The 203464-nt window shown below is 41.6% G+C and overlaps 1 protein-coding gene across 6 annotated transcripts; it reads left to right on the top strand.

Moving 5' to 3' along the window:
• The first annotated feature begins 74973 nt into the window (after positions 1–74973).
• NFATC2 (nuclear factor of activated T cells 2) lies at positions 74974–186859 on the top strand. Of its 6 annotated transcripts, XM_075276842.1 has the most exons (11): positions 90843–91267; positions 106642–107626; positions 114307–114475; positions 137293–137495; positions 139381–139553; positions 144063–144203; positions 153725–153780; positions 155870–155996; positions 156260–156904; positions 177450–177536; positions 182808–186859. In XM_075276842.1, the coding sequence occupies exons 1-10, from the start codon at positions 91144–91146 to the stop codon at positions 177491–177493; spliced, it is 2667 nt and encodes an 888-aa protein (XP_075132943.1). In that variant the 5' UTR covers positions 90843–91143; the 3' UTR covers positions 177494–177536; positions 182808–186859. The 6 variants fall into 6 exon arrangements, with proteins under 6 accessions (XP_075132946.1, XP_075132945.1, XP_075132944.1 ...); XM_075276845.1 differs by lacking the exons at positions 90843–91267; positions 177450–177536 and adding an exon at positions 74974–75253 and having other exon boundaries at positions 107123–107626; XM_075276844.1 differs by lacking the exons at positions 90843–91267; positions 177450–177536 and adding an exon at positions 74974–75253 and having other exon boundaries at positions 107094–107626.
• The last annotated feature ends 16605 nt before the right edge of the window (positions 186860–203464 follow it).

The raw sequence follows: 203464 nt of genomic DNA, 5'->3' as shown, positions 1-203464 counted from the left end.
CGAGTAGTATTCGATCGAATATCATTGGATCCTCCAAGTTCCGGAAGTAGCAGGACGAGGAGCACAAGGAGGTTTTTGCATTGAATTCAATGGAATTTTCCCGCGTGGTATTCGACCGATACGAGTATTCGATCGAATACTACTCGCTCATCTCTAATAATGAAACATTCCCTGACTATTGTGATCGTGCACATGATGTAAAGAACTGTCAAGGGACTCTTATTAATCTGCAAGATAAAATCCAATCCAGTGCAACAATCCATTGATTGTATGGTTAAATGATGATGTCCTAGCATGTGACATTCTCCTGTGTTGTTGGACTATTTAATAGTATTTTAAAATTGGTAGATATAGTCCCTTGAAAGGTGTAGGTGTGATGTTCCTTCGTTATTTTTAACCAGAATGAATAAATGTTTTCACAGTCATTTATCCTTGTGCTGGATTGGATTTTTCATTGGAATATTTATACCCTGTTGTCCTAGAAGTAGTCTCAGAGCACGGAACGATAAAACTTGCTTTGCAGATGCCTACAAACCAACATTTTTATGCGGTGACCTGTGCTCATTACAGTTTATGGTGTTAATATGCATTTGTTTGATAAACTCTAGATACAAATCCAACTGTAAAAACTTCATGGCTGCTCTATGTCCAGTGTACTGTAAGGGGGAGTTCACACTACCGTTGCCTGCATGCACATTATCTTCCGTTATAAAAGTAAACAAACATGATGGAAGCCAACTTCCACCATGTTGTTTACATTAATGTCAATAGGAATGGACACAGAATCAGTCTGTGTCCATTGTGGGGAATCGCTCAGGTAGATGCTTGTAGCAGTGCAAGAAGCAGGGACACAGACACTGGATTGCACACAGGTTCAGGCTTTATTCACATGTAACGCATACACTGCTTTTGCAAAGCCACAGGATAAACAAAACAAAATCCTTCTCGGCTGAGAAAACTAACTTAAACGTAAGGAAACTTTTCCCTGACTATACAGGAGACTGGCTACCAGTCTCCCACCTTGGCAACAACAACGGGTGGCACAGTACCTGCTTTGGAGGTCCGGTCTGGACAGTTCATCTCTGTCAGTGTGGTGGCACACTGCTAGTCTTCACACTCAGACTGTTATTAGGGCCTGATTAGTCAGCTGACCTCCCTGGTGTGAGTCTTTACCAAACACCCTTTAGCTGCTTGGCTGGGACATACAAGTCTTCCCAGACCACACCCTTCACTCTCTCACACTGTTCTCTGTGACAGCTGTCACGGAAGACAACAATGGACTTCAGTAACGGTAGTGTGAATTCCTCCTCATTTAATATAAGGATACTTGAGCAGAGAATAGACAAGTACATACACAATGCTATAGGGCATGTATGGTGGAACATGGTAGCTTCCTGGATCTAGCTTTACTCTGCTGATTGCATGCATTGTTACTGGGAACACCAAAATGTATTTTAGGGCTCGTTCACATCTGTGCCAGGGACTCTGTTCTTCAGGTTTCCGTTTCCTGCACAAAACTGGGCAGGAGATGGAAACCTGCCAGCATCCTTCAAAACCATTCCTTTCAATCGGTTTGAAAAGTGTCCGGCTGTGAGCGCCAGGGAGCGTTTTATACTCTCCGGTTTAAAAAAAAACAGTTTTGCCGCGGAGACCATAAAACACTCACCGGCGCTCACGGCTGGACTCTGCATGACAGGTTTCCATCTTCTGCATGCAGAAGACAGAAACCTGATAACAGAGTCCAGACACTGGTGTGAACCCAGAGTTACTGGAATTACCATAAGAGTACCTTCACATATGTACATATTTCTTCTAAAATCACAGATGAAAAGGTCCTTCCATTATTATTATTATTGTTTGTTTTTATATCTCTATTAATTCCATGATGTTGTACGTTTGAGGGTTACATACAGTACACAACTGGCACAGTGGGATTGAGGGCCCTGCCATAACACTTGAACACACTGGGTTAATAGTACCAAGAATTTATGAGTTAACCTTTTCGCTGCCAAGGGTCTCTGGAAATTTTGCACCTCCAGTAGCCAGAGCAATTTTCACAGTTTTGAGATGGACAAATCAAACCTAAATTGCAACATTAAAAAAGCATCCAACCCCCCCATACCTATATATTTTCTTAAAGTAGACACCTGCAGCATTGTCAGAATGCCACTTGGTACTTTATAAGAACAGGCACCTTCATGCAATTTTGATTTAAAGTGAATGTTTTATGAAAAAATGCAAATAAATGTATATTAGTTGTTAAAAGCGGAAACCAAACAAAAAATTAAATGCACCAAACCTCCTAAAAATAAGAGTTCAACATGTGTAGAGTTCATACATATCGCTATGGCCTGAACCCGCATGCACATGTCTTCAGAAAATCGCTAGAACTGGAAGGAACAAAATTCTGCTTTGAAGCTGGAAATGTTAAAGTATCATCCTATAAAATGTAGGGATTACACACCATGAAAAGTAAGTGAACCCCTAAACCCTATATATTTTTTGAAAGTAGACAACCTGAAGATTACAAATGTCTTAATGGGTCATCGATAGCCACATTCACCTGCAACTTTGCGACCAACACAAATAATTTTTGGAAAAAATACGCTAAAACACATATTTGCACCTAAAACTCATGTTCAATCTCAGATTCATATACAAAATACTTTTAAAATAATAGCTTATGGTGTATACAATGTGTAAATATACTATATGTATGGCAAACATCAACTACAACAAGAGCTCAGACTCCCAAAAACACGAATACAGAAGACAAGCAGGATTTTGCTGTTGTTCACTAATATGTTAAAAAGCTATACTGCACCTACCAAACTGTGACTGTGATACCAAAATCTAACTTTTTTCAGAGTACACAGCATACCGTATATAAAAACACAATTTAATAGTTTATATATACAAGCACCTTAATTCAACTTTGCGGCAAACAGAGATTGCTAGCAAAAATTGCGCAAAAATTCAAATTTGCCACTAAAGTGCGGCTCAAGAAATCCCTTTCTGCAAACATAATGTACTGTCCAGAAAACTGCAATATGTGAGGAGTTCATAAATACTACAGATAAATATATTTACAGGGGCAATGTACTGTCCAGAAAACTGCAATATGTGAGGAGTTCATAAATACTACAGATGAATATATTTACAGGGGCGGGTGTTAAAGAATCGCCAAAATCGCAGAAATGCGCCATCCCATTTTGTGCATGCAAATTAAATAGGACTTTACATGAAAATGTTATTTTCCATCCCCCTATAAAAATTTTAGCAACCTATCCGTTCTCTCTAGTGATAATCGTTATTACTATTATTTTAGTGTGTAACGGACATCACTAGAGACGTATTTTACTGTAGAAAGCTCAGGTATAGACAGGACAGGGATTGGGTGAAATGTAAACTTTATTTGCGACTTTATGTATATGTTGTGTAAGTGTTTGGTGCGACTTTTTTTTTTTGGCGCTGCGACCTGGACAATGGTAAATGTCTGGGTCACAGCGCCAATAAACTTCCTGGTTATGTTCAAGGGGTATAACATAAGAATGCCCCACTAGTAAAGCTCAGGTGGGAATTACATTATAACTGTATGTAACAATCAGAGACACATGTATAGAATACTCTCTGATTGGCAGGAGAAGGGTTAATAGGGACAATAGAGTCCCTGCCACCACCCTCCTGCTGTCACATACAAGTTATGCAGAGAGTCAGATTGTTTCTCTGTCTCTCTCTCTCTGCTGACCTGCTCGTGTCCCTCTTCCTTTCTTGTTAAAGATCACAAATTGCTTGCTTAGACAGGAGGGGGGGGGGACACTTTGGAGCTCTATATCTTTGGACTGCATCAAGATATCTTGATGCTTTCAATTGCATTTTAAAGAGGAGAATCTCATCTTTAAAATGATATCAAGAACTCGCTGATTGGATGTACAGTTTTGGAGCGATTCACTGTTGAAACGCTGTCAGGAATTGAGATCTGCAGTTGGATCTCAATGCCAAATAGTGTTTTCAACAGTGAATCACTCCAAAACTGTAAGTAAAATCATCAAGTTCCTGGTATCATTTTAAAGATGAGAGTCTCTTCTTTAAAATGCATTTTAAAGCATCAAGATATGTTGATGCAGTCCAGAGATATCGGCATTAGTAGGGAGGACGTAGTAACTACGTCCTCGGCTACTGAAGTGTCACCTTGGGAGCAGTTATAGCTACGTGCCTGGCAGTGAAAGGGTTAAACACAAAGGGGGTACCTCTATTCATTTTGATACAGCTAAAACATAACTTTTATTTGATAATAAATAAAATTACGCGTTTCGTTGCATACTCGTCAGGAGAGTGATATATGCAATAATGATGATCTAAATAATAAAGCCTGCAGTAAAAACCACAATTCCTGCGGCCCAGATGGTGGGTCGCAGTACTGAAGTGAGTCCGACCACTTCTGTCTTCTGCTTGCAGAAGACGAAAACCTGTCATGCCGAGTTCGACCGTGAGTGCCGGTGAGCGTTTTAAGCTCTTCGTGGCAAAACCGTTTTCTTTAAACCGGACACAGAGTACTGCATGTCCAACTCTGTATCCGGTTTAAAAAAACAGGTTTCGCTGCAGAGAGCATAAAACGCTCACCAGCGCTCACGGCCGGACACTTTTCAAACCCATTCAAATGAATGGGTTTGAAAAATGCTGGCAGGTTTCCGTCTCCTGCCCAGTTTTGTTTAGGAAACGGAAATCTGCAGAACGGACTCCCAGGCACAGATGTGAACGAGCCCACGGATATTCAGGCTCTAGAAGGTAATCCTCCACTAATATTCCTCTCATGCCACTCCTAGCCAAGGATGTTGGGGCTACTAGTAGAACAGGGAGCTCTGACAGGGATCTGGGTACCTGGATAATAGGCCTGAATAGGTTCCTCCTGTCAGAGTCCTCTGTAGTTCCTCCTGGCACAGCAGACTTTTGTCTAGGCAAATGTTCCCCTTGTTGCAGGGCTGTCACTGGATGAGCCTATATATTGTTTGAATACTATCCTAACTTACCTGTGAATTACTAAGTCGACCCTGTGTCGCCCATCGGGTATATGCTGCCATCCATACTCAGCTACCCAGAGGCACATATTGTGCATATGTATTGAGTACCTGTGGTGAACACATACTTGTATCTACATCCTGGAGAAGCACGGTCACCCTTGAACTCATTTATTTTTCTGTAACATGCAGTTTTGCAGCAGTTTTTACTGTGGTCAAAGCCAGGAGTGGATCCAAATGGAAGAAGGGGACAGATAAAGGGAGGACACCGGGGCTAGCACGGTAGCTTAGTGGTTAGTACTGCAGCCTTATAACACTGGAGTCCTGGGTTTGAATCTTGCCAAGGACAACATCTGTAAGGAGTTTGTATGTTCTCCTCGTGTATGCATGGATTTCCTCCCACACTCCAAAGACATACTGATAGGGGAAAATGTACATTGTGAGCTCTATGTGGGGCTCACAATCTACATAAAAAAAAAAGAAAAAAGAAAGAAGGACATGTCTATTTCTATCTGTTCTATACCGGTTTTGGCTCAAAAAGTTGCACCAAAAACAGTGTGTGTGATTTCATCCATAGTTAAGCATTACTATTATAATAAATAAGAGCCACAGGCGCTCAGGCTATGTGCACATACAAAAGGGGAGCACTAAGGGAGCGCTGTGTTTTTTGAGGAAGGCTAGATCTAACTATGGTGAATCCAAAATTCTCCCCAGCATGGACACCCCGATAGTACTGGGCTCAATCTTCCATACTGTACAAACCTGTGTGGTAGTCCTCTCCTCAGCATGGACATCTTCATCTGTCACCATCCTGTCATCATGTTCTAGTGATGTCATAATGGTCTTGGAATTCCAATGCAAAAGGTCAACCTCATTTGCATATGTCACTGTACAAACCTGTGTGCTAGTCCTCTCCTCAGCATGGACATCTTCATCTGTCACCATCCTCTGAGCAGCTCCTGTAGTGTCAAGTCTATTTATACCCTTGTCATTATTGTGATGTCATCGTGTTCTAGTGATGTCATAATGGTCTTGGAATTCCAATGCAAAAGGCCAACCTCATTTGCATATGTCACTGACAAGAATATGTGGTTTAAACCCTGAAAACCTGTTTAGTAATACTTGGACGCGGTCTTGTGTATCTTTATCTTATTACATATGTCTTGTATATAGTAAGTATTGTGCAAGTAGCAAAAATACACGAAACGGGAAGATTTAATCAGAACAGATGAAAATTGTGTATTAAACTATAGATAAGCGTATATATAAACACTCACAGATGCATGCACATACAAAGACTCATATGAATATACTGTATACATATATAACCATCCATAAAGGCACGTATACATATTGTATGTGTGATCTGGCTACAATGTTAACTGAGACTGCCGGGTGATTTATTTACACACCTCCATAAATAGTGTAGGTAGATATACAGGAAATGGCCAAATACTTACCTCCCAACTTTCCACAATAAACTTGACTCCCCCTATACAGTCATGGCCAAAAGTTTTGAGAATGACACAAATCTTCTATTTTCTCATGATCTGCTGCCCTCTGGATTTTATGTGTGTTTGTCAGATGTTTTTATCACATACAGAAATATAATTGCAATCATATTATGAGTAACAAAAGCTTATATTGACAGTTAGAATGAGTTAATGCAGCAAGGCAATATTTGCAGTGTTGACCCTTCTTCTTCAGGACCTCTGCAATTCTCCCTGGCATGCTCTCAATCAACTTCTGGACCAAATCCTGACTGATAGCAGTCCATTCTTGCACAATCAATGTTTGCATTTTGTCAGAATTTGTAGATTTTTGTTTGTCCACCCGTCTCTTGATGATTGACCACAAGTTCTCAATGGGATTAAGATCTGGGGAGTTTCCAGGCAATGGACCCAAAATCTCTATATTTTGTTCCCTGAGCCATTTAGTTATCACCTTTGCTTTATGGCAAGGTGCTCCATCATGCTGGAAAAGGCATTGTTGATCGCCAAACTGCTCTTGGACGGTTGGGAGAAGTTGATCTTGGAGGACATTATGGTACCATTCTTTATTCATGGCTGTGTTTTTAGGCAAGACTGTGAGAGAACCAATTCCCTTGGCTGAGAAGCAACCCCACACATGAATGGTTTCAGGATGCTTTACAGTTGGCATGAGACAAGACTGGTGGTAGCGCTCACCTCGTCTTCTCCGAATAAGCTGTTTTCCAGATGTCCCAAACAATCGAAAAGGGGATTCATCAGAGAAAATGACTTTACCCCAGTCCTCAGCAGTCCACTCCCTGTACCTTTTGCAGAATATCAGTCTGTCTCTGATGTTTTTTCTAGAGAGAAGTGGCTTCTTTGCTGCCCGCCTCGAGACCAGGCCTTGCTCCAAGAGTCTCCGCCTCACAGTGCGTGCAGATGCACTCACACCTGCCTGCTGCCATTCCTGAGCAAGCTCTGCACTGCTGGTAGCCCGATCCCGCAGCTGAAACACTTTTAAGAGACGGTCCTGGCGCTTGCTGGTCTTTCTTGGGCGCCCTGGAGCCTTTTTGCCAACAATGGAACCTCTCTCCTTCAAGTTCTTGATGATGCGATAGATTGTTGACTGAGATGCAATCTTTCTAGCTGCGATACTCTTCCCTGTTAGGCCATTTTTGTGCAGTGCAATGATGACTGCACGTGTTTCTTTAGAGACAGCCATGGTTAACAGAAGAGAGATAATGATGCCAAGCACCAGCCTCCTTTTAAAGTGTCCAGTGGTGTCATTCTTACTTAATCATGACAGATTGATCTCCAACCCTGTCCTCATCAACACCCACACCTGTGTTAATGGAGCAATCACTGAAACGATGTTAGCTGGTCCTTTTAAGGCAGGGCTGCAATGATGTTGAAATGTGTTTTGGGGGATAAAGCTCATTTTCTAGGCAAATATTGACTTTGCAAGTAATTGCTGTTAAGCTGATCACTCTTTATAACATTCTGGAGTATATGCAAATTGCCATTAGAAAAACTGAATCAGAAGACTTTGTAAAAATTAATATTTATATCATTCTCAAAACTTTTGGCCATGACTGTACAATAGACGTATACAATACAATAACCCTAATATTATTTGCCCCACTTTATAAACTTCTCCTCAGATTGACCCCACAGTATGAAGGCTCTCTCCAGCTGCTCCTAGTTTAATGTCCTCCTCCAGTTGTCCCCAATTTAATGCCCCCTCCATCTGTCTCATCACTGACCTGACTAAAATGGAGCTGCTGCAGATAGGTTCATAGTCTCGGTACTTTCTGTGAAAGTCAGCATAAGGCCTATGTCTAACAATAAGCCCCGCACAGCACATAGGTAGCAGCCCACCAAGGACCAGATAACAACAGCATACAGGTGGCAGCCCCCATGGACTGGTCTTCCTCCAGCATACAAGCGGCAGTTCCCCAGGGACTGGAGGCCCCCTCCCACCCCCAAAGCACACTGGAGGCAGCCCCTTCCTCCCAACATATAGGTGACAAGACCCTATGGGCCAGACCCCTCCAATACACTGGCAGCACCCCAGGGACTACCACCAACAACTTTCCCCCAACACACACACAGGCAGCACTGCAGAAACCCCCCACTTACATGAAAGTAGTACCCCATGCCCCCATATTTAGATGCCAATGGCACCCCAGGGACCCGTGTCTCCACACCCTTTACAGTAGTTGCCATATGCACTTCCAGGGACCCCTGCCCCCTATCCATTCCAGCAACATCCACCTTATATGCCAACAGCACCCAGAAGACCCATGCCCTTCTTAAAATGCCAGAAGCACCTCTCCCTACCTAATACCAGCAGCATTGCGCAAGGACCCCTTTAGATACCAGAAGCACCCTGAAGTCGCAGGCCCCCATATTAAGATACCAATGGCACCCCTGACCCCCTTAGATGCTAGCAGCACAACAAAGACCCCTGTCCCACCCTTAGATGCCAGCGGTGTCACAAGGGCCCCTGCCTCCACCCATACCCTTTAGATGCCAGCAGCACCTCAAAGATCCCTGCCCCTATCCATGCCAGCAGTAACCCCCATAAATGCCAACAGCAACCCAAGGACCCCTACCTACTTTTACATGCCAGAACCATCCCAAAAACCCCTGCCCTACTTTAGAGATCAGCAGCACTCCAAAGACCCCTGCCCCCTTTAGATATCAGCAGCACCACAAGGATGCTTTCCTTCCTGTACATGCCACCAGTACCCAAAGGACCCTGTATCCTTCGATGCCATCAACACCCCAAGGACTCCTATCCCACCATAAGCATCAATCCAATCACCTAGACCCTCCAGGAGTCAGTCTTAGAGCCGCCACCTCCTCTGCACCCCCCCCCCCCCTTCCCTGGTTAGTTACTCCTTTGTGACTAGTCATTTGTCACCAGCTGACACCTAGAGATTACTTACCGTAGGGGATATTTTTGAATTACTATAGTTACCATCTGACCAGGAAAAATTAAAGGAGCTTCCATATTTACTTGGATATTTATTGTGTACTACTTAATAGAGATGAGCGAACAGTGAAATATTAGATATTCGTTATTCGAACCCCATTATAGTCTATGGGAGAAAATGCTTTGTTTCAGGGGAACCCACAATTCAACTCAGGAGGGTCACCAAGTCCACTATGACACCTCAACAAATGATGACAACACCTCTGGAATGCAACTGGGACAGCAGGGGAACCATGTCTGGGGGCATCTAAAAAGCTCAAGTCACAGTTTTACCCCACCATCATAACCTATCAACTACACACTTTCCACACTCAAAAAAAACCTCTATCAAAGTGAGAAAATACCTGGAAACCTTCTTTCCTGCCCAATTGGATGGACAGAAACCAAAATTTTACTCTAATGAAACCTTAATAAGCACTCTTTTAAAGAGGACCTTTCATCAGATCGGGCACATGCAGTTTTATATACTGCTGGAAAGCTGACAGTGCGCTGAATTCAGTGCACTGTCGGCTTTCCCGATTTGTGCCCGGTGTAAAGCGCTATCGGTCCCGGTACTGTAGCGCTGCTGATTTTGCTTGACACATGCTGGTGCAAGGCGGGGACGGCACAACAGAAGTAGTGATGGCTAGGGACGGCATAGCCATCAGGTCACGGAAGGCCTGACTTTCCACAAGCCGGAACGGCAACATCTCCTGGGCCAGGAGTTTGGAGATGTGTGCGTTTAAGGTTTGTGCATGGGGGTGGGTAGCGCTGTATTTTTGCCTGCGCTCAAACGTCTGGGAGATGTTGGGTTGCTGGGAAGAGGCGCATGATGGTGCAGGAGAAGGAGCTGAGGCAGGAAAAGGGGAGGATGAGGGAGAACTCTCCAAAGTGGCGGAGGCAGATGTGGATGGGTCTTGGCTGCTGGTTTGGACTGCAGCGCCAGCACTGGCAACAGTGGGAGAGTCAGTGGTGGCAACACCGGACGACGATTTTCCTGCATTTGCTCTCTCCCACTGAGCCCAGTGCTTGCTTTCCAAATCACGGCGCATGGCAGTGGTCATAAGGTTGCTCTTTTCAGAGCCCCTACTCAGTTTTGAGTTGCAGAGTGTGCAAACTGCACTCTGTTCGCCGCACATACATTAAAAAATTTCCACCACCGAAGACCGTGGCCTCGATCTGGGAGTTTTTCTAGGCTGGCTAGAATAGGGAACATTTTGGGCCCTGCTGGCTGTGGCCTGGCTTCGGTGAAGCAGCTGTCCTCTGCCTCTACACATGCCTCTGCCTCTAGACACCCTCTTTGGTGCTGCACTTCCCTCCACATCTACACTGCTTTCCCCACTTGACATCCCCCTGTCCAGGTCGGGTCAGTGTCCTCGTCGTCCACCAACTCCTCTTCCAATTCCTCTCTCTGCTGCTCCTCCTCCCGCACACCGACCATGGCAACAGGCTGCCCTGATGGCAACCGTATCTCGTCATCATCGTCATTGAGGGACGATTGCTGGTCAACAACAACAACAGAAGATGGTGGATGCTTCAACGTTTGGGCATCAGGACACAGAAACTCATCTGGTACCTCTTTTTATTCGGGACGTGGTGGGAAAGAGAGGGACAGTGAATGGACTCAAAAACAGCTCCTTGGGAGGTGGGAAAGGTGGGATTACTTTGCTGGGAAGATTGGGCATGTTGTCAGGAAGGAGTACCAGACTGTTGGGTCGGAGGAGTTGAGGTAGAGGCTTACTAGCTGCTGGATGACTGACTGACTGGCTGGTTGTACCCTGCACCCTATTTAATGTGGCCATCAAGCCGGGGACTGAGGGGAAGCGCAATGCTTGCTGCCACAGAGCAGTAGGCACAGTAGACGCTGTTGGTTGACCACAACCTTGCTTCCCAGCTACATTTCCACGCCCCTGTCCTCGTCCCTTTGCGCTAGCCTTGCGCATTTTCAGATGTATAGTAATGCCCTTTTTATGGTCTATACACCGAGGAAAGCTGGTTTGAGCATATATAGCTGGACTGAATTGCTCTGTATCCCTGTTAGATGTTTGTGGAGACACTGCCTGGAAAGCTGGGTTGAGCGTATATATCTGGACTGAATTGCTCTGTATCCCTGTTAGATGTTTGTGGAGACACTGCCTGGAAAGCTGGGTTGAGCTTATATATCTGGACTGAATTGCTCTGTATCCCTGTTCTGGGGGGACACCGCCTGCAAAGCTGGGTTGAGCTTATATATCTGGACTGAATTGCTCTGTATCCCTGTTATGGGGGGACACTGCCTGCAAAGCTGGGTTGAGCTTATATATCTGGACTGAATTGCTCTGTATCCCTGTTCTGGGGGGACACCGCCTGCAAAGCTGGGTTGAGCTTATATATCTGGACTGAATTGCTCTGTATCCCTGTTATGGGGGGACACTGCCTGCAAAGCTTGGTTGAGCTTATATATCTGGACTGAATTGCTCTGTATCCCTGTTATGGGGGGACACCGCCTGCAAAGCTGGGTTGAGCTTATTTATCTGGACTGAATTGCTCTGTATCCCTGTTTTGGGGGGACACCCCATGGAAAGCTCGACTCTTCTCCCTGCAGTATATAGCTCTGAAAAGATCTGTTGTTTTTCTTCCATTTTTCCCTGCCTACTAGAAGCTAATACCTATCTAGCCCTCAGCAGATCTCTTTCTCTCCCTATCTTTCACTGCAAATGTCACGAAGATGGCGGCCGATGCTCTTATAAATCAGAGGTCACATGTTTTCGGCAGCCAATGGGTTTTTTCAATGCCTCCATTATCATAGTTCCTGTCCCACCTCCCCTGCACAGTTATTGGTGCAAAAAACAGGGAAGGTGGGAGGGGATACAAATTTTTAGTGCGTTTGCCGAGTGGTATTCGATTGGAAACGAATACCTCGAACGGCGTGATATTCGATCGAATACCTATTCGATCGAACGGCGTTCGCTCATCTCTACTACTTAAGTGTTGTGCTTGGACCTATAGTTCCTGTGTCATACTAGAAATCCCACATTGTGACTCTAGGCGTCTCATATCTGGGACTTATCAGTTTAAGTAGCGGACGCTTACACCAATTGTGGATGTTCTATATTTTTTCATTACTGACCATTCACTTCTGTGGTGTCCTACTATTTGCCTTAAATGGTAACACAGCCTCTGTGATTGTATTCCAATGCGTAAGAAGAGACATTATTATTGTGGTCAACAGGTGGCATCATCATACAATTTCGACAGCAGTGACATGCAGTCAAAAGCTGGCCACTGATGGATGGAAAGAGAGAAGGGGCAGTCTCTGGATCCTTCCATGCCTCCTTGCTGTCAGAAAACTTGAGACTGCTGTGCCAAACAACTCCTCCTTGGTATTCTGGCTGCTGCTGCTACAACTGAACACATGCTATCTATATAAAAATCTTCAGGAGGCTTCAGCAAAAACGTTGACCTCTTTGCATCCTAGAACAGTCAGAAAATCTTGTGGGCCTGTAGGAATGCTTCAGCATCTGCCTTGGTCCCAGACATGTTATACATGGCATGCAGTTGTGAACATAGCCTCTCTGCTGCCTGAGGCGGACGATCAAAAGATGGCCCCCCTGATATTGAGTCTGGAGTGGGGGGAGTTCATGTTTTGATTGTCCACCTCAGACAACGGGGGGAGTTCGGGGTGCTAGCGGTAACATTACAATAAATACAATGCAGTAATATTTTGTGCAGTAATACTCACAGGAGACGTCTTCCCATATTTTCCGCCTCTTCCCTTTGGACCGCCATGACCACTTCTTCCAGCTGTGACTTGACTCTGTAAAGTTTACTACACAGACATCTTTGACTCCTCACTTCTCCACACATCCAACCCTTATATATATCCCACAGCGGCCCCTGCAGCCTATATTATGCCCCACAGTGGCACAATAGACTGTGGGGAATAATAGAGGCTTTATTATTCAAGCTCTATTATGCCCCACAGTTGCCCACCCAACTATTATGCCCCACAGTTGCACACCCATGAACTATTATTATACTCAGGGGTCTTTTCAGACCTTGGAGTATAATAATCGGAGCCCCAGGGGAGGTGAGGGAACATAATAAACACTGTTACTCACCTCTGGGAGATCCGATGTTAATCCTGGCAGGCTTTGAGCCTGTATGAAATTATCCCAGATATCACGTGGTCTGGGATATTACCATATAGACCCAAAACCTGTGCTAGCAGTATCATATAGGCCCAAAGCCTAATATGGTAATATCCCAGACCACTATTATAAAACAAACATAGCATACTTCCCAACCATCCTGGATTCTGCAGGACAGTCCTGGATAGTGGGTTCTATCCCACGGTCCAGGTCTGCGGCAAGTATGTCCCAGATTCAACTCATCTGTGTCTGGAGAGGACATGCCATGCCTCACCACTGTATCCCTGCATGCTCCTGGAGTAGCAGGTGTGATGTGATGACGTTACTCACATCGCGCCTGCAGCTCTCAAGACAAGAGACTGCAGACTGCGCAGAAGGGGAGTGAGGAGAGATGAGTATCAGTGTTTTTTATGTTAAACTTGGAAGATGAAGAGGGACGTTAAACTGGGGGCAAATGGAGGCGGGACAAACTGGGATGCATTTGAGGGGGACATTAAACGGGGGGGGGCATAGGAAAAGGGACAATAAACTGGGGGCATATGAGGGGGACATTAAACTTTGGAGGCAGATATAGGAGGACATTAAACTGGGGGCAGATATAGGGGGACATTAAACTGAGGGCAGATGAAGGGGGGCATTAAACCGGAGGGTAGCTGGAGAAGAGCATTAAAATGGGGGCAACTGGAGGAGGACATTAAACTGGGGGCATCTGGAGGGTTGACATTAAACTGTGGATGAACAAGGAGAGAGACTTTATACTGTGGGGTCAATTTGAGGAGAACATTATAATGTGGGGGCAAATAATATTAGAGTTATTGTGTGGGGAGCAACAAATGGAAATGGATCAGAATGGGCGGGGTCAATTTAGAAGTGGGAGGAGCTAAATTTGCAGTGGCGCCGCGCTATGCGCGCTGCATATTTTGTCCCTCTTTCTGTCCTTTGAAAGTTGGGAGGTAAGTATTTGGCCATTTCCTGTATATATCTACCTACACTATTTATGGAGGTGTGTAAATAAATCGCCCAGCAGTCTCAGTTAACATTGTAGCCAGATCACATATACAATATGTATACGTGCCTTTATGGATGGTTATATATGTATACAGTATATTCGTATGAGTCTTTGTACGTGCATGCATCTGTGAGTGTTTATGTATGCGCTTATCTATAGTTTAATACACAATTTCCGTCTGTTCTGATTAAATCTTCCCCTGTTTCGTGTATTTTTGCTACTTGCACAAAACTTACTATATACAAGACATATGTAATAAGATAAAGATACACAAGACCGCGTCCAAGTATTATTAAACAGGTTTTCAGGGTTTAAAACACATATTCTTGTCAGTGACATATGCAAATGAGGTTGGCCTTTTGCATTGGAATTCCAAGACCATTATGACATCACAAGAACGCGATGACATCACAATAATGACAAGGGTATAAATAGACTTGACACTACAAGAGCTGCTCAGAGGATGGTGACAGATGAAGATGTCCATGCTGAGGAGAGGACTACCACACAGGTTTGTACAGTGACATATAAGATAATCCTTTAATAGTCCCACAATGGGGAAATTTCAGTGATACAGTTTCATAGATGGTACAGTAGTATATGCAAATGAGGTTGACCTTTTGCATTGGAATTCCAAGACCATTATGACATCACTAGAACATAATGACAGGATGGTGACAGATGAAGATGTCCATGCTGAGGAGAGGACTAGCACACAGGTTTGTACAGTATGGATGATTGAGCCCAGTACGATCGTCCAAGTCCATGCTGGGGAGAATTTTGGATTCACCATAGTTAGATCTAGCCTTCCTCTATTATCAAAAAACACAGCGCTCCACCAGTGTTAAACTTTAATCATTACTATCATTATCTGTTTTAGAATGCAAAAATTGTACATTTTGAAAATGTAAAATGTTTACTAACTTTTCCTTTTTTTCTGTAAACTTTGAATATTTTAATGACACAAAAATAGTAGTATGATAGTGTGTAGTTAAAGTGAGGTTGTGGATAAAAAATGTTTCTGTCAAGCCCAGTTCACATCTGCGTTCGGGGAGTCCGCTTGGGAACCCCCGAACGGAAGCCTATACACATAGAAAAGCAATTACCTGGGAAAATACATGGACCCCATAGACTATAATGGGGTCCGTGTGGTTTCCACCTGAAAAGGGTGAAAAATGCAGAGACAAAAGCTGCTTGCAGCACTTTTTTCTCCTAATTTTTTTTTAACGGTTTCGGGGATGAAATCCTCGAACGGAGTGCAAGCACTTGTATGAACCTAACCTTAGATGGGTTATCCATAACCAGCCCCATAGTTATTATTCATACTGATGACCTATCCAGTTTATGAGTATATGAACTGCCCAACATCTGCACCCCACACACATCAGTTAATATGGCCACCTCTGTGGCCTGCTAGTTACGCTCCTATTCATGTATTAGGAGCAGCACAGCAACCCCGTCCACTGGTGTAGCTTCCAGGGCTTGGAGGCTTCCAGAATGACCAATGTGTTGCGGGGTCTGGGTGGGAGACCACCACATATTGTATACTGGTGACCTATGCTGTGGATAGGTCTGTATGAAAAATCATTATGGGTCTGAACAACCCCTTTTAAAGGTGGGTTCACATTACTGTTATTTGATGTCTATTGTTGTTTAGGATGAGAGCAACGGACATTGACAACTGAAGCATGCGGAACCCCTCCATATAGTGTCTAGTGTCGTCTACATTCACCCTCTTATATAAAAAAAAAAAAAAAAAAAAAAAAAAAAGCTTTCTTCTGTCACGAGTTTTACTTTTCTGATGGATGAATGTAGGGCTTTTTTGTCTGTTACAAAAGTAAAGAAACACGACAGAAGAAAGGAGAGAAGAATGCTTCAGAATTCAAGCAGAATGCCGCTGCCACTATGTGAGCAATGCACCCTTAGGGTATGTTCACACTGAGTTTTTTGCAGATGGATTTTTAGACAAAATCTGACTCAAAACCCTCCTCAAAAATGCCTCACAACTTTTTCATTAATTTCACTGATGGTCAGTAGCAGATTTTTTCCTCTGATTTTTCAGCTTCAGGATAAATGAAGCATCACGATCTTCCATCAGGCGGATTTTGCCTGTCAAATCCCATTGAAATGAATGGGAGGCAGAAAACATCCTAGCATTCTTTTGGAGCGTTTTTTTTCTACCTCCCATTCATTTTAAAGGGCTTTTAAAGGCAAAATCTATCTGAAAATAGATCATAATAAATTTTTCCATCAGGCTGAAAATAATTGGAGGAACAAATCTGCTACTGACTGAGTTGTGAGGAGTTTTTTGAGGCAAATTCCACCTCAAAAATCTGCCTGTAAAAAAACTGTGAACAAATCCTAATACCTACAGAGTACAACAGACAAGCAGCAGCCCCTGTACTGTATACACAGCAATCACAAGTATGCCGCTTCATTACGTCACAGGTCAATAGAGACAGCTAATAAAGGACCCAGAGTATAATAATAGCACCAGCTCTAGGGGAGGGGGTCTTGGGACCATATAATAATGTGTGTGTGGTACTGTGGATCATATAATACTGTGTGGGGGCCACTGCGGAGCACATAATGCTGTGTGGGGGCGACTGTGGAGCACATAATGCTGTGTGAGGCTCACTGTGGGCATATAATGCTGTGTGGGGGCCACTGTGGAGCATATAATACTTTGTGGGGGCCACTGTGGAGTGGCACTATTAACAGTATCAGGCCCTATTCACACAATGGAATCCGGCACTGATTTTGAAAAGGATTTTGCCCCAAAATCAGCAAGGAACACAAAATTGAAAAAGGTCCTGCTGAATCTTGCTGCAGATTCTGAGGCAGATTCGGAAGCTGCGGCTTAAGAATCCTCACTAGTTAGACTCATTAATTTGGGCCTAATCTGCTGTGGAAAACCGCAATAGAATGCTGATGTTCTGCACTGTGAGCCGGTGCAGAAAATAAAGAAGAATCCAAGACAGACATCTGCCTCAAATTACTCTTTACTTTCCAATGTCCGAGCAAGTTGTATCCATTTCTATTGGAGTGGACTGTATTATGGTCCATTCCATACGTCTCCCTCAGCAAAAAAACGCCCAATTTTGATTGTTTTTTGCAGTGTGCATGAATTAATCCAAGAGGGGCCCACTGGGGTTCTGTCACCCAAGGGCGCACATAAACCTGGAGCCTTCTGGAGAGCATATTATTTTGTGTGGGGCCACTGTGGAGAATTATACTAGGGGGCCCTCTCGGGAGCATATTATACTAAGCAGGGCTACTGTGAGGAGCATTTTACACTGAGAGGGCCTTTGGGAAACATATTATATTGTGTGGAGCATTATACTGGGGAGAATATTATATTGTGTGGGGCCACTGTGGAGCATTATACTATGTGGAGCCCTGTGGAGCTTTATATTTGGGGGAGTATTATTAGGGTGAATTATTATTTATAAGGTGGGCTATTATTTGTAAGGGAAAACAATTTATAGGAGGCCTATAAAAAGGAGGTGACTATTATATATATATATGACATCTGTTATAAGGTGGGCGCCATTATTTATAAGAAGGCAACTATTTATAAGGGGATATAATTGTTAGGTGGGCTTATTTATAAGAGGGCTAATATTGATAATGTGGACTATTATTTATAAGGGTAACTATTATTTATGAGAGGGCTATTATTAATAAGGGGGAACTATTTATAAGGGAGGTGTATTATTTTTAAGGGGTGACTTACTGATAAGTGAAAGCTATTACAGATAAAGGGTACTATTACTGATTTTGGGCACAATTTATACACAGTAACTATCATTTAAAATAGCGCTTTTACTGATAAGGCTGTCATGTTAGGGCTAGTTCACACGTGAGTATAAGGGGAGGTTTTTGACAGCGGATTTCGCGTCCAAAACCTCCCCTTATAATGGTGGTCTATGGAGACCGCCGGGCTTCTTTTCTCCGCTAGCAGCGGGCTGCTGCTAGCGGAGAAAAGAGGCGACATGCTCTTTCTTCAGGCGGAAGCCGCGGACTGATGCACATACTGATTGTATACTGACACCTTTTTATGCTGATAGCAAACATTCTCAGTCCCCTAGAGGAAAGATAAGGGGATTAAAAGTAGCGATTGTAAACAGAGTAGAGATAAGTAGATATAATAAATGTCCCTGTGTCCTCCTTATCTCTACTCTGTTTACAATTACTACTTTTAATCCCCTTATCTGTCCTCTAGGGGACGGAGAACGTTTGCTATCAGCATAAAAAGGTGTCAGTATACAATCAGTATGTGCATCAGTCCGTTTTGAAGTGTCAAACTGAATTCAAACGGACAGATGGCAAACTGATGTGTGAACATACCCTTAGACTGTTCAGAGTCTGCCTGCTAAAACCACGTGCAATCAGGAGAATAGGGACCTTTTAGTATGTCAGAATTTGAACCTGTGTCCTGGTGTTCTCCTTTCTGAATCGTTCCAGCTGGTATCTACGATCCACTTCCGGAATTTCATGGTATACTCCGCAACAGAAAGTCTGCCTTGCCGTAATATTAATATTGTGGTTTCAGCTGTAACCATTCGGTTGGGACCATCAAACATTCTTTTCATAGCTTCCATAAAGTCTTTATAATTGTTTAAGCATGTATCTTCAGTCTCCATTAATGGATTCGCCCAAGCAATAGCTTTGTTTGTTAAAGAGGACCTTTCATCAGATCGGGCACATGCAGTTTTATATACTGCTGGAAAGCTGACAGTGCACTGAATTCAGCGCACTATCGGCTTTCCTGATCTGTGCCCGGTGTAAAGCGCTATCAGTCCTGGTACCGTAGGGCTTTACAGTCAGAAGGGCGTTTCTGACACTTAGCCAGGGATGCCCTTCTGCCTAGCAGCGCCTACCGCGCTGTACTGTGGAGTGGGGAGGAACTCGCTCCTGATAATACTCGTCTAAGGACGAGCTGTGTGAGCAGAGAGAGGGGGCGTTCCTCCCCGCTCACACTGTGCAGCGCGGTAGGCGCTGCTGGGCAGAAGGGCGTCCCTGGCTAACTGTCAGAAACTCCCTTCTGACACTAAAGCGCTACGGTCCCGGGACCGATAACGCTTTACACCCGGCACAGATCGGGAAGCATGCATCTTCAGTCTCCATTAATGGATTCGCCCAAGCAATAGCTTTGTTTGTTAATAACATAATGACCCACAGCACCCTTAATCTTTCAGTTGGATACTGGTTTGAATACGCATCAAAGTACAGATTGCATTGGTTTAGGAATCCTCTAAATTGCATCTGAATAGCGGTAATTTCGGCGACAGAGCAGAAGCGGGAATCAGGCCTTGTGCATCCAGTTGTGCAATACGTGCTGTGACCATATTTATGGATTCCTGCAATTCCTGCAGAGCTTGGTCTTGTATAGCAATTTTACCAGTGATCAGTTGGTCAAATGATTCCCATTGGCATTTCATATCTTGAGTCTCCGCATACATCATCCCTTCTACCTTCTTGAAGTGGACCTCCCAAGTTTCTTTACCAACGGACTCCATTCTTTGGTGTTAATATCCTGTCACATTACTAGTGGTCCGGGAGCAGACACGTAAAGACTAGGTAGAAGTCCAATGTATCTCAGGAGCTACATTAAAGCTACAGTGAGCTTGCAGCCAGCAAAGGGAAGTTCCAAAGAGGATCACCAGCAAGGAGATCTCCTGGATGTACAGCTTGTGTTCAGAAGCCTAAACACAATACTAACACAAGCAGGAAGTGTCAGGGTCACGTATATATAGGTAGTCCAATTAGGGTCAATTCAGGGCGGTTTCTAATCAGTAGAAACAGATGATGAGCCTCACGAGTAGGTTCAACACAGTGGTCCAACAGACAACTATTCAACAACCTGAATAGCTCAGCAAGCAAAGAGTCACAGAGCAAGACACCAGGATACAGGTTCAAATCCTGACATAGTGTCACATGTTAGTGGAGGCATGGTGTGCATTCATGGCCACTACTCCATTCACTGAGACTGACAGAGGTTGCTGTCCTGGAAGTTCCATTATAGATGTAACTAGAGCAATGTTCACATTAGAACTTAGGGATACTGTTCTCTTTTGCTGAGGATTTCCATGACCAGAACCCCAGTGATTAGACACTATTTCCCAATTAGGGGGAAAATATCTATGTGTGAGGAATGTGTGCGTATTTATGTATGTGTGTATATATAAATTGCTGAGGATGCTGTGGGGGGGCGGCAGCCGCGGCAATTTTTTTTTCCTAAACTAGTGCAGAAGAGGGCCGCTCTGAAAACAAACCAAGTATCCCCAGCAGGTATCGACCTATTTACCTATCTCCCCAGGCTTTCTCATGGCCGCCCCCTGCTTCCCCTTCTGCTATAGGACGCAGGGGACGGCTGTGAGCAGACCCAGGCCGCGAACCCGCTACCAGTATTATAATTCTCGGGGTTCTTTTCAGACCTTCGAGTATAATAATCGGAGCCCCAGGGGAGGTGAGGGAACATAATAAACAGTGTTACTCATCTCTCCGTGATGTGATGTTAACCTTACCAGGTTTCAGGCCTGTATGGTAATGTCCGAGACGTCACATGGTCTGGGACATTACCATACAGGCCCGAAGTCTGTGGCCTGTGCTAGCAGTAGAAGTATATATATAGTAGAAGTTCATGTTTCATTTCATTGTATTGTTATGAAATACATTTAATCTCTAAAATAAAACGCTGCAGATGGATGTGCACCTATTTTATTTTCTCTTCATGTCCATTGATTCCAGATGTCTTTTGGATAAAAAAAAAAAAACACAAATATGTAACTCTATAGCTAAGTGGTTGCTATGAGTGACAAGAAATGAGATTTTACCATTGTTGGGGCTTTCCTGGGAGCAGACTGTGGCAGTGTCAGCAGACACATTAGTCATCATAAAATAGTCATGAGTAATAGAGGTTTCTTATAAATGTTTATTCACAGTTTCCCTTGCTTGACTGTGATCCTACTTCACCTTTACTTCATTTGTTGGGTTTGTGATGGAATAAAGCTCTCTGTTTCTAGCCCCTGCAGTTTTCAGGGGAGACGTCTGTTATATAACCTGGTATGTGCCCAGGTGATTCAGTGGATGGAAGGGTCACATCATAATACCCATAAGACAAACAGTTATGGAGCAGTCAGAAGAGCTGAGGCTGTTGAAATCTTTATCCATCAATTCTACCCTTCTACAGCAACAAGCAGAGAAGTCAGCATATACTGAGGCTATTTGTGCTGCATAGTCCTTATGGCAGTAAATATGTACCCTCGTTAGAATCTGCTATATATATATATATATATATATATATATATATATATATATATATATATATATAGTGACAAGTGACAAGTAAATATAAACTAGATACTACACAATGGGGGCCCTTTCTTGCCTGTTGTATGATGTTTGAAATGCCAGGCTTAATAAATATGCCTCATTATCTTTTGTCTAATCTGTTTTTATTTTCTGATTGTAGACTATTTTAACCTAATTCTTCTACATGAGTCTCAAGACTCACCATTTTGTCTTAGCTTCTGCTCTACTCTCCTTACAGTAGTTCAGCGTGTATGTAATATGAAATATGTAATATCTCTGTTTAAATGCAGCATCCTCAAGAATGCTGTTGCTTTAAGTGTTTGTCTATTATGCGTCTGGGTTATGTTGGTATGTCCTGTCCTTTATGTTCTATGTTACATGTTATTGTTTTGCAGCTTTTCCCTTTTATTGCCCACTCACTGTTCAAACCCTTACCATGGTTCAGCCCTAGCCAATCAATGCTGGCAAGGTTGTAGGGTACCAGTCTCCATAGTGACCCTTGGTCCCCAGTTCAGTTAGTTCCAGTTTAGACTTTGTGCAGTACACAGTGCAGAGTATTCCTGCACCCCAGCTACTGGACCGTGGGCCAACGGCCAGCATTGCAACCTCCAGGAGGACCACCTTCTGCTCCAGGTTCATCCAAAGATAGCCCTGAGACAGAGGAACACTTTGTCTGGACATTTGCAAGCCATGCCAGGAGGAGCAGAGGAGGACCCTGACAGGGGGAATTCACTCGGGCTTAACCACAAGGCAACCAGATCCCTGTCAGGTCTCCCTGCTCCCTACTATCCCCAGCATCCTAGGTTGGGAGTGGCACAAGAGGAGTAGTGGTGGACTATATCACAGAGCCTGTAACATTCCCAATCTCCTATAACCAAGGATGGGGAATTGCACCCTATACAAGCTGCTGTGTTGTTTGCTCCAGTTGTGTTAAATAAACTGTTACCTAGTTCACTGCATCTCTGGTGTCATGAGTCATGCCAGAATTACCATTAAGGCCCTTCTGACTAACACCACACCAGCTCAGAGAAAAGAGGTCCCTTCTCCAACTGCAAGCTCCCGGGGAAAACTACTACTACCACCACCATCTGGTAGAGCTGCAAGACCCCCCTTGACTGTGTGCGACCCTGGAGTGGGATTGGAGTGATAGTTGGAGTGTGCTCAGCCTAGCAGGTGGCACAGTATCCGTCAATACAACTCCCATCCTCTGGCCTCCTCCGTCTGGGTTGCGGCACTTCATTTTTGGGGTAGTTTGCAGGATCAGACTCCAGTGTCCTTCAATATCACAGACTACGGTGGAGAAGATCCTAGAGACATCACAGCTACAACTGGTGAGCAGAAACCTCTATTGGCTGCTAAGAGACTTTCCCTGTGGATTTATACTGTTATATGTGCTTGGACTACCTGTCTCTAGCCTGTCTGGATTAAGTGCAAAGACTTCAGACTTTTGCACTGTTTGCCAAGTTTGTGCCAGTAACCTTTTGTAAGGTCCAGTGTGGTTATGTACCTGGCATTACCCAACTTCGCAATCAGCTCATCAACCCTGGGCATGGGATAAGCGTCAAACTCTGAAATCTCATCTAATTTTCTAAAGTCATTGCAGAACCTCCAAGTACCATTGGGCTTTGGTACCAATAAAATTGGGTTAGACCACTCACTTTTGGATTCCTCAATCACTCCCAACTCAAGCATGTGTTTAACCTCAGCTGACACCACCTCCCAACGTGCCTCTGGTATTCTGTAGGGTTTGAGGTTTACTTTCCTCCCAGGTTTCCGTCTCTTCATGGTGTTCTATCAGGTGTGTACGCCCTGGTAAGCCAGAGAACTTGCGTCTATTTTTCTACAGGACTCTTTTGCGTCCTGTTGCTGGGGCACTGAGAGGGTCTCATTCACACGGACTGGAGGGATTGGTGACAACAAATCACCCACCTCTGTATTTGAGGCCACCAAGGATTCCCTCTGGTTCCAGGGCTTAATCAAATTCACATGGTAGATTTGAAAAGGCTTCCTTTTCCCTGGTTGGTGAACCTTATAGTTGACTAGCCCTACTTTTTCCACAATTTCATATGGGCCTTGCCATTTCGCTAAGAACTTGTTCTCCACAGTAGGCACCAAAATAAGGACTCTGTCCCCTGGGTTAAACTCTCGTACTCTGGCAGAACGATTGTAAATTCTGCTTTGGGCAGATGTTCTTTTACAATTGGCATGACTGTTGAAATGCGGTCCTGCATTTGAGCTACATGCTCTATGACACTACGGTATGGAGAAGCCTCAGTTTCCCAGGTTCTTTGGCTATATCTAGTAAGCCCCTGGGGTGTCTACCATAGACTAATTTAAAAGGGGAAAAAAACTTGTAGACGCTTGTGGAACCTCTCTAATCGAGAACATCAGGTATGGCAACAGGCAATCCCAGTCACAACCATCTTTTTCTACCACTTTTTTAAGCATATGCTTGAGAGTCTTATTAAAGCACTCCACTAACCCATCTGGGGATGATACACAGAGGTCCGTATGTGGGTAATTTTAAACAGCTTGCATAGCTCTTTCATCAACTTTGACATAAACAGTGTGCCTTGGTCAGTCAGTATCTCTTTAGGTATGCCTGTCCTTGAAAACATATAGAATAACTCACGGGCAATACTCTTTGATGTCGTATTACGCAAGGGAACCACCTCAGGATAGCGAGTAGCGTAATCTAAGACAACCAGAATATATTGGTGACCTCTAGCTGACTTGACTATTGGACCGACCAAGTCCATACCAATCCTTTCAAAAGGCACTTCAATGATGGGCACGGGAACCAAGGGACTACGGAAATGTGGGGCTGGGGCATGTAGGACAGGACGCACAGTAGTCCTTCACTTCCCTGTACACACCTGCCCAATAAAATCTTTGGAGAATCCTCTCCTGTGTTTTCTCCCCCCCTAGGTGTCCCCCAAGCACATGATTATGGGCCATATCAAGTACCATACGGCGGTATGGCTTTGGTACGAGAAGCTGCTCCACAATTTCCCCATTACTTTTTGCAACCCGATACAACAGGTCATTATTCATATCAAAATGTGGGAATTGGTGGTCAGCATCAGGTTCCTGAGGCACATTGTTAATAACTGTCACATTATCACGAGCATTAGCAAGAGTGGGATCTCTCAATTGTGCAGTACCAAAATTTTCCCCTGACATCTCTAATTCAGGTATATTAGGCTCAGGGGATGGGGAAGAGGATTCATCTTCCTCTCCAGCTAGGACCTGTAATGGAAAGGGGTCACTCTCCTCATGCACTTTGGGTGTAGGCAGGGTTTCCAGATTAGATTTTGTGGTTTTACCTTTTCCCCACAAATCCCAGAACAACGTGAAGTCATGTCCCAAAATCACATGCATAAGGAAGAGGAAGACTGTACCCTATACAGTACAGTACAATACAGTCTTCCTCGGTCCCGAGCCGCTGTACATTAAATCACGTACTGTACAGGGAGAGCTGGCAGCTTACGTTTATGCGGGAGCTGACTTTTTCTCATAGGAATGCATTGGCCAGTGTTGATTGGCCAGTGTACAGCATTCAGCCAATCAACGCTGGTTCTGCCCAAGGCTCGTCTGTGAGGAGGCGGAGTCTAATATCAGACCACAATGGAGACTGCTGTGGTCTGATCTTAGACTGCTGTGGTCCGAACCAGCGTTGATTTGCCGCAGGCTCGTCCTTGCTAGTCGGGAGTGCTGGCAGCTTGCTGTTACGGTACTTTTTCCCATAGGAATGAATTGACCAGTGTTGATTGGCCAGTGTACAGCATTCGGCCAATCAACGCTAGTTCTGCCGGAGGCTCGTCTGTGAAGAGGCGGAGTCTAAGATCGGACCACAGCAGTCTCCATTGTGGTCCGATATTAGACTCCTCCTCCTGGCCAGCGTATGCTGTACACTGGCCAATCAACGCTGGCCAATGCATTCCTATGAGAAAAAGTCAGCTCCCACATAAATGCAAGCTGCCAGCACTCCCGACTAGCAAGGACCTACTCGCTCATCTCTAGTCATAACCACGAAACGTTGTAACCCAAGACCATCGTAACCTGAGGACTACCTGTACACTCATACGTTTCTTTGGAATAAAGTCCCCAGCTATCAAGCTAGCATGCACCAGAGTCACCAGGATACCAGAATCCAGCAACCATCCAGGACAACCATTCACCACAATGTTACAGACCTGCAGCTCAGTCTCTAGTCCCTGTGCCGCAGCACAGGCAGGAACTGCAAATAATGATTGACGCTTACTAGCGTTACAGTCCATTGGCTCAGAGGTGAATGGTCACTGGGCAGCAATATGTCCCCGCTCATGGCATCTCCAACACTGTACCAGCCCTGCTTTCTCCAGTAGAGAGTCCCTTCTTGGGCTGGTAGACTGCCTAGAAAACACATCTCAAGCTCTTTTCCCTCCATTCTCAAATAACGGAACAGTCTTACCGGGAGGTGCCCTCTCCCGGGTGTTCCAGGTGAATCAGGTCATACATCTGGGATCTGGCAGGCTTGTCCATCTGGAAGCTCCAGGTATGTACCCGCAGGGCATGGACAGCAGTGGTTACCCCCAGCCGAGCAAGAATTTCTGCCTTTAGTTTATCATAGTCCTGGACATCTTGCTGGCAGAGGTCATAATAGACCTTCTGGAGTTCACCGGTCAAATAGCAGCTGGCAGTTTCTCCCGTTCGGCCACTCTCTCAAACACAGTCAGGAAAGCCTCGACGTCATCATCTGGGGTAATCTTTTGCAAAGCTCTTTGCACAGCTCGCTTTTCATCTCTCTGCTCCACAGATCTTTGCGGGCTGGTGACAACAGTCTCTTTAAGGAGCGCAATTTGCTCCATCAGCAAATGATTCGTTTATTTGTTGCTGCACGTTGGACCGTACAAGATGCTTCAGAATCTCCTCCATAGTCTGGGTCTGTGTAGCGGCAGCAGCCTTCACCCAGGACATTAAAAAAAATCCTCTATAGCAAGGAGTGGACATGTCACTGCCCCTAGCATCCGCTGTATGCCCGCATCCTCCACCAATTGTCAGGGTCTGAGGTTGCCAGGTGGGGTGGCATAGACACACAAGTCCAGTTTCTATAGTCCAAAACGAAGGTAGAGTTTTATTTTCACTCAAAAAGTAGTGAAGCAACAAAAGGAAACAATACAAAAATAAATACCTGCCCGGCTAGGCTCTAACTAAACATAAGAATAGATTACCTCACCTAGGATAACAGGAATAAAAAGCCAGTAGAATCATTCAGGACACAGCTCCAAAAATATGACCTCTCTGTTTGGCACTCCAGCCAAGCCCTGTCAAAGTCTGCTGATGGAGCTGGCTTCTTAAACCTCCTTGACAAGGAGACTCTTAACAGCTGAGTCGCTGGCTGAACATCCCCAAAGTGTGGACTGGAGGGGGGTGGAATGACAGGTCCCACTACCAACCTACCTGCCATTCCTAAAAATCCAGCACAGTAATCGGAACTTTGAAATAACGCTCAGCAGACAAAATTATCTGCTGAGAAACATTCTTTCTGGAGTTTTTTCATCTCGGCTTAAACATGTTTAATTTGTTATGCCCTTGTTTGTCTTGTCTTGTCCGCTGTAGTGCCTTCCCTAGCCTGGGCTAAGATTCACTGAAGGCAGCTCAGGTTAAAATAGGGGGGTATTGCAGCATTCAAGAGTGCTACTGATTTAAGTGTTTGTCTGTTGTGCCTCTGGGTTATGTTGGTAAGTCCTGTCATTTATGTTCTATGTTCCATGTCATTGTTTTGCAATTTTTCCCTTGTTATTTCTCACTAACTGTTCAAGCCCTTGCCTTGGTTCAACCATGGCCAATCACAGGCCACTGGGCGAGGTTGTAGGATACCAGTTTCCCTGGTGAGCATTGGTCCCCAGTTCAGTTAGTTCCAGTTTAGACTTTGTGCAGTGCACAGTGCAGAGTCTTCCTGCACCCCAGTTCTGGACTGTGGGACAGTCAGCATTGTAGCTTCAAGGAGGACCACCTTCTGCCCCAGGCTTAACGAGAGTCAGCTCTGAGATAGAGGAACACTTTGGACATTTGCAAGCCATGCCAGGAGGAGCAGCAGAGGACCATGACAGAAGGAATTCACTCGGGCCTAACCACAAGGTAACCAGGTCCCTGTCAGATCTCCCTTTCATTATTATCCCCAGCATCCTAAGTTGGGAGTGGCACGAGAGGAGGAATAGTGGTGGACTATATCACAGAGTCTGTAACATCTCTGGGAAACCTCCTATAACCAACGATGGGGGATTGGACAGTGTACTACTACCCCCATCTATAGGCTGCTGTGTTGTTTGCTCCAGTTGTGTTAAATAAACTGCTACCTGGTTCACTGCACCTCTGGACTCCTGAGTTGTACCTACTTCACCATCAGGACCCTTCTGAATAACATCACACCAGCTCAAAGAGGAGAGATCCCCTCTCCAACTGGAAGCACCCCAGGGAAAACTACTACCACCACGATCCAGGTAGTGCTGCAGGACTCCCCTTGACGGTGACCGGCCCCGGAGTGGGATTGGAGTGATAGTTGGAGTGTACTCAGCCTAGCAGTTGCTGCATAAATAGATTTTTTTTAATCTTGTTCTTATCCTCCTGAGTTGTCGCCTGTATTATAATGCAAACCTGCACTATTTTGCAGGCTTTATAGAGGTTATCCAGCCATTGGATAGGAAATATTTTTTTTTTGATTGGCAGGAATTGACAGCTCGGACCACTGTAGATCAGCTATTTCCCCAGGCAGTGTAAACTGAAGTCAAGTACTCACTTACTGTACTTTTAATAATACTGCAGTAATTCAAATCTATGGGACAACTAATGTAGTACAACTACCATTAAAAGTAGGGAAAATCAAGTGATCTGTGTAGGTTCTGGCATACCTTACTGATCTAAAATTCATCTATACTTTAAAAGGCTGGATAACTCCTTAAAGTGGTTGTCCCGTTATGGACACTATCTATAGCACAAGGGATAAGTGTCCAATCGCCGGGTTCCCCCAGTGAATGTCCCCCTTAGGCCTCTTTGTGAATGCAGAATCATTGCACATGCCTGATCGGCGCTCCATTCATATCTATGGGGCTGTGGGTGCATTACAGACCCTGCAACCCCATATAGATGAATGGCTCCATTCCCAAGGAAGCTTTAGGGCAGGGGTCGGGAAACTTTTTGGCTGAAAGAGCCATGAATGCCACATATCTTAAAATTCTGTGAGGACCGTAATATCAACACCCTTCCCTCCCCCCCCCCCGCACGCGCATTCCTGCATGCACTATTATGCCCCATAGTGGCCCCTGCACACAGTATTATGCTCCATTGTGGACACCCATGAACAATTATTATACTTTTGGGGTCTTTTCAGACCCCAGAGTATAATAATTAAGGACCCAGAGGGGATAAAAACATAAAAAACCACTGATACGTACCTCTCCCTCCGCTGCACTCTCTGTCGCTGTCGGCCCTTCTTCAATGACGTCTGGGACGTCATGTGACCGGGGGGCTTGCGTCATGATGCATATGGACGCAGGCCCCGGTCATGAGACATCTGGGACGTCACACAAGTAGGCTTGAGAGGTAAGTAATATTGTTTTTTATGTTCCTTTGCTTCTCCTGAGCACCCAATCATTATACTCGGAGGTCCAAAAAGACCCCCTGAGTATAGTAGTGCTTGTGGGGCCAAATGCAGCCATCAAAAGAGCCACATCTGACTCGCGAGCCATAGGTTCCCCACCCCTGCCTTAGGGGAACTTTAGCGATCAGACACTAATTCCCTGACCTGTGAATAAGGGCCGTGTCCATAATGGGACAAACCCTTAAAGACCCTGTTTATTCAGTATTTGCACAAAGGTTATGCAAATTCAGTACAGGATGAGTAATGTGATGTATGTATATAGTGACTTCACCAGTAGTATAGCAAGTGCAGCTCTTGAATTCTCAGGCTTTACTTCCAGAAAGAGCCCTTTCAGGTTTTTATAGCACATACGTTTTCGTTTTCATGTATATCAGTTAAAGTATTATCTTGAGCGGAATATAAACAAGGATGAAGATCAGCATCACTCGGAGGAAGACGTAGAAAAATTCTTTATTCCATTTCCAGCGTAAAAAACATATAACAATGAAGAAAAAGTGATGACAAAAAACACATTAAAAAACGCCGACGCGTTTCGGAACACACAGTTCCTTAGTCATGGCTTTTTTAAAACTGAGCACAACCATGCTAGTATATATATGCTAGAGACTAACAGCAAGATTCATTTCACATCGGTTAGCAATAAAGACAAATTAAGTACAAGTGTGTGTTGGTCTGATATTTATGCACCACCCACTATGCAAATCTCACATAATTATTTTTACAAAAAATACACGTACAATCATCCTATATCCATCTTATTCGTGTTGTATTCTTCCTCTTTTATGCACTTTTCCTTTTGAATCATCCTACATGTTCACAGACTCTAAAGTATAGGACATTGCTTCTTCGGACATTTCCCGGTCACGTGTTGTAAACGGACCAATTAGATCACAATTGTGAATCCATTCATAAAAAGAAAGGAGTAAGACAGAGAGGAACTGAATCACGTGATGTAAACGAGCCAGTCAGCATTATATCTACAACACAAAGAAGAGGGTCACCATATATTACTACAAACATATTGGATAAAGAATAACACAAGTTTATTATCATGAACAAACTCCGATCACGTGTCACAAAAGGACCAATCAAACCCCTCTGTGTATAGGGAACTACTGCAATGTCTGGCTGCCTCCAAGGACGTGAATCCATCCAGACTATTGATATACCCATAAAAGACGATGGCCACAGGTAAGTGTAACTCTCAGATGGTAAATATCTACATTAATATATAAATGTTAAGTCAGATTTCCATATTCATACCTTGGGGGGCCCTGGAATTAAACTGTAAAATCCAAAACGCCTCCCTTAAAAGTAAATTTTTTCTCCAGTCACCACCCCTACGAGGTTTCTTGACCATTTCCACACCACAAAATTTCATAGAGTCTAAGACTCCTCCATGTGCCGTGGAAAAATGTTTCGAAGCCCCCGATGAGTTTTCTAGGCACTTATTACTGTCGGAAATGTGTTCTGAAATCCGTGTTTTGACTGATCTGATAGTGCAACCAATGTAATCCACCTGGCACATGGTACATTTTATACAATAGACTAAATGATGCGTATCGCAATTCATATGATTATTGATGTTAACTATGCAGTCTGATGCATAGCTTTTTATCTGTTTGGTTTTATAAACATATTTACACACCATGCAACGTTTCTTTCCACACATAAAAAAACCCTTTTGATCTAACCAATTATTTTTATCGCAAGTTGGATTAGATTGAAAAAAACTAGGGGACAACAAATCATTAAGAGATCTTCCTTTTTTGGCTACAAAGGAAACACCTTTTTCTAAGATCTTATCAGTAATGTCATCAGTGCATAATATAGGCATGTTTTTTTGAATGATTGTAACAATATCTTTATATTGGGTACTATAAGGTGTAGAAAAGACCACATCAGGAGTAACTTTTTGTTCACATCTAGATACCGCATTCAAAAGTGAACAACGATCTCTATCTGCCACTAAATTTTCCGCTCTATCTAACATCCATTGAGGATAATTTCTAGTTTTTAGTCTTTGGAAAATCTCATTTTTAGTGACCTCATAATCTTCTGGATGAGAGCAAGATCTTTTAGCTCTTACAAGTTCACCAATAGGGATAGCCCTAGCTGTATGTGGGGGATGGCAACTATCTTTTCTCAAAATAGTATTACCTGCAGTTTTTTTACGAAATAATTTGGTCACAACCTTACCTGTATGAACATCCCCCCGCAAAGTAATATCTAAAAAATCAACAGAAACAAAATCAAAGGCGTGTGTGAACTTTAAATTAAACAAATTATCATTCAAATAAACCAAAAATTCTGGTATGGGCGCTACATCTCCATACCAAACGATTAGTATATCATCGATGTAGCGCCCATACCAGAAAAGGGAGGAATGAAAGGGGTTGGTAACTGAAAAAATAAACTGCTCCTCCCAAAATGCCATGTACAGGCACGCTAAAGAGGGGGAGAAAGGGGCACCCATAGGTGCCCCACAAATTTGTACAAAAAACTGGTTGTCAAACATAAAAAAATTATGTTCCAAAAGGTATTTTGTGACAGCAAGTATATATTCACAAACAGGTTCTGTAAAGTTACCGTATTTATATAGGTGGTATGCCAAGGCTTCTATCGCCTGATTGTGAGGAATACTGGGATATAACGCGACAACGTCGCATGTGATCCAAGACAAATTACTATTCCATGTAAAGTTATCAAAACATCTCACCACCTCCCTACTGTCCTTAATAAAACCAGGCAATCTAGAAACGAAGGGTTGGAGTATACTGTCAAGCCATATGGCCAATTTCTCGTTCATAGAATTATTGCCTGAAATTATAGGACGCAGGGGAGGTGGAACGATGCCTTTGTGTAGCTTAGGCAAGCCATATATAATGGGTATGTTAGGATTTTGATTCATTAAATGTCTAGATTCATGCTCAGTAAAAATTCCTAAGGCTACTCCTTCAGTTATTAAATTTTCTAACAATGGATAATAAGTAAGAGATGGATCACCAGGTAAACATTTGTAAGTTTTAGAGTCATTTAGTATATCAAGAATACTTCTCTTATAATCCTCCTTGTTTATTTATTTTTAGGGAGGCGTTTTGGATTTTACAGTTTAATTCCAGGGCCCCCCAAGGTATGAATATGAAATCTGACTTAACATTTATATATTAATGTAGATATTTACCATCTGAGAGTTACACTTACCTGTGGCCATCGTCTTTTATGGGTATATCAATAGTCTGGATGGATTCACGTCCTTGGAGGCAGCCAGACATTGCAGTAGTTCCCTATACACAGAGGGGTTTGATTGGTCCTTTTGTGACACGTGATCGGAGTTTGTTCATGATAATAAACTTGTGTTATTCTTTATCCAATATGTTTGTAGTAATATATGGTGACTCTCTTCTTTGTGTTGTAGATATAATGCTGACTGGCTCGTTTACATCACGTGATTCAGTTCCTCTCTGTCTTACTCCTTTCTTTTTATGAATGGATTCACAATTGTGATCTAATTGGTCCGTTTACAACACGTGACCGGGAAATGTCCGAAGAAGCAATGTCCTATACTTTAGAGTCTGTGAACATGTAGGATGATTCAAAAGGAAAAGTGCATAAAAGAGGAAGAATACAACACGAATAAGATGGATATAGGATGATTGTACGTGTATTTTTTGTAAAAATAATTATGTGAGATTTGCATAGTGGGTGGTGCATAAATATCAGACCAACACACACTTGTACTTAATTTGTCTTTATTGCTAACCGATGTGAAATGAATCTTGCTGTTAGTCTCTAGCATATATATACTAGCATGGTTGTGCTCAGTTTTAAAAAAGCCATGACTAAGGAACTGTGTGTTCCGAAACGCGTCGGCGTTTTTTAATGTGTTTTTTGTCATCACTTTTTCTTCATTGTTATATGTTTTTTACGCTGGAAATGGAATAAAGAATTTTTCTACGTCTTCCTCCGAGTGATGCTGATCTTCATCCTTGTTTATATTCCATTCAATTTGCCTTTTTGCCCGGAAGGCTGATCGTGCACCCCGGTTGGAATATTAGAACACACACGGTGAGCTCCAAACTTTTTTTCTCTCTTGGACTTTATGTTTATCGGGCTTTTTTGTGTAGCTCACGTGTATCTAATCATTTTTTGAATCAATATAACTTTAACTCTTTATTGAGTATAGATTATATTCTGTTTCTTAAATCTAATAATTGTGACATAAGAGCCGAGATCATGCAGTATGACAGTAGATCTAGCAAGATTGCATCGGTTTTTGGTAGTGACAACACTAACAAAGAGGAATATATTTCTGTCAAGGATCTTTTACAGCAAAAAGAGAGACTTTTAATCAATGAATTAAAATTATTTTGGGATCAAACTACACTTCAACAATATATTCATAAACAGATGATCCCGAGAGGCTTACGCCTGAGAAAGTTTCCCACTTTTATCTATAATGATGAATTTATGAATGCTTGGCAGAAAATATTGTCGGATTGCTCCTTTAGACTAATGGAGTTGATAGTACAACAGGAACAAGCTAAGTTGATAAAAATACAAGAAGAAACCGCAGAGATACAAACTAAATTGGATGCCTTGAAAATACCTGATTCATTAATAGAGTGGGACAACAAAATCAAAAACAAAATTGAGAATACGGAGCGAAAAATTATGGATTACAAGAGGAAGAAATTTAACAGAGATACTGAGGATTATGCTTCTGGATCGGTTTATAGAAAACCTCATGAAATGTCTCCTAAACGCCCAAGATCTATCTTAAAAAACCAACATAATAGGGGTGCACGATATAATGTCCCTAGGAAAGTGTCTTTTTCCTCAGGAGAATTGGAATCCACTTTTTCTACTAATAGATCTGACACCTCATGTGAGTTTTTTGATATTTCTTTGAACTCGGACATAGGAGCACCGAATAATAAGAAAAAGTTTCCATCCTCAAAAAACGGGGTAGAAGAGCCGGTAGACGGCATGGAAAGAAGATCCAAGAGATTGGTGAAATCGCAATACATGACAAGGAGAAAACAATAGGAACCATAGAACATAATTCCAGTGTTGTGAATTTATCTTCTGTAACTTTGAATGAATATCAAATTAGTCTTCTTGAAAAGGGAATGAATTTTGTGCCTACTTCACAATTCAACTTGTTTCAGACGTTACTTGATGTAAACAGATTTATGCGTGCTGTCACGGTAAAAAAACATTTTTATAAGGAGGATTTTGGGGATTTTTGTAAAACAGCTAGTAATAGTTCTATATTTCTTGATGATGGTGGGTCATCTTTAGACCTTAAATTTAGTGAACATGTAGCACTGAATACGTTGAAAGAACTTGAATATCAACAAATTGTGCCAGAGAGATCTATAGAAACAATTAATGTCTCCACTTCCAATCCTTCCTTTTACCCTATTAGTTCTAGAGGTAACAATTTTTCAGCGTTCCAACACAAGGTGGAATTGGAATTGGCACAATTGGATAGTAGAACTAGAGAATCAAAGAGAAACAAAGACAATTTGTCCCGTAAAGAAAGGGCAGCATTGAATGAATTAAAAAGAAATAAAAATATTGTGATAAAAAAAGCAGACAAGGGGGGGAAGGTTGTGGTACTAAACAAGGAGGATTATAAGAGAAGTATTCTTGATATACTAAATGACTCTAAAACTTACAAATGTTTACCTGGTGATCCATCTCTTACTTATTATCCATTGTTAGAAAATTTAATAACTGAAGGAGTAGCCTTAGGAATTTTTACTGAGCATGAATCTAGACATTTAATGAATCAAAATCCTAACATACCCATTATATATGGCTTGCCTAAGCTACACAAAGGCATCGTTCCACCTCCCCTGCGTCCTATAATTTCAGGCAATAATTCTATGAACGAGAAATTGGCCATATGGCTTGACAGTATACTCCAACCCTTCGTTTCTAGATTGCCTGGTTTTATTAAGGACAGTAGGGAGGTGGTGAGATGTTTTGATAACTTTACATGGAATAGTAATTTGTCTTGGATCACATGTGACGTTGTCGCGTTATATCCCAGTATTCCTCACAATCAGGCGATAGAAGCCTTGGCATACCACCTATATAAATACGGTAACTTTACAGAACCTGTTTGTGAATATATACTTGCTGTCACAAAATACCTTTTGGAACATAATTTTTTTATGTTTGACAACCAGTTTTTTGTACAAATTTGTGGGGCACCTATGGGTGCCCCTTTCTCCCCCTCTTTAGCGTGCCTGTACATGGCATTTTGGGAGGAGCAGTTTATTTTTTCAGTTACCAACCCCTTTCATTCCTCCCTTTTCTGGTATGGGCGCTACATCGATGATATACTAATCGTTTGGTATGGAGATGTAGCGCCCATACCAGAATTTTTGGTTTATTTGAATGATAATTTGTTTAATTTAAAGTTCACACACGCCTTTGATTTTGTTTCTGTTGATTTTTTAGATATTACTTTGCGGGGGGATGTTCATACAGGTAAGGTTGTGACCAAATTATTTCGTAAAAAAACTGCAGGTAATACTATTTTGAGAAAAGATAGTTGCCATCCCCCACATACAGCTAGGGCTATCCCTATTGGTGAACTTGTAAGAGCTAAAAGATCTTGCTCTCATCCAGAAGATTATGAGGTCACTAAAAATGAGATTTTCCAAAGACTAAAAACTAGAAATTATCCTCAATGGATGTTAGATAGAGCGGAAAATTTAGTGGCAGATAGAGATCGTTGTTCACTTTTGAATGCGGTATCTAGATGTGAACAAAAAGTTACTCCTGATGTGGTCTTTTCTACACCTTATAGTACCCAATATAAAGATATTGTTACAATCATTCAAAAAAACATGCCTATATTATGCACTGATGACATTACTGATAAGATCTTAGAAAAAGGTGTTTCCTTTGTAGCCAAAAAAGGAAGATCTCTTAATGATTTGTTGTCCCCTAGTTTTTTTCAATCTAATCCAACTTGCGATAAAAATAATTGGTTAGATCAAAAGGGTTTTTTTATGTGTGGAAAGAAACGTTGCATGGTGTGTAAATATGTTTATAAAACCAAACAGATAAAAAGCTATGCATCAGACTGCATAGTTAACATCAATAATCATATGAATTGCGATACGCATCATTTAGTCTATTGTATAAAATGTACCATGTGCCAGGTGGATTACATTGGTTGCACTATCAGATCAGTCAAAACACGGATTTCAGAACACATTTCCGACAGTAATAAGTGCCTAGAAAACTCATCGGGGGCTTCGAAACATTTTTCCACGGCACATGGAGGAGTCTTAGACTCTATGAAATTTTGTGGTGTGGAAATGGTCAAGAAACCTCGTAGGGGTGGTGACTGGAGAAAAAATTTATTTTTAGGGAGGCGTTTTGGATTTTACAGTTTAATTCCAGAGCCCCCCAAGGTATGAATATGAAATCTAACTTAACATTTATATATTAATGTAGATATTTACCATCTGAGAGTTACACTTACCTGTGGCCATCGTCTTTTATGGGTATATCAATAGTCTGGATGGATTCACGTCCTTGGAGGCAGCCAGACATTGCAGTAGTTCCCTATACACAGAGGGGTTTGATTGGTCCTTTTGTGACACGTGATCGGAGTTTGTTCATGATAATAAACTTGTGTTATTCTTTATCCAATATGTTTGTAGTAATATATGGTGACTCTCTTCTTTGTGTTGTAGATATAATGCTGACTGGCTCGTTTACATCACGTGATTCAGTTCCTCTCTGTCTTACTCCTTTCTTTTTATGAATGGATTCACAATTGTGATCTAATTGGTCCGTTTACAACACGTGACCGGGAAATGTCCGAAGAAGCAATGTCCTATACTTTAGAGTCTGTGAACATGTAGGATGATTCAAAAGGAAAAGTGCATAAAAGAGGAAGAATACAACACGAATAAGATGGATATAGGATGATTGTACGTGTATTTTTTGTAAAAATAATTATGTGAGATTTGCATAGTGGGTGGTGCATAAATATCAGACCAACACACACTTGTACTTAATTTGTCTTTATTGCTAACCGATGTGAAATGAATCTTGCTGTTAGTCTCTAGCATATATATACTAGCATGGTTGTGCTCAGTTTTAAAAAAGCCATGACTAAGGAACTGTGTGTTCCGAAACGCGTCGGCGTTTTTTAATGTGTTTTTTGTCATCACTTTTTCTTCATTGTTATATGTTTTTTACGCTGGAAATGGAATAAAGAATTTTTCTACGTCTTCCTCCGAGTGATGCTGATCTTCATCCTTGTTTATATTCCATTCAATTTGCCTTTTTGCCCGGAAGGCTGATCGTGCACCCCGGTTGGAATATTAGAACACACACGGTGAGCTCCAAACTTTTTTTCTCTCTTGGACTTTATTATCTTGAGCACCATTTAAATGACATATCATGAGGTTTAGTGGTGAAAACTGGGTACCTTGCTGACCTAGTGTAAATGCAGCAACCCAGTGGAGGAGACCGGAGGATGGGAGATGTAGTGTTGTGTGATGATAATCAGATGCAAAAAAAAAACATTTCGTGATTCACAACCTATATCTGATAAGGCAGGATGTAGCAATGAGTCATTGCTCTCTGGGGAAGGGGGCTAAGTCTATCAGTTTGCTCATAAAGGCTCAGACAGTGCCTATAATCTCCCTAGGTAAACAAAAAGATAGCATTGAGTCTGTTTTCTATTCTGCAGAACATACGGTTGTTTTTGCCTCCAACCCTACATAATGTAATAAACGTTTATTCTGCATATTGTTTGATTTGAATTTAGATTAGATTTATAGTAATAATAATAAATAATCTCTCATGGTAAAGGCAAAGTTTATATCTATTGTGATATTCATAGTGTCCTGTTCATCAAATGGTCAAAGCCCTCCCACCAGCTTGCTGAAGATAACAGGAAGTGAGAAGAAAAGACAGCAGACAAATCTGTTGAGACAAGTAGCTGGGAAAACCCCTTTAAGCCCTTCCTAACTTCCTTCCATTTTTCAATTTTCATTATTGACTCCCTTCCTTCCAATAGCCATAACTTTTTTAATTTTCTGTTTACAGAGCCACAAGAATGCTTAATTTTTGAAGGACAAATTGTTATTTGTATTGGTACCATTTAATACTCCTTATGCTATACTGGGAAACTGTAAAACAAAAAAAAAAAAAATGGGATGAAATTGGTGAAAAACTTGTGCAACTTTGATACGAGCTTCATTTTTAAGGCATTCACTGTGCAGCTAAAATGAAATGCTTATCTGTATACTACGTGTTACTATGACTCCACAGATACCAAATTTATATAGTTTTTGAAACATTTTAACCCATTAACTCCTTCCCACTTTGAGCAGTACTATTACGTTGCGCCGAGCTTGTAGTTAATGCTCAGCGGCTTAATGGTACTGTGCTGTAATGCCCTGAGCACAGGAGCATTACTTTGGCACTTAGCTGTAAAAAAAACCAAGCAAAATGTTATAGGCATCATCATTTTTCAAAAAGTGACATTTTATTTGTATAAGTGGCAAAACATAATAAAACCAATATAAATATGGTATTGCAGCAATTGTAATGACCCATCAAAGTTGCAATGTTATTTTTGACGCAGAGTGCACCCTGTAAAAACAAAATGCAAAAAATTATGGTAGAATAGTTAGTTTTTTTAACATGGACCCCCCCAAAAAAAACTTAATAAAAGCTAATCAAAATATTAAAATGGTGCTAAATAAAAATACAACTTTCACGCAAAGAATAAGCTCTCACATGTCGAAAGAAAAATATGAAGAAAGTTTCTGAGCATTAAAGGAGTTGTCCCATCACAAGGATCCTATCTATACTGCTTGTTAATGTGGATGTAAGACTTTTCCTAAATACATTGCTTCAGCAAAACTGCTTTGTTTGTCCACTATCTTACTTTATTCAATTCTTTGTGGCCACAGCCCTGACTTAGCTGCTCATGAGTCAAGTGATGTATCTGCTGCTCTCAGGGGGGAGGGAGGAGGGGCTAAGTGCACGGGAGCGAGCCTGTGTATCTAGCTATTCCTGTGTCTACACCACGTGACCTAGCTCCCTGCTGTCAGATATGGGAGAGGAGCTGCTTTCATTTCTTCTGTTCTCCCAGTTATCAGGCTAGCTAATTCAATTGTGTTCATTATGGCAGAGACAGGCAGTGTCTGTATGTAACACAGAATGGAGTTGCTGCTGCCTGTACTTCATAGTCCAATATGGGTGGGCGGGGTTACACATGAATTTCGTGGGTGGAGCTAAACGGCAGGTTGCGTGTAAAACCCCGCCCACCAAATGATGCAAGAAACCAGGAAGAAAGGAGATTTTACAGCAGTAAAGACTGATGAGTATGTGAGGTGGGAATACCCCTTTAACATGCAAACTACTTTGTGTCCTTAAAGGGTTTAAAAAAATCCCAAACTTTGCAAAAAAAAATTCTTGGAGTCACCATTCTAATTTTTTATATTTTCTTGTTTGGGTCTGCATAAAGCACCTTTTTGTGGGGAAATATGTACTTTTTATTTATACCATTTTGGAGAAAGTCTGATATTTTGAAAACTTTTTATTCCAATTTTTATGGGAGCTGAAACGTTGCCTCTTTTGGGTTTTTTCTCTCTACTGAGTTCACTGTATAGGAAACAAATTTGTATATGTTTGTAGAGCGGTTATATATAACTTGTTTATGTTTGTTTATTTTCATTTCAAATCAAGGAAAGGGGGTAGGTATTGAGGCTGGTTATAGACAGAGTGAACTCTGATCACGGGCATTAGTTCCTGGGCTCTGCTGTGTAATAGAGTGGACACCTTGTTGTTTTCTATAGAAAATGGGCATCGGCTGTACTATTACAGTGGATGTTGGGAAATGGTCAACGGGTTATTCTCATCTTAAGAAGTTATTTACTATCTATAGGATAGAGGATAACTTGCAGATAAGTGGGGTTCCCCACTGATCATGAGTACAGGGAAATTTTTCATCCGTTTTGAAAGGTGCGTTGGTCAGGAGGAACACCATATCTGTAACTTATCGCCTACTCTATGGGTAGGGGGTAACTTTTTAATATTAGAATTCTCCTTTAGGCTACAAAGTTGCATTTTAACAAACCTCCAGACTTGTGGAATAATGTCCTTTGGACAAATGAGACCTAAGTGAAAATGTTTGGCAGTAATGCACAGCGCCACTTTTGGCTATAAACAAACACAACATATAAGCACAAACATCTCGTTTTTCCATTTTAGCTTCATTTTTGTGAAAGTGTATCTTCACTGATAAACAACTTTTCATAAATGAATAGTACAGGTTAAAATAAGAAAGTTGTAATATATCTTATTAAAGAAATATGTAGTCCTTCACTTTTTAGGCAGTTACTTTCTCCATATTAGTCTATGAAAAGAGGAGGGAGATAAAAAAAAAAAGACACTCAAATAATTGCTGCTGTTTCACTCTGCTAGCTCTTCTTGCTTTTTTAGCACTAAGTTTAGATATCAGGTTATAAGAAAATAAAATGAGGCAATAAATCAATTAACCAGAAGTCAGAAGAATCTCACTCCACCTTCTCCCTTCATAGAGTCTTTGTGGATATGGAGACAGATATATATTGTAAAGAAAGCAGTCAGATTGAAGAACAGGAGAACAGCTTAATAAATGAAGAAGGAAATCGATTTCCTTAATAAGATATATTGCAAAGTTTCTTATTTTCACCTGTACAATTCATTTATGAAAAGTTGCTTATAACTGGAGGTATGCTTTAAAAAAAATAATGACTTGGTGGTCGCTGGTTGAGCGAGCTTGTAAGTACCTAATTTTAAGGGCTTCTAAGGGCCAAGCTTAAATACATAAAACCACAAAAGACAAATACATAGAGGGTGTACTTTATCTCACGAACCTTTAAGTATAAATTGGTAGGCATATCCTTGAAGATTTGATTCAGTTCTTCAGACTTTCCAGCTGACAAATAGCTTAAACATATTTCAGGTATGAGGTCTCTACTTGACCAGTATTAAATATAGATAAGACGATAGGCCAGTTGGGTATTAAGTGCATCTATTTTGCAGAAATTTCCAAGAATTTTGCTATGAAAATGTTCACCTCATTTTTCCACATAAACATAGTTTGAATCTGTCTTTTCCAGTGAAACTGTTTCGTATTGAGCAAAAGGAGAAGGGCTGGAACTACTCTCTAAAGTCATAAACTTATAATCCATCCTATGACAAAACAGGGAATTTTCCAAGGCACTCTGCTTATAGATTTTGTGCTTTGGAACTTTCAGGTTGCGCAAAATGTTCCCAACACCAGAGTCTCTATACAATGCACTGTTTTTCCATGATAAAAATGGAAAATGTAATCAGGTCACTATGCAGCAGCTCAATATATTATAAAATATGTAGCTATTTAATATTGGGACATAAAAGAAATAACTTCATTCCAGTTTGATGAATAGTGGAACATATACAATGGCCACTGCAAGTGTATGTACAGAAAACAAGACTCAACAGCATTGTATAAAGTAGGAGAACATGTAGTAATACCATCTAATATAGTGCAGGAAACGCAACTGCATCTAACATGAGGATGCAGTAAATGTAATACTTTTATTAAACTACATACCACCAACACAAACTCGAAACTACAAAGTATTGCACAGAAAGATGATAAAGTGAGGGGCAACATGGTGGCTCAATGGTTAGCACTGCAGCCCGTAGCACTGGAGTCCTGGATTCAAATCCCCCCAGGAACATCATCTCCAAGGAGTTTGTATGTTCTCCCCGTGTTTGCGTGGATTTCCTCCCATTCTACAAAGACATACTGATAGGAAAAAAGGAAAAAAAAAGTACATTGTGATCTCCATATGGGGCTCACAATCTACATTAAAAAAAAAGAAAGGTGATAAAGCACTTTTTTTTTTCCAGGCATTATTAGAGTTCCTGCTTAATATTGGAGGGGTCTGCCAACAATCTAATATGGGGCCTTCTGATATGCCTGCTCCATTGTCCCTACAGAAGATAAGCAAGTTCCAGAGTGCTCCGGACATATCGGAGGATATACTCTAAGCAGAAGCATTCATAATGTAATTTTACAATCATAGATGAAGAACTGTACACATATAAATCACTTTTTTTTTCTTCTGGCATGGCTCAATTGTCAAGTGACTTGTATAGAAAAAAGGTATAAATCATATTTGACTGTATGAGTGATAGATATTTGTGATATCAGCTACAAGTTGTTAAAATGTAAAAACTATAGTGTGACATAAAATAAACTAGACCATTTCATAACACTACAAACACTATAGGGAGAATCTATTATCCTATTTCCTTGGGTATTCTGGCTTAGATAAATGATAATATGGTGCACAGTCTGACAGGGGAAGGTTAGTGTGCCAATCAATGATAGTCATTAGAGATCAGCGAGTAGTATTCCATCAAATACCTTTCCGCCATAGGAATGCGTGTAAGCAGGCCGAAGACCAAGGGGTTAAGTGCATTGAATATTCGATGCGCTCAACCCCTTGGTGTTTGGCCACTTACACGCATTCCTATGGCGGCGAAGTATTCGGTCGAATACTACTTGCTCATCACTAATAGTCATCAGAGTACTGAAAAGCAATCCAGATGCTCCAACTGCAGGTATTATAGTCCTGAAGTTCTGGTGTGTGCACGATAAAGTCCTCTAGAGAGGGGCAACTTCAGTGAACTACTCTTCCATAGTAGGTACCGACTGGCTTTTCACATTCCTGGTTTGTACCCTTCAGGAGAAACAGATAGGAATCATGAACAGAAGCAGGGCCTCCAAAGTGTGGGGAAGAATGGCGCCTGTTATAGAAGAAATGACCTGGGACCAGATGGTCTGGAGGGATGAACATCCCCACCAAATATGAAACATTGCTCCCTACTCCCAAGCGGAAAATGTGACTGTGTCTTCACAGATTAGGGAACCATAGATCAAGGAAATGGCATGGAGGGTAGGAGAGGACGCCAGGTGAAGCTGCTAAAATTCAGTGGAGCTCCTATGAATATGGAAGGAACCAGAGACTGATAGAAATAAGGCAACTTTACATAATCATAAGGGGTCCAGTGATATGCCCAGTTAGGGGGGGAATCATACATTTATTTTAACAGCCAACTGAGTACAAGGATCAGACAGGTTTTATGACAATGAAGTCCGGTTACCACTTATGATGTCAAGTTTACATTGATCTGTTCTCTTGTCCAGCAGCTGAAATCAGACTCCCAGGTTGCAGCTTCATTTCAAACCATTTCTATCTTGATGGTGTTTTCAGGGAGAGTTGGCGGGCGCTCTGACCAAATAGCTGTATAAATATTTATGTTCGCTGAATTCTGCTTATGTTAGAAAATCTAATGCTTGACAGATTTTGTGGATGGGGCAGAAGAGTGTGAGCGCATTTAAAAGAAGCGCCAATTTATAATGTTTTATTTGCAGCTTTGCCCTCTGCTTGCTGTAAGTAAAGTCTCTGGCTAAAGGTTAATCTTCCATAGCTTCTTGCAAGGTGGAACAGCCAGTGGGTGGCAATGGAAATTAAAACACATTTCAGACTCTTAAGCTATGACCCTGCTCTGATCAATTATTCATTGGACGCCAACATGGTCAGCAGCGCTGTATATCTGGGAAGTCATTACAGACTCTACCACTGGAGAATAATTCTCAGAGACGCTCTTTATTAGTGGAAAATAATATCTAAATATAAAGTTCTCAGCAAAGAAAATTCACTTCTATCTTATCACTTTAAACAGCAAATGGTGTCAGAAGAAGCAAAGACATCAAAGAGCTCACAGGGACGCAGCACCTTTTAAACAATGACTAAGTTCAACACTTTCCTCCAATCCTATTTATGGGGGTCAGAAGCACAGTATGGCGTATAAGTGAATATATGAACTGAGAGTAGATTGGGGTATGTATTGTGTATTGGATAATTTAGTATACAGAACATTGGAGACAGAATAAGAGTATGTTTCTCAGTTCTGTGCATTGTCAGAAACACCTTTACTGTTAGTCACCCATAAATGTATATATTATATATTCCTCATTACTAGTGGCAAAGCTGGAGCGCGCTCAAAGCAAAGTGTGTCTATATATGTTACTGCGCGTCTATTTGCTTATATTCTAAATATCTTTAATAGACCTTGTAACACCCATTAAATACATGGAATTGTGTATGGGTATAGAGCCAACTTAAAGCGATGTACATCCTGTTTTACTAAAATAAAACTAACTTCTTTACACCTGAAATACGGTAATAAATCCATACAGAATCCACAGATAAATGTATTGCTGTTTTATGTGTGAATTGTTGGTCTGTCAGTCATGAACTGTTGCTGAAAGGCTTCAGATGGAGCTAAGGCTGGGTTCACACCAGTGTTGGCTCTCCGTACAGGGATTCCGTTCCTCTCTCCACTTGCAAAATGTGGGAGAAAAGCCCTGCAGCTTTTTTTTTCTTTCTGCATTTTTTGCCCTTTTTGTGCAGAAACCGGGTGGAAATAGCCTATGGGGTCCACAGGTTTCCGCGAGTAACCACTTTTTTAAGTGGATTAGGTTTACGTTCAGAGGTTCCCCAAGTCGACCCACCTTCTCCCTGAACGGAAACCCAAACGCAGATGTGAGCCTAGCGTAAATAGATTGAAATTGATGGCAGCAACACATCTGAGACCATGTCTACCAAGTCAGGAGACCAATTGCTAGACTTTTGGAATAGGAATGTTGTCCCATTCTTGGATGATGTAGAATTCTAGCTGCTAAACAGTCCTGCATCGTCTCTGCTGGATTTTTTTGCTTCATAATGTATCAAATATTTTCTATAGGTGAAAGTTCTGGACTGCAGGCAGGTCAGTTCAGAACTTGGATTCTTCTTCTGCAAAGCCATGCTGTTATGATGGATGCAGTATGTGGTTTAGTATTGTCTTACTTAAATATATGCAAGGTCTTCCCTGAAAGAGATATTATCTGGATGGGAGTTTCGTCATTCCAGGTGTTACATGAGGCTGAGTGTGTGTCAATTGAATGTTGTGGGTTTGGTTGACGCTCCAAGGTGAAACATTTCTGGTTCATCATGTTTCATATACTGTACTGGCTGCTGCTTTTACTCCTGCTCCTTGTAACTGAGCTGTGGCACTGGCTGAGTGAGGTGGGCTGGGAGTGGGCAGAAGCCAACTAGTCACACATGCGACTGACTCTTGCAATGGTCTCCCTAAAAGTGCAGCAAGTTGGATATACAACCTATCCTGATAATAGTCTCATTTTTCTTTACTTTGGGAAGCAAGGCAGAATTCCCCAATTCCCCCAAGGATCTAAGAGCACTGCCATCCAGTACTCATCTTTCTGTTTGATGCTAATAATACACTTGTCATTGAGTAAACAACAGAACATATAGCATGCCATACTTTCAGGTGTGTACATGGTCCACAGTTATTGTCATCATCATTGTCTTGAAAGAAAAAATGATCAGCCTTCCCTGGCTGTGCCTATGACATGAAAGGCCCCTTCTGCATCCAAAGGAGAGTCTTTTTCCTCCTCCTCTTCCAGTCTAGGAGTTCAAGTTCCTCCACCATAATGACTCTTACCCAATTCTTCAGTTCCCTTTGCATCAACCCAGGACCATGACATTGACCAACAGGTTGAACTGGAAGCTGTTCTTCCTCTTCCATCCCTTTTTACCTCAGGGTAAATGTTTCCTGTAAGATATATAATAAAGCAATGACATCAGTGAGGCTGCAGTTGTCTCTGACAAATTTCCTAGCCATTTCATTGGTTCTTAAGAAAACCAACACACTTCCCTCATGAGCCTCCAATGGTGAATCTCGAAATAGCACATTGGTCTGCATGTAATAATTGTTCACTGCCTTCTGCTGCTCACAGAGGTGTTCCAGGATAAGGGTGTGAATGCACCCTAAGATAGAGCTCCACCATGTTGGAATATTGCAAATAAGTTGGTGCAAAGGCAGAACATTTTGTTGCTGCAGATCCAGCAGGGTGTTCTTGATATTCGATCCAACTGCAGGCTAGCAACAATACTGGTGCCATTGTCACTGCCAGGTTGTAATTGGTGAGGAACTATCCTGCAGGATACAGAGGATCAGCTCTTCCACTGTGTGGCTCATCTGATCCAGATTCATTAGCAATCAAACTGCTTGGCTACATTTTACACCCATAAAACGAGGGAGGTTGAGTGGAAGCAACACGTTGCCCTGGTGAAGATTGGGCGGTAAATGGTCCAGAGAGGAAGATTCACATGAATGGGAAACACTATTCTTATGATTGCTGGAGGTCCCATTGATCAGACCTTCAGAGATCATACCTACCTACCAACCAATTATCACCTATATAAAGGACAGGTGATATTCCTGTACTTTGTATAGGTGATAGATGCTTTTTGTATAGGATAACCCCTATTATTGCTGATAAAGTGTTCAATATCCAAAAAGTATATAAAGGTAACATGCATGTTGATGACTTTACAATGTGATTGCATTGCCATGAAGAAGTAGAAGTAGCTCTCCCACATTGCCTGTGACAGCAGACCCAACACATCGGGCATAGATCAGACTCAGACACTTTGCACATTTGCTGCATGAAGAGTGGACCAGTAAAACCTGATTTATACAGTTAAGAAAACTGTTACTATTTCACAAAAACCTTTACCGTGTGTGTTTGTGCACAGGGCTTTTTATTGAGTCATTAAATTACTTTAAGCATATAAATGTTCCCTGAAGCATTATATCAAATGCTGTATATCTTTCAACACCTTGGATTCAAGTTGCACAGTCCGGAGGCCTCTTTGCATCTGGATACACTGTAACCCTCTGATATAATGCTGCATTATTCTGGAAAGATGCAGAGTTAATGTGACTAAGTAAATCTGGCTTGCGTGCACCTCCTATAAAATCTTTTTTGTGTTGGAGAGTCTCGGTATGTAATGCTCAGACAGCGCAAATTCAATATCCTAACATTTGAGCTTTTCTACATTTTGTTAGCTAAGCAAAAGTAAATGAGCAGTCTGCTTACTGCCTGCAATATATAGAACCTACATTATTATTATTATTATTATTATTATTATTATTATTACAATTAATCTGCAAGATACAGAACTTAGATTATTATTATTATTGTTATTATTATTATTATTATTATTATTATTATTATTATTATTAGAGCATTCCATAGTTCTGTACAAAATGACTAAAATACTAACTGTGACCAACTGGAATAGTGTGATAGAGGTCCCTGTCTGCAAGGGCTTACAATGATGTATCTAAACATATTTTGCAGCTGTATAAAAAAAACTGTTTTTTTTTAATAGACTGCAAGCAGTGATCTTCAAAATCGTATTTCAGAAAGTTGCATAATACAGTTACTTTGCCCAGGGCCGCAGCTGCAATCAGGCGACCTGAGGCAATAGCCTCAGCCTGCACCTCCTGAAATAACCAAAGGGGCGGCATTTTTTAAGTGTAATCAGTTTTTATTAAGTTTTTCATAAGAAAACAGAGCAAACGTACAGTACAAAATACAATCAATGGTGCGGACATCATAACAATGTGTGTGCTGGTGGACTTACAGCAGGCAAGAGAGGAGAAGAACAGGGGTAAGGGAAAGAGAGAGGGGGGAGATGAAAAGACACCGGTGACACACAGACAGGGGCAGAATTTTTTAATTGGCTGATACCTATTGGTTTGTTCCAGTGGTTATTGGCTGATATTTTACATACCGATCCCTGCTCCAGTCTAGTCCAGCCTCCACTTCTTCCTCCAGAGACCATTGCAGCGTTTTTCAGTATCCACCCTTGAAGAAGAAGTGAAAGCGGGACACAACAGGAGCGAGTAACTGCTAACTATTGGAATTATCAAATAGGTTGCGGACGAACTCATGCAGCATCAGGGAAGAGGATTAAAAACAACAGTTATACTCACATCTCCTGGATATCCAGTGGTCCTCCAGCATCCTCTTCCAGCCTGTGTATGGTTGTCACCCACCCTGGGGTCTAAAAAGGGGCAAATATTGTGTGTGGGCCAAAAAGAAGAGGGCAGTACATAGTATGTGTGCTAAAACGGAACCATATACTGTGTGGGGCCCAGTAATGGGGAAATATACTGTGTGGGGACCAGTAAAAGAGGCAACTTACTATGGGGGCACAATGCCGTGTCAAATCAGTAAAGGGTGTGTTATACTGTGTGGGGACCAATAAAGAGGGTAATACACTATGGGGGCCAGTAAAATTATACTATAGGTTCTATAGGTTGCCTCAGGCAACAGAGAGGCTAGGTAACCCCCTTGTGCTACGTTCAGACTTAGTGCTGTCTAACTGTTGTTCTGGTCTGTCAGAGCAAAAAAGCAGTTATACAAAGAGTGTCTTTTTTTGTTTTTTGTGGATAGGGTCTAAGGTAGTAGTTTAGTAATAATAAGGCTAATTGCTCATTGGGGGAGATTCATCCAGACCATCAGTTTCCACACCAGACTTCATAATCTCTAATCTTGGGGAGGATTTGTCTGCACCCATACTCATATGTATGTCAGCTCCTTGGTGTAAATGATAATAAATCTGATGGGCCAATGGCACTGCCATGTCCCCCGTCACACTCCAATGGCAAGAATGGCGTAAAAATGCCACGTGACAAATATTGTGTCAAGCAGCATTTATAAAATCCCAAAACTGTAGTTTTCTAATTTTTCACACCAGAAAAGTGGAATAGGCCCATAATAAATGTGCTCTGCTGACTCAATGTACAGGTTTATTGTATAATTGTCAGGTAGAAGTGCTTGGACTTCTGTCTATATTTGCCCTCATTATACATTAAATAAGAAGCTGTGGTCCGGTCCCCTAGATTCATGAGCCACGCTGAATGGTGAAAGTGAAGAATCCCAGTAAATATATGGCCTAGTAATAAGGCCTTTATCCCAGTGGTAACTGCCCAGGATTGCTTTTGATCTTAAAACCAAGTCCTAGTAATGCCTGGTGCCACTAGGGCACGTACGATTTTAGAATATCTAACAGCTCGGTTCATGCCAGGGGCCCAGGAGTCACATGTGGTTTCTAATGCACTGGATCGGGAACATCGACACATAGTAACAGACATGAGGACTTTAGCTAGCCAGGCATGCTGGATTCTACTGATCAGCAGAATTTACAAAGCATTTACATTATGAAGTCATTATGAAGAACTAAAGACTACTGTTAAGTACCTAAATATGTGGAATGGCAAGAAGACGTATACTAGATGGGATTGTTACTGTTATACTTCCAGAAAGCCACAGCAAATCCCTCCCTTTTCAGAGACATGTTCTGAACTCTTTAATGGATCCTTGGTGACTGTCTGAACTGCCCTACTGTAATGTTCCCATACCCATGCTGTGGTCGTCTAGGGACAGGTACGTTTTATTTATGTGATGCACCACTGCCTTATTGTTGCTGCTCTTCCTCCATACAGGAGGAGATATATAAGGACCAGGAGGAAGGACCACACTTCACCAGATAGCAAGAAAACCAATTTATTAAAGTGCTGAACTTTAATAAATTGGTTTTCTTGCTATCTGGTGAAGCGCGGTCCTTCCTCCTGGTCCTTATATATATCCTCCACACCATTGGTGAACAGGACCCAGCCGCTCAATCACATATAGGGAGGAACCCCCTAGAATTGGTTTCCAGGCACTTACGGTAGTTGTGAATTTCTCACAACTTCATCAGGTGAGAGTACAATAAACCTTGTTACTACATCCTCAACTTAACAATACTTCACCATATACAGCTCGGTGCTGTTTTGTTTTTTATTTTTTCCATACAGGAGCAGGCGAGGCTGATCATATAAACAATGCTGGTAGGGGTGGAGTGATGTGTATGATTTAGAGATTGGTGGGTCTAAGGGAAGAGTCAGTTGTAGTGCAGCAAGCATCCCCAGCAAGCATCTACTTGCTGGGGATGCAAAAAATGATTAAGACCCATCAAACCATAAGGCCCAAGAGCAGCAGGGCAAAAGAAACCCTGACTTAGGTGATAGAGAAGGCGGGCTTGAGTTCAGTTGTGATCCAGTTTTGGCTCTTTCCAGTCTGCTGGATCATTTATATGTCTTAGGGAGCTTTCACACGGAATAACGCCGGGCTCAAGGTGTGCTTATTTTTACTGGCGTAGAAACGCAAAGGTAGCGTTTACGTCGTGTTTACGTCGTGTTTACACGGCGTTTTTTACTATGAGCGTATATGCGGCGTTTACACTACCCTCGCATTTCTACGCCAGTAAAAATAAGCACACATTGAGCCCGGCATTACTCCGTGTGAAGGCTCCCTTAAAACAGTCTTCTGTGCTCTTCAGACAGTAACAGTATGGTTAAAGCAGGCGGACTAACAGTTTAGGGGCAGGATTAGCTGTCTACAGAGCAAGAAAAGCAACAAAAATACTCAGCTCTCGGCTCTTAGCCAAGATCCGATTCCGGTTATTTACAAGAGTCGGCTCGGCTTGGTCACATACAACACATGTCTACTGTGTAAAGCCTGTGGGAGGTCATAGTGCAATAGCTGTGTAGCAAAAAAAAGGGCCCAATGGAAAACTGCATGGCAGAGATCTAGCATGAGACGCAGGCCCAAGTGTGATGCCAGGTGGGGGATCTAACCATAAGATTGTCCACTACATGCTATAGGTCAGAGTTGATCCAAATTTGCAGAAGAGGAACTGAGTATCTGTGTGAAGGCAGCTGCAAGGTCAAGGTGGAAAGGAGGCTATCAATGTCCTGCGCAGTGAGTGGTGTGAGGAAGGTAGCTCAGTAGAAGCAGTGGTGCTGACCCAACCAGTCAGAGACAGGGACACAAATCTTGCAGCAAAGTGGTTTATTTAAGAAAAGCATCAAAATAAATAAACCTTTACGTCAGGCACAAAAATGACCAAATTAAAATACTGCCTTAAAGGGTCTCTATCACTAGGAAAAGTCATTTTTAACTAATCACACCTTTGCATAGCCCTTAGAAAGTCTATTTCACACCTACCTTTTGTATGTAGATTGCCTCAGTGGTTTCTGAATAAGTCCGTTTTTATTCATATGCTAATTAGACTAGTGCACGATAGATGGTGCACACCTCTCTGCTGTTTTCTATGGGAGGCTGCTCCTGCTGCTGCTGATGACTCGCTTCCTGTTTGCTTCACACACATAGAAGATAATGGGAGAGAGGAGGCTGCTGGGAACTTCCTGAGCTGGCTGGAGGCTCATTAGCATATGAATAAAAACGGACTTATTCAGACACCACTGAAGCAATCTACATACTAAAGGTAAGTGTGGAATAGACTTTCTAAAGCCTATGCAAGCATGTGTTTAGATAAAAATGACTTTTCCCAGTGATAGAGCCCCTTTAACTTCAGGCAATATAATGTCAAACAAAATCCTGCTTGTTTGAGCGCTAACTAAAAAGAAAATACTAACTGTATATGTGGCTTTGTACCAGCCACACGAATCAACCAAAAAACACTGTACCGTAACACAATGCTCTGTGTCAGGACAGACCCAGGAACTTCCTCTCCTCCCAGGATTTACCCTGAAGTGCAGGCTCTGCAGCCTTTTACGGCCTAGTGATGAGCCTCAGGACCCACATCTGGGCTGCAGCTTATTCAAGATCTTTTGTAGCCACTCTTAAGGTTTGGCTCAAAAAAGCGCAGCAAAACCTGCTACAAAAGAATCTCTGTTTGCCTTTGGCTGAGCCCCATGTTGCGAAAACGCAGATTCTTTTGTTGCAGATTTTGTTGTTGTTTTTGAGCCAAAACCAAGAATGGCTACAAAAGGAATATGAAATACATAGGAAGGTCTTATACTTCTACCATCTGCTCATTCCACTCCTGGCTTTGACTCAAAAACCATAACAAAATCTGCAACAAAAAAACTTCACTTCTGCAATGTGGGGCCTCAGCCTTACACTGGACTTTTCATTCCATCTGTAGCTGAATGTGAACTTGTACTGAATTTGCTTCACCACCACACCAAACTTATCTGCATTTCCAACCCCATGCTACGATTGCTCTATATATACTATATTGAGAAAAGTCTTAGGACACATCTATTCAGCATCATAGCATAAAAACATTTGTGAAAAAAGGGCTCAGAAAGAGTTCACTAAATACCAGCATGGTATTGTAATAGGATTACACCATTGCAACAAGTCACTTTGTGTAAATTTCTTCCCTTCTAGATATATGTGTTATACCTTGGCATATTTGATGTCACTGTGCTGTCACTACTTCTGTTCCATATTCCTGATGAGACTATAATATCCCTACTATAGTTCATTATACCTGATGTGGCTGGCACTAATAAATTCCCATCTAACTAGATAAACCAGATTTGTCTGACAGGAGCCCTGCTACTACTATGCAGAAAATTTCCAAGGACTGAAAATACAAAAGCAACAAAAGCAAAGGGGGTAGTTGTCAACTGAGTGTATACCTACCAGTGCTATGTCTATCAGAACTCCTGTCCTAGCAGACCTCTCTTTGGTCAGGTCTAGTGAATGTTTTTTTCCACGTTCCAGACACAATCCTGGGCAGAATCCCTGAAAAAAACCAAGGGAAATGGACAGACTTACCTCACTGTAAGCCATCCCTGTGGTAGAATAAAAACTGGCGGAAACATAACGGGTAATGGCAAAAAGTTGCCAAAAACCCTATTTTTACATGCAGAATGATTCTGAAAGAATGTCTGAGTTTTCATAGTTTCCCTGTGTAATTTTGCTCAGGTTTGGCCAGCAGAGGGATTAGACACAGCCGGCCTGAAGTGCACAGTCATAAATAACAGTACATGCTGCTTAACATAATGGTTTGTAAGGCTTTAAAATAAATACATGTATCCATGCACCTGGGAACACTTGAATGGAGGGTCTTTGGGGGCATATAAAGAGCAGGTTGTGTGACTCCACTTTCGATCTATTACATTATTTAAAAGGCAGCAGTGCTGTATAGGAGACGCATTTTGAGGGACTGGATAAAGGAGTGCGGCTGCTGATGCTGGACAGGGACACTCACTATGCAGGTATTTCACATATATCATTAGACCAGTCAGTAGTATATACTGGAGTCTCACACTTTGTAGGCTGATCCAAGTATGAGCCTGTGGACTGAGACATGATGTGTCTGTGTAACATTTGTAATTCATTCTCAATCATTGTTCCATGTGAAAGGACATGAGACCAGGCGACTGACTGCATCTTTTATTAGGCAGTATATAGCATCACTTGTCGGCAGCACATATTCCCTTGTAGGTAGGGGATGTGTTACAAACAATAAGTTGCCAACTGAATTATAACGTCGGTCAACACTTTTTCCTGGCAGAAAACATTCATAAATTGTGTCTCATGTCTCGTCAATGTCCATTAGGCTGCCATGAATGCTATTCAGTCTGCATAATATAGTTGCTTCTGTCTGTGCTGGTGAAGGAGCAGGTTAAATGTTTTTCATTGTAATCTTGTGTTGAGGAAAACCAATGATCTCAGCGTTTTGCATGTTAAACCAAAGTTCTAAGTATTAATAGTATAAATAGTGAAACTCCTTACTTGCCTATGGATATACTGTTGTGTAAGGTCAAGTTCATGCAACATTTGCATAACTAGAGCTGCACTGTAGCCCTAGGGTTGAACAAAAAGTATTACAGTGCTCCTTTAAGTTAGGATGGCCTCAGGTTAAAGTATTTTCAACATACAATAGGCCATTATAACTCAAACATGTTCAATACACAATGCCACAGAGGGCCAGTTTTAAACAAAATGGAGCCCCAGGGAAAATTAAAAGTGGGGACTTAAATGCTGAAACATGGTGCCTACAACATCGTCACATTCTGTTAATTCCATGTGCTGCAGTGGTGATCACCAGTACTTACGGGGGTGCTCCTATGGTTATATATATATATATATATATATATATATATATATATATATATATATATATATATACACACAGTATATATATATATATATATATATATATATATATATAAAATATATATATCCTACTAATATTGTAAACGTGAAAGTTTGGATGTTTGTTCCTCGATCACGCAAAAATGGATTTGGTTGAAATTTGGCACATAGATAGTTTGTAACCTCGATTAACACATTAACACATAACATATACTTTTTATCCCAGTAAATGACATGACTTCACGACTGTTATGAATTTATGCTCATATACTATATTACGCTGCTCTTGCAGCAGCTTATCTCACTAATTGCACTTTGCTGATAACAGACCTTACTTTATCTCTCTGTGTAAACACACAGCTAAATTTGCCAATTTTAGACATGGGGGGTGAAAGAAAATCTAATTTGTCGCAAAATTCTAAAACAATAAGAGCTATGAAGGTAGCCAGAAGTCACAGAGTTCTCCTCAAGTGGGGCTCAGGGGGATCATCGATGCCAACAACACACTCATATGGTGTCTCAGCGAGCTGCTGAGATGCCAAAACAATCACAGGTATAGTGCGAGAAGCAAGTTCATCGGCAGGTCAGCTTGAGAACTGCCGAAACGCCAGAGCAGGCAGATAATCAACGCCAACAACAAACTCATTATATGGCATCTCATATGATGATGCTGGAACAATCACGGGCGCGAGGAACGAGTTCAGCGGCAGGCCAGCTTTACAGTTGCCGAAATGCCGGAGCAGGCGGATCATAAACGGCCGCAATTTACTGAATATAGGCGGATCATCAATGCAAAGAACACGCTAATATATATATATATATATATATATATATATATATACAGCGCTGGAAAAAAATTAAGAGACCACTGCAAAATTTTCAGTTTCTCTGATTTTTCTCTTCATTGGTATATTTTTGAGTAAAACGTACATTGTTCTTTTAATATATAAACTACTGACAACATGTCTCCGAAATTCAAAGCAAAAAATTTTGTATTTAATTGCAATCATCAAAGTAATAAAAAAAAGAAGCAGCGCTGTCAGACCTCAAATAATGCAAAGAAAACAAGTTCATATTCATTTAGAAACAACAATACTAATGTTTTAACTCAGGAAGAGTTCAGATATCAATATTTGGTGGAATAACCATGATTTTTAATCCCAGCTTTCATGAATATTGGCATGCTTTCCACCAGTCTTTCACACTGCTTTTGGGTGACCTTATGCTACTCCTGGCACAAAAATTTACTGAGTTCTTTGTTTGATGGTTTGAGACTATCCATCTTCCCTTTGATTACATTCCAGAGGTTTTATGTGCCTCATTAATAGCAATTAACCCCATCATGTCCCTCACATTAACCCTGTGCGCTTCACATAAGGGTTACTAATATATGCTTAATTATTACCTCCATGTCTCACATATCAGTAACACTTATTGTAAAGCACAGAGGTTAATGAGAGGGATATGAGGGGGTTAACTGCTATTAATATGAAGCACATAGAATTTGCTAAACTGTAATGCACATAACCATACTTTTTATCTGCAATTGAGGATAAAATTATGGACTATTATATTTCAACGGGCCCATATACATAGACATTGTTTTTGCTGCTGTGTATCCGGGCTAAATCGAAGTGCTGCAAATTATGGAGCAGGTCCTATATCCATACCTCATAACCGTCCCGGATTCCGGGTCCTGTCCCACAGTCCCGGTTGGATGGAGGTACCTCCCAGATTCAACTCATCTGTGTCCAGAGAGGATGTAGATGAGTTGAATACAGCTGAATCATTGTTTTTTATGTTAAACTTTTGCAGCTCAAGACTGACATTAAACTATAGGAGAAGATGGAGGGGAAGGGGGACAATATACTGGGGGGGAATTTGAGGGGGACATTAAACTGGGGGTCATATGAAGATGGACATTAAACTGGGTGGGGCATATGAGGGAGCATTAAGCTTTTGGACAGATGGAGGGGGCATTGAACTGAGGGCAGATGAGGGGCCATTAAACTAGGGCAACTGGAGGGAGACACTAAACCTGGGGGTAGCTGGAGGAAGACATTAAACTGGGGGAAACTAGCGGGGCTCATTAAACTAGGAACAACTGGATGAGGACAGTAAACTGAGAGCAACTGGAGGAGGAAATTAATGTCCCCTTCTGGTTGCCCCCACGGTTTAATGTCCCCCACTAGTTGCCCTAGTTTAATGTCTCCCTCCAGCTGCCCCAGATTAATGTTTCCCTCCAGCTGCCCCAATTTAAAGTGCCCCTCTAGTTGCCCCCCGTTAATGTCACAATCTAGTTGCCCCCAGTTTAAACCGGGGCAGCTGGAGGGGGAAATTAAACTGGGACATCTGGAGGGTGACATTAAACTGTGGGTGCACCAGGACAGAGACTTTATACTGTGGGGTCAATTTGAGAAGATTATAATGTAGGGGCATTTAATATTAGGATGACTAGATGAGCATTATACTGTGTGGGGAGCACAAAAGAGAAATAAATGGGAATGGGCGGAGTCAATTTAGAAGTGGGTGGGGCCAAATTTGCTACAGAGCTACGTGCGCCGCACATTTTGTCCCTCTTTCTGTCCTTTAAAAGTTGGGAAGTATGTATATCTGTCTGAATTTTTGGCCCTGTCAATTCATTTTAAATGTATAGGTCATTTGTGTGCAGGAGACCTAAGGCTAAGGGCCCACATTGCGGAAATGCAGTGTTTCTTTAGCCAAAGCCAAAAACAGCTACAAAGAGTGGGAAATTTTATAGGAAGCTTCTTATATTTCTCCCTTCTGCTTAATCCACTCCTGTCTTTGGCTCAGAAAAAAGCAACAAAATCTGCAGCAAAAAAAGCCGCATTTCCGCAATATGGGGCCTCAAACATAGGTTGTTTCTTTTTGGGTTGTGACACACTGTGTACCTAGATACCAAATCTGACAAATGTAGTTCCCAGGCACCAGTGTTAAAGTGTTAAACACTTTAAAGTGTTAAAGTGGCTGAAATGAATCAGCGTTTCACTTACAAAATGATGTCCGAGAGATGCAGGATCCATGTACATAGTCACCATCCTACAGGTATTACCTCACTCGGATCCCAGTTGCATACATTTACCACCAATTGCCAGTGAGACATGTACTTACATTGCTTCTGATCAGTGGCGTAACTACCGCCATAGCAGCAGAGGCAGCTGCCACAGGGCCCGGGACATTAGGGGCCCAGTGACAGCCGCTACCGCTGCTATCATTATACTCGGGGGTCTTTTCAGACCCCCCGAGTATAATGATTGGTGGACCGGGAGAGGTAAGAAACATAAAAAACACTGTTACTTACCTCTCCACGTGCAGACTTCGGCCTAGTCGTCTGACGTCTCATGACCCCGGCCTGTGTCCTGGGTTATGTGACGTCTGACGTCACTGAAGATCGACTACTTTGGAGGCTGACAGCGTAGGAGACGGGAGATAGGTGAGTAACAGTTTTTTTAAAAATGTTTTTCTACCCCTGGGTCTCCGATTATTATACTCTGGGGTCTGAAAAGACCCCAGAGTATAATAATTGTTTAAGGGTGTCCACAGTGGGACATAATACTGTGTGCAGGAGCCACTATGGGGGATAATACTGTGTGCAGGGGCCACTATGGAGATAATACTGTGTGCAGGGGCCACTATGGGGGATAATACTGTGTGCAGGGGCCACTATGGGGGATAATACTATGTGCAGGGGCCACTATGGGGGATAATACTGTGTGCAGGGGCCACTATGGGGGATAATACTGTGTGCAGAGGCCACTATGGGGGATAATACTGTGTGCAGGGGCCACTATGGGGGATAATACTGTGGATAATACTGTGTGCAGGGGCCACTATGGGGGATAATACTGTGTGCAGGGGCCACTATGGGGGATAATACTGTGCAGGGGCCTCTATAGGGGATAATACTGTGTGCAGGGGCCACTATGGGGGATAATACTGTGTGGAGTGGCCACTATGGGGGATGATACTGTGTGCAGGGGCCACTATGGGGGATAATAGAGCGCGCAGGAATGCGTAGGAGGGGGTCAGTCGAGGTCTTCGGTGTTGGATGGGGGGGGGCCATATCAAAAGTTTGCCATGGGGCCCCGCCATTCCTAGTTATGCTACTGCTTCTGATGGAAAAGTACAGGTGTATCAAGGCAAACAGCGGTAAACGCATGTGGCTGGGAGAACAGTATGACAGCACCCCTGTGTTATGGTTTGTGCTATATGACTATTGTGTCATTACACAATATTACACAGCACTCTGAGGACCTCATCTGTCATTTTTTAATTTAAATTGGCACGCCGAACACAAAAGGTTGCCTACTCCTGGTATAGTGTATTCATTATAGATCAATTACCAGAAGTGTCCAGTCAGTTAATGTACAATAACATCTAATTCACTGGCATAAGAAAATAAATAGTGTAAAAGAGACTATGAGCATCTGGATGATTCAAGATCATGGCTGGAGATATTCAGTTCCCATAAGAGAAGTTACATAAAATCACAAAGGAAATCGTCAAGATAGTAGAATCAAGCATGTATGCACGAAACAAGTACCCCAAACGTAAACCCCTCTGTAATCGGCAGGTCTTCACAAAACATTTTAGTAGCACATACTCCCCTCCCTCCCTCAGAGGTATTTTGTGCTACACAGTTCTTCCATTTTTTACTGATCTCTCATTCCACTTGATCGAGACAACTCTCCTACTAGTTTTGAGAGACTATGCCTCTTCAGAGTGGTAGACAAGGGTTCTCTCTCATTTATATATGGTTTGCGGCATGCCCCTCTGCCTGATATTAAGCCGGACTTTATGACGGCCTGAGAATGAAACCTTAATTTAACGTTATCTCCAAGCCCAGTGACATGACTGCTGCACATCCATCAAGAAGGATGGAATCCTCTCTGAGGCTAAGGCCCCAAAAAAAGCTGTGGGAAAAACCATGGCGGCAGCGCATCGTGGTTCTTCCCGCTGCACTTTAGACAGAAAGTTTGCAGAGGTTTCCTTTGCGGACTTTTTGTTTCAATTATACCTATGGGGAAACTGCTGGCATTTCCGTAGGGATAATTGACCTGCTGCCATTTCCAAAACCACACCAGTTTTGGAAATCGCAATGTGTCTGCACTGCGTTTTTTCCCGCAAAGTGGACATGGGTTTCCCTAGAATCCCATGCACTTTGCCCATACTGTAAAATGCCACGATTTTTCCCACCGCGTTTCCGCCCCGTCGGGCCCTGGCCTGAAGGTTCTTCATAGGACCTATTTGGTACCTCATAGACTACATAACATTTCTCCTACAGTCTAACCTCTTTGTTTTAGAAGTTTTAATGCCTTAGGTACTATTCTGGTGGTTCCTGCATGCCTGTCATTTCTGGTCGGCTGTACACAGATTCGTATAAAGGGTCTTAGGCCAAGCAATTCCATTTTCTCCCCCAATCTTTCTTTTAAGCCTTAAACCAGCCAGTTTTAAATATGCCCAACAAAAGCTGCTTCAGTACATTCTGATGTCGTGTTCGTATTGCCTATAATTGGGGGAAAAAATTCCTCTCCTTGACTGATGTGATACGGTGTGTTGATTTTATTATGCTTCATGAAAAATTAATTCCATCATTTTGGATACCGACACACTCTTTGATAAAATTTGGGTTCCTTTGGTCAATTGGTCCAATATCCTAGACCTGCCAGATTACCTCCAACTTTAGCCTTTGCCATCGATCAGGTGGGATGTTTCCTTTTTCTATACCACTGGAGAGCTGATGGCGCAGTGTTAGCATTGACGGGACTCACCTGCGGGCTGGAGATATTGGTAGGGTAGTTCAGCTGCATATAGGGCTTACGTGTGCTACTTTGCTTCATCTTAAAGGGTCGGCAAATATGCATCCAAAGCCTTCCCCAGCCAATCCCTGCCTGCCATTGGGGATATTAAGTACCTTCACGGGTTCAAGTGAGCTTGAGTAATAAGGTGCTAGAGTTGTACAAAGACATTTATATTTCCTGTCTGTCTTAATGTATATTGATCTCAGGCTGTTAACTTCCCACACCTAGCCTATTGTCCTCTACATTGCTATATACCAGGTACTGGCTTTAGCTATCTTCCTGTCTATTTTCCTGACTCCTGACATGACGCATAAGTTGCAGCTATAGTCTGCCTAACCCTTTGGTGCCCAGTACCAGTGACGCTGGGTTCAGACTAGCATTCGACAGTCCATTCTCAGGTCCGTTCTCTGTCATGCTGAGTCCGGCCGAGAGTGCCGGTGAGCGTTTTATGCCCTCCGCGTCAAAACCGTTTTTTTTAAACCGGACACAGAGTACTGCATGTCCGACTCTGTGTCCATTTAAAAAGAAACTGTTTTGTCGCGGAGAGCATAAAACGATCACTGGTGCTCACGACCGGACACCTTTCAAACCCATTCAAATGAATGGGTATGAAAGAGTCCTGCAGGTTTCCGTCTCCTGCTCTGTTTTGTGCAGGAAATGGAAACCTGCAAAACGGACTCCCGGGCACAGATGTGAAAGAGCCCTGTCTCTGACCTGCCAGAAGAGCTGTCACTAACACTGGAAGAACTTCAAGAGTTAGGAACCTGGTGGCTCCACTGAAGTGAGGTCCAGATCTTCCTACAGGAGTTAATGAGCGAATACCAGGGAGTTCATTTAAACAACACTCTAAGTAGCCCAAAGCCATAGCAGTTTGGCGACACAACCACTCCACAACCACTGGTTGTTACAATATAATCACTTGAAAGCATTTCCTGTACTTTTCTTCAAATAGTGCGCACCTAGTATCAGAGCAGATTGGGGCCTAATCATGGTCACATGACCTGTATGAAAACATATTTTTGTTAAATGTTTAGTAGCATCTGTACCATTTTAGTTGATTTCTACCTCAAAAACTTGCCTACCCTTGCATTAGACCTCTATGTATTGCTATAATGTTCATGTCCTCTGTACATAATGAGAAAAGCAGAGAATGTAAATATAATTCAGCAACAGCTGAATAAAATAACATTTTTTGCAACCTGACAAAAAAGTACAATTGAAGAATGCATTGTCACAGGTGATTTTTGTATTTGGGAGGCGCTTGGTAAACATGTTCTATAATGACCATGAAATAAGTAATTATATAATCTGCCTAGGAAGATGAGGCCCAAGTTGCCGCAGGACAAGATTTACATAATACATAAACCCATCCAACGTGGAGCAGGAGTTGTTAACATAACAGTCCAAACAGAACAGAGATAAAAGGGGACTCCTCTGCATTCTGAGCAGCCTCTCTCCACAAGGGATTTTACTGCTATTTTCCACAAGAAATGATCTTGGCTGGAAGTGTGGAAGACTTGGCAGAGATATGTCGTCGAGTTGCTTATTTAAGTAGGAAAACCCTTTCTGATTTTTTTTCTTGCTTTACGAATCAATCTTAACACACATGGCGTTTCAGAACATTTAAATATTTTCTTCTACTTGTAAAAAACCCCCAGATAATTTGACATTTTTACAGTACTGATTTCTTAGGCTGGGTGTCCATGCTAAGAAAATAGTCTCTTTCAGACATACAAATTTGAGGTTTAATAAATGTCCTATTTTATGTAAGACCCCTGGGTCCAAAGCAAAGAAACATACAAACATCCGTCAAACATCAGTCAAATATCCGTCTTGTATAAATAATAAATGTATCATTGTCTTTGGCCTTTAAAATCTTAAAGGATTTGCCTAACTTATGAAGTCTATTTTCAAATATCAAAAATTCTATGCAAGTCATTTGCTATTTATTTTCTCACATTTTGCTCCTTGACTGCTTTTTGGTTTAGCTGCATAATTGCAGAGCTGTGATCTTTGAGTACAGGTAGTCTGAGACACAAACCCAATGCCATCAAACGTCTGGGCTTGTATGCCTGGAAGACAACTATTATTAGCATGAGTAAACTCAGCGCTTCCAAGCTGAACAGGGCAACTTTATATAAACTGTTGTTACTCCGTGCTGCTCTTCACTTCCCATATTCTCCTCTCCGTTGCATCACATTACTATGACAGATAGCGTAGTCAAACCAGCATTTCGCAGATAGCCTGTCTGAACATCATCATTGCTCGTGGTATCAGTAGTTCATATTACTGTTATTACTGTTACTTGTTGTAGTAATAACTGTTACTGCATGCCCGACATTATGTTCGTGAAACAAAAAAGCGATTTCACGGTGGAGAGGCTGCATACGGACATCGTCAGTTTGCCTTAAAAACCCATTGAAATGAATGGGTTTCACCAGCTGTACTAAACCTTTTTTCACAAAACAACCCTTCCCTCCACCTTGCCCATGTATTAACTTAACATAATTAGGAACAGACCAATTTATGAATAAGTGGAGTTTATATGTATAAAACATATGCAGAAATTTCTTACCCCTTCAGTGACTGATGTAGTGTGTGTCCCCTGAGTGCCAGGCATCTCATCCAGGTGGGCACGCGTTGGATGTTCCTCCGGGTGACACATCGGTTATCCTCTTCATCGCTGAAAAGGGACAAGGTCCTGCCATATGCAGCTGTGACACCTGATACAAGAATAACAATAAGTACATTATGTTACATTATAGCAGAACACAAGAAAAAAACATAATCTTTACAGCAGTAAAACGAGGGGTGGGCGGAAGGGATGCTTGCTGCCTCAGCGCTTGTGGGGATCCAACCAGGTAACTATTCTGGTTTGGGTTTAATTATGCCTCTTTGTTTCAGGAAAACCAGACATTGATCTATAGAACCCTACCTTTCAAAATGTGGCACTAGAGAAAGACTGCACTCCTCAAGGTGGTCTAAAAAGGCAGTCTCCTTAAGTTTACATAGTATCCCTTCTAATCCTGATCAGAAAGCCTAAAGAAGACACTTGACAAGACTCCGTAAAACACACAGAACAAAATGGCATTTGGATGTATGTTCATAGAGCTGACCAACAACTGTCAAGGGTTTTTTCTAGTTGGTGTGTACCTAAAAAAAAATACAAGGTTCAATAACTTTTTGTACCTATTTATAAGAACAAAACTTTACAATATTTGACATCATTATCTGGTAGAGAATCGTGTTTAGTAAACACCATTGTCCCAAGTAGGGGACCCCACCACTACTACTACATCATTGTCCCAAGTAGGGGACCCCACTACTATTATTTCGCCACTGTCCCAAGTAGGGGACCCCACCACTATTACTACACTACTGTCCCAAGTAGGGGACCCCACCACTATTACTACACTACTCTCCCAAGTAAGGGACCCCACCACTATTACTACACCACTGTCCCAAATAGGTGACCCCACCATTATTACTACACCACTGTCCCAAGTAGGGAACCCCACCACTATTACTACACCATTCTCCCAAGTTGGGGACCCCACCACTATTACTACACCATTGTCCCAAGTAGGGGACTCCACCACTATTACTACTGACACCACTAATGGTTTGTACATTTCCTCACATATCAGATTGTCAGTACACAACTTCTAATAGACCATAAATCATTATGTAACAAGGGAATAAGGCTCTTTTTATGGGTGGGGTGCAGTTGCTATCCTTCTTGACAACAAACCAGCAGCAGAGAGTCTGATAGTGACAGCTCTGAAGTTCTATTGTAGGATTAAGTGTATAAAATGGAAATGTGTGTCTGGTGCCAGCCAGTACTCAATGTGGCTTAAGTTGAAACCCATCTGCAAGAAAGTGGAAGATGAGTCACATTCTGTTCTTGCCTAGAATTCAATTTGACCTCTGCTGATAATAAGCATTTAAACGGCGATGTAAAAACCCTCTTGGATTAGGCTTAAACGCTGTCTCGTTTTCTATTAGCTCCCGTCCATGTTTAACCCTTGCCTTGTAACACACAGAACACCTTACTGGCAGGATGTTAAAGATGTTAAAGTGTCTGGTACAAAAAAAAAAAAAATCTATTCTACAAGTCGGTATTTATTTTTTAAATACTCTCTCCATTCTAAACAGATTTCTATTACATGTTAACTTTCTACTGACTTGTGGATAACACTTACTGCCATCCTCTGGCTAAGTAAAGATGCTGCCACTATCCAGCCAGTGAAATAAAGGCCATTCAAGTGAATGGGAGCCGAGCTTCAGTAACCTGGTTTAGCCACTACACATGTGTATATTAAGCTATACATCTGTATACTGTGTTTTTGCCAGCACTTTAGCAGCTAATATCAGCTGAGTAGTGGGAGTGTTTGACACTGAACTCCCATTGATCTGATATTAACCCCTTCCCGACATGCGCCGTAATAGTACGGCGCATGTCGGGTCTGTAACTATGGCGACCGCCCGGGAGCCGGGCGGCCGCCATAGCCGCCGGGTGTCTACTGTTTTAAGCAGTAGACAACCGGCTCTAATGCCTCCGATCGGCATTAACCCCTCCGGCGCCGTGGTCAAAGGCGCCGGAGGCGCCATTTTCCCGGCGGCGCATGGGCGCCGCCATTTTGGCCAGGATCGCCGGCTCCTGGAGCATGCTCCAGGGCTGACGTCCCGTTGCCATGACAGCCGGGAGCCTTGTACAGGCTCCCAGGCTTGTCTGCAAATCCTTTCTTTTGCAGGCTGGTCTATGCAGCCTGCAAAAGAAAGGATGCTTTTTTGCAATGCATTGCAATGCATTAGCATTGTAATGCATTGCATTAGTGATCAGACCCCCTGGGGTTCAACACCCCTAGGGGGTCTAATAAATGCAAAAAAAAAAAAAAAAAAAGTTAAAATATATAAAGAATTAAAAGTTCAAATCACCCCCCTTTCCCTAGAACACATATAAAAGTAGTTAAAAACTGTGAAACATATACATGTTAGGTATCCCCGCGTCCGAAATCGCCCGCTCTACAAATCTATAAAAATATTTTTCCTGTTCGGTAAACACCGTAGCGGGAAAAATAGTCGAAAGTGCCAAACTGCCGTTTTTTCACTGTTTTGATTCTGATAAAAATTTGAATAAAAAGTGATCAAAGCAATAACATTTCCCGAAAATGGTAGAACTAAAAAGTACACCTGGCCCCGCAAAAAAAGACGCCCTATGCATCCCCGTACACTTACGTATAAAAAAGTTATGGCCGTCGGAATATGGCGACTTTTAGAAAAAAATTTTTTTAACACAGTTTTGGAATTTTTTTTTAGGGGTCAAAATGTAAATAAAACCATATAAATTTGGTATCCCTGGAACCGTACCGAAACACAGAATATAGTGGACATGTCATTTTGGCTGCACAGTGAACGCCGTAAAACCAAAGCCCGTAAGAAAGTCGCAGAAATGCATTTTTTCTTCAAATCCACCCCATTCTGAATTTTTTTTCCTGCTTCCCAGTACATTATATAGAATAATTAATGGTAGCATCATGAAGAAAAATTTGTCCCGCAAAAATTAAGACCTCATGGCTCTGGGAGCGGAGAAATAAAAAAGTTATGGGGTTTAGAAGGAGGGGAGTCAAAAACGAAAAACAAAAAATGCCATCGGCGGGAAGGGGTTAAAGGGGCTCTATCACTAGGAAAAGTCATTTTTAACTAATCACACCTTTGCATAGCCTTTAGAAAGTCTATTCCACACCTACCTTTAGTATGTAGATTGCCTCAGTGGTTTCTGAATAAGTCAGTTTTTATTCATATGCTAATTAGACTGTTGCATGATACATCGTGCACACCTCTCCTGTTGTTTCCTATGGGAGGCTGCTGCTGCTGCTGCTGATGATGACTCAGCTTCCTGTTTGCCTCACACACATAGGAGATAATAGGAGAGATGAGGCTGCTGGGAACTTCCTGAGCTGGCTGAAAGCTCATTAGCATATGAATAAAAACGGACTTATTAAGAAACCACTGAGGCAAGCTACATACTAAAGGTAGGTGTGGAATAGCATTTCTAAAGGCTATGCAAGCATGTGTTTAGTTAAAAATGACTTTTCCCAGTGATAGAGCCCCTTTAAGGACCTATCCTAAGGTCAATATAAAAATGCAGACCAACCCCTTTATTATCAAGGTATTGTAACAGACATTTCATTCCATAAGTATTTTTTTTTTTACATATAAAATTGTTCTGCACTATTGAATGTCTATCTCCAGTTCTTCATAGCCAAGTTGTTGCCACAAAATTTTATTTCGAGATCACATTGTTATCTAACATGATTCCATGTGATACTGCAGATTACATAACTTGCTTTGTCTGTAGACATCTTTTCTCGAACTACTGGCTCCAAATATTGGCAGAGCTGACGTTATACTAAGGTTGGAGTTAAATAAAATGTGACATACTATAACACTAATATGCTAATACAGTACATAATAAAAGAAACTTTGATCTACTGCAACACCCTTCTCCATGGACTCCCAGCAAACACCCTCGCCCCCCTCCAGTCCACCTTAAACTGTGCTGCTCGCTTAATCCACCTCTTCCCCCAATCTTCATTGGCTGCTCCCCTCTTTCAGTCCCTCCACTGGCTACCTATAGCCCAGCGAATTGAGTTCAAGCTATTAATGTTAACATTCAAAGCGATCCACAACCTGTCCCCTCCATATATCTCTGACCTAATCTCCCGCTACCTGCCCACACGTAACCTCAGATCCTCCAACGACCTCCTACTCCGCTCTGCTCTCATCCGCTCCTCACACAACCGCCTCCAAGATTTCTCCTGTGCATTCCCCATACTCTGGAACTCCTTACCAAGACACATAAGACTGATCCCCACAATCACAGGATTCAAGAAGGCCCTGAAGACTCACCTATTCAGGAAGGCCTACAACCTCCAATATCACTATTACCGCACCACCATCTGTACAGTCTCCCCCTCTCCTGTCTTTACCCCCTTCCCTCACAGATTGTAAGCCCTCGCGGGCACGGCCCTCTACCCCACTGTGCCAGTCAGTCATTGTTAGTATTATATCTATCTGTATATTTTGTGTACTGTAAGTGAACTGTAAAGCGCCATGGAATTAATGGTGCTATATAAATAAACAATAATAATAATAATCTCTGTACATATATAAAGTTCTGTACATATGCATTTATCTACATCTTCAACCACAGGCACAGCTGATATTATACTAAAGATGTAATAAAAAATGTGATATGCTAAAATACTAGTATGTTAATTCACTTTTAGGCTAAGGCTCCACATTGCAGAAACGCAGCTTTTTTTGTTGTAGATTTTGTTGTGTTTTTTTTGAGCCAAAGTCAGGAGTGGATTGAGTAGAAGATAGAAGTATCAGACTTTCCTATATATTGCTCATTCCTGTTGAATCCATTCTTGGCTTTGGCTCAAAAAACTGAAACATAATCTGCAACAAAAAAAGCTGCATTTCCGCAATGTGGGGCCTTAGCCTAAAAGCAACATCTATCTGTATACACATATACATTCATTCATACTCAATGGACAATTATGTTTATATAGGAAAAGATATCAGGCATATTATTACCTGTGTGATATTGTATTTACTCTAAGGGCTCGTTCACACGGAGTAAACGTGGCGTGCAATGCGCCGCGTGTATGGGACATTTGCGCCGCGATTTTGACGGTGCATATTTGCGGTCGCGTTAGCGCCGCGTTAACGCGCGTTTACGCGGCCCTAACGCGACCGCAAACATGCACCGTCAAAATCGCGGCGCAAACGTCCTGTACACGCGGCGCATTGCGCGCCACGTTTACTCCGTGTGAACAAGCCCTTACAGCAATTGTGTAGGTAAAACATATCACCCATGTATTAAGAACACAGGAAAATAACTCAATTTAGTAAAGTCATAGTTATAAAAAACTAGTGTTTAATAATCTACATTAAATAAAATATCCATGTACTTCTCCCACTCTAGGAATATTATAAGCACTGCCATTATACTTCTCAGTAATGTGGAATATCTTTGTGTCTTTATTCCTCACCCCATCCTTGCCGATTTAGTCACCCCATGACCTTTCTGTATTGTTATATAAGGTGATGTCACAGGCCCTGGAGCCAACAGGCAGAGACTCTTGATGTCACCAAGGGTAAGCTCACTGGGGTGATGTCACCATTCAGGCAGTTTAGAAGGGGATCCAGTGTGTACAGTTGTCATTGGGAAGAGAGAACAATCAGATGGCTGTTATAACAATATGTATCAGCAAAGTGCATGCTATGAATGTCTTCATGTTCATATAAAACATAGACGTAATGTAAAACTAAAAGCATGTATATCTGCATTATGTGAGATCATAATCTCATAATCTCTCATTATTTTAATGATCTTAACAGAATATATAAGGTGAAACAAAAAGAGATGTTTAAGAGTTAATACAAAGACACCACACACTCCATTGTAATTCAATTTCTATTTTGTGGACTCTACAGGTAAAATCCCAAGGAAATCTTCAAGCTTTTGGGATTTGTATAATTTTAGAGCTTTTATGAAAAAAATAATTGAGGACTCTGCAATGTCACTTCTTTCACTTTTGAAAGCTGTTAGCTTTCATAAAAACAAGGGGAGGGATGTTTAGCGATGGAGGGGTGGGATTAAGCCTCAGTTTATTCTCCGTCTGAATGCCACGGAGGTAAACACACTTGTTTGGAGTAGCTTGTTTGCCCTTATACTATAGTCCCCAAAACCTGGGTACTGCCCTTGTTACAGTGTTAATTATTTAGGGTGCAGGGTGAGGATTCTAGTGTCCAATGGGGTCATTTGGTAGGATCTCTTTGGTTTGGTGAATCTCATAGATGCGGTGGAGTAGCGACCACCGTTTAGGGCTTGAAGACTCAATCTTTCGTCGGGTAGGATTCATCCTATATTTATTTATGTCTGAGAGAATCCCATGTCGGGATACTACTGGTGGGGGTCTCTTGATATAATTGGGTGATCTCAAACCTTTCTCTTTCTGTATTAAAATGGGGATACATGTTTTATTCCATTTAATTCTATTTTATATCTACATGCTGTGACCCCCCTCCTCGTGTGTTCTTTCTTGCAATATACTACTGTACTATCCATGCTGCTGTAACACACTGAATTTCCCCATGGTGGGACTATTAAAGGATTATCTTATTTTAATAATAATACTAATATATTTAACCCCTTAGCGGATTACACATTCACCAATTGATGGCATGCATTCAGCTTTGATGGAAAATACCTAACTACCTAACTGTCATCATCATTCCTTTGGGAAAGGTGCCACTGCTTTATATCTCCTTGTGTTGGAGAATGTGAGCCTCCCCTTGGATACATTAATTTGGGAATAGGTGCATGCCATTATCGACATGTGGAGCAACAATTATGGACATTTCAGCAGTTATTTGTTTATATTGTTACATTTTACTGGTTGACTCTGCTGCGTCAGAGTATTTACAACCATATTAGTGCACCATTCTGCTCCCATAAAGGGATAATTTTTAGCACCTTTATTTTGGAAAGTCACTACTTCATAACTTTTCAACAAGGCACACTGCCAAAAACTTTTTTTTTTTAAATTATAACAAGATTATTGGACTTACAACGGACCAATTCTTGTATAAGGTTATTGCTTTTTCCAAAATAACCACTTAGTGTTTATGTAAAAAAATATGGGTAAGTATTTTCCCCAAATTGGCAAATTTTTGGAGCATTTTAACTACTGAAAAGTATTTTTAAAAGTGGCAGCACAGTATATGGTAAAACTAGCAATTTGTGTGCACTGCTTACCATCTCTTTACTCCTAGGCATACATGTCACTGTCACCTTGACATTACTTCGGCTGCATTTCCCTTAGAGATCTAAAAATGGGCTAGATTTACTCCTAGGAGCCCTGGCAGTGTGATGCAATGTATCGTAAGCCAAGTTAAACTCAGATTCATGACGAACTTATTCAGCTCAAAACAATTTTTTAGACAGAACCACCCAAACCCGCTACAAAACAAATCTTTAGAGATTCCCCCATATCTAGTAGTGGATGAACTTGCTCACTAGAATGTAATGTCAGATTGGATTATAAATTGTCATATTGGCTGAATAGTTTAAGAACAGAGATAAGCAATTAGATTTGTCAAAAATTTGTTCTGAATTTCCCAAAATTTGTGTATTTTGTATGGCCAAATGTCAAATCAAATCATTGAAATTAGAACTTTTTTGGACACCTGTATAATACCATGTGTCCAAAAAGTCCTATAGTTACACTCCGTCGCTTACCTACATATAGCAACAGAGAGTAAACCAGCTAAAGCAGTCAATGAGAACTATAATCAGGAAACAGTTGTCAATGGTTGGTTTAGATCATGTGGTTTAGATAGTTACTTTTAAGTCACTTAAACTAGGTAACTGAATTAGTGTCAGTGCCTTAGAGCAACCTCGAGACCACATGATCAAAATTAACCAATGATATAATCACTTAAAACTGTTTAGATTATGTGGATCGAAAGGTTACTCTTTCTAGTGATTGAAAAGAAGTAAATCTGACTTTCTTGAGATTCATATCTATTCAAGAACACACTCTTTCTCTCTCTCTCTCCTTCTGCTCACGCTTTCTCTATTCTTCTATTCTTTTCGCTCTCCTTCTCACTCGTTCTCTCTTTTTTCTCTCTCTCTCTCTTTCTCCTTCTCACTCACTCTCACTCCACAGTATGGGTTCGGGGGATATTGTCACTCCTTAGGGAGAGACCACCATATAGGTGTGTGGAGACTTGTTAAGCCTTTAGCACTCCACTTTGCAAGGAACTATGGGAAGAATATGCAAATCCGCCTTCCATGATGTAATTAGGAAGACAGTTGCTGCCTCATTGTTGCAAACCAATAGAGGGCGCTCACTGGAATGTGCAAGCCTGTCTTAAGACAGGATTCCAGTGAAATAACCCAATAATGGCTGCTCCCTTTAGCCTCATGCCCGACCTTCCAAGAGGCCTTTGTTTAGCAATGAGGCAGCAACTGTCTTCCTAATTACATCATGGAAGGCGGATTTGCATATTCTTCCCATAGTTCCTTGCAAAGTGGAGTGCTAAAGGCTTAACAAGTCTCCACACACCTATATGGTGGTCTCTCCCTAAGGAGTGACAATATCCCCCGAACCCTGTCTAAGCCTCTCACCTCTACCAGGTTATAGTCCTCTCTACATCGGGCTGATGAGATCCAACCAGATCGAAACAGCTGTCCTCGATTGAGAGACTATAACCTGGTAATAATCCCAGCGTCATTGCTAAACAAAGGCCTCTTGGAAGGTCGGGCATGAGGCTAAAGGGAGCAGCCATTATTGGGTTATTTCACTGGAATCCTGTCTTAAGACAGGCTTGCACATTCCAGTGAGCGCCCTCTATTGGTTTGCAACAATGAGGCAGCAACTGTCTTCCTAATTACATCATGGAAGGCGGATTTGCATATTCTTCCCATAGTTCCACAGTATGGAGCACATCTTCTCTTCTGATTCTCTTCCTTTCCGCTCTCCATAGACTTTTATGCACAACTATAGTCTTATCCTTCAGTGAAGCCTAAAAAGTATTTTTTCTCTCAAGATAAATTTTACCAGTAAATTCATAGTGACTGATCACTGCAGGAGGGCGCGGGAAGGAGAAGTGGAGAAAGGCATAAACTGTCAGCAGTAAATCTAGACTAATCACTTATGGAGGATTGCTCTTCCAGCAATAGTCACTTTCTTTTTGCTACACTTTCTCCTGGATGTAAAAGTGCCATAGATTTGCCTAGAAAAGAGGGGCTTCTGACTGTGTGAATCATCAAATGACCTGACAGGGGTCCAGTTCAGCAATAGTGTAAGAACACAATGGCATCAGGTGTGTAAACTCAACCTTGTTTAAAATAGCGAAAAACAGTACCTGTGATTTTTCACTTACCACATATTAATGGAGGATAAACGGGGTGCGGAACCAAATCTTGGGACTTTACAAAGCATGCAGACATGTAGTAAATAGAAGAAGTTCGCATCTCACCAGATCCTCTCAATACATTCCTTTATTGTATCTTCATTAAAATAGTAGTTGACAAACACATGGCGAAAAATCAGAAAAACATACAAAAAAGTGCTAATAAAACAAGTCGCTGACGCGTTTCGGGCCATAGTACCCCTTAATCATAGCTGGCAAGTTGTTTAGAAATGGTTTTGTAACCCTTGCCAGATTGATGGACAGCAGCAATTTTTCCTTTAAAATCTTTTCTAATGTCATTCCTCATTGGCATTGAGTTAAAACATGCCTGAATGCTCCAAACCAGCAAACTGCCAAAACTACTTCCTTTATAGAAGTGGTCACACTCAGGGGTGTAACTACCGCAGAGGCAGCAGCCACAGGGCCCGGGACATTAGGGGCCCGGTAACAGCTGCTACTGCTGCGTTTTTTTTTAATAGGCCGCTAAAAGCTGAAGTTACTACAGCCGGTAACGGGCCCTATTTACTTGCCAATCCTGGCAGGGCCGGGATCAGTAAGTGACACTGCGGGCCCCACAAAGACTATCATTATACTCAGGGGTCTTTTCAGACCCCCGAGTATAATGATCAGAGGCCTTTTCAGACCCCCGAGTATAATGATCAGAGGCCGGAGAGAGGTAAGGGAACGTAACAAACAGTGTTACTTACCTCTCCACAATCCCAGCAGGCCTCAGGCCTACGGTAGTTGTCTGACGTCACATGATCCCGGCCTGCGTCCCGGGTCATGTGACGTCCGACGTAATTAAAGAAGGACGAGAGCGGCGGTCGTCAGCATAGGAGCCGGGGGACAGGTAAGCAACAGTGGAGTTTTTTATGTTTTTGTTCCCCCCCCCCCCCGGGTCTCCGATTATTATACTGTGGGGTCTGTAAAGACCCCACAGTATAATAATTGTTTATGGGTGTCCACAGTGGGACATAATACTGTGTGCAGGGGCCACTATGAGACATAATACTGTGTGCAGGGGCCACTAAGGGACATAATACTGTGTGCAGGGGCCACTAAGGGACATAATACTGTGTTCAGGGGCCACTAAGGGACATAATACTGTGTGCAGGGGCCACTAAGGGACATAGTAGAGCGCGCAGGAATGCGGAGGAGGGGTCGGTCGAGGTCTTCGGCGTCGGTCGGGGGGGGGGGGCATGTCAAAAGTTCGCCACGGGGCCCTGCCATTCCTAGTTACGCCACTGGTCACACTTGCTAATGATCAATTAGTCAAGGGCATTTGAGTAGCAGCACCTGGAGCTACTTACCCTCTTAATTCTTATAGATGCAGTAAGAGTGTATGTAATTATTCACATGCTTTTATGGACAATAATGGGACTGATTTAGACTAAAAGGATCCTTTTTTAAATAGTGTTAATTTCAACCCTATAAGAAATGACAGTTGACTTTTTACCTTGTTACTGAGATTTTTGACAACAAGATTGTGTGACTGTTTTAATATGCGGCACTTTGATTTTGCAGTATTTTTCCTGACATCAAGATTGCTGCATATCACAAATATGCCCTATTTAGAAAGCAGAGAGAATGGGTATTATGGTATATAAGGCTAGGTTCACATTTGCGTTTTGGTTTCCATTTGGGGGGTCCACGGGGGGAAACCCCAAACGGAAACCTAATCCGCTTAAAATAGCAGTTACCTGCCGCTATAATGGGGTACCCACTTAAAAAAGAGATTACCCGCTATAATGGGGTCTGTGTGGTTTTTTCTCGGTTTTAGCCTGAAAAGAGCAAAAAATGTGGAGAGAAAAGCGCTGCCTGCATATTTCATGCGGTGAGCAAAACGGAATCCCTGAACTTAGTACAAGTGCTGGTGTGAACTCAACCTAACAAAGCTTTGTGTTCTCTTTAGAGGTCTTCTGAGTACAGGATTATGTGTCTGGTGTTCAATTGACTGTAAGTTTATAGGTATTGGAAGTCAGAGAGAAAACATAGACTCTCATCTAGGCAAAAAGGATTTGTCTACTATTGCTAACAGTTGGGGCTGTATATTCGTTCACATCAACTATAGACAATATATATATTCCACATATTAAGCCTATAGTACTTATAGTCCTGCTCTTTGTAAGTGTGAGATCCACTTATAATGTCTCAGTATTTGTATCCTCAGGGGAAAAAGTGAACAGTAAGAGATGACAGCCCAGTGATTGTTAGTTAACCCCTTTTACAGCAAGATTACAGGTGATGTAATGGCACTGCACAGCCTACCAACACTAATGGACTTAAACAGAAGCTGTGCTGTGCAGGCAGTTTTTATTAGCATGAGTACACACAACATTTTTCTCTCCCTCTCTTTTTTCACAAATATATTACTGGGTAGTTTTCCTCCTCTCTCCCTCATAGCTCAGCTCTCAACAATTAAGTACTTGTACTGCTATACTGAGAGAGCCTCAGAGAGCTGGCTTGGCCCAGGGCTGGGAGACGTCATGGATTCCTCAGTGTGAAGTTTGCAGGAAAGCCCTCAGTTTAGAAGATGGAGCACATCCAAACGTTCCCATAGCAATGGGATAAACAGGAGGAAACAGTGAGGGAATCCCTTTATTCAAACACTATAAACACTCAGAGTGGGGAAGGAAGTAGCCTTTCCCTCTCTAGTAACCTAGATCATAGACAACTGCTCTCACTTTATGTCAAGCTCTCATCCTTGTTGGTTCCTCTCCTCCGGGTTCCTAAACTGAAGAGGTTCTCTTTCTCCCTTCCCATTTTTTTTCCTCTCTTTTGACAAGCAGCATTGGTTTAATATGAACCACAGAAGATATTTTTTTCTTTAAATTTATATTTTTTTTTACATTTTTCATTTTTTTTTTTTATAAAGTATTTTTCTGTATCCAAATGCAGAGAGAAGCAGCCTGCAGATTGACACAGTATCATCACCACATAATGCGGTCTATGGATCCAGGTATGTCAGTATCTACGAAGGGGGTGGGGGATGAGGGGGTGACGTGGTGACACTGTACACAGATCTCTCCTTACAGATGTGTAGTAAGGGTAGCTTTCAGCTATTTTATTGTTTTGAATATATAGCAATGTTGGCAAGGATCATCATAACTAATGCATGTCCAGTAGTAGTACTCACATAAAACGTATAGTATTCTTAAAGGGGAAAAGTATCTTTATAAATGTCATTTATTTTTTTATATGTTATATTATTTATTTATATGTGTATATGTAAACACATACACACGTACACACTAGTTATGTATAGAAATGCACATGTATTTCTAACCCATATGATATATACAATATTAGTATGTGTGATACCTATGAATATTCTACAGCACGCTGACTATAACTACAGTTTAAAGACATAGACACCTATAAATTAGAGTGACAGTGATTTTAAGAGAACTTGGATATGTGTACTACTTAGTAATAGGTAGACAGACACAGTCTGTATGCTATACAGATCCTGATTCATGGCAGACTGTAGTGCATACACCAATTGTAGCACCTAAATCGACAAGCTATCGGTATCCACTGTCTCTAGGAAATTCACAGACACACAACTAGTGAGAAACTATTATGAACAGCATAAACATGAGCACAGTTCTTAAATGATAATATATAATACTGGCATGTCTGCTTCCTATGCAATGTCGGGGTGTTACATAACATATTGACCCTGTAATATCTGCATTTGGATTAAACACATGCTGTGCATTTACAGTTCAGGGCCTCAGCTGGTTCTGACTTACAAAATATTTTTACAATTGAATATTGACTTTTAATTCCATATAAAATATCACTATTAGGGGCTGATATAGATTAGATAGATATTTGCGACACAACTTCATCAAAAGAAAACAGTCTGTACGTAAATGCAGGCGCTCCGGTGATGTGTACCCTTTGGGGGGGGGGGGGTACAGTAAACTGACTTGTTTAAGTTCCTGTGGCCCTGGTCAGAAGTTAGCGGATAATTAGAAGAGATTTCGTGTGCACAGCAACCAGTCTTGGTTTCTAGTGTAAACGTACATCACATTGGTAGCTGGAAAGAATGTCTTTCTACCATAATTAGGTCACCATCAGGCAGATGCGAGAGGGAATTCCGTTTGGGGAAAAAAACACCTATTATTAATAGTTTAGGGCTTTGGCTATTGGGGCCAGTATGGCTGCCAGGATTCTCCCACTCGCTTTCTGAAGGAGGTCCAACGTTATCTGGAAGATATGACTACAAGCCTAGGAGTTACCCTGCCGAGGAGATCCTCTGCACCTCGCAGACCAATTTCTATGAGCTGATCCCTGTGGACCAAACAGAGTGACTCATTTTCCTGTCTCAATACACAGAGGACACTGTGCATCTTATTTTATAGTCATTTTTGAATTAGATCATAAATTTCACAGGAAAATTTTAAAGAGACACTACTAAGTATTTTCTAGTAGCTGAAATATCTCAAGAACTAAAGAACTTTTTACAAATTAGGAAGAAAAACTTTTTTTTTTACAAGTTAGGAAGAAACAAAAGTTAGTTAGTGACGACCAACTTTGTTATAAAATTCAAAATTTTATAACTAACAATTTCTATGTAGTTACAATCCTGTAAGACATTTAATGTTACAAACCGCAACAGACAAACATGCCAGATGTGTGATATCATAGACACGATGCCTAGTAGTTTACACTAACCTATAAATACTAGAAATAAGTGATAAATGATAGATCACTGACGGTCTGACCACTAGGATTGATTATCAGAAATGGGGCCCTAAGTCCTTTAGTGCTTTATACTTAAAATGGAGGAGCAGAGTGCATGCCCAACTACGCCTCCATTCTAACTCTTCCTAGCCATTGTCTTGTAGTGGAACAGGTGACTGACGTCTACCATTCTAGTGATTGGTGGGAAGGTCCAGTGGATAGGTTGGAATCCCTCTTAAATACTTCATTTATTTTGCACCAATAAACTGACTATAAACAAAGTATCCACACTGTGGGACAACATTTCCTAACCAGGATTCCCAGGAACCCTGGGGTTTCTTGAGCTATGATTAGGGTTCCTCCTAAAACAGGAACAAGATCAGATCAGGTACAGATTGTTTTTGCGTCCCTACACAAAGATTCTTTAAGGCAGCAATGGTACTAGAGGTTGGTGGAGGTTGGGATCACTCCTTTGGGGCCTTAGAGGTTATTCACACAACTGAGTTTTTGATCTCTGAAAAATAGAACTTGCTTTACTTTTTCATGAATTGGCCATCAACTGATGTAACACCGTGTGTATTGCACATAGCAACTGAAATACTCCTTTAAGGTTTTATTATTACTTTCAGACACTGATTGTAGGAGGACACATTAATATGCCATTACCTTTCATATTCCCCGACTAGAGAACACATTAAAGGAGTATGTCTTAATTTACAAAGAGCAAAAGAAAAGAAAATCCAAAATGTACTTAAGAAATACCCTAAACTATAGTCTACTATTCCAAAAGTCCAACTATATTGGCTGTAACCGTTCATTCATATGGGTTTAATATCTGTTGAAGTAATGAACTACATTTATCTAAATACACAGCACTAAAAATCTGTTCCGTATGTAAAATATAAAGTATTATTATTAGTTGTATGATGTTATAATGGCAGATCACTTGGTAAAGAAGCCAATAAAACCTGAATATTGGAACCTGAACTATTACTTGTAGATTCTGCCCTTTCATTCCAGCTAATAAAAAGAATGATATAACTAAGGTCACATCAGGTCATATTCTACACATAGTAGGCACATGCCAGTCCACAAACTACAAGCTGCTCAGACTTGGCACTGGTGATGTAATGTGACCAGGGCAGTATGCATGGCCCCTCACCAGTTCTCTTGTTATTGTCACTATTCTTGCACTGCTGTTAATGAATTAAATTAATTAATTATGTCCATGTCTATACTGCCGTCTTTTATACGCTAGTGGTTGATATGTAAATGAGTAAGATTTCAACCAGCGTGCTTGGGCACAAGGCTATTAGTCAACCATTTTTATGAGGAGGTATCAGTAACAGTGGTCTGATCTCCAGAACTGGTAATAAAATAAGATCTTTCCCGATGACTGATCAATATCGATAGGAGAGCCATCAGCCCAGTCTGCAAAGTCACTGTGGCATGCTGTTCTGTATGGCAATGCCGCCCCTTCATTCTAGCCAATGATAAAAATGAAATAGCTTTCCAGGATTCTCACTACGAAATGCTAAATGCCATACATAATTTCATTGTCCTTGTTCTCATGATTTTTTTTTTTTTTTAAATTCGTCCTTCAAAAGATGGCCCCTCGTATGTTGTACGTAAATTACCTCCTGGTCTCCAAAAGGTTGCTACTAGTGATGAGCGAGTAGTATTCGACTGAATACCTTGCCAGCATAGGAATGCGTGTAATCGGCCGAACACCAAGGGGTTAAATGCTTCGAATATTCAATACGTTCAACCCCTTGGTGTTCAGCCGATTACACACATTGCTATGCCGGTCAGGTATTCGATCGAATACTACTCACTCATCACTAGTTGCTACCCATTGTTTGGACACAACTGCTAGCAAATAATATATGTCATTTAGCAATTCTCGGTGACAGGTCCTTTTAACCTTAAGGGTCCATTCACATGGAGTAACGCGAGGCGTTTTTTTGTGCTTATTTTTACGGCCATAAAAAGACGTTTCCATTGAGTTCTATAGTAAAATACGCCTGTATTTTTACTTCCGTAATTTTACGTCCGTAAAATAACGGACATAAAATTACGGACGTTTTGTATCTGAAAAATCTAAATTTTTTAATGAAAAGTTTTTGTAGTCAAATATAGCACAAAATGTGCAAAATATGAGCCATAGGCACATTGTACAGGTACCTGTAATCTTGCAAGCATATCACCAAATGCGACTAACAAATGGTGTTCTGTTGCATTATAAATATGGCACTTTTCCTTTTGTACCTCCTCTACCCGTCAAAAAAAAAAAAAAAAAAAAAAGGTTTGGCTTATAAAGTTGAGATAACTCCTGCTTGTTTATACCATGTATACACAGGGCTGGAAGGCACAAAATGAAGCCTCAAATGAAAAGCTGAAAATTGTTGTATTATATTAAGTTGTACATTAAAAAAACCACAAGGGGGAAACCATACATTGAGATTTACTGTATTCTCAGGTGCTACTAACCACAGCAGATACAGTTAAGTAAGCGCTATATACAGTGATACAAAAGATAATGCATCAGTTATACATGGAGACTCTTAAAGACTCTTAAGGAGTTAGCTACTCTACAACATTTCAGACAGTTTGTGTGGCGATTTGCCTAAGTAAGTGAAACCGTCCAATCTGAGGGCCTTGTTTCATAGAGTAGATCAATATCCAGTTTTGTGGGAAAACATTCGTAAACGTATTCATGCTGACTTCTTCTTATTCTGGGTTTAGTAGTCCAGTGGGCGGTCCTACTCACTGATTGACAACCTGTCTTGTATCAGCGTGCATACAAAGCTGGCTGTTGATCACATGGGTTAATTTCCTGGAAGCTTTGCTCCCCCTAGTGGCCTGTAAAAGAGATAAGGATAGAGTAGGGGCTACCAAGAGTATAGCGGTGAGTACCTCCTATTACCTGCCTCTTGCCCTGTTCCTATAATGTCAGGCCACATCCCCTAATGGCAATGTTCCTGATACTCTCTGGTTAGTCTCTCCAACAGTAGGTTGTGTCCCTTCATAGGCATCTCAGGGGTGTGGTTTGTGGAAAAGGCAACCCATGTGATCAGCAGACAGGGCGTCATGCCATTTTCATGAAGCTTTGCCTTCTTCTTGCCATATAACTAGGGAACAAAACATATGATAGAGATAAATATGAAATATATTCCTATCGCAAGGATACACATAAGAACTTTTGTAATCGAGCAACCCCTTTAAGTGAATGAATTATAAGATATACTGGATCTTTTATCACAAATTTGTTTATCAAGCATCTCAGCTTCACCTTCTCTATAAGATTGGACTCCATTTTCAAATTGATAGGTTCCCTTTAAACAGACAGCAACCATACATAAGAGAAACCAATATAGAGGGTGTACAGGGCTTGCACCTTCTCCTTGGTCTGAAGCTGCTTTCTTAGATGGAAATAAGCAATAATGTTGCCTGGTTTGCAGGAGAGAAATCCATGTATGTTCACTAGGAGAGAGTGCAATCTGTACATTCCTCATCCTGTATGCCCCTTCACGTGTTTGTATATCTTGTGATGGTTCCCTTGCACACATCCACCAGCAAGTTACAAAGTTATTTTTCAACAATAGTATTTTATAACACTGTGTATAGTAATTTATGCAAACCTCTCCTTTAATGGAGAACTATTTTAAGATAAGGACTATGTGGTAATGTTTACAATGGTAAACCTAGTCACATCAGTACGGCACAGTGCAGCAGGATAAAGATACATCCTTTAAGTCACTGCATCGAGATTATGTCACATGACCTCATAAATGATGTTTATCGATCTACAATACTTACTAATTATATCCCAGATGAGCGTATACACCAGTAGTTTTGTATACTGCTTACACTGGATATATAATGGGAAACACGAGGTTAAGTTAGTTGTAGGTCAGTCATACACTTGTTTGATGGCCTTCCATGTGACTAATGAGAGAAGCAGGAAGAAGATGGGAGTACAACCTGTCACTGGTGAAAAATCACTACTGCTCGCACTACTTTCAAGTACATTATTTTTCACCTCCCTTAGTCCTATGAATCCTAAGATAAACCTCCTGGCAATCACAAACGGTTTTTATCAAGGTGACCTTCTCTCATCCTCATCCTCTGTAGTTTGGTACTTTGGTCCATACAAAAGTTACTGAAAGAACTTAAAACAGCTGTAAAAATAAAACATAGCAATTTATAAGAATGATATGAAATCATGATACAGTGAAGCTGATATGTCACTGTCTATGGGGGCACCAAGACAGGAAAAATAGACAACAATGACATTTTCTACTATTCAAAACTGAAATATGAATTTTATATCATTTAGATACTAGTGGACTCTAGAAAGCAGCTGATACTTATTAGCATGTAGATGAAGGGCCTAATTCACACAGACTCACTGGCGGTCAGTTGACATGACTAGAGACGCATTCACTTGATATTAGAAAGTCAATAAACAATTCTATAGTCTCATCAGAAATATTCACAATTGATAAAACCAATCATATGTCGATGGAGCATCCAATAGAATTTGACAAAATTCTGAAGATGTGAATTTTAGATTGTTTAAAATTGTTTAGGAAAGTCTCAGAATGGAGTAAAAAATTTTTTTTAGATTTTTTACACCATTTTCCTAAATAATTTGTTATCAGCTGGACAGCACTTTTAATAGCTGCAAAAATTGGCAAAATAGAATGAGACAGCTCTGGCATAATAGGATGTATGAATGTTTGCACCAACCCGTTCATGGTTTGAAATAAATATCTATAGATTTTCCCTGTTCCTTGCCAGAAATAAGTAAAAATAAGTAAAAATTTAAACAAATTTTAATTGTTGTGGCAAAGCATATGGAACACAAATGGAACCATGTCATAAGTTCATAATACATTAGGTTTTTATTGCCCAAGTTATAAACCTTCTCTGCTATGTACTTTACTATTTTTGGTGTATGACTGCAATTTTAGACTTCAAAGTTATGTGGTCATAGATTGTGCCACCTTCCTGCTTGCCACTTTGTAGAGGACCCCTCACCATCTATGCCAGCTCCCTTCCTTTGCATCACTTATTGGGTGCCACTACACTGATTATGGTGGAATTGTAATTTTATTATTATTATTATTATTTATTTATATGGCACCATTAATTCCATGGTGTTTTACATTTGGGGGTTTACATACAATACACAAAATATACAGGTAGATATAATACTCAATGACCGACTAGCACAGTGGGGTAGAGGGCCCTGCCCGTGATGGCTTACAATCTATGAGGGAAGGGGGGTAGAGACAGAAGGAGAGGGGGAGACAGTTCAGATGGTGGTGTGGTGATAGTGTTATTGGAGGTTGTAGGCCTTCCTGAATAGGTGAGTCTTCAGGGCCTTCTTGAATCCTGAGATTATGGGGATCAATCTTATGTGTCTTGGTAAGAAGTTGCAGAGTATGGGAGATGCACGGGAGAAATCTTGGAGGCAGTTGTGTGAGGAGCGGATGAGAGAAGAGTGGAGTAGGAGGTCATTGGAGGACCTGAGGTTACGTGTGGGCAGGTAGTGGAAGATTAGGTCAGAGATATATGAAGGGGACAGGTTGTGGATCGCTTTGAATGTTAACATTAATAGCTTGAACTCAATTCGCTGAGCTATAGGTAGCCAGTGGAGGGACTGGCAGAGGGGAGCAGCTGATGAAGAATGGGGGGTGAGGTGAATTAAGCGGGCAGCACAGTTTAAGGTGGACTGGAGGGGCGAGGGTGTTTGCTGGGTAATTTTTCCTGTAGCACCTAATGTAATTTTAATTTTAGTGCTTGAAATGCTAGCTAAGATCTCTACCATCTCATGAATGTTCTCCGGCAGGAGCAGACAAGCAGACATCTTATTTCCTTTCACTTGAATGACTCCGTGATACCAAACCATTGCTTTGTCAGTAGTGGTGGCAAGTGGCCACCAAAACCAAAGTACCAAAACCCTTTCATTCTTGGCATCAGTGAAGGCATCAGAGGTCCAGCCCTTGTCTACTGGTCAACAGGAATGTAGCTAAATACTTCACCTGGTGTACCCCTTATCTGGCACACAGTATGGTCACTTCTCTCAGCTATTTAGATGTCATGTTCACTTACTGCTCTACTCTACAATTCGGTCTGCAGAACTGAAAGTACTTAAGTAAAGAAGAGTTGAAATATTTATTAGGAAGCCATGTGCCATTTCACCTCTTCTAACCACAAAACATACATTAGACACTTTGCAGACCTCTTCTAAAAGCATTTCTCCAATAACCTTGATTTTGGTTCTTGGATATTCATGTTTTAATAAGAATATCTGTCAGACTACACAGCAGAAAACGACTGTCCATTGAGAAAAGGGGCTAGGAGACCTAATGGACCATCATGCATTTACTGAGTGATTTTAGGTTTAGGATTAGGTATTTCAATGGATGAGTCCATCTATTATATATTACAATTCACTATTTACAGTCATTTAGAGTAATCTGCCTAGAATCTGGCTCTTCATGTTTCTTGTAATCAAAATGCCTTTTTTTTATCCTTATTGAGTGTAGACAATGTCCAACATAGTAAGTCATAAGAAGAAGAAGAAGTCATGTATAAGTAATCCACTAACCTTTTCTGAATGCCAGGATACGTTTCTATGTCCTCTCAGTACTCAAGAGGCTTGTATTTAAACTTCCTATATGGCTGCTGTGTTGTCAACTACTTAGCCCTGAGAATGATCCATTACCGGAGTCCTTGAATAGACATAAATATAGGATGTTTAATATTCACAATCAGGCTACATGCAAACGACAGTATGCTTGTTTAGGTCAATACAGTTGGCACACAGATGCTATCCATCTGTGCTTTCCATGTACGCATACATTTCAATCTGCCCTGATTTTGGCATCCGGGCTTATGGCCTCCACCATGGATCCATAAAAAGCACAAATGGGGCCATTAAAAAGAATGGGTCAGTGTATTATCCATTAAAAAACAAAATATACAAACTGACCAAAAACACATTTGTGCATGCAGCCTTACGCCTCACGTAGACAGAATTTGTGTACACATCTTGTATGATGGTATGGTCCATATTGGTCCATTGCATTCCTTGCGTCATTGTGAGATAACATCTCTATACTCTGTATGAGAAAATCACCTGCACATCCTTGTTTACTGGCTCGCTGCTGAGCTATCATTTATTCCATAGCTAATCTGAAAAAGTTGGGCTACCATGTAAGGTATCAGAGAAGAACAGAGCAGCAGACTAACCCTTTTATGTGACATGAAGAGGATTTAAGACTTCCTTAGACTCCAATAACTAATGCAGCTAAGCTGGAGCCTCTAGTAACACATAGCTGTGCTCCAAAAGAAGATGTCCATATTAATTTTTCCTTTAGTTAAAAAAAATTGTTATCATATCCCACAAAAGAGCTACTTGTATATATTTGTACTTTTGGGAGAGGAACGTGGACATAAAATATAAGTGCATCACTTTAGACGTAAATGTACAAAATGTTAAAAAAAAACTTAATTTCTACACATATTAGAACACAATTATATCATGAATTATTTTAACTGCTCATTACGAGCAAATATTTACTGAGCCGGGTGGGTTACGTCAATGCTTTATGTGTTACTGTGGTCATCTAGTGGGGAACTCTGCTGAGGTCACTTTCAGAAGGGCATACTTAGCACATTCTGTAACGCCTCCCCCTTACATAATTATACAATGCACAATTCAGCATATTTAGCAGATATGTGATGTATACGCGATGAGCCATTTGGTAGTTATCAGCAGATTAGGCAACTTCTATGGAATCCTCTGTCTATTGCCAAGAACCTATGAGTGAGTCATTTCATTCTCAAGATTTCATTTTCCTTTACGTCCAGTGAAATGAATTATTGTGCCCAGTTAAAAAAGAGCCTGCGTTTTTCACTGACTGCTACACTACTTTTCCAGCCCATGTTGTGGGTTTTGAGTGAAACACTGTGCTTATTCAATGCTTAACCAAACAAGGGAGATGAAAGAAGCTTTTTAAATATCAGGCTGGTGCTGTTTTTGGAGGGGTTTAAAACCCTCATAGAAACCATTACCACAGTCATCTTTGCAGCAGTCACCAAGAGAGCCATTTTGCGTTATTTTGAATAATGAGGTAGGTATAAATATTACGGGTGAATTCATTAGCCATCTGTGCTACAATTCAGATCTATGTTTGAAATATATTTTATTTTTGTAGGTTTTTGGAAATACAGAATTATGCATAAAGGATTCTAGCCTTCCATATATACGTGTAGGTCACAAACCGGGTAGAATAGGAAAAGCTTATTAAATATATGGCCTAAACAAATAGGGTTTTATAGTATGGCCTATCGGTAAGATGGGCCATTGACGTTTAAGTGGTGGAAGTATAATCCTGAGTTCACACAGAGTTTTTTGGGCCGGATTTTGATGTGGAATCCACCTCAGAATCCAGCTCCAAAAACGTCTCTTATTGACTTCAATGGGAGCTGTTTACGTCTTTTTTCAGCTAGCGTTTTTTTCCGGCTCGCAGAAAAAAGAAGTGAGCTGCCCTATCTTGCCACGGATACCGCTGCTGAATCAGCTGTGGCATCTGCGGCATGAGACTCCCTTCCGACGAGGCCCATTCATTTGGACTGCACCAGCATCCAGTTGTGGCTAGACTCAGGAGGCGTCTTATGGAGGTGGATTCGGAGGTGGCTTCTGCTTCAAAATTCGGTTCAAAAAACTGTGTAAACTCAGGATAAATGAGCTGCAGTACCAGGCACAGGCACATGTGAGTATAGTGTTGTGCCACCATTCCAGCAGTTGTGGCAAATCTTTTCATTTCATTTTCTTTTATGAGACAATTCCCAATCTTACAAGAGTTCTGCACAGACATATGTAGTGCATATATTGCCATTTTAGAAAAGTCTGCTGCTGGAAATTGAGTACAGTTATCAAAGATTTTTTAATTACTTTTTTTTTTTCTGGAGCATAGAAAAGCTTTATAGTGTTTATCTGCAATAATGTGTGTCTGCCTTTACTTAGTGTGTGTAATAATTTAGGCCGAAGCTTAAACTATTTCCATACTGCATATTAAATAAATGTAAAATATAGAAGGTTAATTAGGAACAGGAACGTTTATTCATAACGTACTTACTATTCTGGTGCCAGTATTCTACAGCACTGCAAAGCGACTTTCATGAGTGGCGCACCCCCCGACTTTCATCACCACCCACTATTATATCCATCGGAAACCGGCCAAAAACTGGGATTTTATATGGTCACATTCAATGGGTTACAAAGTGTTATCTGACTGATGGAACTTTTCCGCCTGTCAGAATTGTTTTATACGTTCATCTCTAGTAATAATCATTATTGCTATTATTTTAGCATGTAATGGATATCGCTAGAGAGGCAGACGGCATATTTTACTTTATAAGGATCAGGTATGTACAGGACAGGGACAGTGAAAAAATGTAAACTTTATTGATGACTTTGTGTATGTGTTGTGTGTTGTATGTTTGGTGTGACTCTCTTTGCACTTCAACCTCAACGATGGTAAACATCTGGGTCACAGTGCCAAAAAACTTCTTGGTTATGTTCAGAGGGGTATTACATAAGAATATCCCTGTGATTAGGCTCAGAGGTGTATTACATTATCTAATATATAAAACAATTAGAGAACAAAAGTTTAACATGTTCTCTGTTTGATAGCAATGGGGGTAACATGGACAGAAGTCCCTGACACTCCCCCAGGAGTCACATACAGGTTATGTACAGATGACGATAATGCTTTATCATCTGTGTGCAGTCTGCAGCTCCACTACTCCTCCCTCCATTCTCCTACTGTTCTAAGATGCTACCAGAGGCAGGAGGGGGGAGGAAACTTTTGAGCCCCATATCTCAGGATCCATTAGGGCTATGAAGATGATATTGGATTCATTTTAAAGATGAGAATCGCATCATCTTTAAAATGATACCAAGATCATCATGGTAGTCCTTACAGACTCTGAATGATCTGCATTGGGATTTCAATGCCATACTTTATATTCATCGGCAAATCACTCCGAATCTGTAAGGACTATCATGATGATCATTCATCATTTCATGATATCATTTTAAAGATGAGATTATCATCTGTAAAATGAATCCAAGATAATCTTCATAGGCCTAACCAATCCTGAGAAATTGGCATTAGAAGGACATATTACATATGTCCTCTGCAACTAAAGTGCCATTAAGGAAAGGTCTCCCTGAAGTGTATCCACAGTTTAATGTCCCCCTCCTACCACACAAATATAATAATAAAAAAAAAACACTGATACTCACCGCTCCTTGATCCCCTGCTGTCTCGTCCTGAGTCTTCAGGGAGCTTTAAGGTGCTATGTAAGTGACATCATTACATCATGCCTACAGCTCCAGGAGAGGATAAGACGAATGGTGAAGCAGTGAGCGCACGGCTCCATGCTTCATCATTCTATGCAACTGGGGCAGCCTGGCAGGACAGCATATGCAGGCTATCCCAATGGGCCCCTGCTAACATAGGGCCCAGTGAAAGTGCACCGTTGGCCCTATGTTTAAAGTGGCCCTGAATTGATCACATTATCCAGTAGTTGCTGAAATCTGTCACAATACTTAAGCCATCACAGAATATGTTATCTGGCACAGTACCATTATGGATGTCACTTTGTGCATATGGCACATTCACAGTGTCACCTTACCATGTCACTAAATTCTTGTAGGCCTCATTCAGAAGGTATCGGTTTTATGGCAGCAATACCTGTACCTGCTGTATGTCACCGAAAAAAAGCACAAAGAACATTAAAGGGCTTGACCAGTTTCATATCAATAATGATAGATAAATGTTATTTGTTTAATTAAAAAGTTCCTACAATTTTCCAATATACTCTCTATGTCCATTCCTCATGGTTTTCTAGATTGCTTGTCATTCATTCTGCTTACTTTCAGAGGATAGACATCAAGCTATGGTCATGTGATATCCAGTCCATGGTCATGTGATGTACACATGTGCACAACTTGTTATCAGGCAGATGTCTGATTACTTTGCAGTGATTATAACGAGCTGTGTACCTGTGTGTCCATCACATAACCATGGATTTTCTATCACATGACCGTGCACTTTCTATCACATGACCATAGACTTTCTATCACATGACCATGGACTGTTTATCTACTTTGAGTATGCATAATGAATGACAGCAATCAAGAAAATCGTGAGGAATTGATACAGAAAGTATATTGAAAAAATTGCACAACTTTTTATTATACAAATAATAACATTTATCTCTCAATATTGGTCTGAAACTGAACCAACTGTTTAATTTGACCATGGGAGCCCATGGGTCCGGGATGTACAGTACACTGCAGACACGGTGGAAAGACCCTAAAGTATTGGTTCATATATAGATAAAATGCTACATAAGTAGCACACCAGACACATTGTCTCATTACTCAGTAAAATGAATTATTTCAGTGAAACCTGAGCCAGATTTTGTCTTGTCCCGCTATCATCCAATATGTATTAAGGAAGATAACAGAACTTTGTTCAGTTGTCCTTCATGATGGATACTTCCAGATTGTTTGTCTATGGTCCATTAAGATAGATTATTCTTATTAATCTTAATTTTCAATTGTAAGGTCATAGTTATTTTAGAGGTGAATTACTACATAACATAACATCACTTTATATTCCTGTGGCCTGTGGATGACCCGAACAGGTTTTTTTTTTTTTTTTTTGTTACATTATATACAATATCTAGGAGTGTAATTATACGAGTAAAGGTATCAATCTTTGCTGGGTCCTGGAGTCAGAGGGGCCCCAAAGGCCTCTTGATAATATAAGAAGTTACTAGTATTATGTATAGCAAATGGTAACTGGGGGCCCTTTCCTGAGCTTCAGGTTATTCCATGTTATAGAGTATCTACTCTATCTATCTATCTATCTATCTATCTATCTATCTATCATCTATCTATCTATCTATCTATCTATCTATCTCCTATCTACCCTGTTTCCCCGAAAATAAGACACCCCCCCCTCCTTCACCTTCTGGATCACATACAACCGGCAGTCGTGCCGGCACTCCGCTAATTGTTCCCTGCTTTGTTTGCTGATTGTTCCCCGCTCCAGCCGCTGCATAAAACATCCCTCGAAAATAAGAAAGGTCATATATTTCGTTAGCTAATTAATTATGAGAACATGTCTTATTTTCAGGGAAACAGGGTATCTATCTATCTATCTATCTATCTATCTATCTATCTATCTATCTATCTCTCTCTCTCTCTCTATCTAGAGACATGAGGAGAAAGGACTCTACTTGTACTCACAACCACAATATCCAGAATTTCTAATGTTTTTGCATATTCATCAACATGGCATGCTGTGAGTGACAGAAACTTGTGAGGACTGACCATGACTAAGGAAATATAAAGTAGTTGTCCTAGAACTCTATAAAATGCTGGTTTAAGAATTGATACTGTCAACTCTATTTTTCTCTCATTCCTTACCAATATGATATCTTTAAAAGATTTTCTTTTTGTCCTTGCATGGAAAATCCAGAGGAAAGGCCATGTTCAGGAGTTTGTATGGTGATACAGTTCTGTTGTAAGTTATGTCTTATAAGTGAATGGAGTGGCTGTCCTGTGTGTGTACCTCCATTATCACAAGGGGACTCAGGGACCCCTATTCTTATTATTACTGGGGCAGTGGTGTAACTAAAGTCTTGTGGGCCCCAGTGTAATCTTTTGTCTGGGGCCCCCTGCCTCATCCATACAGAAAATTCTTGATAGTGATGGTTACGGGTGCTAGGGAATTTAATCATTCTTCGTTTGGTTAGGGTAATCTGTGGGTCTCTGTGGCTTATGGGGCAGATGTAAGCTGCAATCTCAATACTGAGGCCAGTGCTTATGGGCCCCCTAAGGCCCATAAGCACTGGCATCCTCTGCACAAGGGGACATAAGGGCGACTGCATCCTCTGCACCCCCTCAACTTACGCTGCTGCACTGGGGTCTCCAGCAAGGTGACATATACGTTTTGGGGGATAACCTCTTTAAGGCTAATGCCCCACGTTTTGGAAACACAGCTTTTTTGTTGCAGATTTTGTTGCGGTTATTTGAGCCAAAGCCAAGCATGTTTACAAAATGAATGGGAAATATATAGGAAGTTCTTATACTTCTAACTTCTGCTCAATCCACTCCTGGCTTTAACTCAAAAAAACGCAACAAAATCTGCAACAAATAAAGCTGCGTTTCCGCAACGTGGGGCTTCAGCCTAAGGGTTGTTTTACACTCCCCCAATGCAATGCAGGTTTCATATTACAGGCAGAACACCTAGACGCTCCACAGTTGTGCTGAACTTACATCACTCCAAGGAAACAGTGATCTAAGTTTGGGTCCTGCACTTGACATATGGATATAATAAGATATAATGTGGATGTATTACTGTGTTTGAAATTGGCCTAAATAATTGACTTATGACAGACTTGTCACTGTCAGATCGCTGCAGAATTTCATTGAGCTGTTCTGTTCCTTAATCTATAACAACTACAGTATGTCAGGTTGTGAGGCCGGATAGTTCCAATGACCTTCCCCATAGTTTCTGGTAGATCTGTGCGTGAATGCTTTGCAGCAGGCGCTGCTGTCCATGACAGTTTGCTGTGTGTATTGTGCAGGGGTTAGCAGATTACAAGTGTTGTTCCTGTTCTGTGCGGAGGGGCAGTGTCACAGTGACAATGGCTGCTGACACACTCGCTTCCCCAGTTGTGGCTGCTGTACACGCCTCCTCCATAGCAGGTGTCTGTATTGAGCAGGAAGTTCAGCACTCGCTATTTCTGTACTTCTGCCAATTTCACACACTTGTGATCTTTTGTCACCGAGCCGACCTGAACCGTGCCTGTCTTCCAGCCAGCCATCACTTTCGACATCTTATTGGGACCTTTCCTATCCTACTCCACTGCCTATACAAGTGTCACATTTTTTAGAGTCCACCCAATGAGCACCAGGAACATTAAGGCTTTGTTTTACCAAGGATTAAAACTTTTCTAGTGAATGTCACAGTGAATATTGGTTTTAGGCAAGAGAATTCTGGGACCCTGGTTTTTTTGACCTGAAGATTTGCGCTGGACAGCAAATATATTGCAGAGATGAGCTACACTGATCGAGCTCCAGATCCTGACCTATTGGGCAGTTGTGACCCTAAAGACAGCCTTGAAGATGAATTAGATTTCAACATCCTGTTTGACTATGAGTGCCACAATTCTTTGGAAGGTTTGTAAATATTCAGGATAGATGAAGGGACAGATATGTTGAGTTTATTTGACCCAATATAGATCTTTTCTTTTTTAAATTGGACTAAAATTGCTTAAAGAGGCCTTACCATTGTAAAGAGTTACAGTACATGACATATTTACTCTCGTTTTCAAGCTGTTTGCAGTCAGCGCACTATTATGTACATTCACTAATCTGTAGTCCTATTCTTCTGTTGTTGGCAGGTTTACATCAGGTCTCAAATTTGTGCGAAAATGGCAAGACATATTTTCTAGCAAGAATATTTTTGTCCAGTTACCTAGTGTGCATATTTACTGTGTCTATTTATTTTTTAATGTAGATTGTGAGCCCCATATAGGGATCACAATTTACATTTTTTTTTCCTATTACTATGTCATTGTAGAATAGGAGGAAATCCACGCAAACACGGGGAGAACATACAAACTCCTTGCAGATGTTGTTCCTGGTGGGATTCGAACCCAGGACTGCAGTGCTAGCCACTGAGCCACGGTGTTGCCCCTTGTTTACCCTGTCTATGTGATTGTGTGTTTCTTGCGAATTGGTGTGTCAGAGATCTGTACTTTAGGAAAATTATTAGTGAAAGTTCTTGTGGCATACATTAATACATCCTGTAAAGGTGACGGAGTGCTGTAGTGCATAAAGCAGAGTACATTGGGATGTTTTCTAAGTAACTTGGTTATGTAGGGGTTAAGGCAGAGGAGTCACCAAAGTTACAATTTGCATGGTACTCACAGCATATGTGTTTACATTTCTAATTTTGCATGCATCTAGTTTGTATGCCGAACAAATATTTACATGCTTCTACAAGATAATACATTGATTTATTTAGGGAGGACAAACCACTATGCAGGAGGACAGCAGCTGGCTGCCTGCTTTAACCCTTTGGATACTAGTTATACCACCTGGAGTTTAATTTAGCAAAACTATTTTGGTAACATATGAGTAAGAAAAGAATATAAACGAATATGATCTATCTATGAGCTATTTAGGTACTAAGGCCACAACAACCACCATTTTAGTTGCTCATTAACAGTGTGTCCACATGGGACTAAGACATTGCAATTGCAGTATATGTGCTAGAAGTTCACAGAAAAAAAACCCACACCAAATTTTGGGATTTTCGTTGTAGATTTTCCACCTTGCTACATATGCTGTGTGGATTTCTCTACAGCACGTGGGTTTCTGTACAGCGTGTAGATGACACTTCTAATGATGGGGTCATACATGGCATACAGAGGGTATCGAACAGTACCAACATAGTGGAGGAGATTTGACTAAATTCTGTGGATTTTTGGCACAGAAATCGTGCACGGAAATTCTGCAGCATTTTCGTTCTAATTGTATTTCTATTCTATATTGATTACATAACATTATGATAGTTGGGGGAGATCTCTCTGATCTCTGTAGATCTTACAAGGATGGATGTCCCTTTGACTTTCTCCCTGTATAGCGGTGTCTTAGTTCATTCACTATACAGGGGACTTCAACGCTGCTCCATTCAAGTATAGTAAAAACTGTGATCATAGCACTAGAAGGAGGCAATGATGGCAGTTTTCTAGGAGATGACACAAATGTCCATTTCCTTGTTCAAACAACACGCTCAAAACGCTCAAACCTAGAAAAAGCTGTGCAAAGAACTCCTGATATCTTTGCTTGGCTTTTTTGAGGTTGAAGCATGCTCATTCATTGAGTGAAGTCAACAGGAAAAAAGGCACAATGGGAAAAATTTATCAAGATCAGAGTTTTATATGCCAGTCATGATAATCCCATTGTGTCTGGATAATTTGCCTGATTTATGAGGAGCCACATGCCTTCTCATGAATGGTAGGCTCTGCGTTTACGCTAAAATGTTCACCAACTTGGATATGGCATAGATTTTACCAATCATTTACACCAGAAAACTGGCTTGAAAGTTGATAAATATGGTGGCGCTACAGCCCCACCCACAGGACTCCCTTGTCACACCGCCTTCTAGGAAAATGCTAAGGACGATATACAGATTGTGATCATTTATGTTGCAAGTGGTGTTTAAAAAGTTGCAAACCCAAGGTTTGGAACCTATTTTTCATGCCACACAAGTTGTATGGGGGCTCTGGTGGGTTGACCTGTTTTGAGATGCACATGACTTGGCAAAGTGACCTCTCTTGACTTTCAGTGGTTTATATAGTATTACTGTAAACCAGAGATCATCCAATGGTCATACATTGGAAAACGGTTTATGGCAAAATGGTCTGTCAGGAAAGCATGTTACAAATGTTGGACAAATATTTTTCAAATTTCTCCAACTTCTATATAACAATACTGTGAAGTAATGTCATCATTTTCACAAAGGAAACTTGTTCACTGTATTGTGTCAGGCTTCTGTCCGCCACCAGGCATGTACTCTGCAGATAAAGGTTGTGGTTACACTCTGCAGGTGGTATGGTTTTATACTAGATGTAGACATTTATTCTAATTGTGGTGACACTTTTGTGGTCAGTCTTCACAATAATGAAGATGGGTCTACCAAACATGAGGATAATATTGGGTCACATAAATATATGTGTTTGATTACACTTATGCCATCATTTTACTTATTGACATGACTTGGCTGAAACAGCTGCTTTCTTGTATGCACACCCTTGTGGTTTCAGGTTTTTGGAGGTAAAATGCATCTTGTGAAGCTGTAGTCACTGTAGAGAGAAACTTTAGGACTGAGGCCCCACGTTGCGGAAATGCATTTTTTTTTTGTTGCAGATTTTTCTGTGTTTTTCTGAGCCAAAGCCAGGAGCGGTTTGAGCAGAAGGTATTTCATATATACTTCCCATTCCTTTTATAGAAAAATCTGCAACAAAAAGCTGCATATCTGCCACATGATATTTAGGTTTACCAATATCTCCTGCATATTCTGTAAAAATTAAATCCATGTGTATTTTCAGGAATGCTACAGAGTTTCTTTAACATGTTCTATCTGTTGCAGATTGTTTCAGAATTTGATAAAGATCTCACCCCATTCCAGATTTTATCACAAATTTTAGGATTTAGGAAATAGTAAATTAGGCTAAGGCCTCACATAGCGAAACACAGCTAAAAAAACTATTTTTTTTATTTTTTTTTTTTGTGAGCCTATAGTGTATACATCCATTAGCACACTGTATGCATTGTGCTGTAGATCAGGGAAGTACACCATTAGGCTGGGGCCCCATGTGGCGTTTTACATTACCTACAAAGTTGATGGGATTCTGGCTAATCCAATCCACACATTGCAGAAAAACATCTGTAGTGGAAATGCTGGGATTTCAAAAATACTTGCTTTTTTGCAAATCGCATCTGTGAAAAAAACAGCTATTTTCTCCGCAGCATTTTTTTCAGCGATTCGCTGCATGAAGACTTAGCCTTGTAGTATAACCCAGGACTTAATTCTTGCACGTGGATAGGGCTTTCAAACTTCATTCACATGTGGCAGAAAAAAAAAATTAGTGTGGAATTCAGAGCATGCAGCATGTCAAACTTTCAGGGATTTGTATAGGGTGAAATCTGTGTCAAAGTTTGCATATCACATACCTACATCTGCGCCGGAGGATCTGCTGCAGAAACCACTGCAGAAACCAGAGGAATCTGCTGCAGAGGACTTTTCTCTACCTCGGTTTCAGTATAAAAATGGTGGACACCCAACAGATACGCAGCAGTCCCCATTATAGTCTATGAGCCCAGTACCTATTTTAGCGGTCAGACTCACAAAAAAAAAAGTTCAGCAATGTTTGACTTTTTGCGATTAAATGTTCCACTCACAGATCCCTCAGGCTCACTATCCAACTCCATCCACTATCGTTTACATGAACATTTGCACTTACAATAACTTTTTAACGTTATTAAGTTACATTTATGTTATTCAATTAATGTTTAAGTTAATGTTTGTGATTAAATGTTCCACGCACAGATCTTTCAGGGTCACAATCCAACTCTATTCGTTAACATTAGCAAAAGAGTCTTAGGATGACTTGGCAATCTTTAGTCACATGATAGGAGTCCCAGTCAAAATCTGTGAGTATCCCCAAGCTTGGATCACTGCTACGTAACTATGCATGTACCATCCTAACAGATGAAGCATGTGCAGTGTAGTAATAATTTACATAAAGAGGAATAGCCGGCATGGTAGTTAGAAACCACACAGAGAAAGGTCCACCATGCAAATGTAGTTTTCACAAGTAAGCAGTCACATGCTCCATAGTAAGAGCCACCGACTGTGACCATTCATGGGTGAAAATGTGATGGAGCTTGAGGGAAGCAGATCTTGGAAGACAAGGCACATAGGAAGTGGCTGGTCACCGTTACTGCAAACAGCTTAACTGCATGGTTGCTAGTTTGTATCTTTGCTAATTTAAAAAAGTTGTGTGTTGGTAAAAGCACTTTTAGGCTAAGGCCCTGTGTAGCGGGCCGTAGCCAAAGAGTGGTGAAAAAAAAAACCGCAGCAGAAACTCATTGCATTTTTTCATGCGGTGCTTTTCATGAACAGTACGCAGCATTTTCCTCTGCTGACTTTATGCTGCAATATATATGCTACACCTATAGAGAAAAAGCCAGTATTTCTGTAAGGACAATTGACATGCTGTAATGGTTTTTGAGATGTGTGGATGGGATTAGACAGAATCCCATCCACTTTGTAGTTACTGTAACTGCTCTTTTTTTTGGTTGCAGGTCTTGCTGTGGTTTTTTGAGTCAAAGTCAAGAGTGGCTTGAAAATGAATTGGAAATATAAAGAAAGCTCTAATAATTTTCCCCTCTGTTAAATCCATTCCTGGCTTTGGCTGAAAAACTGCAGCAAAATCATCAAAAAAGCAACTTTTTCACATGTGCATGTCCCAACTGTCCTGGATTCAGCAGAACAGTTCTGGATTCCAGGTCCTGTCCCGCTGTCGGCAGTTTCAACTCATCTGCGTCCTCCCAGTGTAAGCCCATTTGCCCCTTCCTTACTCCTTACTGTAGGTGTAGGACCACATGGGTATGCAACCTGGAGCTGAAGGGACCTGGCAGAAGAGCGATCTCAGGCTGTTTCTCTTGCAGACATTGTGCTGTGGTCTTCTTTCACTGCAATCTGTAATCCAAAACTCAGGTTTGATGGCTTCTTTATTTATCTAAATAATGTATTACAATTTAGAGGGAAAAGAGGAGAATGAGGCTGTGTCAGAGGCTTAAAGGGGCTCTATCAGCAAAATTATGCTGTATGAGCCCCACATATGCGTTAATAGCCTTTAAAAAGGCTATTCAGGCACCACTAATGTTATTTTGAAATAAAACCATAAAAACATATATGTAAATTATACTTATTGTGCATGGTGGGCAGTGATGCGTGATCCAACGTCATTTTCTGGCATGCCTTCCTCTTCTTTCTTCTTCTTTCGGTGACGCCCTCCGGTCTTGTATCTACCCTGGCTTCATTGTCATCTTCTTCCAGCAGTTCAAATCTGATTGGTTCAAACCTGGCGCCTGCGCAGTAGCGCTCCCCCCGATGGCAGTGCGCACGGACTGGATTTGAACCAATCGGATTTGAACCGCCAGAAGAAGATGACGATGAAGCCGGTGAACATATATGTTTTTGGGGTTTTATTTTAAAACGGGGGGGGGGTTAAAATAAGCGGTGCCTGAATAGCCTTAAAAAGGCTTTAAAGGTAGTTCACGCATATGTGGGGTTCATACAGCATAATTTTGCTAATAGAGCCCCTTTAATGAGGAGCTTATGTTGCAAATTTCATGCCACAATACCTTATATGGAACTAAGAGGAAATAGGATAAGAGCAATGGACTTTAACACCAATAGAGTGATGGACAAAGACAGAGCTCCCTCTGTCCATGCCCATTCCCATGGATTCTGGACGGATGTGGTGTTAACTTTTCTGAAGGAAGAACAAGTTCTGCCAATGCACTCTCATAGTCTAAAACCTGCTTCAGTGCCCCTAAGTGACCCCACACAGTGTAATGCACTCTTATTACCCCAGAATGTATAATGCCCCAGGCAGTATAATGCCCCCCCCCACTCTTTATGCTCCTGCATAGTACTGTGTAATGCACTAATACACATCTCGTCTCATTCGATTAGAGTCCACTCTGGTTTCTTCTCTCAGCAGCAAGTTCCATGTAATGACGTCACTACATTACATTACTACTACGCCGCCTGTCTGCATTCTAGACACTGACAACGTGGGGGGGGGGGTGTGAATGCTAGAGCAGAGAGCAAAAAGAATCTAGGGAGTGGTGCACTCTCTACTACATGGACTGGTATTCATAGAATCTATGTACTTCTCTATCCTTCTGAATTCATACAGAGGTTGCCATAAGTGTACTTGGCCATGTGGTATTCTGTGTACTTGGCCTGAGGCCCATTATCATTTATGTCCACATATATGTGGATTGGCTATATCTGCTGGCAATTTGTTGCAGATATTTTCGGGATTTCACTTGTTTAAGGTAAATGGGAAAATCCTTCTCAACAATGAATAAATGGATACAGATTAATGGAATGGATGTCTGGCCCAATATCAGCATGGTCTTATGTGAGTCTATAGGTTGCTATTAGGGTTGAGAGATCGGGATCAGAAAAGATCGGATTCCAGTCTTCGATCAAGTAAATTTCACGATCGCGATCGGAATTCCAATCCGGATCTTTTTAGGCGAAATCGAGGTCGGAGGTTAATTCCCACAATGCTTTGCTACTGGCTAAGCATTGTGGGAAAAGCTAATTTAGCTTGAGCGAGTACTATTCGAAACTGCCGTTTCTAATAACACGCTCCCATAGGAATGAATGGATGCAGCTGGCACACAGCCAGTGCCTCTTAACCCCCTGCACATCGGTTGCGTTCATTCATTCTAATGGGAGCGTGCTATTCGAAATGGCAGCTTCGAATAGTACTCGCTCATCTCTAGACTAGCTAACATCTCTAGTAGCTAACACTTACCTGCAGAGATCCGCTGCCGCTCCCCATTCTGCTCAGTCCGGTTCTCTCTCATACAGACCTAGTAAGAAGGCGGGGCTTGTGGCGTAGGAGAGTGTGGGCGGGTACAGCACGGCGCCCTGAAGGCCTGTAAATGAGAGAGAAGAGGAGCGAAAACAACGGGCAGCGGTTCTGTGCAGGGACACCAGGGGGGACTAAGTAGCCAGAGGATTTTTTTTAATCACTACATAGCGTGGAGTGTAAAAATTAAAGCGTGCAATTTTTGGATTCCATGCTGTGTAGTGAATAGGATCGTTTTTAAAATCCGATCTTCGATTATTAAAAATATCCCACTGACTTGCATTAGAATCGGAATTGGAATTGTGATCGGGTTCGAATGGAAAATGATCGGAAATCGGATTTTAAAAACTATCCTGAAATCTCAAGATTGGCTCAACCCTAGTTGCTATCTGTGTCAAAGCAAAATCATGTTTAGGAGCAAAAAGCACAGTAGATTGATATAGATAATTTTCATTAGACAAGTGTATGGGAGGAAGTTCACAGAGGAAGTGGTTGAGGGTTTTTTTTTTCCTGAATTATCACTGCACTCAATAGAGAAAAGCTAACGTTTCTTAGTGCAGTCTATAGCTGAATACATGTAAAATGATTTATTCTGTGCCTGTAGCTTCTTTGTGTAATCTCTGACACCAGACTATGTTTGCCTGTAATCCTATCACTGAGCCTGCACAACTATTTCCATGCTGTTGGTGTAGGTTGGTCCAGGTTAAGAAAATGGTTTTGTTGCAAGGAAATGATGTCAATATTTTATCAATAGCCATGCAAAAGGGTTTATGAACTATATCATCATCTATTGTAATTCACTGCAGAGTTTGCAGGACTGTACATGGCTAGTGCTAGGTAAAGAAGTCTGGAAGTACTGGCAGTATAAACCCAGGACTAGTATATAGGTACGGTCTGTCACTGATACCCCAATTCAATTTTTAATTCATCCACAAAGTCATATATATATATATATATATATATATATATATATATATACACACACACATAGTAGGGATCCAGCTCATATGGTGGGGTACGGCAATGACACAGTCACAGGCCGTAGCTTTCAACTCCAAGGGTACTTTTATTTAGTCGCTTCATCATAAAAACACTGTGTAAATAACAGAAAAACCTAAGGGCTAGTTCACACAGGGCAAGAGGGGCGGATTTTGGCATGGAATCCTCCTCAAAATCCACCACCTCACAATAGAGGTCTATTTAGACCACTAGCGTTCTTTTTTCCACTAGAGGTTTGTTCCCACTAGTGGAAAAAAGAAGCGAGCTGCCCTTTCTTCAGGCGGATTCCGCGGCTGATTCAGCCGTGCATCCGTCTCACGACAGCACCCTCCAGACTAGGCCCATTCACTTGGGTCTAATCCCGAACGGGAAGCCGCAACAGGATGCCGTGCACTGAATGTGCACACGCGGAATCCCCATGAGAACTAGCCCTAAGCCTGTCCAGTTCTAACTATAAATCAGCATGCTTTACTAACCTAGAGCAAGCCAAAAACATGTCACCAAACATAGAAGCAAAATGTCCCAGGGTTGCTTTCTCTCAGGCTGCAAACCTGCAAAGCTTTAGCAATCCTCACCTGTGAATACCCGGCAGTGCCGCACCTCCCATGAGGCGACCTGAAGCGAGCGCTTCAGGCGGCGCTATGCCAGGGCCTCAGGGAGGGCGGCATTTTTGCTAACCTAAGCCAGTCCAGGACAAGCTGTCCTGGACTGGCTTAGCACGGAGCAGTGGTTTGGGGAGGCCACTGGAGCAGCGCTGCTCCAGCAGCCTCCCCTCACGCTCAGGCAGAGCGCAGGCAGTCTCCGGGCCTGCTCTCTGCCGGCGAACGGCGCTAAGCCCCCCCTGCTAAGCCACGCCCCCTCCGCTAAGCCATGCCCCCACTCCACCCCCTACCCGGGGGGGGGGGAGGGGCGGCTTTCTGTACTTCGCCTCGGGCGGCGAAAGGGGCAGGTTCACCCCTGATACCCGGGATTAGGGAAAACCCCATAGTGGACTAGAACACTACAACTACCAACCTGTCCTCCAGTCCAGGAAATCCAGCCCATGTAACTTACATAAAGAGCACTAAAAGACTAAAGCTAAAGCAACATGGATCCTTCTGGAATTCCACTATCCTGCCTGGCTAAGGAAACCAGGTGAGATATACACTCCATCCACAATTTTACCATATACTTTACCACAATACATATCATTTTTGTAATGTTTTCTGAACGTGTCTCTGTCATGTGCTTTGACAGTTTACTTTAGCTTTCCTGCTTCTATTTTAAACTGATGTAAAACATGTGGTCACTGACATATGCTGCGTAATATATACGTAAGCCTGGACTTATTAGGGGAAGTACAGAAGTTGTTTTTCTTCTAAGACTTTTTTGGTAACCTCAGTTCTAACGTTACTTATTCTTACAATGATTTAATTGCCTCAAAATGAAAGGTCTCGCACCTATTGCAGAGCCATGTGCACGCGGCCCATCCAAAGCACTTAGAATTTGTGCACCACACGTTTGCTACCATTCTTTGGAGATTCAGTTCACTGACCTAACTCAGTATCTAAATATATAGAAGTGGCTTGTTGCCCCCCTCCCACGACAACCAGCACAGAGGGCACATGCTATGGTTACTCCTCCCCAGCTAGACCTCAGAAGAAGCATGTCATTGTTTATTTCTATCCGTATTAAAGCTGCATATAACAAGTTGTAATGTATCCTATTCATTGACATCCATGTGCCACCTGTACATTGGCTGTGCCGTTCAATCAAGTCTGCCTAAGGGTGCATTCACACTACTGATACGCTGACTGATTCTGATCGTTAAAACACGTTCAGAATCAGCGCGTATAAAGCAGATCCCATTCATTTCGATGGGAGCCGGCATACGAGCGCTCCCCATTGAAATAAATGGGCTGCTTTTTTCTCTACGAGTGCTCCCATTGAAATGAATGGAAAGCGCTCGCGTGTACATCATGTTCACACGATGTAAAGTGGAGCGTGATCTGGCACGTCTATGCATGTCAGCAGTTTGCGCGCTCAAAAAGATCCCATTGATTTCAATGGGAGTTCCGAGCGTATACGCCACGTTATTTTGTGCCTGTAATTTTGCAGCCGTGTGAACGCACCCTTATATCTTAGGCCGGAAAAGAATGCAGTATTTTATAGTCACTGCATCCCATCCACACATAGTGAATCCCATCCACACTTTGCTGGAAAATATGCGCAACGCACACGTAGCGCGTGTAAGCTGGCACCCATTGAAGTCAATGGGATCTGTTTTGAAGCGCCTCGCTCTGACACGTGTTTACGTGACTAAATGAGCCGCGTGCTACTCCATGGGAACGGAGCCTTAAGCTGCACCAGATTTTCCACAGTGTCTGTTGCTGATAGAAAATCTGAGGTACTTTTAGACCGGGTTCAGACAGGGTATTTTGGACCGGAATTTGACGCAGAGGCCGTCTCAGGTTCCGGTTCAAAATACGGCTCCAAAATAAAGTATGGAGATGGCACTTCTAAAGGGGAGTAGGGCACAGTGACTGATTTCATGAGAGACCTCATCATTAGGGGCTGTTCACATCATGTTTTGCCCACATGTTTAATGAAGCCATTTTATGAATTCAAAAACAGATGCTATAAATAGATGAACATGGATTCAAACAGATGGCCTTCTGCTTAAATGGGAACAAGTTTAACAATGTTAAATAAAAATGGTTCCATTTATGTCCTTTTTTTTGTGGGGCACTAAAGTGTAGTACATACCACATTTCTGTCCTACCAAAAAAATGGACAGAAACTGATTTATTTTTATAAACTTAAGTAAACAGATGGCCCAATCTGCATCCATTTAATACAGCTTCTTTTTTAAAATTTTGTAGAACTGACCTGTTATGGTGCATTTACATCAAGTTTTTACATAATTTTAGCAGATCTATTTAAAGAGGACCTTTCATGTCCTCAGACACATGCGGTTTTATATACCGCTAGAAATCTGACCGTGCGCACTGACGGCTTTCCTGTTATGTGCCCTGGGGCTGGAGATATCTGTGCTGTTATAATGGCAAGGATCTCTGCCCACTGTCAGAAAGGCATTTCTGACAGTCTAGCTGGGCTGTGAGGAACGCCCCTCATGACAGTACTCGTAAATAGCCCTGTACTGTCACAGGGGGCGTTCCTTACAGCCCAGCCATGATGCTAAACTGTGAGGAACACCCCCCATGACTGTACTCCTCCATAGATGAGTACTGAGAGGGGGGTATTCTTCACAGCTTAGCATCATTGGCAGTAAGGAACGCCCCCTGTGACAGTACAAGGCTATGGACGAGTACTGTCGGAGGGGGGGGGGTTGTCCTCACAGGCCAGTTAGACTGTCAGGAATGCCCTTCTGACAGTGGGCAGAGATCAGTAACAACACCAATATCTCTTGTCCCAGGGCACATAACAGGAAAGCCAACAGTGCGCTGAACTCCTGGTGTATGTGAGTCATCAGTTGGGTGCGGTTTCTCTGGCCAGCACTCATCGGTCTCTATCTCCCAGTTTCGGTGGTCTGCCAACTCGGTGCACATTCTGACAATCACCGTTCACCTTCCACTTCGTAATCCCATAGGCCACTGTTGGGTAATTCAGTTCACTTACTACCTGTATGTCCCTTAAGGATCGACCATTTTTGTGGTACCCAACAATTACCCCTTTCTCGAAATCGAAAAACTTGGCACTTCGTGGCATGCACTGTCCATGCCAATACTGTTTCCTACACGACATTTAACGGTGGAAGGTGTGGCACCGCAGAGATCTTCATTTGCATGGCTGTCCAAATACTTATTGGTAGACAGTGTACCAATCTTTAATTCTGGCTGAACTGATTACACAAGATCCTGAAGATCATATATGCAGACAAGCACCTACTGTATTGCAAACCCTTTTTTCCAGGGCCCCAACTAATCTTTTCTCCTGCTGTTTTGGTGTCTGCCTTATGCTAGGTTTACACTATCGTTCAGGAATTCCATCCCTCATTTTGCTTAAAATCCAAGTGGCCCCAAATAACGGAAAGAAGAACCTAGCATTAGGCTGATGTCGTCTTTATTTTTTAAAAACTACTTAGCAATATATCTGTAAAAGATCGGATAGCACACTACTGTTGGTATGCTGTCCATTTTTTTTCCTTTTTCACTGACTTTTCTTTTTCACTAGCAAAGAAAGGCCCCATAGCAGACTTTTGGGGGGGGCCAAAGTGGCCTCCACACTGTATAATATTCCATTGTGTCCCCTCAACGCAGTATAATGTAACATAGCAGCATCTTCACATAGTATAATGTCCCATAGTAGCCCCTGTGCGCAGTATAATTTTCCATAGTAGCCCCCACACAATATAATGTCCCTTAGTGGCCCCTCCACATAGTATTATGTCCTATCATGGCCCCAACAGAATTTGTTGCAAAAAATCCAGGTTACACCATCCACAAACTCTGGTCTTTTCAGACCTCTACTGTATAATGATTGCAGGCCTAGGGGAGATGACATACATGAAAACCAGTGTTACGCACCACCATTTTTTCTTAAGATGGCGTTCAGTACCTTGTACTTTTAGTAATAATTATGCATCAAGTTTCTCTATTGTGCAGTTATAACTTTTATTCTTATTGTATGGCACATAGCGAACCAGCATTTTGATGACCAATGAGCTTTAACATCTATACAGTCTAGTATTGTTATGGCAGTCTAATGAACCTGCCTTATTTAGAATTTAGTGTTTTTAAACTTTTTAATGCTTACATTTTTTGTTACAGCCCTTCTCATCTTCAAAGTTCTGAAAACCATAATTGAAATGATTTGTTCTTGTTAACAGCATGGAATTCATTAGGACAAAAGGCTGTAACATACCAAGGCCTCATAATAGACTATGTAACATGGCTTTGTAGTGCCTGAATGTAACCACTGCAGCATCTGTAGTCTCTAATGAAGCATGATTAAAGACAAGGGCTTCTTTTAACAATCACCAAAGACATACAAGGATAAGCTGCTGGCGTTGTTCACTTGGCATATTTCTATGCACAATAGATGGAAATGCTGCCAGCTGTCACTGCTGGGTCACTTTTCATTTTACTGGGCAAAAAATATATTTTTGTGTGTAATTTTTATTTTTATTTTTTTGCAAGGTGTCAGACCTTTAGTTAGTGTCATAGACTGTCAGATCAGCTGACGGGGAAAAAATCCTGAAAATCTTTCACATGTAATCTGGATAATGGGGTGGTACTTTGGAGAGATTGCATTTTGTATGCACCTTTTTATATAAAAAATGTTACTTTTCATTTCTAATGCCATTTAAGTGATCATTTCAGGTGAATTATTTTACAGTATATAGAATTACTTTACAGCATATCATGCACTTTGCTTTCTAGTGATTGATTTGGAGCCGTCCAATCAATATTTCCTTGGAAGTGTATTGGAAATAACTGTGACTTCCTGATAAAATAAGGCTGACTCAACACAATTGATGCTTCTATGTCAGACATTAACATATTTCAGTGTGTTGTATACTGTGGTGCTTAGACAGTAGAGCTGGAAGTTACATTTCTCATCAGAAATATACACACAAATCTAAAGGGATTTAATGGGACAATGATTTTGATGACCTCTCCCTACAATGAGTCATCAACATTAGATTAGTGAGGACCTGACACCACCCTCAATAATATGCTTAGGCCGGGGCTCCACGGGTTGTAAACGCAGCAAATTTGCCCACGACAGAAACGCTGCGGGAAAAATCGCAGTGTTTTACAGTAACTGCAAAGTGGATGGAATTCTGGCGAATCCTATGCCCACTTTGCAGGAAAAACCGTGGCACAAACACGCCACAATTACCCAAACTGGCACGGTTTTGGAAATCACAGCATGTCAATTGTATCTACGAAAACGCCAGCAGCTTCCCCATAGATATAATTGTAACAGAAAGTCCATGGAGGAAAACTCTGCAAACTTTCTGTTTAAAGTGGTGCCCCTCCCATTCACTTGTATTGATTTCCTTAGGTGGAATCCACCTCAACAAAGGCAACTTGCTTCTTTTTTCCACTAGTGGGAACAAACCGCTAGCAGAAAAAAGACTGCTAGTGGTCTACATAGACCTCTATTGTGAGGGGGCGGATTTTGAGGAGGATTCTGTGCTAAAATCAGCCCCCTCTTGCCCCGTGTCAATGGGGCCTTAGGTGAAATGCAGGCATAGTTTTCCTTTGTTTATATTCTGTTCCTGCTCTGATTACACAAGGATGAAAGTGTCTTTGCAAACTCGCAGATTCTGTGTAGATGTACCACTAAGTCTACATTCACACGACCAAAGTGCAAAACGCTGTGAAAAATGAAAATTTTTCAAGGCCATCCATCAACGGAGGAAAATGGCACGTTATTTGGCGCTGAATTTTCAGCACTGAAAAAAAGCCTCCTATTGATTTCAATGGCTAACGCACATATGCCGGCACCCATTGAAGTCAATGGGATCTGTTTTTTACGCCGCTCACTCTGAACGAGTTTACATCCAGAATGAGCGGAGAGTAAACTCCGTGTGAAGGCTCCCTTAGGATCGTGAATCTGTGGAACAGCCTACCCCTGGAGCTGGTCACAGTTTCAAAATAGGATTAGATGCCTTTTTAAAGAAAAATGGCAGTGATGGTTATGGAAATATTTAGACTGTTGTTTCCTATCCCCTGCTTGAACTTGATGCACATATGGTTTTTTTTTTTTTCAAGCATACTAACTGTGTAACTATATTTCATGGTAAACCTTTTTCTTTTTCTAGAATTATTATTATTATTATTTAATTTAAGGTACTCTGTATGTCTTTGTAAGATGTGTAGATTTGTTTTCTCTAGCTAATATGGTATAGGATTTTACTATCTACACATAATAGTTTTTTTTTTTTTGTTTTTTTTTGCCAGATCTGACTTATACGAATATTCTATGTGGAAATTGCCACATATTACTAGCAAGACATAACACTATACGTTTTAGGAATCGAAAAATATTTTCATTTTTTAGTCAATTAAAGGGGCTGCATCACATTTAATATCTGACTTACTTTACAACAAAATAGTCATTTACCTCCTCAGATCTCTACGGGTTAATGTGACTGAAAGCCAAATATCTCCACAATTCTGTATTCAACTTAGAGAAAGACTGTTCTTGACAGACGTTTTGTTATTGTTTGTAGCAAAATCTCCAGACCTAACACACTTTGTATGGAGAACAGAGCCCTATAAAATCAAATATTTTAGTTTAAGTTTGATTATTATCCTTAATTTATGATATTTTCTAATCAACATATTCAATTGTCCATGATTGTTAACATAAGTTATATAATATTTAGTTTTAAAAAGACCCTTCTTTTTCCAGAAGAATCGACTCCTTCACATAATATCATCAGCCCATCTTCTTCTGGAGTTGCGTACTCTCATGGCGATGTCTCCGATTATGGGTCCAAACATATGAACAGCACATATGGCACATATGAACAGCACAATAGTGTAGGGTCCAGGTACCACTTAGACCCTAAAAATGCTACTGGGGCTCCAGCTCTGAGTCCAAGGATTGAGATCACTCCATCTCATGAACTGTTTCATGCAGGTTCATATCGCAGCAGAGATTCAGATACTTTGGTAGAACATCAGCCAAACTTGGCTGCTACCTTGCAAGTCTATGCTTATGATGGCTACAGAGAACCACTTTGCTTGAGCCCTGCTAGTAGTGGGTCATCAACAAGTTATATTTCAGAGACTAATTTCTCTCCTTACACCTCACCTTGCGTTTCACCAAATAATGGTCCTAATGATGACCTGTGTCCACAGATACAAAACTTCCCTCGTTATTCTCCTAGAGCTTCTCCAATAATGTCTCCACGGGCAAGCATCACAGAGGACACCTGCCTGGGACCACGTTCTCCATCTCCTCGACCCAACTCACGGTCGTCATCCCCAGGTTTCAAACGAAGGTACCCTTGTGCTGAGCTCTACAATAGCCATCAAACCAACGTTTCTCCACGACAGTCAAGAACTCCCTCTCCCCAGGCATCACCTCGTGTTCATCTGAGGGACGATAACTCTTCCCTGAATTACAATAATCCTTCAGCATCTGCACACCTTATGGAAGACCTGAGCCTATCTACCGATCCTTCATGTGGTATACCAACAAAAATGTGGAAAAACAGCCCAGATCGTTCCCCAGTGGCTCCTTCTAAGAGCATGTCGTGTCAGGTTTATCAGCCTCCAGAATATCTTGGGCCTTACGAGCATGACGAGAGGAAGAATTCTGATCCTGGGTCAATCTTACTTGTGCCACCCACCTGGCCAAAGCAAATTTTGCCTGCAATGCCCTACTACAGGTATAGTTTTTCTTCATTGGAGTAATATTTTTTTCATATTTCAAAGTTGATAAGTGTTTGAAAATAGAATAATAGTTTACTCTTTACACTTGCTTAGATATTACAAAATGACGTAGCAAATACTGATCCTGCACTCTTGGGACTTGCTTTTATCCAAAGATAAAAAAAATAAAAATAAAAAAACATAAAGCCATTGCTATACTGTTCAGAGTGTGCAAGAATCTTCCACTACCACAACACTTGAAATCTAGGGTAGTTAAAAAAATATGAGAAGGAGCTCTTTAATTTAGCATATCTTTACTGGAACTGTGTATGCTAGGACAGTAGGGATGTCCAAATGTGTTCACTAACAGATATTCATGTGTGTTAGTGCTTAGGTTATCTGTCATTTATTTATTTTTTTCAGCTTAAGGCCCACGTTTATTTTGTTGCAGCTTTTGCTGTGTATTTTTGAGCCAAAGCAAGGAGTGGATTGAGCAGAAGGTAGAAGCATAATATTATATATATATATATATATATATATATATATATATATAATCTTTCTTCCATTCTCTTTGTAGCCAATCTTGGCTCTGGCTCCAAAAAACACAACAAAATCTGCAGCAAAAGAGCTGCGTTTCTGCAATGTGGGACCTTAGCCTAAAGTGGTTTTTGGGCCAGACACGTCACTATTCCCTGTCCACTTGCCTCTATTAAATTAATTGTTTTATTTTACCAAAAGAATGAAACATGTTTCCTATTCCTTCTATCAAGGCAGTGTATCTCCTTAAAGCATGAAGTGAAGGGGTTCTTGTAGCAACAAAGTTGTCATTATAAGCGCATATATCTCACACTTTATCCAGAGCTCCAGGCTGCAATCTTAACTTCTATTGTATTGTATCTGCTGAGACATGGCAGTGAAACCCAGACAAAACAAAAATTCTTGGACTTCATAATAAAACATATAGCTTGTTATCTAATATCTTTCATTAATGTCCCCTTCCATATATATTCAGTGTCAGCTTTAAGGTCTTGCCCAGACTCAGTACATATAAACTATATAATGTTTACAATAAGAACATAATATGTTTGCGCTTTACTAGTATGTCTAAAAAATGACAATGGAGTGCGTATACTCCCATGTACAGTATTTTTTTTCTTTAAATTTGGAACTGGACAGTTTTTAGCCTTGGGGTTTTCTGCTAGATTATTTGCATCCATTGCAGAAATGCTGCGGTTCTGGACACTCTGGAAATGCAGCAGAAAAAAACTCTGCATATTACAGTCCTAGCAAAGTGAATGAGATTTTATTTCATCTCATTCCAACATATTCCAACACCGTGTGCCGGTCAGCCCATCTGATATAGCAGAGCCGAGTGTGCACACTCGGCTCTGCTACATCTGATGTAGCAGAGCCGAGTGTGCACACTCGGCTCTGCTACATCTGATGTGCTGGTCAGCCCATCTGATATAGCAGAGCCGAGTGTGCACACTCGGCTCTGCTACATCAGATGTAGCAGAGCCAAGTGTGCACACTCGGCTCTGTTACATCTGATGTAGCAGAGCCGAGTGTGCACACTCGGCTCTGATATATCAGATGGGCTGATCGGCATCTGATGTAGCAGAGTCAAGTGTGGATATAGGAATCCATAGGAATGCATTGGCCAGCGCTGATTGGCCAGAGTACGGAATTCGGCCAATCAGCGCTGGCTCTGCCGGAGGAGGTGGAGTCTAAGGTCGGACCTGAATGGAGACTGGTGTGGAGCGATCTTAGACTCCGCCTCCTCCAGCAGAGCCAGCGCTGATTGGTCGAATTCCGTACTCTGGCCAATCAGCGCTGGCCAATGCATTCCTATGGATTCCTATATCCAAACTCGGCTCTGCTACATCAGATGGGCTGACCGGCACATCAGATGTAGCAGAGCCGAGTGTGCACACTCGGCTCGGCTCTGCTACATCTGATGTAGCAGAGCCGAGTGTGGATATAGGAATCCATAGGAATGCATTGCCCAGCGCTGATTGGCCAGAGTACGGAATTCGACCATGCTTCCCCTGCTGTCCCAGTGTCATTCCAGGGTGTTGGTATCATTTCCTGGGGTGTCATAGTGGACTTGGTGACCCTCCAGACACGGATTTGGGTTTCCCCCTTAACGAGTATATGTTCCCCATAGACTATAATGGGGTTCGAAACCCGTTCGAACACACGAACAGTGAGCGGCTGTTCAAATCGAATTTCGAACCTCGAACATTTTAGTGTTCGCTCATCTCTATTAATAAATTATTATTATTATTTTCTTGATCTCTCTGTTCCATATAATTTTATGCACATCACTATTAACCTATCAGAGCAGATAAACTTATAGGCATGATGCTTGTGTGTTCGCAATCAATAATGTCACCCAACAGTGCTGTACACTCATTAAATTTGGCAATAGGACGGCATATGGGTGAAATACTGTATATACAAATATGTTTCTTTTCCCTGGGAGGCTTTATTATAAAATATCTTTTAGTACCAGACTCTACAATAACCCCTTACTAGTCTTAAATGTGCACAATACTTTTATTCCCATTGCTTTCTCTCTCACTGCCCTTTAGTTTAGAGGCTTGGCTTTCTTTAGATTGTTTTGTAATGTAATTGAGAGTAAATATATACATGTTAAAGCAGATAAATCTGTGGAGTTTTATAGGAAACTTATTATTACTGGTTGTTTACACTCTACTGAGTGCAATAGCTAATACATTGTTTGTTGGTTTTTATCAATGTTAATGGAACATTTTAAACAGGTTTAGATTTTTGATACTGATCCTCATAGGTCACCCATATCAGAGAGGTGAAAGTAGTGGGAGACACTCGGCACCCCTTCCAATCAGCAATTCACTGCAGCTGCCGACACCAGAACTACACAGTGAACAAGGCAGACAGATCTTTCTGTTGTGTAGTGGCTATGCCAAGTTACTTCTTCTCTGCCTCCATTGACGTGAATTCAAGTGAACAGGAGCTGAGCTGAAGTAGCTTGGCCAAATAATGGATGGAACTGTGACGTCTGGCTCCATGCAGTGTATATTTCCTGTGCTACTGACTGTTGTTTAAAGATGAATGGTGGGATTGCTGGTGATCAGACCCATTTAGCCAGTTGTTGGCCACCTATTGACTGTATACATCAGAGCAAGCTGCAATTAATCATACAGATCAAGATTATATAGCTGCTTACAGGTACCCAGAGAGAAGACAGAGACAGTAATAAACCTCAATAAGTACTCCATGTACTGCTTAGTGAGCCATTATGACACAGCTTCCCTCCTGCCCATGTGATCCACCAGATGTCAGGAATTGTAAGAGCTGCTGGATCCTAGAGAGCCAAGATTAGCCCTGCAGTTCATGTTAAGAGATTGTATTCTTCTTGTAACTGGGACTAATGATTCAGCCCCAGTCACAGGGGGAACCATGAGTATAAAAATGGAAAGTTAAAAGGCCCCCCGAAGATCTGTTATGACCTTAAGTCTAAAAAATAAATAAATAACTACCTCCCTTAAAATATCCCAAGATCTTCCTCTCTTCGTTAGTCCCGACCCATTCCGTCTCGTTCATCTACGGCTATCAGATGTCACTACTGATCAATTGCAGGTATACAGGGTGAGGTTTGGGAGCTGAAAATGGGGTCTCGTTTCTTCCAGACGTGTGATCCTTGGCCTTTCAGGCGTGCCACAAATACTCTATATGCTGTAAGGGACAAGAAAATTACAAAATCCTCTCTCGATGGTACGGAGTCCCCTCGGTCCTTAATGAGATCTATCCTTCAACCTCGAATTCATGCTGGAGATGCAACATACACCGGTGTCACACGTCTGGTGACGTTGTACTGGAGGATTATCCTGCCCCGCTACTCCTCTCTATTTTCCCTCATAAATTCCAAAAACCTATATGTAAACTAATTGGTTTCCTACTAGTCGCAGCTAGATCTTTTATAGTTGTGAAAACCTTTGTCTCCTCCCTCCCTGATGTCCTGCCTGCAGGAGATCCTTCACATATGTAGCATGGAGAACCTTGCAGAGCTGAGCCAGGGCTCACTAAGAGACATGACTTCTAAAGAATACCTTTTATTATTCTACCAATTTTCAGTCTGCCTTTCCTACCCCTCCTTCCTAATTGTGATAATCTCTTTTAATTTCTTCATGTCCCATATCTTCTTCTACTCTATGTTCTGCCTTCCTTCCTACCCCCACATTTCAGAGCTCTATATTTGCCAATAGTAGGTGGGTATAAATACACAAAAAGACAAAGAATAAAAAAAAAAAAAAAAAAAAAAAAATGTTACTATCAATCAGACTATCCATGTTCTATTCCCGGCCCCAGCATCACAAAAGTCTGTTACTCCTACACAAAAATTACCATAATGAATAGGGATTTTATTTTATTTTTTAAAATAGCACTTAGTTTTTTTTAAGATAAGATAAGATATTCCTTTAATAGTCCCACAATGGGGAAATTTCAGTGATACAGTTTCATAGATGGTACAGTAGTATATAACAAGAGAGAAAACACATAGAAGCTCATGGCAGATAGAGAAATCCTAGGAATCATAGCAACTAAAAAAGAAAGAAACACAGACACACTGCAGGATCATTTAGTGCAGATTGATGTTAATAATAATTATAATAATAATAATAATAATAATAATAATAATAATAATACAGCCGACTTGGTTGTAGGACACGAGGAGGGGGGTCACAGCATGTGGATATAACAAGCAGAAATTTTGCAGAGGTGGGGGACATATCATGATAACATGTGGTAGTTCCTTTGGTAGGTGGTGAGATCTCCTGCTCACAGCTGATAGTTCGGTATCTTGCATCAGCACTATTGTCCTTTTAACCACAAAAAATGCCCCAAATGTCCTTCATCACAAGCCGTCCTCCTCCTCCTTACCACAGTGTTTACTGCCCCAAGGAAGTCAGAGACCATCCAGGTATACATGGTGCTGCTCTCTTGCCAAGCTTCCATAACTCCTGGGGTAGGTGGGTGATGGTTCCCAGGCTGTAGCAGAGTCCCACGTGTCCACAGTAATAGAAAGAAATACCAGTCCGCTGTAGCATCTTCACACATCAGCAATTGACGCCAGAAATCATCTCCTTGAACGAAGAAGTCCACACTTCCATGTAGGTTTCTCTTCCATGCTGCATGTTGAGCCATGCTGTCCTAGCTGGGGGGATGGTAACAGGCACATGTGGAAACCAGCTGAACCAGGTCTTGAGTCCATGCTTTACAATGGAAACAAAAGGAACAAAAAAAAAACTCCACAGTGTCTTCCATTCGGTTTATAGTTGCTAAATTCATAGTGCTAGATTGCTTGGTTACCGGATTCTTGAAGATACAGAGAAAAAGAGTGAAAAAGGAAAGAAAAGTTTGCTCCCAGCTTGGAGCACTGCATCAAGGCAGCCAGCCTCTCAGGGGGCGGCGCCTAAATAAAAAATGTCAAAAATAAACACTACATTTTCCTTGGTATTAAAAGAAAAAAGACATAAAAGTAAACCTTCTAAGGGAGGGTTCACCCAGTGTAACGTGCCGCGTGATGTGGCACATCTACGCTGTGGGAGCCGCAAAATCACGGCCGCAAAATAGCGCGGCGCATACGATCCCCGCTCCTGTTGAAATCAATGGGAGCGTGTATGGCCCGCAAAAACTCCCGCGGCATAGACGTGCCACATCACACGACACGTTACACCATGTGAACCCTCCCTAAGGGTGCATTCACACTACGGATATGGTGACTGATTCTGAACGTTAAAACACGTTCAGAATCAGCGCGTATAAAGCACATCCCATTCATTTCAATGGGAGCCGGCATACGAGCGCTCCCCATTGAAATGAATGGGCTGCTTTTTACTCTGCGAGTGCTCCCATTGAAGTGAATGGGAAGCGCTCGCGTGTACAGCACGCTGTGTGAAGGGGCCCGGCACTCGGCTCAGTCCGAGCCGTACACGCAAGCGCTTCCCATTCACTTCAATGGGAACGCTCGTAGAGTAAAAAGCAGCCCATTAATTTCAATGGGGAACACTCGTATGCTGGCTCCCATTGAAATGAATGGGATGTGCTTTATACGCGCTGATTCTGAACGTGTTTTAACGTTCAGAATCAGTCACCGTATCCGTAGTGTGAATGCATTACCAAAAATACGCAAAAATTAGAATGACATCAACTAAAAAAAACATTATAGCCCTTAAAACCACATGTACCACAAAACCTAAAAATGTCTTTGTGTTTGCAGGAATGCCAATACAGTTTTTGATATGCACTCTAAACACAGAAGACATAACAATGTGCTTAAAAAAAAAAAGTAGACAACGTAGTCCATAAGATTTGGTAAATAATGGTATCCGTCACAGTCCTCCATCCAGATGTATACGTCCTGGCTGGTGTATACATTAAATGGTGGCCACAAACTTGAAGTGAATTGAACCTGTCTAGCAAGTGTTTCACTGTTCTTCATTATCTGTATGCTAATTCTGAATAATATTACATGAAAGTCATATTTAATACAATTACTTGAATCAAATCTGAGAAGACAATTGTAAAATTGAGATGAATGATCTTATATTACTGGTTCTGTAATAATATGGAAGTAATGCAGAATTCCTAAAGAAATTCTGGGAATATTAGTTTCATCATCCATCTTGATCCTTTCTTTTTTCCCATACAGCATCCCTGTTGCTTCACTTCCTCCCCTTGAGTGGCCCCTGACAAGTCAGGCCGGTTCTTATGAACTCCAAATAGAAGTGCAGCCTAAACCACACCATCGTGCCCATTATGAAACCGAGGGCAGCCGAGGAGCAGTTAAAGCTGCCACTGGAGGACACCCTGTTGTCCAGGTAAGGTTGGTCGACTTAGTGCTAATATATGACATGAAAATTGTTCCGACTGTCTGTTGTTTAACAGCCAGATCTGAGTGCTGAGGAACCCTTCATGTATAACTTAAAATGGACCAGGAAACGAACAGTTAGAGTATGTTCACATGGCAGAGTTTGGTGCTGATTTTGAGACAGATTTCACCTCAAAATCCATGCCAAATTCCACTTAGATTTTAGCTTCCATTGTTCTTAATGGGAAGCAGAGATCGGCGCAGGACACATCATGTTCCTCAACTGGCAAGCTGAAGTTGAACTACACAGGCTGTGATCCTAGTCAGCGTTACGAAACCTTGCTTTTAGGTCAGAAAGTGGTGAGAGAAGAAAACTATTGGAAATACCTACTGCATACTGAGGAGTTTCCATTTTTTGCCCCCATAGTGGAATGTAGGGAAAGCAGAAATGCATCTTTCCACACAGTACTTTTCACAGAACGTCCACAGATTTTTGATATAACAATTGACATGCTGCGATTTCTAAAAAACGCCATGGCATTTTTCTGCTATGTGTGTATGGGATTTGCAGAAATGCTGTGATCTCCAAAACCAATACTTTTATGGAAATTGCAGCATGTCAATTAAACCTATGGAACACCGGTGGTTTCCCTACAGGTATTATTGAAGTAGAAAGTTGGACTTTCTGTGAAAAGCGCTGGGGAAAAGAATGCAATGCTACATGGGCACAAGTTTTGCTTAAAGGTTGACTTTCATGGAAGATCCATATCAAATTGCTGAAGGTCTGACTGGCAGATGTTCCAACAATAGGGAGAATGGGAGACCAATAACCCCCTTAATGCCATCTTATGAATGGAGCGCCGGCATGCTTGTGTAACTGACACTACATTCACTGCTATAGGACTGCTGCCTCTTCTTGATATTGCAGTCACAGCAACCCTACAATAGAGAATGGAGTAGTGGCCACGCAGGCGCACTGGCGCTCCATTTACAAGGAGACATGGGAACTTTCAGACTCCCATTCTCTTGATCCTCTACAATCAGGTGGCCAAATCCCCTGTAGTCTGACACTTATCCCCTATCCTGTGGATAAGGGATAAATGTCATTAACAGTACTATTCCTTTAAATTGGCTATTGTCATTATATAACTGTTAGCTAATAGAGGGGTGACGGTCCACCTCTCTAGTTACAAACCTTAGGTTAGTGAATTTTGATGGTCATATACTATGTGTCCACCCAAGACAGATTAGCCGCCTGTTTAGTGAGATATATTCAATGTTAAGCTCAGATTACTAAATGATGTATGACCGTTGTATTGATGTCCTGTATTATTGGTTTATACTGTATTGTACTCTCTTATTTTGCAAGAAGTAGTGTAGAGGCAGAACTGTGGTTGCGCCAGGTCTTGCACCATGGGGTGAATTTGTTTGGCGCGTTCAGTGGCATGACCTTGCGTTTGCTGTGCTGTAATGGTCGGGTTAAGCTAGTATGATGACCGTTTTAGAAAGGGAAGTTCTTGCTCATTTTTGGAAGTTTGGCTATGTGTTGTTTCTGTCTATTACTCATGGAAGCAGCCTGCTTCATCGGAATACATGGTGAGTGTGAGTATTGTCTTGAAGTGCTGTGATGTTTTGTATGCCAAACTTCTTTTTTTTTTTTTTTTTTTTTTTTTAAATGTAGATTGTGAGCTCCACATAGAGCTGACAATGTACATTTTCCCTATCAGTATGTCTTTGGAATATGGGATGGAAATCCATGCAAACAAGGGGAGAACATACAAACTCCTTGCAGATGGTTTTTTGCCCTTGGCAGGATTTGAACACCAGGACTCCAGCGCTGCAAGGCTGCAGTGCTAACCACTGAGCCACCGTTTGGCCCCTTACTTGTATGCCAAACTTTGTCCTTTACTCTACGTTATAGTTCAGTATTGTTAGGTTCTAGTAATTCATTTGTTAGGTAGTTCTTTCTGACATGACTACACTGTACAACTAGCCTACACAACATCACAAGCAGATCAACCCAGTGGTGGTCTTAAGATTTAATGGTTGTGCCATAATTGATTTTATTTTGTATTTATAGGACACTAGACTTGATGGGATCAGCTAGGACTTGGTTTACACTAGAGTCGGGCGAACCTCAAAATATTTCTCTTGCAGTGTGCTACACACTCTCGGGACCCTCTTCTGACCTCCTATGTGATGTGCCCAGGGACCAGTGAGGCCTGTGATTGGGACTCAGCGGTTATGTGGGGCACACTGTCCTCATGGTGCTTCAATGCAGATATCATTATGTCTGTGCACCCCAGGGGACCGTTGAGGTCTATGATTGGGTGTGTGACATTCCCCAGAAGGCTAGAAGAGGACCCTGAGGGAGGCCAGGAGAGGAGGCCCTGAAGAGACCTCAGAGTAGAACACTGGTTAGGGGTGGCCAACCCCAAAAGTTGAATGTATAAATCCAACCACACAGATATCTGCACCTTAAAAAAAAAACAAAAAAAAAAACAAAACTCCAAACTGCTGAGTTTCTGCAATGTGTGGCCTAAATAAATTCATTGCATGGTCATTTGATGTGTGACACAAATACTAAAGCCAAGCGTACTAATGTAAGTTCTTATCTATAAAAAGGATCAGGACCAAAGTGCTTTAATGGCAATGATATATAATTACTAGAGATGAGCGAACAGTGTTCTATCGAACTCATGTTCGATCGGATATTAGGCTGTTCGGCATGTTCGAATCGAATCGAACACCGCGTGGTAAAGTGCGCCATTACTCGATTCCCCTCCCACCTTCCCTGGCGCCTTTTTTGCTCCAATAACAGCGCTGGGTAGGTGGGACAGGAACTACGACACCGGTGACGTTGAAAAAAGTAGGCAAAACCCATTGGCTGCCGAAAACATGTGACCTCTAATTTAAAAGAACAGCGACGCCCAGCTTCGCGTCATTCTGAGCTTGCAATTCACCGAGGACGGAGGTTTCCGTCCAGCTAGCTAGGGCTTAGATTCTGGGTAGGCAGGGACAGGCTAGGATAGGAAGGAGAAGACAACCAACAGCTCTTGTAAGAGCTAAATTCCAGGGAGAAGCTTGTCAGTGTAACGTGGCACTGACGGGCTCAATCGCCGCAACCCAGCTTTCCCAGGATCCTGAATGGAATACACTGTCAGTGTATTCCCGTATACCCGATATATACCCCGATACCCGTTCCAACGGTGTGCCCCCCCACCTTCACCCCAGAAATACCCTGCAAGTCCCCTAGCAATAGAATTGGGGCTATATACACCCACAATTTTTACTACTGGTATACAGTGCCATTGTCTGACTGGGAATTCAAAGAATATATTGGGAATACAAATACCCTCATTTCTTGCTACTGCCATATAGTGCCAGTTTCTGACTGGTAATTCAAAGAATATATTGGGGTTACGTGCACCCACAATTTTTACTACTGGTATACAGTGCCATTGTCTGACTGGGAATTCAAAGAATATATTGGGAATACAAATACCCTCATTTCTTGCTACTGCCATATAGTGCCAGTGTCTGACTGGGAATTCAAAGAATATATTGGGGTTACGTGCACCCACAATTTTTACTACTGGTATACAGTGCCATTGTCTGACTGGGAATTCAAAGAGTATATTGGGAATACAAATACCCTCATTTCTTGCTACTGCCATATAGTGCCAGTTTCTGACTGGGAATTCAAAGAATATATTGGGGTTACGTGCACCCACAATTTTTACTACTGGTATACAGTGCCATTGTCTGACTGGGAATTCAAAGAATATATTGGGGTTATAAATACCCTCATTTCTTGCTACTGCCATATAGTGCCAGTTTCTGACTGGTAATTCAAAGAATATATTGGGGTTACGTGCACCCACAATTTTTACTACTGGTATACAGTGCCATTGTCTGACTGGGAATTCAAAGAGTATATTGGGAATACAAATACCCTCATTTCTTGCTACTGCCATATAGTGCCAGTGTCTGACTGGGAATTCAAAGAATATATTGGGGTTACGTGCACCCACAATTTTTACTACTGGTATACAGTGCCATTGTCTGACTGGGAATTCAAAGAGTATATTGGGAATACAAATACCCTCATTTCTTGCTACTGCCATATAGTGCCAGTTTCTGACTGGGAATTCAAAGAATATATTGGGGTTACGTGCACCCACAATTTTTACTACTGGTATACAGTGCCATTGTCTGACTGGGAATTCAAAGAGTATATTGGGAATACAAATACCCTCATTTCTTGCTACTGCCATATAGTGCCAGTTTCTGACTGGGAATTCAAAGAATATATTGGGGTTACGTGCACCCACAATTTTTACTACTGGTATACAGTGCCATTGTCTGACTGGGAATTCAAAGAATATATTGGGGTTATAAATACCCTCATTTCTTGCTACTGCCATATAGTGCCAGTTTCTGACTGGTAATTCAAAGAATATATTGGGGTTACGTGCACCCACAATTTTTACTACTGGTATACAGTGCCATTGTCTGACTGGGAATTCAAAGAGTATATTGGGAATACAAATACCCTCATTTCTTGCTACTGCCATATAGTGCCAGTTTCTGACTGGGAATTCAAAGAATATATTGGGGTTACGTGCACCCACAATTTTTACTACTGGTATACAGTGCCATTGTCTGACTGGGAATTCAAAGAGTATATTGGGAATACAAATACCCTCATTTCTTGCTACTGCCATATAGTGCCAGTTTCTGACTGGGAATTCAAAGAATATATTGGGGTTACGTGCACCCACAATTTTTACTACTGGTATACAGTGCCATTGTCTGACTGGGAATTCAAAGAATATATTGGGGTTATAAATACCCTCATTTCTTGCTACTGCCATATAGTGCCAGTTTCTGACTGGTAATTCAAAGAATATATTGGGGTTACGTGCACCCACAATTTTTACTACTGGTATACAGTGCCATTGTCTGACTGGGAATTCAAAGAGTATATTGGGAATACAAATACCCTCATTTCTTGCTACTGCCATATAGTGCCAGTGTCTGACTGGGAATTCAAAGAATATATTGGGGTTACGTGCACCCACAATTTTTACTACTGGTATACAGTGCCATTGTCTGACTGGGAATTCAAAGAGTATATTGGGAATACAAATACCCTCATTTCTTGCTACTGCCATATAGTGCCAGTTTCTGACTGGGAATTCAAAGAATATATTGGGGTTACGTGCACCCACAATTTTTACTACTGGTATACAGTGCCATTGTCTGACTGGGAATTCAAAGAGTATATTGGGAATACAAATACCCTCATTTCTTGCTACTGCCATATAGTGCCAGTTTCTGACTGGGAATTCAAAGAATATATTGGGGTTACGTGCACCCACAATTTTTACTACTGGTATACAGTGCCATTGTCTGACTGGGAATTCAAAGAATATATTGGGGTTATAAATACCCTCATTTCTTGCTACTGCCATATAGTGCCAGTTTCTGACTGGGAATTCAAAGAATATATTGGGGTTACGTGCACCCACAATTTTTACTACTGGTATACAGTGCCATTGTCTGACTGGGAATTCAAAGAGTATATTGGGAATACAAATACCCTCATTTCTTGCTACTGCCATATAGTGCCAGTGTCTGACTGGGAATTCAAAGAATATATTGGGGTTACGTGCACCCACAATTTTTACTACTGGTATACAGTGCCATTGTCTGACTGGGAATTCAAAGAGTATATTGGGAATACAAATACCCTCATTTCTTGCTACTGCCATATAGTGCCAGTTTCTGACTGGGAATTCAAAGAATATATTGGGGTTACGTGCACCCACAATTTTTACTACTGGTATACAGTGCCATTGTCTGACTGGGAATTCAAAGAGTATATTGGGAATACAAATACCCTCATTTCTTGCTACTGCCATATAGTGCCAGTTTCTGACTGGGAATTCAAAGAATATATTGGGGTTACGTGCACCCACAATTTTTACTACTGGTATACAGTGCCATTGTCTGACTGGGAATTCAAAGAATATATTGGGGTTATAAATACCCTCATTTCTTGCTACTGCCATATAGTGCCAGTTTCTGACTGGGAATTCAAAGAATATATTGGGGTTACGTGCACCCACAATTTTTACTACTGGTATACAGTGCCATTGTCTGACTGGGAATTCAAAGAATATATTGGGGTTATAAATACCCTCATTTCTTGCTACTGCCATATAGTGCCAGTTTCTGACTGGTAATTCAAAGAATATATTGGGGTTACGTGCACCCACAATTTTTACTACTGGTATACAGTGCCATTGTCTGACTGGGAATTCAAAGAATATATTGGGAATACAAATACCCTCATTTCTTGCTACTGCCATATAGTGCCAGTGTCTGACTGGGAATTCAAAGAATATATTGGGGTTACGTGCACCCACAATTTTTACTACTGGTATACAGTGCCATTGTCTGACTGGGAATTCAAAGAGTATATTGGGAATACAAATACCCTCATTTCTTGCTACTGCCATATAGTGCCAGTTTCTGACTGGGAATTCAAAGAATATATTGGGGTTACGTGCACCCACAATTTTTACTACTGGTATACAGTGCCATTGTCTGACTGGGAATTCAAAGAATATATTGGGGTTATAAATACCCTCATTTCTTGCTACTGCCATATAGTGCCAGTTTCTGACTGGTAATTCAAAGAATATATTGGGGTTACGTGCACCCACAATTTTTACTACTGGTATACAGTGCCATTGTCTGACTGGGAATTCAAAGAGTATATTGGGAATACAAATACCCTCATTTCTTGCTACTGCCATATAGTGCCAGTTTCTGACTGGGAATTCAAAGAATATATTGGGGTTACGTGCACCCACAATTTTTACTACTGGTATACAGTGCCAATTTCTAACTAGGAATTCAAAATGCGCAAGGCTCCCGGAAAGGGACGTGGACGAGGCCGTGGGCGAGGTCGGGGGAATGGTTCTGGGGAGCAAGGTAGCAGTGAAGCCACAGGGCGTCCCGTGCCTACTCCTGTGGGGCAGCAAGCATTGCGCCACTCCACAGTGCCAGGGTTGCTTGCCACATTAACTAAACTGCAGGGTACAAACCTTAGTAGGCCCGAGAACCAGGAACAGGTCTTGCAATGGCTGTCAGAGAACGCTTACAGCACATTGTCCAGCAGCCAGTCAGACTCTGCCTCCTCTCCTCCTATTACCCAACAGTCTTGTCTTCCTTCCTCCCAAAATTCCGAAGCTTTACAGAACAATAACCCAAACTGTCCCTGCTCCCCAGAGCTGTTCTCCGCTCCTTTCATTGTCCCTCAACCTGCCTCTCCACGTCACGATTCCACGAACCTAACAGAGGAGCATCTGTATCCAGATGCTCAAACACTAGAGTCTCCTCCATCTCCGTTCGATTTGGTGGTGGATGACCAGCAACCCACCCTCATCGACGATGATGTGACGCAGTTGCCGTCAGGGCATCCAGTTGACCGGCGCATTGTGCGGGAGGAGGAGATGAGACAGGAGTTGGAAGAGGAAGTGGTGGATGATGAGGACACTGACCTGACCTGGACAGGGGGGATGTCAAGCGGGGAAAGTAGTGTGGATGTTGAGGCAGGTGCAGCACCAAAAAGGGTAGCTAGAGGCAGAGGCAGAGGTCAGCAGCTTAGGCGAAGCCAGGCCACACCCGGAATCTCCCAAGATGTTCCAGTTCGTACCCAGCCCCGAAAAACTCCCACCTCGAGGGCACGTTTCTCGAAGGTGTGGAGTTTTTTCAAGGAATGCGCCGAGGACAGATATAGTGTTGTCTGCACAATTTGCCTCTCGAAATTGATTAGGGGCTCTGAGAAGAGCAACCTGTCCACCACTTCAATGCGCCGTCATTTGGAATCCAAGCACTGGAATCAGTGGCAGGCAGCAACGGCAGGACAAAGGCCGACTGCCGTTCACGCCACTGCCACTGCCTCTGCCTCTGCCTCTGCCACTGCCACTGCTGACTGTGCTGGCGATGCACTCCAGAGGACGAGCCAGGACACCACTTCATCTGCCTCCGCCACTTTGTTGACTTCTACCTCATCCTCCCCTGGTCCTGTCTTATCTCCTTCTCCTGCACCATCAAAGGCACCATCAGGCGTTTCTTTACAACAACCCACCATCTCTCAGACATTGGAGCGGCGGCAGAAATACACTGCTAACCACCCACACGCGCAAGCCTTGAACGCCAACATCGCTAAACTGCTGGCCCAGGAGATGTTGGCGTTCCGGCTTGTTGAAACTCCCGCCTTCCTGGACCTGATGGCAACTGCGGCACCTCGCTATGCCGTCCCTAGCCGTCACTACTTCTCCCGGTGTGCCGTCCCCGCCTTGCACCAGCACGTGTCACTCAACATCAGGCGGGCCCTTAGTTCCGCGCTTTGCACAAAGGTCCACTTGACCACCGACGCGTGGACAAGTGCATGCGGACAGGGACGCTACATTTCACTGACGGCACACTGGGTGAATGTAGTTGAGGCTGGGACTGCTTCCCAAACTGGCCCGGTGTACCTCGTCTCCCCGCCTAACATTCCTGGCAGGGACACGAGAAGAACACCCCCCTCCTCCTCCTCCTCTACCGCCTCCTCCTCCGCCACCGCCTCCTCCTCCGCCACCGCCTCCTCCTCCGCTGTTAGATTGACCCCAGCTACGAGTTGGAAACGTTGCAGCACTGGCGTTGGTAGACGTCAGCAGGCTGTGCTGAAGCTGATCAGCTTGGGGGACAGACAGCACACTGCCTCCGAGGTGAGGGATGCCCTCCTCGATGAGACGGCAATATGGTTTGAGCCGCTGCACCTGGGCCCAGGCATGGTCGTTTGTGATAACGGCCGGAACCTGGTAGCAGCTCTGGAGCTTGCCGGACTCCAACATGTTCCATGCCTGGCCCACGTCTTCAACCTAGTGGTGCAACGTTTCCTAAAGAGCTACCCCAATGTTCCAGAGCTACTGGTGAAAGTGCGGCGCATGTGCGCCCACTTTCGCAAGTCGACAGTAGCCGCTGCTAGCTTAAAATCTCTCCAGCAACGCCTGCATGTGCCACAACACCGGCTTTTGTGCGACGTCCCCACACGCTGGAACTCAACGTTTCAGATGTTGAATAGAGTGGTTGAGCAGCAGAGACCTTTGATGGAATACCAGCTACAAAACCCTAGGGTGCCACAAAGTCAGCTGCCTCAGTTTCACATCCATGAGTGGCCATGGATGAGAGACCTTTGTGACATCCTACGGGTCTTTGAGGAGTCCACAAGGAGGGTGAGCTCTGAGGATGCGATGGTGAGCCTTACAATCCCGCTCTTGTGTGTTCTGAGAGAATCCCTGATTGACATCAGGGATAACTCAGATCACACAGAGGAGTTAGGGATAGCATCCGATCCGTCACAGCTGGAGAGTAGGTCCACACATCTGTCCGCTTCACTGCGTTTAATGGAGGAGGAGGAGGAGGAGGAGGAGGAAGAAGAGTTGTCCGATGATGTGATGGTGATACAGGAGGCTTCCGGGCAACTTCGAATCGTCCCATTGTTGCAGCGCGGATGGGTAGACATGGAGGATGAGGAGGAAATGGAGATTGAACTTTCCGGTGGGGCCAGAGGAGTCATGCCAACTAACACTGTGGCAGACATGGCTGAGTTCATGTTGGGGTGCTTTACAACCGACAAGCGTATTGTCAAAATCATGGAGGACAACCAGTACTGGATCTTTGCTATCCTTGACCCCCGGTATAAAAACAACATCTCGTCTTTTATTCCGGTAGAGGGGAGGGCCAATCGCATCAATGCTTGCCACAGGCAATTGGTGCAGAATATGATGGAGATGTTTCCAGCATGTGACGTTGGCGGCAGGGAGGGCAGTTCCTCCAGTAGGCAACCAAGTTCTCACCGGTCCACACAAACGAGGGGCACACTGTCTAAGGTCTGGGACACCTTGATGGCACCCCCTCGCCAAAGTGCCGCCACGGAGGGTCCTAGTGTCACCAGGCGTGAGAAGTATAGGCGCATGTTGCGGGAATACCTTTCCGACCACAGCCCTGTCCTCTCCGACCCCTCTGCGCCCTACACGTATTGGGTGTCGAAGTTGGACCTGTGGCTTGAACTTGCCCTATATGCCTTGGAGGTGCTGTCCTGTCCTGCCGCCAGCGTCCTATCTGAGAGGGTGTTCAGTGCAGCCGGTGGCATCATCACTGACAAGCGCACCCGTCTGTCAGCTGAGAGTGCCGACCGGCTCACTTTGATAAAAATGAACCACCACTGGGTAGAGCCGTCATTTTTGTGCCCACCTGTGTAAAGCACCCCAACATGAAACTCCATGTCTGTACTCAACCTCTCCAATTCCTCCGCATCCTCATACTCATCCACCATAAGCGTTGCACAATTCTGCTAATACTAGGCTCCCTCCACCCTGATTTCCCCCAACTCTGCTGGTTAGAGGCTCCCTCCACCATGAATTTGCCCAAACTGGGCTGTTTAGAGGCTCCCTCCACCATGAATTGGTCCAAACTGGGGTGGTTAGAGGCTCCCTCCACCATGAATTGGTCCAAACTGGGGTGGTTAGAGGCTCCCTCCACCATTAATTGGTCCAAACTGGGCTGGTTAGAGGCTCCCTCCACAATTAATTGGTCCAAACTGGGCTAATTAGAGGCTCCCTCCACCATGAATTGGTCCAAACTGGGTTTTTTAGAGGCTCCCTCCACCATTAATTGGTCCAAACTGGGCTGGTTAGAGGCTCCCTCCACAATTAATTGGTCCAAACTGGGCTAATTAGAGGCTCCCTCCACCATGAATTGGTCCAAACTGGGTTTTTTAGAGGCTCCCTCCACCATGAATTTGCCCAAACTGGGCTGTTTAGAGGCTCCCTCCACCATGAATTGGTCCAAACTGGGCTGGTTAGAGGCTCCCTCCACCATGAATTTCCCAAAACTTGGCTGTTTAGAGGCTCCCTCCACCATGAATTTGCCCAAACTGGGCTGTTTAGAGGCTCCCTCCACCATTAATTGGTCCAAACTGGGCTGGTTAGAGGCTCCCTCCACCATGAATTTGCCCAAACTGGGGTGGTTAGAGGCTCCCTCCACCATTAATTGGTCCAAACTGGGCTGGTTAGAGGCTCCCTCCACCATGAATTTCCCAAAACTTGGCTGTTTAGAGGCTCCCTCCACCATTAATTGGTCCAAACTGGGCTGGTTAGAGGCTCCCTCCACAATTAATTGGTCCAAACTGGGCTAATTAGAGGCTCCCTCCACCATGAATTGGTCCAAACTGGGTTTTTTAGAGGCTCCCTCCACCATGAATTTGCCCAAACTGGGCTGTTTAGAGGCTCCCTCCACCATGAATTGGTCCAAACTGGGCTGGTTAGAGGCTCCCTCCACCATGAATTTCCCAAAACTTGGCTGTTTAGAGGCTCCCTCCACCATTAATTGGTCCAAACTGGGCTGGTTAGAGGCTCCCTCCACCATTAATTGGTCCAAACTGGGCTGGTTAGAGGCTCCCTCCACCATTAATTGGTCCAAACTGGGCTGGTTAGAGGCTCCCTCCACCATTAATTGGTCCAAACTGGGCTGTTTAGAGGCTCCCTCCACCATTAATTGGTCCAAACTGGGCTGGTTAGAGGCTCCCTCCACCATGAATTTGCCCAAACTGGGCTGTTTAGAGGCTCCCTCCACCATGAATTGGTCCAAACTGGGCTGGTTAGAGGCTCCCTCCACCATGAATTTCCCAAAACTTGGCTGTTTAGAGGCTCCCTCCACCATTAATTGGTCCAAACTGGGCTGGTTAGAGGCTCCCTCCACCATGAATTGGTCCAAACTGGGGTTTTTAGAGGCTCCCTCCACCATGAATTGGTCCAAACTGGGGTTTTTAGAGTCTCCCTCCACCATGAATTGGTCCAAACTGGGGTTTTTAGAGTCTCCCTCCACCATGAATTGGTCCAAACTGGGGTTTTTAGAGGCTCCCTCCACCATGAATTTGCCCAAACTCTGCTGGTTAGAGGCTCAATCCACCCTGATTTTCAAAACAAATGTTGGTGCCAACCTCAACTTACTACAAGGGCCAAATTCACTGCTGGTGACAAGCTCTCCTCACTGCAAGTGCCAAATACACATGTTTCAAGGTGTTTTCCTACTGTCAGAGAGGTGGTATTGAGTGTGTAAAGTGTGTAGTTGTTAGGCTGTGATGTTGGGGTAATAGAGGGTCTTTGGTGTGTTAGATGCCCCCAGACATGCTTCCCCTGCTGTCCCAGTGTCATTCCAGAGGTGTTGGCATCATTTCCTGGGGTGTCATAGTGGACTTGGTGACCCTCCAGACACGGATTTGGGTTTCCCCCTTAACGAGTATCTGTTCCCCATAGACTATAATGGGGTTCGAAACCCGTTCGAACACACGAACATTGAGCGGCTGTTCGAATCGAATTTCGAACCTCGAACATTTTAGTGTTCGCTCATCTCTAATAATTACTTTATCTTCTCTCAGACCCAAGCAGTCCAGAGTACAGACTGCAGCAGGAGAGTTTTCTGTCTTCTTTTATGGCCGCTGCTGCTATAACTTTCCCAGCCTACCTGGCCTTTTCTTGCTTATTACGTCTTTGAGAGTAAACATGTATTTGAATGCCTGGATGAACAAGCATATTATTGTCATTTGGAGAGAGTTGTCCCATAGTCACTGCAGCAGGTGTGAGCTGGATCCAGGGTGATGATAGGTCACTATTTGCACAAAGCGTAGAGCAGACTTTCAGCTCACATCATACGACAGGACAGCTATATATCTTTGTTTAGTCAGAAAAGCTGCTGACTCCCTCCAGGCTTCATCTAAAAATATCCAGAGCAGCCTATTTATTCTCAGTCAAGTAGCTGCGAAGTGGTGTTTTCATCTCTCCAGACTCAGAAGCTCCCCTTCCTGTGACTTTAACCACCACTGACACAGTCTGTCCGTCTACTCTATGGCCTGACAAATAAATGCTAGACGGACACCAATGACACAGCCTGCCGACGCTCTTATGCAACTTCTTTTACGTCACTATTGGTCTTAACCTCTTCAGTAACAAGTAGGATTAAGCTATAATAGTTACTGTGGAGAAGTCCGATATATTATTCTGCTCTAGTATCCAAATCTTACATAGATTTGTATTGGATTTCATTTTTTATGACAATGTTATGAATCTATTCTTGTCTTACTACTAAAGCCCTTTCAGACTTCTGGTAATCTTTCAGACATTATTTTAAATCCCAGCAAGACTTATCCATGATGTACTTTTATATGCTATTTTTATACCGGCAGTCCATTATATATATATATATTTTACACAATATTTTTTTCATTGAGTGACATATAACAAGCAAGGCCAAGCTGTGTGTATGTGTTTATTTAAAGCCACTTCGATGTCTGTACCAGTACAAAGTTCCGGAAGGTTCACTAATTTCCTCTTTCTTTGGTGAGAACTTACAAAGAGCCGTCTCCTAAATGTTTCCGTAAAATAGAGTAAGGAAGTGACCTTAGCAGCAAAAGGGCAGAGCAAAGAATTTGGGAAGGGCAACTAGAGGCTGCTGGAGCTTATATTGGTCATATATATTTTCTGCAGCCATTTTTATTGTCTTTCATATTACCCCCTGGGTCATGTTTGCTTAGCAGATCCTCTGTCATGCATCACTGCTTATGACTTTGTAGTCTCAAACAGGATTAGGTTCATTTTGGTTATCATTGAAGAGAGCCTGTCTGCAGGTGATTTCTACAGTTTCCAAATTTCCAATGAGGGAAGAAGTGCCTTGCCTGGGAATCTAGAACCAAGACCAAAGTCTAGACAAATAGCAGATTCCCTAAAGCATAAAGCAGGGGTATACATGAAAATTGGGTCTTCAAAGCTGAATAACAATATTTGGAAACTGTAGAATCTCTTCTACAAGGTGCTGTGATTAGGTTTATTATCAATTTACTGCTGAAAGACTCCCTTTGAAGGGATCCTATCATTCAATCACAATTTTTTCTCATTAACACATCAGAATAGCCTTAAGAAAGGCTATTCTTCTCCTACCTTTCGTTGTCTTCTCTGCGCCACTGTTCTCTTGGAATCCGGTTTCTGTCGGTATGTAAATGAGTTCTCTTGCAGCACTGGGGGCGTCCCCAATGCTGCGAGAGAACTCGGGCCTAGGGCAAAGCCAACTGTGCATGCCTGTGGCCACAGTATTGTAAGCGGCCATTTTCTCGTGGCCGGCTGGCATGTGCAGTCGGCGTGCCCTAGGCCTGAGGCCTAGAAGTTACAAGCCACCGCTGGAAGAAGACACGGTGAAGACCTTGTTCCAGAAGAAGATGGAAGCAGCGCTAGAGAGTTCTCTAGCAGCAGTGCTGTAAGAGAACTCATTTACATATCGACAGAAAACGGATTTTCAAGCGAACGGAGGTGCGGAGAAGACAACGAAAGGTAGGAGAAGAATAGCCTTGTTAAGGCTAATCTGACGTGTTAATGAGAAAAAATTATGATTGAATGATAGGATCCCTTTAAACATTGCCTTTTATTTGTATCTATCATTCTGTTTTGTTAAAGAATATCACCCCCACAGGAAGCAGAAATTTGGCAAGAATATATGAAGTTAAAGATGACCAATGCTGGATACTTAAATATAATCCTTTCTCAATCCTTCATCAAGGGCTGAAATCGCTGAGCAGTTTTTGTAAGGTACCAGGCAAGAAAGACCCCCTTGTTGTTGGGGGTGTTGAGTGTTCAGCTGCCAGTGCACCTCTTGTTCCCTCTAGTCACAGAGTGGGTCCCGTCTGTTCAGGGTTATAATATCTGGCAAATTATGCAAGAAGACTAAGAAAGCATTTCAACAGAAAAATAGAATCTTTAAATCCTAAAATAGGAGATGGAAAGGCAGACATTACGTCTGGCTTTTCTTTGCTTGTGTGGCAAATGTGACTCAGGGTTCTTGGTTCCTGTCCAGCCAGCCCTGTGTACTCTTTATAGATGTTTTATTGTGAACAGCACACCTTTTTAATGCAAATAATTTCCTTCCCAGGTGTTGGCTGTATTATTAAATGTGTATTTTTTTTTTCTCTTGATTCTGAAATGTGCTCATGTTAACGTACATTTCAGTTTGGGAAAAATGTCTCTTTTTTACAAATTAGAATGTGACTTTGGAGAATTGCCCTTGTTCTTTGAGTTACCGTCCTATCATTCTCTTATAATCTTGATTGATTGTCTATTGTTCTATCTGCTACGTATTATTTTACATGGAGAGATGTATTGTGACCCAGGCAGGTGGTGTAAGAAGGAGGTGTTGAGAAATGGAAGGGTGTTCATGTTCAATGTGTTCACTGCCGCTTAGGTGCAATGCTGCAGGAGGTTTGTATTGCTAGCATGTCACTTTTTAACCTGGAAATCTAATGCGGCAGTATCCAACATATAAAAACATGTAATGGTATCTCAATGTATTTTATATATACCGTAAAAGGTTACTTTGTTTGAGCAGAATGTCTGAAGGCTAGACAGATTTACATTTTTAACCCAATTACTTAGGTCATAAGACCTACCTTTGGTACAAATGCAAATCCCCCTTCTTGGGCCATACAGCTGACTTCTCAATCATCACTTTCCATTGCTCTCATGCTTTTCTATCAAACTTTGCTATTAAAGTATCCAACTATCCAGCCAAAAACAGGTCTTGGAGCCCTTTGGCATTGGTCAAGATCCAACTTCTGGGATCAATTTTATGATCTAATTGACAGGCCATAAAAGTGAAATATGTACAGCCCTTGGACAAAACTTTTAAAGCAAATGCCCAGTACTGAGTAATTTATCACCTATTGGTAATGTCCTGCTGTTTGTTTTGTATAATGTCAGCCACTTGGCTGCTGTTATCTATGCTGTATTCACACAAAGCTACCATCAATGACTAGCAATTGCGAAAGACACATTACTTTATCATTTATTGAGAAGTCTCAAGCTTACCAGCTGTATCAATGAAGTGTTTTTGTTGTCCAAGTGAGCAATCCCTTTGAGAAGACTAGATTAGAGATGTTTCTCTGCTATTCTCCAGCTTTATATATTTTTTTAAATGTAATGTATAGATTCTTAGGACAGAGATGTACAAAATATTGTCAATAGCTACAGCATTTGTTGACTTTTTTATTGGGGGGAAGGACAACAATTAAAATAAAAAGCCACACTATATTCACATTTTAATTCTCTTGCCATCCCATCTTGGCGACAATTATAAGAAGTAAAGTAGTGTTACGGACCATCAAATTATAGACCATGTACTATTTTTGGCCATTTTCAGGGGCCACTCCATACACTGAAATGTATGAAGAATCTGTGAAAACAGATCAAACAAAAACATGCAAGTTTTGCACCTTGGTCAGATGTGACTTTAGCCTTCAGAAGAAAATTTTGACTTTAAGGGTAAGTTCAGATCGGGTTTTTTGGTCCGGATTTTGACGCAAATTCCGCATCAAAATCCGGCTCAAAAAACTGCCTCTCATTCACTTCAATAGGAGTTGGTCATTTCCTTTTTCCGCAAGCATTTTTTTCCTGCTCGCGGTAAAAAGAAGCGACATGCCCTTTTTCCAGGTGGATTCCGGAGCGGAATGCCGCAACTGGATCTCGGTGCACTCTATGCACTGCACCGGCATCCAGTCATGGCTAGCCGTTTTTTGGACCGGATGTTGAGGCAACCTCTGCCTCAACATCCGGTCCAAAAAAACCCGTCTGAACCCAGCCTAATGGCTCTGTAGAACAGCAATGGCGGCGGTGGAGAGCAATCAATGAATTTTAGGTTAAGGTGCATTGACTTGTGATATTTGCGCTGTTCTATCGTTTGATATGTATATTATCTTCTATATTTTCCTTTAGTATGTTATAGGTCCAGTCTGCTCTGTCCTAAACAATCAATTTCTACTTTATTCTGTCATTGTGATCCCACTATAAACTGACAAACTCTGGTCATAAATCTAACCTTTGATCAGTAAATGGTTTTTAAAGTACATGCTTGGAGTTTTGCTCATGAGACCCTTTTGAGAAGGACATAAAACATATTCTTTGCTATGACTGTCAGACTTTCACGCTAAAAATATCTAGCTAAATGGTGAGTAAACTTTTACGTTTATGATTCACAATATGTTCTGACTGGTGGGATGCCAGGATGTTCTGGTCTTCTGTCTGCCCAGATGTGCTACAGGCCAATTTTGGTGTAAAGCAGACAGCAAACATCTCTAGAAGAATTTATTTTTTGCAGCCACTAGAAAGGTACTCTAGTCCTGTTCCTATGTTCCAGTTTAACACATTGAGGGAAATGGTAAAAGTCATGATTAGAGATGAGCGAGTAGTGAAATATTCGATATTCATTTTGAGTAGCCCCTCAATATTTGACTACCGAATATCGAATCCCATTATAGTCTATGGGGAAAAAATGCTCGTTTCAGGGGAAACCACAATTTGACTAAGGAGAGTCACCAAGTCTACAATAACACCCCAGGAAATGATGCCAACACCTCTGGAATGCAACTGGGACAGCAGGGGAAGCATGTCTGGGGGCATCTAACACGCCCAAGTCACAGTATTGCCCCACTATCACAGCCTATCAACTAGACACTTTCCAAACTCAATAGAACCTCTTTGAAAGTTGAAAAATACTTGGAAACCTTCTTTCCTCCACAATAGTATGGACAGAAACACAAATTTAAAGCTAAAGAAACATTAGCCTGCTGAGTTGAACCTTTAACCAGCAGATATTTCGTTTTTGGCCCTAGAGGTGAGTTGAGCCTTTAAACAGAAGAGTTTTTGACCCTTTGGGTGAGTTGAGCCTTGTACCAGCAGAGTTTTTGGCCCTTTGGGTGAGTTGAGCCTTTAAACAGCAGTGCTTTGGGCCCTTTGGATGAACTGAGCCTTTAACCAGCAGAGATTAAGTTTTTGGCCCTTGAGGTGAGTTGAGCCTTGCACCAGCAGAGTTTTTGGGCCTTTGGGTGAGTTAAGCCTTGCACCAGCAGAGTTTTTGGGCCTTTGGGTGAGTTAAGCCTTGCACCAGCAGAGTTTTAGTTTTTGGCCCTTTGGGTGAATTGAAGATTGCAGGAGCCTAATATTATGCTCTATGGATGAATAGAGCCTTATCGGATCATAATATTAGGCCCTTGAGGTAAGCCTTAATGAGCTGATTTAGGGGGTTTTCCCCACCCCTAAAGTGAACCGCGATGCGTTTTCATTTTTTTTTCAAAAAAACGTGACGCGTTTTTCGCCTCCCATTCACTTCTATTGCTTTCCTCAGGCGGAATCCGCAGCAAAAAACTGCTAGCAGAAAAACGAAAGCTACCGGTCTCCACAGGCCATCATTGTATGGAGGCAGATTTTGAGGCGAAATCCGTTGTCATAATCTGCCTCATTGCCCCCATGTGAACTAGCCCTATTACTGCCCTGACAAAAACTGAAATGTGAAATTTTTTTCCAAATAAGGACAATTTAATAAGTGTTTATTGAATGCAAATGACACAGATTAAACAACTACTATGTACTTTCCATGGGTTGTCTTCTTGTTTGAAGATTCAAATCTTGCAAAAGAAACTTAACATACTGAAATTTCAGTGTAACTTCCACTAAGATCCTCAATGGCCTTTGGGTTAAGGCTGGTCTTATACAACCGTAATGTAAGTCCACAAATGGTCCGCAATTGAGGGTTTTCAATTACGGACCATTTGCGGACACATTATTTTCGATGCGGCCTCTTACACCACCGGATATTTTATCCATGGTGTGGCCGGGCCGCAACCGTGGTCCGCAATTTATAGGACATGTCCGTAATGGCCGTGAATTGCGGCACTGCACGGACTCGCCCATAGAACTCTATGGGCGAGTGCGGCAGGACACGGACATCTGCGGAGCCTATGTTGCCGATCAGCAACTAGTGTTGCTGATCAGCAACTTGTGGACCATACATTCAATACGGTCCTGTAAGACCAGCCTAATATTTACTGCTAAGGCTATGAGGGGCTACTGTTTGTTCTCTGACAGAACGCAGTGGTGTTGAGTGTCACTGACAGGGCCTCCCACATGGCTGTATCTTCTGTGGTAGTATGATGAAACCACAGTGCTCAACTCAGCAATTTATGTCTCAACTGTGTAATGCTGTAGGATCTCTCTGTGGGAGTCCAGGTCTCCCTATTACAGTGTGGGCGGAAGCTGGAATACCCATAGGAAACCCATGAGAACATGGGGATAACATCCCAACTTCCTATGTATCTAGTGTTGATTAGATGTAAACCAGTGAGCTTAAAGCTGTAAGATGTCAGAGTATATAATAAGTAATTACACACAATACATATATATCATAACTAAGAGTTTTTTTTTCTACTTTTTTAAGCATTCCCCATCAGCCTTCTTCTATGTTATTTCAGATTTGTCTCCTGTAAAATGCCATGGCCATGAGCAGCACCTCCTTGAAGCCACTATATATAAGGTGGCGCATGTGCTAAACTAGGCAAATCGCTAATTAGGGACAGAGTTCCATGTTACCCAACTGCAGTGCAACAATATTGATGCCATTATCGCTGGTATTTCCTAGTGGTAGTTGGTGAGCAGTCATTCATTGGGATATTTGCTGAAAATATTGAACTAGTCGAATATGAAAGCCATGTATTGTCCACCTCGATAATAGCTTCTGCATGTGTCAATGGTGATGTGCACCTCTTTCCACCCTGACTTATCTGAGGAAAGGTCCACATGCCCCAGCACATGGCAATATAACGCAGGAACAGCTTTCCTAAAGAAATAGGTATCCTCTATTGAGATTGTATGCTTGCCATTAGACATGAGCGAACAGCGTTCAATCGAGTACATGTTCGATCGGATATCCGGCTGTTCGAGATGTTCGATTTGAGTCGAACACCAGGTGGCAAACTCGCTAAAAATTCGATCCCCCTCCTACCTTCCCTGGCGCTTTTTTTTTTCACCAATAACTGCGCAGGGGAGGTGAGACAGGAACTACGACAACGTAGGCATTGAAAAAAAATCAGAAAAAGTAATTGGCTGGCTAAATCAGGTGACCTCCAATTTATACGAACAGTGGATTTAATATCCGGTTCATATGAGACTGTGAACTATGTGACTGTGAGACAGGGATAGATGTACAGGCAGGGTTAGCTAGGGATTACCTTTATTTACGTGGGAATGTCACTCACCCAGCTCTTTGGGGCTTTATCTGGTCGGGATCCCTGTCAGCTTGCGATATGCACGAGCTGACTTTTTCCCATAGGAATGCATTGACCAGCGTTGATTGGCCGAATGCCATACAGAGTACAGCATTCAGCCAATCAACTGGTTCTGCCGAAGGCTCGTCTGTGAGGAGGCGGAGTCTAAGATCGGACCAGAATGGAGACTGCTGTGGACCGATCTTACTCTCCTCCGGCAGAACCAGCGTTGATTGGTCGAATGCTGTACTCTGTATGGCATTCGGCCAATCAACGCTGGTCACTGCATTCCTATGCCGAGATGTAGCATGCGATCGACCCATATGTCCTTTGCGATCAACCGGTAGATCGTGATCGATTGTATTGGGCACCACTGCTATACAGTGTATAGCATTCAGCAAATCAACGCCGGTTCTGTAGCAGGCTCGTCCTTGCTAGTCAGGAGAGCTGGCAGCTTACTGTTACGAGGGAGCTGACTTTTTCTCATAGAAATGAATTGACCAGCGTTGATTGGCCAGTGTACAGCATTCGGCCAATCAACGCTGGTTCTGCCAGGGCCTCGTCTGTGAGGAGGCGGAGTCTAAGATCAGACCACAGCAGTCTCCATTGTGGTCCGATTTTAGACTCCACCTCCTCACAGACGAGCCTCTGGCAGGACCAGCGTTGATTGGCCGAATGCTGTACACTGGCCAATCAACGCTGGTCAATTCATTCCTATGAGAAGAAGTAAGCTCCCTCTTAACAGCAAGCTGCCAGCTCTCCTGACTAGCAAGGACAAGCCTGCGGCAAATCAACGCTGGTTCTGCAGCAGGCTCGTCTTTGCTAGTCAGGAGAGCTGGCAGCTTGCTGTTATGAGGGAGCTTACTTTTTTATCAGCGCAACTGCAAGCGCTGTGTAGTTAAAGTGCACAGACCCCATAGACTATAATGGGATTCAATATTCGATCGAGTAGTCGAATATTGAGGCTCTACTTGAAACGAATATCGAATCTCGAATATTTCACTGTTCGTTCATCTCTAGATACAACCCTTTAATCATGTGCATATTAGTCTATGTAAAAATGGTGTCCCTGTGATTTTTGGAAAGGATAATTTTAGTTTATACTAAATAGAGATGGAAATGTAGTATTGCATTGCCAATATGTAGAAAAAAAATTAAAACGGACGTGTCTTAGTGTGAAGCTGGCAAAAGTGCAGTGCTCCCCTTTTATATGTGTGAAATAAGGGGTCACTGTTCAGTTATATAACTTCACAAATTAGATAATCCTACATTTGCCTATAGTTCCTTTTTGACATGTAGTGAAGATCATCAAGAGAGAGAACTGTGCAGTCTATTTGTTTAGTCCAGATGACTATCACAAGACATTTACATGATTTTTGGAATGGTTTTTACAATTGAAGAATAGTCTGTTTAGCAGATGCCTCTCTGCATTATTTCATTATCCGCGTGTGTACATTTCTGCAAATGTAAATAAAAGGACATCTGTCACTGAAAGAAAAGCATAATGTATCTAACGCATCTGCTGAAATTATTATCACACCGGCTGGCCCAGTATTCTAATGCACCAGCACACTTTATTGATATCTTCAACGGGATATGTGAACATTGTCTGCAATGTGATCTTTACTTACTCCTATGCAACTATGACTGTGAAAAGCACAGCTAGAAGTAACTCCTGAAATAAGCTCCGCTACCTGGGTTTTAAATCTTAAAGAGGACCTTTCACCACCTGCACCAACTCCAGTTTGGCATCTCTTAATAAGCCCTGCTCCACTGATTCCAGCATAGTTGAAATGTTTTCTCTAGCCCCCACCATTCCCTAGCAATAAGCGCAGCTATTTTCAGTGTCTGATGTGCTGTTTAAACTCTGCATTGTCAGAAGGGCAGTGTAAAATGATGGGGAGGGGGATTCGGTGCTCCAATCAGAGGCAGCCAGTGTCAGAGCTCAGAATCACACCCCTTGCCTGCTCCTGTCTGACCCCTCCCTACTGACAGTACATAGTCTAAGTAGCATATCAGACACCAAAGATAACAGCATTGAATGGGATCTGTGGGGGCTAGAGAAGAAATTGCCACTGTGCCAAAATCAGTTAAATCCAGACACATTAGGGCCATATGCAGATGCCCTAAAGAAGCAGCAAGCGGAGAATGGGTACCAAGTCCATCGCTGTACAAGACTTGTGCAGGACTTTTTCTTGTGAGTAAAGGGCTTCACAAGGAGATTCCACATCGGACGCTGCCTGACCTAAGCCTGCCCTGACTATACTTTTAACTAACCTTGAGGATCTGCCTGTGTGTCATTTAAATGTTTATTTCCCTTGTCTTATAAAGCATCCAATAGTTTTTTTTTAGTAGTTGTTAATAGTTGTTTTTTTTTCTGACACTGAAAGAAGAAAATGTGTATTCTCACATTTTATAATATTTTTCATCTGTACAAACCTACCAGACAGAACAGTGGTAAACTGATGCATTTTTAAGCCATGTAGTAATTGAATAATTCTGTAAAGCATTAGGAAAATGTGCTATAAATGGCACTTATGAATAAAACCTTAAAGTTATTTATATATAATATAATTTTTTTAAATTAACTTTTTTTTTTAACCATATTTTATTTGCTACTATTTCTACAGCTTCATGGCTACATGGAAAATAAGCCTCTAGGACTTCAGACATTCATTGGAACAGCAGATGAACGGATCCTCAAGCCACATGCTTTCTACCAGGTCCACCGTATTACAGGAAAAACTGTTACTACCACAAGTTATGAAAAAATCCTTGGTAATACCAAAGTCCTAGAGATTCCGCTAGAGCCAAAGAACAATATGAGAGCAACGTAAGCATAATTATATAGTTTAAGATATTATCTCATTTTGCAAATAAATGTATGATTACTTTATATGTACTAGCTTCCACGATTGCGGCAATTTTCCAAATTCACTACACTTGCTGGTGAGATATCTTGTCATATGACATACATTGTGACTGTCTAGATCAATGAGCGTCTGCTGTGTGGACCAGAAGTCAACCTCTTTGTACAAATCTATGAGAGCCTCAATGTGGGTCTCGTAGACTTTCATAGAGAAAGTGATTTCTGGACACTGTATGATTTAGAAAGGCATTAAGGCCAGACACAAGTGGTAGTAATAATAGAGAAATATAGCGATCAGAATTACTGACACACCTATGAGTATTGGATGTACAGCATACACATTACACTCCTGTGAGTGTTGCTGTAACTCTCTAGGATTGTAAATAAGGTGATTCTAGGCAGGAGGTAATCTTAAAGTTTACAGAGGCGATCTTAACAGAGTGCTGCAATTATTAATAATTATAATAATAGTTATAATCTACTCACAAGATAGGTGATAAATGTCTAATCACAGGTGGGGGTTTCACTGCTAGAACACCCACAACTGTCAGAACTGAGGTCTGAAGTCCTCACGGCATGACCACAGTGAGGAGGAATTTCTATAGTAACGCATGGCAGTGCTGCTTCATTCAAAGTCTGTGGGGTTGAGTAGAGGGCTTAGCACCATAGAGATGCGGGAAGGCGCATTATTACATTAATCATTGCTCTATAAGGAACTAAGATAATTAGGGGCTTATAACCCCCATTCTAGTGACTTTTGAAGTCCTCAACAATCATATATTTATTATATGCCTTGTGGATAGGTGAAATTGTCCATTGTGGGAAAAAATCCCTTTAAATTGTATCACTGAATATTATCCACAGTACACTCATCTTGCCTTATGGTGACTGCCAAGGCGTGGGTGTATTTTCCCACAGAATCAAGAGCTGTCCATAAAATCATGGTTAAAAACAGCATGAACAGGCAGCCTTCCAGTCATCTCCGCCAATAACAATTGAGGTGTAGCTTAACTCTTTCTAGAAAGATAAATCATTTCATAGTGGTACTGGGGGAAAAAACAAGCACATAGATAGATGTAAAGAATATATAGAGAAGTGTTATTAAATGACAGATGGTAGTTTTGTTCTGTGCCAAATGATTTTCATTATTTCAAAGTCAGAATCTAAAAAAAAGGAAAAAAAGGATTTCAAAGGAAATGGCTCAAAATATTGCAAAATCTTGTCAGAATAAAGAATTTTCCTTGATAGACCCAGTATGCAGGAAAGTCTCATGTATACAGTGAAAGTTTAAGTACTATAAAATGGGGAATAGTTTAACCTGGTGTGCAATAAATGGTGTAGCAGGAGAGACAATACTAAAGTAACAACTTCCTCCTGATGGAGGAGAAATACATTAGTGGACCTTGTGTATATTAATCCCTTGATGAAACTTTTTAAAAATCTTTTGTTTTTCTTCTTGAAATGTAATCCCCACAGACACTTGCTACGATAAAAAAGCATTTTTTTTTTACCCCAGGAAATCACACAAAGTATGTGGAATCATTGTCGATTTGTTACCACGTGGTAGTTATTTGTATTCTGTACTTAGTAGTGTGTGTGTGTGTGTGTATATGTGTGTATGTATGTATATATATATATATATATATATATATATATATATCTCCTACAAATTGTACAGCTCTGCGGAATATGTTGGCGCTGTATAAATAAAATGTAATATATATATATATATATATATATATATATATATATATATATATATATATATATATATATATATATATATATAACAAGCTCAGGCTTTATTTATTTGTATTTATATATGTGATCTTGTCATCCCGGTTTATAGAATTGATTGCGCTGGGATACTGAAGCTAAAAAATGCTGACATTGAGCTAAGGAAAGGGGAGACTGACATTGGTAGGAAGAACACTCGAGTGCGACTTGTCTTCCGAGTACACATTCCTGAAGCCAGTGGGAGGATTGTCTCTCTGCAGGTAGCATCCAACCCTATAGAATGCTGTAAGTACTGTTCACATTGCTCGATTTCTTTGCCATAATATTACAAATACCAGAGGGTCTCTTTTTATAGTTATGGCAGGTCCATCCTGTGACTCGATGGTTACTCCTTTACCTTCCTTTTCAATGTATATTTTGTTGCAACTGGCAGCATTATTGTGTTTGACATAAAGACCTGAAGAATGAGTTGGCAGCCTACTAGTTATAGCCTGTAAAAGGTACTGTATGCCAAGCAGACATTGTAACTAATCATAGACTAAGGTGCCATTCATCTATAGGAATCCAATAGCCCTTAAAGTGATCAAATATTTTATGCAATGAAACAAAAGGTTCATTTTTATTTCCATGTATAAAGTTTATTTGAATCATTCAGCTTTCCTCTGTGCAGCTTGTGACTGAGTAATGACCAGCTTTATTGAGCCGATCTGTCTGAATGCCAGAGCAGCCTTCTGTGGTTGGTCGCTTGCCATCGAATCATGCATACACTCCTACAACTTATCCTTGGTCTTATTACCCACAAGCGACTTCCTGAGAAGGCCTTCTTGTTTGTGAGACGACTGAGATAAGCATCAGTGGTGTAGAAGAAGATTCACAGAAGCTCTGACTGCTAGAAAAGTAGAGATATGATCTGTTTATGCCTAAATGCTATAACTTGGCAGTTACTGATATTATATTATTGATTATGTGCACTTACTACCATTACTTCTCCAGTATTTGTTCAGTTTTTGACATGTCTGCCTACTGGAGAATTAATGCAAACCAGTCTGCTTAGAGTTTTTACATTCAGGCACAATTACAGCCTGTTCTCTATATTATACAATAGAAGTCATATTTATTGCTTACGGTAGAGAGTGTTCAGAATAGGCCAAGGTAAAACATCTTATAGCGCAGGCCTCTGTTTCTTTAACGTATTCTTTAACACTTGAATTCCTAAGAGTGGATAAACCACTTCTAAAACTGAAGACTTATTCTTAAAGCGGACTTATCACTAGAAAGACAATGCTAATAAATTCTAATTATACATAATTTTTATTCTCACTGTTTTCTGATATTTTTCTTTTTTAAAAAAGGTCCACCCATTCAAAAGACATGGCTCCTGGAAGATTATATGTCAACTAGCTCTGATTTTCCAAGTAGTGGGAACCTTTAATTTTCTCAGAGAAAAACAAGGTTACTTACCACTTAGAGAATCGGAGCTATAACCTTCCAGGGCCATATCTTTTGAATGGGTGGATGGATTTTTAAAAGAAAAATACCCAATTTTTGAGGGTATTGTAGCCCACCACTTGTAGATTGGGATTCTTCTCATGTGACCCCCACACATTAGCTGCTTTTATGTGACCATGGTGTTCTCAGTATCATTTACATGCCAACTGCCATAGTGATGGTTCTGAGTAACTGCAGCAGTGAGACTCTTGAGTAGAACATTGCTGCAGTAACTCAGAGCTGCTGCTATAAAACAATGCTGGGACACGATCACGTAAAAATAGCTGATCTGTTTTTAGACAGACTATCAATTTTATGAAACTGAATAAACCATTAAAATTTGGTAAGGAAAATGTGTAATCTTACACATTGGACCAACCAATATCACAAACCTATTGAAGCTACCTTGCTTCATGTTCTGAGGTTCATGGGTATAACTACTCACCACTTTACTGTGACCCCATAGCCTATTTGAATGTTTCGACAGATGCCCCACTACCCATTAAAACTGGTCATGGCACCCCAGCAAGGCTGTTCTTTATCTCCAGTCTCCTAAACTGCCATTGCCATAGAACCCCTAGCAGTTGCTATTCGTCCCCATCCTGACATAACAGGCATTTGGATTTGAAGTCGCCAATATAAAACTAACCTGTTAGTGGATGATATTTGGCTTACAATTCCGAAACCCTTGATATCACAATACCCTTACACACGCCTTTTGGGCCTCAAACGTACAATACGCACAATACCCTTATACACGCCTTTTGGGCCTCAAACGTAACACCTCCAAATCAGAAATTTTGCACTGTAATGTCCCCCAGGCCACCACAAAATTGATAGTTTTAAACTTTGGCTTTCAGATGTAGGACAAGTACCTGGGCATAAATCAATGCAGTTCTTTAGATACCCATTTTAAGTGAAACTACACTACATTAATCTCGAAACTATTGAAGGATCTTGTTGACTGGCATTGCCTCACCCTTTTCCTGGGTTAAAATGATCACTGTACCCCGCATCCTCTATTATTTCTGTCCCCTCCCAACACCAGCCACCTCCTCCTCATACCTGAAGCTTTACAACTTTATTTTGGCATATAAATGGCCTAGAATTCATACAAATTTCACAAATTTGTGCTATATATATATATATATATATATATATATATATATTGTCCATAATGGGTAATCCTGGAATCATCCTTGGTCGCTCCCGCTTACCTACAAGCTATCCTATGGACCCCACAGTCGTCTTCTCACCCGATACCAGCAACTGCTATGATAACCAACTATATGTTGCAACTATGGCAGATGGTCAGTTTTATTTTTAAGCTACAGAGCGTGATCCATCCCTTACTCCTCCTGCTTAATAATCTTCTCTTTCCTCCAGGTATTTACTTGGTGGAGGCACGCTATGTTCAGGCCTCTTAACGACCTCCTCAATGACTGGTGGGTCTTCACCAAAGAATACTTTATTCATACTCATACCCCCCTCAGAGGCCTTTAGGGTCCACTTTTTATGTTCACTCATTTCAAATAACCATTTGATCACTCACACTAGTTTTGAAAGAATGTATATAAGGTGATTAATATGTTTCCTTTCTTTCATGAACGACAGGGGTTCCCATTCTTGCATATACGGTTTGTTGAATGCCCCACCCTCTAAGCTCAAGCTTCACTTTATGACGGCCTGGGAACAGGACTTGGAGACTATCCTAACCCTAGCTCGAAGGACCGAGTGCTGCACATTCATTAGCAAAGGCAACTGGCAAGTCACCCTTATGGAGCCTTTCCTAGGAATTCTTTGCGGGACCTATTTTGTGCCCTCTAGACTATCAGTATGTCTTTTTGTAGAGGGGGAGGAAATCCACACATACACAGGGAGAACATACAAACTCCTTGCAGATGTTGTTCCTGGTTGGATTTGAACCCAGGACTGCAGTGCTGCAAGGCTGCAGTGCTAACCACTGAGCCACCGTGTTGCCCCCTAGACTACATAGCTTTGACCTGCTCACCCCTTTGTTTTCGGGGATGTGCCACATCAGGCCATACTCTTCATATCTGGTGGACTTGCCCTCTAGCCTGTTGCTTCTGGACATCCATTCATAGGATAGTGTAGTGACTTTTGGAACAGTCTATTACTTTAACTGCTCTGTTTTTTTTTTCTACTTGGATTGAAACCGTCATCCCTACGTACAATACACAATATAGTTTAATGGCCAGTGTGAATCCTTTCAACTGGAAAAAAACTGGTCTTTCACTATCTAGGGTTATTGGATGTGTTGATGCATGTTGCTGTATGAAAAGAGTAACACCATTATTCAGATACTTGTCACATTTTGATAGGATGTAGTCTCCCTAGGTTTATAGGGCCAATATCCCAGGCCTGTCATACTGTCTCCAGATTTAACTTTTTGATGTGATTGAATGTGCTGTTTTTCCACCCTAGCAGGGACCATTTCTCCTTCCCTACTTCAATCCATGCTATATAGCGCTGTTCGTGACTTTCCTTTCTCCTTTTCCCCTTCATGTTTTGTTATTGGTTACTTACCTTTTTACTCATATTTTCTTTTTGATTTTCTTCTTCTGCCTGAATGTCATGTTCGTGTGATGGTCTGATCTCCCTACGGCCTTACTACTGTATTGCACTACTGTATTATTATTATTGTTATTCAATACATACCTTCAAAACTAACATTTGTTTTCCTTCCAGTGTTGTGAACAGTAAAACTCCCAGTTTGTTACTGTAGTATTCTACTGTAGTGTTCTACTGTAGTGAGTGTCAGAGGCCACTACGTGTAAAAGGTTTTGCGAATTGGAGGCGTCTACTAAGATCATTCCTCAGGAAAACCTTGGATGGAATGGTGGATTTTTTTTCCCTTGCCTGAGAAGTGGTTATGTATTGGCAAGTGACTGACTTAGAGGGCTGTTGTATTTTTTTTTTTTGCAGCATCAGCCCACAAAGTGTCTTTTTAATGAAACACAGACACAAACTTTTGGGGTCTACTTAAATATTTGAACATTTGATGTTTTCCTCCTGTGTGTGGTTTTTGGTCAGATACTCCAAATAAGCCATTGGTTGTCACAAAAGGAAAGAAAAAGACAAATAACTTTGGTCTGTACATTCTGCAAACATTGCAGCTTTGTGCAGCTATTGAAGAGTAGAAGTGCACAACAAATATTTCATATTACATGTGTTATATTACCAGAGCTTTAAGAGTGGCTGCTACAATTATTTATGCAAGGTGTTTATATATAGAATGGGACAATAATCATACAATATTTAAAAACAATTTATTTTTTTCTTCAGCTCAACGATCAGCTCATGAACTCCCTCTAGTGGAGAGGCAGAATATTGACAGTTGTCTTGTATATGGAGGGCAGCAGATGATTCTGAATGGACAGAATTTTACAGCTGAATCCAAAGTTGTATTTACAGAGAAGATGCCTGGTAAGGAATGAATTGTTTGTTTTATTCTGAATTATTTATACAGCATCAATATGTTGTACAATGACATGGATATAGTTCCATCAGTCCCTTTCCCTGCCAGGGATCCCAAATAAATTGTCCAGTCAGATGCGCAGATTTACTAGAACCAATTTCTGTGTGAAAAATGCATACTTTGCAGATGTTGCCCTAAAAGTATTCAAGTCCAGTTCCTCTACTAATATTCAAGTCCAGTTCTAGTTCCTCTATATCTGTGTTGCGAAATGTTACGCTGATGCAGTTTTCTATCTCTACATACTGCTTAAATTATTGCTAAAGGGGTTTGTCTAACCTTGGGAAGCAGAAGTACAGGAATACAGAAATTGTGTTCATTTATTTTACCTCATTGCAAGCTTTATATGAAAAAAATATTTATTTTTTTTTGAAAAATGCAGCATGTCAATTTTACTTGCAGAAACCCATGTGTTTTCTCTATAGACTTAATAGGGAAGAAAATGCTGTGGAAAAAAACAGTGTTTCCTCCTTGTTTGTTTTTTCAACTGCATTCCACAACGAGGGACCTTAACCTAAAAGGGGTTCCCACACGGGGTCGGACTGGCCCACCTGGGAGCCGGGGAATCCCCTGGTGGGCCCCGAGCCTTGACTGTCAGTCCTCATTTCCCCAATGCAGAAGCATTGGTCAGGGGCCCGATCGGGATGTCAGGGGCTGATTTGGGCCCCTCTCCAGTGCATTTGCATTGACAAACTGAGCACTGCTAGTAGCAGGGGCTGGATTGGTAAACTTGATGACTAAAGATGCCCGGCTGCCGGAAGTTTCCCAGGGCCCCGACACTTACACAGGGGCCTCCTGCCAGTGGGATACTTTCCCTATCAATATAGGGAAAGTATACATCGGGAGCACACCAGGGGCAGCAGCTATCCCTGCCATCTTATGAAGAGCTCTATCTGAAGCCCGGACTTCCCCCTCCCCCTCCTCCTTGGAGTGAGTCATCGCTTACATCGGACCGTGTGGGGACAGAGGAGTCTGCTGCTGCGATAATCCACTTGCTGCTTCACAAATGTGAGTGTATTTTTTTCTTTTTTTGGTAAAATGTAATATTTAATATGTATATGTGTACATTTGTTTAACCCTTAAGTCCTATCATGGTGTCTAACATACACCACTACCATACACATATCATTATGATAGACACCATGACAGTACTTAAGGGTTAAAGTATGTGTTTTGTATACTGTGAGTACTGTATGTTTGTATACAGGTATGTGTGAGTATATACAGTATGCTATAATAATGTTTGAGTGTATGTATATATGTGAGTGTGTATATATATAGTATTCATACATTCATGTATATATTTGACTTATATATGGTATATAAATGTGTATATGCTCTATCTATCTATCTATCTATCTATCTATCTATCTATCTATCTATATGTGTATGTGTTTGTGTGTGTGTGAGTATATATGAATGTATATGTATGAGTGTGTAGGTAACTGTTGCAGTTTTTGGAAATCGCAGCACTTATACCTACGGATATACCTACAGTGTCCCTATAGGTATAATGGAAGCAGAAAGTCCTCAGAGGAAACCTCTGTGGAGTTTCTGTAAAAAGCGTTGCAGGAAAAAATCTGATGTGTTGGCGCCGGGGGTTTTCCCACAGCACTTTTTTTTGCTGCAGGATGCTGTGTTAGGCCTTATCCTTATAGTGTGATGTACAGTATATTGAGATGTTAACGAGGACCTTTCACCTCCTGGGGCACATGCGGTTTTATATACCGCTAGAAAGCCGACAGTGTGCTGAATTCAGCGCATTATTGGCTTTCCCGTTCTGTGCCCCCGGTGAAGAGCTATCGGTGCCGGTACCGTAGCTCTTCACTGTCAGAAGGGTGTTTCTGACAGTCTGTCAGGAACGTCCTTCTTCCCAGCAGCGCCTATTGCGCTGTACTGTGAGATCGGGAAGGAACGCTCCCTCCCCCCTGATAATGCTCGTCCATAGACGAGTACTGGGGGGAGGTAGTGTTCCTCACCGCGCAGCGTCATCACTAAGCAGTAAGCAACGCCCCTCACACAGTACAGCGCAATAGACGCTACTGTGAGGAAGGGCGTTACTGACTGACTGTCAGAAACGGCCTTCTGACAGTGAAGAGCTACGGTATCGGCACCGATAGCTCTTCACCCGGGGCACAGAATGTGAAAGCTGCACTGAATTCAACACGCTGTCGGCTTTCTAGCGGTGTATTAAACCGCAGGTGCCCCAAATGGTGCAACAGCGAGACACAGTGTTTTTCATTGAGCTTTTGTCCCCAGCACCCCGTTATCCTCCTGCCTGTGTCTGTTCAGTCTCATGTCCTCATTTCTGGAAATTTTGTACCTAAATAGTCTCAGCTATCACATGAGGTGCAGGACTCCCAGCAAGAAGGTGCCAGCATGAGACTAAATGAATACTGGCGGTGGACAATGGAGCAATGGGGACAGGTGAACACTTTTTAATTATTTATTTTTTGTTACACCTCCTGCCAGGCACATGGGTTGCTCCAATTCCTGGACAAATCTTTAAAGGATTTATCCATCTTTGTGATATTGATGGTCTGTCCTTAGGATAGGCCATCAATATTACATCTGTGATGATACGACAGCCAGGACCTCTACAGATCAGCTCTTCCAGGACAGTGTGGCTACAGGTAATGGTAACATTTCTAGGAGCTGCGCTGTTCACTTTCCATACAGAGTGTAGCAGTAGGTTTAGGTAGTATGTTGTTGCACATTGTATGGCGGGTGAGCAGCATGGCTCCCGAGATGGTATTACCTTTAGCTGCCCTGTCTCAGTATCGCTGGTCTGCAGGGTCCTGGTGGTGGGCCCCTAGAAACAATCCCACTGGTGGGCCCTAGACACCCCAGTCTGACCCTGTTCCCATATTTTATTGGGATGGCATATTGCTAGATTATTCCTTCACTTTATGAATAGTGGATATCTGTCTGACCTTTAGAATCCCCACTGATCTTAAATGAAGAAACTACACCATTAATCCCAGTAATATGCCACACATCATGAACTGCGGCAGTCTAACCTCTGAGGAGATTTATTATCGCTGTATGCAAATTTTGTGGCAAAGGTTGCTCCTGATTTAGGAGCGGGTATGCAAATTCCTCCACCAGCATCATAGATCTTACCCCTCCCCCCACTGATTCCATGGGAGAGTGCTCTAGGAATGCTGTAAACCCCTGGTACCATAAGAAGGCAAGAAATGTGAGACATGCCATAATTGCAAAGTTAGAACATGGTAGCTAAACACACTAAAGTAGGCATTTATTTTTCAAAAAGGCTAAACAGATTTGTATAGCTGTATTGAACAAAAAGACTGGGTTGTGTGAGGGGCATCTTCTACCCTTCCCAACCCCCTTCTTCGACTGTGAGTCCTGTGTATCAGCCAAAAGTCATATCCACCATGGAAGGATCATAATCCCCCCTTCCCATACACATATACACACACACACACAAAAAAGGTAACATTAATATTGGTAACATTGATCTGCTTGTCATACAAATGATATAACTACTAAAACATGATCTCTTCAGAACAGGAAGTGTCAGTCTTTTATAAGGTTCTGTGGACAGAGGGAGACATTTGGCATTTCAGGATCTTTTAAAAGCTAGATGGTGACATTGGACAATTAAAAACTGCATAATTAAAAAAATTTGAAACCTAAAAACTTGCTATGAATCATAGGACACTTTCCTTTACAGGCATAGTCTCTGAGGCCTATGATTTGCAATATCTGGCACTCTGTTCCACTCATTGTATAAATCTCCACTATACAGAAAGCTGTTTTCACTCTGATGTCATTGGGATATCCCAAAGAAACATTGCAAAACAGGAAAAATATAAGAGTACTGATTGTGAAACAGAGTTGCTGCAAGCCAGTTACCATGGTTAAAAGAAACGCAGGGAGACGGGTGGGAAACTTTGGAAGGTTCCTTTGTGACACAGTCCTCTGGAATCTTACAGATGGTAAATCCTCATTAACACAGGAATCCACCATTCACTCCAGCCCTCCTGGCACTGTCCTCTGTACGGGGGCGCACATGGAAGCTAGCCTATGCTTGATTGTTCTGCTCTGAAAACTAATGGCTTTTTTTTAACGCTTTGGAAAAAATAATTTTAGAAAGAAAACTCCATCACCTGTTAAAGGCCTCTGATTTTATAAGAATCTGGCAGGGCTAGAGAAATTCCCTATTTTTCTGAGTCAGAACCTCCATGTGACTCATTTTACTGCGTGTTGGGTCCCAAGTATTCTAGAGTAAAATATGAATCTGTGCTTTCATATTTTGTGTGTGGATTGATGTGATGATGGGTGTTCCAGCTGCTTGAAGATCTCTTATAATACTGAATCTATGATGTGTGAGTCTATGTAGAAGTCATTATACTTGCGCAAGGAGACAGACTTGTGGAGTTCTCGATTCACCATGCCATTTGTCTCTAGATGGACAGATGTCAACTTAATGGTTGGTTAGAAACTTCCTCCATCTCTTGGGACACCTTGAATTATGTTATTTTCCATTTATAAAGCATTGCAGTGCTTCTTATCATCTTCCATGTTTATTGGAAGAACCTAATATCTCTGGCCAAACATGTGTAATGGCAGCTTTGTTGCCATTTCAAAAATCATGTCTCACAAAAATAAGACCTCTTTTTAACACGTGTGTCTCCTGTGAAAATGGAAGTCATTTCTCCAGCTTGAATTGTCTCAAAGGGATGGTGCATGATTCCTTTGTTTGACCTTTTTGGATGCTACTATTAGGAGTTGCATGATGGGTCTGCTTTAATATGGCAAAATATGGAAAAAATTGTTCTGGCAGGCAGTCCCTTTTATATAATCTTAAATATGGACCTATTAAATATATCTTCTTTCAATTCTATGAATAGGTCCTATTGTGAAAAAACCCTGCCATATCTTACTCTATAGTTGCTTGCCATCTACTCTGCAGTCTTAATTGCTATTATTGTGTGATGGGCATTTCCATCAATGCAGTCCATAAACATTCAATACAGGCTAATATCTCTGTGTTATTACCTTAGGGGGGCGTTCACACTACCGTTGGTGTCCGTTATGAAGGTGTCCGTTTAAAAGAAGAAAAAAAACGGATACCTATCATAACGGACATTAACTGACACTAACTGATGTAACTGATGTTAATGTGTCCGGTTTTTTTTAACTGATCCATTAAATGGATCAGTTAAAAAAACGGACATATTAGTATCAGTTACGCTAGGTTCACACCTGCGTTCAGCACTCCTTTCTGTGCTTTCCGTCTTCTACATGCAAGAAGACGGAAAGCACAGACCGGGTCCGGCCGTGAGAGGCGGTGAGCGTTTTATGCTCTCCGCCGCGAAACCGTTTTTTTTTTTAAATCCGGACACAGACTACTGCATGTCCGACTTTGTGTCCGGATTAAAAAATCCGGTTTCACGGCGGAGAGCATAAAACGCTCACCTCCGCTCATGGCCGGACAGCTTTCTCACCCATTCAAATGAATGGGCGAGAGATTCCTGCAGGTTTCCATACCCTGCTCTGTTTTATGCAGGAAATGGAAACCTGCATAACGGAGTGCCGGGCGCAGATGTGAACGAGCCCTTAGCATAAGTCAGTTTTTATACTGTCCGTTTTTTCTTTTTTTTTTTTTCTGTTTATGCTTTCTGAGCATGTGCAGAAAATAAACGGACAGAAAATAACGGACTGTAACTGATGGCCATCAGTTACTGTCCGTTGTAAGTCCGTTGCCCATAGACCTCAATGTTAAAAAAACGGACACTTTCTGTCCGTTTTTTCAAACGGACAAAAAAAATCCTGCATGTGTGATTTCTCTGTTCGCTTGAAAAAATGGACATGGTTATTAACGGACCCTTAAGGACACAAACGGACACAAACTGACAACAGATGAAATCCCATTGAAATGAATGGAAATTGTAACGGACACAGCTAGTGTCCATTGCTAAAATCTTGAACGGACAGTAGCAACGGACACTGCAATCGGACACCAACAGTAGAGTGAACACCCCCTTAGAGGGCGTTCACACTACCGTCGGTGTCCGACAGGTAGTGTCCGCTCCTAGTGTCCGCTCAAAATCTGGCACAGACATTAGGAGCGGACACTAGCTGTGTCTGTGACACCTGTCAGTTATTTAAATGGGCATCGGGTGCGTTCTTTTGCACTCTGTGCCCTTCCTTCCCTGTCCGCATGTAAAGATGTCTGACTTCTCAAGCGGACAGAAGAACCCTACATTTCGGACATCTTCACTTGCAGACAGTGAAGGACAGGCACGGAGTGCAAAAGAACGCACCCGATGCCCATTTAAATAAATGACAGGTGTCACGGACACGGCTAGTGTCCGCTCCTAATGTCCGTGCCAGATTTTGAGCGGACACTAGGAGCGGACACTACCTGTCGGACAGCGACGGTAGTGTGAACGCCTCCTTACTTGTGCTGTCATTGGTTACAGTGGGTGGTCAAAGATTGGGCTGCATGTTGCATGTCTTTCAATATCGGCAAGTTGTCATAGTAAGTCCAGGACCCCATATAGCGTAAACGCCATCTGCATGATGTTCAATTTACTATGCAAATCTGTCTCCCAAGACAAGACTATGGCTGTATAAGTCTCCACACACCTAATAGGTGGTCTCTCCTTAAGGAGTGACATTATCCCTATAATCTGTTCAACTTACTAATTACTAACCTCAGTGTCTGTAGAAAAAAAATTTCTGGCATTCTGTCATTTTCTTGAATTATGAATTTCACCTTTGTCTTATTTAGCAGTATCAGTGGACTGATATAATCTATGTCACGCACCAATTCGAATACCATGACATACAGTAAAAGCTCTAAGTAACTGCTGTTATAGAGGCATGTGGTTTGGCAAGCAGGCTTTTTTTTTTTTTAAAAAAAAAAAACTTAAACCTTTAAAAAATTTGCTTGATAATCAAATATTTTTGCACCTGTAAAATGCCTTGTGGTTCTTCTGAACTCAGGATTGTCGCTAGACCGCATTATCTTTCTATATGATTAATCATATGACAGCAACGGAGATATAGGGATCAGATAACAGGTTATTGAGAAAACAGGAAATGGGAAAATGCAGGAAATTCATCTAGTTAAGAGTAGACTTTTACAGAAACTCTTTCTGAGAATCTAGCTACCTTCACGTGTATTTAGATACCATTCTCTGACACTTGCCACTTGTTTCCAGCCAATTGTAGTTATAATGAAATTGATGTTAAATGGATACTTATGAGCAATACATGGCTATTATAATTTCACAGACTTCAGGTAAAATGCTTTCTATTGGGGTGCACTTGTACCATTACTTAGAGAATTTCTTAAAGAAAACTCCCATAGAGTTCTTTATTCTCTGACCTGTTAGAAAGACACTTGATGTTTAGTGAAGATAATCTTTTTACTGGTGACTGTATTTGTGAGTTATCCTCTCCCTTTAAGTCCTCAGCTATGTCACATGACCAGCAATAAGATTCTTCAGTTGAGAGTGGCTTATGTAGAATGAAAATCAGTTTCTCTGCTCCTTCCTTTGAGCTGTCAGGGATGAACAGAGAAGCTGACTACCAGAGGCGTAACTACTGTGGTAGCAGCAGTAGCAGCTGCCACAGGGCCCGGGCCATTAGGGGGCCCGGTGACAGCCGCTACCGCTTCGTTTTTTTTTTAAATAGGCTGTTACGGGCCCTATTCACTTGCCGATCCTGGCTGGGCCGGGATCGGCAAGTAACACCGCGGGCCCCACAGGGGCTATCCTTATACTCGGGGGTCTTTGCAGACCCCCGAGTATAATGACCGGCGGATCGGGAGAGGTAATAAACATAAAAAACTGTTACTTACCTCTCCGCGATCCTGCCAGGCCTCCGTCCTACTGTTGTCTGACGTCTCTGATGTCACATGAACCCGGCATGCTTCCCGGGTCATGTGACGTCCAACGTCATTAAAGAAGGACGCGAGCGGTAGTCAGCACAGGAGGACAGCACAGCACAGGAGCCGGGGAACAGGTAAGAAGCAACAGTTGTTTTTTTTTTAAATGTTTTTATTCCCCGGGTCTCCGATTATTATACTCTGGGGTCTGAAAAGACCCCAGAGTATAATAATTGTTTATGGGTGTCCACAGAGGGACACTATTGGGGTTAATACTGTGTGAAGGGGCCACTATTGGGGTTAATACTGTGTGCAGGGGACACTATTGGGGTTAATACTGTGTGCAGGGGCCACTATTGGGGTTAATACTGTGTGCAGGGGCCACTATTGGGGTTAATACTGTGTGCAGGGGCCACTATTGGGGTTAATACTGTGTGCAGGGGCCAGTAAGGGACATAATAGAGTGCGGAGGAGGGGGTCGGTCGAGGTCTTTGGCGTCAGTGGGGATGGGGGGGGGGGGCCATGTCAAAAGTTCGCCACGGGGCCCCGCCATTCCTAGTTACACCACTGCTGACTACCTTTCTACATATGAACTACTATGTCAGTGTCAGGGCATTGGTACATGACACAGCTGAGGACCAGAAGGGAGTGGCTATAACACATAAATACACACACTGGTGAGACTATATTTACTTCAACTGACAATATGTGCCTCTCTAACTTCAAATTCATTTTTTGTGGGAGTGCTACTTTTAACACACCATAACTCCCCTGGTATCTGTTCAATACGTAGCCTATAGCAGCTTTCCAAGACTGGATATTGAGAGGTGATCAATACCAGATTGGTACACCCAGCAATCGGCTGTTCTCGGGATAGTGTACATAGGAGACGGCTCCATACACTGTGTAGTGGCTATACCATGCTATTGCAGCTCGACTCAGATTCAAGTAGATAGCAGCTGAGCTGCAATAGGGTAGTATGTAAGTCGAACAGGTAATGTGCAGTAAAATTTAGTAAAATCGTATTATTACTCATAAACTGAGTTTTGCGAGAAGTTAATTTGCTTTAATTATTTACGATGGGGATGCCCCTTTAATAATTTCCCCTGTTGTGTACTTTATCTGTGTGACATTGTGTTCATACCATGTAATAGTCAGATCTGGGCCCAAGAATCCAGAAAGTGTCTTTGTTTTTCTTTATCCCAGTTTTTCACACGTCTTACTCATATTAAATGTATGACGCATTTTGTAGCTCTGATCTGCAGAATGTATTAATACTGTTGTTTAACGTTTCACAGCCCTATTTTTTGCCGCCAACCCTAATATTTTGCCTTTAGAAAATTTGAGTCTTCAACACCCCCATCAGACATAATTGATCTTTCAGTGAAAACACACTTTACCAGAACAGTTTGTGTGCTCCAACAGATGATATATTTTCCAGGGCTCAGCCCATATTCAGGAATATTTTAGAAGAATCCATTGTCACCATAATGCTACACAGCCACATACAAGGGAATAACTTCATTTTTCCCACTATATCATGATTAATTTAATGTTTACTGTAACAAGTAAGTTATTATTATTATTATTATTTTTTTACATTTTCAGATGGCCAGCAAATTTGGGAGACAGAAGCCACAGTTGATAAAGACAAAAGTCAACCTGTAAGTAGGATATATAAGCCATAGGTGCTTGGGTGTTTGGGTATATTCATTAGCAGTAGTTGGCTATTGGTGCTATTGAGAAGCTAATGCAAGTATATAGAACAATGTTCTTACAAAGTCTTGTACTATAAAAAAAAAGGGTGGCAGAGGTAGCAAAGTAACACATTACTGCAAGATCAGATTCCTTTGTAGCAACAAATGGGTCTGCCTAGGAACTGTATACACAAAGTGGTTAGACTTTCTATATTTTTCGTTCAAGCCTATCATAGAGAATTGCTTGGGTTTACCTCCCATAGAAGGCTCCAATTTATGCCACTCTTTAGGCATAGAGTGACATACTGTGTGTTGCCAATTAACTCAACTTGTATAAAAATGCATACTGCAAGGTATACTTTTCTTTATGATGGCCCACTGACATGTATACAGTCTCCAATGTGTGAAAGTAGCTCTCTAGGTGGATATACAGCACTAGTCAAAAGCTTGGACATGTCTTTTCCATCCCCCATTTTTTATTGTTTTGTTTAAGGGGGGGTTTGTGTGTGTTTTTGTTCTTCTACGTTCTAGATTCATATTGAGGACCTAAAAACTATGAAAAGACACAGATTTAATAATAGTAATAGTAATTTTGAAGTAAACAGTTAGCTTCATAATTCCATATATATAAACAAACCAGAATGTTTTATATTTTAGCCCCTTTTACTTTGATAACAGCTTTGCACACTCTTACTATTCTCTCAGTTAATTAGGTAATCACCTTAATTAGTATTCAGTTACCAGATATGCCTTGTCAAGCATTCATTTCTTTCTCGCATTTGAGACCTTTGCTTGTGTTCTGCACAGGTTGCATTGGTACACAGTTCAATACAGTAGTTAGTTCTATTCAGTTAGTGTTCTACTCCATGTTATGGCAAGAACTTCTCAAATAAGTAGAGAGAAAACCTCAATCTGTCATTACTTTAACACTTAAGTACTATCATGGCGTCTATCATAATGATATGTGTATGATAGACACCATGATATTACTTAAGAGCTAAGACACAAAGGTCAGTGTAGCTGGGAAGTTTGAAGGTTTCTTTAAAGTATAGTTAAGTCAACCATCAAATTCTATGATGGCTTTCATGAGGACGCTCCAGGAAAGGAAGACCATGGGTTGCCCATGCTGCAGAGGAGATGGTTGTTAGAATTATGAGCATTAGAAACCACATACTAACATCACATTAAATTACAGTCCACATAAATGGACCATAAAGATCAAGTACCAGACACACCTCAATATCAAATGTTCAGACTGCGAGAATCTGGGCAAATTGTTGCAAGGAGCCACTACTGAGGAAAACAAGAAGACTGGAAATGCTTGTAATGGACAAAAGCACCAAACATTAGACAGAGGAGGTCTGTACTTTGGTCTGATGCATCAGAATTTGAGATTCAGTGAGACACACTGTTGAAGCATGGAGGAAGCTTTAACCAGCATGGCTTCCAGAGTATGTTACAGGAACATGTTGTCCCATCTGGTTAGCACTTAAGCTAGGTTTAGACGGAGTTTTTTGGACTGGATTTTGAGGCGAAGGCCGCCTCAGAATCCGGTCCAAAAAATGGCTACTCATGACTGGATGCCGGAGCGGTGCATACAGTGCATCGGCATCCAGTCGTGGCATTCCACTCCGAATTACGAACAAATGAATGGGCCTAGTCGGGAGGGAGTCTCACGAGGCGGACATCTGTGGAATCCGCCTAAAGAAAGGGCATGTCGCTTCTTTTTCATGCGATCAGGAACAAACCGATAGCAGAAAAAGAAACACAATGAATTCAATGAGAGGCGGTTTTCTGAGCCAGATTTTGACTTGGATTCTGAGTCAAAATCCGGACCAATTTACAGCTCACAAGTTGCACAAAGAGAATAAGACTTTTTTAATGAAAGCTATTTGCAACGTCTTTTATTCAATCTAGATTCATTGGAACCATAAAAATATAATTTGGAAAAAGTCTAAAATTATTTGAAGATTCTTATTTTCTACTTATTGTCTACTCAATTTCATTATCATGGACCTGACAATTTTGTTTATTTTGCTTTCCTTTCCTGTTTTAGAGCATGCTGTTTGTGGAGGTGCCAGAATATCGCAATAGGCACATCAGTTCTGCAGTGAAAGTGAATTTCTATGTTATAAATGGGAAAAGAAAAAGAAGTCAGGCACAGCACTTCACCTACCTGCCAGGTACGTACATGACCGTTCACTATAAATACAATTTTCTGAACCCTATTGTTTTTAATAGAAATTCGCAATGTAGTTCGTATGGTGAGAAAAAAATTGTCCAACCCTATTGTCCAAACAAAAGGGTTACAATTTGTTCCTTGTTAGGAAATGTCGCTGGTTAATACTAATGTAGTGACTTCTTGCGCATAATAGTAATTTTTATATCATATTTTAGATTTTTGTTTGTCACTAATATGAGCATTACTTTATTTTTGTCTTTGCAGTTCCATCTATTAAAACAGAACCTCTGGATGAGTATCCTTCCATAGTTGGGAGCAGTGCACATACTGGGCTAGGAACTGCACCACAATCCTTCTACTCTCAGCATCCACTGAGCAGTGATTCACCTTCATGTTTAGTGGCCAACATGGTCTCCTGTCAACGATCTGGCCTTCCATCACCAGATTCTCGATATCCACAGCAGAGCCCAACAACTGCTGTGTATCATAGAAGCAAAAGTCTTAGTCCCAGTCAGCTAAGTTATCACCAGCCCTCTATGGTGGCTTCTCAGATCACAATTCCAGATCCTCATAGATCAGTCCTTGTCCACACTAGCTCTCCAGTTCAGTCTTCAGCCAACCCTCATCCATCTCCAGTTATTCATTATTCTCCCACCAACCACCAAATGAGATGTGGAAGCCATCAAGAGTTTCAGCACATCATGTGCTCTGACTTCACCTCCAGTCTTCCACGAGCAACCCAAGCACAAAGGTTAAGTCCCACCAACTATCCCACTGTTATCCAGCAGCAGCCCAATAACCAGCGATCTCCTAAGAATGGTTCTCCAGCCACAGAACCGAAGGAAATCTTACCTTCAGGAGTCACTGTTAAGCAAGAGCAGAACCTGGACCAGGCCTATCTGGATGATGGTAAGGACCATGACTTTTGTCATTCTGCTAGGATGTTCTCAATCTGCAAATTTCCAAGCTGTTATATTAATAGTGTATTATACTCTCTTTCCCATATTGGCATGCCGGGAAGTATAACATTTGCTTTCATGTTGCGTATATTCAGTGTAAAAGTTGCACGTTTCAAAATGACTGTAAAACTCGTGGGAGGCTACGTGCAAAAATACTAAAGCCAAATAGGAAATCAAGATTGTTTTATTTGCGGTAGGAAAGTGAAAACCTACTATACGTGTGGTAATGAATAAAAGAGTAATATTTCCATCTAAACGTAGTCGATAAGGTGTCAAGTTAACAGCAACTTGTGCAACATTAAAATACAACAAATAGACAGTATGTAGGTAATGTATATACTTGGCGATATAGAATTTAGTCATCTCTAATAACATTAGTGTATTTTGCAAGCAGATCTGCTAACATATCTCATTTGAGCTCTTGATCAGTGTGAAAGTCTGCCTATAAATATCTTCATACTTCACAATGCTTGACATGATGCTAAGGATTTGAAGACAGGTTGACCTTCCCTCTTGGTTTTCCATTTATGGTAGCTCTAGGGTTCGGGGGATATTGTCACTCCTTAGGGAGAGACCACCATATAGGTGTGTGGAGACTTGTTAAGCCTTTAGCACTCCACTTTGCAAGGAACTATGGGAAGAATATGCAAATCCGCCTTCCATGATGTAATTAGGAAGACAGTTGCTGCCTCATTGTTGCAAACCAATAGAGGGCGCTCACTGGAATGTGCAAGCCTGTCTTAAGACAGGATTCCAGTGAAATAACCCAATAATGGCTGCTCCCTTTAGCCTCATGCCCGACCTTCCAAGAGGCCTTTGTTTAGCAATGACGCTGGGATTATTACCAGGTTATAGTCTCTCAATCGAGGACAGCTGTTTCAATCTGGTTGGCTCTCATCAGCCCGATGTAGAGAGGACTATAACCTGGTAGAGGTGAGAGGCTTAGACAGGGTTCGGGGGATATTGTCACTCCTTAGGGAGAGACCACCATATAGGTGTGTGGAGACTTGTTAAGCCTTTAGCACTCCACTTTGCAAGGAACTATGGGAAGAATATGCAAATCCGCCTTCCATGATGTAATTAGGAAGACAGTTGCTGCCTCATTGTTGCAAACCAATAGAGGGCGCTCACTGGAATGTGCAATATCCCCCGAACACTGTCTAAGCCTCTCACCTCTACCAGGTTATAGTCCTCTCTACATCGGGCTGATGAGATCCAACCAGATCGAAACAGCTGTCCTCGATTGAGAGACTATAACCTGGTAATAATCCCAGCGTCATTGCTAAACAAAGGCCTCTTGGAAGGTCGGGCATGAGGCTAAAGGGAGCAGCCATTATTGGGTTATTTCACTGGAATCCTGTCTTAAGACAGGCTTGCACATTCCAGTGAGCGCCCTCTATTGGTTTGCAACAATGAAGCAGCAACTGTCTTCCTAATTACATCATGGAAGGCGGATTTGCATATTCTTCCCATGGTAGCTCTATACAGATTGTGTAATGGTCACCAATAGCACACTGGGTAACCTATACTAGATGGCTACTAGAGCCAGTTATACATGGAACTATTTGTCTTTGATATTTTTTTTTGTATTCCATTCTGTTCATTAAGCATATACTACTGTATATACTGTATGACATCAGCAAAAAACAGACAGTTCTCTATAGTGTTTTTATGCTGCACAATAGATAAATATTTTTGTAACCAATGGGACAAATTTCCCTCCATTAAAATCAATTGAGTAACATTCACACAATTGATAAGGCTACTTGCATAGCGCTGCTGTTTTTCTGTTTCGGTATATGATAGTTCCAGACATCAAAAGCACCCAATGAACGCTACTGCCCCTTCAGACGGAGGATACGCTGTCTGATATTGAACGTGTAGACGTTCCGAATAAGCAGCGTTTAAAGTAGGTCCCATTGATTTCTATGGGAGCCGGTATATGCGCGCTCCCCATAGAAATGAATGGGAAAAAGCAGCCCATTGATTTCTATGGGGAGCGCACATATGCCGGCTCCCATACAAAGCAATGGGACCTGCTTTAAACGTTGCTGATTCGGAACGTCTACACGTTCAAAATCAGACAGCGTATCCTCCATGTGAAGGGGCGTAAGGCTGCTTTATTTTCTGGGGCGTGGAGATGTGGATTGTAACCTAAGCATTACAAGCAACATTGCTGTTACTTGTCACATTTCTATTACTGATGTAAATAATTCTTGCACTGGATGTAAGAATACAGAAGTCAGATGGGCCCAGTATTATCAGGGTTACACCTATATTATGCAGTAATGCAAGGATTGACCATTGTGTCTTCTATGCAAAACCCTCCTGGTCATATTGTGAACTTCAGTTACAGACATCACTCTGTCCATGTGTATATAATCCCAGCATCAGCAGCCCAGTCCTGCCAGGACCTGAATTTCCTTATGCTAATTAAGTATATAAGGTTGTAACAGCACAGACATGTCATATTGGAAAAAAGGTAAATCTCTCTCCTTGGGAGGTAGGAAAAAGATGAGGACATTTGTCTGCAGTCAATCTGTGAATGATCTTCGTGTACCTGTATAATGCCACTGTCTGCCCTGACATCATCTTTCTCTATGCTGCTTTTATTGTACACTCATAACATTTTAAATACCGTAGGTCTGTTAAAATTCTGTAAAAATCTAGATAAGTATTTTCCATTGCTTTAGAGTTCAGTCTTCTAGTTCCTTTGATGTTAGCCAAATTTTGGGCTGCCTGTTACCCGTATTAAAAATAAAGTATGTGATCGCTGCAGAGATAGATGATGGCCCCAAGTTCCGTCTGTAACTTTTCACATGAGTAGAAAGCTTCTTTTCTTCTTAAACATAACAGAGCGGTGTGTTGTATAATGACTGGATTTGTGTTCTGTGGCCCACAGTCATTTGGCTGCGCAGCAGCTTACTTTTCTGGAACAGTGACTGTTCACTCTCAGTTTTGTACCAGGTCAGGACTGTGGGGTCGCTGCACTAATGTACTGGGATAGGTTTTTAGTTTGAAGTCCTTATTGGGATTTGGTGACCTGTGAGAACATGGGAAGGTGACTGTGGCTCCAGCCTTTGTGCTGCCACATAATGTTCTTCTCTCACTTTTTCAATGCTCAGATTGTTTATAAGGGATGTCTGGTCCTCTAGATGTCTGGTCCTACTAGATGTCTAGCTTTTTAAAGAGTGTCTGGTATTGGGTTGCTAAATCTGACTACTACACCACTTTTTTGCACCGTTTTTATAGTTTTCTCCCCTTGTGTTGTCATTCTAAAAATCTGTCTATTTTACTCTACTATTTCCAAGTTACTATGCATCTTGAAGGAGGATATCTACCCTTAGAAGTAGGTTTTATTTTCTTTATTATGTTTGCTAACCTGCCATCTTTAGTGTCCCTGTTACATCATTGCATGTATACGTTATACTATGCTGTCAGTCTTTCTTTACCATTTAAATATCACTGCTTGCTGTGTGTAAATAATAACAATAATCTTCAGGTTGATGGCTCTTAAAAACTTTGTCCAGCAAAAAATAAATCTTGGGGGATGGGTAAAAACGAAGCATTGTTTATTTCACTGATCACCCCACTATTAACACTGATTCCTACAAGATTCGTGCTGATCTCTAAATTCTGATCCTGTCTGGACACATCAATGACCGCTTAGCCAGTTATGGTGGCCAGTGATTGGCTGGCTGGTGATTTCCTGGTATATCCTGTCAATCGAGTCAGAACCGGAAAAGGAGACCAGAAGTAACTTGTCAAATACCGGAATAGAAGCAGCGGGTGACAGCTGATGTGAACACTGGGTCTTCCCCTTGGTTTAACCCATTCTAATCATATTTTAAAATGGTTTTCCTCACTCAACCCCTTTAACAATAACAAAACTCTGTAGAAAACTCTTTGTACTGCTGTATATAGTTTACTGAGGATTCCTAGACTGGATACAGTTGTTGCAAATGTTTAATATATGGACTGTATTGTCTTCATTCCATGTATTTAAGCAGTACATCTTCCTAATTGCTGACAGCAAACACAGATCTTTCAAGGGATTCTATCATAAGAATCCCTATTTTCAGGCCAACCACATCGGAATAGCCTTAAGAAAGGCTATTCTTCCCCTACCTTTAGAAGTCTTCTCTATCACCGCCTTTCTGGTGATATTCCCGGTTTTCACCGTATGAAAATGAGTCTCCAGACAGCACTGGGGGCGTTCCACCTGTGCTCAAACAGCACTGGGGGCGTCCCCTGTGCTGCCTGCAGAGCCATTAGAAACACCCTCCATCTTCTTCTTGAGATCACCACTTCTCCACATCTTCAACCAAAAGCACCAACTGCGCATGTGTGACGTCCATTTTCCTCTTACGCGATAACCATTCGGCCACAGGAAAATGCGCAGTCGGCACTTTTGGTTGCAGTCGCAGAAAAGAGGCGGTCTGAAGAAGAAAATGGAGGGCGTCGCTGGAGAGTCTGAAGGCAGCACAAGGGACGCCCCCAGTGCTGTTTGAGCTGCTCTCTGGAGACTCATTTGCATACGGTGAAAATCAAGAATAACACTGGCATGGAGCGGACTTCTAAAGGTAGGGGAAGAATAGCTTTTCTTAAGGCTATTCCAATGTGGTAGGCCTGAAAAAAAGGGGTTCTAATGATAGAGTAGGGGGAGAGTATCATACAAAGTATATTTATCAAGCTGCAGAATATTTATCATATGATGATAGCATCTTTTATATACAAAAAAACCTGAAAATTCATTTGATTTCTTCTCCGATTGCTTGATGAGTGACCCAGTTATTAATTTAAGAAGGTTATAAGGTGACTGCGGGTCTCTTGACCTTTTCAGACAAACAGTGGGAAACATCAGTGTTACTTACCAGACAGGGCTGCAGGGTCAGCTTAAATCTATAAGTAAGTATGCAAGACCTTGGGAGCCTTTTAAGTTATTTATTAAAAAAAAAATGCCACATAAGTCGGATCTAATCCACCACAGTCTTGCAAGTGTTTTAAAAATAAACATATTCAAGCATAAATCAAAAACACTGCTATGCTGGCATAGATGGGAAGCTTCGTTCCAGTATCTTTAGCTGGTTTTGGTTTAAGTAGAGTGCCTAAGGGTTGGCTTCAAATTCGGCATTTCCTGTGTAGACAATCCACCAAAGCTGAATTGTGTAATGGTCTTGTGCTACCAAAGCATCTTTAACCATTTCACAATTGTTGCTGTTGTCCTGAGTCATTCCGTACTGGTATGTAGTACATACTGTACTGGTTTCTCTCTACTGACATTGGCAGCCCATACTATTAGAACCAGACACTAAGAAGATCTGTTCTATTATACATTGCAATTATCTGTTGTACCTTGTTAGTGAAGCTATGAATTTGATGTAGGAACATCTTACTGACCCACAGCTTTATGGGAACATCAGATAACCAGTAGAACTAAGAGTTGTAATGAGTGCAACATGTAAATGTATAGTGTCTTGTCAATCATCTTAAAGGCATCATCGATCTGCACTCATGGGCAGGTTATCTCCCACAGTAGACTGTTTACATATGCATTGTGGTTTTGTGAAATTGCTGATCTATGGGCAGGCAGTTTACAATGGATTCCAGCTGTATTGATATCACTCTTGTCATTCCTTTGTGGTGTTTGTACTACATTATTGCAATTGCTTTGGTAGGAAGAAAGACTGAGTAGTCCAACAACATAGGTAAATGTTCCCGTTCATTGATATTAAAGCTTAAATACCAAGCTATTTCTACTGTAATAAATGGGTTGTGTTAGCAATTTGAGATTCCTGCCACGTGGTCACATCTGTCTTCTAGTATTTAATGAGGTGAGGAATGGTATTAAACTTTTTTTCTTTTGAGAAGCAGAATTATTTGCAGAAAATACAACAATTAACACCATCTTTTCCTTTCCGTCTTTTTTATATGAGCTCAGTAACAATGTAGCAGTCTGGCAGGTTAACGCCCTTAACTTTTTTCACACTTCTGACATGTTTTAATACCCTTAGAGGTTGTGGTTCACATGAGACTGTGTTGTACAGACAAATAACAGTTTGCCAAGTCACAGTTACCCAGATCTACATACAGAATGTATATCTGAGTGTGAAGAATATCACTGAGTATTAAAAGCTAGTTAACTCCTTCCATAGTAACATGGCCTGCTATGTTTTGCTTGGCTTATTGTGAATTTCCTCTGGCATCAAAAGTGTTAAGCTAAGTAAGGTTAAGGAAAAATGTCTACTATGAAATTCTCAATTTAGCGGTTACTGGGTGCAATTCAAACATGGGAATAGACTTGTGCCACCCCTGGAAAGTGTGCTACGCCATTTATCAGCCTAGTTAATGTTTCCTGGCATTTTACAAATCTTAAAGTGCCCTACACAGGTGCATGTACTCTATGCTTGGGTATATGTGTAAAGTCATTCTATTGCCATCATAAAAATATGCAATATAAACAGTACAGTTTTTCTAGAGTTGTGTGCTATTGAGGGAAATGCCTGTCTGTGCTTGTAACCCCACAGTTCACCACCCACATAGAGCTGTTTAGCATTATAAAAGCTGGGGACAGTACTGAGTGATTATACATATGTGAATCATGTTGTGGAACAGCGTTTTTTTAACTAACATAGTATCAGATTTATGAAAAAGCTGGAGCCTTACACCCATCACAGCCTTGTATGCTAGTCTTAATAAATCTGTGAGGGTGTTGTATGCCAGTCTTAATATATCTGTCCCTATTTTTCCGGTCCAGCAGGGAAAAACAATGGAGCAGATTTATTAAGACTTGTGTATAGTATGTCAGTATTAATGCAGGTCCTGACAGCTGAATTATGAAAAGGCTCTGGACACTCTAAGCCAGTTAGGAACTGCGGTAGATTTCCATTATAACTCATGCCGGAGTAAATTATAATGAATATGTGGGTCCAAAGTGTCCCGGCCCCACTCTACTCTCATTTGCAGATTGTCATGAGTGCAGAATGGCGGTTGTAGAACACGTTTGGTGTCATGGTATGCCATGTGCCAAATGTGTGCCACAATATCATCCCTCTATGCAGAAAACTGGCATAGAGGGATTGATAAATTCTCTCCATAAACTGTATAATGGAAACACCTGTATTGCAGTTTCATACATTTGATAAATAATTAGAAATGGGAGTCTGATGTGCAATAAAGAGGTTGTCACAAGGAAAAGATAAGAACAGCATAAAATATCTGTAGTCTACAGATGCTACAGATTGGTGAACATCTGTCTCGGCTACATAGTTTATTGGATATGCTGAAAAGTTATCAATTGGTGTTCATGATCAGTGCCGTTGTAATGCTGCATTCACTAAGGTCTTGAAGCTGACATATATTTGGTACTGCCTTGTAGGATTTGGACTTTGGAGAACTAGAGGTGGTCAGTATTTTATTCCCCAAATAAAAAATGTCTCTGCATAGCAGTGGCATAAAATAAAAAAAAATATTTATTGACCCTAAGGAGCACTATACTGGAGACTACAGTATAGTATCTATGAGGACTTCATCAGGCACCCTACGTTTCTATTCCATTATACCCCCCCCCCCCTTTCTTTCCCAACTACAATTCAGGTCAGTCAATGTTTAGATTTTTATTAAGTATCCCAAATGCTTAAAACAGAAAAAAGCCGCCTTCTTGTTCTAATATATGTGGCACAGCATTGCTTGTTTGGCTGTTGTGTGCTGGTTCAGACATTGAAGTGTAATATTACTTGGATACTTTTAGATAGCAACATGGCTTGTATTTATTTACTGAGGAAACCCTATACAATAGAGACCATTTGAAGATTCCAGCACTAAGATCTTGTTACATCAAGTGAACGACTGGAAAAAAAAAAAAAACAGCTCAGAAAACTGAGACGTAGGGTTATCCAATATTTCATGTCATGCTATAAATTTTCACTATGTATTAGGGATGTCTAGGACTGACTGGAAATGGCTTTCTCCAGATGCATTGCACGATAATCAATGTGTCCTGCTTTGTTAGCACATTTTAGTAGATTTCAGAGATCACCTTAAGTCCCACCTCTGGCACTGGCACTGGCACCTGGCACCCACAACTATCCCCAGAACTGGGCCCTGTTTGCAGCCACGAGTGAATCAGAGAATGCAGTTGCCCACTTTGCTATTTTTGAAAGCCCTGGCCACGAACGGAGCTTATTGTCAAGATTCTTGTGGGTCCCCAGGTCTCAGGTATTTATGGCATTTGCTATGTTTATAGCCATAACTGCCAAGATGGGAATAAACCTTTAAATATGAACTGAAATATCCCATTGTCCTGAAGTTATACTGAAATTATTTATATTTGACTACTTTCAGGCTTTAACTGCTCACAGATTCACATGCTGCTAACAAAGGTGTTAGCCAAAGAAAATGTAAATAGCTCCAACTGGTCCATGTATGCGGTCATATTTAGTCAGTTAGTTGAGTTCAGCTTTTTAGCACTTTTCTTTGGCTTAGAACTTCTCTCCTCCCACCAAGATGCCCTTATTGTACCCTAATAAATAATAAGCCCTGAAAAATAACCTTTTTCATATAATAATGCCAATAACAACTCTATATTTACTGAGAATCTAGGACCTGCTGCTTGTTTAGTAGTTTCTCCCCTTCATACATTATGGTGGTATCTCTTTGATCTGTCTGCATGTATGTTCTCCTATTACTTTACTGCAGGATAGTGTAGGGATAAATCCCATTCACCTCACCCATGGAGTGACTCTTCCTGGCGATGAAATGTAACAGTGAGCATTTGCTATGGCAGATGCAACTGTATCCAGGGAGTCCCCCGTCTGTGGCACCTACACAAAAATGCTCTGGCACCCTGACAAACCAGGAAATGGATTGTCTTGACAAAACTGTGCTCTGCAGTGCCTGGATATACTGATTTTGTTATGATGGCAAAACAAGTTCTATGGAAACCATTGTAAAAGTGTGAGACGGGCTTCTCTGGAGGGTTGGGGAAAGCCGCTTTTTGTTTGTTGTACTTGGCTTCTGTGATCTCTGGAAGGCTGAGCTTTCATTTCAGGGGGAGGGTGGAAGAAGGGGTCTCAGGAGAACCTCCTTATTTTCCACACCAGAGGGAATGCCAACCTGGCATAAGTACGTCGTCTTTCCATCATCTCCCTTCCAAACATGTTAGGTCTCCTAAAGATAGTCCTGTCAGTGGCTGTGAAAGGTGGAAAAAATGAAGCAAGAATGGATTAGAGACTGAGTAACTGGGTTTCCCTCTGTAAACAGCTGCTAACAAACTTGCAGAGTATGCTGGAGTTCATCTGCTCAGTAGCGCCTGGAACTCGACTCCCACCAGCGGCATTAACTCTTACAGCCACTTATTGACTGCACAAATCCCCTGCACATTGGTGCTTTCTATGAGCATCATTCACATTATTTTCTCTGTAAATATTTTACCTAATTTTATTTTTACTGTGGGCTGATATACGTGATATAAATGTGTGATAAGCTTGCAGGGACTGTGTATGTGCAAATTGTCACGACCGTGCCATGCACTCACCTGTGAGAAGGGTTTTGGTTTTTTTTCACAAGCACGTGTACACCTAAGGATAACCCGTTTTCCCACATCCCTCATAGATTTAAGTCTATTGATGCATCAGTGAAAACAGCAAAAATATATAACCAGTTCTTTTACTTCATGCATTGGTCACACAGACCCTTAAAACAACTGTCGTGCGAATAGATCCTATATTCACAATGGACTGGCAGTTAAAAAGAAAAAAAAAACAAAAACAGACATCAGTGAAACACTGTCATGTGAATAAACTCTAAGGTGTAGGAAGAGGAATTACTGCTCAGATTACTGGTCGTTATGTAATGTTTTATGAGTAATTCATATAATTCTTTTATCTGTAATGTTTGATACAAATATGTTTTATTTTATGAGGAAGTTTTCCAAGCACTGAAGTTAGTGCCGATATGGGATAAGGCTCATCAGCATGGGGATCCATTGAGTGCAAGGCACTACAAGACCAAACTTGCCAGGGTTTAGTATAGGATGTTAAAGGGCTTATTCACCTATTTAAAATTTATGGCCTATCCTGCATACTTTTAGTAGCAAGTTAATTGTATTGCAGCATTGTCCCATAGACTTGAATGGGATACCACTGCAGTACCCTTAACTGACACCATTAAAAGTATGGCAAGTAAGTAGTGCAGTGTCTGACATGCATACAATTCCGGGAGCTGCTCACTTTGGGCAGCAGCTGATCTGCGGAGGTCCTGACATATAAAATTGATGGCCTATATTAAAGGAACATATCCATATTTACATTTATGGACAATTAAAAATTAAACATTTTAGCAAATTTTATTAATTTAATAAAACAGTCTTTTGGATAGGTTGCCAATAGATACGACTATGAAATCAGGCAGGGACATTACATGTACAAGAAAATAAATCGGCTACAACAAGGAAATCATGGCTGGGTTTCTGACACGTTTCAGACCATAAAACATTCCTGCATTCATGGTCGTATCCATTGTCAACCGATTAAGACAACAGGTTGTCACCATTAAGATGGTTAGAGAAAATCTTTAAAATGCTTAAAATTATTGTTTGCAAAAATGTTAAATGTTTCACTTTTGTTGTCTACAGATATAAATATGGTAACGTTCATGGGAAAAACCCCTTAATCATAGACCATTAGATTTCAAACGGTTGATCACCCTTACAGTGTTTGTTACAGTGTTTGTCCACTTTCAGACAAATGTTGAGAGAAAAGTTCTTATTTACATAATGAAAAGTTGTACAATTTTCCAATATACTTTCTGTAGCAATTCCTCAGTCTAAATCTCTGATTGCTGTCATTCCTTTAGCTTACTTCAAGTGAATAAAAATCAGTCCATGGGATATATATAGTCCATGGTCATGTGAACACACAGATTTACAGCTTGCTACCAGACTGGTGTCTCATTAGTGTGCTGTGACTGTAATAAGCTGTTCACCTGTGTGTTCATCACGTGACCATGGACTGCTCATCTTCATGTACGGGAAGAAAGCAGAATGAATGGCAACATGAAAATATCTAGAAAACCATGAAGAATTGATACAGAAAGTATATTGGAAAACTGCTTAACTTGTTATAAGAAAAACAATAACCTTTAAAGAGGACCTTTCACCATTTTGCCCACAGGCAGTTCTATATACTACCGGAAAGCTGACAGTGTGCTGAGTTCAGCGCACTGTCGGCTTTCCTGATGTGGGTCCAGTGTGGGTCTTCTATGGTCAGAAGGGCGTTTCTGACACTCAGTCAGAGGCGTCCTTCTTCACAGCACAGCCAATCGCGCAGTGCTGTGAGAGCCGGGAGGAACGCCCCCTCCCTCCCCGATAATGCTCGTCTATGGACGAGTACTGCAAGCAGATGGAGGGGGCGTTCCTCCCGGCTCTCACAGCACAGCGCGATTGGCTGTGCTGTGAAGAAGGACGTCTCTGACTGACTGTCAGAAACGCCCTTCTGACCATAGAAGAGCTACGGTACCGGACCGTAAGCTCTTCACACTGGGCCCAGATCGGGAAAGCCGACAGTGTGCTGAATTCAGCGCACTGTCAGCTTTCCGGCAGTATATAGAACTGCCTGTGGGCAAAATGGTGAAAAGTCCTCTTTAAGCAACACTATTGGCTTTGTCTTGGAAGGACCTGAGATACATTAAAAAGAGAGAGCACCCACACAGTAACTACTACAGCTGAGACTGTATCACAAAGATTGTAACTATAGAGGCTGTCACCCCTTTATGTTAGTGCATTGTTCAGACTGTGCCCCTCAATGTGTAAGAAAATTCTCATGATACTGCCTATTCTGTGACTTTTTATCATTGTACGGTAATGCGCCATGCACACATCTAAGTGTGCTGTCTGATGTGGGGACCAGTTTTCAGCGGAATGCACTCAGATTACTCTCGGAGTGTCATCAAAGTGCGTTCTGTGATGTACTTGCCTATATGGAGGGCTTCTGATGACAAAGAGCAGGATATATTACCTGCTATATTCATCATATAGAACCATCAGATGACCCCTCTGAGCAGCATCGACGTGCACACTCAATCTTGTACATTAGACCTAACAGCTGAATTGTAGCTGCCAGGCCACTCAGCTTCGTCATTTTACAGGACCACAGGACTCCCTGCACAACTGGCCAATCTGCTCTTAAGGGCAGACAACATACAGTGTCCTTGACTGATTTATTAATTCCATGTCGCTTTCAATCTGGAGGACATATTACATTGATTTCCTATTGAAGAATTGCAAATTGTTCTGGTACTATCAGGCTTGGTTCACACATCAGTATGCCATCCGTCCGTTTGAATTCTGTTTGAGACTAATAACGGACTGATGCACATACTGATTGTATACTGACACCTTTTTATGCTGATAGCAAATGCTGTCCGTCCCCTAGAGGACAGATAAGGGGATTAAAAGTAGAAATTGTAAACAGAGTAGAGATAGGCATATTTATTATATGAATCTGTTTACAATTTTCTACTTTTAGGGCCCCTTCACACGGCGCGTTTACTCCGTGTGAAGGGGCCCTTAATCCCCTTATCTGTCCTCTAGGGGATGGACAGCGTTTGCTATCAGCATAAAAAGGTGTCAGTATACAATCAGTATGTGCATCAGTCCGTTTTTTAGTCTGAAACCGGATGGCATACTGATGTGTGAACCAAGCATTACTGGGAATGTCAGGCCTAAACCTACCTATTACTGCTTATTCGAGGCCATATTATGTAACCACTTTAGTAAATTTGGACCAAACTAAACCATTTCCCTGTCTTCCATTCTAGTAGTAAACACCATTCTCTCCATAGAGAACTACATTGGATAGAAAGAATATTTACTGATGAGATGTGACTAGTCTTCTGTCAATGTGTTGGTATAGATCTGTCTAAACCTGCACATAGATCCTGGCCAGGTTTTATTTAGGAGTGTCGACTTTTATCATGTTTTGCCTGAGGGTTTTAGTTCAATCACCGATATATAAATAGGTACGTAGACAGGAGGCCAGGAATAACTTCATAGCGGAACATGTTATGTACCTGCTAAGTGTAGTCTGTGCGTGCTGACATACATTTCTGATGGTGCTTACAGTGACCTGCAGTTTCTCAAGTTTTTCTACCTACTTTTACTTAATATACTATATCCGTGTCATGTGAATGCGGGCCAAGTGAGATGTAAGAAATAAACCTGCATTCAAAACATAGTAAATCACAAAAAAAGCAAGAGAACCTTTGTGACTATAAAGCTGTGGCCCCACCTTGCAGAAACACAGCTTTTTTTGTTGCAGATTTTTCTGTGTTTTTTTGAGCCAGAACGGCTGTTAGGCTGGGTTCAGACTGGGTTTTTTGGACCAGATTTTGAGGCAGAGGTTGCCTCAGAATCCGGTCCAAAAGAAGGCTAGCCGCGACTGGATGCCGGTGCAGTGCATACAGTGCATCGGCATCCGGTCGCGGCTTTCCACTCCAGATTAGGCCCAAATGAATGGGCCTAGTCCGGAGGGAGTGACGCGAGAATCCACCTGAAGAAAGGGCATGTCGCTTCTTTTGTCCGCAAGTGGTTTGTTGTGAATGGGAGACGATTTTTGGAGTCTGATTCCTCGTCAAAATTTGGTCCAAAAAACCCCATCTGAAACCGGTCTTATGCTTCTACCTTCAGCTTCATCCACTCCTGGCTTTGGCTCAAAAAAACGCAGCAAAATCTGCAACAAAAACAACTGTATTTCTGCACCATGTTGGCCTCAGTCTGAGCTTTTATCAGCTCTTCTATATATCAATACTGTAGAGATTTAGTAAATTTGTAAAGGATTACTGTTTGTACAAGTACATAGAAACCATCAGGTCCACCAAGTAGGTTGCTTCTCAAAGGTTGGGGGTCACTGGGGAATTGTAGAGGAGTGATTTTTCCTGCTTTTTGCACCACTCTGGCGCTGACCTAAAACAGGAAGGAATTAAAAACAAGATTAGTGGTAGCCAGTTCACCTTTTCTCAGCCCTTCCCACCTTCATGTGTGTTTAGGTGTGTCCTTTGCCCTGGCTGTTTGTCTATCAGTGATGGGTGGACAGCTTGACCAAGGGAATCTTACATGGGCTGATAACACAGCATCAGCTACCTGTTTTGGCCACGATTACTTGAAAACAGGATACGCAGATTGAGGGAAGCCAAGCACATAGGATAGGATTCCCCACTCCGCACAGTTGAGCCCCTCTGCAGCTGTTACAGCTCTTTTTACCATGAGAAACAAATAATTACAGTAAATGACTCAAAGCATTGCAGAATGGAACAGACTTGTTTCCCAGGCATGGACGTCCAGCTTTAACCTAGGAACAGAGTTCCAATTGTACAACAAAACTGTTGTTTTCTACTTGACAAATATGCACAACTTCTGCTATAAAATAAAAATCACACAGCCAGCAGCCCAGATTTACTATTACAGACACTAGTATAAACATGGTGCATCTAGTTTCGGCTCAAATTTTCCAACCTGCTAAAAATGCGAGTGTGGATTCTCAGAAACCAAGTGCAGCTTAAATATGTGATACACAAAAGGAGTGTAGAAAAACTCTGGCTCAAGGTAAGCCAACTAAAAGGTGGTGTAAATATAGACTAGACAGTCGAAAGATACGCCAAATTCATCACAATAAATCTGGTGCATTTTCAGGCTGCCTTTTCAGGGGAAGGGGGGTAATTAACACAAAGACTAGGACCAGTTCTGGAGTTTCACAGCTTTAGGTGGAGCTACATAAGTTATATGTTGGTAGTTAGATGTATTTATCAGACTCTCTTATATGCTGCTGTATTGATGTTCTTAATGCCTCTGGGATTATCATCTCCAATGGTGAACTGACATTCTACGAAACTGTAGTATTTTTGCTGTGATTTTTTTTAAATTGAATTATAGAATTCAGTGCTTTAACCAGGTATATCTACCTACCCACTAGTCAGAAAAACTGCAGCAAAGCTCCAGTTAATGGACCATAGCTCACCACAAAGTCTGGTGACTGCAATGCTGGAGTGCAAGTAAAAATGGTGAACATCTGGACCAGCACTACTGTGCCTTTTTTCTCAGGATCAGTGGTGGTCCTAAGGTTTGCACTACCATTGAGTATAAGTAATAACATGAGTACTGTATCCTTGTAGTATGCAATCACTCAGCCCATTGGCTGGAAATTGACTTGGCCATGTGAATATAGCATAAGGCAGTCAGTTGAAGAATGGAGTCCACACATTATGGAAAAGCTGTGTTTCATTGCAAGTTTTGCTGTGTTTTGTGCTCTTGCACTTCTTCCTTTTGCTAAATCCAGCTTTTGCTGAAGAAAAACATCAAAAACTGCAACAAAAACACAGCTTATCAGCAACAATTGACCGCAGTTACGCCATTCTTGTTGCCCAGAGCATTAAATCTATTTCGCAAGTTTAAAAATAAATTAAATGAGCCAAATTAAGGACTGGTGTATTGTACGCCAGTCTTAATAAACTGCCCCACTGTTTCAGGGTACCACAGATTTATGAAGTGGCTGCGGCTCCTTCTTAAATCTGTTGGCCGTCCTAGTGCCAGAATGGAAATCTTTGCCAGGGAGGAGCTGAGATAGATTTACATTCTAACTCCTGCCAGAAAACTGCTATGACTTATAATAAATCAGTCGTCTTGGCCAGTTTTGCCCACATTTGCACAATGTGGTGTCTGAGGTGCAGATCAGGGCTTGTGGTTCATGTTTGGCGCAGGAAAGGGCCTTGCCTCAATATCATCCCTCTATGCCATTTTGACTGACCGTAGGCAATAGCGCCGGGTCTCTGTTGTATAATACAGCAGACATCTGGCGGCTATAGCAACCACTCAGCTCCACCATATTTATATAATGGTATAGTGAATGTCGGGAAGGGGTTAAAGTTGCAAAAACCCTCCAAAAAAAAAATAATATATATATATATATATATATATATATATATATATATATATATATATATTTGTCAAAAGATCATAAAAACTGATTACAACAAGTCCAAGTTTAATAAACACATTGATTTCAATGGCTTTTTAAAACTATCTGTAGGTGCACGTTTGGAGCTCTTTTGGATGGAGACAAAAAAGGTGACATCTGTGTTCAGGTTTCCATTTGGGGAGTCTGCTTGGGGAGCCCTCGAATGGAAACCTAAACAAATTAAAAAGCGGTTACCTGGGAAACCCATGGACTCCATAGAATATAATGGGGTCCTTGTGGTTTCCACTCTATTTCCATACGAAACATGTGGAGAGAAAAGTCCTGCAAGCGAATAGAATATGCATCCTGTAGTATTCATGATGGTTGAAAAACAGCATTTTATTAATTGATCTTATTATATGCTATAGAGTTTACAAATTGGAGTCAGAATTTGTTCCTTTGTATCAGCCCTATTTGTCTCATACTATTTGCTTTTGATCATGAAAATCGAGCGACATTTGCTAACTGCCTTTTGGGCATCTGTCAGCTAGGGAATAAATGTCTGACTCAACGTAGAGCTTGTAAATTCCAGGCTTTAGAAGATACATGATGAGGTTTGTTGTGTAATTTTCATGATAAAAAAACCCCCACTGATCACCAAACCACTAAGCTTTTGAAGCCCTTCATCTTTGTTTTGGGGCTATAAGTTTGATGGCACACTCTTAAAACACTTTCAGTGCAGCAGAAATGTCCTGAATGTACCAGGGAAAGCCCAACGTTCTTACAGTAAGCCTCCCTTTCCTATTACATTAGCGTGGGTTGACATTCTGCTAATTACATCTCTTGATAGGAAATGCAGGGCAGGAAATGACATGTGCAGTTATCATGCAGTGCACCTTACTGTCTTATACGGTGGCAATAGCATCACCTGGCTCCTTCAGATCTCTGAAGAATCCACCCTATTACTCAGCAGTAGTCTTCCTATGCCTACATAGAACCTTGTGAAGGAGATAGATCAAGGCTTGTCCACCATTCTATACACTATATGGAATCTAATCTGTCACCTAGTCTTCATATAATGCTATTTTATTTGATATTTATGAAAAAAAATATGAGCTGTAGTAGATTTATGTATTTTGGTTAGATTGATTCATGCAGACTTGTGGGGTTTTTTGATGAAATGGCCACAAAAACTCCATATGTGATACTAGCCTATAGCCCCTTTCATGCAAGCCTATTTTTTCAGTAGTATGTCCTGTAAAGTGAGTCTGTCTGCTTCAAAAAGCCGTCCAAACTGATAATTGTACCACAAACCGACATAGCAACGCAGAGATAACCGTCTCTTTATGGATATGCATATCCTTTGAGGGCTGGGCTAGATTTGCGGGTCAGACCATTAAAAATGCTCCAGCTCTCCCCTTGAATCTGTGCTCAGTGTCTCCTCTTTTGCCGTAGTTGACATTTTGAGGCTCTACATTATGGTTGTCTTTCATCAAATCTGGTAAATTGGGTTCCATCCACAGAGCAGTTTCAGGCTGGGCTGCATATCCATAAAATATGATTATTTCTACGATGCTTTATCAATTTGAGGCCAGAAAGAGATGTATCTGCTCTTTGTTAAAGTTCTCTATGTGGTACTATTATTGGTTTAGGAGACATTTTGGACCTCACAGATTCTCTTTACCCACGAGGATGTTCAAAAGGTAATTTAAAATGTGCATTTAGAAACTTTCATTTGTTTCAGAATATGATAGCATCCATAGGTGATTGATATTGCAGTAGTATATTACCAGAATGGAGTCTGTTTTTCAAAGGGGCTGTCTTATGTCATTCCTACAATGTATTAGTCCAGAATCCAGGCTGTTGAGTAGGGCAAGATGTGAAGGTTTAACTGCTTCTGCAGATTCTGCTTCTGACATCAAAAATACCTTAAAAATGATGAAAATCCAAAACAAAGTTTGTTATAATTCTTGCATAAATTATACAATTTTTATTTGTCCACTGTGTAGGCGATAACTGATAAATGGAATAAGAACTAATTACTGGAAAGCCCACCAATTGCTAGATTGAAGTTGCACATGTGTACACAGGGGTGTAACTTGAGAAGGTGCGGTCGCACCGAGACCCAGGAGCCTTAAGGGGCCCATAAGCACTGCCATCAGTAAAGAGATTTAAGCTTCCATATGGCTCATAAGACAAGGAGATCCACAGATTACCCTTACCCTTAAACTCCTTAGCATCCATAACCATCACTATCAAAAATTTGCTGTAAAGATGAGGTAGGGACAACCAGGGCCCACAAGACTTTAGTTACACCACTCTATGTCAGCATGAGGTAGGGGGACCGGACAAAAAATTGCATGAGGGAGGGCCCATTGTGTGTACTGTCTCCTCATTCACATTTGTGGCGCTGCACATGGCTTTTCACCACCAGTCTCACAATGATGAATAGAGCTCCATTCAAGTGTGGATATTCAGGACATTAATTCTCTTGATTATTGGGGGTTCCAATAGTCAGATGACCACTGATTTAGAAGTTGTTCTTCATCTAGTGGATAGTGGGATATCTTATTACCAGAAAATGAGTGTAAGTCTAAAAAATAACTGGCGCCTTTTGTTGCTTGCCAGGAAGTTTGAATGCAATGCATCTGAGCTAGTGTTATTTCCACCAATGTTGTAGACCATGATGTTTAGCCGTCTGCCAGGAGATCCCCTGTACAATAAGCGGTTGTCACTTTCATCCTTTTCTCCCTCAACTCTTTGGATTTTCCCATCCAGCTCCTTTTTAAGGTAATTTGTCACTGCAATTCTGCATTAGTCTTAAATAGGTCACAGTATTTACAGTAAACCTCAATGTTTAGTGGTTTCATATGCTTCCCCTTGATGATTTCTGTAGAGATAAATAATGTGATTACAAGTAGAGAGGTGTCAAAATCTTCTGCACATAACATCGCTGAGTTACCAGGGGTGTAACTTGAGAGAGTGCAATTGCATCGGGGCCCAGGAGCCTTAGGGGGCCCACAGGCACTGGCATCAGTATTGAGATTGCAGCTTCCATCTGGCCCATAAACCACAGAGACCAAGATTACCCTAACCACACTAAGGCTGATTAAACTCCTTAGCACTTGTAACCATCACTATCAAGAATTTTCTGTAGGATGAAGTAGGGGACTCTGGACAAAAGATTGCATCAGGGGCCACAAGACTTTACTGTAGTTACGCCACTGAGTGTTACCATTTTGTCAGGATGAAGCCCTCATCATCTGGCATTGCTGGTGCATAGTCCATGCAGAAACCTACTGCCTAGTCTAGCATTTTATACACTGTATTTAGCTGTATTGGTCTTGTACAATACTTTAATCACCTAATCTGGTATGTGCCATACAGTGGGGTAGAGCTGTTAATGGTGATATGAACAAAGCCAAGGGATACTGTCCCTTTCTTGTACAGTATAGTAGGAACCTAGGTAGGTTTTAAAACAGTGTAAACCATCCATCGTTGGAGCCATGTTCGCTTTTCCATATAGGAGGAGTAAAGCTCACTGTTGGAGAAGGATCTGGTTGTACTTTTAGATCATAGAGTAAATAAAAGCATGCAAACAAGGCTTCTTCACTGTAGGGACTGTGAATCTGTAGAATAACCTACCACAAGAGCTGGGCACAGCTGACTGCTTCAAAAAAAAAAGGATCATGGTTATGGAAATGTATAAAAACATGACGTTTTCCATCCCCTGGTTGAACTTGACGGCCATATGTCTTTTTTTCAACCTTACTAACTATGTAACTTTATGAGTACAAGTCTGAGAACAAATAATTCATTGCTCAGAGAGGCAAGTGCTGTGCTATACTGACTGAGATCTGAATACTGACCAAGCATCTGAGCAGGCTGTTATCAGAATGCAATCCCTACTTTAAATATAACTGTTCCTCGACTGTATGTTAGCAGCATATTATATATGGAGGCTGAGAACCTGTCTTTATAGACAACAATGCTATCATTCACTGACAGAAAGCACAAAATATATCAGAAAATTACAGAAGAAAACATTGAGCCACAAAGTCTGGCCACTAAGCTGCCCATTTTTCAGTGAACCTACAACTTTTTGTATACACTGTCTACATGGTTCTGCCATAAACTGTGATGATGATGATTTTGACTGACATGAAATTTATTGCACAACTAACGTGTTCAGAATTGTTACACAATATGCAGTTTATGTTGGATTTCGTGATATTTTACATGCTGTCTGGGGCCCATGCAGAGTCCAAAAAATCCAAGCCACAAGCCTTGCAAAATGACAGGTGCTGGTTGGTTGCCATTGGACACAGCACTGTTGCTGTTACATCTTCATTCATAGCTCTTCCCCAGTGTGTGGCATACAGGGACTTCTGTGATTCTTTGGACTCTTATGGACTGCTCCAGATACTGTGGAAAAGCTCTATCTGGTCCTTAGAAACCAAAAACTTGCAGTTATAGCATTTTTTTCCCTTTTTTCCTTTCTTTGTACCTACTCAAAACTCAAAATTGGTTTTTGCAAATCTTTTTCAGAACTGATAGATACAAACCTTAGCTGGATACAAAACATTATATGAGGCCGGGGTCAGTGGTCTCTGAGGCAAGAATTGAAAGTAAAAGGTAACTCCTCATTTTACTCCCTTCTCTTGGCAGTTTCTCACATTTCTGATCCTTTCACATAGTCAGATCTCTTTCTCTGTTTCACTGTGAATTTCTCTGAGAGATTGCTCAGAAGTTTCGGCTAAGGTGTCTGTATTTCTGCATGGGCTATGAGACACCTTCATACTGTGGGAGGCATATGGCCAGATGAAGTATTGGGGAAACAATTGATAGATCCAAAGAGATATGGTCTTGGATGTGTTGTCATTGTTCAGAAATGTCCCCATTTGAGAAGCCTGCAGTACCCATGTGTATAATTGTTTCTTTTCTAGATCTTTTCATTGTGTGATTTTAGGGATTTTAGGGTCTTTATCTTTTATCCCTTTCCTGTTGACCATGTAAGAAACTATGGGTGTATCACTGAGACACTACAAGACTGCTTGTTCTGTAACTAGATCCTACTGAATTGATAGCCACTTTGTGGGTTGACTTCTGTCAGCAGTGGTGTAACTTGAAGGTGTGCAGAGGGTGCAGCTGCATCGGGGCCAGGATCCTTAGGGGGCCCATAAGCACTGGCATCAGTATTGAGATTGCAGCCTCCATCTGGCCCATAAGCCACAGAGACCCACAGATTCCCCTAACCACACTAAGGATGATTAAACTCCTTAGCACCCATAACAATCACTATCAAGAATTTTCTATAAAGATGAGGTAGAGGGCCCCGGACAACCAGGGCCCACAAGACTTTAGTTACACCACTGTATGTCAGCATACAGCAGTTTGCTGATGTCAGAACATCTAGTGTTATAAGCAGAGCTATCCAACGTAGAGACATCACATAGATCTCTTCCGTTATATTCATCACACTTGATGGTCTAAATATCAGAGTCTTATATGAAAGTAGATTTTATATGATTCCCATCTGATAACATTGGGTGTGTCAATGGAATACACAATAGCAGTATAGTGGAAGGGAATGTCAGAGTATTAAAATGAAAGAAGAATACGCAGTAAATCTTATTGCATATGAGATTAATCTTTTTATCTGTCTGTTCCACCTCTGCATAATATGTACTAACTGTTAGGTGTAGGTGACCATAGCACCTCTGCAAAGACTAAGTATAAATGGATGGTGGGAGAAAGGACTATGAATTATACACAAAAGTTCAGCAAATTAAGCCAAAAATTGCCTAAAGGGAAGGGGGGGGGTGTAGTCACTAGTCACACAAGTTTGCCTGTATTTCCTCCAAACGGCCCAGGTTTTTTTTTTTTCAAATTTAGGGTGGTTGCTTTCTGCCCAATTAGCAAATTCCACTATTCTACATGTATAAATGATCCACCTTTTCCACTCAGTCTCACATACCGGGGGAAGAAGTAGACCTCCACTGAATTGGTGGAAGCAGGAGAGATATGGAACATCAACTCATGGGAAACGTAGTTGCTTTTTTAATTCATGCATATACTAGGCTCTTCCTCCAGATAAAACGCCCACTAGAAGTATATCTTGTAATTTGAATATGTCATGGGAATGTATGGAAACAATATTGCAAAGGTATCACAAGTTGATTAGAGGATGAAATATTGAGGAACAACTATTATTCATTTGCTCTGCATGCCTGTGAGAGTGTTTGGTTGCTATGACAGACATGTGACTGGATCTCTTAACCATAGAAAATGCACAGAAAATATGAAACTTCATTTTGTATTAAAACCAGATATCTATAATTTTCTGTGTCACAGGACCTGTCCTGTGTCTGGTTGTAAAACATTAGAATGTTGAATTGAATGTTGAATTGAAAATTTGTCTCGCACATAAATCTCCTCAATTTTTTTTAGGGGTCAGAAACCTTCTCCTAAAAATGACATGTATGCTCATCTGACCTGCCTATTGTAGCAAACAGTTGTATTCCCCATAATAATTCTGGGGTATTGATTCTTATGACTCTACATTGTGCTGTTCCTCTATTATTACTGCTAGAAATATATCTTTAAGTTGACAAGTGGGTGTCACCAGATTGGAGGGGAGGTGTCCTTTCTATCCAATCAGTTCTGATTCTTTAGGGACAAAGGGAGAAGTAACAACCATTTCATACAATAATGTGACAACCATACATTTCTTGAAGGAATTACAAAGGAACACACAAGGCCGAGTTCAAAGAAAAGATGCTTCAGAATTCTTGTCATGAGTGGTGAAAAGTCTTCTTTAAAGTGCTGTAAAGTCTTATCGAAATGAAGTATTTCTCAGGGCTATAAATTATTATGTAACGTACACAGTTGTCACAGCTCTTTCATTTAGCCAGTCTAACAATATGCATCAGTGTCCTCATAGGATCTTAGCTAGCCATCAATTCAATATGGCAATTTCTGTATCGCATCCTCAACCATCACTCACTTTCTCGTGCCCAGCTCTGGATGGATGCTGCCACTTATAACATTTACAGCCTTCCTCACAGCCAAGATTCTGTCAGTCTGACTTGTAAATCACGGAATAACGGCATCTGATTCATATTCTAGCTCTGAGTTTCTCTATTAACTTGAGCTATAAAAAGTGTTCTGCACAATGTATTCCTCATCTCCAGTCCTGCATCAGGCAGAATGTCACCGACCACCCTGCACACTTGTAAAGAACATCTCCTCCGGGGTAGCCCTCAGGTACTACTGACTACCACCGTTCAATGACTCTTTGAAAAGAAAAGGTTTGGCAGCAACAGAAGCCAGACGTTCACCAAACAGAGGCCCATTCATGGACTGTAATATACATTTTTAGAGCTCCTAGTTGAAAGTGGCCTAAATATATTTTGTCAGTTTTTGTAGGTTGAAGCATCAGAACATTAATTCCACTATGAGCATTCAAGCCTTATGGACAATTGTAACATTGTAACCCAGAATATTCGCTCCTTAGCTCCTAATTTTGTGTTTTACATTACCTGCAAAGTGGATGGGATTCTGGCTAATCCCATTTACACATTGTAGAAAAACATCTGTACCGGAAATACAGTAAATTCAAAAACCTGCGTGTTTTTGCAAATCGCAGTATACCAGTTATATTTATGGGAACCATGGCATTAAGGGAAATACATTTGTCATCTATATTGTACATTATGTAACATGGAAAAGTAAGAGGGTATGAGTTGTTACAACATTCAATATGATCACCCATCACATCATCCACACAGAAAACCCACTCATACAGCCTTTCACATTGATATAACCATCTCACTTCCTGGATACAGAGGTTGTTGCCCACATAATGTATTTATAGATGTAAATAACCTGATAACATGGCACAAGGACCAATAACCAGACTAGTGACTTTAGATATTGGTTACAACTTGTGAGAGAATGGTGCAAATTTCCACAGCAGAGTGTGTAACATTTAGATTCAGGAGCAGACTCACAATTTGTCAATCATTAACTATATAACATACCCTCAAACCTGCAAACATTTTTTTTCTGCAGTATGTGCATTACATTGCTGCCAGTTGAGAATGTAGCCTAAACTTCCCCTAGTTATGTGAACATGTAAACCATTACATACACCAGACAACTAGCGTGTTACTGTAGTAGATGGAGATTAGTACATTCACTGTAGGTAGGTCTTGAAAATTTTGTTTTCTGCTGTTGTAAAATTCTGTAACTTCTCACATTTTTTAAGATCTCTGCTTCCTAGGAATATTCTTCGTATTAACCAGTGGCTGGAAAGATTGAATGCATGTCTGTGTATTAGATATGAAAAAAAAAAAGTAGTATGCACTATGCTAGACAATTGCGTCTGCTTGGCTCCGGATTCATCTCCGCAGACTTACAGATATAAGGCCTGGCTCACATCTGCATTCGGTACTCCGGGAGTCTGTTTGGGGACCCCCCCAAACTGAATACCGAATGCATTAAAATGCGGTGAGCAATGAAAGCACACGGACCTCATAGACTATAATGGGGTCAGTCCATATGTTTTCTGCGCGGTGTCTGCAAAAGTCATGCGGAGAGAAAAGTAGTTTAAAAGAGTGTCCAGTTTTTCACATATTCATGTGAATACTCCCTAAAATAGGGATAGAATTGTTCTTCTAAGTCTACCTCATAAAGGATTATCCAAGGTGGATACAATTGCAACAAGAGGTTGAAACTGTTTGGTCAAGAGGGTTTCTCAACCTTTAGGCTCCGTTCCTACGGAGTAACACGCCGCACATTCAGACACGTATACACGTGTCAGAGTGTGAGTGCTCAAAATAGATCCCATTCACTTCAATGTGTGCCGGCTTACGGGCGCTACACATTGAAATCAATGGGAGGCTTTTTAAACCATTGATTTCAATGTGTAGCACCCGTAAGCCGGCACACACTGAAGTGAATGGGATCTGTTTTGAGCGCTCACACTCTGACACGTGTATATATGTCTGAATGCGTGGCTCGTTACTCTGTGGGAATGGAGCCTTAGAGGCAAACACATGTACCTCTACTCTGACTGCAATATGAGAACTTGAAAATGGTAAAGTACAATGAAGTACAAACACAGACTTAAAATGGGGGCCACTGTTTATACTGCTCGTGTGTATGCAGATCCAGCTTTTGAGTGTACTTTTATAGATAGTCATTGCTTTGGCTGGTTACATTCTAGTATTGCATTAAAGCTATGTGTACACAGGAATACATTTGTAAGTTAATGTTCTACATAGCTTTGCATTCATATTTCACTAAGTTTGCAGCACTATCTGCATGTCATATGAATAGATTTTGTTGCAGATGTTCTGTAGACTTCACCCTGTGCATTGCAAAGAATCGATTACGCAATGAAGAGTGAAAAAAAAACTGGGAAACTTAAGAAAATGCAAGCACTTTCTCTATAGATTTAACAAGGGAAGAAAAATAGCAGAGAAAAATGCAGTAAAACAGCAAATGCAATGAAAAATTATGCAGAAAATATAATACACTTCGACTGCGTTTTTTTTTTTTTTTTTTTTTTCTGCAGCAGTTTTTAGCTGTGTTTCACAATATGGGCCTTAGCCAAATTAAGATTGCTCACTCACTGTCCATATTAGAATCTTCAAGATATCAACCCGGGGACTGACTTGTATACATGTTATGTAATAAAATGAACAGAAAATGGGGATGTTATAGTGTTTGTTAAATTCAATAAGTTCAGTTAAGTTCAATTTGTCATTGCACAGGACATATAGATGTGACAGGGACGGAAATGGATTTGAACATCCCTCTCTCCGTTTCCTCATTGACTAAGCATCTGTGAATATTTGCTTTGTCTGGAATCATTTTATTTATATTCTCTTTTGTCTACAGTTAATGAAATTATCAGGAAGGAGTTTTCTGTACTGCCTGCTAGAAATCAAACATAGAAGAGCAAAGCTGCCAGAACCTCACTTACAGAATGCTTCCTTCCCTGACCTCCACAGTCCTGCCGCCTTGTACACCCCACCTTCTGTTTCCTCTCCATCCACTGCAAGCTGCCTATTCCAGCACCACCAACAATATCTTGGCACCAAGCTTGCCCGTACTTCTGGAAACATCAAAGCCATAAGACTCATTGTCCTGTCAGAAGACGTGTATACCAGAACTGATGACCATGGAAATCTAGAAAATGGTTAGGGGTGACCTGTATGTCTGTGTGTAAAATGAGGAGAACATCTCTTAGGACAAGTGTTAGGAAATGAAATGTGTAGCAAGACAGATGCTGCTTACTGAAAGTTTATCACTGAAGCAGTAACATTGCTCAGGAAGTTTGAAAGGACACAAAAAACCTAAATCAACACTTGTAGACCCACACTCTGGGGAGGGGACAACATGCGGTTTTCCATCTGTGGTGCATTACAAGTTCCAGCATGCACTTATGATGGGCAGCCATATTGTGTGCTGTGCAGTCTGCTCATGTACATTTACTCTATGTCTGCATTGTCCAATAACTAGAACAGAAACTGCCCTAAAGAGGACCTATCACCTCTCCTGATGTGTCTGTGTTAGATAATATTTGTTAAATGACATAACCCTGCATTGTGCCATTCCTCTGTTATCGCTCCTGGAAATTTTTTAATTAATTTCCAATTGGGAGTTGCCATTCAATGACTTGTTACTACACAGTCTGACACTGGCAGAAGAATTGTACAGAGGCACACACCAATTGGTATCACCCAGTATCCGTTTATTACAGGGAATCTGTCAGGTTCAGTATGCCTCCTAAACTAACAATAATGCCAATATGGCCCTTTAATAGGAGCAGAAACCTACTGTTGTGGCCACAAACTGATGAAGAAATTCTGAGAGAATCTTCTTTTTATGTATATGCAAACCAGTCTGCTAGTGTATTGATAGTGGGCCTGATTTGCCTATAGGCAGTTGCAAATCCTCTGGCTCTCCCCTAGAATTGGTGCCCATATCTATAATAAGATTATCTATGCATGGTTTTACCAGTTTGTGGTCATAAGGGTATGTTTCTGCCTCTGTTAAAGACCCCTACATGGTATGATTGGTGTGGGAGGCATTTTGGACTCCTTAAAAAGTTCCAGGAAGAGTAACAGTAGAACAGCTCAACATAGTGTTATGGGAAAAAGCAATCCTTAATTTTGTTGCATGAAAAAAACAAGTATTTCCTAAGACACTTCACCGGTAGGACAGGTCCTATTTAAATAACCTCATCACTTGTCCTAAGTCTCCTCATTGCTCTTGCCTTTATTGCCTTATACAGCAGCTTTTTGATTCATCCCCTAAATCTAATCATAATCATAAGATACATAAACAGAAACTCAGATTATTATATTTTTTAGCTAAAATAGATATTATATACATACGTTTTTATTGTCCTTTGTATAGAGGGTTTGTGCCATTTAAAGCAGGGATCCTCAAACAGCCAGAGCTGGCAGCTGCCCCGGAATAACTCCCCATCTCTGACACCTTTATGTACAGCCCCTGCTTAGTCCTTCCTAACTCCCCTAGTCCGGTGTTGAGCGATCCCTGCTTTAAATTGTAAGTAGAGATCTCCTAGAGACCTCCCGACAGCAAATGTAAATACTGAATGCAGAATATGTTATTTATTGTGTCTAATCAAATGTTTAGAATGAGGAATTAAACTAATTTGCTTGTTTTTATAGATATATATATGAGCCGCCTTTGTATATTTCTGTGGTATATAATGCTTTAAAAAAAAGTTTATCTGAGGTGTCCTAAGGACCATATGTTGATAGGACAGAGCCTGTCATGTTACATTCCCCTGTATGTCGCAGTAATTTACCACAGCAGCCAGATGTTACATTGTAGTGAATGGGATTTTTATATGACACACAGTGCAGTGTCAGGGTGAGCACAGATTATAGTCGCATATTTGCAGTTGCAGTTTTCTCCGTTGACTTTTATATGTGGATTCTAAGCCGTTTTCCATAGAAGCAGCTCTCACACTGATCACATTAAATTTTCCTTTAGTTTTTGCCAAGTTTTTGGTGAACTGCATATTTTATGCTGTATCACAACTGATGCGCGTGAAGGTGCCCCAAGTATAACGCAACGAGGAGTCTGTTAGATGAAAAACTGGAAATGGGGTCCATGCACACGGACCCTGTATGGCTTCTCAATTATTTTCTGTGGGTCTGTATTTATGGAGCCTAGGTGCCCTATGTGCCACTATATTCTAGGGCAGACTTCCAGCTTATTAAGCATTTGGGCCCAACTATGCTGCAGTCCGCACTTCATCCATTCAGGCTGTTATATATGCCATGCACAACTATGTTACAAGTGGCTGTTGCAGTAAAATACATTTCACATAAAAATGCTGTTGGGACCCCAAGCTGTGTGTAGTCATCCCCACAGAGGACAGAAAGACAAAGCTTCCAAAACTGCAATGTGACATTTTTGGTTATACTCAGTCTATTTTGTATTTCCCTCCCCAATAATGCTTTGGGGAGGGAGCTGTAAATAAGCCATAAACCACAGCGCATGTGTCTAAAGGATAATCCAAGAAAAACCAAAGACAATCATTAATGTTCAATGTTCTAGGATTGTCTGCTATCTGATGTTTGGCAACAAACGGTGGAAGATTTCCCAGAGCGAACAATCCAATTTGTCACTTTACCAATCTGCCTTAAAAAAACCTCCAATCGATTAGCTAATAACCAGTCACTATGGGCAGCACCAGTCGTCTGTTATTTTCTAGTTCTAGTCTCCCAGAACTTCCAAGTAGTCCCCTTAATGATGTCTTAAGGTGTATAAATTGTATTTGCACAATTGTAGCAGAGCTGAGTTTGCCATTTACCACTTTGAATTGTTGATGCAAGAGAATGAAGAATGAACTGCAGGTACTCCTCAGCATCATGGGGGATCACGGTCAGTGAATCATAACCCTCCGCATCTTCCTGTCAGCAAAGCCTTAATGTATTTACCTAATGCAGGAGATGTGCTTACTGTGCCTGGACTGTGGCCATATTTGCACATGAGGAAATTCTGTTTTTCCTCAACAATGTCAATGTTTTTACCACAGTGCCTTCCTGTCATTGTACCAAAGAATCTCAAATCACATTGTCTGACGGCTGTGCAGGTTATGATAGATTTTCCGTGAGTGTAATATGGCATCAGACGAGTGGTTGTGGAATGTGAGTAGCTCTGCCCGCAGCTCTGGGTGTAGTGTTTTTTAAGTCTGCAGGTGCCTGATGATAAGAATTGGCGTCCTGTGTACAATCCATCAATCTTCTACTGCAAATTAGTCTGGGATTATCGTATAACTCTCAATCTCACCAGTATAATTATAATCCCAGCCAGTGTTACCCACAGAAAAGTATATCTTAATAGTGTCCCCTGTATACCTATTAACACAAGCTATGCAGTTACTGGGCTAAAAATCTCTCTTCCTCAACTCTTGAAAAGTGCTGCCCATAGCAACAAGATATGAATGCTATATCTTGTCATTATAGTACCATGTGCTCCATCTGTATGCTGCCTTTATCTGATAGATTGTAAGCTCTTTGGAGTAGTTTAGCTGATTAGCAGCATCAAGGGCTTGATGTGTTATCCTCAAACGGAGTACATTTACAGAAACTTTCTGAGGATTCCCATCAGGGATGCATGCTATGCTGACCTCACATGATAAATAGTAGGATGATGAGGAAGATGAAGGCAGACACCACAGATCATGTGACATGTACATCTCTCCAGTGTTATCTAGTTGTCTTGTTGTATGATTATGTACTGGACCAAAGAGCCCCAATTGTTCCAATGTCCCGGGGCGACAGATTCAATTTGCACTTCTATAAATGCAACTTGTTGTTCTCATCACTTTGTACAATGTCTCATAATACAGTGTACGCAGCTCTCCTGTCAAGTAATACAGCTTGGAAATGTTCTCAAATGTTAACACAGCATGTTTTTTACATAAATACATTTTATATTCTGTATACCTTAATCTGTCTCTTTGTGATTATTCATCTGGGGAAGGAAATAAATATATTGATATATTCATCTGGTAAAGGAAGCATGATATCTGGGCCGAGCTCTGACATTTTACAGTTTACACAAGTTGCTGTACAAGTAGTACTGTCTCAGATATTGTGACACAATGGTAGAGAACAAGAAGTCAAATACACATAACAGTCACACTCTATAAACGAAAATAGATGGTGTGGTGGGTTCTTTATAACTTTTATAGCTGTTGAGACAGAAGTGAAAATTTTTCTAATCCATTAACACATTTTGGGCATAACATGTATTCATTTATTCTGGCAATTTAATGACTTCCTTGAAATGTTTTTATTCAAGACACCGTGAACACAGATCAAAACTATATGGCCTAGTATCAAACAAACGTCCACTGATAATATACATATAAGGGAATTGCCTGTAGCAATTCCCCAGTAGGTGATGTTGATATCTGGGAGGAAGGGAATGACAGACAGTGAGTCTTAAACGTCACCCAGCCCCTGTCCCTACTTTGCTTCACTGTCCGGGACAACTGGGTGATGGTCCCTTCTCTAGGTAAGTGTAAAAACAAAATGCGAACAAGATAACACGCCACAGAAGATGAGTCAGCAAGCCAAGGGTCAAAGCAGAGAGACAAGGCAGTACCAAATCGCAATGAAAAGAGTACTCACAAGGTAAGCCAAAGGTCAGGAGTCAGTATATACAATACAATGAGAGCAATTAGCATTGCTTAGCAAAGACAGAGTCAACAATAGCCAGCAAGCATGTGTGGGTAGATGACCTGTTTAAGAAAGTCCAGAACCCGCCCCAGACCTTGATTGGCAGATAGGTAGTCAATCACAAAGGTGAGGCCAAGATAAACTATTTGAAGACCAGAGGGAAATAAGGTGGTGTAAAATCAATACAGTGATAAGGGAATAGAGCAGGGTACAGACAGAGCAGCAAGAACAAAAAGCATGGACTCATAACTGAAAATTCCTCCTACGCCGCAGCGTGCAAGCAGAGTGTGACGCAGAGACCCAGACAGGCAAAGATGTCACAGTACACTTCTAATGCATTCTTGCCAGCTCTCCCAAAATGTCTGTGAGGCTCTCCCATGTGGCCAGATCCCCTGGCAAGTGCTGGCATGCTGCCTCTGTCGGAGTCATAAATACTATGTTGCCAGTAGTACACAACATAGCACAAAAATTGTGCATTGTACAGACTGCTGCTTCCAGCATCCAGTGGTGAACCTAGCCTCTCTGCTGCCTGAGGCGGACGATCAAAAGACGAACTCCGGAGGTTCGGGGGGGTTTTGTTCATCTTTTGATCATCCGTCTCAGGCAGCAGGGGGGTTGGGGGTGCTTTCGGTAACATTACAATAAATACAATGTAGTAATATTTTGTGCAGTAATACTCGCAGGAGACGTCTTCCCACATTTCCTGTCTCTTCTCTTTGGACCGCCATGACTACTTCTTCTAGCTGTGACTTGACTCTGTAAAGTTTGCAACACAGACATCTTTGACTCCGCACTTCTCCACGCACCCAAACCCAACCCATAGATATATATATATATATATATATATATATATATATATATATATATATATATACAGTCCTATGAAAAAGTTTGGGCACCCCTATTAATCTTAATCATTTTTAGTTCTAAATATTTTGGTGTTTGCAACAGCCATTTCAGTTTGATATATCTAATAACTGATGGACACAGGAATATTTCAGGATTGAAATGAGGTTTATTGTACTAACAGAAAATGCGCAATATGCATTAAACCAAAATTTGACCGGTGCAAAAATATGGGCACCTCAACAGAAAAGTGACATTAATATTTAGTACATCCTCCTTTTGCAAAGATAACAGCCTCTAGTTGCTTCCTGTAGCTTTTAATCAGTTCCTGGATCCTGGATGAAGGTATTTTGGACCATTTCTTTCTACAAAACAATTTGCGTTCAGTTCAGTTTGATGGTCGCCGAACATGGACAGCCCGCTCTCAAATGATCTGAAAACAAAGATTGTTCAACATAGTTGTTCAGGGGAAGGATACAAAACGTTGTCTCAGAGATTTAAACTGTCAGTTTCCACTGTGAGGAACATAGTAAGGAAATGGAAGACCACAGGGACAGTTCTTGTTAAGCCCAGAAGTGGCAGGCCAAGAAAAATATCAGAAAGGCAGAGAAGAAGAATGGTGAGAACAGTCAAGGACAATCCACAGACCACCTCCAAAGAGCTGCAGCATCATCTTGCTGCAGATGGTGTCACTGTGCATCAGTCAGCAATACAGCGCACTTTGCACAAGGAGAAGCTGTATGGGAGAGTGATGAGAAAGAAGCCGTTTCTGCACGTACGCCACAAATAGAGTTGCCTGAGGTATGCAAAAGCACATTTGGAGAAGCCAACTTCATTTTGGAAACAAAGATTGAGTTGTTTGGTTATAAAAAAAGGCGTTATGCATGGCGTCCAAAAAGAAACAGCATTCCAAGAAAAACACTTGCTACCCACTGTAAAATTTGGTGGAGGTTCCATCATGCTTTGGGGCTGTGTGGCCAATGCCGGCACCGGGAATCTTGTTAAAGTTAAGGGTCGCATGGATTCCATTCAGTATCAGCAGATTCTTGAGAATAATGTTCAAGAATCAGTGACGAAGTTGAAGTTATGCCGGGGATGGATATTTCAGCAAGACAATGATCCAAAACACTGCTCCAAATCAACTCAGGCATTCATGCAGAGGAACAATTACAATGTTCTGGAATGGCCATCCCAGTCCCCAGACCTGAATATCATTGAACATCTGTGGGATGATTTGAAGCGGGCTGTCCATGCTCGGCGACCATCTAACTTAACTGAACTTGAATTGTTTGTCCAAAATACCTTTATCCAGGATCCAGGAACTGATTAAAAGCTACAGGAAGCGACTAGAGGCTGTTATCTTTGCAAAAGGAGGATCTACTAAATATTAATGTCACTTTTCTGTTGAGGTGCCCATACTTTTGCACCGGTCAAATTTTGGTTTAATGCATATTGCACATTTTCTGTTAGTACAATAAACCTCATTTCAATCATGAAATATTACTGTGTCCATCAGTTATTAGATATATCAAACTGAAATGGCTGTTGCAAATACCAAAATATTTAGAACTAAAAATGATTAAGATTAATAGGGGTGCCCAAACTTTTTCATAGGACTGTATATATATATATATATATATATATATATATATATATATATATATATATATATATATATATATATATATATATATATATATAATCTCCCTCAGCAGCTCCTGTAGCCTATATTAAGCCCCACAGTGGCACAATAGACTGTGGGGCATAATAGAGGTTGCAGGGGCCAGAATGGGCCCTTCAAGCTCTATTATGCTCCACAGTTGCCCACCTAACTATAATGCCCCACATGAACTATTATACTTGGGGGTCTTTTCAGACGCCACCTGCGCTGAGACGCAGACGTCTAAACCAACACAGGAGAAATCCTCTCGGGTTGCTTTAAGAGCGGCCTTCTTCTGTGTTAGTTTAGGCAAAAAAAAGTAAGAAAAAAAAAAAAAATCTCCGGGGCTAATGCCCCCCCCCCCCCCTCTGGAGCACTGCCTGAGGTGGTCGCTTCACCTCGCCTCATTAGAGGTGCGGTGCTGCTGGCATCAGAAGATACATTATAAATAACTGAGACTGAGCTGATCTGTCCTTTAGCGCTAATAACATCCGGCTCTGTGTGGATAACATAAGTTATAAGGACACAGTAGCTCTCATTCTTGTTACTAAGGACATCCCTTCTGTTGCCAGAAGCAGCAGTCCGGCAGGAAAAGTAAAGATTTAATGGATTGGGCTTTGTGGATGTATTCCCATATTTGACCTCAGCTTGGCCTGTAACTTTTGAGTTCCTATCAGTAACCCTTGACTTCAACCTGCCCAAAGCTGCTTCTTGACCACCTGTGACCTCTCAGCTTGTACCCATAAAGATGCTTGTTCTATGTCAGAATATGCTAAAATAATGTGTCCAAAATTTTCAAGCGTGCTATTGTTTTCTTAAATAAATCCAACACTTGGACGTCTGGTCTTCATATCATTACTCCATTCTACCAGTGAGCGCAGAACCTCATTCCAATTTGAATCTCTGGTTCTCAACACATATACAAACTTTTCAAGCGAAAAACTCTCTAGTAAAAAAAAACCCCTCAAGCTGTGATCAGTTCTAAATGTTAACAAATTGGGCATTTGGACCCTCCATGAGCAGTTATGTCAGATTTGATGGGAATAAAAGCACAGCATGCAGCACTATTCTTCTCATCAAAGTGATGGATACCACTGGTTTACACTGGTAGACCCATTTGTAATGCAGATGGGTCTGTGGAAGAAGGTGGTGTTGGAGAGCATGGTACCCATCTCATGATGTCAATAATGTGAAGATGAGCTCTACATCAATGTGTATAAGGGAATAAAAAAATTGAGAGTGTTTGCATTGGAAGATATTAGCGAGGAGGAGGTCATAGATCCTGAGAGTTATGTTAAGGATAATGTTGTTCCCTTAATTCGCAATTGCTGTAGTAAAGCTAAAGTATAGTCTAGGTTAGGTCTATCAGTGGCGGCAAAAATAAGTTTGATCAAAATAGATTGGCATTATGTGTATTCAAAAATTTTCCAGTTATGATTGGTAATCTCTTTTCTATTATGGATACAGTAACCAGAGAATTGATATGGAAGAAGGGTTATATGAGAATTAATAAGGCATATTTACAAGCTCCTGTAGACAGTGCTGGATTGTAAATAACAAATCTTAAATTGATTTATATTATGGGAAAATATCAGATTTGATGGGGATGAAGGATATGGGTATTTGTAATATTTTGGGTTATGCAGTAGAATGGTAAGATCGGTTCCTAGATATGTGGGAAATGTTAGAATCAGGACTGCTAATATATATTATTAAAGTTCCAATGTTTTAAGACTAGGAACTGCAGAATTATGAAGAATTTGATGGATTAGGTGGATCACTGGTTAATGAAGACTCCAATATGTATAGATAACACTATGGAACAAATTTTTATTTTTTTGTCTTTGTTTTAGTAATGTTATTTTCTGATTATTTAGATCTGAAAAGAATATTAAACGCTAATGTCAACGCATAAACTTTGCTTTTGGTACCAGGACATCGATATTTTAAAATCATATATTTTAATTAACAAACCTATCATATGTCTAGATGTTGGTGAAATATTCTAGACTGTTCTGAAAACTTCTAACGTCTACATCATTCTAGCCATGTCTAGATGTTGATAGAATACTCTAGATGTCTGCCTGTTTACTATATAAGCATGTCCGCTGGACAGTAGTACGTATTGTAATTGCAGTTATAGTGTGATAGTGGAAAGCAATATAATGTGAGAGCAAGTACAGCAACTGAATAGGACTGAGAAATATAGTGTGTAGTTACATGCAGAGATGGCATCAAGAGGCTGTAAGCATCCTGCTAATTCGTTTTGCTACATATGTGGCGAATTCATCAAGACGCGAGCCAAGAAACATTCAATGAGAACATCGGTCAGGATGTGTGAAGCATATAAGGTATACTTTGTAGTACAGGTTGGGGACCAGGAAAAACCCTGAGCACCTCACTACAGTTGTGAAAACTGCAAAAGACCACTTGAGGGATGGTTCCGAGGGGAAAGAAGAGCCATGAAGTTTGCTATTCCAAGAATTTGGCGAGAGCCTACCGACCACTTAACCAACTTCTACTTTTGCATGGTTGATCCTTCCAAATGTCGAAGTGGCAAGAATGCTCCTCCAGTGGCGTATCCTGATATCCCATTGTCAATTGCTCCAGTACCACACTGCACTGAGCTCCCCATACCTGCACCTCCTGAAAGAAATCAGCCATCATCAGAAGAAAGTGGCACATCAGAACAAGAAGATGTAACTTATCCAGTCTATAGTGTCAGTAGGGGAGAAACGGAGAAATACTACCCCAATCAAAAGGATCTCAACGACTTGATATGAGATATGGGACTCACAAAGCCCAATGCTGAGCTACTGACATCTAGACTGAAGCAGTGGAACTTTCTGAACGAAAGTGTTCAAGTTGCAGACCAGCAGAAACGACATTGAACATTTCATAGTTTCTTCAGCAATCGTGACAGTCTGTCCTACTGTCACATCGCTGGTTTATTCCTTGCAATTGGTATTGTTTTTAACCCACAAGAGTGCTGATTTTTTTATAGATAGATCTTCTAGAATTTTAAAGGCTGTGCTGCTACATAATGGGAACAAGTATCCGTCTATTCCTTTGGCTCACTCCGTACACTTAAAGGAGGACTACAACAACATCAAGACTTTGTTGGAGATGCTGAAATATGCTACTCATTGTTGAGATGTTATTGGAGATTTTAAGATGGTAGCGTTTCTTATGGGTTTACAGGGTGGTAACACAAAATATCCCTGCCACCTTTGCCTATGGGACAGCAGGGACAAGAACGCGCATTACCACCAGAGGGACTGGCCACAATGTACTGAGTTCTCTTTAGGAAAGAGCAATGTAAAATGGGAGCTGCTGGTGGAACCACACAAGGTGCTAATGCAGTACTTATAGTACTGTATAATGACATTATTTTTCTATGACATTTTGTTATTGTATATGAAGCTAGACAGCTGAATATAGTTCTTATTTTTACTAATATCAGACATTTTTATTGTTTTCGATGCCCTGGTCATAAAAACAAAGTTGATTAATAATAATTTGTATTTTCTGTAATGCCAACCTATGCACTGTTAGGAAATAACATTTGAGGAACAAGGACAAAAACTCTGTTACATAGTGTAATTGGAGTTGAAACACATGGAGTTACTGAAACTAAGTTAATAGCTCCAAATGCCTGACATTACTAGGAATAGTAACACCAACAGGTACCTGTGTGTTTTACTTTGACTTTACTGTAGCTTCCTCTCCTCGATACGACAGACATCTTCTATAAGACACAGTGAATCTTGCACATAATGGCCACTGACTTATCTGCAGATGTTACATTCTAGTGGCTACAGGGCCTTTGATGACATCACAGTCACGTGACCTACATGACAAGCTAATCACAGAGCAGTAGCACTAAAGGACCTCCCCCTTTGTTTAATTTATGCAGGTCCTTGCAAGTCTCTGTGATCCGTGGACCCTAACTTGAGTATAAGCCCAGGGGGCTTTTTCAGCATAACAAGCTTATACTCGAGTATATAGGTACTTCCTCTTCTGTAACAGGTTCAAAAGATGAGAATGGACAGTCTGAAGTGCTGTTGGTGAGGGGATCAGTACTATGTGTGGGGAATCGCTCAGGTAGATGCTTGTAACAGTGCAGGAAACAGGGACACAGACACTGGATTGCACACAAGTTCAGGCTTTATTCACATGTAACACATACACTGCTTTTGCTATTCGGGTAGCATAGTCCATGACTACCAGAATATGCTGATGCCCTCGAGCGGACTTAAATAAAGGACCTACCAAGTTTATGGAATTCCTATCAAAGGGCACGTCAATAATGGGCAGAGGTACCAGGGGGCTTTGAAAATGTGCCATGAGGGCATGCAACTGACACTCTGGACATGTTTCACAAAACACTTTCACCTCATGATATACCCCCGGCCAATAAAAACACTGCAATATGCGGTCCAGCGTTTTTGTGGCACCTAGCTGACCCCCTAGCACATGTTTATGTGCCAACTCCAGCACCATACGGCGATAAGGCTGGGGTATGAGTAGTTGCTCTAAGGTCTCGCCTCGCACCCTGTCAACTCAGTATAACAACTCCTGGTTGACAACCATGCGGGGGAACACCTCATCAGCGCCTGGGCGCTGAAACACTCCATTGATAACACTAACATTTTCCCAGGCCCGAGAGGATCCTCGTGTTGTGCAGTACCAAAGTTATCATGAGTCACTTTCAAATCTGACATCTGAAGTTCAGTACCAGCCTCCTTGGCTTCATCTGCCATTACCTCCAGGGGAAACATAGAGCCACAATCCTCTTTTAACATGGTCACCCCTATGGCAGGAACCCTAGAGTCCTGGTCATTAGGTTCAGGCTAAAGGACCTGACCAGACAGCACTTGTGGTATTCTTGGGGTTGAATCCTCTGACCCTTGCTTTCCCCGGCACAGAGTCCAAAATAGGGGAAAGTCCCGTCCCAGAATGAGGTCTTGGGGCAAGTTTCCCTACCTCATGTCGGCTCTCTCTCCACAGGGGGTCTGGATGGAGACAGTCTGTCAGGATCTTGTTTTGTTGAACTCTTTTTTTTGCCAGCAGTCAAGATGGAGTTTTTTGTGTTTCCTGCCTGTGACTTACCCTGGTTTCCTGATTCTTGATTCACGTCTCCCCGCCCTGTACCCGCCCACACTCTCCTAACCCGCCCACACTCTCCTAACCTGGCAGGGAGGGGGCAGCGAGGCGAAGAAGACTGCAGCTGGAGCGGCAGCGAGGTGAACAGCAGCGGAGCAGCCATCTCTGGAGGTAAGTAGCTACTAGAGATGCTACTTTAGTCTCCCATTAGAATGAATGGAGACAGCCGACGCGCAGGGGGTTAAGGCTGTGTGCCGGCTGCTTCCATTCATTCCTATGGAACCGCAGCGGAGCCTTCACACTGAGTATACGCTATATACTCAGTGTGAAGGCATTGTGGGAAATACTACCGATCTCGATTCCACCTAAAAAGATCGTGTTCGGAATTCCGATCGCGATCGTGAAATTTTCTCGATCGCTGATCGGAATCCGATTTTTTCCAAACACGATCGCTCAACCCTATTGGGCAGTTATTTCCTGATGGATCTTATCAATTTTGCCATGGAAATAAGTGGACATGTCATCTGCACTAAGGTATAAGAATGGCGCCTGCACCTTGGGTGTGAGTAAGGAGTGAAAAGTTTCAAAGAGCCTTTTAGGGTTACAGGAGAGAGAAGCGATGAGAGAGGTGAAATAGGCTTAATAGGTAAAGGGCAGAACTATTATGCTTTAAGCAAAAATTTGTACTGGTACTAGAACTTTGGTCCTTAACAAGGTTATGAGACTATTCAGGGGCTACAGATGAGGCTTTAAGGTTAGAAAAGAAGGGAAGGGACATTTCCCTGATTATAACAGGAAATTTGTGTTCCATTGTCATGAAGATGGCCAAAAATGCAAAGTCTCTTGTCTACTGTGTTCACAGAATCATCCTTACACAAAGACATTTACTATCCCAGGGTTTAAATCTGTTTGGGGCGACAGAGATGTTGGTATAACTGGCAAGGAAAGAGGCAGGAGGAGTTTGTGTCAATGAGGAGAAGTGTCCAGGAACCTGTTACTGTTAGGACTAGTCATGGTTGTGGGGGCATTGAGATTGCTTGAGCATATTCTAAAGATTCTCCATATAGTTGAGGTCAGAGGAGAATGTTGGCCACATCATGAGTTTCTCTCCTTTTTTGCCCACAGCAGCCAATGACTCAGAGGTATTCTTTGCTGCATAAAGTGGTACATTATCATGCATGAATATGATCTTGCTACTGAAGGCTCGGTTCTTCTTTTTGTACAATGGAAGAAAGTGGTCTGTCAAAAATTCTATGTACATTGTAGAGGTCATTTTCACACCTACAATGACCCTAAAAGGGTCTACCAGCTTTCTCCCCATGATTCCGAACCAAAAAAGGAGTCCGCCACCACCTTGCTGATGTCGCAGAATTGTTGCAACATGGCGGTTGTCTACCAGTCATCCACTACTACATCCATCTGGACCATTCAGAGTTGCAAAGTGCTCATCAGTAAACAAGACTGATTCAAAATTAGTCTTCATGTATGTCTGGGCCCACTGCAAACATTTCTGCTAGTGATGGGTGGCTGAATAGTAGGCTTATGCATAACTGCAAGCCAATAGAGGATCCTACACCTTGAGATTCATGGAACTTCAGAGGTATCAGCAGCTTCAAATATCTGTACTGTAGCAGTTGCTCTCTTAATCTGAAGAATTTATCTGGCAGAAACCTTCATTGTTATGCCTTTATCAACACAAACCCATCGGTGCTCTGAGTCTCTTCACAGTATGATGATCATGCATAAATTTTCGCAAATATCTAATGTTTTCATATCTTGACCAAGAAATTGCACTATTTGACACTTTTCAACAGCAGAGAGATTCTTTTTCCTATATTGCTTGAAATCTGTGGCCTGCTTAATAATGTGGAAGGTCCTTCTTAGGCTAAAGTACCACATTGCTGAAATGCAACAGAAAAAAATTCTGTGTTTCACAGTACCAGCAAAGTGAATGAAATTCTATCTAATTCCATCCACACAAAAACAAGCGTTTTTGAAAAACACAGCATGCCAATTTTACCTCGCATTTTCCCTATAAATTGAAATAATTATGAAATTTTAGGGCAACAATGAAAGAGTACAAAATAAATGCACCAATTAGGAATAAAACATTTGGCATAGCAATTAGGCAGTAAAACCTATGTGGCAATAAGTAGCAGTATGAATGTGACCTATAGCTAGCTTTCTGCTCCATAACCTGTGATCAGAAATGAGCAGCATCTAAGGGGTTTTCATATGTGTACAGTACTTCTCCCAGTCGTGCCCTCCTCCGCAGTATATTGGGGGTGGGGTGGGGGGTGCAATACCTATTGATGGTAGCCTGGGGTCTGATCAGTGATCCCAGGTTGCCCATTACACATTATTGGCTGACCCTGTCTATATGAGAGGATAGGTTAACAGCCTCAATACACTGCACACAATACCACATGCCAGAAGATTAAATACGCACCTCTGCACACAGTACCACATGTCGGAGGTTTAGATATGCACGTGAGCACACAGTACCACACGCCGGAGGATTAGATACGTGCTTCTGCACACAGTACCACACGCTGGAGGTTTTGATACGCACGTCAGCACATAGTACCACACACCGGAGGATTAGATACGCGCTTCTGCACAGAGTACCTCATACCGGAGGATTAGATATGCACCTCTGCACAACGTACCACACGCCGGAGGATTAGATATGTGTGTCAGCACACAGTACCACATGCCGGAGGATTAGATACGTGTGTCAGCACATAGTACCACACGTTGGAGGATTAGATACACATGTCTGCATATAGTTCCACATTCCAGAGGATTAGATACGCGGCTCTGCACAGAGTACCACACATTAGAGCTTTACTTCAGGTTTCCATAGCAACCCAGCCATTTTTCTTCACTACTGTATGTCAACTTTAAAGAGGAAGGGCACTGTGGATGACACTGTTACACAAGATCACATTCATACAGCTTTACTCCAGGTATCCATAACAACCGGTCGCAGGTCTTTCACTGACATCCAAAATAAGATACACATGATCACATGACGCTTATGGACACACACAAATGACATAGAAAATTCACCAGTGCAAAACTGGACAATTCTTATGGGGCCACTACACAAACAAAAAATTAAATATACCCATGCGAAGCCAGGTCCTATATATATATATATTGTAAGCCGATGGCCGACCCAGTAACGGAGAGGGTGTACATCTCACCCAGACTACTAAGGTGGGTGAAATGAGAAAACTCCAGAAAGAATGTTTCTCAGCAGATAATTCTGTCTGCTGAGCGTTATTTCAAAGTTCCGGTTACTGGACTGGATTTTTAGGAATTGCAGGTAGGTTGGAAGTCGGACTTGTTATTCCACTCCCCTCCAGTCCACACTTTGGGGATGTTCAGCTGTTGAGAGTCTCCTTGTCAAGGAGGCTTAAGAAGCCATTTCCAGCAGCAGACTTTTGGCAGAGCTTGGCTGGAGAGTCAACAGAGAGGTCATATTTTTGGAGCTGTATCCTGAATGATTCTACTGGCTTTTTGATTTTCGTTATCCTAGGTGAGGTAACCTATTCTATGTTTAGTTAGAGCCTAGCAGGGCAGGTATTTATTTTTGTATTGTTTGTATTTTTTGTATATATATGTATATTAGGTATTCATGTGTCATACTAACCTATAGAATATGTTGGATGTCTGTGGCCTATTGCAATTCCCTTTCATACAGGATTTGTGCTGCACCAGTGGTTATTTCTCATATAGATTTTTACATTTATTACATTAAATATGAGCGGAGACTTGTGAATATTCCTCCAAATTGACAGTAATGTAGAAAGTGGTGTCTATGTCAATACTAAACTCTATAACTGCTCATGTTTCAGCCTTTCAGGAAGTACATTATTGAAAGGGAGGAATGAAGAGTTAGTGACTACAGTATCGGCAGCAAATGAATTCTAACCACAAAATCATATATATATATATATATATATATATATATATATATATATATATATATATATATATATAATGCACCTGTAACTAGTGAATGTTATACCGTCTCATCATTTCCAATTCTACTTAAGGATGAGGGTCCCACATTGCAGAAAAACTGCTTTTTTCGTTGCAGATTTTGCAGCCGTTTTTTTGAGCTGAATTCAGTAATGGCTACAAACAGAATGGAAAATATAAAGGAAGCTCTTATTCTTCTCTCTTCTGCTCAATCCACTCCTGACATTGGCTGAAAAAAAAAAAACCGCAGCATAATCTGCGACAAAGCCCCCCAGTTTTTCTACCTCAGCCAATAAAGGTATGTCTACTATATACTATGTTATTGTTTGTGAAAAGTTATACATGTGACTGCATCATCTAAGGAGTTTGTGTGGTTTTCTGTGCCCCCTCAGCTTTCCATGACAAGTTTGGGATTGCCAATACCTATTTTGGGCATCCCAGGGTCTGACCAGTGACCCACAGACCGTTGATCTGGTTGATCTTGCTGAGAGAAGAGGAAATCAGCCTAGGTGTCTGCATAGGCTGACTTCCTGTATACAACTTCCAGACATGTTCATGGCAGTGTATACCACTGAACCAGTAATCAGAAAATCATTGGTTCAAGTTCCTTAGTGGGAAATCATAAGTGTTAAAATAAATCACTAAATCCCCAAAAATCTCTTTCCTATATAAAATGAGTTATTTAGAATGAAAATTAGAAATGAATAAAAACAATGTATATTTTGTATTGCCTGTGTCTGAAACAACCCATACAATTACACTAACATTATTTAACCTGCATGGTGAATGTTCTGTAAAAAAGGGGAAAAAAAATGCAAGAGTTAATGATTTGTCACCATCTCGCCTCACAAAATATTGTATATGTGATCAAAAAGTTATATGTACCCTAGAACAGTACCAAGAAAAATCACAGCTTGACCTGCAAACAATAAACTGTCAATCAACTCTTTCAGCAAAGAATAAAAATGTTATGCCTCTTAGAAGATGGTGATGCAAAAATAATTGATTTATGTCCCCAAATGGGTTTTGGTCTGCAAAATTAGTAACGCAGAACAAAAACAATATAGCTTAGGTACTGCTGTAATTATACCAACCCATAAAATAAAAGTAACATGTTTCTTATCCTGTCGCACTGCATGGCAAAAAAATTAAAGGTAAAAAGCAATACCAGAATTTATGTTTTTTATTTATCCAGCAAGAAAGAGTTTATAAAATTTAGTCTATAAGTTATAGGCATCCCAAAATAGTGTCATTACAAAATGCATCTTAATCCGCAAAAAAAAAAAAAACCCTTCATATGACTACAGCTATAGAAAAATAAAAAATATAGCTTGCTCAATGTGAAGGCAAATACCCCATAATTACCAAATCATTAGGACAAAACTGGCTGCAGCAGGAAGGGAATGTATAAGCTTTTCAAGCATACAGTGGGGCAAAAAAGTATTTAGTCAGTCACCAATAGTGCAAGTTCCACCACTTAAAAAGATGAGAGGCGTCTGTAATTTACATCATAGGTAGACCTCAACTATGAGAGACAAAATGAGAAAACAAATCTAGAAAGTCACATTGTCTGATTTTGTAAGAATTTATTTGCAAATTATGGTGGAAAATAAGTATTTGGTCAGTAACAAAATTTCATCTCAATACTTTGTTATATCTCCTTTGTTGGCAATGACAGAGGTCAAACGTTTTCTGTAAGTCTTCACAAGGTTGGCACACACTGTTGTTGGTATGTTGGCCCATTCCTCCATGCAGATCTCCTCTAGAGCAGTGATGTTTTGGGGCTGTCGCTTGGCAACACAGACTTTCAACTCCCTCCAAAGGTTTTCTATAGGGCTGAGATCTGGAGACTGGCTAGGCCACTCCAGGACCTTGAAATGCTTCTTACAAAGCCACTCCTTCGTTGCCCTGGCGGTGTGCTTTGGATCATTGTCATGTTGAAAGACCCAGCCACGTTTCATCTGTCAATGCCCTTGCTGATGGAAGGAGGTTTGCACTCAAAATCTCACGATACATGGCCCCATTCATTCTTTCATGTACCCGGATCAGTCGTCCTGGCCCCTTTGCAGAGAAACAGCCCCAAAGCATGATGTTTCCACCCCCATGTTTTACAGTAGGTATGGTGTTTGATGGATGCAACTCAGTATTCTTTTTCCTCCAAACACGAAAAGTTGTGTTTCTACCAAACAGTTCCAGTTTGGTTTCATCAGACCATAGGACATTCTCCCAATACTCTTCTGGATCATCCAAATGCTCTCTAGCAAACTTCAGACGGGCCCGGACATGTACTGGCTTAAGCAGTGGGACACGTCTGGCACTGCAGGATCTGAGTCCCTGGCGGCGTAGTGTGTTACTGATGGTAGGCTTTGTTACATTGGTCCCAGCTCTCTGCAGTTCATTCACTAGGTCCTCCCGCTGGTTCTGGGATTTTTGCTCACCGTTCTTGTGATCATTTTGACCCCACTGGGTGAGATTTTGCGTGGAGCCCCAGATGGAGGGAGATTATCAGTGGTCTTGTATGTCTTCCATTTTCTAATTATTGCTCCCACAGTTGATTTCTTCAATCCAAGCTGGTTGCCTATTGCAGATTCAGTCTTCCCAGCCTGGTGCAGGGCTACGATTTTGTTTCTGGTGTCCTTTGACAGCTCTTTGGTCTTCACCATAGTGGAGTTTGGAGTCTGACTGTTTGAGGGTGTGCACAGGTGTCTTTTTATACTGATAACAAGTTTAAACAGGTGCCATTACTACAGGTAATGAGAAGAGGACAGAGGAGACTCTTAAAGAAGAAGTTACAGGTCTGTGAGAGCCAGAAATCTTGATTGTTTGTAGGTGACCAAATACTTATTTTCCACCATAATTTGCAAATAAATTCTTACAAAATCAGACAATGTGATTTTCTGGATTTGTTTTCTCATTTTGTCTCTCATAGTTGAGGTCTACCTATGATGTAAATTACAGACGCCTCTCATCTTTTTAAGTGGTGGAACTTGCACTATTGGTTACTGACTAAATACTTTTTTGCCCCACTGTATATCAGGGTACAGAGTGACCCCCCAGAGATAGTAGGGAATTGAGTGCTATCAATGTACTCCGCATAGCTTACATATTCACTTTCATCATCCACCATGCATTCTATTCTGAGGCACAGTATGTTGTACCCAACTGGTGTCAGAGACAAGTAATCCAAAGACTGTTGAGCCAAGGATACCCGCTTAAGGTCAGGGTCCAACTGCTTGGAAATGCCACGGCATGATACAGTAACAGTAAAGTGGATGGGATTCATGCGAATCCCATGCCCACTTTGTGTTAAAATCCACAGCGTGAACCCGGTGCGATTTCCAAAACCATTGCGGTTTTGGAAATCACAGCATTAGAGATGAGCGAACACTAAAATGTTCGAGGTTCGAAATTCGATTCGAACAGCCGCTCAATGTTCGTGTGTTCGAACGGGTTTCGAACCCCATTATAGTCTATGGGGAACAGATACTCGTTAAGGGGGAAACCCAAATCCGTGTCTGGAGGGTCACCAAGTCCACTATGACAACCCAGGAAATGATGCCAACACCTCTGGAATGACACTGGGACAGCAGGGGAAGCATGTCTGGGGGCATCTAACACACCAAAGACCCTCTATTACCCCAACATCACAGCCTAACAACTACACACTTTACACACTCAATACCACCTCTCTGACAGTAGGAAAACACCTTGAAACATGTGTATTTGGCACTTGCAGTGAGGAGAGCTTGTCACCAGCAGTGAATTTGGCCCTTGTAGTAAGTTGAGGTTGGCACCAACATTTGTTTTGAAAATCAGGGTGGATTGAGCCTCTAACCAGCAGAGTTTGGGCAAATTCATGGTGGAGGGAGCCTCTAAAAACCCCAGTTTGGACCAATTCATGGTGGAGGGAGCCTCTAAAAACCCCAGTTTGGACCAATTCATGGTGGAGGGAGCCTCTAAAAACCCCAGTTTGGACCAATTCATGGTGGAGGGAGCCTCTAAACAGCCCAGTTTGGACCAATTCATGGTGGAGGGAGCCTCTAAAAACCCCAGTTTGGACCAATTCATGGTGGAGGGAGCCTCTAAACAGCCCAGTTTGGACCAATTCATGGTGGAGGGAGCCTCTAAAAACCCCAGTTTGGACCAATTCATGGTGGAGGGAGCCTCTAAAAACCCCAGTTTGGACCAATTCATGGTGGAGGGAGCCTCTAAACAGCCCAGTT

Source organism: Leptodactylus fuscus, chromosome 6 (genome assembly GCF_031893055.1).
Source record: "Leptodactylus fuscus isolate aLepFus1 chromosome 6, aLepFus1.hap2, whole genome shotgun sequence".
Taxonomy (NCBI): Eukaryota; Metazoa; Chordata; class Amphibia; order Anura; family Leptodactylidae; genus Leptodactylus; species Leptodactylus fuscus.
The sequence above is the reverse complement of the archived record's forward strand: the minus strand, read 5'-3'. Positions and strand labels throughout refer to the sequence as shown.

Bases quoted from the DNA above. Each gene is read 5' to 3' on its own strand.
- NFATC2 (XM_075276840.1), top strand. From the start codon at position 91,144: ATGAGCTACACTGATCGAGCTCCAGATCCTGACCTATTGGGCAGTTGT. The intron at 91,268-106,641 runs GTTTGTAAATAT...TTCTTTTTCCAG, and splicing joins GTGCCACAATTCTTTGGAAG to AAGAATCGACTCCTTCACAT. The intron at 155,997-156,259 runs GTACGTACATGA...TTGTCTTTGCAG, and splicing joins GCACTTCACCTACCTGCCAG to TTCCATCTATTAAAACAGAA.